This window comes from Kogia breviceps, chromosome X, assembly GCF_026419965.1.
Source record: "Kogia breviceps isolate mKogBre1 chromosome X, mKogBre1 haplotype 1, whole genome shotgun sequence".
Lineage (NCBI taxonomy): Eukaryota > Metazoa > Chordata > Mammalia > Artiodactyla > Physeteridae > Kogia > Kogia breviceps.
Window position 1 is genome coordinate 86,054,692 of NC_081330.1, and position 288,358 is coordinate 86,343,049.

General features: G+C 38.2%; 1 protein-coding gene across 1 annotated transcript; it reads right to left on the reverse strand.

Annotated features, from left to right (window-relative positions):
- Positions 1 to 240,516: 240,516 nt before the first annotated feature.
- Positions 240,517 to 243,900, reverse strand: UBQLN2 (ubiquilin 2). The gene has a single exon (XM_059049758.2). It carries the CDS (start codon positions 243,584 to 243,586, stop codon positions 241,712 to 241,714), a length of 1,875 nt encoding a protein of 624 aa, XP_058905741.1. The 5' UTR covers positions 243,587 to 243,900; the 3' UTR covers positions 240,517 to 241,711.
- Positions 243,901 to 288,358: the final 44,458 nt, after the last annotated feature.

Genomic DNA, 288,358 nt, shown 5'->3' on the forward strand with positions numbered 1-288,358 from the left:
AGAAAAATACAATCTTTAATGACTCAATCAGGAAGAAATAGAAAATCTGTTTAGTCCAATTATTAGTAGGTTTAAATTGGTAATAAAAATCTCCCAACAAGAAAAGTCCACAATCAGAAACTTTCACTGGTCAGTTATACCAGACATTCATCTTTAGATGAATTAATTCCAATTCTTCTCAAATTCTTCCAAAATATATAAGAGGAGTAAATTCTTCCAAACATTTTATCAGGCCAGCGTGACTCTGGTACCAAAGCCAAACAAGAAAACCACAAAAAAGTATAGACCAATATCCCTCATGAACATAGATGTAAAAGTCCTCAAAAAAATTAGCAAACCAAATTCAGCAATACATTAAAGGGACTATACATCATGATAAAGTGACATTTACTCCAGGGATATAAAGATGATTTAACATTTGCAAATAAATCAAAGTGATACACTACATTAACAAAGAATGAGGGATATATCATTATCTCAACAGATGTAAAAGAATTTGTCAAAATTCAACATTTATTTATGATTTTAAAAAGCTCTCAACAAATTAGGAGAGAAGGAATATTCCTCAAAATAATAAAGGCCATATATAACAAGCCCACAGCTAATATGCTAAAAGGTGAAAAACTGAAAACATTTCCTCTATGATCAGAAACAAGATAAAGATTCCCACTCTCACCACTTTTATCCAACAGATTAATAAAAGTTCTAGGAAGTTCAAGTAAGGCAAAATAAACATGAAAAGCATCACAATTGGCAAGGAAGAAGTAGGACTGTGAATATATGCAGATAAATGACATTATATATAGAAAACCTTACAGACTCCACCATAAAATTCTTTGGAATTAATAAATGAATTCAGTAAAGTTGTAGGATAAAATATCAATATACAAAAATCTGTTTTGTTTGTCTACACTAATAATGAATCATCAGAAATTTTAACTAAGGAGGTGAAATACATGTACACTGAAAAATAAGATATTGTTGAAAGAAATTAAAGAATACAAAAAGAAATGGAAACAAAATCCATGCTCATAGATTGGTAGAAGTAATATTGGTAAAATGTTCACAGTAACCAAAGCAATCTACAGTTTCAATGCAATATTTATCAAAATTCCAATGTCGGGAGAGGAGTCAAGATGGTGGAATAGGAGGATTCAGAATTTGTCGTTCCTTACAGGTACATCAGGAATACATCTACAAATGAAACAGTTCTCATAGAGCACCTGCTGAACAGTAGCGGAAAGCTTTGGACACCTAAAACAAGAAAAATTCTCTCACAACCGGGTAGGATGAAAGAAAGAAGAAAAAAGAAAAGAAGAATCAAAAAAGGGACCAGCAACCCTGGTGGGAAGCTGAAGGTGAGGGGAGGTTCTTGCACTCACAAAACCTCCCTCACAGTGGGCAAATATGCTGGGACAGAAAAGGACCTTCAGGGGATCAAAGAAGAATGCAGCAGATTGTCTGTGGAAGGCAGGACAAAGTAAGAACTACACACATGGTCTACATTGCAGCATTTCAGCCTTAGTCGTGAGTCACCTGTTAGGAAGGGGGGCTGTGTGCTGGATAGTGGGGTTTGGAGCATGGACCCAGGGATGGGACAGCTGTTGACTGTGAAAAGACTGCATGAAGGGACAGGAATAAGGAGCGCCACAATCCAGAAAGTCTGTGGAAAAAGCCCAGGATACCATAGAAGGAAGGCGTCATTGTTGAATGGTATACAAGGGGTGGAGTTGCCATTTCAAACTCTTTCCCCATCCACAGACTTCTTCCACCTCCACGGACATGGGGAGGGTGTCCAATCTGAGTGGGTCTGCCTGCCCCTTTGGCCAGGGTAACCTCTACCCATGTGGGCTATAGGGTCCTGAGTGCCACTCATCCCAATGCCTCTTGGGAATCAGCCCTGGGCACCCCTGCCTGGGCCGAGAGTCAGCTGATGCTGGTGGAGTCTGTGTCCTAAAGTATGGGGTTGGGGGAACAGATCCAGGGAGAGAAGCACTGTTGGCTACGTGGATACAGCAGAGAGGATGGGAGTGAGTGGATGTGTGGCCGGGAATGACCCTAGAGGAAGCGTAGTCTGCTTGGAAAGTGAGGTGTCATTTTTGAGAGGTGTGAGGGGGTTGGGGACACCATTGCCCTCACACAGGCACTGGGAGGGACTCCCACCAGAGGGAATGTGCCAGTCTGTTGCAACTACCTGCTGGTCCCCACCACCACAGGCAAACTTGCTTACACCCCAACTGTGGCCACCGTATGCCTCCCTGACTTGAGTGAGTAAGTGTGCCCCAAGTGGCCGCTGCTTTCACTCCCTCTCATATGGGCAAGGAACCAATGCCTGAGGGTGGCACACATGCAGAGGTGGGGTCAAAACAAAAGCTGAGCCCCAGGGGCAGTGTGACTAAGGAAGCAGAACAGAAAAACTTCCATGCAGCTGCACAAGCCATGGCTTAATTCCCCAGGATCAGCTTGGAAAATCCTGCATCTGTGGAATACCTAAATAGACAATGAGTGTTCCCACAATTGAGACCAGTCTAGCCTTCACAACAGTGGACTTTGGGGGCAAGTACATGCAGGAGTTGGGCCAGGTCAGAGTCTGAGCTCACCTCACAGTGCCCAGAGAAGGTCTAGACACCTGCCTAGAGGTATTGGAAGACCTCCTGGGGAGGCAGTGATTGGCTCTGGCTCACTGTGGGAGCAAGGAAACTGACAGAGGAGTCCACAGGAAAATATTTTTATTACTATATACTTTTTTGTTTCATTTTGTTCAGTTGTTGGGGTTGTTGTTTTTATAATTTTTTTATCTTTTATTTTTATTTTTATTTCATTTTAAAATATACATATTATTTTTCTATTTTACTTTTTGTCATTTTGTTATCTTTTTCTTGTTTTCATCCTCTTTATTTTTTTCTTTTATGTGTAGATTTTGTTTTCTTTGCTTTTTTTGTTGTATGCTTTCTGTTTTTCTTTTATTTTTCATTTATTGTTTTTGTTAGTTTTGTCCTTATTGACTCTTCTCAATTTTAATTGTTTGTTCTCTTTTTTTCTATGTGTGTGTGTGTGTGTGTGTGTGTGTGTGTGTGTGTGTGTGTGTGTTGTGTTGTTGTTGCTGCTGTTTATTTGCTTTTGTTCCTGCTTTTTTTCTTGGGTTTTTTTGTCTGTCTGTTTTGTTTTGTTTTCTTTCTTTCTTTTTCTTTCGTTATTCTCTGGCTGCACTGTCCAGCTTGCAGGCTCTTGGTTCCCTGGCCACGGGTTGGGCCTGGGCCTCCAGGGTGGGAGTGCTGAGTCCAGGATGCTAGACCGTCAGAGTATTCCTGGACCCAGGGAATATTAATCAGCATTCTCACTCCCAGAGGTATCCTTATCAACCACAAGACACGGCCCCACACAACTGGTTGCAGGCTCCAGTGCTGGACACCTCACAACAAACAACCAGCAAGATAGGAACACACACCCACCCATCAGCAGATAGGCTGCCTAAAGTTGTACTAAGCTCACAGATACCCCAATACACACGACCTGATATACCCCTGCCCATCAGAGGGACAAGATTCATCTCCAGCCACAAGAGCACAAGCACCAGTGCCTCCTACCAGGAAACCTACTCAAGCCCCTGGACAAATCCCACTCACCATGGCACAGACAACAGAAGCAAGAGGAACAAAGACCCTGCAGCCTGTGGAAAGGATACCATAAACGCAGAGGTTGAGAGGAAATGAGATAACAGAGAAATATGTTGCAGATGAAGGAGCAAGGTAAAATCCCACAGGACCAAATAAATGAAGAGGAAATAAGCAATCTACCTGAATAAGCAATCTACCTGAAAAAAGAGTAATGATAGTAAAGATGATCCAAGATCTCAGAAATAGAATGGAGGCATGGATCAAAAAGACACAAAAATATTTAACAAGGGCTTAGAAGAACTAAAGACAAATATCAGTGATTAACAACACAATAACTGAAATGAAAAATACACTTGAAGGAATCAATGGCAGAATAACTGAGGCAGAAGAACAGATAAGTAAGTTGGAAGATAGAATCGTGGAAAAAACTGCTGAAGAGCAGAATTAAAAAGAAAAAGAAAGAAAAAAATGAGGACAGTCTCAGAGACCTCTGGGATAACATTAAATGCACCAACATTCGAATTATAGGGTTTCCAGAAGAAGAAGAGAAAGGGAAAGGTACTGAGAAAATATTTGAAGAGATTATAGTCAAAACTTCTCTAAAATGGGAAAGGAAAGAGTCACCGAAGTCCAGGAGGCACAGAGAGTCCTATACAGAAGAAACCCTAGGAGAAACACACCAAGACACGTATTAATCAAAGTAACAAATACTAAACTCAAGGAAAAAATATTAAGCAGCAAGGGAAAAGCAACAAATAATATACAAAGGAATCCGTATAAGGTTATCAGCTGATTTTTCAGCAGAAACTCTGTAGGCCAGAAGGGAGTGTCAGGATATACATAGTGATGAAAGGGAAAAACCTACAACCAAGATTACTCTACCCAGTTAGGATCTCATTAAGATTCAACAGAGAAAGCAAACGCCTTACAGACAAGCAAAAGCTAAGAGAATTCAACACCACCAAAGTGGCCTGACCACAAATGCTAAAGGAACTTCTCTAGGCAGGAAACACAAGAGAAGGAAAAGACCTACAATAACAAACCCAAAACAATTAAGAAAATGGTAATAGGAACATACATTTCATTAATTACCTTAAATGTAAAGGGGTTAAAAGCTGCAACCAAAAGGCACAGACTGGCTGAATGGATTAAAAACAACAACACCCATGTATATTGTTGCTTACAAGAGACCAACTTCAAACCTAGGGACATATACAGACTGAAAGTGAGGGGATGGAAAAAGATATTCCATGCAAATGGAAATCAAAAGAAATCTGGGGTAGGGACACATGTATCAGACAAAATAGACTTTAAAATAAAGACTATTATAAGAGACAAGGAATGGCACTACATAATGATCAAGGGATCAATCCAAGAAGAAGATATACTAATTGTAAATATTTATGCACTCAACATAGGAGCACCTCAATACATAAGGCAAATGCTAACAGCCATAAAAAGGGAAATGGAAACTAACACAATAATAGTAGGGGTTTTTAACATTCCACTTACACCAATGGATAGATCATCCAGACAGAAAATTAATAAGGAAACACAAGCCTTAAATGACACATTAGACCAGATAGACTTAATTGATATAAATAGAATATTGTACCTGAAAGCAACAGAATACACTTTGTTTTCAAGTGCACATGGAATATTGTCCAGGAAAGATCACATCTTGGGTCCAAAACAAGCCTCAGTAAATTTAACAAAATTGAAATCATATCAAGCATCTTTCTTGACCACAATGCTATGAGATTAGAAAACAATTACATGAAAAAATCCCTCAAAACCACAAACACATGGAGGCTAAACAATATGCTAGAAAAAATGACAATGAAAACACAATGACCCCAAACCTTTGGAATGCAGCAAAAGCAGTTCTAAAAGGGAAGTTTATAGCAATACAATCCCACCTCAAGAAACAAGGAAAATCTCAAATAAAAAACCTAAACTTGCACCAAATGCAAGAGAAAGAGGAACAAAAACCCCCCTATCATTAGTAGAAGGAAAGAAATCTTAAAGATCAGAGCAGAGGTAAATGAAATAGAAACAAAGAAAACAATAACAAAGATCAATAACACTAAAAGGTGTTTCTATGGAAAGATTAACAAAATTGATAAACTTAAGGTCAGACTCATCAAGAAAATATGGGAGAGGACTCAAATAAATAAAATTAGAAATGAAAAAGGAGAAGGTACAACTGACACTGAAGAAATATAAAGATTATAAGAGACTACTACAAGCAACTCTATGCCAATAAAATGCACAATCTGGAAGAAATGGACAAATTCTTAGAAAAGTACAACCTTACAAATCTGAACCAGGATAAAATAGAAAATATAAGCAGACCAATCACAAGTAATTAAATTGAAACTGTAGTTAAAATCCTTCCAACAAAAAAGTCCAAGATCAGATGTCTTCACAGGTGAATTATATCAAACATTTAGAGAAGAGCTTACACCTATTCTTCTCAAACTCTTCCAAAAAATTGCAGAGGGAGGAACACTCCTGAAGTCATTCTAGAGGCCACTGTCACCTTGGTACCAAAACCAGACAAAGATATCTCAAAAAATATTACAGGACAATATCACTGATGAACATGGATGCAAAAATCTTCAGCAACATACTAGCAAACTGAATCCAACAACATATTAAAAGGATCATTCACCATGGTCAAGTGGGATTTATCCCAGTGATGCAAGAATTCTTCAATATATGCAAATCTATCAATGTGATACATCATATTAACAAATTGAAGAATAAAAACCATATTATCATCTGAATAGAGGCAGAAAAAGCTTTTGACAAAATTCAACACCTATTTACGATAAAAATGCTTCACAAAGTGGGCTTAGAGGGAGCCTATTTCCACGTAATAAAGGCCGTATATGACAAACCCACAGCAAACCATTTTCACCATTTCTCAATGGTGAAAACCTGAAAGCCTTTACTCAAAGATCAGGAACAAAACAAGTTTGTCTACTTTTGCCACTATTGTTCAACATAGATTTGGAAGTCCTAGCCACGGCAATCAGAGAAGAAAAAGAAACGAATGGAATCCAAGTCAGAAAAGAAGTAAATCTGTCACTGTTTGCAAATGACATGACACTATACATAGAAAATCCTATATATTACAGCAGAAAACTACTAAAGCTCATCAATGAATTTAGTAAATTTGCAGCATTAAAAATTAATACACAGCAATCTCTTGTATTTTATACACTATTAATGAAATATCAGAAAGAGAAATTTAAGAAAAATCCCATTTACCATTGCAACAAAATGAATAAAATATCTAGGAATAAACCTATCTAAGGAGGCAAAAGACATGTATGCAGAAAAGTATAAGACAGTAAAGAAAGAAATCAAAGATGAGACAAACAGAGGGAGAGATATACCATGTTCCTGGATTGCAAGAATCAATATGGTGAAAATGACTATAGTAACCAAAGCAATCTACAGATTCAGTGCAATTCCTATAAAATTACCAATGGCATTTTTCAAAGAGCTAGAACAAAAAAAATCATATAATTTTATGGGAACACAGAAGACCCAGAAAAGCCAAAACAATCTTGAGAAAGAAAAATAGAGGGGGAGCGAGAAGATGGCGGAAGAGTAAGACGCGGGGATCACTCTTCCTCCTCACAGATACATCAGAAATACATCTACACGTGGAACTTCTCCTATAGAACACCCACCGAACGCTGGCAGAAGACCTCAGACCTCAGGCAAGAAACCCCCCCACGTACCTTGTTAGGGCAAAAGAAAAAAGAATAAACAGAGACAAAAGAATAGGGACGGGACCTGCACCAGTGGGAGGGAGCCGAGAGGGAGGAAAGGTTCCCACACACTAGAAGCCCCTTCGCGGGCGGAGACTGCGGGTGGCGGAGGGGGAAGCTTCAGAGCCGCGGAGGAGACCACAGCCAACAGGGTGCGGAGGGCAAAGCGGAGAGATTCCCGCACGGAGGATCGGTGCCGATCAGCACTCACCAGCCCGAGAGGCTTGTCTGCTCATCCGCCGCGGCGGGCGGGGCTGGGAACTGAGCCTCGGGCGGATCCCAGGGAAAGGTCTGGAGTTGGCAGAGCGAAAACAGCCTGAAGGGGTTAGCGCACCACGGCTGGCCGGGAGGGAGTTTGGGAGAAGTCTGGAGCTGCCGAAGAGGCAAGAGACTTTTTCTTGCCTCTTCGCTTCCTGGGGCGCGAGGAAAGGGAATTAAGGGCACCACATAAAGGAGCTCCAGAAACGGGCGCGAGCTGCGGCTGTCGGCGCGGACAACAGAGACGGGTGTGGGGCGCTACGTTTGCTGCTGCCGCCACCAAGAGGCCTGTGTGCGAGCGCAGGTCACTCTCCACACCGCCCCTCCCGGGAGCCTGTGCAGCCCGCCAGCGCCGGGGTCCCGGGATCCTGGGACTGCTTCCCCGGGAAAACGCGCGGCGTGCCTCGGGCCGGTGCAGCATCACGCCGGCCTCTGCCGCCGCGGACTCGCCCCACATCCGTGCCCCCCCACCCACCGCCTGAGTGAGCCAGAGACCACGAATCAGCTGCTCCGTTAACGCTGCTCCTTTGACCCCGCCCTGTCTGAGCGAAGGGCAGACGCCCTCGGACGACCTGCGTGCAGAGGCGGGGCCAGGACCAGGGCTGAGCCCCAGGAGCTGTGCGAACAAAGAGAGGGGGTGGTCCCTCCCAGCAGCCTCAGAAACAGCGGGTTAAAGCTCCACAGTCAGCTTGAAGTGCCCTGCATCTGTGGAAAACCTGAATAGACAGCGAAATATCCCAGGTTGAGGAAGTGGACTTTGGGAGCAAGATATACTATTATTTTCCCCTTTTTTCTTTTTGTGAGTGTGTATGTGGGTGCTGCTGTGTGAGATTTGGTCTGTGTAGCTTTGTTTTCACCATTTGTCCTGGGGTTAGACCGACCATTTTTTTTTTCTTTAATAGAAATTTTTCTTCTTAATAATTATTTTGTTATTTTAATAACTGTATTTTACCCTACTTTATTTTGTCTTCTCCCCTTTCTTTCTTCCTTTCTTCCCTCCTTTTCCTATTTCCCTCCTTCCTTCCTTCCTTCCTTCCTTCCTTCCTTCCTTCCTTCCTTCCTCCCTTCCTTCCTTTATTCCCTCCTTCCTTCCTCCCTTCCTTCCTTTATTCCCTCCTTCCTTCCTCCCTTCCTTTCTTCCTCCCTCCCTTCCTTCCTTTATTCCCTCCTTCCTTCCTCCCTTCCTTTCTTCCTCCCTCCCATCCTTTCTTCCTCCCTCTCTTCCTTTCTTCCTCCCTCCCTTCCTTTCTTTATTCCCTCCTTCCTTCCCCCCTTCCTTTCTTCCTCCCTCCCTTCCTTCCTTTATTCCCTCCTTCCTTCCTCCCTTCATTTCTTCCTCCCTCCCTTCCTTCCTTTATTCCCTCCTTCCTTCCTCCCTCCCTTCCTTTCTTCCTCCCTCCCTTCCTTTCTTCCTCCCTCTCTTCCTTTCTTCCTCCCTCCCTTCCTTTCTTTATTCCCTCCTTCCTTCCTCCCTCCCTTCCTTTCTTTATTCCCTCCTTCCTTCCTCCCTTCCTTTCTTCCTTCCTTCCCTCCCTTCCTCCTTTCTTCCTTCCTTTCTTGACTTTCTACTTTTTTCTCCCTTTTGTTTTGAGCCGTGTGGATTAAAGGCTCTTGGCACTCCAGCCAGGTGTCAAGGCTGTGTCTCTGAGGTGGGAGAACTAACCTCAGGACACTGGTCCACAAGAGACCTCTCAGCTCCACGTAATATCAAACGGCGAAAATCTCCCAGAGATCTCCATCTCAACACCAAGACCCAGATTCACTCAAGGACCAGCAACGAACAGTGCTGGACACCCTATCCCCAAAAAAGAGCGAGACAGGTCTACAGCCCCATCCATTAGCAGAGAGGCTGCCTAGAATCACAGTAAGGCTACCGACATCCCCATACACACCCCCAGATGTGGACCTACCCACCAGGGAGACGGGATCCAGCCTCATCCACCAGAACAGGGGAACTGGTCCCCCCAACCAGGAAACCTGCTCAACCCACTGAACCAACCTCAGCCACTGGGGACAGCCACCAAAAATAGATAGAAATTCGAACCTGCAGCCTGCAAAAGGGAGACCCCAAACACAGTAAGATAAGCAAAATGAGAAGACAGAAAAACACACAGCAGATGAAGGAACAAGATAAAAACACACCAGACCAAACAAATGAAGAGGTAATAGCCAATCTACCTGAAAGAGAATTTAGAATAATGATGGTGAAGATGATGCAAAATCTTGGAAATTGAATAGACAAACTGCAAGAATCAGTTAACAAGGACCTAGAAGAAATAAAGAGGAAGCAAGTAACGATGAGCAACACAATAAATGAAATGAAAAATACTCTAGACGGGATCAGTAGCAGAATAACTGAGGCAGAAGGACGGATAAGTGACCTGGAAGATAAAATAGTGGAAATAACTACTGCAGAGCAGAAGAAAGAAAAAAGAATGAAAAGACCTGAGGACAGTCTCAGAGATCTCTGGGACAACATTAAACGCACCAACATTCGAATCATAGGGGTCCCAGAAGAAGAAGAGAAAAAGAAAGGGACTGAGAAAATATTTGAAGAGATTATAGTTGAAAACTTCCCTAATATAGGAAAGGAAATAGTCAACCAAGTCCAGGAAGCACAGAGAGTCCCATACAGGATAAACCCAAGGATAAACACGCCGAGACACATAATAATCAAACTGTCAAAAATTAAATACAAAGAAAATATATTAAAAGCAGCAAGGGAAAAACAACAAATAACACACAAGGGAATCCCCATAAGGCTAACATGTGATCTTTCAGCAGAAACTCTACAAGCCAGAAGGGAGTGGCAGGACATATTTAAAGTGATGAAGGAAAAAAACCTACAACCAAGACTACTCTACCCAGCAAGGATCTCATTCAGATTTGATGGAGAAATTAAAACCTTTACAGACAAGCAAAAGCTGAGAGAGTACAGCACCACCAAACCAGCTTTACAACAAATGCTAAAGGAACTTCTCTAAGCAAGAAACATAAGAGAAGGAAAAGACCTACAAGAACAACCTGAAACAATTAAGTAAATGGTAATAGGAACACACATATCAATAATTACCTTAAATGTAAATGGATTAAATGCTCCCACCAAAGGACACAGACTGGCTGAATGGATACAAAAACAGGACCCATATATATGCTGTCTACAAGAGACCCACTTCAGACCTAGGGACACTTACAGGCTGAAAGTGAGGGGATGGAAAAAGATATTCCATGCAAATGGAAATCAGAAGAAAGCTGGAGTAGCAATTCTCATATCAGACAAAATAGACTTTAAAATAAAAACTATTACAAGAGACAAAGAAGGACACTATATAATGATCAAGGGATCGATCCATGAAGAAGATATAACAATTGTAAATATTTATGCACCCAACATAGGTGCACCTCAATACATAAGGCAAATACTAACAGCCATAAAAGGGGAAATCGACAGTAACACAATCATAGTAGGGGACTTTAACACCCCACTGTCACAAATGGACAGATCATCCAACATGAAAATAAATAAGGAAACACAAGCTTTAAATGATACATTATACAAGATGGATTTACTTGATATTTATAGGACATTCCATCCAAAAACAACAGAATACACATTTTTCTCAAGTGCCCATGGAACATTCTCCAGGATAGATCATATCTTGGGTCACAAATCTAGCCTTGGCAAATTTAAGAAAATTGAAATCGTATCAAGTATCTTTTCTGACCACAACGCTATGAGACTAGATATCAATTACAGGAAAAGATCTGTAAAAAATACAAGCACATGGAGGCTAAACAATACACTACTTAATAACGAAGTGATCACTGAAGAAATCAAAGAGGAAATCAAAAAGTACTTAGAAACAAATGACAATGGAGACACGACGACCCAAAACCTATGGGATACAGCAAAAGCAGTTCTAAGAGGGAAGTTTATAGCAATATAATCATACCTTAAGAAACAGGAAGCATCTCGAATAAACAACTTAACTTTGCACCTAAAGCAATTAGAGAAGGAAGAACAAAAAAACCCCAAATTTAGCCAAAGGAAAGAAATCATAAAGATCAGATCAGAAATTAATGAAAAAGAAATGAAGGAAACAATAGCAAAGATCAATAAAAGTAAAAGCTGGTTGTTTGAGAAGATAAATCAAATTGATAAACCATTAGCCAGACTCATCAAGAAAAAAAGGGAGAAGAGTCAAATCAATAGAATTAGAAATGAAAAAGGAGATGTAACAACTGACTCTGCAGAAATACAAAAGATTATTAGAGATTACTACAAGCAACACTATGGCAATAAAATGGACAACCTGGAAGAAATGGACAAATTCTTAGAAATGCACAACCTGCCAAGACTGAACCAGGAAGAAATAGAAAACATGAACAGACCAATCACAAGCACTGAAATTGAAACTGTGATTAAAAATCTTCCAACAAACAAAAGCCCAGGACCAGATGGCTTCACAGGCGAATTCTATCAAACATTTAGAGAAGAGCTAACACCTATCCTTCTCAAACTCTTCCAAAAGATAGCAGAGGTAGGAACACTCCCAAACTCATTCTATGAGGCCACCTTCACCCTGATACCAAAACCAGACAAAGACGTCACAAAGAAAGAAAACTATAGGCCAATATCACTGATGAACATAGATGCAAAAATCCTCAACAAAATACTAGCAAACAGAATCCAACAGCACATTAAAAGAATCATACACCATGATCATGTGGGGTTTATTCCAGGAATGCAAGGATTCTTCAATATACGGAAATCAATCAACGTGATACACCATATCAACAAACTGAATGAGAAAAACCATATGATCATCTCAATAGATGCAGAAAAAGCTTTGACAAAATTCAACACCAATTTATGATAAGAACCCTGCAGAAAGTAGGCATAGAGGGAACTTTCCTCAATATAATAAAGGCAATATATGACAAACCCACAGCCAGCATTGTTCTCAATGGTGAAAAACTGAAACCATTTCGACTAAGACAGGAACAAGACAAGGTTGCCCACTCTCACCACTCTTATTCAACCTAGTTTTCGAAGTTCTAGCCACAGCAATTAGAGAAAATAAAGAAATAAAAGGAATCCAAATAGGAAAAGAAGAAGTAAAGGTGTCACTGTTTGCAGATGACATGATACTATACATAGAGAATACTAACGATGCTACCAGAAAACTACTAGAACTAATCAATGAATTTGGTAAAGTAGCAGGATACAAAGTTAATGCACAGAAATCTCTGGCATTCTTATACACTAATGATGAAAAATCTGAGAATGAAATTAAGAAAACACTCCCATTTACCATTGCAACAAAAAGAATAAAATATCTAGGAATAAACCTACCTAAGGAGACAAAAGACTTGTATGCAGAAAACTATAAGACACTGATGAAAGAAATTAAAGATGATACAAATAGGTGGAGAAATATACCATGTTCTTGGATTGGAAGAATCAACATAGTGAAAATGACTCTATTACCCAAAGCAATCTACAGATTCAATGCAATCCCTATCAAATTACCACTGGCATTTTTTACAGAACTAGAAAAAAGAATTTCACAATTTGTATGGAAACACAAAAGACCCCGAATAGCCAAAGCAATCTTGAGAACGAAAAATGGAGCTGGAGGAATCAGGCTCCCTGACTTCAGACTCTACTACAAGGTCACAGTAATCAAGACAGTATGGTACTGGCACAAAAACAGAAATATAGATCAATGGAACAGGATAGAAAGCCCAGAGATAAACCCACACACATATGGTCACCTTATCTTTGATAAAGGAGGCAAGAATATATATTGGAGAAAAGACAGCCTCTTCAATAAGTGGTGCTGGGAAAACTGGACAGCTACCTGTAGAAGTATGAAATTAGAACACTCCCTAACACCATACACAAAAATAAACTCAAAATGGGTTAAAGACCTAAATGTAAGGCCAGACACTATCAAACTCTTAGAGGAAAACATAGGCAGAACACTCTATGACATCAATCACAGCAAGATCCTTTTTGACCCATCTCCTAGAGAAATGGAAATAAAAACAAAAATAAACAAATGGGATCTAATGAAACTTAAAAGCTTTTGCACAGCAAAGGATACCATATACAAGACCAAAAGACAACCCTCAGAATGGGAGAAAATATTTGCAAATGAAGCAACTGACAAAGGATTAATATCCAAAATTTATAAGCAACTCATGCAGCTCAATAACAAAAAAACAAACAGCCCAATCCAAAAATGGGCAGAAGAACTAAATAGACATTTCTCCAAAGAAGATATACAGATAGCCAACAAACACATGAAAGAATGCTCAACATCATTAATCATTAGAGAAATGCAAATCAAAACTACAATGTTTTATCATCTCACACCGGCCAGATTGGCCATCATCAAAAACTCTAGAAACAATAAATGCTGGAGAGGGTGTGGAGAAAAGGGAACACTCTTACACTGCTGGTGGGAATGTAAAATGGTGCAGCCACTGTGGAGAACAGTATGGAGGTTCCTTAAAAAACTACAAATAGAACTACCATATGACCCAGCAATCCCACTACTGGGCATATACCCTGAGAAAACCATAATTCAAAAAGAATCATGTACCAAAATGTTTATTGCAGCTCTATTTACGGTAGCCAGGACATGGAAGCAACCTAAGTGTCCATCAACAGATGAATGGATAAGGAAGCTGTGGCACATATATACAATGGAATATTACTCAGCCATAAAAAGAAATGAAACTGAGTTATTTGTAATGAGGTGGATAGACCTGGAATCTGTCATACAGAGTGAAGTAAGTCAGAAGGACAAAAACAAATACCGTATGCTAACACATATATATGGAATCTAAAAAAAAAAAAAAGTCATGAAGAGATTAGTGGTAGGATGGGAATAAATCACAGACCTACTAGAGCATGGACTTGAGGATATGGGGAGGGGGAAGGGTAAGCTGTGACGATGTGAGAGAGTGGCAGGGACATATACACACTACCAAATGTAAATTAGATAGCTAGTGGGAAGCTGCAGCATAGCACAGGGAGTTCACCTCTGTACTTAGTGACCACCTAGAGGGGTGGGATAGGGAGGGTGGGAGGGAGGGTGACAAAAGAGGGAAGAGTTATGGGAACATATGTATATGTATAACTGATTCACTTTCTTGTAAAAGAGAAACTAACACACTATTGTAAAACAGTTATACTCAAATAAAGATGTTAAAAAAAAAAATAGACCTGGAGGAATCAAGCTCCTGACTTTGGGCTCTACTACAAAACTACAGAAATCAAGAGAGTATGGTATTGGCACAAAAACAGAAACATAGATCAATGGAACAGGATAGAAAGCTCAGAGATAAACCCATGCCTGTATGGTCAAATAATCTATGACAAAGGAAGGAAGAATATACTGTGGATAAAAACAGCCTCTTCAATTAGTGGTGCTCAGAGAAGTGGGACTGCTACATGTAAAAGAAGTAACTTAGAACACTCCCTAAAACCATAACCAAAAATAAATTCAAAATGGATTAAATTCCTACATGTAAAACAAAACACTTAGAGGAAAACCTAGGCAGAACACTCTTTGACATAAATTGCTGTAAGATCTTTTTTGACCCACCTCTTAGATTAATGCAAATAAGAACAAACACAAATGGGACCTAATTAAACTTAATAGCTTTTGCACAGTAAACCATAAACAAGACAAATATACAGCCCTCAGAGTGGGAGAAAATATTTGCAAATGATGCAACTGACAAAGGAATAATCTCCAAAATATACAAACAGTTCAGGCAGCTCAATAATTAAAAAACACAACCAATTAAGAAATGGGCAGAAGATCTAAGTAGACATTTGTCCAAAGAAGACATACAGATGGCCAACAAACACATGAAATGGTGCTCAACATCACTAATTATTAAAGAAATGCAAATCAAATCTACAGTGAGGAATCACATCACACCTTTCAGAATGGCTATCTTCACAAAATCTAAAAACAATAAATGCTGGAGAGGGTGTGGAGACAAGGGAACCCTCTTGCATTGTTGGTGGGAATGTAATTTGATATAACCACCATGGAGAACAGTTTGGGCATTCCTTAAAAAAATTAAAAATAAAGCTATCACATGACCCAGCAATGTCACTCATGGGCATATTCCCAGAGAAAACAATAATTCAAAAAATACATGCCATTGCTCATAGCTGCACTATTTACAATAACCAGGACATGGAAGCAACCTAAACGTCCATTAACAGAGGAATCGATAAAGGAGATGTGGTATATATATACAATGCAATATTACTCAGCCATAGAAAGGAATGAAATTGGGTCATTGGTAAAGATGTGTATGGATCTAGAGATTGTTATACAGAGTGAAGTATGTCAGAAAGTGAAAAACAAATATTATATTAATGCATATATGTGGAATCTAGAAGAATTTTATAGATGTTTGTTTTTGCAAAGCAGAAATAGAGACACAGAAGTAGAGTAGAAACATGGATACCATTGGGGAAGGGGTGTGGTGGAATGAATTGGGAGATTAGGACTGATATATATACACTATTTTTTTAAAAAAAAATTTATATTTTTTTGGCTGCATTGGGTCTTCATTGCTGCACAACGGCTTTCTCTAGTTGTGGCAAGTGGGGGCTACTGTTCATTGTGGTGTGCAGGCTTCTCATTGCGGTGGCTTCTCTTGTTAAGCAGAATGTGCTCTAGGGTACATGGGCTTTGGTAGCTGTCCCTCGTGGTCTCTAGATCACAGCACAGTAGTTGTGGTGCATGGCATTAATTGCTCCGTGGGATGTGGGATCTTCCTGGACCAGGGATTGAACCCATGTCCCCTGCTTTGCAGGCAGATTCTTAACTACTTTGCAACCAGGGAAGTCCCGTATACTCTATTGATACTATGTATAAAGTAGACAACTAATGAGAACCTACTGTGTAGCACAGGGAACTCTACTCAATGTTTTGTGTTGACCTAAATGGGAAGGAAATCAAAAAAATAGGGGATTTATGTATAAGTAGCATTTATTCACTTTGCTGTATAGTAGAAACTAACACAACATTGTAAAGCAAGTATATTCCAATAAAAATTAGTAACAATAAAATAAAATTTTAAAAAAGAATTAAAAATTAATAAATAAATAGATGTTTGATAGAATTCCCCTGCAAAGACATCTGGTGCTGGACTTTTGTTTGTTGGAGGTTTCAAAATCACTGTTTCAATTTCAGTACTTGTTATTAGTCTGTTCATATTTTCTAGTTCTTCCTAGTTCAGTTTTGGAAGGTTGTATGTTTCTAAGCATTTGTGTATTTCTTCTATATTGCCCATTTTATTAGCATATATTTGTTTGTAGTCTCTTATGATCCTTTGTATTTCTGTGGTGTCTGTTGTAATTTCTTCTTTTTCATTTCTAATTTCTTTGATGTGAGTCTTCTTCCTCTTCTTCTTGATAAGTCTTTTAAAGGTTTATCAATTTTGTTTATCTTCTCAAAGAACGAGCTTTTAGTTTCATTCATCTTTGCTATTGTTTAATTCATTTCCACTTCACTTATTTCTGCTCTGATCTTTATGATATCTTTCCTTCTGCTAAACTTGGGTTTTGTTTGTTCCTCTTTCTCTAGTTGCTTTTGGTGTAAGGATAGGTTGTTTATTAGAGATTCTTCTTGTTTCTTGAGGTAACATTTTATTGCTATAAACGTCCCTCTTAGATCTTCTTTTGTTGTGGTCCATAGGTTTTGGATTGTCATGCTTTCATTTTCATTTGTCTCTAGGTATTTTTTGATTTCCTGTTTGATTTCTTCAGTGATTCACGGTTATTTAGTAACATTTTTTAACCTCCAAGTGTTTGTGTTTTTAAAAGTTTTTCCCCCATAATTGTTTTCTAATATCAGAGCATTGTGGTGGGAAAAGATGCTTGATCCAATTTCAATTTTCTTAAATTTAATCAAGGCTTGATTGTGGCCCAAGATGTGATCTATCCTGGAGAATGTTTCACGTGCACTTGAGAAGAAATTGTATTCTGCTTCTTTTGGATGGAATGTTCTATAAATATCAATTAAGTCCCTCTTGTCTAATGTGTTATCTGAGGCCTGTGTTTCCTGATTCATTTTCTCTCTGGATGGTCTGTCCATTGATGAAAGTGGGGTGTTAAAGTTCTCCACTATTATTGCATTACTGTTGATTCCTCCTTTTATGGCTGTTAATATTTGCCTTATATACTGAAGTGATCCTATGTTGGGTGCATATATAATTACAATTGTTATATCTTCTTGTTGGATTGATCCCTTGAGATCAATAGAGAGCAGTGGAAAAAATGATCTAGCTATATTTATGGTACTTGTTAAAATAGTAGGGTAATTGTCTGCTGCTTTGGAAGATGAGAGACTGATTTTTTATGATTGGAAATTACCTGTAATTCATGGACATATTTGTATTTTCATCAATTCACTTCAGAAAGACAAACAGTGCACACTTTCATTTGGTAATGTAAATGGTAATACTAAACCTTATCAAAAAAGGAAGAAAGACATGTTCAAACATACAAATATTTAAGCAAATTAGAGAACTGTGTATTGTCATGCCTTTCATTGAGAATTTGATAATAAATATTCTTAAGCCAAACATGTGGTACACACTAGAATGCTATGAGCACACATGGAGGGATACAGAGCTGTCAAATGCAAGTGACTTCTCTTGATTTTTCTAGAAGCAGCCAGGACGCTATGTAGGTTTCTGTTGTTAGTGAATTGAGACAGTAATAGTAGAAATTACAATTATGGATTCTGAGTAATATTTTAATGTAAACAGCAAAATCTAGGACAGTGATATTGAACTCTGTATACAGTTAGGGATCTCCTAGGGTGACTTGAAACTAATGCTTAGTTCTGGCCTTCAGAGATCTTGATGTAATGGTTCTGAGGAAGTATTCAAGCATGGTTTTGTTTTTAATTAACAATGTAATTCTAATATAAAATACAGGTAAGTTGGAGAATTGCTGATCTGTAATCTGTGCCCTCAGGTTTATAAGCCTACAAACACAGTTTTATCAATTTGTCATAAATCTCTTATAAGTGGCTTATTCAACTCACAATGAATGTATGTACTCTAAACAATAATAATTCATTAATTCTCCATAAACGTTTACCTGACAATAAAATCAGCAATACATCCTTGTTTAACTTTTTATTTTAAAAAAAATTTAAAAATAATTTTACCAAATATAAAATAGATAGCTAATGAGAAGCAGCCGCATAGCACAGGGACATCAGCTCGGTGCTTTGTGACCACCTAAGGGGTGGGATAGGGAGGGTGGGAGGGAGAAGCAAGAGAGAGGAGATATGGGGATATATGTATATGTATAGCTGATTCACTTTGTTATAAAGCAGGAACTAGCAGACCATTGTAAATCAATTATACTCCAATAAAGATGTTGAAAATAAAAAATAAAATAATAAAAGCATCATCACCAAAAAAACAGTTAAAAAATAAAATGTTGTGTTAATTTGTGTTGTACAGCAAAAAAAGCATCTTTCATGTCATTAAGTGATAGAATTCTAACACAATCTTATTTTATACACAACTGTGCAGAAATACTAATTGTAATGTTAACACACTGAGAAGGAAAATAATTAGGAGTTAAAGACTTGTGGTCACATAAGTTTATATAAAAAAAAAGAGTCATGTACTGCAATGTTCATTACCACTCTATTTACAATAGCCAGAACATGAAAGCTACCTAATTGTCCATCAACAGATGAAAGGATAAAGAAGATGTGGCACATATATACAATGGAATATTACTCAGCCATAAAGAGAAACGAAATTGAGTTATTTGTAGTGAGGTGGATGGACCTAGAGACTGTCATACAGAGTGAAGTAAGTCAGAAAGAGAAAAACAAATACTGTATGCTAAGACATATATACGGAATCTTTAAAAAAAGGTTCTGAAGAAGCTAGGGGCAGGACAGGAATAAAGACAAAGACGTAGAGAATGGACTTGAGGACATGGAGAGGGGGAAGAATAAGCTGCAATGAAGTGAGAGAGTGGCATGGACATATATTCACTACCAAATGTAAAATAGATAGCTAGTGGGAAGCAGCCGCATAGCACAGGGAGATCAGCTCAGTGCTTTGTGACCACCTAGAGGGATGGGATAGGGACGGTGAGAGGGAGATGCAAGAGGGAGGAGATATGGGGACATATGTTTATGTGTAGCTGATTCACTTTGTTATAAAGCAGAAACTAACACACCATTGTAAAGGAATTATACTCCAATAAAGATGTTAAAAAGAACACAAAACTACAAAATGTAAAAAGAAGAAAAGAGGGAGCAGTGCTGGGATACCTTTGATGTATGTATTTTATTTCCCAACTTCAAATAAAATAGTTATAAAATCATCATCCAGAGAGAATCACTGGATGATTTGGAGGTAGTTTCTTTTAATATACGTGTATATGTATACATACATATATCAATAAAAATAATTTAAAAAAAGAAAAGAAAAATTTCAAACTGAAAGAATAATGGCAAGAATAAATTCCCATACACATTTATCCCAGCTATATTCATTGTTAATATTTTACCACATTTGTGTTATGAATCTCTTTATGTATGTGTATTTTATTTTACTTTTATTTTTATTTTTTAAAAATTTTTTTTAATTTTTTTTTTTTTTGCAGTACATGAGCCTCTCACTGTTGCGGCCTCTCCCATTGCGGGGCACAGGCTCTGGATGCGCAGGCTCAGCGGCCATGACTCACGGGCCCAGCCGCTCCGTGGCACGTGGGATCTTCCCAGACCGGGGCACGAACCCGAGTCCCCTGCATCGGCAGGCGGACTCTCAACCACTGCGCCACCAGGGAAACCCTGTGTATTTTTTTTTTTTCCAGATTTATTTGAGATAAATTACCCATTTATCCATAATTATGTTAATGTTTATTTCATGACAACAAGGGCATTCTTTTACATAACTATAGTACAACTATCACGCTCAGGAAATTTAACATCAATATAATGTCATTGTCTATTATATAGCACAAATTCAAATTTTATCTTTCCCAGAAATGTCTTTAAGGAATTAACAACAACAGCTAGATTATTGTTGCTTAAATAATTAGGTATTATAGCCTAACTGAGTTGACATATACAATTAAGCTTCACACATCTCTTTAGTTTTATTTAATCTAAGATGTTACCTCAGCCTTTCTTTGCCGTTTATAGCCTTGATATATTTGAATTGTAATGCAGAATATCCTTCAGTTTGAATTTGTGTGATGTTTCCTCTTGTTTAAATTCCTGTTGTGCATTTTTTGGCAGGAATACCACAGAAGTGATATTTGTGCTTCTCAGTGCACCATATCAGAAGGCATATGATGCAAATTTGCTCCACCTGTAGTGATATTAATTAATCATTTTATTAATAAAGGTGGACTTTACAGAATCAAAGCACATGAAATTCCAGAAGAAATAAAAAAAAGTCTCAGGATTCTTTTCAATGTCTACAATTTATGTGGAACCAGTGTACTATAAGTCAAGTACATTATCTTTCCATTTTGACTTGAAAAAAATGAGAAAAAACAAGAGGAAATGAACGAATGAATATTTTACATGATCACCAGGCTATTCATGAATATCAATTGGCAGAATAATTTTAATTAGCATCTGTGTTGGAATAATATAAATCATCCCTTCCATGTTTTATATCTTTGGTGTTATAGATATATGGTGGATGAATAAGTTATATAATAAGTCTTCAAAGCTCTTAAACTGATTTTTCTATTAATGAACAGAATATATTAGATGGCAATATTAGGTAGTTGACTCCAAAGTCTGCCTAATAAGGCAAAATCTGTCAGTGTTTTTTTTTTTTTAAAAATCTTTATTTGAGTATAACTGTTTTACAATAGTGTGTTAGTTTCTCCTTTACAACAAAGTGAATCAGTTATACATATACATATGTTCCCATATCTCTTCCCTCTTGAGTCTCCCTCCCTCCCACCCTCCCTATCCCACCCCTCTAGGTGGTCACACAGCACAGAGGTGAACTCCCTGTGCTATGCTGCAGCTTCCCACTAGCTATCTAATTTACATTTGGTAGTGTGTATATGTCCGTGCCACTCTCTCACTTCGTCACAGCCCACCCTTCCCCCTCCCCATATCCTCAAGTCCATGCTCTAGTAGGTCTGTGTTTTATTCCCGTCCCACCACTAATCTCTTCATGACATTTTTTTTCTTAGATTCCATATATATGTGTTAGCATATGGTATTTGTTTTTCTCCTTCTGACGTACTTCACTCTGTATGACAGACTCCAGGTCTATCCACCTCATTACAAATAACTCAGTTTCATTTCTTTTTATGGCTGAGTAAAATTCCATTGTATATATGTGCCACATATTCTTTATCCATTCACCAGTTGATGGACACTTAGGTTGCTTCCATATCCTGGCTATCGTAAATAGAGCTGCAATGAACATTTTGGTACATGAATCTTTTTGAATAATGGTTTTCTCAGGGTATCTGCACAGTAGTGAGATTGCGGGGTCATATGGTAGTTCTATTTGTAGTTTTTTAAGGAACCTCCATACTGTTCTTCATAGTAGCTGTATCAATTTACATTCCCACCAGCAGTGCAAGAGTGTTCCCTTTTCTCCACACCCTCTCCAGCATTTATTGTTTCTAGAGTCTTTGATGATGGCCATTCTGACTGGTGTGAGACGATATCTCATTGTAGTTTTGATTTGCATTTCACTAATGATTAATTATGTTGAGCATTCTTTCATGGATTTGTTGGCAATCTGTATATCTTCTTTAGAGAAATGTCTTTTTAGTTCTTCTGCCCATTATTGGATTGGGTTGCTTGTTTTTTGTTATTGAGCTGCATAAGTTGCTTATAAATTTTGGATATTAATCCTTTATCAGTTGCTTCATTTGCAAGTGTTTTCTCCCAGTCTGAGGTTTGTCTTTTGGTCTTATTTATGGTATCCTTTGCTGTGCAAAAACTTTGAAGTTTCCTTAGGTCCCATTTGTTTTTATTTCCATTTCTCTAGGAGGTGGGTCAAAAAGGAACTTGCTGTGATTTATGTCATAGAGTGGTCTGCCTGTGTTTTCCTCTAAGAGTTTCATAGTGTCTGGCCTTACATGTAGGTCTTTAACCCATTTTGAGTTTTTTTTTAAATTTTTAAATTTTTTAAATTGCGGTACCCAGGCCTCTCACTGCTGTGGCCCCTCCCTTTGTAGAGCACAGGCTCCGGACGTGCATGCTCAGCAGCCATGGCTCACGGGCCCAGCCGCTCTGCGGCATGTGGGATCTTCCCAGACTGGGGCATGAACCCACATCCCCTGCATTGGCAGGCGGACTCTCACCCTCTGCGCCACCAGGGAAGCCCCTTGAGTTTATTTTTGTGTATGGTGTTAGGGAGTGTTCTAATTTCATACTTCTACATGTAGCTGTCCAGTTTTCCGAGCACCACTTATTGAAGAGGCTGTCTTTTCTCCACTGTATATTCTTGCCTCCTTTATCAAAGATAAGGTGACCATATGTGTGTGGGTTTATCTCTGGGCTTTCTATCCTGTTCCATTGATCTACATTTCTGTTTTTGTGCTAGTTCCATAGTTTCTTGATTACTGTAGCTTTGTAGTCTAGTCTGAAGTCAGGGAGCCTGGTTCCTCCAGCTCCATTTTTCGTTCTCAAGATTGCTTTGGCTCTTCAGGGTCTTTTGTGTTTCCATAAAAATGTGCAATTTTTTGTTCTCGTTTTGTAAAAAATGCCAGTGGTAGTTTGATAGGGATTGCACTGAATCTGTACATTGCTTTGGGCAGTATAGTCATTTTCACAATGTTGATTATTCCAATCCAAGAACATGATATATTTCTCCACCTATTTTTTCATCTTACATTTCTTTCATCAGTGTCTTATTCACCGTTTAATATTACGTGGAGCTGGGAGGTCTCTTGTGGACCAGTGTCCTGAGGTTGTTTCTCCCACCTCTGAGACACAGCCCTGACGCCTGCCTGGAGAACCAAGAGCCTTTAATCCTCATGGCTCAGAATCAAGGGAGAAAAATTAGAAAGGAAAGAATGAAAGGAAGGAAGAAAGGAAGAAGGGAAGGAAGAAAGGAAGTAAGGAAGGAAGGAAGAAAGGAAAGAAGGCAGAAGGAAGAAGGGATGAAAGGAAGAAAGGCAGGAAGGAAGGAAGATAGGAAGGGAGAAAGGATGTAAGTAAGGAAGGAAGGAGGGAAGGAAGGAAGAAATAAAGGAAGGAAGGAAGGTGGGAAGGGAGAAAGAAGAGAGGAAGAAAAGGATGAAGGAAGGAAGGAAGGAAGGAAGGGAGGAAGGAAGGGAGCAAGAAAGGGAGGAAGAAAGGAAGGAAGTGAGGAAGAAAGAAAGGAAGAAAGAAAGAAAGAAAGCAACCAGATAAAATAAAGTAGGATAAAATAAGGTTATTAAAATAAAAAAGTCATTATTAAGAAGAAAAATTTTAAAAAGGAAAATAAAAAGCACTGTTCAGTCAGAACCCTAGGACAAATGGTGAAAGCAAAGGTATACAGACAAAATCTCACACAGAAGCACACACATACACACTCACAAAATGAGAAAAAGGGAAAAATATTATATGTTGCTCCCAAAGTCCACCTCCTCAACTTGGGATGATTTGCTGTCTATACAGGTATTCCAGAGATGCAGGGCACTTCAAGTTGATTGTGGAGATTTAATCCACTGCTTCTGATGCTGCTGGAAGAGACCTTCCCCTCTCCCCTTTGTTCTCACAGCTTCTGGGGTTCAGCTTTGTTCTTGACCCTGCCTCTGTGCGTAGGTCGTCTGAGGGCGTCTGCTCTTCGCTCAGACAGGATGGGGTTAAAGGGGCAGCAGATTTTGGGGCTCTGACGCAGGCCGGGCGGAGGGAAGGGCATGGACGAGGGGCGAGCCCTTGGCGGCAGAGCCGGGTGTGATGGTGCACCAGCCCATGGTGTGCCGTGCGTTCTCCCGCGTAAGCTGTCCCTGGATCCCTGGACCCCGGCAGTGGCGGGCTGCACACACTCCCGGAAGCAGAGGTGTGGAGAGTGATGTGTGCTCACACACAGGCCTCTTGGTGGCGGCAGCAGCAGTCCTAGTGTCTCATGCTCTTCTCTCTGGTCCGCGCCGATACTCGTGGCTTGCGCCCGTTTCTGGAGCTCCTTTACGCGGTGCGCTTAATTCCGTCTCCTTGCGCACCAGGAAACAACAAAGCAGGAAAAAGTCTCTTGTTTATTTGGCAGCTCTGTGCACATCTCTGGAGCTCCTTTTAGCATTGGGCTTAATTCCCTCTCCTTGCACCCCAGGAAGCAAAGAGGGAAGAAAAGGTCTCTTGTCTCTTCGGCAGCTCCAGACTTCTCCCGGACTCCCACCCGGCTAGCCATGGCGCACTAACCCCTTCAGGCTGTGTTCACGCAGCCAACCCCAGTCCTCTCTCTGCAATCCGACCGAAGCCTGAGTCTCAGCTCCCAGCCCCTGCCCGCCCCGGCGGGTGAGCAGACAAGCCTCTCGGGCTGGTGAGTGCTGGTCGGCACTGATCCTCTGTGGGAGTCTCTCCACTTTGCCCTCCACACTCTGTTACTGCACTCTCCTCCATGGCTCCAAAGCTTTCTCCTTCCACCTCCCACAGTCTCTGCCCGCGAAGGGGCTTCTAGTGTGTTGGAACCTTTCCTCCTTCACAGCTCCCTCCCACTAGTGCAGGTCCCATCCCTATTCTTTCATCTCTGTTTATTCTTTTTTCTTTTGCCCTACCGAGGTACATGGGTTTTTTCTTGCCTTTTGGAAGGTGTGATGTCTTCTGCCAGTGTTCAATGGGTGTTCTATAGGAGCAGTTCCACGTGTAGATGTATTTCTGCTGTATTGGTGGGGAGGAAGGTGATCTCTGCATCTTACTCTTCTGCCATCTTCTCTCTGATCGCACTTCTTGTTTCTTGAGGTAGGATTGTATTGGTATAAACTTCCATCTTAGAAATACTTTTGCTACATCCCATAGGTCTTGTGTCATCATCTTTTCATTGTCATTTTTCTAGGTATTTTTTGATTTCCTCATTGATTTTTCAGTGATTTCTTCATTATTAAGTAGTGTGTTGTTTAGCATCCATGTGTTTATATTTTTTTACACATTTTTTCCTATAATTGATATCTAGTCTCATACCACTGTTTTCGCTAAAGATACTTGATATGATTTCATGGTTAAATGGTTAAATTTACCAAGGGTTGATTTGTGACCCAAAATGTGATGTAACTTGGAGAATGTTCCATGAGCACTTGGGAAGAAAGTGTATTCTGTTGTTTTTGGATGGAATGTCCTATAAATATGAATTAAGTCCATCTTGCTTCATGTATCATTTAAAGCTTGTGTTTCCCTATTTATTTTCATTTTGGATGATCTGTCCATTGGTTAAAGTTGGTTGTTAAAGTTCCGTACTATGATTGTGTTACTGGCGATTTCCCCTTTCATGGCTGTTAGTATTTGTCTTATGTATTGAGGTGCTCCTATGTAGGGTGCATAAATATTTACAATTTGTATATGTTCTTCTTGGTTTGATCCCTGGATGATTATGTAGTTTCCTTTTTTGTCTCTAATAAGAGTCTTTATTTTAAAGGGTATTTTGTCTGATATGAGAATTTCTTCTCCAGCTTTCTTTTGATTTCCATTTGCATGGAATACCTTTTGCTATCCCCTCACTTTCAGTGTGTATGTGTCCCTAGGTTTGAAGCAGGTCTCTTGTCGACAGCATACATACAGGTCTTGTTTTTGTATCCATTCAGCCAATCAATGTCTTTTGGTTGAAACAGTTAATCCATTTAACATTTAAGGTAATTATCAATATTTATATTCCTATTACCATTTACTTACTTGTTTTGGGTTTGTTATTGCAGGTTTTTTCCTTCTCTTGTGTTTCCTGCCTAGAGAAGTTCTTTTAGCATTTGTTGTAAAGCTGGTTTGGTGGTGCTGAATTCTCTTAGCTTTTCTTGTCTGTAAAGTTTTTAATTTCTACTTCAAATCTGTATGAGATCCTTGCTGGTTAGAGTAATCTTGGTTGGAGCTTTTTCCCCTTCATCACTTTAAATATGTCCTGCCACTCCCTTGTGGCTTGCAGAGTTTCTGCTGAAAGATCAGCTGTTAACCTTATGGGCATTCCCTTGTATATTATTTGTGGTTTTTCCCTTGCTGCTTTTAAGTTGTTTTCTTTGTATTTAATTTTGATGGTTTGATTAATGTGTCTTAACGTGTTTGTCCTTGGATTTATGCTGTATGGGACTCTCTGCACTTCCTGGACTTGATTAACTATTTCCTTTCCCGTATTAGGGAAGTTTTCAACTATAATCTCTTCAAATATTTTCTCAGTCCCTTTCTTTTTCTCTTCCTCTTTTGGGACCCCTATAATTCAAATGTTGGTGCATTTAGTGTTGTCCCTGATGTCTCTGAGAGTGTCCTCACTTCTTTCCATCCTTTTTTCTTTATTCTGCTCTACAGTAGTTATTTCCACTCTTTTATCTTCCAGGTCTCTTATCTTTTCTTCTGCCTCAGTTATTCTGTTATTGATTACTTGTAGAGAATTTTTAATTTCATTTATTGTGTTTTTCATCATTGTATGTTTGCTCTTAAGTTCTTCTAGGTCCTTGTTAAATGTTTCTTGTCTTTTCTTCATTCTATTTCCAAGATTTTGGATCATCTTTACTATCATTACTCTGAATTCTTTCAGGTAGGCTGCCTATTTACTCTTCATCTGGTGCCTTTTTACCTTGCTCTTACATCTGCTGTGTGTTTCTGTGTGTTCTCATTTTGTTGACTTACTGTCTTTGGGGTCTCCTTTTTACAGGCTGCACATTCGTAGTTCCTGTTGTTTTTGGTTACTGTCCCCAGTGGCTAAGATTGGTTCAGTGGGTTATGTAGGATTCTTGGTCGAGGGGACTAGTGCCTGTGTTCTGGTGGATGAGGCTGGATCTTCTCTTTCTCATGGGCAGGCCCATGTCCGGTGGTGTGTTGTGGGGTGTCTGTGACCTTTTTTTGATTTTAGGCAGCCTCTCTACTAATGGGTGGGTTGTGTTCCTGTCTTGCTAGTTTTTGGCATAGGGTGTCCAGCACTGTAGTTTGCTGGTCATTGAGTGGAGCTGTGTTGTAACATTGAGATGGAGATCTCTGGGAGAGCTCCTGCCATTTGATATTATCTGGAGCCAGGAGGTCCTTGGTCGACCAATGTCCTGAACTCAGCTGTCCCACATATGAGGGAGAGGCTTGACAGCTGACAGGAGCACCAAGATCCTGTCAGTCACACTGCTATGAAGAAAAGGGAGAAAAAAGAAAGACAGAAAAAAATAAAGTTATTAAAATAAAAATTTAAAATAAAAGATAAAAAAGTAATAAGAAAGGAAAAAATAATAAAAAAAGCAAGAAGAGAGCAACAAAACCAAAAAACAAATCCACCAATGATAACAAGAGCTAAAAACTATACTATAAAAAAGAAAAAAAGAAAAATCGGACAGACAGAACCCTAGGATAAATTGTAAAAACAAAGCTATACAGACCAATCACAGAAAGAAGCATATGCATGCATACTCACAAGAAGTGAAAAAGGAAAATAAAATATATATTTTTTCAATAAAAGAAACATATCATTGCTCCCAAAGTCCACTGCCTCAGTTTTGTGGTGATCTGTTGTCTATTTATGTATTCCACAGATATAGGGCACATCAAGTTGGTCTTGGAGTTTTAATTCACTGCTCCTGAAGCTGCTGGTAGAGATTTCCCTTTCTCTTCCTTGTTAGCACAGCTCCTGGGTTCAGCTTTGAATTTTTCCCAACCTCTGGTGTAGGTCACCTGAGGTCGAATGTTCTTTGCTCAGACAGGACGGGGTTAAAGTAGCAGCTGATTAGGAAGCTGTGGTTCACTCAGGCTGGGGGGAGGGAGGGGTATGGAATGCGGGGCAAGCCTGCGGCAACAGAGGCCAAGTGACATTGCAACATGCTGAGGCACACCATGTGTTCTCCCAGGGAAGGTGTCCCCGGACACCGGAACCTGGCAGTGGTGGACTGCACAGGCTCCCGAGAGGGGAGGTGTGGATCGTGACCTGTGCTTGCACACCAGCTTCTTGGTGGCTGCAGCAGTAACCTTAGCATTTCATTTCCGTCTCTGGTGTGCGTGCTGATAGCCGCAGCTCGCGCTCATGTCTGGAGCTCGTTTAGGCAGTGCTCTGAATCCCCTGTTTTCATGCACCCTGAAACAGTGGTTTCTTGACTCTTAGGCAGGTTCAGACTTTTTCCAAGACTTCCTCCCAGCTAGCTGTGGTGCACTAACCCCCTTCAGGCTGTGTTCATGCAGCCAATTCCAGTCTTCTCCCTGAGATCTTACCTCCGAAGCCGAAGCCTCAGCTCCCAGCCCCCATCCATCCCACCGGGTGAGCACAGAAGCCTCTCGGGCTGGTGTGTGTTAGTCGGTACCGATCTTCTCTGTGGGAATCTCTCCACTTTGTCCTCTGTAAGCCTGTTGCTGCACTCTCCTCTGTGGATCCGAAGCTCCCCCCCGCCACTTCCTGTCTCCACCAGTGAAGGGGCTTCCTAGTGTGTGGAAACATTTTCTTCTTCACATCTCCCTCCCAGAGGTGCAAGTCCCATCCCTATTATTTTCTCTCTGTTTTTTTTCTTTTTTTTTTTTGTTTTGCCTTACCCAAGCACATGGAGATTTTCTTGCCTTTTGGGAAGTCTGAGGTCTTCTACCAGCATTCAGTAGGTGATCTGTAGGAGTTGTTTCACATGTAAATGCATTTCTGATGTATTTGTGGGGAGCAAGTTGATCTCCACATCTTCATCTTCTGCCATCTTGAAGGTCTCCCACTGGCACTACTCTGGAAAATACAAGTTGCTCACCAACCACAGCATAAACAACTGAATGTCCTTTCTATGATCACCCTGTCCAAAGAATGGGGACAATAGACATCCCTCTTTCTTTGAAAAGAGGGCTTCTAATAATAGCTGTTGTCAAATTAAGGTCTGTATGTCTTCTTTGGAAAAATGTCTGTTTAGGTCTTCTTTCTGCCCATTTCTTAATTGGGTTGATTTAAAAAAAATTTTGATCTGCCTGAATTGTTTGTACATTTTGGAGATTAATCCTTTGTCAGTTGCTTCATTTGCAAATATTTTCTCCCATTCTGACGGTTGTCTTTTCGTCTTGTTTAGGGTTTCCTTTCCTGTGCAAAAACTTTTAAGTTTCATTACGCCTCATTTGTTCATTTTTGTTTTTATTTTCATTACTCTAGGAGTTGGATCAAAAATGATCTTGCTGCAATTTATGTCAAGAGTGTTTTGCCTATGTTTTCCTCTATAACTTTTATAGTGCCTAGCCTGACATTTCACTCTTTAATCCATTTTGAGTTTACTTTTGTGTATGGTATAAGAGAGGGTTTTAATTTTATTATTTTACATGTAGCTGTCCAGTTTTCCCAATATGACTTATTGAAGAGACTGTCTTTTCTCAATTGTATATTCCTGCCTCCTTTTTCATACATTAGGTGATCATAGGTGTGTGGTTTTATCTCTGGGATATGTATCCTGTTCCATTGATCTATATTTCTGCTTTTGTGCCAGTACCATACTGTCTTGGTTACTGTAGCTTTGTAGTATTGTCTGACGTCAGGGAAGCTTATTCCTCCAGCTCCCCTCTTCTTTCTCAAGATTGTTTTGGCTATTTCGGGTGTTTGGTGTTTTCATACAAATTGTAAAAGTTTTTGTTCTAATTCTCTGGAAAATGCCAGTGGTAATTTGAGAGGAATTGCATTAAATCCATGGATTTCTTTGGGTTGTATAGTAATTTGGACAATATTGATTCTTCCAATCCGAGAACATGTTATATGTCTCCATCTGTTTGTGTCATCTTTGATTTATTACATCATTATCTTATAGTTTTCTGAGTACAGGCTTTTTCCTCCTTAGATTTATTACTATGTATTTTATTGTTTTTATTGTAATGGTAAATAGGATTGCTTTCTTAATTTCCCTTTCTGATCTTTCATTGTTAGTGTATAGGAATGCAAGAGATTTCTGTGTATCAATTTTTTTTTTTTTTTTTTTTTTTTTTTTTGTGGTACGCGGGCCTCTCACTGTTGCGGCCTCTCCCGTTGCGCGGAGCACAGGCTCCGGACGCGCAGGCTCAGCGGCCATGGCTCACGGGCCCAGCCGCTCCGCGGCACGTGGGATCCTCTGGGACCGGGGCACGAACCCGCGTCCCCTGCATTGGTAGGCGGACTCTCAACCACTGCGCCACCAGGGAAGCCCTGTGTATCAATTTTGTATCCTGCAACTATACCAGATTCATTGATTAGCTCTAGAAGGTTTCTGCTGGCATCTTTAGGATGTTCTATGTATAGTATCATGTCAACTGCAAACAATGACAGTTTTACTTCTTTTCCAATATGAATTACTTTTATTTCTTTTTCTTCCCTGATTTCCATGCTAGGACTTCCAAAACTGTTGGATGAAAGAGGTGAGAGTGGATATCCTTGTCTTGTTCCTGATCTTAGAGGAAGTGCTTTCAGTTTTTCACCATTGTGAATGATGTTTGCTGTGGGTTTGTCATACATGACTTTTATTATGTTGATGTACTTTCCCTCTATGCCCACTTTCTTTTTTTTAATTTTATTTTTTTAACATCTTTATTTGAGTATAACTGTTTTACAATAGTGTCTTAGTTTCTCCTTTACAACAAAGTGAATCAGTTATACATATACATATGTTCCCATAACTCTTCCCTCTTTTGTCACCCTCCCTCCCACCCTCCCTATCCCACCCCTCTAGGTGGTCACAAAGCACAGAGGTGAACTCCCTGTGCTATGCTGCAGCTTCCCACTAGCTATCTAATTTACATTTGGTAGTGTGTATATGTCCCTGCCACTCTCTCACATCGTCACAGCTTACCCTTCCCCCTCCCCATATCCTCAAGTCCATGCTCTAGTAGGTCTGTGTTTTATTCCCATCCTACCACTAATCTCTTCATGACATTTTTTTTAAGATTCCATATATATGTGTTAGCATACGGTATTTGTTTTTATCCTTCTGACTTACTTCACTCTGTATGACAGATTCCAGGTCTATCCACCTCATTACAAATAACTCAGTTTCATTTCTTTTTATGGCTGAGTAATATTCCATTGTATATATGTGCCACAGCTTCCTTATCCATTCATCTGTTGATGGACACTTAGGTTTATGCCCACTTTCTTGTGAGTTTTTATCATAAATAGGTGTTGAATTTTGTCAAAAGCTTTTTCTGCATCTATTGAGATGACCATATGGTTTTTATTCTTCACTTTGTTAGTAAGGTGAATCACGTTGATTTATTTGTGTATATTGAAGAATCCTTGCATACCTGGGATAAATCCCACTTGACCATGGAGTATGATCCTTTGAATGTGTTGTTGGATTTGGTTTAGTAGTATTTTGTCATGGATTTTTTTGTGTGTGTGGTACACGGGCCTCTCACTGTTGTGGAATCTTGTGTTGCAGAGCACAGGCTCCGGACATGCAGGCTTAGTGGCCATGGCTCACGGGCCCAGCCGCTCCATGGCATGTGGGGTCCTCCTGGACCAGGGCACAAATCTGTGTCCCCTGCATCAGCAGGCAGACCCTCAACCACCGTACCACAAGGGGAGGCCTTGCCGAGGATTTTGGGGTATGATTTGTGTGTGTGTGTGTGTGTGTATGTGATATATTAATCTAGTCTTGGTATCATGATGATGGTGGCCTCACAGAATGAGTTTGGGAGTGTTCCTCCTCTGAAATTTTTTTTTTTAATTTTATTTTTTATTTTTTGTGGGACTCTCACTGTTGTGGCATCTCCTGTTGTGGAGCACAGGCTCCGGACATGCAGGCCCAGCGGCCATGGCTCACAGGCCCAGCCGCTCCGCGGCATGTGGGACCTTCCCGGACCGGGGCACAAACCCACGTCTCTTGCATTAGCAGGCGGACTCTCAACCACTGCGCCACCAGGGAAGCCCCTCCTCTGCAATTTTTTGGAAGACTTTGAGAAAGATAGGTGGTATCTCTTGTCTAAATGTTTGATAGAATTTGCCTGTAAAACCATCTGGTCCTGGAATTTTCTTTGCTGTAAAAATTTTAATCACAGTTTCAATTTCATTACTTGTGTTTGGTCTGTTCATATTTTCTATTTCTTCCTGGTTCAGTCTTGGAAGCTTGTTCTTTTCTAAGAATTTTCCATTCCTTCCAGGTTATCCATTTTATTGGTATATAGTTACCTGTAGTAGTCTATTACAATCCTTTGTATTTCTGCATTGTCAGTTGTAACTTCTCCTTTTTCGTTTCTAGTTTTATTGATTTGAGTCCTCTCCATTTTTTTCTTAATGAGTCTTGCTAAAGTTTTATCCATTTAGTTTATCTTCTCAAAGAACCAGCTTTTAGTTTCATTGATATTTTCTATTGTTTTTTCATCTGTATTTCAATTATTTCTGCCCTGATCTTTATGATTTCTTTCCTTCTGCTAACTTTGGGTTTTGTTTGTTTTTTCTCTAGTTGCTTTAGGTTTAACTTTAGGTTGTTATTTGAGACTTTTCTTGTTTTGTGAAGTGGGATTGTATTGCTATAAACGTCGCCCTTAGAACTGCTTTCGCTCAATCCCATAAGTTTTGTGTTGTCATGTTTTTATTGTCATTTGTTTCTAGGTATTTTTGCATTCCTCTTTGGTTTCTTCAGTGATCCATTTGTTATTTAGTAGCATGTTATTTGGCCTCCATGTGTTTGTGTTTTTAAAGTTTGTTTTCCTGAAATTGATTTCTAATCTCATAGTATTGTGGTCAGAAATGATGCTTGATATGATTTCAATTTTCTTACATTTACTGAGGTAGGATTTGTAACACAAGATGTAATCTATCTTGGAGAATGTTCTATGTGTGCTTGAGAAGAAAGTGTATTCTGCTATTTTCAATGGAATGCCTAATTATATCAATTAATTCTATCTGTTCTAATGTGTCATTTAAGCCTGTGTTTCCTTATTAATATTCTGTGTGGATGATTTGTCCTTTGGGGCAAGTGGAGTATTAACATCCCCCACTATTATTGTTCTACTGTTGATTTTTCCTTTTATGGCTGTTAACATTTGCCTTATGTATTGATGTGCTCCTATGTTGAGTGCATAAATATTTACAATTGTTATATCCTCTTCTTGGATTGATCCCTTGATCATTATATAGTGTCCTTCTTTGTCTCTTGTAATAGTCTTTGTTTTAAAGTCTATTTTGTCTGATATAAGAATTGCTACTCCAGCTTTCTTTTGATTTCCATGTGAGTGGAATATCTTTTTTCCATCCCCTCACTTTCAGTTTGCATGTATCTCTAGCTCTGAAGTGGATCTCTTGTAGACAGTATACATTCCAGTATTGTTTTTGCATCCATTCAGCTAGTCTACGTCTTTTGTTTGGAGCATTTAATCTATTTTCATTTAAGGTAATTATCAATATGTATGTTCTTATTACCATTTTCTTAATTGTTTTGGGCTTGTTTTGGTAGCTCTTTTTCTTCTCTTGTGTTTCCTGCCTAGAGAAGTTCGTTTAGCATTTGCTTTAAAGTTGGTTTGGTGGTGCTGAATTCTCTTAGCTTTTGCTTGTCTGTAAAGCTTTTTATTTCTGCATTGAATCTGAATGATATCCTTTCTGGGTAGTTTAATCTTGGTTGTACATTTTTCTGTTTCATTGTTTTAAATATATCTTGCCACTCCCTCTGGCTTGCTGATTTTTTGCTGAAAAATCAGCAGATAATCTTATGGGGATTCCTTCATATGTTATTCGTTGCCTTTCTCTTGCTGCTTTTTATATATATTTTTGTATTTAATTCTTGTTAGTTTGATTAATATGTTTCTTGGCATATTTCTCCTTGGATTTATCCTGTACAGGACTTTCTGTGCCGCCTGAACTTGGGTGACTATTCCCTTTCCCATGTTAGGGAAGTTTTTGACTACATTCTCTTTAAATATTTTCTCAGGCCCTGTCTCTTTCTCTTCTTCTTCTAGGACACCTATAATCTGAATGTTGGTACTTTTAATACAGTCTCATGGGCCTCTGAGATTGTCCTCATTTCTTTAGATTCTTTCTTCTTTATTCTCCTCCTAGGCAGTTATTTCCACCATTCTATCTTCCAGCTCACTTATCCATTGTTCCTCAGTTATTCTGCTCTTGATTCCTTTGAGTGTAGTTTTCATTTCAGTTATTGTGTTGTTCATAACTGATTGTTTGTTCTTTAGTTCTTCTGGGTCCTTTCAAACATTTCTTGCATCATCTCAATCCATACCTCCAGTCTATTTCTGAGATCTTGGGGCATCTTTACTATCATTACTCTGAATTATTTTTCACGTAGATTCCCTATTTACTCTTCATTTTTTTGGTGTTGTAGAATTTTACCTGCCTCATTTGCCTGGAATATATTTCTGTGTCATCTCATTTGTCTAACTTTGTTTGTGGTCTCCTTTCCACTGGCTGCAGGGCCATAGTTCTTTCTGCTTCTGGTGTCAGCACCTTTGTGGGTGAGTTTGCTCCAAGGGTTGGTTTGGCTTCTTGGTGGGAAGAACTGGTGCCTGTGCTCTGGTGGATGGAGCAGAGTCTTGTCCCTCTGGTGGGCAGGGTTGCGTCAGGTGTTGTGTTCTGGGTTGTCTGTGAGCTTAGTACAACTTTAGACAATGTGCCTGCCGATAGGTGGGACTGTGTTCCTGTCTTGCTGGTTGTTTGGTATTAAGAGTCCTGCATTGATGCACGCAGCCAGTTGGGTGGAGTCCGGTCTTTGTGTCAATGTGGAGACCTACAGGAGAGCTGACACTGTTTAATATTCCCTGGGGCCAGGAATTTTCTGGGGTCTACCATCTTAGACTCATTGTTCTTACCGCAGAGGCTCAGTCCTGATCCCTGACTGGGGAACCAAGATCACACAAGTGATGCAGCACAGCCAAAAAAAGAAAAAAAAGAAAACAAACAGAAAAACAAAACCCAAGACAAATTATAAAACCAAAACCAACCAAAAAGTAAAAACAAAACAAATCAAAACAGAAAAATAAACAAAGAAAACAAGAGAACAACCCAAGAAACAAAGAACCCAAAAAGAAAAACAAAAAATAAAATTGAAACTTATAAAAACAAAAGCAATGTAAAAATAGAAAGCAAACTAAAAGAAAAGCAAAGGAAACATAAGCCAAACACAAAAACGAGAAAGAAAATCAAGAAAAAAAGCACTTTCCTGGTGGCCCAGTGCTTAAGAACCTGCCTGCCAGTGCAGAAAACATGGCTTTGAGCCCACGTCCAGGAAGATCTCACATATCACAGAGCAACAGAGTCTGTGCACCACAACTACTGAGCCTGCACTCTAGAGCCTGTGAGTCACAACTACTGAAGCCCACACACCTGGAACATGTGCTCTACAACAAAAGAAACCACGGTAATGAGAAGCCCATGCACTGCAATGAAGAGTAGACCCTGCTTGCCACAACTAGAGAAAAGTCTGAGTTCAGAAACAAAGACCCAACACAGCCAAAAGTAAAATAAATAAAATACAAGAAATAAAATTAAAGACTCAAATCAGTAGAATTAGAAATGAAAATGGAGAAGTAACGACTGACACTGCAGGAATACAAAGGATCATGAGAGATTCCTACAAGAAACTCTATGCCAATCAAACTGAAAACCTGCAAGAAATGGACAAATTCTTAGAAATGTACAACCCGGAAGAAATAGAAAATAAAAACAGACCAATTACAAGCACTGAAATCGAAACTGTGCTTAAAAACCTTCCAAAAAACAAAAGCTCAGGACCAGAAGGCTACACAGTCAAATTCTATCAAACACTTGGAGAAGAGCTAACACCTATCCTTCTCAAACTCTTCCAAAAATAGCAGAGAGAGGAACACTCTGAAACACATTCTATGAGGCCACCATCACTCTGATACAAAAGCCAGACAAAGATGTCACAAAGAAAGAAAACGATAGGCCAGTAACAGTGATGAACTTAGATGCAAAAATCCTCACCAAAATACTAGCAAACAGAATGCAACAGTACATTAAAAGGATCATACACCATGATCAAGTGGGGTTTATTCCAGCAATGCAAGGATTTGTCAATATATGGAAATCAATCAATGTGATAAACCATATTAACAAATTGAAGGAGAAAAAACATATGATCATCTCAATAGATGCAGAGAAAGCTTTCCACAAAATCAACTCCCGTTTATAATAAAAACCTGCAGAAAGTAGGCATAGAGGGAACGTTCCTCAACATAACAGAGGCAATATATCACAAATCCACAGCCAACATCTCCCTCAATAGTGAAAAATTGAAACCATTTCCACTAAGATAAGGAAGAAGACAAGGTTGCCCTCTCTCACCACCCTTATTCAACATAGATATGGAAGTTTTAGCCACAGCAATCATAGAAGAAAAAGAAATAAAAAGAATCCAAATAGGAAAAGAAGTAAAGCTGTCACTGTTTGCAGATGACATGATATTCTACATAGAGTATTGTAACGATGCTACCAGAAAACTAGTAGAGCTAATCAATGAATTTGGTAAAGTAGCAGGATGCAAAATAAATGCAAATAAATTTCTGGAATTCGTAAACATTAATGATAAAAAATCTGAAAATGAAATTAAGAAAATACTCCCATTAACCAGTGCAACAAAAAGAATAAAATATCTAGGAATAAACCTACTTAAGCAGAGAAAAGACCTGCATGCAGAAAATTATAAGACACTGATGAAAGAAATTAAAGATGATAGAAATAGATGGAGAGATATACCATGTTCTTGGATTGGAAGAATGAACATTGTTAAAATGACTCTACTACCCAAAGCAATCTATAGATTCCATGCAATCCCTATCAAACTACCACTGGTATTTTTCACAGAAGTAAAACAAATAATTTCACTATTTGTATGGAAACACATAAGGACCCAAAGCAATAGCCAAAGCAGTCTTGAGAACGAAAAATAGAGCTGGAGGAATCAGGCTCCCTAACATCAGACTATACTACAAAGCTACAGTAATCAAGATAGTATGGTAATTACACAAAAACAGAAATATATATCAATGGAGCAGGATAGAAAACCCAGAGATAAACCCACACACATATGGTCACCTTATCTTTGATAAAGGAGGCAACAATATACAGTGGAGAAAAGATAATGTCTTCAGTAAGTGGTGCTGGGAAAACTGGACAGGTATATGTAAAAGTATGATATTAGAGCACTCCCTAACACCATACACAAAAACAAAATCAAAATGGATTAAAGGCCTAAATGTAAGGCCAGACACCATCAAATTCCTACAGGGAAACATAGGCAGAATACTCTATGGCATAAATCACAGCAAGATCCTTTTTGAACCACCTCCTAGAGAAATGGAAATAAAAGAAAAATAAACAAAATGGGACCTAGTGAAACATAAAAGCTTTTGCACAGGAAACGAAATGATAAACAAGACCAAAACACAACCCTCAAAATGGGAAAAAATATTTTCAAATGAGGCAACAGAGAAAGGATTAATCTCCAATATTTACAAGCAGCTCATGCAGCTCAATGAGATGAAAACAAATAACCCAATCCAAAGATGGGCAGAAGACCTAAATAGACATTTCTCCAAAGAAGATATACACATTGCCAACAAACACATGAAAGAATGCTCAACATCATTAATCATTAGAAAAATGCAAATCAAAACTACAATGAGATATCATCTCACACCAGTTAGAATGGCTAACATTAAGAAAGCTAGAAACAATAGATGCTGCAGAGGGTGTGCAGAAAAGGGAACACTCTTACACTGCTGGTGGGAATGTAAATTGATACAGTCACTATGGAGAACAGTATGGAGGTTACTTAAAAAAACTACATATAAAACTACCATACGACCCAGCAATCCCACTACTGGGCATATATCCTGAGAAAACCATAATTCAAAAAGAGTCATGCAACAAAATGTTCATTGCACCTCTCTTTACTATAGCCAGGACATGGAAGCAAGCTAAGTGTCCATCAATAGATGAATGGATAAAGAAGATGTGGCACACATATAAAATGGAATATTACTCAGCCATAAAAAGAAATGAAATTGAGTTATTTGTAGTGACTTTGATGGACCTGGAGTCTGTTCTACAGAGTGAAGTAAGTCAAAAGGAGAAAAAAATACCATATGCTAACACATATATATATAGTCTAAAAAAAAGTCATGAAGAGACAAGGGGTAGGATGGGTATAAAACACAGACCTACTAGAGCATGGACTTGAGGATATGGAGAGGGGGGTGGGGTAAGCTGTGACGAAGTGAGAGAGTGTCATGGCCTTACATACACTACCAAACGTAGGGTGGATAGCTAGTGGGAGGCAGCCTTATGGCACAGCGTGATCAGCTAGGTGGTTTATGACCATGTAGAGATGTGGGATTGGAACAGTGGGAGGGAGGGAGACGCAAGAGGGAAGAGATATGGGAACATATGTATATGTATAACTGATTCACTTTGCTGTAAAGCAGAAACTAACACACCATTGTAAACTATTATACTCCAATAAAGATGTTAAAAAAAGTGGAGAAAGAATGTTCATTACAAGAGACAAAGACGGAGACTACATAATGATCAAGGGAATGATCAAAGACGAAGATATAACAAATGTAAATATTTATGCACCTATCATAGGAGCACCTCAATACATAAGGCAAACACTAACAGCCATAAAAGGGGAAATTGACAATAACACGAGCATGGTAGGGGACTTTAACACCCCACTTTCACCAAAGCACAGATATTACAAATTGAAAATAAATAAGGAAACTTAAGTTTTAAATGACATATTAAACAAGATGGTCTTAATTGATACTTATAGAACATTCCATCCAAAAACAAAAGAATGCACATTCTTCTGAATTGCTCATGGAACATTCTCCAGTATAGACCATATCTTGGGTCACAAATCAAGTCTTGGTAAATTTAAGAAAATTGAAATCATATCAAGCATCATTTCTGACCACAAAGCTATTACTCTAGATATGAATTACAGAAAAAAAACTGGAAAATATACAATCACATGGAGGCTAAACAACATGCAACTAAATGACTAGGAGACCATTGCAGAAATCAAAGAGGAAATCAAAAATACCTAAAAACAAATGACAATGAAAAGAAAACCACCCAAAACCTATGGGATGCAGCAAAAGCAGTTCTAAGAGTGAAGTTTATAGCAAAACAAATCCTACCTGAAGAAACAAGTATACTCTCAAGTAAACAACCTATCCTTACAACTAAAGCAAGTAGATTATGAAGAACCAAAAAAAGCGAAAATTAGCAGGATGAAAGAAACCATAAAGATCAGATCAGAAATAAATGATAAAGAAATAAAAGAAACAATAGCAAAGATCAATAAAACTAAAAGGTTTTTCTTTGAGAAGAAAAACAAAATTGAAAAACAATTAGTCAGAGTCATGAAGAAAAGAAGAGAGAAGACTCAAATCAACAGAATTACAAACGAAAAAGGAGAAGTAACAAGTGACACTGCAGAAATACAAAGATAATGAGAGATTCCTATAAGAAACTATATTCCAATAAAATGGACAACCTGCAAGAAATGGACAAATCATTAAAAAAGCACTACCTTCTGAGATCGAACAAGGAAGAAATAGAAAATATAAACAGATCAATCACAAGCACAGAAATGAAACCATGATTAAAAATCTTCCAACAAACAAAAGCCCAGGACCAGATGTCCTCACAGGCAAATTCTACCAAACATTTAGAGAAGAGCTAACACCTATCCTACTCAAACTCTTCCAAAATATAGCAGAGGCAGAAACAGTCCCAAATTCATTACAAGGCCACCATCACCCTGCTATCAAAACAAGATAAAGATGTCATGAAAAAAGAAAACTACAAGGTAATGTCACTGATGAACATAGAGGCAAAAATGCTCAACAAAATAGTAGCAAACAGAATCCAGCAGCACATTAAAAGAATCATACACCATTATCTACTGGGGTTTATCACATGAATGCAAGGATTCTTCAATATACACAAAGCAGAAAATGTGATATATCATATTATCAAACTGAAGGATAAAACCATACGATCATCTCAATAGATGCATAAAAAGCTTTTGACAAAATTCAAGACCCATTTATGATAATAACTCTTCAGAAAGTAGCCATAGTGGGAACCTACCTCAACTTAATGAAGGCCATATATGACAAACCCACAGCCAACATCATTCTCAATGGTGAAAAACTGAAACCATTTCCACTAAGATCAGGAAAAAGACAAGGTAGCCCATTCTCACCACTATTATTCAACATAGTTTTGGAATTTTTAACCACAGCAATCAGAGAATAAAACGAAATAAAAGGAATCCAAATTTGAAAAGAAGAAATAAAACTGTCACTGTTTGCAGATGACATGATACAATACATATAGAATCCTAAAGATGGTATCAGAAAACTACTAGAGATAATCAATGAATTTGGTAAAGTAGCAGGATACAAAATTAATGAACAGAAATCACTTGCATTCATATACAATGATTATGAAAAATCTGAAATAGAAATTAAGGAAACACTCCCATTTACCCTGCAACAAAAAGAATAAAATATCTAGGAATAAACCTACCTATGGAGACAAAAGACCTGTATGCAGAAACAATATGACACTGATGAAAAAATTAAAGATGATACAAGTGGATCTAGAGTTATACCATGGTCTTGGATTGGAAGAATCCACAGTGTCCAAATGATTATACTACACAAAGCAACCTACAGATTCAATGCAATCCCTCTCCAACTACCAATGGCATTTTTCACAGTACGAGAACCAAAAATTTCACAATTTGTATGGAAACACAAAAGACCCTGAATAGCCACAGCAATTTTGAGGAAGAAAAATGGAGCTGGAGGAATCACGCTCCCACAATTCAGACTATACTACAAAGCTACAGGAATGAAGACAGTATGGTACTGGCACAAAAACAGAAAATCCAGACCTAGTTCAATGGAACAGGACAGAAAGCCCAGAGATAAACCATCGCAAATATGATCACTTTATCTTGATAAAGTAGGCAAGAATATACAATAGAAAAAAAGACAGCCTCTTTAATAGTGGTGCTGGGAAAACTGGACAGCTACATGTAAAAGAATGAAATTAAAGCACTCCCTAACACCATAGATGAAAATAAACTCAAAATGGATTAACGACCTAAATGTATGGCCAGACATTATAAATATCTCAAATGAAAACGTAGGAAGGACACTGTTTGCATAAATCACAGCAAGATTCTTTTTCTTTTTTTTTTTTTTTTAAATGGGATCTTCCCGGACCCGGGCACGAACCCGCATCCCCTGCATCGGCAGGCGGATCCCCAACCACTGTGCCACCAGGGAAGCCCGCAAGATTCTTTTTGATGCACCCCATAAAGAAATTGAAATAAAAGGAAAAATAAACAAATGCGACTTAATGAAACTTCAAAGCTTTTGCACAGCAAAGGAAATCCTGAACTAGACAAAAAGAAAACCCTCAGAATGGGAGAAAATATTTGCACATGGCACAACTGACAAAGGATTAATCTCTAAAATATACAAGCAGCTCATATAGCTCAATATCAAAAAACAAACAACCCAATCCAAAAATGGGCTGAAGACCTAAATATACTTTTCTCTAAGGAAGATATACAGATTGCCAAGAAACACATGAAAGCATGCTCAACCTCACTAATCATTAGAGAAATGCAAATAAAAACTACAATGTGGTATCACCTCACTGCAGTCAGAATGGCCATCATCAAAAAATCTACAAACCATAAATGCTGGAGAGGGTGTGGAGAAAAAGGAACCCTCTTGAACTGTTGATGGGAGTGTAAATTGATACAGCCTCTATGGAGAACAGTATGGAGGTTTCTTAAGAAAGTAAAAATAGAACTACCATATGACCCAGCAATCCCACTGAACATATACCCTGAGAATACCATAATTCAAAAAGAGTCATGTGCCACAGTGTTCATTGCATCACTATTTACAACAGACAGGACGTGGAAGCAACCTAAGTGTCCATCAACAGATGAATGGATAAAGAAGATGTGGCACATATGTACAATGTAATATTACTCAGCCATAAAAAGAAATGAGGGCTTCCCTAGTGGCGCAGTGGTTCAGAATCTGCCTGCCAATGAAGGGGACATGGGTTTGAGACCTGGTCTGGGAAGATCCCACATGCCATGGGGCAGCTGGGCCCGTGAGTCACAACTACTGAGCCTGCACATCTGGAGCCTGTGCTCTGCAACAAGAGAGGCTGCGACAGTGAGTGGTCCACGCACTGCAATGGAGAGTGGCCCCCGCTCACCGCAACTAGAGAAAGCCCTCGCACAGAAACGAAGACCCAACACAGCCAAAAAAAAATAAATTTATTAAAAAAATGAAATGGGGCTTCCCTGGTGGCGCAGTGGTTGAGAGTCCGCCTGCCGATGCAGGGGACACGGGTTCGTGTCCCGGTCCGGGAGGATCCCGCGTGCCGCAGAGCGGCTGGGCCCGTGAGCCATGGCCACTGAGCCTGCGCATCTGGAGCCTGTGCTCCGCAGCAGGAGAGGCCACAACAGTGAGAGGCCCGCATACCACAAAAAAAAAAAAAAAAAGAAATGAAATTGAGTTATTTGTAGTTAGTAGGATGGACCTAGATTCTGTCATACAGAGTGAGGTAAGTCAGAAAGAGGAAAACAAATACCATATGCTAACACATATATATGGAATCTAAAAAAAATTTTTTTTTGATAAACTTAGGGGCAGCAGAGGAATAAAGACACACATGTAGAGAATGGACTTGAGGACACAGGGAGGGGGAAGGGTAAGCTGAAACGAAGTGAGGCAATGGCATGTATATATATACACTACCAAATGTAAAATAGATAGCTAGTTTGAAGCAGCTGCATAGCACAGGGAGACCAGCTAGGTGCTTTGTGACCACCTAGAAGAGTGAGATAGGGAGGGTGGGAGAGAGACTCAAGAGGGAGGATATGTGTGTATATATATATATATACATATATATATATATATATATGTATATATATAATATATATGCATAGCTGATTCACTGTAGTATAAAGCAGAAACTAACACAGCATTGTAAAGCAATTATACTCCAATAAAGGTGTTAAAAATAGTATGAAAGAAAAAACACCAAAGAAAATTAATTTAAATGTCCATATACCAAAAGCTTTAATGAAAAGTCATAGGAGGGCTAACTGGATAAATAAACAAAACCTACGTGTATCCTGCCTATAAGTATTTCACTTCAGAGGTAAAGAGACACACAGTCTGAAAGTAATAAGATGGAAAATATATCTCATGAAAGTGGGTAATGAAAGAAAGCTGGGTAACAATACTCATGTTGCAAGAAGAATTTAAAACAAAATCTATAATAAAAGACTAAGCAGAAGGGTATTATAAATAATGATAATGAATCAGTATAAGAGGAGGATATGGTATTTCTAAATATATATGGACCTAATGCTTAAATATCCAAAGTAAATACTAACAGCCAATAGAATGTAATGGCCATAAATGCAATAATAGTAGGTGACTTTAATCCCCCAATTATGTCAATGGACAGATGTTCCAGGCAGAAAATTAGTAAGGAAACAATAGCTTTAAAGGAGAAATTAGCGGACATGGACTTAATAGATACCTAGAGGACAGTCCATCCCCAAGCAGCAGAATACACATTTTTTTCAAGTGCACCTGAACACTTTCCAGGATCAATCACATATAAGCTAGAAAACAAGTCTTAACATATTTTAGAAGATTTAAATTATAACAAGCATCTCTTCTGTCAATTGTATGAAAATAGAAATCAATTACAGGAAGAAAAATGAACAAAACACAAACACATAGAAAGTAAAAACGTGATACTAAAAATCCAAAAGTTCAATGAAGAAATTACAGAGGAAAACAGAAAATTCCTTGAGACAAAAGTAAATAAAACCACAATTTTCCAAAATGTATGTGTTGCAGCAAAGTCATTTTTAAAAGGAAGTTTATAGTGATACAGGCCTTCCTCAAGAAATAAAAATAACTCAAATAAAGAATCTAACTTTTCATCTAAGGGAATTTGTAAAAGAACAATTAAAACCCAAAGTCAGCAGGAGGGCAGTTATAAACATCACAGAAGAAATATACTTAAAATAGAAACAAAAAACATTAGAAATCATGAATGAAAGCGGGATTTGTTTTTTTGAAAGATAAATAAATTTGATAAACGTTTAGGCAGTTTTAGTATTAAAAAAAGAGAGTGGGGCTTCCCTGGTGGCGCAATGGTTGAGAATCCGCCTGCCGAGGCAGGGGACACGGGTTCGTGCCCCGGTCCGGGAAGATCCCACATGCCGCAGAGCGGCTGGGCCCGTGAGCCATGGCCGCTGAGCCTGCGTGTCCAGAGCCTGCACTCCGCAATGGGAGAGGCCACAACAGTGAGAGGCCCGCGTACCACAAAAAAAAAAAAAAAAAAAAGAGAGTGAACTCAAATAAAAACCTGCAGATGTAGAGAATGGACTTGAGGACACAGGGAGGGGAAAGTGTAAGCTAGAACAAAGAGAGAGAGTAGCACTGACATATATAGACTACCAGATGTAAAATAGATAGCTAGTGGGAAGCAGCTTCATAACACAGGGAGATCAGCTCGGTGCTTTTTTACCACCTAGAGGGGTGGGATAGGGAGGCACAAGATGTAGGGTATATGGGGATATATGTATACATGTAGCTGATTCACTTTGTTATACAGCAGAAACTAACACAATATTGTAAAGCAATTATACTCCAATAAAGACGTTAAAAAAGAAAAAAAAATTAGAAATGAAGGTGGATAAGTTACAACAGATATCTCATAAATACAAAAACTCAGGAGAGAATATGATGAATAGTTACATGCCAACAAATTGGACATCCAGGGGGAAAAATGGAAAAATTCCTACAATCCTCTAAAATTGAATTGAGAATAAATAGGTAAGTTGAACAGATAATTACTGGTGTTGAAAATGAATCAGTAATCAAGAAAACTCCAAAAGTAATTCCAGAATCAAACAGCTTTACAGGGTAATTCTACCAAACATTGAAAGAAGAGGTAATACCTGGCTTGCTCAAACTATTCCAAAAAAATTTTAGGAAAGAAATTGAAAATTTTATTTGAGGCAAATTTGATGATTGTAACTCCCGAAGAGCATCTCAGAAAGCTCTGAGAACTGTTCCACCTGTTAGAAATCAAGGCACAGTTATACAAGTTTTTGAGACTGTACATCAAATGACGTATTATTGACAGTTTACAAAATCCAGATCTAAGCAACATCATAGAGGTGGGTCATGTGACTCCTACAGGATCAAGGAGGAATGTTATCTTTAAGGAATTTTCTTGTTGGTGCTGGGAGAATTAAGTTCTTTATGGTTGAGCAGTTATTCCTGCTGATGGGGGAGTTTTGGTTGATGCATAATGCAGATACATGATGCACAGTGGTGGGAGACAGGAGGCCAAAGGGCAGAGAAGAACTTTTCATGTTTAAATTTTTCTTTTCTTGCCATAAAATATGAATTTTACTTCCAACTCCTTGGACAGGAAAGAATGGACCTCTCCCCTTGCCGTTTATGACTGATTGGGTGCTCCTATATGTAAAACTCTTCAGTCAAGTCTACTAGGCAAGGTAATTAACATACTAAAGGGGGAGATAAATGGATTTAGAAAATTAATTTCTTCCTTAACAAAGCCTGGCTTTGTATTATTATGAAACCTTCAAAGACTGTTTGCTGGTAAAAGTGATTGCCTTTGAGGAAGTGAGTGGGGAAGCTGGGAGATGAATAGGAGGGAGGCTCATCTTTTACTGTCAACCCTTTGGTATATTTTTAAATTGGTACTATGTGCAGTGATGACGTTCAGGTGGTTGGCAGCAGTTCAGCTATACTAGTCATTTTCAGCCTAGCCCATTCTTATTGGTCAATAGTCTTTCCGGAATGGCTAGTGTCCATTTGGTTCCAGTTGTTAAACATTTTCAATATGACTGCTGATCATGTACATAAAATAACCTATTCACTGAAGGCATATAATTTAATTGTTTAAGCCTGTTTTGGAAATGTTCTCTTTTTTTCAAAAAAAAAAGCAATGTTCCTTACATTCCTGTTGAATTAATACTAACTTCTTCTTTTCCCCACTTCACCCCAACATGCACACACACACAGACAAATGGATGCCTCAGGCTGAGTAGGAGAGAGTTCAAGTGAATAAAGATGTGAAAGGGAAACAATAATAAGCATCATGTTCCTATCAACAAGCTTTATTTTATTTATTTATTTATTTATGGCCACACTGTATAGTTTGAGGTATCTTAGTTCCCTGACCAGGGATTGAACCCATGCCTTCATCAGTGAACGTGCAGAGTCTTACCCACTGGACCACCAGGGAATTCCCAACAACCATTCATAAATCATACTTCCATTCCCGACTCTAACAAAATATAATTTTTGTTGAGATAGCTTCTCTTGGGAATTTGAAATAAATTGATAATTTGAACAGATAATTACTCATGTTGAAACTGAATCTGTCATAAAAAAACTCCAAAAGTAAGTCCAGAAAAAAACAGCTTTACAGGGGAATTCTACAAAACATTGACAAAAGAGGTAATACCTAGCCTGCTCAAAGTATTCCCAAAAAATGAAGAAAAGGGAACAGGATGAAACTCATTCTACAAGGCAAACATTACCTTTATACATAAAAACAAAGACACTGCAAAAAAAGAGAAAAATACAGGCCAATACAAGCTTCAACAAAGTTAAGAATATAGTTTATTTCAAACATCTTTTCTGATCACAATGGTATGAAACAAGAAATCAACCACAGAAGGAGAAATGAGAAAAATACTATTACATGGAGACTAAACAGCATGCTCCTAAAAAAACCAAAGGGTTAACAATGAAATCAAAGAGGAAATTTAAAAATATCTTGAGACAAATGACAATGAAAACACAACAATACACAAGCTATGGGATTCAGCAAAAGCATTTCTTAGAGGGAAGGTCATAGTGATATGGGCCTTCCTCAGAAAACAAGAAAAATCTTATATAAACAACCTAACCTACCACCTAAAAGAATTAGAAAAAGAGGAACAAACAAAACCTAAATTCAGCAGGAGGAAGGAAATAATAAAGATCAGAGAGGGCATAAATAAAATAGAGATTAATAAACAGAGAAAAATCAATAAAACCAAGAGCTGGTTCTTTGAAAAGGTAAACAAAGTTGAGAAACTATTCACCAGGCTCGCTCACTAAGGAGAAAAGCGGACCCAAATAAGCAAAATAAGAAATGAAAGAGGAGAAATAACAACCAATACTGCAGAAATACAAAAACCCGTAAGAGAAAACTGTGAACAATTATTTGCCAGCAAATTGTACAACCTAGAAGAAATGCACAAGTTTCTAGAAACATAAAGCCCACCAAAACTGAATCAAGAAGAAATAATTTGAACAGACAGATCACTAGAAGTGAAAGATAATCTGTAAAACAAAAAACAACAAAAACAAACAAACAAAAATCCTCCCAGCAAACAAAAGTCCTATCCTTCCCAAACTGTTCCAAAAGATTGAGGAGGAGGGAACATTCCCAAAGTCATTCTGTGAATCCACCATCACCCTGATACCAAAGTCAGACAAAGATACTACCAAAAAAGAAAATTACAGGCCAACATCTTTGATGAATATACATGCAAAAATTCTCAATAAAATTCTAGCAAATTGTATCTAACAATGCATAAAAAAGATTATACACCATGATTAAGTTGAATTCATCCCGGGGTCACAAGGATGGTTCAACATATACAAACCAATAAATGTGACCCACCACATCAACAAAGGAAAGACAAAAACCATATGATCAACTCAATATATGCAGAAAAAGCATTTGATAAAATTCAACATCTATTCATGTTAAAAAATACTCTTACCAAAGTGGGTATAGAGGGAACATATCTCAACATAAATAAAAGCTATTCATGACAAATGCACAGCCAACATTATACTCAACAGTGAAAAGCTGAAAGCCTTCACACTAAAATCTGGAAGAAGGCAAGGATGCCCGCTCTCACAACTTTTATTCAACGTAATATTGGAAGTCCTAGCCACAGTGATCGGACAAGAAAAAGAAATAAAGTTATCCAAATTGGAAGGGAAGATGTAAAATTGTCATTATATGCAGATGTAATGATATAGAAAATATTAAAGACTCCACACATAAACTACTAGAACTGATCGATGAATTCATCAAGGTAGAAAGACACAAGATTAACATACAGAAATTGGTTGCATTTCTTTACACTAACAATAAAATATCAGAAAGGAAAAGTAAGAAACAATCCTTTAAAAAATTGCATCAAAAAGAATAAAATACTTAGGAATTAACCTGACCAAGGAGGTGAAAGACTTATACACTGAAAACTATAAAACAATGATAAAGGGAATTGAGGATGATTCAGAGAAATTGAAAGATATACCATGCTCTTGGATTGGAAGAACTAATATTGTTAACATGGCCATACCACCCAAAGCAATCTATAAATTTGATGTGAACCCTATGAAATTAACTATGGCATTTTTCACAGAGTAGAACAAATAATCCTAAAATTTATATGGAACCATAAAAGAACAGAATTGCCAAACTAATCCTGAGAAAAAGAACAAAGCTGGAGGCATAACCCTCCCAGACTTCATACAATACTGCAAAGCTACATTAATCAAACCAGCTTGGTATGGGCACAAAAAACAGATATATGGATCAAAAGAATAGAATAGAGAGTCCAGAAATAAACCCACACATCTACAGTGAACTAAACTTTGACAAAGGAAGCAAGAAAATACAATGGAGAAAAGACAGTCTCTTCAGCAAGTCCTGTTGAGAAAGCTGGACAGCCACATGTAAATCAATGAAGTTAGAACACACCCTCACACCATACATAAAAATAAACTCAAAATGGCATAAAGACTTAAATGTAAGACATGACACCATAAAACTGCTAGAACTTAGGCAAAGATTATCTGACATAAATAATACCAATGTTCCCTTAGGTCAGTCTCCAAATACAATAAAAATAAACACAAAAATAAACAGTGTGACCTAATCAAACTTACAAACTATTGCACAGCAAAGGAAAACATAAACAAAAAGAAAAGACAACCTATGGACTGGGAGGAAATATTTGCAAGTAATGCAATCGACAAAGTCTTAATTTACAAAATATTCAAACAGCTCATATGACTCAATAACAAAAATACCCCACACAATCCAATCAAAAAGTGGGCAGAAGACCTATGTAAACATTTCTCCAAAGAAGACATACAGATTGCCAATAGGCACATGGAAAGATGCTGCTCAGAGCTGTCACCCCTGTGGGAGAACTTCTGCGATTTAATTATTTTCCAATTTGTGGGTCACCCACCCAGGTGGTATGGGATTTGATTATATGAGAAGTGCTCCCTTCCTACTGTCCCACTGTCTTTTATTTGTCTTTGGATGTAGAATATATTTTCTTGGTAGATTCCAGTCGCTTTTATCAATGGTTGTTCAGCAGTTAGTTGTGATTTTGGTGTACTCATGAGAGGAGGTGAGCTCAGGCCCTTTTACTCCACCATCTTATCCAATACCCTCGTCAATATTTTATAATAACATCATTAGGATGTAATCTATAAAAACACAAAATTAGTACATTGTACACCTGAAACATATCATGTTGTAAGTAAACTATACTTTAATTTTACATTATGTTAGTTTCACTTTTCTTTTTTATAAAAAAATATTTCTTCTCTGATTTTTTTTTTTTTTTTTTTTTTTGTGATATGCGGGCCTCTCACTGTTGTGGCCTCTCCCGTTGCGAAGCGCAGGCTCCGGACGGGCAGGCTCAGCGGCCATGGCTCACGGGCCCACCTGCTCCGCGGCATGTGGGATCTTCCCGGACCGGGGCACGAACCCGTGTGCCCTGCATCGGCAGGCGGATTCTCAACCATTGCGCCACCAGGGAAGCCCTTCTCTGATTTTTAAATTCCTTCCTTCTACTAACTTTGCTCTTTTCTTACTTTCTTTTTTCCAGTTTTGTTTAGTTATAATTGATACATAATACTGTGCTAAAATTGTATAACATGTTAATTTGAAACATTTATGTTGTACAATTATTACCACCATAGCATTAGCTACCACTTCCACCACATCACATAGTTACCATTTTTGTATGTGTGGTGAGAACCTATAATATCTAATCTCTTACAAAATTCAATATATGATATAGTATATTAGCTATAACCAACCGTGCTGTACATTAGATCCCCAAACATGTTGATCTTATAACTGGAGATTTGTATTCTTTATCCAATATCTCCAATTTCCTTTAGTCTCAAGCTTCTGGTAACCATCTTTCTGTTTCTCTGAGTTTCACTTTATTGGATTTCACATATAAGTGATATCATACATTATTTGTGTTTCTCTGTCTCACTTATTGCACTTAGCTTAATGCCCTCAAGATTCATCAAATTTGTAATATATAACAGGATTTCCTTTTTCATATATGCATATGAGTTAGATATAGATAGATCTATATCATATCAATATACATATAGTTAGATATAGATGATAGATAGATAAATAGATTTCACATTTTCTTTATTCATCTATGAATGGACAGTTAGTTTCCATATCTTGGCTACTGTTAGTAATGCTGCAATGAACATAGGAGTGCAGATATTTCTATGAGATCTTGATTTCAGTTCCTTTGGATATACATACCGAAGTGGGATTGCTCTATACTTTTAATATTTTGAAGAACTTCCATACTGTTTCCATAGTGGCTGTACTATTCCTTTACGATTAGTGATGTCTAGCACCTTTTCATGTATCTCTTGGCTATTTGTATGTCTTTTTTGGAAAACCGTACATTCACTTCCTCTGCTCGTTTTTATAATCAGGTTGTTACATTTTTGCTGTTGAAGTGTATGAGTTATTTATGTGTTTTGGATATTAACCCCTTATCATGTGTATGAATTACAAATATTTTTCTTCATTCTGTATTTTTCCTTTACATATTTGATGGTTTCTTATGCTGTGCTTTTTGATTTTATGTAGTTCCAATTATTTCATTTTGCTTTTGTTTCTTGTGCTTTTGCTATCATATCCAGGAAATAGCCACAGAGATTAAGATCAAAAATATTTTTACCTATGCTTTATTCTAGAAGTTTTACAGTTCAGGTCTTAAATTTGATCTTTAATCTATTTTGAGTCAATTTTTGTGAGTGGTATAAAGTTTTAATTTCATTCTCTTGATTGTAGGTATGCAGAGATTCCAGCACTATTTATTGAACAGACTATTTTTATCCATTTATTATTCTTGGCTCCCTTTCAAATATTAGTTGATATGTGTGTATTTATTTATGGACTCTCATCTTTGTTCAACAAGTCCATGTTACTATTTTTATGCCAGTACCATGCTGTTTTGATTACTATAACTTTGTAATATAGTAGAAATCAGAAAGTATGATGCCTCCAGAATTGTTCATCTTCGTCATCATTACATTGGCTATTCAAAATCTTTTGTTCTACACAAATTTTAGGATTATGTTTTCTATTTCTATGAAGAATGCTGTTGGAATTTTGATAGTAATTGCAATGAATCTATAGATTGTTTTCAGTAATGCAGACATTTTAACTATATTAATTCTTCTGATCCACGAATATAAGATATTTTTCAATTTGTTTTCTTCTATTTAATTCCTCACTTTCTTGTAGTTTTGCAGTGCACATATCTTTTATCTCTTTGATTTATTTATTCATAAGAAATGTATTTTTTTCATGCTATTGTGAATGTGATTGTTTGCTGTATTTCTTTTTCAGATTTTTTTTGTAATTTTATAGAATAGCAACTGTTTTCTGTGTATTTATTTTGTATCTGCAACCTTACTACTTTTGTTATTTAGCTCTCTAGTAGTGTTTTTATGAGTCTTTAGGATTTTCTTGTGTGTTTAGGATTTTTATGAGTCTTTAGGATTTTTTATGAATCTTTAGGATTTTCATATGCATAGACAATTTACTTCTTTCCTTTTCATTTGAATGTCTTTTATTTATTTATTTTCCTGATGGCATAGAAATTCGAATACTAGGTTGAATAGAAATGGCAAGAGTGCTCACCCTTGTCTTGTTTAATCTCAGAGGAGAAATTTTCTACCTTTCATCATTGAATGTGATGTTGGCTGTGTGCTTGTCATATATAGCCTTTACTTTATATAGTTATGCTTCATCTATACCCTTCATTGAGTATTTTTATCATAAAAAATACTGTCAAATCCTTTTTGTTCATTTAGTGAGAAGTTCTTATGATTTTTATCTTTCATTCTATTAATGTAGTGTATTACAATGATTGATTTGTGTATTTTGAACCATCATTGCTTCCCATGGATGTATCTCACTTCGATTGTGTATGATCCTTTTAATGTGCTGTTTAATTTGTTATGGTAACATTTTGTTGAGAATTTTTCATGTATGCTCATCAAGGATATTGGCCTGTAGATTTCATTTTTTGTACTTTCCTTTGGTTTTTGTATTAGAGTAACACTGGCCTCATAAAATGGGTTTGGGGTGTTCTCTCTAATTTTTTGAAATATTTTGGGAAGAATTCCCATTAATTCTTCTTTAATGTTTGGGCAGTAGTCATCAATGAGACCATCTAGTCCTGGGCTTTTCTGTTTGGTGAGATTACAGACACAATCTCCTTACTCATTATTGTTCTGTAATGATTTACTATTTCTTCATGATATAGTCTTGATTGATTATACATTTCTATGAATTTACCCATTTCTTCTAGGTTATTCTGTTTGTTGGCATATAATTGTACACAGTAGGCCCCCGTGATCCTATGTATTTGTATAGTATCAGTTGTAATGTCTCTTCTTTCATTTATGATTTTAGTTGAATTCTCTATTTTTTTGAGTTAGTCCAGCTAAAGTCTTGTCAATTTTATTTATTTTCAGAAAACCAGCTTTTAGTTTTATTAATCTTGTTTTTTCATTTATTTCTGCTCTGATCTTTGCTATTTCCTTCCTTCCACTAACTTTGGTCTTGGTTTATTCTTATTTTTCTAGTTCCTTGAAATTTAAAGTGAAGTTGTTTGTCATCTTTTTTCTTTCTTGGTGTAGGTATTTATCACCAAACTCCCCTATTGTTATTGCTTTGGTAGCATCACACACATTTTGATATGTTATGTTTTCATTTTCATTTGTTTAAAGATTTTTAATAATTTCACATTTGATCTCTTCTTTGATCCATTGGTGGTTCATGAGCATGTTGTTTATTCTCCATATATTTGTCAAATTTTCAGCTTTCCTTTTGTAGATTTCTAGTTTCCTACCATTATGGTTGGAACATACTTCATATGACTTCAGACTTTTAAAATTTGCTAAGACCTATTTTGTGAGCTATTATGTAATTTACCCTGGATAATGTTTCCTGTGCACTTGAAACGAATGTGTATTCTGCTGCTACTGGATGGCATGTTCTGTATAAGACTGTTGGGTGTATTTTGTCTAAATTATGGTTCAAATTCAAATTTTCCTTATTGATTTTATTTCTGCATAATCTATTCATTGTTTAAAGGGAGATATTGAAGTCTTCTGCTATTATCATATTTTCATTATTTCTCCCTTTAAGTTTGTTAGTATTTGCTTAAAATATTAAAGTGCTCCAATTTTGGGTAAATATATATATATATGATTTTTAAATGTTCCCGATATATTGACCCCCTTATCATTATATGATGACTATTTTTTCCTTTTGTCATTATTTTTGGCTTAAAGTTTTCTTCTTCTGAAATAAGTATAGCTACCCTTAATTTTTATTTTATTTTACTTTATTCATTTATTTATTTTTACCTATACATGTATTTATTCTTTTCCAAATTCTTTTTGCATTTAGGTTATTACAGAATATTGAGCAGATTTCCCTGTGCTATACACTAGTTCCTTGTTGGTTACCTATTTTAAATATAGTAGTGTGTACATGTCAAATCCAAACTCCCAATCTATCCCTCCCCCTCAGCCTTCCCCTATGATAACCATAAATTCATTCTTTAAGTCTATGAGTCTGTTACTGTTTTGTAAATAACTTCATTTGTGTCATTTTTAAGATTCCACATATAAGCAATATCATATGATATTTGCTTTATTTGTCTGACTTACTTCACTTAGTATGATAATCTCCAGGTCTATCCATGTTGCTGCAAATGGCATTATTTCATTCTTTTTTAATGGCTGAGTAATATTCCATAGTATATATACCACATCTTTCTTATCCATTAATCTGTCTATGGACATTACAGTTACTTTCGTGTAATAGCTATTGTAAACTGTGCTGCAATGAGCATTGGGCTGAATATATCCTTTCAAACCATGTTTTTTTCTCCAGATATATGCCCAGAAGTGGGATTGATGGATCATAAGTTAGATCTATTATTAGTTTCTTAAGTAACCTGCATACTGTTCTCCATAGTAGCTGTGCCAATTTACATTCCTACCATCAGTGTAGGAGGGGTCCCTTTTCTCCACACCCTCTTCAGTATTTATTGTTTGTAGATGTTTTGATGATGGTCATTCTGAATGGTGTGAGGTGATATCTCATTGTGGTTTTGATTTGCATTTCTCTAATAATTAGCAATGTTGAGAAACTTTCCATGTGCCACTTCGCCATCTCTATGTCTTCTTTGGAGAAATGTCTATTTAGGTCTTCTGCTCATTTTTTGATTGGTTTTTTTTTTAATATTGAGTCACATGAGCTGCTGGTAAATTTTGGAGACAAATCCTTTATTGGACGCATCATTTGCAAATAATTTCTCCCATTGTGTGGATTTTATTTTCATTTTGTTTATGGCTTCTATTGCTGGGAAAAGCTTGTGTGTTTATTAGGTCCTAGTTGTTTAATTTTGTTTTTATTTCCATTACTCTAGGAGACGGCTCAGAAAAGATGTTCCTGATATTTATGTCAAAGAGTGTTCTTCCTGTGATTTCCTCTAAGATTTTCATAGTATCCAGTCTTACATATAGGTCTTTAATCCATTTAGAATTTATTTTTGTGTATGGTGTTAAAGAATGTTCTAATTTCATTTTTTAAGAAATAGCTGTCCAGTTTTTCCAGCACCATTTATTGAAGAGCCTGTCTTTCCTCCATTTTATAATGTTGGCTCCTTTGCCATAGATTAACTGACCATAGGTGTGTGGGTTTATTTCTGGGCTCTCTATCCTGTTCCATTGATCTATATTTCTGTTTTGGTGCCCGTAGCATGCTGTCTTGATAACTGTAGTTTTGTTGTATAGTCTTAACTCAGGGAGCCTGATTCCTCCGGCTCCCTTTTTCTTTCTCAAGATTGCTTTGGGTATTAGGAGTCTTTCATGCCTCCATACAAATTTTATGATATTTTGTTCTAATTCTGTGAAAAATGCCATTGGTGATTTGATAGGGATTGCATTGAATCTGTAGATTGCCTTGTGTAGTATAGTCATTTTGACAGTGTTGATTCTTCCAGTAGAAGAACATGATATATCTCTCAATTTGTTTGTGTTATCTTTGATTTCTTTCATTAGTGTTTTATAGTTTTCAAAGTACAGGTCTTTTGTTTCCTTAGATAGGTTTATTCATAGATATTTTTTTCTTTTTGATGCTATGGTAAATGGGATTGTTTCTCTAATTTCTCTTTCTGATCTTTCATTGTTAGTGTATAGAAATGCAACAGATTTCTGCATATTAACTTTGTATTCTGCAACTTTATTGAATTAGTTGATGAGCTCTAGTAATTTTCTTGTAGCATCTAGGATTTCCTATGTATAGTATGCTATCTGCAAAGAGTGACAATTTTACTTCCATTTTCCCAAGTTGGATTTTAAAATTTCTCTTTCATCTCTGATTGTCATGGCTAGGACTTCCAAAACTATGTTGAATAAAAATGGCAAGAGTGGGGAACTCCCTGGTTGTCCAGTGGTTAGGAATTGAAATGTACTTTCACTGCCGTGAACCTGAGTTCAATGCCTGGTTGGGGAACTAAGATGCTGCAAGATGTGTGGTATGGCCAAAAAAATAATGTGGTGAGTCTGGACATCCTGTGTCTTTCCTGATCTTAGTATGGAAATATCATATGTATGATCATTAGTATGGTGCTACCTGTAGATTTGTCATATATGGCCTTTATTACGGTGAGGTATGTTCCCTCTATGCCCACTTTCTGGAGAGTTCTTACAATAAACATGTGTTGAATTTTTTCAAAAGATTTTTCTGCATTTATTGAGATGACCATTTTTTAATCTTCAATTTGATGATGTGGTATATCACACTGATTGATTTGGAGGTATTGAAATATCCTTGCATTCCTGGGATTTATCCTTGATCACAGTGTTTGATTCTTTTAATGTATTGCTGGATTCAGATTGATAGTATTTTGTTGAGGATTTTTGCATCTATGTTCATCAGTGATATTGGCCTGTAATTTTCTTTTGTGTTGTAACTTTGGTTTTGGTATCAGTGTGACTGTGGCCTAATTGAGTTTTGGAGTATTCCTTTTTATTTTAAACATCTTTATTGGAGTAAAACTGTTTTACAATGGTGTGTTAGTTTCTGCTTTACAACAAAGTGAATCAGTTATACATATACATATGTTCCCATATCTCTTCCCTCTTGCATCACCCTCCCTCCCACCCTCGCTATCCCACCCTCTGGTGGTCACAAAGCACAGAAGTGATCTCCCTGGGCTATGTGACCTCATTGTAGTTTTGATTTGCATTTCTCTAATGATTAATGATATTGAGCATTCTTTCATGTGTTTGGTGGCAATCTGTGTATCTTCTTTGGAGAAATATCTATTTAGTTCATCTGCCCATTTTTGGATTGGGTTGTTTGTTTTTTTTTGTTATTGAGCTGCATGAGTTGCTTATAAATTTTGGATAATAATCCTTTGTCAGTTGCTTCATTTGCAAATATTTTTTCCCATTCTGAGGGTTGTCTTTTGTTCTTGTTTATGTTATCCTTTGCCGTGCAAAAGATTTTAAGTTTCATTAGGTCCCATTTGTTTATTTTTGTTTTTATTTCCATTTCTCTAGATGGTGGGTCAAAAAGGATCTTGCTGTGATTTATGTCATAGAGTGTTCTGTCTACGTTTTCCTCTAAGAGTTTGATAGTGTCTGGACTTACATATAGGTCTTTAACCCATTTTGAGTTTATTTTTGTGTATGGTGTTAGGGAGTATTCTAATTTCATACTTTTACATGTAGCTGTCCAATTTTCCCAGCACCAGTTACTGAAGAGGCTGTCTTTTCTCCACTGTATATCCTTCCCTCCTTTATCAAAGATAAGGTGACCATATGTGTGTGGGTTTACCTCTGTGCTTTTAATCCTGTTCCACTGATCTATATTTCTGTTTTTGAGCCAATACCATACTGTCTTGATTACTGTAGCTTTGTAGTATAGTCTGAAGTCAGGGAGCCTGATTCCTCCAGCTCCATTTTTCGTGCTCAAGATTGCTTTGGCTATTCGGGGTCTTTTGTGTTTCCATACAAATTGTGAAATTCTTTGTTCTAGTTATGTAAAAAATGCCAGTGGTAATTTGATAGGGATTGCATTGAATCTGTAGATTGCTTTGGGTAGTGGAGTCATTTTCACAATGTTGATTCTTCCAATCCAAGAACATGGCATATGTCTCCACCTCTTTGTATCATCTTTAATTACATTCATCAGTGTCTTATAATTTTCTGCATACAGGTCTTTTGTCTCCTTAGGTAGGTTTATTCGTAGATATTTTATTCTTTTTGTTGCAGTGGTAAATGAGAGTGTTTTCTTAATTTCCCTCTCAGATTTTTCATCATTAGTGTATAAGAATGCTAGAGATTTCTGTGTATTAATTTTGTATCCTGTTACTTTATCAAATTCATTGTTTAGCACTACTTGTTTTCTGGTATCATCCTTAGTATTCTCTATGTATAGTATCATGTCATCTGCAAACAGTGAAAGCTTTACTTCTTCTTTTCCTATTTGGATTACTTTTATCTCTTTCTCATGTCTGATTGCTCTGGCTAGAACTTCCAAAACTAGGTTGAATAAGAGTGGTGAGATTGGGCAACCCTGTCTTGTTCCTGATCTTATTGGCAATGGTTTCAGTTTTTCACCATTGAGAACGATGCTGGCTGTGGCTTTGTCATATATGGCCTTTATTATGTTGAGGAAAGTTCCCTCTATGCCTCCGTTTTGCAGGGTTTTTATCATAAACGGGTATTGAATTTTCTCAAAAGCTTTCTCTGTATCTATTAAGATGATCATATGGTTTTTCTTCTTCAGTTTGTTTATATGGTGTATCACGTTGATTGATTTATGTATACTGAAGTATCCTTGCATTCCTGGAATAAACCCCACTCGATCATGGTGTATGATCCTTTTAACGTGCTGTTGGATTCCATTTGCTATTATTTTGTTGAGTTTTTTTGCATCTATGTTCATCAGTGATAATTGACCTGTAGTTTTCTTTCTTTGTGACGTCTTTTTCTGGTTTTGGTATCAGGGTAATTCTGGCGTCATAGAATGTGTTATGGAATTTTCCTCCCTCTGCTACCTTTTGGAAGAGTTTGAGAGGTTAGGTGTTAGCTCTTCTCTAAGTGTTTGATAGAATTCGCCTGTGAAGCCATCTGGTCTTGGGCTTTAGTTTGTAGGAAGATTTTGAATCACAGTTTCAAATTCAGTGCTTGTGATTGGTCTGTTCATATTTTCTATTTCTTCCTGGTTCAGTCTTGGCAGGTTGTGCACTTCTAAGGATTTGTTCATTTCTTCCAGGTTGTGCATTTTATTGGCATAGAGTTGCTTATTATGTCTAATAATCTTTTGTATTTCTGCAGTGTCACTTGTTATGTCTCTTTTTTCATTTCTAATTCTATTGATTTGAGTCTTCTCCCTTATTTTCTTGAGGAATCTGGCTAATGGTTTATGAATTTTATTTATCTTCTCAAGGAACCAGCTTTTAGTTTTATTGATCTTTGCTATCGTTTCCTTCATTTCTTTTTCACTTATTTCTGATCTTATCTTTATGATTTCATTCCTTCTGTTAAATTTGTTTTTTTTTTTTTTTGGTTCTTCTTTCTCTAATTGCTTTAGGTGCAAAGTTAGGTTGTTTATTCGAGATGTTTCATGTTTTTTAAGGTATGATTGTATTGCTATAAACTTCTCTCTTAGAAATGCTTTTGGTGCATCCCATAGGTTTTGGGTGGTCGAGTCTCCATTGTCATTTGTTTCTAAGTATTTTTTGATTTCCTCTTTGATTTCTCTAGTGATCACTTCATTATTAAGTAGTGTATTGTTTAGCGTCCATGTGTTTGTATTTTTTACAGATCTTTTCCTGTAATTGATATCTAGTTTCATAGCATTGTGGTTGGAAAAGATACTTGATACGATTTCAGTTTTCTTAAATTTACCAAGGTTAGATTTGTGACCCAATATATGATCTATCTTGGAGAAGGTTCCATGAGCACTTGAGCAAAATGTGTACTCTATTGTTTTTGGATGGAATTTTGTATAAATATCCATTAAGTCCTTCTTCTGTAATGTATCATTTAAAGCTTGTGTTTCCTTTTTTACTTTCATTTTGGATGATCTGTCCATTGGTGAAAGTGGGGTGTTAAAGTCCCCTAGTATGATTGTGTTACTGTCGATTTCCCCTTTTATGGCTGTTAGTATTTGCCTTATGTATTGAGGTGCTCCTATGTTGGGTGCGTAAATATTTACAGTTGTTATATCTTCTTCTTGGATCAATCCTTTGATCATTATGTAGTGTCCTTCTTTGTCTCTTGTAATAGTTTTTATTTTAAATTCTATTTTGTATGATATGTGAATTGCTAGTCCAGCTTTCTTCTGATTTCCATTTGCATGGAATATCATTTTCCATCCCCTCACTTTCAGTCTGTATGTGTCCCTAGGTCTGAAGTGGGTCTCCTGTAGACAGCATATATATGGGTCTTGTTTTTGTATCCATTCAGGCAGTCTATGTCTTTTGGTGGGAGCATTTAGTCCATTTATGTTAAAGGTAATTATCGATATATATTTTCCTGTTTCCATTTACTTAATTGTTTCGGGTTTGTTCTTGTACGTATTTTCCTTCTCTTGTTTTTCTTGCCTAGAGTAGTTCCTTTAGCATTTGTTGTAAAGCTGGTTTGGTGATGCTGATCTCTCTTAGCTTTTGCTTTTCTGTCAATGTTTTAATTTATCCATCAAATCTGAATGAGTTCCTTGCTGGGTAGAGTAATCTTGGTTGTAGGTTTTTTTCCTTCATCACTTTAAATATGTCCTGCCACTCCCTTCTGCCTTGCAGAGTTTCTGCTGAAAGATCAGATATTAACCTTATGGGGATTCCCTTGTGTGTTATTTGTTGTTTTTCCCTTGCTGCTTTAAATATATTTTCTTTTTACTTAATTCTTGACGGTTTGATTACTATGTGTCTTGGCGTGTTTCTCCTTGGATTTATCCTGTATGGAACTCTCTGTGCCTCCTGGACTTGATTGACTATTTCCTTTCCTATATTAGGGAAGTTTTCAACTATAATCTCTTCAAATATTTTCTCAGTCCCTTTCTTTTTTCTTCTCTTTCTGGGACCCCTATATTTCAAATGTTTGTGCGTTTAATGTTGTCCCAGAGGTCTCTGAGACTGTCGTCAGTTATTTTCATTCTTTTTTCTTTATTCTGCTCTGCAGTAGTTATTTCTACTATTTTATCTTGCAGGTTACTTATTCGTTCTTCCTCCTCAGTTATTCTGCTATTGATCCCATCTAGAGTATTTTTCATTTCATTTATTGTGTTGCTCATCGTTGCTTGCTTCCTCTTTATTTCTTCTAGGTCCTTTTTAAATGTTTCTTGCAATTTGTCTATTCTATTTCCAGGATTTTGGATCATCTTTACTATCATTATTCTGAATTCTTTTTCAGATAGACTGCCTATTTCCTCTTCATTTGTTAGGTCTGGTGGGATTGTACCTTGCTCCTTTATCTTCTCTGTGTTGTTCTCTCTTTTAATTTTGCTTACTGTGTTTGGGCTCTCCTTTTTGCAGGCTGCAGGTTCATAATTCCTGTTGTTTTCCGTGAGTGTCCCCAGTGCCTAAGGTTAGTTCAATGCGTTGAGTATGTTTCCTGATGGTTGGGGGGACTAGTGTCTCTGTTCTGGTGGATGAGGCTGAATCTTGCCTCTCTGGTGGGTAGGTCTGCATCTGGTGGTGTGTTTTGGGATGCTGATTGCCTTATTATGATTTTAGGCAGGCTCTCTGCTAATGGATGGGGCTGTAATACTGCCTTGCTATTTGTTGGGCATAGGGTCTCCAGCACTGTATGTTGCTGGTCCTTGACTGAAGCTGAATGTTGGTATTTAAATGGAGATCTCTTGGAGATTTTGGCCATTTGATATTGCATGCAGTTGGGAGGTCTCTTGTGGACCAGTGTCCTCAGGTTGTTTCTCCCATCCAGAGCCATAGCCCTGACGCCTGGCTAGAGCACCAAGAGTCTTTAATCCACATGGTTCACAACAAAAGGGAGAGAAAATAGAAAGGAAAGGAAGGAAGGAAGGAAGGAAGTGAGGGACAAAGGGAGGAAGGAAGAAATAAAGGAAGTAAGAAAGCAAGAAAGGAAGGAAGGAAGAGACGAAGAAAGGGAGGAAGGAACAGAGGAAGGAAGGGAGGAAGAAAGGAAGGAAGGAAGGGAGGAAGGAAGGGAGGAAAGAAGGGAGGAAGGAAGGGAGTAAGGAAGGAAGAAAGGAGGGCAGAAAGAACAGAAGAAAGAAAGGAAGAAAGAAAAGAAAACAAAATAAAGTAGGATAAAATATACTTATTAAAATAAAAAATAATTATTAAGAAGAAAAATTTTATTAAAAAAACAGGTCGGTGAGGAGCGAGAAGGTGGCAGAAGAGTAAGACGCACGGATCACCTTCCTCCTCACAGATACATCAGAAAAACATCTACACGTGAAACTTCTCCTATAGAACACCCACCGAATGCTGGCAGAAGTCCTCTGAACTCCCAAAAGGCAAGAAACTCCCCACGTACCTGGACAGGGAAAAAGAAAAAAGAATAAACAGAGACAAAAGAATAGGGACGGGACCTGCACCAGTGGGAGGGAGCCGGGAAGGAGGAAAGGTTCCCACACACTAGGAGCCCCTTCGCGGGCAGAGACTGCAGGTGGCGGAAGGGGGAGCTCCGGAGCTGCGGAGGAGAGCACAGCAACAGGGTGCGGAGGGCAAAGCGGAGAGATTCCGCAGAGGATCGGTGCCGACCAGCACTCACCAGCCCGAGAGGCTCGTCTGCTCAGCCGCCGGGGAGGGCAGGGCTGGGAGCTGAGCCTCAGGCTTCAGTCAGATCCCAGGGAAAGGTCTGGAGTTGGCAGAATGAAAAGAGTCTGAAGGGGTTTGTGCAGCACAGCCAGCCGGGAGGGTGTCCAGTTGAAGTCTGGAGCTGCTGAAGAGGCAAGAGACCGTTTCTTCCCTCTTTGCCTCCTGGTGCGCAAGGAGAGGGGTTTAATCGAGCTGCTTAAAGGAGCTCCAGAAACGGGTGCAGAGCTACCAAAGAGACAAGAGACTTTCTCTTGCCTCTTTGCTTCCTGGGGCGTGAGGAGAGGGGATTAAGGGCACCGTGTAAAGGAGCTCCAGAAATGGGCGCAAGCCACGGTTGTCGGCAGGGACAACAAAGACGGGTGTGGGACGCTAAGGTTGCTGCTGCCGCCACCAAGAGGCCTGTGTGTGAACACAGGTAACTCTCCACACCGCCCCTCCTGGGAGCCCATGCAGCCTGCCACTGCCAGGTTCCTGTGATCCAGGGACAACTTCCCTGGGAGAACGCGTGGCGCGCCTCGGGCAAGTGCAGAGTCACACTGGCCTCTGACCTCGCAGACTTGCTGTGCCTCCGTGCCCCTCCCTCCCCCTGGCCTGAGTGAGCCAGAGCCACTGAATCAACTGCTCCTTTAACCCCGTGCTGTCTGAGCAAAGGGCAGACGCCCTCAGATGACCTACACACAGAGGCAGGGCCAAGGCTAAAGCTGAACCCCAGTAGCTGTGCGAACAAAGACAGGGGGAGGTCTCTCCCAGCAGCCTCAGAAGCAGCAGGTTAAAGCTCCACAGTCAACTTGAAGTGCCCTGCATCTGTGGGAAACCTGAATAGACCGCGATATATCCCAAGTTGAGGAGGTGGACTTTGGGAGCAAGATATACTATTATTTTTCGCTTTTTTCTTTTTGTGAGTGTGTATGTGTGTGCTGCTGTGTGAGATTTTGTCTGTATAGCTTTGTCTTCACCATTTGTCCTAGGGTTAGACCGACCTGGTTTTTTTTTTTTTTTCTTTAATAGAAATTTTTCTTCTTAATAATTATTTTTTATTTTAGTAACTGTATTTTACCCTACTTTATTTTGTCTTCTCCCTTTCTTTCTTCCTTTCTTCCCTCCTTTCTTTCCTACTTCCCTCCTGCCTTCCTTCCTCCCTTCCTTCCCCTATTCCCTCCTTCCTTCCTCCCTTCCTGTCTTCCTCCCTCCCGTCCTTTCTTCCTTCCTTCCCTCCCTTCCTCCTTCTGTCCTTCCTTCCTTTCTTGACTTTCTATTTTTTTCTCCCTTTTATTTTGAGCCGTGGGGATTAAAGGCTCTTGGCACTCCAGCCAGGTGTCAAGACTGTGTCTCTGAGGTGGGAGAACCAACCTCAACACACTGGTCCACAAGAGACGTCTCAACTCCACGTAATATCAAATGGTGAAAATCTCCCAGAAATCTCCATCTCAACACCGAGACCCAGATTCACTCAAGGACCAGCAACAAACACTGCTGGACACCCTATGCCCAACAAAGAGCAAGACAGGTCTACAGCCCCATCCATTAGCAGAGAGGGTGACTAAAATCATAATAAGGCTACCAACATCCCCATACACACCACCAGACGTGGACCTGCCCACCAGAAAGAAAATATCCAGCCTCATCCACCAGAAGAGAGGCACTAGTCCCTCCAACCAGGAAACCTGCCCAAGCCACTGAACCAACCTCAGCCACTGGGGACAGCCACCAAAAACAGATAGAACTACGAACCTGCAGCCTGCAAAAATGAGACCCCAAATACAGTAAGAAAACAAAATGAGAAGACAGAAAAACACACAGCAGATGAAGGAGCAAGATAAATACACACCAGACCTAACAAATGAAGACGTAATAGGCAGTCTACCTGAAAAGGAATTTAGAATAATGATAGTAAAGATGATTGAAAATCGTGGAAATAGAATAGACAAATTGCAAGAAACAGTTAACAAGGACCTAGAAGGAATAAAGAGGAAGCAAGTAACGATGAGCAACACAATAAATGAGATGAAAAATACTCTAGATGGGATCAATAGCAGAATAACTGAGGCAGAAGAACAGATAAGTGACCTGGAAGATAAAATAGTGGAAATAACTACTGCAGAGCAGAAGAAAGAAAAAGGAATGAAAAGAACTGAGGACAGTCTCAGAGACCTCTGGGACAACATTAAACACACCAACATTCGAATCATAGGGGTCTCAGAAGAAGAAGAGAAAAAGAAAGGGACTGAGAAAATATTTGAAGAGATTATAGTTGAAAACTTCACTAATATAGGAAAGGAAATATTCAATCAAGTCCAGGAAGCACAGAGAGTTCCATACAGGATAAACCCAAGGAAAAACACACCAAGACACATAATAATCAAACTGTCAAAAATTAAATACAAAGAAAACATATTAAAAGCAGCAAGGGAAAAACAACAAATAACACACAAGGGAATCCCCATAAAGTTAACATCTGATCTTTCAGCAGAAACTCTACAAGCAAGAAGGGAATGGCAGGACATATTTAAAGTGATGAAGGAAAAAAACCTACAATCAAGATTACTCTACCCAGCAAGGATCTCATTCAGATTTGAGGGAGAAATTAAAACCTTTACAGACAAGCAAAAGCTGAGAGAGTACAGCACCACCAAACCAGCTTTACAACAAATGCTAAAGGAACTTCTCTAAGCAAGAAACACAAGAGAGGAAAAAGACATTCAAGAACAACCCAAAACAAATAAGTAAATGGTAATAGGAACACACATATCAATAATTACCTTAAATGTAAATGGATTAAATGCTCCCACCAAAAGACACAGACTGGCTGAATGGATACAAAAACAGGACCCATATATATGCTGTCTACAAGAGACCCACTTCAGACCTAGGGACATGTACAGGCTGAAAGTGAGGGGATGGAAAAAGATATTCCATGCAAATGGAAATCAGAAGAAAGCTGGAGTAGCAATTCGCATATCAGACAAAATAGACTTTAAAATAAAAACTATTACAAGAGACAAAGAAGGACACTACATAATGATCAAGGGGTCAAAACATGAAGAAGATATAACAATTGTAAATATTTATGCACCCAACATAGGAGCACCTCAATACATAAGGCAAATACTAACAGCCATAAAAGGGGAAATCGACAGTAACACAATCAGAGCAGGGGACTTTAACACCCCACTGTCACCAATGGACAGATCATCCAAAATGAAAATAAATAAGGAAACACAAGCTTTAAATGATACATTACACAAGTTGGACTTAATTGATATTTACAGGACATTCCATCCAAAAACAACAGAATACACATTTTTCTCAAGTGCTCATGGAACATTCTCCAGGATAGATCATATCCTGGGTCACAAATCTAGCCTTGGCAAATTTAAGAAAATTGAAATCGTATCAAGTATCTTTTCTGACCACAACGCTATGGACTAGATATCAACTACAGGAAGAGATCTATAAAAAATACAAACACATGGACGCTAAACAATATACTACTTAATAACGAAGTGATCACTGAAGAAATCAAAGAGGAAATCAAAAAGTACTTAGAAACAAATGACAATGGTGTCACGACGACACAAAACCTATGGGATACAGCAAAAGCAGTTCTAAGAGGGAAGTTTATAGCAATACAATCATACCTTAAGAAACAGGAAGCATCTCGAATAAACAACTTAACTTTGCACCTAAAGCAATTAGAGAAGGAAGAACAAAAACACCCCAAATTTAGCAGAAGGAAAGAAATCATAAAGAACAGATCAGAAATAAATGAAAACGAAATGAAGGAAACAATAGCAAAGATCAATAAAAGTAAAAGCTGCTTCTTTGAGAAGATAAATAAAATTGATAAACCATTAGCCACACTCATCAAGAAAAAAAGGGAGAAGACTCAAATCAATAGAATTAGAAATGAAAAAGGAGATGTAACAACTGACACTGCAGAAATACAAAAGACTATTAGAGATTACTACAAGCAACTGTATGCGGATAAAATGGTCAACCTGGAAGAAATGGACAAATTCTTAGAAAGGCACAACCTGCCAAGACTGAACCAGGAAGAAATAGAAAATATGAACAGACCAATCACAAGCACTGAAATTGAAACTGTGATTCAAAATCTTCCAACAAACAAAGGCCTAGGACCAGATGGCTTCACAGGCAAATTCTATCAAACATTTAGAGAAGAGCTAACACCTATCCTTCTCAAACTCTTCCAAAAGATAGCAGAGGGAGAAACACTCCCAAACTCATTCTATGAGGCCACCATCACTCTGATACCAAAACCAGACAAAGATGTCACAAAGAAAGAAAACTACAGGCCAATATCACTGATGAAAACAGATGCAAAAATCCTCAACAAAATACTAGCAAACAGAATCCAACAGCACATTAAAAGGATCATACACCATGATCAAGTGGGGTTTATTCCAGTAATGCAAGGATTCTTCAGTATATGCAAATCAATCAACGTCATACACCATATCAACAAACTGAAGGAGAAAAACCATATGATCATCTCAATAGATGCAGAGAAAGCTTTTGACAAAATCCAACCCCCATTTATGATAAAAACCCTGCAGAAAGTAGGCATAGGGGGTTCTTTCCTCAACATAATAAAGGCCATATATGATAAACCCACAGCCAGCATTGTTCTCAATGGTGAAAAACTGAAACCATTTCCACTAAGATCAGGAACAAGACAAGGTTGCCCACTCTCACCACTCTTATTCAACCTTGTTTTGGAAGTTCTAGCCACAGCAATCAGAGAATAAAAAGAAATAAAAGGAATCCAAATAGGAAAAGAAGAATTAAAACTGTCACTGATTGCAGATGACATGATACTATACATAGAGAATACTAACGATGCTACCAGAAAACTATTAGAACTAATCAATGAATTTGGTAAAGTAGCAGGATACTAAATTAATGCAAAGAAATCTCTGCCATTCTTATACATTAACGATGAAAAAATCTGAGAGTGAAATTAAGAAAACACTCACATTAACCATTGCAACACAAAGAATAAAATATCTAGGTATAAACCTACCTAAGGAGACAAAAGACTTGTATGCAGAAAAGTATAAGACACTGATGAAAGAAATTAAAGAGGATACAAATAGGTAGAGAAATATACCATGTTCTTGGATTGGAAGAATCAACATTGTGAAAATGACTCTATTACCCAAAGCAATCTACCGGTTCAATGCAATCCCTATCAAATTACCCCTGGCATTTTTTACAGAACTAGAACAAAAAATTTCACAATTTGTATGGAAACACAAAAGACCCCGAATAGCCAAAGCAATCTTGAGAACGAAAAATGGAGCTGGAGGAATCAGGCTCCCTGACTTCAGATTATACTACAAGGCCACAGTAATCAAGACAGTATGGTACTGGCACAAAAACAGAAATATAGATCAATGGAGCAGGATAGAAAGCCCAGAGATTAACCCACACATATATTGTCACCTTATCTTTGATAAAGGAGGGAAGGAAACACAGTGGAGAAAAGACAGGCTCTTCAATAAGTGGTGCTGGGAAAACTGGACAGCTACCTGTAAACATATGAAATTAGAACACTTCCTAACAACCCACACAAAAATCAACTCAAAATGGGTTAAAGAACTAAATGTAAGGCCAGACACTATCAAACCCTTAGAGGAAAACATAGGCAGAACACTCTATTACATAATCCACAGCAAGATCCTTTTTGACCCATCTCCTAGAGAAATGGAAATTAAAACAAAAATAAACAAATGGGATGTAATGAAACTTAAAAGCTTTTGTACAGCAAAGGATACCATAAACAAGACCAAAAGACTACACTCAGAAGGGAGAAAATATTTGCAAATGAAGCAACTGACAAAGGATTAATATCCAAAGTTTATAAGCAACTCATGCAACTCAATAACAAAAAAGCAAACAACCCAATCCAAAAATGGGCAGAAGAACTAAATAGAGATTTCTCCAAAGAAAATATACAGATTGACAACAAACACATGAAAGAATGCTCAACATCATTAATCATTAGAGAAATGCAAATCAAAACTACAATGAGATATCATCTCTCACTGGTCAGATTGGCCATCATCAAAAACTCTAGAAACAATAAATGCTGGAGAGGGTGTGGAGAAAAGGGAATACTTTTGCACTGCTGGTTGGAATGTAAATTTATGCAGCCACTATGGAGAACAGTATGGGTGGGGGTTCCTTAAAAAACTACAAATAGAACTACCATACGACCCAGCAATCCCATTACTGGTCATATACCATGAGAAAATCATGATTCAAAAAGAGTCATGTACCAAAATGTTCATTGCAGCTCTATTTACAATAGCCAGGACATGGAAGCAAGCTAAGTGTCCATCAATCAATGAATGGATAAAGAAGATGTGGCACATATACACAAAGGAATATTACTCAGCCATAAAAAGAAATGAAACTGAGTTATTTGTAATGAGGTGGATAGACCTGGAGTCTGTCATACAGAGTGAAGTAAGTCAGAAGGAGAAAAAGAAATACCGTATGCTAACACATATATATGGAATCTAAGGGAAAAAAATGTCATGAAGAGATTAGTGGTAGGACTGGAAAAAAACACAGACCTACTAGAGCATGGACTTGAGGATATGGGGAGGGGGAAGGGTAAGCGGTGATGATGTGAGAGAGTGGCAGGGACATATACACACTACCAAAAGTAAATTAGATAGCTAGTGGGAAGCTGCGGCACAGCACAGGGAGTTCACCTCTGTGCTTTGTGACCACCTAGAGGGGTGGGATAGGGAGGGTGGGAGGGAGGGTGACGCAAGATGGAAGAGATATGGGAACACATGTATATGTATAACTGACTCACTTTGTTGTAAAGGAGAAACTAAGACACTATTGTAAAACAGTTATACTCAAATAAAGATGTTTTTTTTAAAAAAAACAGGTCCGTCAGAATCCTAGGATAAATGGTGAAAGCAAAGCTATACAGAGAAAATCTCACACAGCAACACACACATACACACTCCAAATAGAAAAAAAGGGGAAAATAATAATGTATCTTGGTCCGAAAGTCCACCTCCTCAACTTGGGATATATCGCTGTCTATTCAGGTTTTCCACAGATTCAGGGCACTTCAAGTTGATTGTGGAGCTTTAATCCACTGCTTGTGAGGCTGCTGGGAGAGACCTCCCCCTCTCCTGTTTGTTTGCACAGCTCCTGGGTTTCAGCTTTGGACTTGGCCCCGCCTCTGCACGTAGGTCCTCCAAACACGTCTGCTGTTCGCTCAGATAGGACAGGGTTAAAGGAGCACCTGATTTGAGAACTGTAGCACAGGGCAGGTTAAGGGAGGGGCACGGAAGCAGGACGAGCCTGCGTCGGCAGAGGCCGGCATGACACTGCACCAGCCTGAGGCATGCCGCGCGTTCTCCCAGGGAAGCTGTCCCTGGATCCTGGGACCCCGGCATTGCTGGGCTGCACAGGCTCCTGGGAGGTGAGGTGTGGAGAGTGACCTGTGCTCTCACACAGGCCTCTTGGTGGCGGCAGCAGCAACCCTAGTGTCCCACACCTGTCTCTGGTTTCCGAGCCAATAGCTGCGGCTCACGCCCGTTTCTGGAACTCTTTTACACGGTGCGCTTAATCCCCTTTCCTCTCGCAGCAGGAAACAAAGAGGCAAGAAAAAGTGTCTTTTCTTTTTGGCAGCTGCAGGCCAGTTTCTGGAGCTCCTTTAAACGGCATGCTAAAACCCCTTCCTCGCGCACCAGGAAGCAAAGAGGGAAGAAAAGGTCTCTTGCCCCTTTGGCAGCTCCAGACTTCTCCCGGACTCCCTCCTGGGTAGCCTTGGTGCACTAAACCCTTCAGGCTGTATTCAAGCCTCCAACTCCAGACCTCTCCCTGGGATCTGACGGAACCCCGAGGCTCAGCTCTCAGCCCCTGCCTGCCCTGGCGGGTGATTAGACAAGCCTCTCGGGCTGGTGATTGCCAGTTGACACCGATCCTCTGTGCAGGAATCTGTCCACTTTGCCCTCCGCACCTTGTTGCCGCACTCTGCTCCATGGCTCTGAAGCTTCCCCCTCCGCCACCTGCAGTCTCCGCCCATGAAGGGGCTTCTAGTGTGTGAGAACCTTTCCTCATTCACAGCTCCCTCCCACTGGTGCAGGTCCCAATCCTATTCTTTTGTCTATGTTTATTCTTTTTTCTTTTGCCCTACCCAGGTACGTGGGGGGTATTTCTTGCCTTTTGGGAGGTCTGAGGTCTTTTGCCAGCGTTCAGTGGGTACTCTATAGGAGCAGTTTCATGTGTAGATGTATTTCTGATGTATCTGTGAGAAGGAAGCTGATCTCCGTGTCTTACTCTTCTACCATCTTCTCTTTTGAGTATTCTTACCTATAGAAATTTTTTGAAATAATTTCATAGGATAGGTGTTAATTCTTCTCCAAATATTTGATGGAATTCACCTGTCAAGTCATCTGGTCGTGGAGTTCTGTTTGTTGAGAGGGTTTTTTTTGTTTGTTTTGTTTTTTTGTTTTTTTTTGGCGGTACACGGGCCTCTCACTGTTGTGGCCTCTCCTGCTGCGGAGCACAGGCTCCGGACGCGCAGGCTCAGAGGCCATGGCTCACGGTCCCAGCCGCTCTGCGCATGTGGGATCCTCCCAGACCGGGGCACGAACCCATGTCCCCTGCATCAGCAGGCAGACTGTCAACCACTGCTCCACCAGAGAAGCCCCTTCATTTTTTTCTGATCTGATCTTTACGATTTCTTTCCTTCTGCTAAATTTGGGGTTTTTTGGTTCTTCCTTCTCTAATTGCTTTAGGTGTAAAGTTAGTTTGTTTATTCAAGATATTTCCTGTTCCTTAAGGTATGATTGTATTGCTATAAACTTCCCTCATAGAACTGCTTTTGCTGTAACCCATAGGTTTTGTGTCATCATGTCTCCATTGTCATCTGTTTCTAAGTATTTTTTGATTTCCTCTTTGATTGCTTCAGTGATCACTTCGTTACTAAGTAGTGTATTGTTTAGCGTCCATGTGTTTGTATTTTTTACAGATCTCTTCCTGTAATTGATATCTAGTCTCATAGAGTTGTGGTCAGAAAAGATACTTGATACCATTTCAATTTTCTTAAATTTGCTAAGGCTAGATGTGTGACCCAATATATGATCTATCCTGGAGAATGTTCCATGAGCACTTGAAAAAAATGTGTATTCTGTTGTTTTTGGATGGAATGTTCAATAAATATCAATTAAATCCATCTTCTGTAATGTATCATTTAAAGCTTGTGTTTCCTTATTTATTTTCAATTGGGATGATCTGTCCATTGGTGAAAGTGGGGTGTTAAATTCTCCTACTACGGTTGTGTTTACTGTGAATTTCCCCTTTTATGGCTGCTAGTATTTGCCTTATGTATTGGGGTGCTCCTATGTTGGGTGCTTAAATATTAACAATTGTTATATCTTCTTCATGGATTGATCCTTTGATCATTACGTAGTGTCCTTCTTTGTCTCTTGTAATAGTTTTTATTTTAAAGTCTATTTTGTCTGATTTGAGAATTGCTATTCCAGCTTTCTTCTGATTTACATTTGTATGGAATATCTTTTTCCATCTCCTCACTTTCAGCCTGTATGTGTCCCTAGGTCTGAAGTGGGTCTCTTGTAGACAGTATATATATGGGTTTTGTTTTTGTATCCATTCAGCCAGTCTGTGTCTTTTGGTGGGAGCATTTAATCCATTTACATTTAAGGTAATTATCAATATGTATGTTCCTCTTCCCATTTACTTAATTGTTTTGGGTTGTTCTTGTAGGTCTTTTCCTTCTCTTGTGTTTCTTGCCTAGAGATGTTCCTTTAGCATTTGTTGTTAAGCTGGTTTGGTGGTGCTGAACTCTCTCAGCTTTTGTTTGTCTGTAAAGGTTTTAATTTCTCCATCAAATCTGAATGAGATCCTTGCTGGGTAGAGTAATCTTGGTTGTAGGTTTTTTTCCTTCATCACTTTAAATATGTTCTGCCACTCCCTTCTGGCTTGTAGGGTTTCTGCTGAAAGATCAGATGTTAAACTTATGGGGTTTCCATTGTGTGTTATTTGTTGTTTTTCCCTTGCTGCTTTTAATATGTTTTCTTTGTATTTAATTTTTGATAGTTTGATTATTATGTGTCTTGGCGTGTTTATCCTTGGGTTTATCCTGTATGGGACTCTTTGTGCTTCCTGGATTTGATTGACTATTTCCTTTCCTATATTAGGGAAGTTTTCATCTACAATCTCTTCAGATATTTTCTCAGTCCCTTTCTTTTTCTCTTCTTCTTCTGAGACCCCTATAATTCGAATGTTGCTGCATTTAATGTTGTCCCAGAGGTCTCTGAGACTCTCCTGAGTTCTTTTCATTATTTTTTCTTTCTTCTGCTCTGCAGTAGTTATTTCCACTCTTTTATCTTCCAGGTCACTTCCATCCTTCTGCCTCAGTTATTCTGCTATTGATCCCATCTAGAGTATTTTTCATTTCATTTATTGTGTTGCTCATCAGTACTTGCTTCCTCTTTATTTCTTCTACGTCCTTGTTAACTGTTTCCTGCAATTTGTCTATTGTATTTCCAAGATTTTGAGTCATCTTTACTATCATTATTCTGAATTCTTTTTCAGGTAGACTGCCTATTTCCTCTTCATTTGTTAGGTCTGGTGTGTTCTTATCTTGCTCCTTCATCTGCTGTGTGTTTTTTTGTCTTCTCATTTTGTTTACCTTACTGTGTTTGGTGTCTCCTTTACGCATGCTGCAGGTTCGTAGTTCCCGTTGTTTTTGGTGGCTGTCCCCAGTGTCTAAGGTTGTTTCAGTGGGTTGAGTAGGATTCTTAGTTGGGGGGACTAGTGCCTGTTTTCTGGTAAATGAGGCTGGATTTTGTCTTTCTGGTGGGCAGGTCCACATCTGGTTGAGTGTTTGGGGATTTTCGTAAACTTATTATGATTTTAGGCCGCCTCTCTCTTAATGGATGAGGCTGTAGACCTGTCTTGCTCTTTGTTGGGTATAGGGTTTCCAGCAGTGTTCATTGGTGGTCCTTGAGTGAAGCTTGGTCTTGGTGTTGAGATGGTGATCTCTGGGAGATTTTTGCCTTTTGATATTGTGTGGAGCTGGGAGGTCTCTTGTGGACCAGTGTGTTGAGGTTGGTTCTCCCACCTCATGCCAATGAGTACTTCCCAGAACTATTGTTCCCAGTGTCCTTGTCCCCATGGTGGGCCACAGCCACCCCCTGCCTATGCAGGAGACCCTCCAACACTAGCAGGTATGTCTGGTTGAGTCTGCCCTGTGGTCACTATTCCTTCCTCTGCATCCCGATGCACACACCACTTTGTGTGTCCCCTCCAAATGTGGAGTCTCTGTTTTCCCCTGTTCTGTTGAACTCCTGAAATCAAATCCCAGTAGTCTTCAATGTCTGATTCTGTAGGAATTCCTTCTCCCTTTGCTGTACCCCGTGGTTGGGAAGCCTGATGTGGGGCTCAGAGCCATTACCCCAGTGGGTGAACTTCTGTGGTATAAGTGTTCTCCAGTCTGTGTGTCACCCATCCAGCAGTTATGGGACTTGATTTTAGTGTGATTGTGCCCCTCCTACGATCTCACTGTAGTTTTTTCTTTGTCCAATTACGGGTTGTATCTTTTTTGGAGTTCCAATGTCCTCCTGTCGATGCCTGTCCAGCAGCTAGTTGTGATCCTAGTGCTCTCAAAAGAGGGAGTGAGAGTACATCCTTCTACTCGACCATCTTTGTTCCAATCCTGATATGTTTTTCTCAGTTGGAAAATTGAACCTGGACTATCTAGTTGGCTTTTGTGAATACTCTCTTAGCGTTTTAAAGGAATCCAGTTGGTCTCTCATCTAGACTACCCACATTTTGCTATATACATTCTGCATTACTCTTTCATTTCTTGTTGAAAGGTGTAAGGAAACAGAACTTTATCTATATCTACCCTTACTGAGGACTGTCAAAGGCTGTGACTAATCATATGTGCTAGACACACTGCCAGGGGAACAATAGGAGATACTGATAAAGAATTATGAAGAACAAAATGTCATAGTAGGCCTGATAAAGAACAATGGAAGAATAAAACCTCAGAGCAAACCAATAATGAATTGTTTAAAACAAGATGTCAGAGAAGCTCAATGTTACTACTGACATAATTGAATATGCGGTGATTGTTTACTAAAAGTAGGATTATGTAAAACAATGTAGGTTTAATTCCACACAGATAGCGCTAAGAAACCACTGTAATTATATAGTCATTTCCTGGCTATGTAAATGTATCTAAGACATGTATCTAAGATAGTTGTTTTGCTCAGTAATAACCTTAGCTAATTTTATACTTATAAATTAGCACATCCCTTTTCATTTTTTTTAACATCTATATTGGAGTATAATTGCTTTACAACGGTGTGTTAGTTTCTGCTTTATAACAAAGTGAATCAGTTATACATATACATATGTTCCCATATCTCTTCCCTCTTGCATCTCCCTACCTCCGACCCTCCCTTTCCCACCCCTCTAGATGATCAGAAAGCACTGAGCTGATCTCCCTGTGCTATGCGGCTGCTTCCCACTAGCTATGTATTTTACATTTGTTAGTGTATATATGTCCATGCCACTCTCTCACTTTGTCACAGCTTAACCTTCTCCCTCCCCATATCCTCAAGTCCATTCTCTAGTAGGTCTGAGTCTTTATTCCTGTCTTACCTCTAGGTTCTTCATGACATTTTCTTTTTTCTTAGATTCCACATATATGTATTAGCATATGGTATTTGTTTTTCTCCTTCTGACTTACTTCACTCTGTATGACAGACTCTAGGTACACCCACCTCACTACAAATAACTCAATTTCGTTTCTTTTTATGGCTGAGTAATACTTCATTGTATATAGGTGCCACATCTTCTTTATCCATTGATCCAATGATGGATACTTCAGTTGCTTCCAACTTTTGGCTATTTTAAATAGAGCTGCAAAGGATATATTGGTTCATCACTCTTGTTGAATTATGGTTTTCTCAGGTTATATGCCCAAAATTGGGATTGCTGGGTCATATGGTACTTCTATTTGTAGTTTTTTAAGGAACCTTGATAATGTTCTCCATACTGGCTGTACTAATTCACATTCCCACCAGCAGTGAAAGAGTGTGCCCTTTTCTCCACACCCTCTCCAGCATTTATTGTTTTTAGATTTTTTTATAATGGGCATTCTGACTGGTATGAGATGATATCTCATTGTAGTTTTGATTTGCATTTCTCTAATGCTTAATGATGTTAAGCATTCTTTCATGTGTTTGTTGGCAATCTGTATATCTTCTTTGGAGAAATGTCTATTTAGCTCTTATGCCCATTCTTGGATTGGGTTGTTTGTTTTTTTGTTATTGAGCTGCATGAGTTGCTTATAAATTTTGGATATTTTGGATATTAATCCTTTGTCAGTTGCTTCATTTGCAAATATTTTCTCCCATTCTGAGGGTTGTCTTTTGGTCTTGTGTATGGTATCCTTTGCTGTGAAAAACTTTTACGTTTCATTAGATCCCATTTGTTTGTTTTTCTTTTTATTTCCACTTGCCTAGGAGGTGGGACAAAAAGGATCTTGCTGTGATTTATGTCATAGAGTGTTCTGCCTATGTTTTCCTCTAAGAGTTTGATAGTGTCTGGACTTACATTTAGATCTTTAATCCATTTTGAGCTTATTTCTGTGTATGGTGTTAGGGAGTATCCCAATCTCATACTTTTACATGTACCTGTCCAGTATTCCCAGCAACACTTATTGAAGAGGCTGTCTTTTCTCCACTGTATATTTTTGCCTCCTTTATCAAAGATAAGGTGACCATATGTGTGTGGGTTTATCTCTAGGCTCTCTATCCTGTTCTATTGATCTATATTTCTGTTTTTGTGCCAGTACCATACTGTCTTGATTACTGTAGCTTTGTAATATAGTCTGAAGTCAGGGAGCCTGATTCCTCCAGCTCAGTTTTCCGTTATCTAGATTGCTGTGGCTATTCGGAGTCTCTTGTGTTTCCAAACAAATTGTGAAATTTTTTGTTCTAGTTCTGTAAAAAATGCCAGTGGTAGTTTGATAGGGATTGCATTGAATCTGTAGATTTCCTTGGGTATTAGAGTCATTTTCACAATGTTGATTCTTCCAATCTAATTTCATAGTATATCATTCAATCTATTTGTATCATCTTTAATTTCTTTCATGAATTTCTTATAATTTTCTACATACCGTTTTTTTGTCTCCTTAGGTATTAGGTATTCCTAGATATTTTATTCTTTTTGTAACAATGGTAAATAGGAGTGTTTTCTTAAATTCATTTTCAGATTTTTCATCATTAGTGTATAGGAATGCCTGAGATTTCTGCACATTAATATTGTATCCTGCTACTTTACCAACTTCATTGATTACCTCTAGTAGTTTTCTGGTAGCATCTTTAGGATTCTCTATGTATAGTATCATGTCATCTGCAAAAAGTGACAGCTTTACTTCTTATTTTCTGATTTGGATTCCTTTTATTTCCTTTTCTTCTTTGATTGCTGTGGCTAAAACTTTCAAAACTATGTTGAATAAGAGTGGTGAGAGTGTGCAACAATGTCTTGTTCCTGATCTTAGTGGAAATGGTTTCAGTTTTTCATCATTGAGGATGATTTTGGCTGTGGATTTATCATATATGGCCTTTATTATGTTGAGGAAAGTTCCCTGTATGCCTACTTTCTTCAGGATTTTTTTCATAAATGAGTGTTGAAAGCTTTCTCTACATCTATTGAGATAATCATATGGTTTTTCTCTTTCAATTTGTTAATATGGTGTATCACTTTGATTGATTTGCGTATATTGAAGAATCCTTGCATTCCTGGAATAAACATCACTTGATCATGGTGTATGATCCTTTTTATGTGTTGTTGGATTCTGTTTGCTAGCATTTTGTTGCAAATTTTTGCATGTATGTGCATCAGTGATATTGGCCTGCAGTTTTCTTTCTTTGTGACATCTTTGTCTGTTTTTGGTATCAGGGTGATTGTGGTCTCATAGAATGAATTTTGGAGGGTTCCTCCCTCTGTTATGTTTTGGAAGAGTTTGAGAAGGATAAGTTTTAGTTCTTCTCTAAATGTTTGATAGAATTAGCCTGTGAAGGCTTTTGGTCCTGGGCTTTTGTTGTTTGGAATATTTTTCATCACAGTTCCAATTTCAGTGCTTGTGATTGGTCTGTTCATATTGTCTATTTCTTCCTGATTCAGTCTTGGCAGTTTGTGCATTTGTAAGAAGTTGTCCATTTCTTCCTGTTTGTTGGTTTTATAGGCATAGTAATATTGCTATGTAATATTAACAATAATAATTGTAGTAATATTAGTAATAATACTTGTAGTAATATTACTACAAGTAATTGCTTGTTGTAATCTCTCATGATCTTTTGTATTTTTGCAGTGTCCGTTGTTACTTTTCCTTTTTCATTTGTAATTCTATTGATATGAGTCTTGTCCCTTTTTTTCTTGATTAGTCTGGCTAATGGTTTATCAATTTTGTTTATCTTCTCAAAAAACCAGCTGTTAGTTTTATTGATCGTTGCTATCATTTCCTTCATTTCTTTTTCATTTATCTATGATCTTATCTTTATGATTTCTTTCCTTCTGCTAACACTGGGTTTTTTTTTTTTTCCCTTCTTTCTCTAATTGCTATAGTTGCAAAGTTAGGTTGTTTATTCGAGATGTTTCCTGTTTCTTAAGGTATGATTGTATTGCTATAAACTTCCCTCATAGAACTGGTTTTGCTGCATCCCATAGGTTTTGGGTCATCTTGCCTCCATTGTCATTTGTTTCTAGGTATTTTTTGATTTCCTCCTTGATTTCTTCAGTGATCACTTCGTTATTAAGTAGTGTATTGTTTAACCTCCATGTGTTTGCATTTTTTACAGATCCTTTCCTGTAATTGATATCTAGTCTCATAGCATTGTGGTCGGAAAAGATACTTGATAGAAATTAAATTTTCTTAAATTTACCAGGGCTTGATTTGTGACCCAAGATATGATCTTTCCTGGAGAATGTTCCATGAGCACTTGAGAAAAATGTGTATTCTGTTGTTTGTGTATGGATTGTCGTATAAATATCAATTAAGTCCATCTTCTGTAATATATCATTTAAAGCTTGTGTTTCCTTATTTATTTTCATTTTGGATGATCTGTCCATTGGTGAAAGTGGGTGGTTAAAGTCCCCTACTATGATTGTGTTACTGTCGATTTCCCCTTTTATGGCTGTTAGTATTTGCCTTATGTATTGAGGTGCTCCTATTTTGGGTGCATAGATATTTACCATTGTTATATCTTCTTCTTGGATCGATCCCTTGATTATCATGTAGTGTCCTATTTTTTCTCCTGTGATAGTATTTATTTGTAAAGGTTATCTTGTCTGATATGAGAATTGCTACCCCAGGTTTCTTTTGGTTTCAATTTGCATGTAATATCTATTTCCATCCCCTCACTTTCAGTCTGTATGTGTCCCTAGGTCTGAAGTGCCTCTCTTATAGATAGCATATATATTCAACTTGTTTTTGTATTCATTCAGGCAGTCTGTGTCTTTTGGTGGCAGAATTTAATGTGTTTACATTTAGGGTAATTATCGATATGTATATTCATATTCCCATTTTTTTAATAGTTTTGTGTTTGTTATTGTAGATCTTTTCCTTGTCTTGTGTTTCTTGCCTAGAGAAGTTCCTTTAGCGTTCATTGTTAAGCTAGTTTGGTGGCACTGTACTTTCTCATTTTTGCTTGTCTGTAAAGCTTTTAATTTCTCCATTAAATCTGAATCATATCCTTGCTAGGTAGAGTAATCTTGGTTGTAGGTTTTTCTCCTTCATCACTTTAAATAACTGCTGCCACTCCCTTCTGGCATGCAGAGTTTCTGCTGAAAGATCAGCTGTCAACCTTATGGGGATTGCCTTGTGTGTTATTTGTTGTTTTTCCCTTGCTGCTTTTAATATATTTTCTTTGTATTTAATTTTTGGTAGCTTGATTAATATGTGTCTTGACATGTTTCTCCTTGGATTTATCCTGTATGGGACTCTCTGCCCTTCCTGGACTTGATGGACTATTTTGTTTCCCATATTAGGGAAGTTTTCAACTATAATCTCTTCAAATATTTTCTCAGTCTCTTTCTTTTCCTTTTTCTTCTGTGACCCCTATAATTCGAATGTTGTTCTGTTTAATGTTGTCCCAGAGTTCTCTGAGACTGTCCTCATTTCTTTTCATTCTTTTTTCTTTGTTCTGCTCTGCAGTAGTTATTTGCATTATTTTATCTTCAAGGCCATTTATCCTTTCTTCTGCCTCAGTTATTCTGCTATTGATCCATTCTAGAGTATTTTAAATTTTATTTATTGTGTCATTTATTGTTGCTTGTTTCCTCTTTAGTTCTTCTAGGTCCTTGATAAATGTTTCTTTAATTTTCTCTATTCTATTTCCACAATTTTGGATCATCTTTACTATCATTATTCTGAATTAATTTTCAGGTAGACTGCCGATTTCCTGTTCATTTGTTAGGTGTGGTGGGTTTTTAACTTGCTCCTTCATCTGCTGTGTGTTTTCTGTCTTCTCATTTTGCTTATTTTACTGTGTTTGGGGTCTCCTTTTTGCAGGCTGCAGGATTGTAATTTTCGTTGTTTTTGGTGTGTGTCTCCATTGGCTAAATTTGGTACAGTGGATTTTGTAGGCTTCCTGGTTGGGGGGACTAGTGCCTGTGTTCTGGTGGATGAGGCTGGATCTTGTCTTTCTGGTGACCAGGTACATGTGTGGTAGTGTGTTTTGGGGTTTCTGTGGCCTTATTACGATTTTAGGCAACCTCTCTGCTAATGGGTGTCATTGTGTTCCTGTCTTGCTAGTTGTTTGGCATAGGGTATTCACCATTGTAGCTTGATGTTCGTTGAGTGAAGCTGGGTGTTGGTGTTGAGATGGAGATCTCTGGGATATTTTTGCCATTTGAATTTACTTGGAGCTGGGATGTCAGTTGTGTACCAGTGCCCTGAATTTGCCTCTCCCATTTCGGAGGCACAGGACTGACTCCTGGCCATAGCACTAAGATTCTTTCATCCATACGGCTAAGAATAATAAGGAGAACGAGTAGAGAGAAAGAATGATAGAAAGAAGAAAGAAAGAAGATAAAATACAATAAAAAAGTTAGATAAAATAAAATCAAGTTATTAAAATAAACAAGAATAAATAAGTATAAAGGAAAATTTTTTAAAAATAAAAAACAAACAAACAAAAGTCAGACAGAGAGGACCCTAGGAGAATGGTGAAAACAAAGCTATACAGACAAAATCTGACACATAACCATACACATTCACACTCACCAAAAGAGGAAAAGGGGAAAAAATAATATCTCTTGCTTTCAAAATCCACCTCCTCAATTTCGGATGATTCGTTGTCTATTCATGCATTCCATAGATGCAGGGTATATCTAGTTGACTGTGGAGATTTAATCCTCTGTTGCTGAGGCTGCTGGGAGAGATTTCCCTTTCTTTTCTTTGTTCACACAGCTCCCAGGGTTCAGCATTGGATTTGGCACCACCTCTGCGTGTTGTTCACTGGAGGGCGTCTGTTCTTCACTCAGACAGGATGGGGTTAAAGGAACAGCTGATTCGGGGCCTCTGGCTCCTTCAGGCCGGCAGCAGGGAGGGGCAGAGAGTGTGGGGCGAGCCTGCAGCAGCAGAGGCCAATGGGATGTTGCACCAGCCTGAGGCATTCTGAATGCCTGTGCATTATCCCGAGGAAGATTTCCGTGGATCACAGGACCCTTGCAGTGGCAGGCTGCACAGGCTCCCCGGAAGGAAGTGGGGGTAGTGACCTGTCCTCACACACAGGCTTCTTGGTGGCAGTATCAGTTACCTTATTGTCTCATGCCTGTCTCTGGGGACCGTGCTTCTAGCTGCAGCTAGCGCCCGTCTCTCGAGCTCTTTTAAGCAGTGCTCTTCATCCCCTGTCCTCGTGCACCAGGAAACAAAGAGGGAAGAAAAAGTATCTTCCCTCTTTTTCAGCTCCAGACTTTTTCCCAGACTCCCTCCTGACGAGCCATGGTGCACTAACTCGTTCAGGCTGTGTTCACGCCACCAGTCTTCTCCCTGCAATCTGACTGAAGCCCGAACCTCAGCTCTCAGTCCCCGCCCACCCCGGCAGGTGAGCAGACAATACTCTCGGGCTGGTGAGTGCCACTCAGCACCAATCCTCTGTGCGGGAATCTCTCTAATTTGCCCTCTGCACCCGTGTTGCTGTGCTCTCCTTTGCAGCTCTGATGCTTTCCCCCCTCCATCACCTGCAGTCTCCAACTGCAAAGGTGCTTCCTATTGTTTGGAAACCTTTCCTCCTTCACTGTTCCCTCCAACTGGTGCAGGTCCCATCCCTCTACTTTTGTTTTGGTTTATCCTTTTTAATTTTGCCCTACCCAGCTAGGTACGTGGGGTGTTTCTCGCCTTTTGGGAGGTCTGAGGTCTTCTGCCAGCGTTCACTGTGTGTTCTGTATCAGTTGTTCCATGTGTAGATGTATCTCTGATGTATCTCTGGGGAGGAAAGTGATCTCCGCATCTTACTTTTCCACCATCTTCCGCAACCACCTGTGCAGTCTTCTTCTGTTTTTCAATTTATTTTCCTCCAACTGTTTGACAATGAGAATGATATTTTTAAAATGAGCCTTTCACCTGAATGAATTTCTTTGAAGAATTGTGGTCACCTTTGTTCAGGTAAGACACCCTTAACTATTTATTAAAAGTCTCCATTTGATTACTTTGGCTCAGCAGGATTGGGATGCTAGGAAAAATTCCAAATTTTCTCTGCATATTATGAGTTATTATTGAATCAAATGAGCAATATTTGCTCAAAAGTCCCATCTTACTTGCTATTAGCTTTAATGATGGAAAATGTGGGAAGCCCCATGTTTATCAGCGGGTCTCTCTTAAAACACTTAATTCACTTTGTCATACTTAGATTTGGTATACTTATAAAAACTAAGGGAAATTGGAGAAAGATGGTCAAAAGTACAAGTTCCAGTTATAAGAGAAATATCTACTAGGGAAGTAATACCAGAAAGTATGATGATTATAGATAACACTGATATATATATATATATATATATATATATATATATATATATATAGTATAAAAATTAAATCCTGAGTTCTCATCAGTGGAAAATATTTTTCTCTGTTTTCGTTCTTTTTTATTGTATTCATACGAGATTATGGATGCTAAGTAAACTTATTGTGGTAATCATTTCACAATATATTAAGTCAGATTTTTATGCTGTACACCTTAAATTTACAGTTATGTATGCCCATTATATATATCAATAAAACTAGAAACAAATTAAAATCTCTGCTTTGCAATTGTTATAGGAAGGCTTCTTCTGGTGGAAAAATTCTAAAAATCTATGGATTTTTAGCACCCAAAACAGATTACTGGTATCTCTGGGATGAATATTAATAAGAAAATAAAGAAAATAATGGATTGGATAACCATAAAGAATGAACTAAGAAACTAGAGGAAACAACTAAGAAACTGAAAGTTCTTTTTCTTTTCTCCAATTTTTCAACCTTCTCTGCTGTAGCTCTCTATGCTTCCCTTTATCCTTCTTTTCCTCAATCTGGTATGTGAGAGGAGGGGAACAATTACTTCTTTAGATGGATGGTTCCCTACAGCTATGGGATTAGTGGATGACTTCCCTTTGTATGATAGAGAACTCCCAACATTATTAGAAAGTTCTATTAAGGAGTATTCAAGTCATGAGTGTCTTTCCCTCTAGACTAAACATGCAAAATATAGTTAGAGAAGCACAAATAATTAAGGAATATGGTGTGTAGTAGGAAAAATAATGGTGCCTCAAATATGTCCATATCTGATTCCCTGGGACAGTCAATAAGTCATCTAACATGACAAAAGGAAATATAGGTTGCAAAGAGAAATAATGTTGTTAATCGAATGGGGACCTTGAGATGGGGAAATTAACATAAAGTATCTGGGTGTGCCTAATGTAACTGCAAGGTCCTTATTGTTAGGATAAAGAGGCAGAAGAGTCAGAGACTTGAAGATGATATGCTCCTGATTTTGAAATGGAGGAAGAGTCTATGAGTCAAGAAACGCAGGTGACCTCTAGAGGCTGGAAAAGGCAAGGGAACGAATTCTCCCCTAGAGCTTCCAGAGGTAATGCAGATCTGCAAACACCTTGATTTTAGCCTAAGATACAGTTTTTACTTCACACCTTTCAAAATGTAGGATAATAAATGTGTGTTATTTGAAGCCACTAATTTGTGGTCATTTTTTACAGCAGCACTAGGAAACTAATACAAAATATCATAAAAAATTTGGGTAAGAGACTGTGTTCTAGAATGAAGGTGTCAGGCTGGCTAATGTTCATCTCGGTAACTTGAAAGCAAGGGGAAGAAAAGAGTCAGGCTACTAAATGACAAAGCACGAAGTTGAACTAATGCTATACAAACCAACTTATCTTTTATCTCAAGATGAGGAAAATGATCATAGGGAGATAACTAAGATGGCAGAAGAGTAAGGCGCGGAGATCTCCTTCCTCCTCAAAGAGACATCAGAAATACATCTACATATGGAACTTCTCCTATAGAACACCCACCGAACGCTGGCAGAAGACCTCAGGCCTCCCAAAAGGCAAGAAACTCCCCACGTATCTGGGAAGGGCAAAAGAAAAAAGAATAAACAGAGACAAAAGAATAGGGACGGGACCTGCACCAGTGGGAGGGAGCTGTGAAGGAGGAAAGATTTCCACACGCTAGAAGCCCCTTCACGAGCGGAGACTGCGGGTGGCGGAGGGGGAAACTCCAGAGCCATGGAGGAGAGCGCAGCCACAGGGGTGCAGAGGGCAAAGCGGAGAGATTACCACATGAAGGACTGGTGCCTACTGGCACTCACCAGCCCGAGAGGCTTGTGTGCTCACCGGCCGGGGTCGGTGGGGGCGGGGAGCTGAAGCTTGGGCTTCAGTCAGATCCCAGGGAAAGGTCTGGAGTTGGCAGAGTGAAAACAGCCTGAAGGGGTTAGTGTGCCACGGCTGGCCGGGAGGGAGTCCGGTTGAAGTCTGGAGCTGCCGAAGAGGCAAGAGACCTTTTCTTCCCTCTTTGCTTCCTGGGGCGTGAGGAGAGGGGATTAAGTGCGCCACTTAAAGGAGCTCCAGAAACGGGTGCAGAGCTGCCGAAGAGACAAGAGACTTTCTTGCCTCTTTGCTTCCGTGGGAGCGAGGAGAGGGGATTAAGAGCACCGTGTAAAGGAGCTCCAGAAACGGGCATGGAGCTGCTGAAAAGACAAGAGACTTTTTCTTGCCTCTTTGCTTCCTCGGGCACGAGGAGAGGGGATTAAGAGCACTGCGTAAAGGAGCTCCAGAAATGGGCACGAGCTGCGGCTGTCAGCACGGAAAACAGAGACGGTTGTGGGACGCTAGGGTTGCTGCTGCCACCACCAAGAGGCCTGTGTGCGAGCACAGGTCACTCTCCACACCGCCCCTTCTGGGACCCCGTGCAGCCCGCCATTGCCGGGGTCCCCAGATCCAGGGACAGCTTCCCTGGGAGAACATGGGGCACGCCTTGGGCCGGTGCAGCATCACGCCGGCCTTTGCCACTGCGGGCTCGCCCCACATCTGTGCCCCTCCCTCCCCCCGGCCTGTGACAGAGCCCCCGAATCAGCTGCTCCTTTAACCCCGTCCTATCTGAGTGAAGGGCAGACGCCCTCGGACGACCTACGCGCAGAGGTGGGGCCAAGTCCAAAGCTGAACCCCAGGAGCTGTGCGAACAAAGAGGAGAGGGGGAGGTCTCCCCCAGCAGCCTCAGAAACAGCAGATTAAAGCTCCACAATCAATTTGAAGTGCCCTGCATCTGTGGAAAACCTGAATAGACAGCGAAATATCCCAAGTTGAGGTGGTGGACTTTGGGAGCAAGATATACTATTATTAGGCTTCCCTGGTGGCGCAGTGGTTGAGAATCTGCGTACCGATGAAGGGGAAATGGGTTCGTGCCCCAGTCTGGGAAGATCCCTCATAGCGCGGAGTGGCTGGGCCCGTGAGCCATGGCCGCTGAACTTGCGCGTCTGGAGGCTGTGCTCCGCAATGGGAGAGCCACAACAGTGAGAGGCCTGCATACCGCAAAAAAATATAAAAAGATATACTATTATTATCCCCTTTTTTCTTTTTGTGAGTGTGTATGTGTATGCTGCTTTGTGAGATTTTGTCTGTATACCTTTGCTTTCACCATTTGTCCTAGAGTTAGACCGACCCGTTTTTCTTTGTTTTTTTTAATAGAAAATTTTCTTCTTATTAATTATTTTTTATTTTAATAACTATACTTTATCCTACTTTATTTTGACTTCTCCCTTTCTTTCTCCTTTCTTCCTTCCTCTCTTCCTTCCTCCCTTTCTTCCTCTCCTCCTTCCTTCCTTGCTTTCTTGCTTTCTTCCATCCTTCATTTCTTCCTTCCTTCCTTTCTTCTGCCCTCCATTCCTTTCTTCCTTCCTCGCTTCCTTTTTTCCTTCCTTCCTTTTCTTTCCTTTCTATTTTTTCTCCCTTTTATTTTGAGCCGTGTGGATTAAAGTCTCTTGGCGCTCCAGCCAGGCACCAGGGCTGTGTCTCTGATGTCGGAGAACCAACCTCAGGACACTGGTCCACAAGAGACCTCTCAGCTCCACGCAATATCAAAGGGTGAAAATCTCCCAGAGATCTCCATCTCAACAGCGAGACCCAGCTTCACTCAAGGACCAGCAACAAACACTGCTGGACACCCTATGCCCAACAAAGAGCAAGACAGGTCTACAGTTCCATCCATTAGCAGAGAGGCGGCCTAAAATTATAATAACGCTACCAAAATCCCCAAACACACCACCAGACGTGGACCTGCCCACCAGAAAGACAAGATCCAACCTCATCCACCAGAACACAGGAACTAGTCCCCCCAACCAGGAAACATCCTCAACCCACTGAACCAACCTTAGCCACTGGGGACAGCCACCAAAAACAACGGGAACGATGAAGCTGCAGCCTACAAAAAGGAGACCCCAAACACAGTAAGATAAGCAAAATGAGAAGACAGAAAAACACACAGCAGGTGAAGGAGCAAGATAAGAACACACCAGACCTAACAAATGAAGAGGAAATAGGCAGTCTACCTGAAAAAGAATTCAGAATAATGATAGTAAAGATGATTAAAAATCTTGGAAATAGAATAGACAAATTACAAGAAACAGTTAACAAGGACCTAGAAGAAATAAAGAGGAAGCAAGCAACAATGAGCAACACAATAAATGAAATGAAAAATACTCTAGATGGGATCAACAGCAGAACAACTGAGGCATAAGGACGGATAAGTGACGTGGAAGATAAAACAGTGGAAATAACTACTGCAGAGCAGAAGAAAGAAAAAAAAATGAAAAGAACTGAGGATAGTCTCAGAGACCTCTGGGACAACATGAAATGCACCAACATTCGAATTATAGGGGTCCCAGAAGAGGAAGAGAAAAAGAAGGGACTGAGAAAATATTTGAAGAGATTATAGTTGAAAACTTCCCTAATATAGGAAAGGAAATAGTCAATCAAGTCCAGGAAGCACAGAGAGTCCCATACAGGATAAACCCAAGGATAAACACGCCGAGACACATAATAATCAAACTATCAAAAATTAAATACAAAGAAAACATATTAAAAGCAGCAAGGGAAAAACAACAAATAAAACACAAGGGAATCCCCATAAGGTTAACATCTGATCTTTCAGCAGAAACTCTACAAGCCAGAAGGGAATGGCAGGACATATTTAAAGTGATGAAGGAAAAAAACCTACAACCAAGATTACTCTACCCAGCAAGGATCTCATTCAGATTTGATGGAGAAATTAAAACCTTTACAGACAAGCAAAAGCTGAGAGAGTTCAGCACCACCAAACCAGCTGTACAACAAATGCTAAAGGAACTTCTCTAGGCAAGAAACACAAGAGAAGGAAATGACCTACAAGAACAACCTAAAACAATTAAGTAAATGGTAATAGGAACATACACATCGATAATTACCTTAAATGTAAATGGATTAATTGCTTCCAACAAAGGACACAGACTGACTGAATGGATACAAAAACAAAACCCATATATATGCTGTCTACAAGAGACCCACTTCAGACCTAGAGACACATACAGACTGAAAGTAAGGGGATTGAAAAAGACATTCCATGCAAATGGAAATCAGAAGAAAGCTGGAGTAGCAATTCTCATATCAGACAAAATAGACTTTAAAATAAAAACTATTACAAGAGACAAAGAAGGACACTACATAATGATCAAGGGATCAAAACATGAAGAAGATATAACAATTGTAAATATTTATGCACCCAACATAGGCGCACCTCAATACATAAGGCAAATACTAACAGCCATAAAAGGGGAAATCGACAGTAACACAATCATAGTAGGGGACTTTAACACCCCACTGTCACCAATGGACAGATCATCCAACATGAAAATAAATAAGGAAACACAAGCTTTAAATGATACATTACACAAGTTGGACTTAATTGATATTTACAGGACATTCTATCCAAAAACAACAGAATACACATTTTTCTCAAGTGCTCATGGAACATTCTCCAGTATCGATCATATCTTGGGTCAAAAATCTACCCTTGGCAAATTTAAGAAAATTGAAATCGTATCAAGTATCTTTCCTGACCACAACGCTATGAGACTAGATATCAATTACAGGAAAAGATCTGTAAAAAATACAAACACATGGAGGCTAAACAATACACTACTTAATAACGAAGTGATCACTGAAGAAATCAAAGAGGAAATCAAATAGTACTTAGAAACAAATGACAATGGAGACATGACGACCCAAAACCTATGGGATACAGCAAAAGCAGTTCTAAGAGGGAAGTTTATAGCAATACAATCATACCTTAAGAAACAGGAAGCATCTCGAATAAACAACTTAACTTTGCACCTAAAGCAATTAGAGAAGGAAGAACAAAAACACCCCAAATTTAGCAGAAGGAAAGAAATCATAAAGATCAGATCAGAAATAAATGAAAAAGAAATGAAGGAAACAATAGCAAAGATCAATAAAAGTAAAAGCTGGTTGTTTGAGAAGATAAATAAAATTGATAAACCATTAGCCAGACTCATCAAGAGAAAAATGGAGAAGAGTCAAATCAATAGAATTAGAAATGAAAAAGGAGATGTAACAACTGACTCTGCAGAAATACAAAAGATTATTAGAGATTACTACAAGCAACTCTATGCCAATAAAATGGACAACCTGGAAGAAATGGACAAATTCTTAGAAATGCACAACCTGCCAAGACTGAACCAGGAAGAAATAGAAAACATGAACAGACCAATCACAAGCACTGAAATTGAAACTGTGATTAAAAATCTTCCAACAAACAAAAGCCCAGGACCAGATGGCCTCACAGGCGAATTCTATCAAACATTTAGAGAAGAGCTAACACCTATCCTTCTCAAACTCTTCCAAAAGATAGCAGAGGGAGGAACACTCCCAAACTCATTCTATGAGGCCACCATCACAGTGATACCAAAACCAGACAAAGGCGTCACAAAGAAAGAAAACTACAGGCCAATATTACTGATGAACATAGATGCAAAATTCCACAACAAAATACTAGCAAACAAAATCCAACAGCACATTAAAAGGATCATACACCATGATCAAGTGGGGTTTATTCCAGGAATGCAAGGATTCTTCAATATATGCAAATCAATCAACGTGATACACCATATCAACAAACTGAAGGAGAAAAACCATATGATCATCTCAATAGATGCAGAGAAAGCTTTTGACAAAATTCAACACGCATTTATGATAAAAACCCTGCAGAGAGTAGGCATAGAGGGAACTTTCCTCAATATAATAAAGGCAATATATGACAAACCCACAGCCAGCATTGTTCTCAAAGGTGAAAAACTGAAACCATTTCCACTAAGATCAGGAACAAGACAAGGTTGCCCACTCTCACCACTCTTATTCAACCTAGTTTTGGAAGTTCTACCCACAGCAATTAGAAAATAAAGAAATAAAAGGAATCCAAACAGGAAAAGAAGAAGTAAAGCTGTCACTGTTTGCCGATGACATGATACTATACATAGAGAATACTAAGGATGCTACCAGAAAACTACCAGAACTAATCAATGAATTTGGTAAAGTACCAGGATACAAAATTAATGCACAGAAATCTCTGGCATTCTTATACAATAATGATTAAAAATCTGAGAATGAAATTAAGAAAACACTCCCATTTACCATTGCAAAAAAAAAGAATAAAATATCTAGGAATAAACCATACCTAAGGAGACAAAAGACTTGTATGCAGAGAACTATAAGTCATTGATGAAAGAAATTAAAGATGATACAAATAGGTGGAGAAATATACCATGTTCATGGATTGGAAGAATCAACATTGTGAAAATGACTGTATTACCCGAAGCAATCTATCGATGCAATGCAATCCGTACCAAATTACCACTGGCATTTTTTACAGAACTAGAAGAAAGAATTTCACAATTTGTATGGAAACACAAAAGACCCCGAATAGCCAAAGCAATCTTGAGAACGAAAAATGGAGCTGGAAGACTCAGGCTCCCTGACTTCAGATTATACTACAAGGCCACAGTAATCAAGAAAGTATGGTACTGGCACAAAAACAGAAATATAGATCAATGGAACAGGATAGAAAGCCCAGAGATAAACCCACACACATATGGTCACCTTATCTTTGATAAAGGAAGGAAGGAAACACAGTGGAGAAAAGACAGCCTCTTTAATAAGTGGTGCTGGGAAAACAGGACAGCTACATGTAAAACTATGAAATTAGAAAACTCCCTAACACCACACACAAAAATTAACTCAAAATGGGTTAAAGACCTAAATGTAAGGCCAGACACTATCAAACTCTTAGAGGACAACATAGGCAGAACACTCTATGACTTCAATCACAGCAAGATCCTTTTTGACCCATCTCCTAGAGAAATGGAAATAAAACCAAAAATAAACAAATGGGATCTAATGAAACTTAAAAGCTTTTGCACAGCAAAAGATACCATAAACAAGACCAAAAGACAACCCTCAGAATGGGAGAAAATATTTGCAAATGAAGCAACTGACAAAGGATTAATATCTAAAATTTATAAGCAACTCAGGCAGCTCAATAACAAGAAAGCAAACAACCCAGTCCAAAAATGGACAGAAGAACTAAATAGACATTTCTCCAAAGGAGATATATAGATTGCCAACAAACACATGAAAGAATGCTCAACATCATTAATCATTAGAGAAATGCAAATCAAAACTACAATGAGATATCATCTCACAGTGGTCAGATTGGCCATCATCCAAAACTCTAGAAACAATAAATGCTGGAGAGGGTGTGGAGAAAAGGGAACACTCTTGCACTGTTGGTGGGAATGTAAAATGATACAGCCACTATGGAGAACAGTATGGAGGTTCCTTAAAAAACTACAAATAGAACTACCATATGACCCAGCAATCCCACTACTGGGCATATACCCTGAGAAAACCATAATTGAAAAAGAGTCATGTAGCAAAATGTTTATTGCAGCTCTATTTACGATAGCCAGGACATGGAAGCAACCTAAGTGTCCATCAACAGATGAATGGATAAGGAAGATGTGGCCCATATATACAATGGAATATTACTCAGCCATAAAAAGAAATGAAACTGAGTTATTTGTAATGAGGTAGATAGTCCTGGAGTTTGTCATACAGAGTGAAGTAAGTCAGAAGGATAAAAACAAATACCGTATGCTAACACATATATATGGAATCTAAAAAAAAAAAATGTCATGAAGAGATTAGTAGTAGGATGGGAATAAAACACAGACCTACTAGAGCATGGAATTGAGGATATGGGGAGGGGGAAGGGTAAGCTGTGACGATGTGAGAGAGTGGCAGGGACATATACACACTACCAAATGTAAATTAGATAGCTAGTGGGAAGCTGCAGCATAGCACAGGGAGTTCACCTCTGTGCTTTGTGACCACGTAAAGGGGTGGGATAGGCAGGGTGGGAGGGAGGGTGACAAAAGAGGGAAGAGTTATTGGAACATATGTATATGTACAACTGATTCACTTTGTTGTAAAGGAAAAACTAACACACTATTGTAAAACAGTTATATTCAAATAAAGATGTTAAAAAATTAAAAAAATAAAGAAATAAATGAAAAAGAAATAAGGAAACAATAGCAAAGATCAATGAAAGTAAATGCTGGTTCTTTGAGAAGATAAATAAAATTGATAAACGTTTAGCCAGACTCATCAAGAATAAAAGGGAGAAGACTCAAATCAATCAGATTAGAAATGAAAAAGGAGATGTAACAAGTGACACTGCAGAAATACCAAAGGTATTAGAGATTACTACAAGCAACTGTATGCGGATAAAATGGACAACCCGGCAGAAGTGGACAAATTCTTAGAAAGGCACAACCTGCCAAGACTGAACTAGGAAGAAATAGAAAATATGAACAGACAAATCACAAGCACTGAAATTGAAACTGTGATTTGAAATCTTCCCAAAAACAAAGGCCTAGGACCAGATGGCCTCACAGGAAAATTCTATCAAACATTTAGAGAAGAGCTAATACCTATCCATTTCAAACTCTTCCAAAAGATAGCAGAGGGAGGAACACTCACAAACTCATTCTATGAGGCACCATCACCCTGATACCAAAACTGGATAAAGACATCACAAAGAAAGAAACCTACAGGCCTATATCACTGATGAACATAGATGCAAAAATCCTCAACAAAGTACTAGCAAACAGAATCCAACAGCACATTAAAAGGATCGTACACCATGATCAAATGGGGTTTATTCCAGGATTGCAAGAAGTCTTCAATATAAGCAAATCAATCAACGTGATACACCATATGAACAAACTGAATGAGAAAAACCATATGATCATCTGAATAGATGCAGAGAAAGCTTTTGAGAAAATTCAAAACCCATTTATGGTAAAAACCCTGCAGAAAGTAGGCATACAGGGAACTTTCCTCAACATAATAAAGGCCAGATATGACAAACCCACAGCTAGCATTGTTCTCAATGGTGAAAAACTTAAACCATTTCCACTAAGATCAGGAACAAGACAAGGTTTGCCCACTCTCACCACTCTTATTCAACATAGTTTTGGATGTTCTAGCCACAGCAATTAGAGAAAAAAAAGGAATCCAAATAGGAAAAGAGGAAGTAAAGCTGTCACTGTTTGCAGATGACATGATACTATACATAGAGAATCCAAAGGATACTACCAGAAAACTACTAGAGCTAATCAATGAATTTGGTAAAGTAGCAGGATCCAAAATTAATGCTCAGAAATCTCTGGCATTCTTATACACGAATGATGAAAAATCTGAGAGTGAAATTAAGAAAACACTCCCATTTACCATTGCAACAAAAAGAATAAAATATCTAGGAATAAACCTACCTAAGGAGACAAAAGACTTGTATGCAGAAAACTATAAGACACTGATGAAAGAAATTAAAGATGATACAAATAGGTGGAGAAATATACCATGTTCTTGGATTGGAAGAATCAACATAGTGAAAATGACTCTATTACCCAAAGCAATCTACAGATTCAATGCAATCCCTATCAAATTACCACTGGCATTTTTTACAGAACTGGAGCAAAACATTTCACAATTTGTATGGAAACACAAAAGACCCAGAATAGTCAAAGCAATCTTGAGAACGAAAAATGGAGCTGGAGGAATCAGGCCCCCTGACTTCAGACTCTACTACAAGGCTACAGTAATCAAGACAGTATGGTACTGGCACAAAAAAAGAAATATAGATCAATGGAACAGGATAGAAATCCCATAGATAAACCCACACACATATGGTCACCCTATCTTTGATAAAGGAGGGAAGGATACATAGTGGAGAAAAGACAGCCTCTTCAATAAGTGGTGCTGGGAAAACTGGACAGCTACCTGTACAAGTATGAAATTAGAACACTCCCTAACACCATTCACAAAAATAAACTCAAAATGGGTTAAAGACCTAAATGTAAGGCCAGACACTATCAAACTCTTAGAGGAAAACATAGGCAGAACACTCTATGACTTCAATCACAGCAAGATCCTTTTTGACCCATCTCCTGGAGAAATGGAAATAAAAACAAAAATAAACAGATGGGACCAAATGAAAGTTAACAGCTTTTGCACAGCAAAGGATACCATAAAGAAGACCAAAAGACAACCCTCAGAATGGTAGAAAATATTTGCAAATGAAGAAACTGACAAAGGATTAATATCCAAAATTTATAAGCAAGTCATGCAGCTCAAAAACAAAAAGCAAACAACCCAATCGAAGAATGGGTAGAAGACGTACATAGATATTTCTCCAAAGAAGCTATACAGATTACCAACAAACACATGAAAGAATGCTCATCTTCATTAATCATTAGAGAAATGCAAATCAAATCTACAATGAGATATCATCTCTCACCGGTCAGATTGGTCACCATCAAAAACTCTAGAAACAATAAATGCTGGAGAGGGTGTGGAGAAAAGGGAACCCCCTTGCACTGCTGGTGGGAATGTAAATTGATACAGCCACTATGGAGAACAGTATGGGGGTTCCTTTAAAAACTACAAATAGAACTATCATACGACCCAGCAATCCCACTACTGGGCATATACCCTGAGAAAACCATAATTCAAAAAGAGTCATGTACTAAAATGTTCATTGAAGCTTTATTTCCGATAGCCAGGACATTGAAGCAACCTGAGGGTCCATCAACAGATGAATGGGTAAAGAAGATGTGGCACATGTATGCAATGGAATATTACTGAGCCATAAAAAGAAATGAAACTGAGTTATTTATAATGAGGTGGATAGACCTGGAATCTGTCATACAGAGTGAAGTAAGTCAGAAGGTGAAAAACAAATACCATATGCTAACACATATATATGGACTCTAAGAAAAAAAATGTTATGAAGAGATTAGTGGTCGGACGGGAATAAAACATAGACCTACTAGAGCATGGACTTGAGGATATGGGGAGGGGGCAGGGTAAGCTCTGACGAAGTGAGAGAGTGGCAGGGATATATATACACTACCAAATGTAAATTAGATAGCTAGTGGGAAGCTGCCACATAGCACAGGGAGATCACCTCTGTGCTTTGTGACCACCTAGAGGGGTGGGATAGGGAGGATGGGAGGGAGGGTGACACAAGAGGGAAGAGTTATGGGAACATATGTATATGTATAACTGATTCACTTTGTTGTAAAGGAGAAACTAACACACTATTGTAAAACAGTTATTCTCCAATAAAGATGTTAAAAAAAAAGATGAAGAAAATCAGGCCTATTCCTTCAGAGCTCCAGTGAGTGAAATGCCTCTTAAAAGTTATCTAGGACAGCTGGGAGGACCCGAATAGTAAAAGTGCATATTTCATTTCCCTATCTAACATTACCCGTCTTAAATGTTCTTTTCTAATGCTCCAGAAGGATTCACAAAATGTTGCCAAGGTACTCTGCAGCATGTTTTCAGTCTGTAGCCCTATACATACAGAGGTACACTGGTACCTATATGGAGTGTTGTTTTCAGCTCAATTTATTCAAGCAATGGAACATAAAATAATAACCCTCTCCCTTCATTGGGACATGCCATAGTGTCAGGAATTCAACTGACAAGTCAGGCTGTTTTACATGCATTGGGAACCCAATGTGAGGGACTGCTGATGGCAGTCTTTAAAGCCTTTTCTGCAGAATGTGATCTGGGAGAAGTTACATTGCACTCAGAAGCTAAGTGAGTCCCGTGTTGATTTTCATCATTAGTTCACTGAGAAATATACAGATTTATGGGGAAGATCAGAACAGGCCATTGGTCATCTACAATTTGTGGCAGTTTTTTTTTTTTCTTGGAATCCAAGCACAAGTAAGTGAAAGTGTAGTTGGATGGCAAGGACACAGTTTCTCATATATTGGCAGCAGCAATCAGCATTGGGGAAATATGGAGAAATACAAAAAGACAAAAATAAACTGAATACTACAATGTTAGTTTCTTAGAGAAGGAAGCAAAACCTTTCTGGGTCCAGCAATAAACAAGAGGGAATAACCTAATGGAAAGTCAATATTTCACTATTATAAAATGCCAGGGTATTTGATAAAGGAATGCCAGCCAAAAGGGATGCAGAACCAAGAGATGTATCACATGTTGAAGCTCACCACTCAGGAAATCATTGAAAAATGGTGCAAACTAATGTTCAAAATTGGCATAATATAGGAACCTGGAAGATGGGAATGGGAGATAGTTATGGGTCATTTTTCCTTGTCTTAATTTTCCCCCACCCTTTGCTTGTGGATACTAGAGCTCCATATTCAATTTCTACTGACTTTTTCCATAACCAACCCAGAAAAGCAATCAAGTTGTGAGTAGACTGAGAAAACTTTCTGTCTGCTCTTTCTCCTCTGAGTTTCCCAGGGAAATAAGTCCCCTGTTTGAGGAACAATGCCTTTTACTTGTTTTCTTTTTTTTTCCCTTTTTTAAACCTTATTTATTGACGTATATACAAAGCTGTGTTAGCTTCAGTTGTAGAGGAAAGTGATCCAGGTATATATTCAGATTATTTTCCATTATAGGTTACTGTAAGACATTCAATATAATTCCCTGTGCTATACAGTTGGTCCTTTTTGTTTACCTATTTTATACATAGTAGTGTGTATACATTAATTGCAGACTCCTAACTTATCCCCCCTGCCCGCTATCACCTCTGGTAAACATAGTTTGCTTTGCATGTCTCTGAGATTATTTCTGATTTGTCTTTTTCTGTCTGATTTACTTCAGTTAATATAATAAACTCAGGTTCATCCATGTTGCTGCAAATGGCATTATTTCATTCTTTTTTATGGCTGAATAATATTGCACTGTGTATACATACCACATCTTTTTTTAAAACATCTTTATTGGAGTATAGTTGCTTTACAATGGTGTGTTAGTTTCTGCCTTATAACAAAGTGAATCAGCTTTACATTTACATATATCTACATATCTCTTCCTTCTTACATCTCCCTCCCTCCCACCCTCCCTATCCCACCCTTCAACTGGTAACAAAGCACTGAGGTGATCTCCCTGTGCTATGGAACTGCTTCCCACTAGCTATCTATTTTACATTTGCTAGTGTATATATGTCCATATATACACTACCACTCTCACACTTTTTCCCAGCTTACCATTCCCCCTCCCCATGTTCTCAAGTCCATTCTCTAGTAGGTCTGCATCTTTATTCCCATCTTGCCCCTGGTTCTTCATGACCTTTTTAATATTTTTTTTTAGATTCCATATATATGTGTTAGCATACGGTATTTGTTTTCCTCTTTCTGACTTACTTCACTCTGTATGACAGAATCTATGTCCATCCACCTCAGTACAAATAACTCAATTTTGTTTCTATTTAGGGCTGAGTAATATCCATTGTATATATGTGCCACATCTTGTTTATCCATTAATCTGTCAATGGACATTTAGGTTGCTTCCATGTCTTGGCTATTGTAAATAGTGCTGCTTGGAACATTTTGTTGCATGTATCTTTGTGAATTAGGGTTTTCTCTGGATATATTACCAGGACTGGGATTGCTGGATCATATGGTAGCTCTATTTTTACTTTTTAAAGGAAACTCCATACTGTCTGCTTAGTGGCCACAGCAATTTACATTCCCACCAACAGTGTAGGAGGGTTCCTTTTCCTCCACACTCTCTCCAAAATTATTTATAGACATTTTAAGGATGGCCATTCTGGCTGGTGTGAGGTGAGACCTCATTGTAGTTCTGATTTGCATTTCTTTAATAATTAACAATATTAAGCATCTTTTCTTGTGCCTGTTGGCCATCTGTATGTCTTCTTTGGAGAAATGTCTATTTAGGTCTTCTACCCATTGTTTGATTGTTTTTTTTGTTGTTGTTGTTTTTGCTATATTAAGTTATATTTTGTTATATTTTTTTCTATATGAGGTGTTTGTATATTCTGGAAATTAACCCCTTGTCAGTATCACTTGCAAATATTTTCTGGCAGTCCATTTTGTTTATGGTTTCCTTGCTGTGCAAAACATTTTCATTTAATTAGGTCTCATTTGTTTATTTTTATTTTTATTTGCATTACTCTAGGAGATGGGTCCAAGAATATATTGCTGCAATTTATGTCAGAGTGTTCTGCTTATGTCTTCCTCTGGTGTTTTATAGTATCGTGTCCTACATTTAGATCTTTAATCAATTTTGAATTTATTTCCATATACAGCATTGGAGAATGTTCTAATGTGATTCTTTTAGATTTAGCTGTCCAGTTGTCTCAGCCTCACTTATTGAAGAGACTGTCTTTTCTCCAGTGTATATTCTGGCTTCCACTGTAGTAGCTTAATTGACCATAAGTGCATGGGTTTATTTATGGGCTTTCTATCCTGTTGCATTGATTTATATGATTGTTTTTGTGCCAGTACCATACTGTTTTTTGTTTGTTGGTTTGTTTGTTTTTAATTAATTAATTAATTAATTAATTATTCTTAACATCTTTATTTGAGTATAACTGTTTTACAATAGTGTGTTAGTTTCTCCTTTACAACAAAGTGAATCAGTTATACATATACATATGTTCCCATAACTCTTCCCTCTTGTGTCACCCTCCCTTCCTCCCTCCCTATCTCACCCCTCTAGGTGGTCGCAAAGCACAGAGGTTAACTCCCTGTGCTAGGCTGCAGCTTCCCACTAGCTATCTAATTTACATTTGGTAGTGTGTATATGTGCCTGCCACGCTCTCACATCGTCACAGCTTACCCTTCCCCCTCCCTATATCCTCAAGTCCATGCTCTAGTAGGTCTGTGTTTTATTCCCATCCTACCACTAATCTCTTCATAACATTTTTTTTTAGATTCCATATATATGTGTTAGCATACAGTGTTTGTTTTTATCCTTCTGACTTACTTCACTCTGTATGAAAGACTCCAGGCCTATCCACCTCATTACAAATAACTCAGTTTCATTTCTTTTTATGGCTGAGTAATATTCCATTGTATATATGTGCCACACCTTCCTTATCCATTCATCTGTTGATGGACACTTAGGTTGCTTCCATGTCCTGGCTATCGTAAATAGAGCTGCAATAAATATTTTGGTACATGACTCTTTTTTTTTTTTTTTTTAACATCTTTATTTGAGTATAACTGTTTTACAATAGTGTGTTAGTTTCTCTTTTACAACAAAGTGAATCAGTTATACATATACATATGTTCCCATAACTCTTCCCTCTTTTGTCACCCTCCCTCCCACCCTCCCTATCCCACCCCTCTAGGTGGTCACTAAGTACAGAGGTGAACTCCCTGTGCTATGCTGTAGCTTCCCACTAGCTATCTAATTTACATTTGGTAGTGTGTATATGTCCCTGCCACTCTCTCACATCGTCACAGCTTACCCTTCCCCCTCCCCATATCCTCAAGTCCATGCTCTAGTAGGTCTGTGTTTTATTCTCTCCTACCACTGATCTCTTCATGACATTTTTTTTCTTTTTTTTTTTTTTTTAGATTCCATATATATGTGTTAGCATACGGTATTTGTTTTTGTCCTTCTGACTTACTTCACTCTGTATGACAGATTCCAGATCTATCCACCTCATTACAAATAACTCAGTTTCATTTCTTTTTATGGCTGAGTAATATTCCATTGTATATATGTGCCACATCTTCCTTATCCATTCATCTGTTGATGGACACTTAGGTTGCTTCCATGTCCTGGCTATCGTAAATAGAGCTGCAATAAACATTTTGGTACATGACTCTTTTTGAATTATGGTTTTCTCAGGGTATATGCCCAGTAGTGAGATTGCTGGCTCATATGGTAGTTCTATTTGTAGTTTCTTAAGGAACCACCATACTGTTCTCCATAGTGGCTGTACATTTTACATTCCCACCAACAGTGCAAGAGTGTTCCCTTTTCTCCATACCCTCTCCAGCATTTATTGTTTCTAGAGTTTTTGATGATGGCCAATCTGACCGGTGTGAGATGATATCTCATTGTAGTTTTGATTTGCTTTTCTCTAATGATTAATGATGTTGAGCATTCTTTCATGTGTTTGTGGGCTATCTGTATATCTTCCTTGGAGAAATGTCTATTTAGTTCTTCTGCCCATTTTTGGATTGGGTTGTTTGTTTTTTCGCTATTGAGTTGCATGAGTTGCTTATAAACTTTGGATATTAATCTTTTGTCAGTTGCTTCATTTGCAAATATTTTCTCCCATTCTGAGGGTTGTCTTTTGGTCTTGTTTATGGTATCCTTTGCTGTGCAAAAGCTTTTAAGTTTCATTAGATCCCATTTGTTTAGTTTTGTTTTTATTTCCATTTCTCTAGGAGATGGGTCAAAAAGGATCTTGCTGTGATTGATGTCATAGAGTGTTCTGCCTATGTTTTCCTCTAAGAGTTTGATAGTGTCTGGCCTTACATTTAGGTCTTTAAACCATTTTCAGTTTATTTTTGTGAATGGTGTTAGGGAGTGTTCTAATTTCATACTTGTACAGGTAGCTGTCCAGTTTTCCCAGCACCACTTATTGAAGAGCCTGTCTTTTCTACACTGTGTTTCCTTCCCTTCTTTTTCAAAGATAAGGTGACCATATGTGTGTGGGTTTATCTCTGGGCTTTCTATCCTGTTCCATTGATCTGTATTTCTGTTTTTGTGCCAGTACCATACTGTCTTGATTACTGTGGCCTTGTAGTAGAGTCTGAAGTCAGGGAGCCTGATTACTCCAGCTCCATTTTTCGTGCTCAAGATTGCTTTGTCTATTCGGGGTCTTTTGTGTTTCCATACAAATTGTGAAATTCTTTGTTCTAGTTCTGTAAAAAATGCCAGTGCTAATTTGATAGGGATTGCATTGAATCTGTAATAGAGTCATTTTCACTATGTTGATTCTTCCAATCCAAGAACATGGTATATTTCTCCACCTATTTGTGTCATCTTTAATTTCTTTCATCAATGTCTTATAGTTTTCTGCATACAAGTCTTTTGTCTCCGTAGGTAGGTTTATTCCTAGATATTTTATTCTTTTTGTTGCAATGGTAAATGGGAGTGTTTTCTTAATTTCATTCTCAGATTTTTAATCATTAGTGTATAGGAATGCCAGAGATTTCTGTGCATTAATTTTGAATCTTGCTACTTTACCAAATTCATTGATTAGTTCTAGTAGTTTTCTGGTAGCATCCTTAGTATTCTCTATGTATAGTATCATGTCATCTGCAAACAGTGACAGCTTTGCTTCTTCTTTTCCTAGTTGGATTCCTTTTATTTCTTTATTTTCTCTAATTGCTGTGGCTAGAACTTCCAAAACTAGGTTGAATAAGAGTGGTGAGAGTGGGTAACCTTGTCTTGTTCCTGATCTTAGTGGAAATGGTTTCAATTTTTCACCATTGAGAACAATGCTGGCTGTGGGCTTGTCATATATTGCCTTTATTATATTGAGGAAAGTTCCCTCTATGCCTACTCTCTGCAGGGTTTTTATCATAAATGGGTGTTGAATTTTGTCAAAAGCTTTCTCTGCATCTATTGAGATGATCATATGGTTTTTCTCCTTCAGTTTGTTGATATGGTGTATCACATTGATTGATTTGCGTATTTTTTTTTTTTTTTTCGATATGCGGGCCTCTCACTGTTGTGGCCTCTCCCATTGCGGAGCACAGGCTGCGGACGCGCAGGCTCAGCGGCCATGGTTCACAGGCCCAGCCGCTCCGCGGCATGTGGGATCTTCCCGGACCAGGGTACGAACCCGTGTCTCCTGCATCGGCAGGCAGATTCTCAACCACTGAGCCACCAGGGAAGCCCTGATTTGCGTATATTGAAGAATCCTTGCATTCCTGGAATAAACCCCACTTGATCATGGTGTATGATCCTTTTAATGTGCTGCTGGGTTTTGTTTGCTAGTATTTTGTTGAGGATTTTTGCATATATGTTCATCAGTAATATTGGCCTATAGTTTTCTTTCTTTGTGACGTCTTTGTCTGGTTTTGGTATCAGGGTGATGGTGGCCTCATAGAATGAGTTTGGGAGTGTTCCTCCCTCTGCTATCTTTTGGAAGAGTTTGAGAAGGATAGGTGTTAGCTCTTCTCTAAATGTTTGATAGAATCCGACTGTGAAGCCATCTGGTCCTGGGCTTTTGTTTGTTGGAAGATTTTGAATCACAGTTTCAATTTCAGTGCTTGTGATTGGTCTGTTCGTATTTTCTATTTCTTCCTGGTTCAGACTTGTCAGGTTGTGCATTTCTCAGAATTTGTCCATTTCTTCCAGGTTGCCCATTTTATTGGCATAGAGTTGCTTGTAGTAATCTCTAATAATCTTTTGTATTTCTGCAGAGACAGTTGTTACATCTCCTTTTTCATTTCTAATTCTATTGATTTGACTCTTCTCCATTGTTTTCTTGATGAGTCTGGCTAATGGTTTATCAATTTTATTTATCTTCTCAAAGAACCAGCTTTTACTTTTATTGATCTTTGCTATTGTTTCCTTCATTTCTTTTTCATTTATTTCTGATCTGATCTTTATGATTTCTTTCCTTCTGCTAAATTTGGGTTTTTTTTTGTTCTTCCTTCACTAATTGCTTTAGGTGCAAAGTTAGGTTGTTTATTCGAGATGCTTCCTGTTTCTTAAGGTATGATTGTATTGCTATAAACTTCCCTCTTAGAACTGCTTTTGCTGTATCCCATAGGTTTTGGGTCTTTGTGTCTCCATTGTCATTTGCTTCTCAGTACTTTTTGATTTCCTCTTTGATTTCTTCAGTGATCACTTTGTTATTAAGTAGTGTATTGTTTAGCCTCCATGTGCTTGTATTTTTTACAGATCTTTTCCTGTAATTGATATCTACTCTCATAGCGTTGTGGTCAGAAAAGATACTTGATATGATTTCAATTTTCTTAAATTTGCTAAGGCTAGATTTGGGACCCAAGATATGATCTATCCTGAAGAATGTTCCATGGGCACTTATGAAAAATGTGTATTCTGTTGTTTTTGGATAGAATGTCCTATAAATATCAAGTAAATCCATCTTGTATAATGTATCATTTAAAGCTTGTGTTTCCTTATTTATTTTCATTTTGGATGATCTGTCCATTGTTGAAAGAGGGGTGTTAAAGTCCCCTCCTATGATTGTGTTACTGTTGATTTCCCCTTTTATGGCTGTTAGTATTTGCCTTATGTATTGAGGTGCGCCTATGTTGGGTGCATAAATATTTACAATTGTTATATCTTCTTCATGGATCGATCCCTTGATCATTATGTAGTGTCCTTCTTTGTCTCTTGTAATAGTTTTTATTTTAAAGTCTATTTTGTCTGATATGAGAATTGCTACTCCAGCTTTTTTCTGATTTCCATTTGCATGGAATATCTTTTTCCATCCCCTCACTTTCAGCCTCTAAGTGTCCCTAGGTCAGAAGTTGGTCTCTTGTAGACAGCATATATATGGGTCCTGTTTTTGTATCCATTCAGCCAGTCTGTGTCTTTTGGTGGGAACATTTAATCCATTTACATTTAAGGTAATTATTACTATGTGCATTCCTATTACCATTTACTTCATTGTTTCGGGTTGTTCTTGTAGGTCTTTACATTCTCTTGTGTTTCTTGCTTAGAGAAGTTCCTTTAGCATTTGTTGTAAAGCTGCTTTGGTGGTGCTGAACTCTCTCAGCTTTTGCTTGTCAGTAAAGGTTTTAATTTCTCCATCAAATGTGAATGAGATCCTTGCTGGGTAGAGTAATCTTGGTTGTAGGTTTTTTCCTTCATCACTTTAAATATATCCTGCCACTCCCTTTTGGCTTGTAGAGTTTCTGCTGAAAGATCAGATGTTAGCCTTATGGGGATTCCCTTGTGTGTTATTTGTTGATTTTCCCTTGCTACTTTTAATATGTTTTCTTTGTATTTAATTTTTGACAGTTTGATTATTATGTGTCTCGGCGTGTTTATCCTTGGGTTTATTCTGTATGGGACTCTCTGTGCTTCCTGGAGTCGATTGACTATTTCCTTTCCTATATTAGGGAAGTTTTCAACTATAATCTCTTCAAATATTTTCTCAGTCCCTTTCTTTTTCTCTTCTACTTCTGGGACCCCTATGATTCGAATGTTGGTGCGTTTAATGTTGTCCCAGAGATCTCTGAGACTGTCCTCAGTTCTTTTCATTCTTTTTTCTTTCTTCTGCTCTGCAGTAGTTATTTCCACTATTTTATCTTCCAGGTCACTTATCCGTCGTTCTGCCTCAGTTATTCTGCTACTGATCCCGTCTAGAATATTTTTCATTTCATTTATTGTGTTGCTCATTGTTACTTGCTTCCTCTTTATTTCTTCTAGGTCCTTGTTAACTGATTCTTGCAATTTGTCTATTCTATTTCCAAGATTTTGCATCATCTTCACCATCATTATTCTGAATTCTCTTTCAGGTAGACTGGCTATTACCTCTTCATTTGTTAGGTCTGGTGTGTTTTTATCTTGCTCCTTCACCTGCTGTGTGTTTTTCTGTCTTCTCATTTTGCTTATCTTACTGTGTTTGGGGTCTCCCTTTTGCAGGCTGAAGGTTCGTAGTTCTATCTATTTTTGGTGGCTGTCCCCAGTGGCTGAGGTTGGTTCAGTGGATTGAGCAGGTTTCCTGGTTGGGGGTACCAGTGCCCCTGTTCTGGTGGATGAGGCTGGATCCCGTCTCCCTGGTGGGCAGGTCTACGTCTGGTGGTGTGTATGGGGATGTCGGTAGCCTTACTGTGATTCTAGGCAGCCTCTCTGCTAATGGATGGGGCTGTAGACCTGTCTTGCTCTTTGTTGGGTATAGGGTGTCCAGCACTGTTCATTTCTGGTCCTTGAGTGATGCTGGGTCTTTGGTGTTGAGATGGAGATCTCTGGGAGATTTTCGACGTTTGATATTACATGGAGCTGAGAGGTCTCTTGTGGACCAGTGTCCTGAGGTTAGTTCTCCCACCTCAGAGACACAGCCTTGGCACCTGGCTGGAGTGCCAAGAGACTTTAATCCACACGGCTCAAAACAAAAGGGAGAAAAAAATAGAAAGGCAAGAAAGGAAGGAAGAAAGGAGGAGGGGAGGGAAGGAAGGATGAAAGGAATGGAGGGAGGAAGAAAAGAAGGGAGGAAGGAAGGAGGGAATAAAGAAAGGAAAGGAGGGAGGAAGAAAGGAAGGGAGGAAAGAAGGAGGGAATAAAGAAAGGAAGGGAGGGAGGAGGAAAGGAAGTGTGGAAGGAAGGAGGAAATAAAGAAAGGAAGGGAGGGAGGAAGAAAGGAAGGGAGGGAGGAAGAAAGGAAGGGAGGAAGGAAGGAGGGAATAAAGAAGGGAAGGGAGGAAGGAATGAAGGAGGGAAATAGGAATGAAAGGAGGGAAGAAAGGAACAAAGAAAGGGGAGAAGACAAAATAAAGTAGGGTAAAATACAGTTATTAAAATAAGAAAATAATTATTCAGAAGAAAAATTTCTATTAAAGAAAAAAAAAACCAAAAAAAATGTCGGTCAAACCCCAGGACAAATGGTGAAAACAAAGCTACACAGCCAAAATCTCACACAGCAGCACCCACATACACACTCACAAAAAGAAAAAAGGGGAAAATAATAGTATATCTTGCTCCCAAAGTCCACTTCCTCAACCTGGGATATTTTGCTGTCTATTCAGGTTTTCCACAGATGCAGGGTACTTCAAGCTAACTGTGCAGCTTTAACCCGCTGTTTCTGAGGTTGCTGGGAGGGACCTCCCCCTCTCTTTTTTCGCACAGCTCCTGGGGCTCAGCCCTGGACCGGCCCCTGCCTCTGCCCGCAGGTTGTCCGAGGGCGTCTGCCCTTCGCTCAGACAGGGCGGGGTCAAAGGAGCAGCGTTAACGGAGCAGCTGATTCGTGGTCTCTGGCTCACTCAGGCGGGGGGGCGGGGCGGGGGGGTACGGATGTGGGGCGAGTCCGTGGCGGCAAAGGCCAGCGTGACGCTGCACCGACCAAAGGCGCACTGCGCGTTTTCCCAGGGAAGCAGTCCCAGGATCCCAGGACCCTGGCGGTGGCGGGCTGCACAGGTTCCTGGGAGGGCTGGTGTGGAGAGTGACCTGTGCTCGCACACAGGCCTCTTGGTGGTGGCAGTAGCAACCCTAGCGTCCCACACCCATCTCTGTTGTCTGTGCCGACAGCTGCAGCTCGCGCCCGTTTCTGGAGCTCCTTTATGTGGTGCCCTTAATTCCCTTTCCTCGCGCCCCAGGAAGCGAAGAGGCAAGAAAAAGTCTCTTGTCTCTTCGGCAGCTCCGCGCCCGTTTCTGGAGCTCCTTTAAGCAGCGTGCTTACACCCCTCTCCTCACGCAGCAGGAGGTAAAGAGGGAAGAAAAGGTCTCTTGCCTCTTCGGCAGCTCCAGACTTCTCCCGAACTCCCTCCCGGCCAGCCGTGGTGCACTAACCCCTTCAGGCTGTTTTCACTCTGCCAACTCCAGACCTTTCCCTGGGATCTGCCCGAGGCTCAGTTCCCAGCCCCGCCCGCTGTGGCGGGTGAGCAGACAAGCCTCTGGGGTTGGTGAGTGCTGATCGGCACTGATCCTCTGCGGAATCTCTCCGCTTTGCCCTCCGCACCCTGTTGCTGCGCTCTGCTGTGCAGCTCCGAAGCTTCCCCCTCCGCCACCCACAGTTTCCGCCTGCGAAGGGGCTTCTAGTGTGTGGGAACCTTTCCTCCTTCACGGCTCCCTCCCACTGGTGCAGGTCCCGTCCCTATTCTTTTGTCTCTGTTTATTCTTTTTTCTTTTGCCCTAACCAGGTACGTGGGGAGTTTCTTGCCTTTTGGGAGGTCTGAGGTCTTCTGCCAGCATTCGGTGGGTGTTCTATAGGAGAAGTTCCACGTGTAGATGTATTTCTGATGTATCTGTGAGGAGGAAGGTGATCCGTGCATCTTACTCTTCCGCCATCTTCTCTCTCCCCCCCATACTGTTTTGATGACTGTAGCTTTGTAGTATAGTATGAAGTTAGGCATCCTGATTCCTCCAGCTCCATTCTTCTTTCTCAAGATTGTTTTTGCTATTCAGGGTTTTTGTGTTTTCACACAAATTTAAAAATATTCTGTTCTAGGCCTGTGAAAAATTACCATTGATATTTTGATAGAGTTTGCATAGAATCTGTAGATTGCCTTGGGTAGTATGGTTATTTAAAAAATATTCGTTCTTCCAATCCAGGAACATGGTATATCTTTCCTTCTGTTTGTGTATTCTTCAATTTCTTTCATCAGCATCTTATAGTTTTTGAAGTACGGTACTTTGCCTCCTTATGTAGGTTTATTCCTAGGTATTTTATTCTTTTTGATGTAATGGTAAATAGGATTGTTTCCTTAATTTCTCTTTCTGATATTTTTTTTGTTAATATACAGAAATCAGTTGCATTTTATTTTTATTTCCAGTAACGTTACTGATGACCTGTAGTAGTTTTCTGGTAGCATCTGTAGTATATTATATCTGTAGCATTATGTCATCTTCAAAAATTGACAGTTTTCCTTCATTTCCAGTTTGGATTACTTTTATTTATTTCTTTAAATCTAATTCCTATGGCTAGGTATACAAAACTATGTTTAATGAAAGTGTTGAAGGTGCACATCCTTATCTTGTTTCTGACCTTAGAGGAAATGCTTTCAGCTTTTCACCATTGAGTATGATGTTAGCTGTGAGTTTGTCATATTAGGCCTGTATTATGTTGAGGTATGTTCACTCTATGTCCACTTTCTGAGGAGTTTTTACCATAAATGGAATTTGATTTTTATCAAAAGCTTTTTCTGCATCAATTGAGATGACCATATGGTTTTTATTCTTCAATTTGTTAATATGGTGTATCAATCTGATTGATTTGTAGGCATTGAAAAATCCTTCTATCCCTGGGATAAATCCCTCTTGATCATGGTGTATGATCTTTTCAATGTATTGTTGCATTCAGTTTGCTAGTATTTTGTTGAGAATTTTTTCATCTATGTTCATCAGTGATATTGGCCTGTAATTTTCTTTTTTGTTATAGTTTTGTTTGGTTTTTGTATCAGGGTGATGATGCCCTCACAGAATGAATTTGGAAGTGTTCCTTCCTCTGCAAATTTTTTGAATAGTTTCAGAAACATAGGTGTTAACTCTTCTCTAAATGTTTGTAGAATTCATGGGTGAAGCCATCTGGCCCTGGAATTTTGTTTGCTGGGCTTTTTGAAATTACTGATTCAATTTCGTTATGGATAATTTCTCTCTTCATATTGTGTATTTCTTTCTATGTTCAGCCTTGGGAAACTGCATCTTTGTTAGAATGTGTCCATTTTGACTAGGTTGTCAGTTTTATTGACATATAGTTCCTCATAATAGTCTGTTATTATTATTATTTTAGGATTTTCAATTTTATCATCTTTTTTTAAAACATCTTTATTGGAGTATAACTGTTTTACAGTAGTGTGTTAGTTTCTCCTTTACAACAAAGTGAATCAGTTATACATGTACATATGTTACCATATCTCTTCCCTCTTGTGTCACCCTCCCTCCCACCCTCCCTATCCCACCCCTCTAGGTAGTCACAAAGCACAGAGGTGAATTCCCTGTGCTATGCGGCAGCTTCCCACTAGCTATCTAATTTACATTTGGTAGTGTGTATATGTCCCTGCCACTCTCTCACATCGTCACAGCTTACCCTTCCCCCTCCCCATATCCTCAAGTCCATGCTCTAGTAGGTCTGTGTTTGATTCCCATCCTACCACTAATCTCTTCATGACATTTTTTTCCTTAGATTCCATATATATGTGTTAGCATATGGTATTTGTTTTTCTCCTTCTGACTTACTTCACTCTGTATGACAGACTCCAGGTCTATCCACCTCATTACAAATAACTCAGTTTCATTTCTTTTTATGGCTAAGTAATATTCCATTGTATAGATGTGCCACATCTTATTTAACCATTCATCTGTTGATGGACACTTAGGTTGCTTCCATGTCCTGGCTATTGTAAATAGAGCTGCAATAAACATTTTGGTACATGACTCTTTTTGAATTATGGTTTTCTCAGGGTATATGCCCAGTAGTAGGATTGCTGGGTCATATGGCAGTTCTATTTGTAGTTTTTTAAGGAACCCCCATACTGTTCTCCATAGTGGCTGTATCAATTTACATTCCCACCAGCAGTGCAAAAGTGTTCCCTTTTCTCCACACCCTCTCCAGCATTTATTGTTTCTAGAGTTTTTGATGATGGCCAATCTGACCGGTGAGAGATGATATCTCATTGTAGTTTTGATTTGCATTTCTCTAATGATTAATGATGTTGAGCATTCTTTCATGTGTTTGTTGGCAATCTGTATATCTTCTTTGGAGAAATGTCTATTTAGTTCTTCTGCCCATTTTTGGATTGGGTTGTTTGTTTTTTTGTTATTGAGCTGCATGAGTTGCTTATAAATTTTGGATATTAATCCTTTGTCAGTTGCTTCATTTGCAAATATTTTCTCCCATTCTGAGCGTTGTCTTTTGGTCTTGTTTATGGTATCCTTTGCTGTACAAAAGCTTTTAAGTTTCATTAGATCCCATTTGTTTATTTTTGTTTTATTTTCCATTTCTCTAGGAGATGGGTCAAAAAGGATCTTGCTGTGATTTATGTAATAGAGTGTTCTGTCTATGTTTTCCTCTAAGAGTTTGATAGTGTCTGGCCTAACATTTAGGTCTTTAACCCATTTTGAGTTTATTTTTGTGTGTGGTGTTAGGGAGTGTTCTAATTTCATAGTTTTACATGTAGCTGTCCAGTTTTCCCAGCACCACTTATTGAAGAGGCTTTCTTTTCTCCACTGTGTTTCCTTCCCTCCTTTATCAAAGATAAGGTGACCATATGTGTGTGGGTTTATCTCTGGGCTTTCTATCCTGTTCCATTGATCTATATTTCTATTTTTGTGCTAGTACCATACTGTCTTGATTATGTAGCTTTGTAGTATAGTCTGATGTCCAGGAGCCTGATTCCTCCAGCTCTGTTTTTCTCTCTCAAGATTGCTTTCGCTATTCAGGGTCTTTTGTGTTTCCATACTCTCCCGACATTTTAGATTATCTCCTTCTAAGCTCTCCCATCTCTCATGGGGAAAACTGAGCTCCCCCTACTCCTCACAGTATCCCTACTTTTCTGGAACCACCTACTTCTCCAGAGTCACTTACTTTTTCTGGTCCCTCTTCCCAATCCCAAACTCCAACTCATGTCTCTCCATACCTTCCATTACCCTAAGAAAGAGAGACTAGTCTCTGTGGGGTAACTCATAGTGGAGCTTCCTATCACCCAGGAACCAGGAAATTATGCCCTCTTAGGGAAGTGGCAAATGTTGAAGGGATGATCAGTGTACATGTGCCCTTCTGTTTAACCAGCTTAGCCTAATGCAAACAGACTGGGCCAATTTTCTGAGGACCCTAGTAAGTTTGTTGAAGGTTTTCAGGCCCTAACTGTGGTGTATGATTTAACTTGGAAGGATTCCCAAGTAGTTGTATCTATTTGCTGTACTCCTGAGGAAAAATAGAGAATTTCAAAAGCAGTCCTTGGGCACGTTGACAAGTTTGCCAGGGATCCACCTGTACATTATGCTATGGGTAGAGACACAGTCCCAAATCAGGACCCCCTTGGATTTTTAATTCCTGGGAGGGAAGAGAAGCCAGGAGGCACATGATCCATTGTGTATTAGAAGGGATCAGAAAGTGTATCCAAAAGTCAGTTAACTATGAAAAGGTTAAAGGAGTGACCCAAGTAGAAAAGTAAAATCCAGCCCTCTTTCATGGGCAGCATGTGGAGGCTTTTACAAAGTATACTAACATTGATCATTCCATTTCTGAAGGTCAGTCCCTGATGGAACAACACTTTATCAGCCAGTCTCCCTCTGCTATTAGGCAGAAACTCCAATAGTTACAATTAGACCTACAAACATCTATGCCCAAACTCTTCGGTGTGGCTTTTGAGGTATTTAACAATCAAGATTAAGCTGAGGAAAAAGAGAGAACCCAACATGAGAAAAGGCAGGCCGTGGCTCCTACAAAACTGATAGTCGTTGCTGTCAGCCATGCCTTGTGGCCTCAGGACAACGCAAGGGGGCTGAGAAAGTTCAACTATCTTTCTGGAGGTAAGACCAACAAGGGGGAATGCTTCAAATGCAAGTCAACTGGCTACTGAGCCCAAGATTGCCAGAAAGAGCACCCTGGGCCATGCCCAGCCTGCAAGCAAACAGGTCATTGGAACAGGGAATGCCCTCAGTCCTGAAGGCGAAGGGGGTCCCCTGCTCCTGAGATGGCCATGCTGGAAGACTGAGGTGGCCCAGGGAGTCCAGCAGCTTGCCACAACATGATGTCTATCTTCATCGAGGAGCCTTGGGTGGTCCTTGATATGGCAGGTAAGAAGATTGATTTTTTATTTGATATGGGAGCCAATTACACTGTCCTAATTTCTCACACTGGACCTCTTTCCTCCCAAAGCTGTACTGTGACTGGTGTCAATAGAAAGCCTCACACCCATTACTTTACTGGGCTCTCACTTACAAATTTTGAGCAGTGGTTGATTTTTCATGCCTTTTTAGTTGTTCCTGAGTGTCCTATCCCACTACTGGGGAGAGATCTTCTGAGTTCTCTCAGGGCCATACTACAATTAGGAGGTACCAAGCAGCCCGTTATTTTGACTCTGACTAAGACAGACCAGACGGAAGAACACAGTTCTATTCCCAGCCATATTCTACAAGCAGTGAACCCATCAGTATGGGACAAAGGAATCCCGGGAAGGGCCATAAACGCCCAACCTGTAAGAATTAGCCTTAGGCCAGAAGCCACCTACCCTAACAAGAGATAATACCCTATAAAGTTGGAAGCAAAGAATGGTTTACAACACCACATTGATAAATTCTTAAAACATGGCCTCTTGGTATCCTGCCAGTCTCCATGCAATACTCCTATTTTGCCAGTTGTTTAGCCAAATGGGGAATACATGATGGTACAAGACCGGAGAGCAGTAAAAAATTCAGTGATCTCAACACATAGCCTCATGGCCAATCCTTATAAAATATTAGCCCAAATCCCCGAGGACGCTAAATGGTTTACTGTGTTCGACCTCAAGCATGCCTTTTTAAAAAAATTCTCAGTTCATCTCTCATCAAAATATCTGTTTCCCTTCGAGTGGACTAACCCTAACTCAGAGCAAATGTAACAATATACCTGGACAGTATTGTCTCAGGAGTTTTGAGCCAGCCCACACTTGTTTGCCCAGGCCCTAGGAAAAGAACTAAGGGAAATACACCTAAAAGAAGGGGCTATTCTACAGTATGTAGATGATATATTAATATGTAGTCCCTCCATGGAAGCCTCAGATGAAAATACCATTGAAATCTTTAATTTCCTTGGGGTCCAGGGTTACAGAGTCTCTCAGACAAAGGCAGAAATCTCAAAACAATGAGTTAAATACCTGGGATATATTATAAACCCTGGAAGTAGATAGTTATCTCCAGATAGAAAAGAAGCTATATTAGGCCTAAGTACTCCAAAGAGAAAGAAATATTTCTGTACCTTTTTTGGGCATAGCAGGATTCTGTAGAATTTGTATTCCAGGATTCAGGCTAATGGCTAAGCCACTATATGGAGCTACTAAAGGCCCAGATATAGAACCATTACTTTGGAATGGGGAATAGGAAAGGGCTTTTAAGTATATCAAGCATGCCCTCGCTAGAATCCATGCTCTGGGTCTCCCCAGTTTGAAAAAGCCATTAATCGTGTACATGGCTGAAAAGCAGGGGATAGCTTTGGAGGTCCTTATACAGAAGCTAGGGGAAGTTCATTAGCCTATAGGCTATTTTTCCAAGCAACTAGATTCCGTGGCCAAAGGCTGACCTGCTGCCTCTGGGCAGTAGCTGCCACCACTTTATTAGTGGAAGAAACTAACAAGCTTACCTTTGGAGAGCCACTGGAAGTCCAGACCCCTCATCAAGTACAAGGGATTCTAAAGATAAAAGGCCACCATTGGCTAACTAGAGGCTGGCTTATTAAGTACCAGGCTTTGCTCCTCGACTCCCTACCCAGAGCTAACCCTCAAAAAGTGCCACACTCTTAACCACACTACATTTATGCCTGCTGAAAACCCAGAGCTAACACATTCTTGCCTCAAAACCCTTGACCAGGTCTATGCCTGTAGGTCTGATCTAACAGACCAGGCCATAGGAAACCCTGAGGAATAATGGTTTACTGATGGAAGTAGTTCCATTAAAGATGGAGACAAGAGGGCAGAGTATGCCATTGTGAGTGCTCATATCATCATAGAAGCAAAACTTTTGCCACCTAACATCTCAGCCCAAAAGGTTGAACTGATAGCGGTAACTCAAGCCTGAACCCTAGAGGAAGGAAAGATTGTAAATGCATACATAGACTCAAAATATGCCCTCCTTGTTTTACAGGTCCATACCACTGTCTGGAAAGAGAGACGACTTCTAAATGCAAGAAATTCCCCTATAAAATATGGAGCTGAGATTTTACATCTCATAGAAATGGTTCAAAAACCAAAACAAGTATTAGTCATTCACTGCTGTAGGCATCAAAAGGGAACTTCTCAAATTTCCCAAGGAAACAACAGGGCAGATAGGGAAGTGAAGAAAGCAGCCCTGATGCCCATAACAGAAATGACATTAATCCCATCCCTTATCCCTTCTAACATTATACCTAGATACTCAACTTCCAAAGAGAACTGGGCATGAGACAGAGGAGGAAAAAAGGGAACAGATGGCTGGTGGCACACAGATCAGAAATTGCTCATACCTCTCTCTGACCAATAGAAAATTATTAAAGGGCTACATGATTCTCTCCATCTGGGGAGAGATGCAATGTCTACAATTGTTTTCCGTCTTTTTACTGGGAAAGTGATCCCAGAGACATTCAGAAGAGTTACTCGAGCCTACACCCTTTGCACCACCCATAATCAAGGAGGCAACCTCAAGCCTCCCTCTCTTGTTAGCCCAGTCCAGCTATGTGGGACTTACCCAGGAGAGGACTGGGAAATAGATTTCACTAAGATGCCCTCTTTTCAGGGCTTCAAATACTTACTAGTGTTTGTAGATACTTTTACTGGATGGTTAGATGTCTTCCCCAGTAGAACAGAGAAGGCCAATGAAGTAGTTATGGTGCTCCTAAAGGAAATTATTTCTAGGTTCGTGTTGCCCTTTCACCATCAGAGTGACAATGGACCTTCGTTTGTAGCAAAGGTCCCTCAACAGCTTTCACAGGCTTTAGGAATTAAATACCACCTCAATTCGTCCTGGAGATCTCAGTCCTCAGGAAAAGTAGAACAGGCTAATCATATTCTAAAGAAAACCTTGGGCAAACTCTGTCAAGAAATGTCATAGTTGTGGTATCGCCTATAGCTTATAGCCCTCATAAGGGTCAGGGCAGGCCCTAAAACAACCACTACGTTGAGCCCTTTCAAAATGACATATGGAAGGCCATTCCTTACTCTGGACATGCTAACTAACCCAGAAACCAAGGCTCATCTTAAATACATTATAAACATAGACCAGATTCAGAAGGCTATACAAGAATGTGGCAGCCGTCCACTGCCAGGGTCCGGTGACTCAAGGACAACTTCCCCGGGAGAAGACATAGCATGCCTCAGGCTATTACAATGTCATGCCAGCCTCTGCCACAGCAGGCTTGCCCCGTATTCTGTGTCCCCCCCCCCCCCCAGCCTGACTGAGCCAGAGCCTCCCAAATCAGCTGCTACTTTAACCCTGTCCTGTCTGGGTGGGGAACAGATGCCCTCAGGCGACCTACATGCAGAGAGGGACAAAATCCAAAGTTGAATCCCAGGAGCTGTGCAAACAAAGAAGAGAAAAGGAAATTTCTCCCAGCAGCCTCAGGAGCAGAAGATTAAATCTCCACAATCAACTTGATGTACCCTGCGTCTGTGGAATACTTAAATAGACAACGAATCATCCCAAAACTGAGGCTGTGGACTTTGGGAGCAACTGTAGACTTGGGGTTTATTTTCTGGATCAAAGTTTTTCTGGTTTTATGTTTATCTTAGTTTAGTATTTAGAACTTATTATCATTGGTATATGTGTTTATTGATTTGGTTGCTCTCTTCCTTTTTTCTCTTTTTACAAATATATATACATATTTTTTCGATTTTGCCCTTTTTGTGAGTGTGGATGTGAATGCTTCTTTGTGTGAGTTTGCCTGTATAGCTTTGCTTTAACCATTTGTCCTAGGGTTCTGTGGTTCTTCTTTTTTTTTTTTTTAGTATAGTTTTTAGCACTTCTTAACATTGGTGGATTAGATTTTGGGCTTGGTGGCTCTCTTATTTCTTTCTTTCTTTTTTTATTACTTTAAAAATTCTTAATATTTATTTTAATAATTTTAAAATTTTCTTTTCTCTTCCTTCCTTCCTTCCTACCTTCCTTCCTTCCTTCCTTCCTTCTTTCCTTCCTTCCTTCCTTCCTTCCTCTCTCTCTCTCTCTCTCTCTCTCTCTCTCTCTCTCTCTCTCTCTCTTTCTTTCTTTCTTTCCTCCCTTGTCCTCTGAGCTGTGTGGCCAATGGGATATTGGTGCTCCAGCCAGGTATCAGGATTGCGCCTCTGAGGTGGGAGAGTTGAGTTGAGGACATTGGTCCACGAGAGACCTCCTGACTCCACATAATATCAAACAACAAGAGCTCTCCCAGAGACCTCCATCTCAATGCTAAGACCCAGCTCCACTCAATGACCAGCAAGCTACAGTGCTGGACACTCTATGCCAAACAACTAGCAAGACAGGAACACAGACACACCCATTAGCAGAGAGGCTGCCTAAACTCATGATAAGTTCAGAGAACCCCAAAACAAACCACTGGACATGGTCCTTCCCACCAGAAAGAGAAGATCCAGCCTCATCCACCAGAAAACAGACACCAGTACCCTCCACGAGGAAGCCTACACAACCCACTGAATCAAAGTTACCCACTGGGGGCACACATGAAAAATAATAAGAATCATGAACTTGCAGCCTGCAAAAAAGTAGATCCCAAACACAGTAAGTTAAGCAAAAAGAGAAGACAGAGGAATACACAGCAGATAAAGGAGCAATGTAAAAACCCATCAGACCAAACAAATGAAGAGCAAATAGGCAGTCTACCTAAAAAAGAATTTAGAGTCATGATAGTAAAGATGATTCGAATTCTTGGATGTGGAATGGAGAAAATACAAGAAATGTTTAACGAGGACCTAGAAGAACTAAAGAGCAAAACAATGATTAAAAACACAATAAATGAAATTAAAAATTCTCTAGAAGGAATCAATTGCAGAAAAAATGAGGCAGAGGACTGAAAAGAGACCTGGAAGATAAAACAGTAGAAATAACTACCACACAGCAGTATATATAAAAAAAAAAGAATGAAAAGAATTGAGGACAGGCCCAGAGACCTCTGGGACAACATTAAAGACACAAACATTTGAATTATATGGGTCCCAGAAGAAGAAGAAGAAAAAAGAGAGACTGAGAAAATATTTAAAAACTTCCAAAACATGGGAAAGAAAATAGTCAATCAACTCCAGGAACTCAATCAAGTAAAGGAAGCACAGAGAGTCCCATACAGGATAAATTCAAGGAGAAACACAGTAAGACATATAGTAATCAAACTATCAAAAATTAAATACAGAGAAAAAATATTAAAAGCAGCAAGGGAAAGCAACAGATAACATAGAAGGGAATCTCCATAAGGTTAATAGCTAATCTTCTTTCTCTTTTTTCAAACTTTTTTATTGGAGTATAATTGCTTTACAATGGTGTGTTAGTTTCTGCTTTATAACAAAGTGAATCAGTTATACATACACATATATCGCAATATCTCTTCCCTCTTGCATCTTCCTCCCTTCCACCCTCTCTATCCCATTTCTCAAGGTGGTCACAAAACACTGATCTGATCTCCCTGTACTATGCAGCTGCTTCCAACTAGCTATCTACTTTACATTTGGTAGTGTACATGAAACTCTCTCACTTTGTCCCAGTTACCCTTCCCCCTCCCCATATCCTCAAGTCCATTCTCTAGTAGGTCTGTGTCTTTATTCCTGTCTTGCCCTTAGGTTCTTCATGACCTTTTTTTTTTTTTTGGTTTTTAGATTCCATATATATATATATGTGTTAGCATGTGGAATTTGTTTTATTCTTTCAGACTTACTTCATTCTAACAGGTGACCTTTCAGCCGAAACTGTAAGCCAGAAGGGAGTGGCAGGACATATTTAAAGTGATGAATGGGAAAAACCTACAATAAAGAATACTCTACCCAAAAAGGATCTCATTCAGATTTGAGAGAGAAATTAAAAGCTTTACAGAGAAGCAAAAGTTAAGAGAATTCAGAACCTCCAACCCAGCTTTACAACAAATGCTAAAGGAACTTCCCTAGACAGGAAACAGAAGAGGAGGAAACAACCTACAATAAAAAAATACAGAACAATTAAGAAAATGGTAACAGGAAAACACATATCAATACACCATATCAAGAAACTGAAGGAGAAAAACCATATGATCATCTCAATAGATGCAGAGAAAGCTTTTGACAAAACTCAACACCCATTTATGATAAAAACCCTGCAGAGAGTAGGCATAGAGGGAACTTTCCTCAATATAATAAAGGCCATATATGACAAACCCACAGCCAGCATTGTTCTCAATGGTGAAAAACTGAAACCATTTCCACTATGATGAGGAACAAGACAAGGTTGCCCACTCTCACCACTCTTATTCAACATAGTTTTGGAAGTTCTGGCCACAGCAGTCAGAGAAAATAAAGAAATAAAAGGAATCCAAATAGGAAAAGAAGAAGTAAAGCTGTCACTGTTTACAGATGACATGATACTATACATAGAGAATACTAAGGAGGCTACCAAAAAACTACTAGAACTAATCAATGAATTTGGTAAAGTAGCAGGATACAAAATTAATGCACAGAAATCTCTGGCATTCCTATACACTAATGATTAAAAATCTGAGAATGAAATTAAGAAAACACTCCCATTTACCATTGCAACAAAAAGAATAAAATATCTAGGAATAAAACTACCTAAGGAGACAAAAGACTTGTATGCAGAAAACTATAAGACACTGATGAAAGAAATTAAAGATGATACAAATAGGTGGAGAAATATACCATGTTCTTGGATTGGAAGAATCAACATTGTGAAAATGACTCTATTACCCAAAGCAATCTACAAATTCAATGCAATCCCTATCAAATTAGCACTGGCATTTTTTACAGAACTAGAACAAAGAATTTCACAATTTGTATGGAAACACAAAAGAACCCGAATAGCCAAAGCAATCTTGAGCACGAAAAATGGAGCTGGAGGAATCAGGCTCCCTGACTTCAGACTCTACTACAAGGCCACAGTAATCAAGACAGTATGGTACTGGCACAAAAACAGAAATACAGATCAATGGAACAGGATAGAAAGCCCAGAGATAAACCCACACACATATGGTCACCTTATCTTTGATAAAGGAGGGAAGGAAACAGTGGAGAAAAGACAGCCTCTTCAATGAGTGGTGCTGGGAAAACTGGACAGCTACCCATAGAAGTATGAAATTAGAATACTACCTAACACCATACACAAAAATAAACTCAAAATGGGTTAAAGACCTAAATGTAAGGCCAGACACTATCAAACTCTTAGAGGAAAACATAGGCAGAACACTATATGACTTCAATCACAGCAAGATCCTTTTTGACCCATCTCCTAGAGAAATGGAAATAAAACCAAAAATAAACAAATGGGATCTAATGAAACTTAAAAGATTTTGCACAGCAAAGAAAACCATAACATGATGAAAAGACAACACTCAGAATGGCAGAAAATATTTGCAAATGAAGCAACTGACAAATGATTAATCTCCAAAATTTACAAGCAGCCCATGCAGCTAAATATTAAAGAAACAAACAACGCAATCCTAAAATGGACAGAAGAACTAAATAGACATTTCTCCAAAGAAGATATACAGATTACCAACAGACACATGAAAGAATGCTTAACATCATTAATCATTAGAGAAATGCAAATCAAAACTACAATGATATATCATCTCACACGGGTCAGAATGGCCATCATCAAAAACTCTAGAAACAATAAATGCTGGAGAGGGTGTGGAGAAAAGGGAACCCTTGAAGGAGCTTCAAGATGGCAGAAGAGTAAGACGTGGAGATCACGTTCCTCTCCACAAATACATCAAAAATACATCTATATGTATAAACGCTCCTACAGAACACATACGGAACGCTGGCAGAAGAATTCAGACCTCCCAAAAGGCAAGAAATTTCCCACGTACCTGGGTGGGGCAAAAGAATAAAGAAAAAACAGAGACAAAAGAATAGGGATAGGACTTGCACCAGTGGGAGGGAGCTGTGAAGGAGGAAAGGTTTTCAAACACTAGGAAGCCCCTTTGTGTGAGGAGACTCCGGTTGCAGAGGTGGGAAGCTTCGGAGCCACGGAGGAGAGCGAATCAACAGGTGTGTGGAGAGCAAAACAGAGAGTTTCCCGCACAGAGTTTCAGTGCCGACCAGCATTCACCAGCTCGAGACACTTGTCTGCTCACCCACTGTGACAGGTTGGGGCTGGGAGCTGAGGCGTGGGGTTTGGTTGGATCGCAGGGAGAGGACTGGGATTGGCCTCGTGAACACAACCTGAAGGGGCAAGTGCACCATGGCTAGCCAGGAGGGATTCTGGAAAAGAGTCTGGAGCTGCCAAAGAGGCAAGAGAATATTTCTTTTCTCTTTGTCTCCTGGTACACGAGGAGAAGCGATAAAGAACACCACTTAAAGAAGCTTCAGAGGGAGCGAGAAGATGGCGGAAGAGTAAGACGCGGGGATCACTCTTCCTCCTCACAGATACATCAGAAATACATCTACACGTGGAACTTCTCCTATAGAACACCCACCGAACGCTGGCAGAAGACCTCAGACCTCAGACCTCAGGCAAGAAACCCCCCCACGTACCTTGTTAGGGCAAAAGAAAAAAGAATAAACAGAGACAAAATAATAGGGACGGGACCTGCACCAGTGGGAGGGAGCCGAGAGGAAGGAAAGGTTCCCGCACACTAGAAGCCCCTTCGCGGGCGGAGATTGCGGGTGGCGGAGTGGGAAGCTTCAGAGCCGCGGAGGAGACCACAGCCAACAGGGTGCGGAGGGCAAAGCGGAGAGATTCCCGCACGGAGGATCGGTGCCGATCAGCACTCACCAGCCCGAGAGGCTTGTCTGCTCATCCGCCGCGGCGGGCGGGGCTGGGAACTGAGCCTCGGGCGGATCCCAGGGAAAGGTCTGGAGTTGGCAGAGCGAAAACAGCCTGAAGGGGTTAGCGCACCACGGCTGGCCGGGAGGGAGTTCGGGAGAAGTCTGGAGCTGCCGAAGAGGCAAGAGACCTTTTCTTCCCTCTTTACCTCCTGCTGCGCGAGGAGAGGGGTTTAAGCGCGCCGCTTAAAGGAGCTCCAGAAACGGGCGCGGAGCTGCCGAAGAGACAAGAGACTTTTTCTTGCCTCTTCGCTTCCTGGGGCGCGAGGAAAGGGAATTAAGGGCACCACATAAAGGAGCTCCAGAAACGGGCGCGAGCTGCGGCTGTCGGCGCGGACAACAGAGACGGGTGTGGGGCGCTACGGTTGCTGCTGCCGCCACCAAGAGGCCTGTGTGCGAGCGCAGGTCACTCTCCACACCGCCCCTCCCGGGAGCCTGTGCAGCCCGCCAGCGCCGGGGTCCCGGGATCCTGGGACTGCTTCCCCGGGAAAACGCGCGGCGTGCCTCGGGCCGGTGCAGCGTCACGCCGGCCTCTGCCGCCGCGGACTCACCCCACATCCGTGCCCCCCCCCCCACCGCCTGAGTGAGCCAGAGACCACGAATCAGCTGCTCCGTTAACGCTGCTCCTTTGACCCCGCCCTGTCTGAGCGAAGGGCAGACGCCCTCGGACGACCTGCGTGCAGAGGCGGGGCCAGGTCCAGGGCTGAGCCCCAGGAGCTGTGCGAACAAAGAGAGGGGGTGGTCCCTCCCAGCAGCCTCAGAAACAGCGGGTTAAAGCTCCACAGTCAGCTTGAAGTGCCCTGCATCTGTGGAAAACCTGAATAGACAGCGAAATATCCCAGGTTGAAGAAGTGGACTTTGGGAGCAAGATATACTATTATTTCCCCCTTTTTTCTTTTTGTGAGTGTGTATGTGGGTGCTGCTGTGTGAGATTTTGTCTGTGTAGCTTTGTTTTCACCATTTGTCCTGGGGTTAGACCGACCATTTTTTTCTTTAATAGAAATTTTTCTTCTTAATAATTATTTTGTTATTTTAATAACTGTATTTTACCCTACTTTATTTTGTCTTCTCCCCTTTCTTTCTTCCTTTCTTCCCTCCTTTTCCTATTTCCCTCCTTCCTTCCTTCCTCCCTTCCTTCCTTTATTCCCTCCTTCCTTCCTCCCTTCCTTCCTTTATTCCCTCCTTCCTTCCTCCCTTCCTTTCTTCCTCCCTCCCTTCCTTCCTTTATTCCCTCCTTCCTTCCTCCCTCCCTTCCTTTCTTCCTCCCTCCCTTCCTTTCTTTATTCCCTCCTTCCTTCCTCCCTCCCTTCCTTTCTTTATTCCCTCCTTCCTTCCTCCCTTCCTTTCTTCCTCCCTCCCTTCCTTTCTTCCTCCCTCCCTTCCTTTCTTTATTCCCTCCTTCCTTCCTCCCTTCCTTTCTTCCTCCCTCCCTTCCTTTCTTTATTCCCTCCTTCCCTCCTCCCTTCCTTTCTTCCTCCCTCCCTTCCTTTTATTCCCTCCTTCCTTCCTCCCTTCCTTTCTTCCTCCCTCCCTTCCTTTCTTTATTCCCTCCTTCCTTCCTTTCTTCCTCCCTCCCTTCCTTTCTGCCTTCCTTCCCTCCCTTCCTCCTTTCTTCCTTCCTTTCTTGACTTTCTACTTTTTTCTCCCTTTTGTTTTGAGCCATGTGGATTAAAGGCTCTTGGCACTCCAGCCAGGTGTCAAGGCTGTGTCTCTGAGGTGGGAGAACTAACCTCAGGACACTGGTCCACAAGAGACCTCTCAGCTCCACGTAATATCAAACGGCGAAAATCTCCCAGAGATCTCCATCTCAACACCAAGACCCAGATTCATTCAAGGACCAGCAACGAACAGTGCTGGACACCCTATCCCCAACAAAGAGCGAGACAGGTCTACAGCCCCATCCATTAGCAGAGAGGCTGCCTAGAATCACAGTAAGGCTACCGACATCCCCATACACACCCCCAGACGTCTCCCACCAGGGAGACGGGATCCAGCCTCATCCACCAGAACAGGGGAACTGGTCCCCCCAACCAGGAAACCTGCTCAACCCACTGAACCAACCTCAGCCACTGGGGACAGCCACCAAAAATAGATAGAAATTCGAACCTGCAGCCTGCAAAAGGGAGACCCCAAACACAGTAAGATAAGCAAAATGAGAAGACAGAAAAACACACAGCAGATGAAGGAACAAGAAAAAAACACACCAGACCTAACAGATGAAGAGGTAATAGCCAATCTACCTGAAAGAGAATTTAGAATAATGATGGTGAAGATGATGCAAAATCTTGGAAATAGAATAGACAAATTGCAAGAATCAGTTAACAAGGACCTAGAAGAAATAAAGAGGAAGCAAGTAACGATGAGCAACACAATAAATGAAATGAAAAATACTCTAGACGGGATCAGTAGCAGAATAACTGAGGCAGAAGGACGGATAAGTGACCTGGAAGATAAAATAGTGGAAATAACTACTGCAGAGCAGAAGAAAGAAAAAAGAATGGAAAGACTGAGGACAGTCTCAGAGATCTCTGGGACAACATTAAACGCACCAACATTCGAATCATAGGGGTCCCAGAAGAAGAAGAGAAAAAGAAAGGGACTGAGAAAATATTTGAAGAGATTATAGTTGAAAACTTCCCTAATATAGGAAAGGAAATAGTCAACCAAGTCCAGGAAGCACAGAGAGTCCCATACAGGATAAACCCAAGGATAAACACGCCGAGACACATAATAATCAAACTGTCAAAAATTAAATACAAAGAAAACATATTAAAAGCAGCAAGGGAAAAACAACAAATAACACACAAGGGAATCCCCATAAGGCTAACATGTGATCTTTCAGCAGAAACTCTACAAGCCAGAAGGGAGTGGAAGGACATATTTAAAGTGATGAAGGTAAAAAACCTACAACCAAGACTACTCTACCCAGCAAGGATCTCATTCAGATTTGATGGAGAAATTAAAACCTTTACAGACAAGCAAAAGCTGAGAGAGTACAGCACCACCAAACCAGCTTTACAACAAATGCTAAAGGAACTTCTCTAAGCAAGAAACATAAGAGAAGGAAAAGACCTACAAGAACAACCTGAAACAATTAAGTAAATGGTAATAGGAACGCACATATCAATAATTACCTTAAATGTAAATGGATTAAATGCTCCCACCAAAGGACACAGACTGGCTGAATGGATACAAAAACAGGACCCATATATATGCTGTCTACAAGAGACCCACTTCAGACCTAGGGACACTTACAGGCTGAAAGTGAGGGGATGGAAAAAGATATTCCATGCAAATGGAAATCAGAAGAAAGCTGGAGTAGCAATTCTCATATCAGACAAAATAGTCTTTAAAATAAAAACTATTACAAGAGACAAAGAAGGACACTATATAATGATCAAGGGATCGATCCATGAAGAAGATATAACAATTGTAAATATTTATGCACCCAACATAGGCGCACCTCAATACATAAGGCAAATACTAACAGCCATAAAAGGGGAAATCGACAGTAACACAATCATAGTAGGGGACTTTAACACCCCACTGTCACCAATGGACAGATCATCCAACATGAAAATAAATAAAGAAACACAAGCTTTAAATGATACATTATACAAGATGGATTTACTTGATATTTATAGGACATTCCATCCAAAAACAACAGAATACACATTTTTCTCAAGTGCCCATGGAACATTCTCCAGGATCGATCATATCTTGGGTCCCAAATCTTGCCTTGGCAAATTTAAGAAAACTGAAATCGTATCAAGTATCTTTTCTGACCACAACGCTATGAGACTAGATATCAATTACAGGAAAAGATCTGTAAAAAATACAAGCACATGGAGGCTAAACAATACACTACTTAATAATGAAGTGATCACTGAAGAAATCAAAGAGGAAATCAAAAAGTACTTAGAAACAAATGACAATGGAGACACAACGACCCAAAACCTATGGGATACAGCAAAAGCAGTTCTAAGAGGGAAGTTTATAGCAATACAATCATACCTTAAGAAACAGGAAGCATCTCGAATAAACAACTTAACTTTGCACCTAAAGCAATTAGAGAAGGAAGAACAAAAAATCCCCAAATTTAGCAGAAGGAAGGAAATCATAAAGATCAGATCAGAAATTAATGAAAAAGAAATGAAGGAAACAATAGCAAAGATCAATAAAAGTAAAAGCTGGTTGTTTGAGAAGATAAATAAAATTGATAAACCATTAGCCAGACTCATCAAGAAAAAAATGGAGAAGAGTCAAATCAATAGAATTAGAAATGAAAAAGGAGATGTAACAACTGACTCTGCAGAAATACAAAAGATTATTAGAGATTACTACAAGCAACTCTATGCCAATAAAATGGACAACCTGGAAGAAATGGACAAATTCTTAGAAATGCACAACCTGCCAAGACTGAACCAGGAAGAAATAGAAAACATGAACAGACCAATCACAAGCACTGAAATTGAAACTGTGATTAAAAATCTTCCAACAAACAAAAGCCCAGGACCACATGGCTTCACAGGCGAATTCTATCAAACATTTAGAGAAGAGCTAACACCTATCCTTCTCAAACTCTTCCAAAAGATAGCAGAGGGAGGAACACTCCCAAACTCATTCTACGAGGCCACCATCACCCTGATACCAAAACCAGACAAAGACGTCACAAAGAAAGAAAACTATAGGCCAATATCACGGATGAACATAGATGCAAAAATCCTCAACAAAATACTAGCAAACAGAATCCAACAGCACATTAAAAGGATCATACACCATGATCAAGTGGGGTTTATTCCAGGAATGCAAGGATTCTTCAATATACGCAAATCAATCAACGTGATACACCATATCAACAAACTGAAGGAGAAAAACCATATGATCATCTCAATAGATGCAGAGAAAGCTTTTGACAAAATTCAACACGCATTTATGATAAAAACCCTGCAGAAACTAGGCATAGAGGGAACTTTCCTCAATATAATAAAGGCAATATATGACAAACCCACGGCCAGCATTGTTCTCAATGGTGAAAAACTGAAACCATTTCCACTAAGATCAGGAACAAGACAAGGTTGCCCACTCTTACCACTCTTATTCAACATAGTTTTGGAAGTTCTAGCCACAGCAATTAGAGAAAATAAAGAAATAAAAGGAATCCAAATAGGAAAAGAAGAAGTAAAGCTGTCACTGTTTGCAGATGACATGATACTATACATAGAGAATCCTAAGGATGCTACCAGAAAACTACTAGAACTAATCAATGAATTTCGTAAAGTAGCAGGATACAAAGTTAATGCACAGAAATCTCTGGCATTCTTATACACTAATGATGAAAAATCTGAGAATGAAATTAAGAAAACACTCCCATTTACCATTGCAACAAAAAGAATAAAATATCTAGGAATAAAACTACCTAAGGAGACAAAAGACTTGTATGCAGAAAACTATAAGACACTGATGAAAGAAATTAAAGATGATACAAATAGGTGGAGAAATATACCATGTTCTTGGATTGGAAGAATCAACATAGTGAAAATGACTCTATTACCCAAAGCAATCTACAGATTCAATGCAATCCCTATCAAATTACCACTGGCATTTTTTACAGAACTAGAACAAAGAATTTCACAATTTGTATGGAAACACAAAAGACCCCGAATAGCCAAAGCAATCTTGAGAACGAAAAATGGAGCTGGAGGAATCAGGCTCCCTGACTTCAGACTCTACTACAAGGCCACAGTAATCAAGACAGTATGGTACTGGCACAAAAACAGAAATATAGATCAATGGAACAGGATAGAAAGCCCAGAGATAAACCCACACACATATGGTCACGTTATCTTTGATAAAGGAGGGAAGGAAACACAGTGTAGAAAAGACAGGCTCTTCAATAAGTGGTGCTGGGAAAACTGGACAGCTACCTGTACAAGTATGAAATTAGAACACTCCCTAACACCATACACAAAAATAAACTCAAAATGGGTTAAAGACCTAAATGTAAGGCCAGACACTATCAAACTCTTAGAGGAAAACATAGGCAGAACACTCTATGACATCAATCACAGCAAGATCCTTTTTGACCCATCTCCTAGAGAAATGGAAATAAAAACAAAAATAAACAAATGGGATCTAATGAAACTTAAAAGCTTTTGCACAGCAAAGGATCCCATAATCAAGACCAAAAGACAACCCTCAGAATGGGAGAAAATATTTGCAAATGAAGCAACTGACAAAGGATTAATATCCAAAATTTATAAGCAACCCATGCAACTCAATAACAAAAAAACAAACAACCCAATCCAAAAATGGGCAGAAGAATTAAATTGACATTTCTCCAAAGAAGATATACAGATTGCCAAAAAACACATGAAAGAATGTTCAACATCATTAATCATTAGAGAAATGCAAATCAAAACTACAATGAGATATCACCTCACACCGGTCAGATTGGCCATCATCAAAAACTCTAGAAACAGTAAATGCTGGAGAGGGTGTGGAGAAAAGGGAACACTCTTGCACTGTTGGTGGGAATGTAAAATGATACAGCCACTATGGAGAACAGTATGGGGGTTCCTTAAAAAACTACAAATAGAACTGCCATATGACCCAGCAATCCTACTACTGGGCATATACCCTGAGAAAACCATAATTCAAAAAGAGTCATGTACCAAAATATTTATTGCAGCTCTATTTATGATAGCCAGGACATGGAAGCAACCTAAGTGTCCATCAACAGATGAATGGATAAGGAAGATGTGGCACATATATACAATGGAATATTACTCAGCCATAAAAAGAAATGAAACTGAGTTATTTGTAATGAGGTGGATAGACCTGGAATCTGTCAAACAGAGTGAAGTAAGTCAGAAGGACAAAAACAAATACCGTATGCTAACACATATATATGGAATCTAAAAAAAAATGTCATGAAGAGAATAGTGGTAGGATGGGAATAAAACACAGACCCACCAGAGCATGGACTTGAGGATATGGGGAGGGGGAAGGGTAAGCTGTGACGATTTGAGAGAGTGGCAGGGACATATACACACTACCAGATGTAAATTAGATAGCTAGTGGGAAGCTGCAGCATAGCACAGGGAGTTCACCTCTGTGCTTTGTGACCACGTAAAGGGGTGGGATAGGGAGGGTGGGAGGGAGGGTGACACAAGAGGGAAGAGTTATGGGAACATATGTATATGTATAACTGGTTCACCTTGTTGTAAAGGAGAAACTAACACACTATTGTAAAACAGTTATACTCAAATAAATATTTTAAAAATAAATAAAAGTAAACTTTTGGCTTTCAGATAAAAAAAAAATCATGTACCAAAATCTTCATTGCCACCCTATTTACAATAGCCAGGACATGGAAGCAACCTAAGTGTCCATCAACAGATGAATGGATAAAGAGATGTGGCAATATATAAAATGGAATATTACTCAGCCATAAAGAGAAATGAAATTGAGTTATTTGTAGTGAGGGGTTGGACCTAGAGTCTGTCATACAGAGTGAAATAAGTGAGAAAGAGAAAAACAAATATCATATGCTAACACATATATATGGAATCAAAGAAAAAAAATGTCATGAAGAGACTAGGGATAGGACAAGAATAAAGACACAAACCTACTAGAGAATGGACTTGAGGATATGAATAGAGGGAAAGGTCCGCTGTGACAAATTGGGAGAGTAGCATGGACATATATACACTACCAAACATAGAATAGATAGCTAGTAGGAAGCAGCCGTTTAGCACAGGGAGATCAGCTCTGTGCTTTGTGACCACCTAGAGTGGTGTGATAGGGAGGGAGATGCAAGACTGAAGAGATATGGGGACATATGTATATGTATAACTGATTTAGTTTCATATAAAGCAGAAAGTAACACAAAATTTTAATGAAATTATACTCCAAAAGAGATGTTACAAAAAATAGAAAAAGGTTTCAGTAAAATCCACCACCCGTTTATGTTTAAAAACCCTAGAGAGAGTAGGCATAGTGGGAGCTTACCTCAACATAATAAAGGCCATATATGAGAAACCCACAGTCAACATCATTCTCAATGGTGAAAAACTGAAATCATTTCCTCTAAGATCAGGAACAAGACAAGGTTGTCCACTCTCATCACTATTATTCAACATTATTTTGGAAGTTTTAGCCACAGAAGTCATAGAAGAAAAAGAAATCAAATTAATCCAAATAGGAAAAGAAGAAGTACAGCTGTTACTGTTTCCAGATGACATGATACTATACAGAGAAAATGCTAAAGATGCTACCAGAAAACTACTAGAGCTAATCAATGAATATGGTAAAGTAGCAGGATACAAAATTATTGCCCAGAAATCTCTCACATTCCTATACATTGATCTTGAAAATTCTGAAAGAGACATTAAGGAAACACATTTACCATTGTATGAAAAGCATAAAGTACATAGGAATAAACCTACCTAAGGAGTCTAAAGACCTGTATGCAGAAAACTATAAGACACTTATGAAAGAAATTAAAGATCATAGAAACAGATGGAGAGATATGCCATATTCTCAGATTCGAAGAATCACCATTGTGAAAATGACTATACTACCCAAAGCAATCTACAGATTCAATGCTATACCTATCAAATTACCAATGGCATTTTTCACAGAAGTAGAGGACATTTCACAATCTGTATGGAAACACAAAAGATACCGATTAGCAAAAGCAATCTTCACAGAGAAAAATGGAGCTGGACTGATCAGGCTCCCAGACTTCAGACTATGCTACAAAGCTACAGTAATCAAGACAGTATAGTACTGGCACAAAAAGAGAAATATAGATCAATGGAACAGGATAGAAAGCCCAGAGGTAAGCCGCCACACATATGGTCACCTATGTTTCATAAAGGAGGCAAGAATACCATGGAGAAAAGACAGACACTTCAATAAATTTTGCTGGACATTCTGGACAGTTATGTGTAAAGGAATGAAATTAGAACACTCCATAACACCATACAGAACAATAAACTCAAAATTGATTAAAGACTTAAATGTAAGGCCAGACACTGTCAAACTCTTAGAAGAAAACCTAGACAGAATACTCCATTACTTATATCACAGCAGGATCCTTTTTGACTCACCTTCTGGATAAATTGAAATAAAAACAAAATAAACAACTGGGACGTAATGAAACTTAAATGCTTTTCCACAGCAAAGGAAACCATAAACAAGATGAAAATACAACCCTCAGAATGGGAGACAATATTTGCAAGTGAAGCAACTGACAAAGGATTAATCTCCAAAGTATACAGTCAGCTCATGCAGCTCAATAACAAAAAGAACCAACAACCCAGTTCAAAAATGGGAAGGACTAAATAGACATTTCTCCAAAGAAGTTATACAGATTGCCAACAAACACATGAAAGTATGCTCAACATCACTAATCATTAGAGGAATGCAAATCAATATTCCAATTTGCTATCACCTCACACTCGTCTGAATGGCCATGATGAAAATATCTACAAACAATAAATGCTGGAGAGGTTGTGGAGAAAAGGGAACCTCTTGCACTGTTGGTGGGAATGTAAATTGATACAGCCACTACTGAGAACATTATGGAGGTTCCTTAACAAACTAAATATAGAACTACCATGCAACCCAGCAATCGCACTATTGGGCATATGCCCTGCGAAAACCATAATTCAAAAAGAGTCATGGGAGGAGCTTTAAGATGGTGGAAGAGTAAGACATGGAGATCACCTTCCTCCCCACAAATACATCAGAAATACATCTACATGAGAAACAACTCCTACAGAAGTGCTACTCAATGCTGGCAGAAAACCTCAGACCTCCCCAAAAGGAAAAAACTCCCCACGTACCTGGGTAGCCCCCAAAAAAAACAGAGTCAAAAGAATAAGGATGGGGGGCTTCCCTGGTGGCGCAGTGGTTGAGAATCCGCCTGCCGATGCAGGAGACACGGGTTCGTGCCCTGGTCCGGGAAGATCCCACATGCCGCGGAGCAACTAAGCCCGTGAGCCATGGCCGCTAGGCCTGCGCGTCCGGAGCCTGTGCTCCGCAACGGGAGAGGCCACAACAGTGAGAGGCCCGCGTACCGCAAAAAAAAAAAAAAGAATAAGGATGGGACCTACAAGACTGGGAGGGAGGTGTGAAAGTGGAAACGTTTCCGCACACTAGGAAGCCCCTTCGTGGTTGGAGACTGTGGGTCGCAGAAGGGGGAAGCTTTGCAGCCACAAAGGGGAGCTCAGCAACAGGGGTGCAGAGGGCAAAGTGGAGAGATTGCTGCACAGAGGATTAGTGCCCACCAGCACTCATCAGCCCAAGAGGCTTGTCTCCTCATCTGCCAGGGTAGGCGGGGGTTGAGAGCTGATGCTCTGGGTTTGGTCAGATCCCTGGGAGAGGATGGAAGTTGGCTGCATGAACACAGCCTGAAGGAGGCTAGTGCACAATGGCTAGCTGAGAGGGAGTCTGGGAAAATGTCTGGAACTGCCAAAGAGGCAAGAGACTTTTTCTTGCCCCTTTGTTCCCTTGTTCGGGAGAAGGGATTAAGATCACTGCTTTTAGCACAGGGAGATTAGCTTGGCACTTTGTGACCACCTAGAGGGGTAAGATAGGGAGGGTGGGAGGCAGGGAGATGCAAGAGGGAAGAGATATGGGGACATATGTATATGTATAACTGATTCACTTTCTTATAAAGGAGAAATTGACACATCATTGTAAAGCAATTATACTCTACTAAAGATGTTTTTAAAGAAACAAAACAAGATTGCTGCTTGAAGGAGCTCCAGAGAACGGTGGGTTTCGCAGCTATCAGCATGGACCACAGAGACGGGCATGAGATGCTAAGGGTGCTGCTGGAGCCACCAAGAAGCCTGTGTGCAAGCACAGGGCACGATCCACAAGTTCCCCCCCCACCCCAGGACCCTGTGCAGCACACCACTGCCAGGGTCCCATGTCCAGGGACAACTTACCCGGGAGAACACACAGTGCACAGAATGTTGTTGCAATGTCACACTGCCCTCTGCCGCTGCAGGCTCACGCCGCACCCCATAACCATCCATCACCCTGGCCTGAGTGAACCAGAGCCCCAGAAGCACCTGCTCCTTTAATCTGGTCCTCTCTGAGAGAAGAACAGATGCCCTCTGGCGACCAACACACAGAGGCGGGGCCAAATCCAAAGTTGAACCGTGGGAGTTGTGCTAACAAAGAAAAGAAAGGGAAATCTCCCCCAGCAGCCTCAGGAAAAGCAGATTAAATCCCCACAGTCAACTTGATGTACCCTGCATCTGTGGAAAACCTGAATAGACAATGAATGATCCAAATTGAGGAGGAGGACTGTGGGTACAATGATATATATATTTTTTTCCCTCTTTCTCTATTTGTGAGTGTGTATGCATATGCATCTGTGTGTGATTTTGTCTGTATAGCTTTGCTTTTATCATTTGTCCTAGGGTTCTGTCATTCCATTTTTTTTTTTGTTTTTTTTTTTAGTATAGTTTTCAACACTTGTTATGATTGGTGGATTTGTTTTTTGGTTTGGTTGTTCTTTGTTTCTTTTTAAAGTACTTAACAATTTTTTATTTTTATTTTTATTTTTATTTTTGTGGTACGCGGGCCTCTCACTGTTGTGGCCTCTCCCATTGCAGAGCACAGGCTCCGGACGCGCAGGCTTAGCGGCCATGGCTCACGGGCCCAACCGCTCCGCGGCATGTGGGATCTTCCCGGACCAGGGCACGAACCCACGTCCCCTGTATCGGCAGGTGGATTCTCAACCACTGTGCCACCAGGGAAGCCCAACAATTTTTTAAATACTTATTTTTGTTTTTAATTTTATAACTATTTTATTTCATTTTACCTTTTTCTTTCTTTTTTTCATCCCTTTTATTCTGAGCCATATGGATGACAGGCTCTTGGTTCTGGAACCAGGAGTCAGGGCTGTGCTTCTGAGGTGAGAGAGCCAAGTTTAGGAAATTGGTCCACCAGAGACCTCCCAGCTCCACGTAATAACAAAGGCCAAAATCTCCCAGAGATCTCCATCTCAATGCCAAGACTCAGCTCGACTCAATGACTCAACAACCAGCAAGCTACAGTGCAAGACACCCTATGCTAAAGAACTAGTGAGACAGGAACACAATGCTATCCATTAGCACAGAGGCTGCCTAAATTCATAATAAGGCCACAGACACCTCAAAACACACTACCAGACATGGACCTGCTCACCAGAAAGACAAGATCCAGCTTCATCAACCAGAACACAGCCACTAGAACCCTCCACCAGGAAACCTACAAAAACCACTGAAACAGCTTTAGCCACTGGGGACAGACACCAAAAACAACGGAAATTACAAACCTGCAGCCTACAAAAAGGAGACCCCAAACACAGTAAGGTAAAAAATGAGAAGACAGAGAAACACACAGTAGATGAAGGAACAAGGCAAAAACCCACCAGTCCTAACAAATGAAGAGGAAATAGGGAGTCTACCTGAAAAAGAATTCAGAATAATGATAGTAAAGATGATCCAAAATCTTGAAAATAGAATGGAGAAAATACAAGAAACGTTTAACCAGGACATACAAGAACTAAAGAGCAAACAAACAGAGATGAACAACACAATAAATGAAGTTAAATATTCTCTAGAAGGATTATCAATTTTGTTTATTTTCTAAAAGAACCAGCTTTTAGTTTTATTGATCTTTGCTATCGTTTCCTTCATTTCTTTTTCATTTATTTCTGATCTGATTTTTATGATTTCTTTCTTTCTGCTACTTTTGGGTTTTTTTGTTCTTTTTTCTCTAATTGCTTCAGGTGCAAGGTTAGGTTGTTTATTTCAGATGTTTCCTGTTTCTTAAGGTAGGATTGTCTTGCTATAAACTTCCCTCTTAGAATTGCTTTTTGCATTCCATAGATTTTGGGTCATCGTGTATCCATTGTCATTTGTTTTTGGTATTTTTTGATTTCCTCTTTGATTTCTTCAGTGATCACTTCTTTATTAAGTAGTGTACTGTTTAGCATCCATGTGTGTGTATTTTTTACAGATATTTTCCCGTAATTGACATCTAGTCTCATAGCATTGTGGTCGGAAAAGATACTTGATACAATTTCAATATTCTTAAATTTATCAAAGCTTGATTTGTGACCCAGGGTATGATCTATCCTGGAGAATGTTCCATGACCACTTGAGAAAAATGTGTATTCTGTTGTTTTTGGATGGAATGTTGTATAAATATCCATTAAGTCCATCTTGTTTAAGGTATCATTTAAAGCTTGTGTTTCCTTATTTATTTTCATTTTGGATCTGTCCATTGGTGAAAGTGGGGTGTTAAAGTCCCCAACTATGATTGTGTTACTGTTGATTTCCCGTTTTGTGGCTGTTAGTATTTGCCTTATGTATTGAGGTGCTCCTAGGTTGGGTGCATAAATATTTACAATTGTTATATCTTCTTCTTGGATCATTCCCTTGATCATTATGTAGTGTCCTTTTTTGTCTCTTGTAAGAGTTTTTATTTTAAAGTCTATTTTGTCTGATATGAGAATTGCTACTCCAGCTTTCTTCTGATTTCCATTTGCATGGAATATCTTTTTCCATCCCCTCACTTTCAGTCTGTATGTGTCCCTAGGTCTGAAGTGGGTCTCTTGTAGACAGCATATATATGGGTCCTGTTTTTGTATCCATTCAGCCAGTCTGTGTCTTTTGGTGGGAGCATTTAATCCATTTACATTTAAGGTAATTATCAATATGTATGTTCCTATTCCCATTTTCTTAATTGTTTTGCATTTGTTATTGTAGGGGTTTTCCTTCTCTTGTGTTTCTTGCCTAGAGAAGTTCCTTTAGCATTTGTTGTAATGCTGGTGTGGTGGTGCTGAACTCTCTCAGCTTTTGCTTGTCTGTAAAGCTTTTAATTTCTCCATCAAATCTGATCAGATCCTTGCTGGGTAGAGTAATCTTGGTTGTAGGTTTTTCTCCCTCATCACTTTAAGTATGTCCTGCCACTCCCTTCTGGCTTGCAGAGTTTCTGCTGAATGATCAGCTGTTAACCTGAAGGGGATTCCCTTGTGTGTTATTTGTTATTTTTCCCTTGCCCTTTTAATATGTTTTCTTTGTATTTAATTTATGACAGTTTGATTAATATATGTGTTGGCATGTTTCTCCTTGGATGTATTCTGTATGGGACTCTCTGTGCTTCCTGGACTTGATTATCTATTTCCTTTCCCATATTAGGGAAGTTTTCAACTATAATCTCTTCAAATATTTTCTCAGTCCCTTTTTTTTTCTCGTCTTCTTTGGGGACCCCTATAATTCGAATATTGGTGCATTTAATGTTGTCCAGAGGTGTCTGAGACTGTCCTCAGTTATTTTCATTCTTTTAAAAAAATTCTTCTCTGCAGTAGTTATTTCCACTATTTTATCTTCCAGGTCACTTATCTGTTCTTCTGCCTCAGTTATTCTGCTATTGATCCCTTCTAGTGTATTTTTAATTTCCTTTTTTGTGTTGTTATTCATTGCTTGTTTCCTCTTTAGTTCTTCTATGTCCTTGTTAAATGTTTGTTTCATTTTGTCTCTTCTATTTGCAAGATTTTGGATCATCTTTACTATCATTATTCTGATTTCTTTTTCAGGTAGACTGCCTAGTTTCTCTTCAATTGTTAGGTCTGGTGGGTTTTTACCTTGCTCCTTCATCTGCCGTGTGTTTTTCTGTCTTCTCATTTTGCTTATCTTACTGTGTTTGGGGTCTCCTTTTTGCAGGCAGCAGGTTCATAATTCCCATTATTTTTGGTGTCTTTCCTCAGTTGCTAAAGTTGTTTCAGTGGGTTGTGTAGGCTTCCTGGTGGAGGGCGACTAGTGATCATGTTCTGGTCGATGAGGCTGGATCTTGTCTTTCTCGTGGGCAGGTCCAAGTCTGGTGGTATGTTTTGGGGTGTCTGTGACCTTATTATGATTTTAGGCCGCCTCTCTGCTAATGGGTGGGGTCGTGTTCCTGTCTTGCTAGTTGTTTGGCATAGGGTATCCAGCACTGTAGCTTGCTGGTTGTTGAGTGAAGCTGGGGCTTGGTGTTGAGATGGAGATCTCTGGGAGATTGTCACCATTTGATATTATGTGGAGCTGGGAGATCTCTTGTGGACCAGTTTCCTGAAGTTGGCTCTTCGACCTCAGAGACACAGCATTGACTCCTGGCTGAAGCACCAAGAGCCCTTCATCCACATGACTCAGAATAGAAGGGAGAAAAAGTAGAAAGACAGAAAGAAAGAAAGGAAGAAAGAGGATAAAATAAAGTTATTAAAAGAAAAGATAAAAAATAATTATTAAGAAAAAAATATTTTTAAGTAAAAATCAAAGAAACGAACAAAAAAATGGATGGAGGGAGCCCTAGGACAAATGGTGAAAGCAAAGCTATACAGACAAAATCTCACATAGAAGCATACACATACACAATCACAAAAAGAGGAAAAGTGGAAAAAATAATATATCTTGATCACAAAATCCACCTCCTGAATTTGGGATGATTCATTGTCTACTCAGGTATTCCACAGATGCAGAGTACATAAAGTTGATTGTGCAGATTTAATTCACTGCTCATGAGGCTGCTGGGAGAAATTTCCCTTTCTCTTCTTTGTTTGCACAGCTCCCGGGGTTCAGCTTTGGATTTGGCCCTGCCTGTGCGTGTAGGTCGCTTGAGGGCATCTGTTCTTCGTTCAGAGAGGACGGGGTTAAAGGAGCAGCTGACTCAGGGGCTTTGGCTCACTCAGGCTGGGGATATGGAAGGCTACAGATGCAGAGTGAGCCTTGGCGGCAGAGGCCGTCATGACATTGCACCATCCTGAGATGTGCTGTGCGTTCTGGGGAAGTTGTCCCTGGATCATGGAACCCTGGCAGTGGCGGGCTGCAGAGGCTCCCAGGAGGGGAGGTGTGGATAGTGAACTGTGTTCGCACACAGGTTTTTGTTGCTGGCAGCAACAGCCTTAGCATCTCACGTCCATCTCTGGGTTCTGCACTGTTAGCTGCAACTCTCGCCCGTCTCTGGAGCTCCTTTAAGCAGTGCTTTTTTTTTTTTTTTTTTTTTTTTTTTGGTCGTACGTGGGCCTCTCACTGCTGTGGCCTCTCCCGTTGCAGAGCACAGGCTCCAGACACATAGGCTCAGCAGCCATGGCTCACGGGCCCAGCCGCTCTGCGGCATGTGGGATCTTCCCGGACGGGGGCACAAACCCACGTCCCCTGCATCGGCAGGCAGACTCTCAACCACTGTGCCACCAGGGAAGCCCTAAGCAGTGCTCTTAATCCCCTCTCCTTATGCACCAGGAAACAAAGAGGGAAGAAAAAGTCTCTTGCCTCTTTGGCAGGTCCAGACTTTTTCCTGCACTCCCTACCGGCTAGCAATGGTGCACTAATCCCTTCAGTCTGTGTTGTCACCGCCAACCCCAGTCCTCTCCTTGTGATCCGATGTAAGCCCGAGCCTCTGTCTCCAGACCCTGCCTGCCCTTGTGGGTGAGCACACAAGCCTCTCAGGCTTGTGAGTGCTGGTCGGCACCAATCTTCTGTGCGAGAGTCTCTCCACTTTGTACTCCACACACCTGTTGTTGTGCTCTCCTCCATTGCTCTGATGCTTCCCCTCTCTGCCAAGCGCAGTCTCTGCCCGTGAAGGGGCCTCCTGGTGACTGGAAACCTTTCCTCCTTCACAGCTCCCTCCCACTGGTACAGGCCCGTCTCTATTCTTTTGTCTCTGTTTTTTCTTTTTTCTTTTGCTCTACCCAGTACATGGGGAGTTTCTTGCCTTTTGTGAGGTCTGAAGTCTTCTGCCAGCGTTCAGTGGGTGTTTTATACGAGCAGTTCCACATGTAGACGTATTTCTGCTGTATCTGTGGGGAGGAAGGTGATCTCCACGTCTTACTCTTCCACCAACTTCCTCAACTCCCCCTCATTTCCTATTTTAGAAGGTTCTAGAGACAAATCAATGTAAGCATTCCATTCTGTCTGATCTTACAGCTGGCCTTTTCTGACTGTGCATGAAAAAATAGCAACTTTTGAATATCAAAATAACCAATATTTGGACATTTTAGGTTGAGATCTCCTTTCGTATAATTTCCCAAATTAAGTACATATTTGTACGTATGAGTTTTGTATGTATATAAACCTGACTGGGGTGTTAGTCAGAGGCTGGTTTTCTGATGCCCCTTTTTTCTGTGTTTGAGTGGCTGTATTTCCTATTTTTTAAATTATTATTATTATTTTTGTGGTACGCAGGCCTCTCACTGCTGTGGCCTCTCCTGTTGTGGAGCACAGGCTCCAGACGTGCAGGCTCAGTGGCCATGGTTCATGGGCACAGCCGCTCCACGGCATGTGGGATCCTCCTGGACCAGGGCACGAACCCACGTCTCCTGCATTGGCAGGCAGACTCTCAACCACTGCTCTACCAGGGAAGCTCTGTATTTCCTATTTTAAAGTTGAACTTGGGGATAAAATTTACTAATGCAGTTGTGTAGTGGGCCAGTGTGCTGCTTGTGAGCTTAACTCCTCTAGGTGTCACCCTAGAGTGGTTTCAGCCCTCTTACGTGTCTCAATTGTTCTACCACCTCAGGTGCTTGGATCACTAAATGGCCAATTCTTATAGTGACCCCTGTATTAGCAAGTCTTTTAATTAATGAGTGGGTTTCCCTACGGGACCACTGCACGATATGAGGACTCTGCTTCCACCACTCCCATAAATGTCTCAGTTGCCTGAGAAAGTTGTAACCAACTGGGAGGAGTGTTTTCCCTTTTCTTCAGAGCAAGGCTCTCATGTAATATCTTCACTTTTATCCCAAAAAATTCTATTAAGGCAGCCAAACTGAGGAAAAGTGTCAGATCAGCCTCTTACCTAACCACTCAGCCCAGACGACTCAGTCTCCTACAACTGAGAAAATCCTGGTATCTTTCAACCACCCCCCTATCAGTATCTTTCAACTGGGTCAGTATTCCTCAGTATCTTTCAACCAAGCAACCCCCCCAAATATGTTTCAACTGGGTGAGTATTCCCTGGTATCTTTCAACTGCCCCCCCCCAGTACCTTTCATCTGGGGGAGCGGGATAGGTAACTGTTATACATGGACAAATAAAACTCAGGATAATCAACTAATATGGGAGATCCAAGAACTAGGAGAGACTTACCCAAATTCGTCTGGACTCTCTGAGGAGGCAGATGGGCCCAAACTCTGCTTCCTCGGACAGTTCAGGTAAAGGAGAGAAGTCCACTCTGGGTCCCATATCTGTGGCCACCAAAACTGTTGACTGAAAAAAATGTACAACATGAGAGTTGTGAGTTAAGTTTTATTTGGGACAAAAAGAGGACTATAACCTGGGATACAGCATTTCAGATAGCTCTGAGAAACTACTCCAAAGAGGTAGGGGTGAAGGTCAGTATATATTTGATTTTGGTGAAGGGGAAGAATATGTAATCAAGCACATATTTTTTACAGAAGGTTACTGCTAGTCACGAGGAACAGACATCACCATGAAGGATTTTAGTGCTTTTCTAGATATGAGGAGATGCAAGAATTGGTTTCATAAAATCATCTCCTGAAAATATCTATCTGAAGACCTGTTCTGCCAGTTTTTCCCAGAGCACAGAGTGCCTCATTCCTGATCTCCACCCTGAACCCCTTTCAGGGGGTTTTGAAGGTCAGCAGCTGCAGCAGTTAACTTGATCCTTGTAGAGGTAGATGGCAAGTGCAAATTTGTAGCTGACAGGTGATTATGATGTGTCAATGTAGGTTCATCAACTGTAACAAATGCACCACTCCAGTGACTGATGTTAATAATGGGGGAAGGTATGCATGTGGGGCAGGGGATATATGGGAAATATCTGTACCTTCTTAATTTTACTGTGAGGTTAAAACTGCTCTAGAAAAATAAAATCTTTAATCAAAACCATAATGGATAATGGGCTTGGTAGACTATTTGTTTATTATATTTGTAACATGACTTGGGAAGATGGAAGTATTCCTATTGCCTGTGGTTTAATGTGTAGGAATAATATATCTTACCTTCCAAGCTCCACATGTTGATTATACATTAGGTATCAATGGAAAAAAACGGAAGAATAACTCTGAAATTGTAAAGCAGTTAGAAAAACAAGCTGCTAAACCAAATCAACTTATTATATAAAGTTGTTATATGATGATGGATAACTTGTGTGTTGCTAATCAAGAACCCACTCTAACTATACATGACTGGTATGATATATTCAAAGGTTACTCACCTAAAGCTAATTTTCTTTTAAATTCATCCTGTAATAATATTAATCATTACTCTGTTAGATATGTTGCTTTAGCCTTGTTGGTTACACAGAAAATAAGAACATCCCAAAGAGAAATCAGCCCTGTAATGCAAATTAGATCAAAACTCTGATATCAGATTTTATCAAAAGTGGGAATAATTGTTGAGAAAAGTAAACTTACCTAATCTTACTGAGGAATGCTAAAGGATGGGACTAATCATATGTGCTAGATACACTGTTAGGGGCAACTGTAGGAGGTACTGATAAAGGAATAATGAAGAACAAATACTGGAGTAAGCCCAATAAAGAATTATAGAAAACAGGTTGTCAAAGTAAGCTCAATAAAATTTCTGACATAAATTGAGTACCTGTTGACTGTTCACTAAAAGAAGGAATGTTATATAACAACTGTAAAATAAAATAAAATAAAATGTTTAAAAAAATGAACTGAAAATCTACTAAAAATCTGTAGTCACTTGCTGGTATCTGCATGCATCTAGGTATTTGTTTTACTCAATAAAAAAATTCGTTAATTGCATATTTATGAATTGACATGTTCCTTTAAGTCTCAATTGCTTTCCTTCTTATTTCCAACAAAGATGAGGTCTGTAGAACAGTTGGGATCCATTTCCTGAGGGATTTATTTGCAAAGTTGAGAACAAGGAGATTAGAGGAACAAAGTAATTAAAACAGTTACACAGCATTAATAACAGTATTATATTCCTTCCCTTCAGCAAAATTAATAAGTTGGAAATTTAACAGTGAAAGTGGTTTGTGTAATAACGTTATCTTTCTCCTGACACTTTAAGTAATTTGATTTAAAATTACTTATCAGCTTTGCTGAGTGATAAGTACACTACTGAGATCACTGGTGATTTCTATGTTGTTTGCACTTTTAAACTCTTAAAGTTTCCATAGCTTTGTCTGTAATTATTCGTACCACCCCCCCAGACTTCCAAGGAAACCCTACAAGGTACCTCCTGCCAAGTGCAGCTGCCAGCTTCACATGAAGCTGAGGAAGAGTTCAGAAGAATCATTTGCAGTTCTCTGCAGAAAGTCAATGCAGTGTAAAATCAAAACACTTGCCTGTAACAATGGAATGAAATGTTCTTCAGAATGGCCTCCCTGCTGCTGTTCCTGGCAGACAAGCAGGAAGATTATCAAGCAGGGGCCACCACTGAAGGGCAAACTAGAATTGATTACCATTTGGGTTCACTTAATTAGGACTTATTTCAGCTGGGTCAGGAGTCCTAATCTCTCTGCCATCACAGACTTATTTTCTACCTTGGATATGCAGAGAGACATACCTTTGTGACATGGGAAAGATATGGAATAATAGAAACCTTTATGAAGCATTTCTTATATGCTCATTACACATTTCATTTTATTTATTTATTTTTTTTTTATTTTTTTTTTTTTTTGCGGTACGCGGGCCTCTCACTGTTGTGGCCTCTCCCGCCGCAGAGCACAGGCTCCGGACGCGCAGGCGCAGCGGCCATGGCTCACGGGCCCAGCCGCTCCGCGGCATGTGGGATCCTCCCGGACCGGGGCACGAACCCGTGTCCCCTGCATCGGCAGGCGGACTCTCAACCACTGCGCCACCAGGGAAGCCCTCATTTTATTTTTAATTTAATCCTTTAATGTATTTCACTGTAAGATAGGTCTTTTTTTTCTTAATTGGAGTATAGTTGCTTTACAAGTCATATTAACCACATTTTACAGATACAGAAACTGAAGGTCAGGCACATATATACCATGGAATATTACTCAGCCATAAAAAGAAACAAAATTGAGTTATTTGTAGTGAGGTGGATGGACCAAGAGTCTGTCATACAAAGTGAAGTAAGCCAGAAAGGGAAAAACAAATACTGTACGCTAACACATACATATGGAATCTAAAAGAAAAAAGTATCTGAAGAACTTAGAAGCAGGAATAAAGATGCAGATGTAGAGAATGGACTTGAGGACACGGGGAGGGGGAAGGGTAAGCTGCGATGAAGTGAGAGAGTGACATTGACATATATAAATTAACAAATGTAAAGTAGCTAGTGGGAAGTAGCCGCATAGCACAGGGAGATCAGTTCAGTGCTTTGTGACCACCTAGAAGGGAGGGATAGGAATGGGTAGGAGGGAGACGCAAATGGAAGGGGATATGTGGATATATGTATACGTACAGCTGATTAACTTTGTTATACAGCAGAAACTAACACACCATTGTAAATCAATTATACTCCAATAAAGATGTTAAAAAGAAAAAAGAAACTGAAGGACAGAGAGGCATAAGAATTTGGTTAATATCACACAACTAGTGAGTAAAGGATCTAGAATACAAACTCAGATACCTCTGTCTCTACGTACATGGTTCTCAATATGATTACATATTAGAATCAGCTAAGGGGGGCTTTTCTTTTGTTTTGGACATACACCATGCCATGCAGAATCTTAGTTCCCTGACTAGGGATCCAACCCTTGCCCCCTGCAGTAGAAGCACGAAATCCTAAACACTGAACTACCAGTGAATTCCCAAGGGGGGATTTAAAAAATATGCAGATGCTCAGACCATTGCTCATACCAATCAAATCAGAATAGGTGTAGAAGTCTTGGGTTGTGAATTACAGACACCAATATATTTTTTAGAGGTTCCTGTATAGGAGTTAGCTTCAAGATGGCAGAAGAGTAAGATGTGGAGTTCACCTTCCTCCTCACAAATATATCAGAAATACATCTACATGTGGAACAACTCCTACAGAACACCTACTGAACGCTGGTAGAAGACCACAAACCTCCCAAAAGGCAAGAAACTCCTCACGTACCTGGGTAGGGCAAAAGACAAAAGAAACAAACAGAGACAAAAGAATAGGGATGGAACCTGCACCAGTGGGACGGAGCTGTGAAGGATGAAAGGTTTCCAAACAATAGGAAGCCCCTTCCCGGTGAAGTATGTGGGTGGTGGAGGGGGGCAGCTTTGGAGCCATGGAAGAGAGCATAGCAACAGGAGTGTGGAGGGCAAAGAGGAGAGATTCCCACATAGATGATCGGTGCCGACCAGCACTCACCAGCCCAAAAGGTTTGTCTGCTCACTGCTGGGATAGGTGGGGCCTGGGAGCTGAGGCTTGGGCCTCAGTTGGATGCCAGGGAGAGGACTGGGGTTGGCTGTGGAACACAACCTGAAGAGGGTAGTGTGCCACAGCTAGCTGGAAGGGAGTGTGGGACAAAGTCTGGAGCTGCCGAAGAGTCAAGAGACTTTTTCTTGCCTCTTTGTTTCCTGGTGCATGAGGAGAGGGGATTAAGAGCGACCCTTAAAGGAGCTCTAGAGACAGGAGCGAGCCGCAGACATCAGCGAGGACCCCAGAGACGGGGTAGAGACGCTAATGCTTCTGCAGCCACCAAGAAGCCTGTGAGCAAGCAGAGGTCACTATCCACACCTCCCCTCAAGGGAGCCTGTGCAGCCTGCCACTGCCAGGGTCCCGTGATCCAGGGACAAATTCCCCAGTAGAACACACAGCACGCATCAGCCTGATGCAATTTCATGCCTGCCTTTGCGCCACAGGTTTGCCCCGCATTCCATACCGCTCCCTCCCCGCAGCCTGAGAGAGCCAGTGTCCTGAATCAGCTGCTTCATTAACACTGTCCTGTCTGAGGGAAGAACAGATGCCCTCAGGCGACCTACATGCAGAGGCAGGTCCAAACCAAAAGCTGAAAGCCAGGACTTGTGTGAACAAAGAAGAGAAAGGGAAACTTCTCCCAGCAGCCTCAGGAGCAGTGGATTAAATCTTCACAGTCAACTTGATGTACCCTGCATCTGTGGAATACCTGAATAGACAACGAGTCATCCCAAATTGAGGAGGTGGACTTTGGGAGCAACTATATACATATATTTTTCCCTTTTTCTCTTTTTGTGAATGTGTATGTGTATGCTTCTCTGTCTGATTTTGTCTGTATACCTTTGCTTTTAATATTTCTCTTAGGGCTCTGTCTCTCCGTTTTTAGTTTTTTGTTTTTGTTTTAGTATATAGTATTTAGCACTTGTTATCATTGGTGGATTTGTTTTTTGGTTTGGTTGTTCTCTTGTTTCTTTCTTTCTTTTTTTATTACTTAAAAATTTTAAAAAGAATTAGATTTTATTTTTTATTTTATTCATTTTATTTTATTTAACTTTCTTTTATTTTATTTTATCTCCTTCTCTCTGTCTTTCTTTTTTTTCTCCATTTTATTCTGAGCCGTGTGGATGACAGGAACTTGGTGCTCCAGCAAGGCATCAGGGCAGTGCCTCTGAAGTGGGAGAGCCAAGTTCAGGACACTGGTCCACAAGAGACCTCCCAGCTCCACATAATATCAACTAGCAAAAATCTCCCAGAGATCTCCAGCTTAAAGCCAAGACCAAACTCTACTCAATGACAAGCAAGATACAGTGCTGGACACCTTATGCCAAACAACTAGGAAGACAGGAACAAAACCATATCCATTAGCAGAGAGGCTGTCTAAAATCATAATAAGGTCACAGACATGACAAAACACACCAGCAGACGTGGACCCAGCCAACGGAAATACAAGATTCAGCTGCAGCGACCAGAACACAGGCAGTGGTCCCCTCCACCAGTAAGCCTCCACAACCCACTGAACAAACATCAGCCACTGGGGGCAGACATCAAAAAAATGGGAACTACAAAACAACAGCCAGAGAAAAGGAGATCCCAAACACAGTAAGTTAAGCAAAATGGGAAGACAGAGAAACACACACCAGAAGAGGGAACAAGGCAAAACCCCACTAGACATAAAATAGGAAGAGGAAATAGGCAGTTTACCTGAAAAAGAACTCAGAATAATGATAGTAAAGATGATCTAAAATCTTGAAAATAGAATGAAGAATATACAAGAAACATTTAACATGGATCTAGAAAAACGGAAGAGCAAAGAAAGAGTGATGAACAACACAATGAATGAAATTTAAAATTCTCTAGAACAGATCAATAGCAGAAAAGTGAGGCAGAAGAACGGATAATTGACCTGGAAGATAAAATAAGGGAAATAAGGACTGCAGAGCAGAATAAAGACAAAAACAATGAAAAGAATTGAGGACAGTCTCAGAGACCTCTGGGACAACATTAAACACTCCAAAATTCGAATTATAGGGATCCAGAAGAAGAAGAGAAAAGAAAAGGGACTGAGAAAATATTTGAAGAGATTATATGTGAAAACTTCCCTAATATGGGAAAGGAAACAGTTAATCAAGTCCAGGAAGAACAGAGTCCATCAAAGGATAAATCCAAGGAGAAACACACCAAGACACATATGAATCAAACTATCAAAAATTAAATACAAAGAAAACATATTAAAAACAGCAAGGGAAAAACAACAAAAAACACACAAGGGAATTTCCATAAGGTTAACAGTGGATCTTTCAGCAGAAACACTGTAAGCCAGAAGGGAGTGGCAGAACATATTTAAAGTGATGAAGGAGAAAAACCTACAATGAAGATTACTCTACCCAGCAAAGAACTCATTCAGATTTGATGGAGAAATTAATACGTTTACAGACAAGCAAAAGCTAAGAGAATGCAGCACCACCAAAGCAGCTTTACAACAAATGGTAAAGGAACTTCTCTAGGCAGGAAACACAAGAGAAGGAAAAGACCTACAAAAATAAACCCAAAACAATTAAGGAAATGGTAATAGGAACATATATATCAATAATTACCTTAAATGTAAATGGATTAAATGGTCGAATGAAGAGACATAGACCGGCAGAATGGATACCAAAACAAGACCTGTATATATGCTGTGTACAAGAGACCAAACTCAGCCCTAGGACACATACAGAGTGAAAGTGAGGGGATGGTAAAAGATATTCCATGCAAATGGAAATCAGAAGAAAGCTGGAGTAGCAATTCACATATCAGACAAAATAGACTTTAAAATAAAAACTATTACAAGAGACAAAGAAGGACACTACATAATGATCAAGGGATCGATCCATGAAGAAGATATAACAATTGTAAATATTTATGCACCCAACATAGGAGCACCTCAATACATAAGGCAAATACTAACAGCCATAAAAGGGGAAATCGACAGTAACACAATCATAGTAGGGGACTTTAACACCCCTCTTTCACCAATGGACAGATCATCCAAAATGAAAATAAATAAGGAAACACAAGCTTTAAATGATATATTAAACAAGATGGACTTAATTGATATTTATGGGACATTCGATCCAAAATCAACAGAATACACATTCTTCTCAAGTGATCATGGAACGTTCTCCAGGATAGATCATATCTTGGGTCACAAATCAAGCCGTGGTAAATTTTAGAAAATTGAAGTTGTATCAAGTATCTTTTCCAACCACAATCCTATGAGACTAGATATCAACCAGAGTAAAAAAATCTGTAAAAAATATAAACACATGGAGGCTAAACAATACACTACTTAATAATGAAGTGGTCACTGAAGAAATCAAAGTGGAAATTAAAAAATACCTAGAAACAAATTACAATAAAAAGTCAATGGGCCAAGACCTACGGGATGCAGCAAAAGCAGTCCTAAGAGGGAAGTTTATAGCAATACAATCCTACCTGAAGAAACAAGAAACATCTCCAATAAACAACCTAACTGTATACATAAAGCAATTAGAGAAAGAAGAAGAAAATTACCTCCAAAGTTAAGATAAGAAAAGAAATAATAAATTTCAGATCAGAAAGAAATGAAGGAAATGAAAGCAAAAATCAATAAAAGTAAGTGCTGTTTGTTTGAGAAGATAAATAAAATTGATAAACCATTAGCCAGACTCATCAAGGAAAAAAGGGAGAAGACTCAAATCGGTAGAATTAGAAATCAAAAAGGAGAAGTAACAAGTGACACTGCAGAAATACAAATGATAATGAGGGATTATTGCAAGCAACTCTGTTTCAATAAATGGACAATCTGGAAGAAATGAACAAATTCTTAGAAATGCACAACCTTGCAAGACTGAACCAAGAAGGTATGGAAAATATGAACAGACCAATCACAAGCATTGAAATTGAAACTGTGATTAAAATCTTACAATGTATAAAAGCCCAGGACCAGATGGATTCACAGGCAAATTTTATCAAACATTTAGAGAAGAGCTAACACCTATCCTTCTCAAACGCTACCAAAATAACAGAGGGAGGAACACTCCCAATCTCATTTTACAAGGCCACAGTCACCCTGATACCAAAACCAGACAAAGATGTCACAAAGAAAGGAAGGTACAGATCAATATCGCTGATGAACATAGACAAAAGAATACTCAAGAAAATACTTACAGACAGAATCCAACAGCACATTAAAAGGATCATATGCCATGATCATGTGGTTAATCCCAGGAATGCAAGGATTCTTCAATATACACAAATTAATCAATGTGATACACCATATTAACAAATTGAAGGAGAAAAATCATCTGATTATCTTAGTAGATGAAGAGAATGCTTTTGACAATATTCAACACCCATTTATGATAAAAACCCTGCAGAAAGTAGGCAAAGACGGAACTTTTGTCAACATAATAAAGGCCATATAGGACAAACCCACAGCCAACATCATCCTCAATGGTGAACAAATGAATGATCCACTAAGATCAGGAACAAGACAAGGTTGCCCACTCTCAGCACTATTATTCAACATAATTTTGGAAGTTTTAGCCATAGAAATCAGAGAAGAAGAAGAAATAAAAGGAATCCAAATCAGAAAGAAGTAAAGATGTAACTGTTTGCAGATGACATGATACTATACATAGAGAGTCCTAAGGATGGTATCAGAAAATGCAAGAGCTAAACATGAATTTGGTAAAGTAGCAGGATACAAAATTAATGCACAGAAATCTCTGCATTCCTATACACTAATGATGAAATATCTGAAAGTGAAATTAAGAAACCACTCTGATTTACCATTGTAACAAAAAGAATAAAATATCTAGGAATAAACCTACCTAAGGAGACAAAACACCTGTATGCAGAAAATTATAAGACACTGATGAAAGTAATTAAAGATGACACAAATAGTGGAAAGATATACCATGTTATTGAATTGGAAGAATCAACAATGTGAAAATGACTACAACCCAAAGCAATCTACATTCAATGCAATCCCTATCAAACTATCACTGGCATTTTTCACAGAGCCAGAACAAAAAATTTCACAATTTGTATGGAAACACAAGAGACCCTGAATAGCAAAAGCAATCTTGAGAAGGAAAAACAGAGCTAGTTGAATCAGGCTTCCTGACTCAGACTATACTACAAAGCTACAGTAATCAAGACAGTATGGTACTGGCACAAAAACAGAAATATAGATCAATGGAACAGGATAGGAAGCCCAGAGGTTAACCCACGCACATATGGTCACCTTATTTTTGATAAAGGAGGCAAAAATATACAGTGGAGAAAAGACAGCCTCTTCAATAAGTGGTGCTGGGAATTTCGGACAGCTACATGTAAAAGAATGAAATTAGAACACTCCCTAACACCATATACAATAATAAAATCAAAATGGATTAAAGACCTAAATGTAATGCCAGACACTAACAAACTCGTATAGGAAAACATAGGCAGAACAGTCTATGACATTAATCTCAGCAAGATCGTTTTTTACCCACCTCCTAGAGAAATGGAAATAAAAACAAAAATAAACAAATGGGACCTAGTGAAACTTAAGGTATTTGCACAACAAAGGAAACTATAAGCAAGATTAAAAGGCAACCCTCAGAATGGGAGAAAATATTTGCAAATGAAGCAACTGACAAATTACAAAACTGTTTGAAACTTAATGGCTTCATCCAGACCACCAAAAGCCAGCCTTCAACTAACACCCAAGCCAGATTCGTGTACAATACGTATGAAACTTATACTTGCAAGGACTTACTTAATTGGGAACTAAAAAAATCTAACACTAAAAATGGCCAAGATGGGGCTCTTTTTCACATTCCCAAACTGGATTTTCTGTACACAGTTAGAGAAAGCTGGCTTGAAAGGAACATCTTTTCAGAATTCTGACCTTAACGGAACAAAATCCCTTTTAGGAGGAGCTTGCATTTCTCTTCCTGTGCCTTTGAAAAGTAAATGTTCTACTAGATCTTCTTAGATGTTTTGCTCTATGTTTTGAGAGAATGGTATGTGCCATCCAGAAGGTATACATATGGTGTACACTGGCAGCCAGTTGAATAGAATTGGATTTTGAGCAGTCTCTTTGGCTATGCCAGCTCTCAAGGAAATTTGTCATAGGGATTACAGCCCATAAGGGACCTTTTCCATCTCAGTCTTCATTGTGTCCACCTGTACAATGAAGGCCTTTACTTTCTTAGACTGTTTTGGGGAGTATAGCTTCTGGATTTTGTGAAGACTGTATCTTTTGCACTCTCTTGTAAGGACACCTCTTGCATCTTATTTGTTTGAGTTGCTATTAAGATACTACTCATCAATGGCCAGACTATGGATCTTTTAAATTGGAAACACTTCTAAATTGATAAATCTATAGAGAGCTCTCATTATAAACAGCTGTTTTATTGGTACCTATACAAAGACCAAATTAAAATCTGGATATAAAAATATAACAGCTTAAGAACTCCCTTAGATTAAAACAAACAAACAAACAAACAATGGTTTGGGAAACCTTACTTGTGGTCGTGGATTCCCCTCAATGGGTCTTATGGATGTTAATAAAAATACTAGGTTAATTAATGCAAATTAGGTTGATTAACAAGGGAATTGGAAGAAACTGAGGGGAAGGGAAAACGACTTCTTCCAAACAAGGTGGAAATTTTAAAGGGACTTGTCACTACAGGATGGAAATCTTACATGGTTATTATGAAATGGGATAAATAAAATGGACACTGGAGGACGGAGAGAAGATGGCGGAAGAGTAAGACATAGAGATCACCTTCCTCCCAATAGATATATCAGAAATACATCTACAGGTGGAACTGCTCCTATAGAACACCCACTGAATGCTGACAGAAGACCTCAGACCTTCCAAAAGGCAAGAAACTCCTCACATACATGGTAGGGCAAAAGAAGAAAAGAATAAATAGAGACAAAAGAATAGGGAAGGGACCTGCAGCAGTGGGAGGGAGCTGTGAAAGAGAAAAGTTATCCACACACTAGAAGCTCCTTCACGAGCGGAGACTGCGGGAGGCAGAGGGGAGAGCTTCAGAGCCATGGAGGAGAGGGCAGTAACAGGGTGCGGAGGGCAAAGCAGAAAGATTTCTGCAGAGGATCAGTGCTGAGCAGCACTCACCAGCCCAAGAGGCTTGTGTGCTCACCCGCCGGGACGGGCGGCGGCTGGAAGCTGAGGCTTGGGCTTTGGTCGTAAGCCTGGAGAGGACTGGGGTTGGCTGTGTGAACACAGCCTGAAGGGGTTAGTGCACCACAGCTAGCCAGGAGGGAGTCCCGGAGAAGTCTGGAGCCGCCAAAGATGCAAGAGACTTTTTCTTCCCTCTTTGCTTCCTAGTGGGCAAGGAGAGGGGATTAAGTGCACCGCTTAAAGGAGCTCCAGAGACGGGCGTGGAGCTGCCGAAGAGACAAGAGACTTTTGCTTGCCTCTTTGTTACCTGGTGTGCCAGAAGAGGGGATTAAGCGTGCTGCTTAAAGGAGCTCCAGAAATGGGCGCAAGCTGAGGCTGTCAGCACGGACACCAGAGATGGGCATGAACACTAAGGCTGCTGCTGCTGCCACCACCAAGAAGCCTGTGTGTGAGCACAGGTCACTCTCTACACCTCCCCTCCCGGGAGCCAGTGCAGCCCATGACTGCCAGGGTCCCAGGATGCAGGTAAAACTTCCCTGGGAGAATGCACGGGGCACCTCAGGCTGGTGCAATGTTCCACTGCCCTCTGCCGCTGCAGGCTCACCCCTCATCCGTACCCCTCCCTCACCCCGGCCCGAGTGAGACAGACCCCCCGAATCAGCTGCTCCTTTAACCCCATCCTGTGTGAGCGAAGAGCAGTTGCCATTGGGCGACCTAAACGCACAGTCAGGACCAAGTCTAAAGCTGAACCCCAGGAGCTGTGCGAACAAAGAGAAGAGGGGGAGGTCTCTCCCTGCAGCCTCAGAAGCAGTGGATTAAAGCTCGACAATCAACTTGAAGTGCCCTGCATCTGTGGAATACCTGAATAGACAGCGAATCATCTCAAGTTGAGGAGGTGGAATCTGGGAGCAAGATATATTTTTTCCCCTTTTTCTCTTTTTGTGAGTGTGTAGGTGTTTGCTTCTGTGTGAGATTTTGTCTGTATTGCTTTCACCATTTGGCATAGGGTTCAGATCATCATGTGTTTTTTTTTTAATTAAAAATTTTTTTCTTTTTAATAATTATTTTTATTTTAATAACTTTATTTTATCCGAATTTATTTTATCTTCTTTCTTTCTGTCTTTCTGTCTTTCTTCCTTTATTCCTTCCATTCTTCTTTCCCCACTTCCTTCCTCTCTTCCTTTCTCTCTTCCTTCCTTCCTTCCTTTATTTCTTTCCTTTCTATTTTTTTCTCCCTTTTATTCTGAGCCGTGTGGATTAATGGCTCTTGGTGCTTCAGCCAGGCATCAGGGCTGTGTCTCAGAGTTGAGAGAAACAACTTCAGGACACTGGTCCACAAGAGACGTTCCAGCTCCATGTAATATCAAATGGCGAAATTCTCCCAGAGATCTCCATCTCAACAGCAAGACCCAGCTTCACTCAACGAATAGCAAAGTACAGTGCTGGAAACCATGTGCTCAACAACTAGCAAGAAAGGACCACAGCCCCATCCATTAGCAGAGAGACTGCCTAAAATAATAATAAGGCTACAGACACACCAAAACACACCATAGATGTTGACATGCCCATGAGAAAGACAAGATCCAGCCTCATCCACCAGAACACAGGAACTAGTTCCCTCAACCAGGAAACCTACCCAACTCACTGAACCAACATACGCCACTGGGCACAGACACAGAAAACAACGGGAACTACGAACCTGCAGCTTGCAAAAAGAAGACCACAAACACAGTAAGATAAGCAAAATGAAAAGACAGAAAAACACACAGCAGATGAAGGAGCAAGGTAAAAACCCTCCAGACCTAACAAATGAAGAGGAAATAGGCAGTCTACCTGAAAAAGAATTCAGAATAATGATAGTAAAGATGATCCAAAATCTTGAAATAGAATAGACAAATGCAAGAAACATTTAACAAGGATCTAGAAGAACTAAAGAGGAAACAAGCGGTGATGAACAACAAAATAAATGAAATTAAAAATACTCTAGAAGATATTAATAGCAGAATAACTGAGGCAGAAGAACAGATAAGTGACCTGGAATATTAAATATTGGAAATAACTACTGCAGAACAGAATAAAGAAATAAGAATGAAAAGAAAAGAGGACAGTCTCAGAGCCTTCTGGGACAACATAAAATACACCAACATTTGAATTATAGGGGATCCAGAAGAAGAAGAGAAAAAGAAACGGAGTGAGGGCTTCCCTGGTGGCGCAGTGGTTGAGAATCCACCTGCCAATGCAGGAGACACAGGTTCGTGCCCTGGTCCGGGAAGATCCCACATGAGCAACTAAGCCCATGAGCCATGGCCGCTAGGCCTGCGCGTCTGGAGCCTGTGCTCCGCAACGGGAGAGGCCACAACAGTGAGAGGCCCACATACCACAAAAAAAAAAAAAAACAAAAACGGAGTGAGAAAATATTTAAAGAGATTATAGTTGAAATCTATCCTAATATGGGAAAGGAAATAGTCAATCGAGTCCAGGAAACAGAGAGAGCCCCATACAGGATAAATCCAAGGAGAAATACACCAAGACACATATTAATCAAACTATCAAAAATTAAATACAAAGAAAACATATTAAAAGCAACAATGGAAAAACAAGAAATAATACACAAGGGAATCCCCATAAATTAACATCTGATCTTCCACAGAAACTCTGCAAGCCAGAATGGAGTGGCAGGACATATTTAAAGTGATGAAGGAGAAAAACCTACAACCAACATTACTCTACCCAGCAAGGATCTCATTCAGATTTGAGGGAGAAATTAAAATCTTTAAGGACAAGCAAAATATGAGAGAGTTCAGCACCACCAACTCAGCTTTACAACAAATGCTAACGGAACTTCTCTAGGCAAGAAACACAAGAGAAGTAAAAGACCTACCAAAAAACCCTCAAAACAATTAAGTAAATGGTAATAGGAACATACATATCGAAAATTACCTTAAATGTAAATGGATTAAATGCTCCCACCAAAAGACACAGACTGGCTGAATGGATATGAAAACAAGAAACATATATATGTTGTCTATAAGAGACCCACTTCATACCTAGGGACACATACAGACTAAAAGTGAGGGGATGGATAAAGATATCCCATGTAAATGGAAATCAGAAGAAAGCTGAAGTAGCAATTCTCATATCAGATAAAATAGACTTTAAAATAAAGACTACTACAAGAGACAAAGAAGGACACTATGCAATGATAAAGGCATCAATCCATGAAACACATATAACAATTGTAAATATTTATACACTCATCATAGGGGTACCTCAATACATAATGTAAATACTAACATCCATAAAAGAGGAAATCAAGAGTAACATAATCATAGTAGGGGAATTTAACAACCCACTTTCACCAATGGAGAGATCATCCAAAATTAAAATAAATAAGGAAACACAAGTTTTAAATGATACATTAAATAAGATGGACTTAATTAATATTTATTGGAAATTCCTCTCCAGTGGTCATAGAACATTCTCCAGAATAGATCATACGTTGGGTCACAAATCTAGCCTTGGTAAATTTAAGAAAATTGAAATCGTATCAAGCATCTTTTCCTACCACAATGCGAGGAGACTAGATATCAATTGCAGGAAAAAATCTGTAAAAAATACAAAGATATGGAGGCTAAATAATACACTACTTGATAACAAAGTGATCTCTGAAGAAATCAAAGAGGAAATAATAAAATACCTAGAAACAAATGTCAATGGAGGCATGATTCCCCAAAACCTATGGGATGCAGCAAAAGCAGTGCTAAGAGGGGAGTTTATAGCAATACAATCCTACCTTAAGAAACATGAAATATCTCGAATAAACAACCTAACCTTGCACCTAAAGAAATTAGAGCAAGAACAAAAAAATCTCAAAATTAACAGAAGGAAAGAAATCATAAAGATCAGATCAGAAATAAATGAAAAAGAAATGAAGGAAATGATAGCAAAGATTAATAAAACTAAAAGCGGGTTCTTTGAGAAGATACACAATATTGATAAGCCATTAACCAGACTGATCAAGAAAAAAAGAGAGAAGACTCAAATCAATAGAATTAGAAATGAAAAAGGAGAAGTAACAATGGACAGTGCAGAAATAAAAAAGATTATGAGAGATTACTACAAGCAACTCTATGCCAATAAATGGACAACCTGGAAGAAATGGATAAATTCTTAGAAATGCACAACTTGCTGAGACTGAACCAGCAAGAAATAGAAAATATAAACAGAGCATTCACAAGCACTGAAATTGAATCTGTGATTAAATATCTTCCAACAAACAAAAGCCCAGGTTTCACAGGTGAATTCTACCAAACATTTAGAGAAGAGCTAACACCTATCCTTCTGAAACTCTTCCAAAAGATAGGAGGGGAGAAACATTCCCAAACTCATTGTATGAGGCCACCATCACCCTGATACCAAAACCAGACAAAGACATCACAAAGAAAGAATACTACAGGCCAATATAATTGATGAACATAGATGCAAAAATCCTTAACAAAATACTAGCAAACAAAATCCAACAGCACATTAAAAGGAGCATACACCATGGTCAAGTAGGGTTTATTCCAGGAATGCAAGGATTCTTCAGTATACACACATCAATCAACGTGATACACCATATCAACAAACTGAATGAGAAAAACCATATGATCATCTCAATAGAGGCAGAGAAAGCTTTTGACAAAATTCAACACCCATTTATGAAAGAAACCCTGCAGAAAGTAGGCATAGAGGGAACTTTCCTCAAGATAATAAAGGCCATATATGACAAACTCACAGCCAATATCGTCCTCAATGGTGAAAAACTGCAACCATTTCCAGTAAGATGAGGAAAAAGACAAGGTTGCAAACTGTCACCACTCTTATTCAACATAGTTTTGAAAGTTCTAGCCACAGCAATCAGAGAAGAAAAAGAAATAAAAGGAATCCAAATAGGAAAAGAAGAAGTAAAACTGTCATTGTTTGCAGATGCCAGGATACTATCTATACATAGAGAATACTAAAGATGCTACCAGAAAACTACTAGGCCTAATCAATGAAATTGGTAAAGTAGCAGGATACAAAATTAATGCACAGAAATCTCTGGGATTCTTATACACCAATGATTAATAATCTGAGAGTGAAATTAAGAAAACACTCATATTTACCATTGCAACAAAAAGAAGAAAATATCTAGGAATAAACCTACCTAAGGAGACAGAACACCTGTATGCAGAAATTTATAAGATACTGATGAAAGAAATTAAAGATGATAAAAATAGATGGAGAGATATATCATGTTCTTGGATTGGAAGAATCAATATTGTGAAAGTGACTCTACTACCCAAAGCAATCTACAGATTCCATGCAATCCCTATGAAACTACCACTGGCATTTTTTACAGAACTAGGACCAAAAAGTTCATAATTTGTATGGAAACACAAAAGACTCCGAATAGCCAAAGCAATCTTGAGAATGAAAAATGGAGCTTGAGGAATCAGGCTCCCTGACTTCAGACTAGACTACAAAGCTATAGTAATCAAGACAGTATGGTACTGGCACTAAAACAGAAATATAGATCTATGGAACAGGATTGAAAGCCCAAAGATAAACCCACGCACATATGTCACCTTATCTTTGATAAAGGAGGCAAGAATATACAGTGGAGAAAAGACAACCTCTTAAGTAAGTGGTGCTGGGAAAGCTGGACAGGTACATGTAAACATATGAAATTAGAACACTTTCTAACACCATACATAAAAATAAACTCAACATGTGTTAAAGACCTAAATTTAAGGCCAGATACTATCAAACTTAGTGGAAAACATAGCTAGACCACTCTATGACATAAATCACAGCAAGATCCTTTATGACCCACTTCCTAGAGAAATGGAAATAAAAACAAAAATAAACAAATGGGACCTAATGAAACTTCAAAGCTTTTGCACAACAAAGGATACCATAAACACGATCATAAGACAACCCTCAGAATGGGAGAAAATAGTTGCAAAGAAGCAACTGACAAAGGATTAATCTCCAAAATTTACAACAATTCATGCCGCTCAATAACAAAAAACAACCAACCCAATCCAAAAATGGGCCGAAGACTTAAATAGACATTTCTCCAAAGAAGATATACAGATCACCAACAAACACATGAAAGAGTGCTCAACATCATTAATCATTAGAGAAATGTAAATCAAAACTATAATGAGATATCATCTCACACCGGTCAGAATGGCCATCATCAAAAAATCTAGAAACTATAAATGCTGGAGAGGGTGTGGAGAAAAGGAATTTTCTTGCACTGTTGGTGGGAATGTAAATTGATACAGACACTGTGTAGAACAGTATTGAGATTCCTTAAAAAACTACAAATAGAACTACCATATGACCCAGCAATCCCGTTACTGTGCATATACCTTGAGAAAACCATAATTCAAAAAGAGTCATGTACCAAAATGTTCATTGCAGCTCTATTTACAATATTCAGGACATGGAAGCAACCTACGTGTCCATCAACATACGAATGGATAAAGAAGATGTGGCAGCTATATAGAATGGAATATTACTCAGCCATAAAAAGAAACGAAACTGAGTTATCTGTAGTGAGGTGGATGGACTTGGAGTCTGTCATGCAGAGTGAAGTAAATCAGAAGGAGAAAAAGAAATACCGTACATATATATGTATATATGGAATCTAAGAAAAAATTATGTCATGAAGAGCCTAGGGGTAGGACGGGAATTAAACACAGATCTACTATAGCATGGACTTGAGGATATGGGGAGGGGGAAGGGTAAGCTGTGATGAAATGAGAGAGTGGCATGAACATATATACACTACCAAACTTAGGGTGGATAGCTAGTGGGAAGCAGCCGCATGGCACAGGGAGATCAGCTAGGTGGTTTGTGACCAGCTAGGGTGGTGGGATAGGATGTTGAGAGGGAGGGAGAAGGAAGAGGGAAGAGATATGAGAACATATGTATATGTATAACTGAGTTACTTTGTTGTAGAGCAAAAACTAACACACCATTGTAAAGCAATTATACTTCAATACAGATGTTAAAAAAAATGGACACTGCTGGGATCAAAACAAACACAACCTAAGTTTTTATGACAAAAGGGCCCCCCAACTGGTCCCTCTAAAATGTTGGCTCCAAACAAGTCTGCTTTATTTACCTCAGTTTTTTAAAATTAAAAAGCTTAAAGAAATTTACACCAAGGTACCTGACAAGCAATTGCCTGGAAGAACGTTAGGTCGGTTAATTAAGTTAATGACTGACAAAAGGATTTGGCTACCTTGGCTTGACCCCTCACTGGGGGTGTTGACTTAAGATAATAGCACAACATTATAATTGTGAATCACGTTTTATTTGGGGTAAAATTGCTTGGAGAAACACTGACTGAAACCACGCATGCTGGCCATGAAAGACAGTAACAATTTGCATGAGTTATTTTATGACAGGAGATTCTGGTAAGGAGCATGGAACGAACAAGCCAACACCAAGCAGAAGAAAGTTTAAAAGGAGAAAGGAGGCGCCAGTCCACATGTCCTACCAACCTCCCAGAATCCTCCTTGCTGGAATCCATGTTGGCTGAGTGGTTGCGTGTGCCACCAGAAAGGACCCTGAGTCAGGATGATTGTCCAGAGACAACCTGGAAACTATCCCCATTATCATAAAACCCGAGACTACGAGCCATGTGGCAGAGTAGTTCCAGGTTCCCTTACCCTGCTTCTCTCCATCCGGGTGCTCCTTCCCAAAAAAGTGTCTTACTTTGTTAGCACGTGTGTCTTCTCGGACGATTCATTTGTGAGTGTTAGATAAGACCCCACTCTTGGGCCCTGGAAGGGGTCCCCCTTCCTGCAACAAAATGGAGACTATAGACTGGGAGATAGTATTTCAGATAGTTCTGAGAAATTGCTCCAAAGAGGTAGGGGGAAAGATCAGTATATATGTGATTTTGGTGACAGGGGAGTACATATAATCAGGCACATTTTTTTTTTTTAGCAGAAGGTTACGAGGAGCAGTCATCACCATGAAGGATTTTAGTGCTTTTCTAGATATGAAGAGGTGCAAGAATTGGGCTCATAAAATTGGCTCCTGAAAATATCTAACTATCTGAAGACTTGTTCTGCCAGTTTTTCCCAGAACACAGAATGCCCCATTTCTGCTCTCCACCCTGAACTCCTTTCAAGGGGGTGTTAAAATCAGCAGCTGCAGCAGCACATGATTTAATCCTTGTAGAGGTAGTTGGGAAATGGCAATGGCAAGTGCCGATTTTTTGTTAACAGGGACCTCAAAGTCTTTTATACATAAATGGATAAAATGGCCAGGGGATAACAAGGAAAGTTTCTGGGATTCCTTGTAAGACCAAGACTTGTTAGTGGGGTCATAATGGAGGCTAAATTCAAAGGTATAAGAGTTGGTAGAATTAAGATGAAAGTTTACAAAAATTTGTATATTTGAATGGGCTTTATATAAGATGGTTACATCTCTTTTGACTAATTATATTCTGGGATAGACATTATGTCTCACGGGGAATGATTCCCCTGTCTGGTATTATAAGACAAGGCATATAAATCTGCCCCTAAGGCAATATTAATTAAACATACTAAAGGAAACCAACAGGGTTACTTGAACCCAGAGAATATGAAGTAAAAACTGGCAGCTAATAATAAGGGGCTAATAAAAGCAATAATGGAGTTTTTTTTGCCCCTAAGGCAATCTGCTCTGGGTTTAAATTGTGCACGCAGAAAGAGGGCCATTGTTGAATGCCTTGTGCAAACTTTTAAAGGCATGATAAATTGAACCCCAAATTTCTCAAACATAGAATTCTTGATTCCCAGTTTAGTTAGAAATCTTGCTGATATAAAGAAACAAATTAAAGAAAATGTAGTTGGGCAAATCAATCTTTTAATATCACTTAGGTAGCAGAGTTCTTTGGGAAGTTAAAAGCAAATATCTTTGTCTTGCCAATCTCTACAAATCAGAAATGTAAGTACAGTCCACAAGGACTTGAGAGAGCCTAATTAACTCAGGTAGAATATAAAACCAAAAAAAAAAGATAAGAGCAAGGTTTTTGAAAGTTACGAATTCTAACTCATATATGTAATTAAAAGTAATAAAATTAATATGGAAAACATCTGTGTATGAAAGGAAAAAAGATATAAGGAATGGAAATGCAGTCTGTTAAGGGAAAAGAGAGTAATTTTGTCCTGGAGAGAAAAAAAGGTGGTGGGGGGGGGCATAGGACAAAATTTGAAGGTTAAATGGGAAATTATAGAAGGTTTGTGGGAAAAGAAACCTGAAACAAGAGTTTTGTGCATGGTCAGGACTAGTTAAGATTAGAAGAAAATTTAATTGAGTAAATAAATTTTAATATTAAAAGTAAGCCAGTACAAAACAAGAATTTGGTTTTCTCTTTGTTTTAAGAGAATGAATTCTTTTAAAAATATTAATCTACTTTTAATAACAGGTTGTAAAGTTTATCTTTTATGTAATCTGTTGTAACTTTCAATATTTGCCTTTAAATTCTTTTATTGTCACTTTGATTGAGTGAATAAGAATTGTTTCATGGTGACCTATGAGCCTATTTTGACCAAGTGTTTTAAAACCTTTTGATATCTTTAATACTTCCTAAAGTCAAATTCTAAATGAAGTTCTTTTGACCTCTAGCTAACCTTGGGATGCTTCAGAGATCCCTTGAAACTTCAAAGAGGTATTAAAATAATTAGGTTTATCTGGTATGTTAAGTTACAATGGCAAACATCATCAAATTGTATGGGTAAATGACATTAATATAGATAGTCTAGAAATTATATGGAATTCCTAAAAAATTGGTTTATCCTAGTATAATGTTATCAGTCATAGTTCTAGTTATTATCTTAAAATATTATATGTCACAGAAATAACTGTTTCTTTGTCAATTACATAGTAATCAGATCTTTATGTTATTTTGTCTTTTGTCATTTATAGACAGTTATTAGTTTACTCTGATGTTTTAAAAAAATGAAGATCTTCAAGAAGATATTTTTTAAATGGACTTTTAAAAAAATATAAGTTTCTCATGACTTTTAGATCATACCATTGAACTGGGTAAGAAATTACAAAACTGTTTGAAAACTTAATGGCTTCATCCAGACCAACAAAATTTAATTACATGGACTGAAAGAACTGATAAATATGAATTATAATTTATGACTTTTGGTCTGAAATATTACTGTCTTTTAATATTTGCTTTCCAGAAAACCTTACCTCTTATGTTAACTATGCCCTACAGCAAGGTGATAAATTATACCTTTATAAACAGATATGAAACACTCATCTTCTTCTCTCTACCTGATCCCTCCAGAATTTGATTTCTCCAGCTGGCTCCTCTCTGGATTTGATGGCGTATGGTGATCCAGATTGCAACTAGTTATACATTGTTTTAATTTGTTCTCTCTTTGTTGTTTTGAAACTGTTCATAATTTCTCTGCTGTACTATAACCTTATTGATGTTACTAACTATATTACTTATATCCTATTTTATAAGATTGTTGTCTCTTGCATTACCCAATGTGTAGCCAGACATCCAACAGAATTAATGATGGCTAAACATGTTGAGACAATTGATCACATATATAGCTCTCTATAAAATTAATTGTAATAGTGCAACTCTAGATATGGGAAGAAGCATCAAGGGAAAAATATTTCCTGTATCATAATATAATAAATAAAAAAATAATTTTACTGGCTGGTTTATATTGACCATATTATCTTTGATACATGGTATAGTTTGAGTCAAAACTTAATCTCTTAACTCTGAATTTATTAGTACTCTGTTCCAATTTCTCTAAAGTGAGAAAAAAATCAACATGCACTATATAGAATATTCTTAACATAAAATTCCTGTTTTGCCATTTTTATCCCCCAATTTCACTGTTACATAACAACAAACATAATTTCAATATACTATACAGACCCCACCTCATACCATAGATCCATTTTTAAATTCTCTGTTAAATGAGTTAGCTGGATTTCCATACAATATAAAGAGTTCATGCACTCTATATGTTTGCCTAAGCTAACTATCTACACAAATTCTCTTCCAAGGCATGGCCTCACCTGTACAGAATAAAGTAGGCAGCCTTATTCCTGAGAAGTACAGTGATAAACTGATTTGTCTTAGGTTCTCAGCATCTGCCCTCTCAGGACCCTGTCTTTGGAAAGAAAATAAAAATGGATAGTTACTCTGCCTGCAAACTACGGAAAATGCAACCCCTTTTTTGCTATACCACACATGTCACCCACATGTCTCCAGTAAAATAATATATCTAATTGTAATTTTGCAAAACAGTGCCCTCTGACTTGGAATCCTTAAATACTTAAAAAAAATAACAAATTATCTCCCAGCTTCTGCTGATACTGGTCCTTATAGTATTACCTTGACCAGATGCTTTGAATTGCTATATCTTGCAAACTTTTATGGGGCATAGAGCCTAGATCCACCAATATCACTACCACTCCCTTTGAAACATGTTCTGTGGACTTTCTTCTGAATGCCCAAAGACTGCAACTACTCATCTCCACCACAGTCTCTCACCTGTGTATTTCTACTTAACATTTCCCTAGTAGCAGTTAGAAGATTCTGTAACCTACAGTTGATTATAGAGCAACCTACTCGGAATGATAAGTGAAGTGGACATAAGCAATCTATCCAAGAAAGAGTTTAGGATAGGGATCATTAAGATGAACAAAAAATTCAATAGAAGAATGGATGCACAGAGAGAGAAGTTAGAGGATTTTAACAAAGATTTAGAAAATATATAAAACAACCAAAGATGAAGAATACAACAACTGCAAAGAAAAATACACTAGAAGGAAACAATAGTACATTAAATGATACAGAGGAAAAGATCAGTGAGCTGGAATAGAGTAGCAGAAAACACTGATGCTGAATAGAGAAAAGAAAAAATGAAAAGAAATGAGGACAGTTTAAGAGACCTCTGGGCAAACATCAAGGGCACTAATATTTACACTCTATGGGTCCCAGAAGGAGAAGAGAGAGGGGCTGAGAACATAATTGAAGATTTAATAGCTGAAAACTTCCCTAATGTGGAAAAAAAAAGGACATAAAGCCCAGGAAGGACTGAGAGTCCCAAGTAGGATTAACACAAAGAGGAAATCAGCAAGATACACTGTAATTAAAATGGCAAAAAAAAAAGATAGAGAATATTAAAAGCAGCAAGGGAAAAGCAACAAATTACATACAAGGGAACTTCCATATAGCTATGAGATGACTTTTCAACAGAAACTCTGCAGGCCAAAAGGGAGTGGCAAAATATAGTTAAAATGATGAAAGGTAAACATCTACAACTGAGAATACTCTACTTGGCAAGGCTCTCATTTGGATTTGATGGAGAGATCAAAAGCTTTACAGACAAACAAAAGCTGAAAGAGTTCAACACCATCAAGTCAGCACTGAAATAAATGTTAAAGAAACTACGATAAGTGAAAAAGAAAAGGTCAAAACTAGAAACATAAAAATTAAGAACAGATAAATGTCATTGGTAATGGCAAACATATAGAAAAGGTAGGAAATCATCCATGAAAAAAGCTACTAGGAAGGTTAAAAGATGAAAGTAGTAAAATCATCTATATCCACATTAAGCAGTTAAGAGATACATGATGCAATTAGATAAGATATAAAATATGATATCAAAAACTGTAATTGTGAGGGCAGGAGATTACAAATGCAGGCTAGTTAAAATGCATTTGGAATTAAGAGTTCAGCAACTTAAAACAATCACATATATATGTAGATTGTTATATTTAACCTCATGGTAACCACAAATCAAAAATTTATAATATATACACACAAAAAAACCAAAAAGAAATCCAAAAATAACACTAAAGATAGTCATCAAATCATAAGGGAAGAGAAATAAATAAGAAAGGAATAAAAAAGACTTACAACGTACAATAAACACATGGCTATAAGAACATACATATTGGGACTGGTTGGGGAAGATGGCAGAAGAGTAAGATGTGGAGATCACCTTCTTCCCCATAGATACATCAGAAATACATCTACAGTAGGAACTGCTCCTATAGAAAACCCAATGAATGCTGGCAGAAGACCTCAGACCTCCCAAAAGGCAAGAAACTCTGAACGCACCTGGGTAGGGCAAAAGAAAAAAGAAAAAACAGAGACAAAAGAATAGGGATGGGACTTACACCAGTGGGAGGGAACTGTGAAGGAGGAAAGGTTCGTACACACCAGGTAGCCCTTTCACAGGGGGAGAATACGGGTGGTGGAGGGGGCAAGCTTCGGAGACACAGAGGAGACCACAGCAAGAGGGCTGCAGAGAGCAAAGCAGAGAGATTCCCCCAGAGAGGATCGGTGCTGACAAACACTTACCAGCCCGAGAGGCTTGTCTGCTCACCCGCTGGGGTGGGTGGGGGGTGGGAGCTGAGGCTCGGGCTTCAGTTGGATCGCAGGGAGAGGAATGGGGTTGGCAGCATGAACACAGCCTGAAGGGGTTAGTGTGCCACAGCTAGCCGGGAGGGAGTCTGGGAAAAAGTCTGGAGATGCCAAAGAGGCAATAGACTTTTTCTTCCCTGTTTGTTTCCTGGTGTGCAAGGAGAGGGGATTAAGAGCAACGCTTAAAGGAGCTCCAGAGACGGGCGCGAGCCATGGCTATCAGCACAGACACCACAGAGAGGTATGAGACACTAAGGCTGCTGCTGCTGCCAACAAGAAGCCTGTGTGCAAGCAAAGGTCACTATCCAAAACTCCCCTCTTGGAAGCCTGGGCAGACCGCCACTGCTAGGATCCCGTGATCCAGGGACAATTTCCCTGGGAGAACGCACGGTGCGCCTAAGGCTGCTGAAATGTCTCGCTGGCCTCTGTTGTGGCAGTCATGCTGCACATCCATACTCCTCCCTTCTCCAGGCCTTAGGGAGCCAGAGCCCCTGAATCAGCTGCTCCTTTAGCCCCGTCCTGTCTGAGCGAAAAACAGATGCCCTCCAGCAACCTACATGCAGAGGTGGGGCCAAATCCAAAGCTGAACCATGGGAACACTGCACACAAAGAAGAGAAACGGAAATTTCCCCCAGCAGCCTCAGGAGCAGCAGATTAAATCTCCACAATCAACTTGATGTGCTCTGCATCTGTGGAATAACTGAATACACAACAAATCATCCCAAATGGAGTAGGTGGACTTTGGAAGCAACATGTATTATTTTTTCCCCCTTTCCTCTTTTTGTGAGTGTGTATGTGTATGCTTCAGTGTGAGAATTTGTCTGTATAACTTTGCTTTCACCATTTGTCCTAGGGTTCAGACCATCCATTGGTTTTTTTTCTTAAATTTTAAAAAAATAACTTGATTTTATTTTATCTTACTTTATTCTATTTTATTTTATACTTTTTCTTTCATTCTTTCTATTTTTTTTCTCCCTTTCATACTGATCCGTGTGGATGAAAGGATCTTGGTGCTCCAACCAGCAGTTAGTGCTGTGTCTTTGAGGTTGGAGAGCCAACTTCAGGACACTGGTCCACAACAGACCTCCCAGCTCCATATAATACCAAACAGCAAAAATCTCCAAGAGATCTCCATATCAACACCAAGATGCAGCTTCACTCAATGAGTAGCAAGCTACAGTCCTGGAAAACCTATGCCAAACAACTAGCAAGACAGGACCACAACCCCATCAATTAGCAGAGAGGCTGCCTAAAATAATAATAAGGCCACAGACACCCTAAACACACTGGCAGACGTGGACCTGCCCATGAGAAAGACAACATTCAGCCTCATCCACCAGAACACAGTCACTAGTCCCATCCACCAGGAAGTCTACAAAACTCACTGAACCAACCTTAGTCACTGAGGACAGACACCAAAAACAATGGGAACTACGAACCTGCAGCCTGCGAAAAGGAGACCCCAAACACAGTAGGTTAAGCAAAATGAGAAGACAGAAAAAACACAGCAGATGAAGGAGCAAGGTAAAAACTCACCAGACCTAACAAATGAAGAGGAAATAGGCAGTCTACCTGAAAAAGAATTAAGAGTAATGGTAGTAAAGTTTATACAAAATCTTGGAAATAAAATAGAGAAAATGCAAGAAACATTTAACAGGGACCTAGAAGAAATAAAGAGGAAACAAGCAATGATGAACAACAAAATAAATGAAATTAAAAATATTCTGGAAGAAATCAATAGCAGAATAAATGAGGCAGAAGAACGGATAAGTGACCTGGGAGATAAAATAGTGGAAATAGGGTTTCCCTGGTGCTGCAGTGGTTGAGAGTCTGACTGCTGATGCAGGGGATACGGGTTTGTGCCCCGGCCATGGAAGATCCCACATGCCGTGGAGTGGCTGGGTCCATGAGATATGGCTGCTGAGCCTGCGCATCGGTAGCCTGTGCTCTGAAATGGGAGAGGCCACAACAATGAGAGGCCCACATATTGCAAAAAAAAAAAAAAAAAAAAAAATTAGTGGAAATAGCTACAGCAGAGCAGAATAAAGATAAAAGAATGAAAACTCACTTATCCGGTCCCAAGGACCTCGGGGACATCATTAAATACACCAACATTCGAATTGTAGGGGTCCCAGAAGATGGAGAGAAAAAGAAAGGGACTGAGAAAATATTTTAAGAGATTATAGCTGAAGATTTCCCTAATATGGGAAAGGAAATAGTCAATCAAGTTCGGGAAGCACAAAGAGTCACATACAAGATAAATCCAATGAGAAACACGCCAAGACACATATTAATTAAACTATCAAAAATTAAATACAAAGAAAACATATTAAAAGCAGCAAGGGAAACCCAACAAATAACACACAAGGGAATTCCCATAAGGTTAACAGCTGATCATTCAGCAGAAACTCTGCAAGCCAGAAGGTAGCGGTAGGACATATTTAAAGTGATGAAGGAGAAAAACCTACAATCAAGATTATGCTACTCAGCAAGGATCTGATCAGATTTGATGGAGAAATTAAAACCTTTACAGACAAGCAAAAGCTGAGAGAGTTCAGCACCACCAAACCAGCTTACAACAAATGCTAATGGAACCCCTCTAGGCAAGAAACAGAAGAGAAGGAAAAGACCTATGATAACAAATGCAAAATAGTTAAAAAATGGGAATTAGAACATGCATATTGATAATTACCTTAAATGTAAATGTATTAAATGTCCCACCAAAAGACACAGACTGGCTGAATGGATACAGAAACAAGACCCATATATATGTTGTAAGAGTAACAGACCCACTTCAGACCTAGGGACACATACAGACTGAAAATGAGGGGATGAATAAAGATATTCCATGCAAATGGAAATCAGAAGAAAGCTACAGTAGCAATTCTCATATCAGATAAAATAGACATTAAAACAAAGACTATTACAAGACACAAAGAAGGAGACTACATATAGATCAAGGGATTGACCCATGAAGAAGATATAACAGCTGCAAATATTTATGCACCCAACATAGGAGCAGCTCAATACATAAGGCAAATACTAACAGCCATAAAAGGGGAATAGAGAGTAATACAATCATAGTAGGGGACCTTGGCACCCCACTTTCACCAATGGACAGATCATCCTAAATGAAAATAAATAAGGAAAAACAAGCATTAAATGATACATTAAACAAGATGGACTTAATTGATATTTATATGGCATTCCATCCAAAAACAACAGAATACACATTTTTCTCAAGTGCCCATGGAACATTCTCCAGGATAGATCATATCTTGGGTCCCAAATCTAGCCTTGGCAAATTTAAGAAAATTGAAATCGTATCAAGTATCTTTTCCGATGGCAAGGCTATGAGACTAGATATCAATTACAGGAAAAGATCCGTAAAAAATACAAACACATAGAGGCTAAACAATACACTACTTAATAATGAAGGGATCACTGAAGAAATCAAAGAGGAAATCAAAAAATACTTAGAAACAAATGACAATGGAGACACGACGACCCAAAACCTATGGGATGCAGCAAAAGCAGTTATAAGAGGGAAGTTATAGCAATACATTCCTACCTTAAGAAACAGGAAACATCTCGAATAAACAACCTAACTTTGCACATAAAGCAATTACAGAAAGAAAAACAAAAAACCCCAAATTTAGCAGAAGGAAAGAAATCATAAAGATCAGATCAGAAATAAATGAAAAAGAAATAAAGGAAATGATAGCAAAGATCAATACAACTAAAAGGTGGTTCTGTGAGAATACAAAAAAATTGATAAGCCATTAGCCAGACTCATCAAGAAAAAAAAGGGAGAAGACTCAAATCAATAGAATTAGAAATGAAAAAGGAGAAGTAACAACTGACACTGCAGAAATACAAAGGATCATTTGAGATTAGTACAAGCAACTTTATGCCAACAAAAAAAGACAACCTGGAAGAAATGGAAAAATTCTTAGAAATGCACCACCTGCTGAGGCTGAACCAGGAAGAAATAGAAAATATGAACAGACCATTTACAAGAAGTGAAATCAAAACTGTGATTAAAAATAATTCCAGCAAACAAAAGCCCAGAACCAGATGGCTTCACAGGCGAATTCCATCAAACATTTAGAGAAGAGCTAACATCTATCTTTCTCAAACTTTTCCAAAATATAGCAGAGGGAGGAGCACTCCAAAACACATTCTACTGGGCCACCATCACTCTAATATAAAAACCAGATGAAGTTGTCACAAACAAAGAAAACTACAGGCCAATATCAGTGATGAACTTAGATGCAAAAATCCTCAACAAACTACTAGCAAAAAGAATCCAACAGCACATTAAAAGGATCGTAAACCATGATTAAGTGGGTTTATTCCATGAATACAAGGATTCTTCAATATACACAAATTAATCAATGTGATACATCATATTAACAAACTGAAGGAGAAAAAAACATATGATCATCTCAATAGATTCAGAGAAAGCCTTCAACAAAATTCAACACCCACTCATGAAAAAAAGCCTGTAGAAAATAGGCATAGAGGGAAGTTTCCTCAACATAATAAAGGCCATATGTGACAAACCCACAGATTTGGGTTTGTCAAGATCAGGAACAAGACAGGAACAAGATCAGGTTCAAGACAGGAACAAGATCAGGAACAAGAAAAAGTTGCCCACTCTCACCACTCTTATTCAACATAGTTTTTGAAGCTTTAGCCACAGCAATCAGAGAAGAAAAAGAAATAAAAGGAATCCAAATTGGAAAAGAAGTAAAGCTATCACTGTTTGCAGATGACATGATACTCTACACAGAGAATCCTAAAGATGTTAACAGAAAACTACTAGCGCTAATCAATGAATTGGTAAAGTAGCAGGATACAAAATTAATGCACAGAAATCTCTGGCATTCCTCTACACTAGTGATGGACAATGTGAAAGTAAAATTAAGAAAACACTCCAATTTACCATTACAACAAGAAGAAAATAATATCTAGTAATAAACCTACCTAAGGAGACAAAAGATCTATATGCAGAAATTATAAAACAGTGATGAAGGAAATTAAAGATGATACAAATAGATGGAGAGATATACCATGTCCTTGGATTGGTAGAACGAAGTTTGTGAAAATGACTCTACTACCCAAAGCAATCTACAGATTCAATGCAATCCTTATCAAACTATCACGTCATACTTTACAGACCTAGAACAAAAAATTTCACAATTTGTATGGAAACACAAGAGACCCTGAATAGCCAAAGCAGTGTTTAGAACGAAAAATGGAGCTGGAGGAATCAGGTTCCCTGCCTTCAGACTATATTAGAAAGCTACAGTAATCAAGACAGTATGGTATTGGCACAAAAACAGAAATATATATCAATGGAATAGGATAGAAAACCCAGAGATAAACCCACGCACATATGGTCACCTTATCATTGATAAAGGAGGCAAGAATATACATTGGAGAAAGACAGACTCTTCAATAAGTGGTGCTGGGAAAACTGGACGGCTACATGTAAAAATAAGAAATTAGAACACTCCCTAACACCACACACAAAAATAAATTAAAAATGGATTAAAGACCTAAATGTAAGGCCAGATACTATCAAACTCTTATAGGAAAACATAGGCAGAACATTCTATGACATAAATCACAGCAAGATTCCTTATAACCCACCTCCTAGAGAAATGGAAATTAAAAGAAATAAACAAATGGATGTAATGAAGTTAAAAGCTTTTGCACAGCAAAGGAAACCATAAACAAGACCAAAAGACAACCCTCAGAATGGGAGAATATATTTGCAAATGAAGCAACTGGCAAAGGATTAATATCCAAGGTTTACAAGCAGCTCATGCAGCTCAATAACAAAAAAACAAACAACCCAATCCAAAAATGGGCAGAAATCCTAAATAGACAATTCTCCAAAGAAGATATACAGATTGCCAACAATGAGATGAAAGAATGCTTAACATCATTAATCATTAGAGAAATGCAAATCAAAACTACAATGAGATATCATCTCAAAGCGGTGAGAGTTGCCATCATCAAAAAATCTAGAAACAATAAATGCTGGAGAGGGTGTGTAGAAAAGGGAACACTCTTGCACTGTTGGTGGGAATGTAAATTGATACAGCCACTATGGAGAACAGTATGGATGTTCCGTAAATAACTAAAAATTGAACTACCATACAACCCAGCAATCCCACTCCTGGGCCTATACCCTGAGAAAACCATAAGTTAAAAAGAGTCATGTACCAAAATATTCATTGCCGCTCTATTTACAATGGCCAGGACATGGAAGTGAACTAAGTGTGAATCATTGGATGAATGGATAAGGAAGATGTGGCGTATACATAAAATGGAATATTGCTCAGCCTTAAAAAAACCCGAAATTTAGATATTTGTAGTGAGGTGGATGTACCTGGCGTCTGTCATACAAAGTCAGGTAATTCAGAAAGAGAAAAACAAATACCATATGCTAACACATATATATGGAATCTAAGAAAAAAAAGGATAATGAAAAACCTAGGGGCAGGATGGGAATAACGACACAGACCTACTAGAGAATGGACTTGAGGGAAGGGGGAGGGTGAACTGTAAGCTGTGACAAAGTGAGAGTGGCATGGACATATATACATTACCAAATGTAAAATAGATAACCAGTGGGAAGCAGTTGCATAGCATAGGGAGATCAGCTCCGTGGTTTGTGACCACCTAGAATGTTGGGATAGAGAGGGTGGGAGGGAGGGAGACGGAAGAAGGAAGAAATATGGGAACATATATATATGTATAACTGATTCACTTTGTTATAAAGCAGAAGGTAACACACCATTGTAAAGCAGTTATACTCCAATAAAGATGTTAAAAAAATAAAAAATAATTATAATAAGAAAATAACATACATATTGATGCTACTTTAAATGTAAATAACCTAGATGCTCAAATTAAGAGACATAGGGCATCTTAATGGATACAAAAACTAGATCCATATATACACTGCCTAGCAGACACACTTCAGATATAAAAATACACTTAGACTAAAAGTAAGGGGATCAAAAAAGAAATTCCATGGAAATGGAAATCAAAAGAAAGCTAAGGTAGCAATACTTATATCAGACAAAATAGACTTTAAATTAAACACTATTACAAGAGACAAAGAAGGGCACTATACATAATGATCAAGGGATCAATCCAAGAAGAGAAAACAATTGTAAATATATGTGCAGCCAACATAGGAACACCTAAATACATAAAGAAAAGTTCAACAGACATACAGCGAGAAATCAACATTGACAGAATAATAGTAAGGGAATTTAACACCCAATTTACATCAATACACAGATTATCTAGACATAAAACCAAAAGGGAAACACTGGCCTTAAATGACACATTAGAGCAGATGGACTTATATAGAACATTAAATCTGAAAGCAGTATTATACACATTCTTTTACAGTGCACATGTAACATTTTCCAGGATAGATCATATGCTAGGCCACAAAACAAACCTCAGTAAATTTAAGTAAACTAAAATCAAATCAAGTGTGCTTTCCAAGTACAACACTATGATACTAGAAATGAACTACAAGGACAAAAACTGGAAAAAACTCATGGAGGCTAAACAATATGCAATTAAATAAACAAAAAAGAGTTACTGATGAAATAAAAGATGAAATTTAAAAAATACCTGGAGACAAATGAAAACAAAAGATAATGATACAAAATCTATGGAATGCAACAAAAGCAGTTCTAAGAGGAAAGTTTATATAAATACAAGCTTACCTCAGAAAATAAAAAAATCTCAAATAAACAACCTAAACTTTCAGCTAAAGGAGCTATAAAAAGAAGAACAAACAAAACTCCAAGTTAGTAGAAGGAAGGAAATCATAACAATCAGAGTAGAAATAAATGAAAGAGACTACAAAAAACCCAACAAAACAAAACAGAGCCTTCCCTGGTGGTCCAGTGGGTAAGACTCCATGATCCCAATGCAGTGGGCTCAAGTTCAATCCCTTATTGGGGAACTAGATACCTTATGCATGCCGCGACTAAGAAGTCTGCGTGCCACAACTGAAAGTCCACATGCTGCAACTAAGAAGTCTGCATGTTGCAACTAAGAAGTCCACCTGCTGCAGCTAACAATCCTATGTGTTGCAACTAAGATGTGGCACAGTCTAAATAAAATAAATAAATATTAAAAAATCCAATAGAATAGACCAGTAGTTCTAACAACAGAATGAAACCAAGAGATGGTTCTTTGAAAAGATAAAAAAAATTGATAAAGCTTTAGCCATACTCATTGAAAGAGAGAGAGAGAGAGAGAGAGAGAGAGAGAGAGAGAGAGAGAGAGAGAGAGAGAGAAAAGGTCCAAATCAATTAACTCAAAAATGAAAAGAGAAATTACAACCAACATGACAGAAGTACAAAGGATCATAAGAAACTACTACTAATAACTATTTGCCCATCAAATGAAAAACCTAGAAGAAATGGACATACTCCTACAAATGTACAATCTCTAAAGAATGGACCAGGAAGAATTGGAAAATGTGAACATAACAATTACTAGTAATGAAAAAAATACCCAACAAACAGAAGTCCAGGACCAGATGGCTTCACAGGTGAATTCTGCCAACATTTAGAGCAAAGATAATACTTATTTTTCTCAAATGATTCCAAAAAATTACAGAGGAAGGAGCACCTCCAAACTCTTACTATGAGGCCAACATCACCCTGATATCAAAACCAAAGACATCACCCCCCCAAAAAAAAAATCACAGGCAAATATTACTGATTAACATAGATGGAAAAATTGTCAAAAAATATTAACAATCTGAATCCAACAATACATCAAAAGGCTTGTTCACCAAGATCAACTGGTATTTATCCCAGGGATGCAAAAATTTTTCAATATTGACAAGTCAATGTTATATACCACATTAACAGACTGAAGAATAAAATCCATGTGATTATCTTAATAGATGCAGAAAAACTTTTTACAAAATTCAACATCCACTTATGATAAAAATTCCAGAAATTGAGCAGAGTGAGAACATACTTGAACATAATAATGGCCATATACAACAATCCCATAGCTAACATCATACTCAGTGGTGAACAGAGAGCCTTCCCAGAAAATCAGGAACGTGACAGTGATGCCCATTCTCACCACTTCTATACAACATAGTATTGGAAGTCCTAGCCACAGCAATCAGATGAGAAAAGGAAATAAAAGGTACATAAATTGGAAGGGAAGAGGTAAAATTGCCACTATTTGCAGTTCATATGATACGCTATATAAAGAACCCTAAAACCTTCACACAAATACTATAAGAACTAATATGTAAATTCAGCAAGTTAGAAGGATACAAGATTAATATACAGAAATTGTTGCATTTCTTTATACTAATAATGAAATATCAGAAAGTGAAAGAAATAAAATCACATGTGAAATGGCATCAAAAATAATAAAATACCTAGAAATAAACTTAACCAAAGAGGTGAAAGACCTATTTGCTGAAAACTATAAAACACTGATAAAGGAAACTGAAGGTGATTCAAAGAAGTGGATAGTTATCCCATGAACTTGGATCAGAATTAATATTGTTAAAATGGACATACTACCTAAAGCAACCTACAGATATAATGCTATTCCCTATCAAAACACCCATGACATTTTTCACAAAACTAAAACAAATAATTCTAAAATTTATTTGGAACCAGAAGAGACCCAGAATTTCTAAAGCAATCCTGAGGAAAAGGACTAAACCTGGAGGCATAACCTTTCCTGACTTCAGACTATACTACAAACCTGCAGTAATTAAAACAACATGGTACTGGAACAAAAACAGACATGTAGATAATTGGAACAGAATAGAGAGCCCAGAAATAAATCCATTCACTAATGATCAATTAATCTACATAAAAGGAGACAAGAATATACAACGGAGAAAAGCAAGCCTGTTCAACAAGTGGTATGGGAAAGCTGAAAAGCTACATATAAATCAATGAAAGGATAACACTTCCTCATGACATATAGAAAAATAAAATCAAAATGGTTTAAAAACCAAAATATAGGGCATCACATCATAAAATTCCTAGAAGAGAAAATAGACAAAACACTCTCTGATATAAATTTTAGCAATATTTTCTGAGATTGATCTCCAAAGGCAAAAGAAATTAAAGTAAAAAATAACAAATGGGACCTAATCAAACTTATAAACTTTTGCACAGCAAAGGAAACCATCAACAAAACAAAAGGATAACATACAGACTAGGAGAAAATATTTGCAAATGATGCAATACACAAGCAGTTAATTCCAAAATATACAAAGAGCTCTTACGACTCAGTACCGAAAAAAGATACATCCCAATTTAAAAAATGGGCAGAAGACCTAAATAGACATTTTTCCAAAGAAGATGTACAGATGGTCAACAGGCACATAAAAAGATGCTCAATATCACTACTTATTAGAGAAATGCAAATCAAAACCACAATGAGATATAACCTCAAAATAGAATGTCTATCATCAAAATGTCTATAAATAAATGTGGGAGGTGGTGTGGAGAAAAGGGAATCCTCCTATGTTGTTGGTGGGAAAGTAAATTGGTGTAGTCACTATGGAAAACACTATTGGGGTTCCTTAAAAAACTAAAAATAGAGCTACCATATGATCCAGCAATCCAACCACTGAGCATATATCTGGAAAAGACAAAAGCTCTAATTCAAAAAGACACATGAACCCCAATGTTCCTAGCAGCACTATTTACAGTAGCCAAGAAATGTAAACAGTTCAGGTTCCCATCATCAGACAATTGCTTAAGATTTGGAATATATATACAATGGAATATTACTCAGCTATATAAAATAATGTAGTATTGCCATTTGTAGCAACATGGATGAACCTAGAGAATATTATACTTAGTGAAGTATGTCATACAGAAAGACAAATACTATATAATATCACTTATATGTGGAATCTAAAAATAATACAAATGAATCTATATACAAAACAGAAACAGACTCATGGACATAGAAAAAAACACTTATGGTTACCAAAGGGGTGAGGGAGGGAGAGAGGGAAAAATTAGGAGTAAGAGATTAACACAAACCACTATACATTAAATACATAAGCAACAGGAATTTACTGAATAGCTTGCAATAACATATAGTGGTATATAATTGGAAAAAAAAGTTACTGAATCACTTTGATGTGTACCTAAAATGAACACAATACTGTAAATCACTTATACGTCAATAAATGAAAAGCAAAAAGAAACAAATGGAACCTAATTAACATAAAAGCTTTTTCACAGCAAAGAAAACTATTGATAAAATGAAAGGACAACCTACTGAATGGAAGAACATTTTGCAAATGACATGATCAATAAATATTTTGGCTATTATCCAAAATATATAAGTGGTTCATACAACTGAACATCAAAAAAAAAAAAAAACTAAACAAAACCCCAAAACCTGGTTAAACAATGTGAAGAAGTCCTGAACAGACATCTTTCTAAACAAGACATCAAGAGGGCTAACAGGCACATAAAAAGATGCTCAACATCATTAATTATCAGAAAAATGCAAATTAAAACCACAATGACATATCACCTCACAACTGTCAGAATGGTTATCATCAAAAAGAATACAAATGAGAAATATTGTTGAGGATGTGGACAAAAGGGAACTCAAATACACTGTTAATGGGAATATGAATTAGTGCAGCCACTACAGAAAATAGTATGGAAGTTCCTCAAAAAACTAAAAATAGAACAACCATATGGCTCAGCAATTCCACACCTGGGAATATATCTGAAAAAAACAAAAACACTAATTTAAAAAGATACATGCATTCCAAGGTATCTTATTTACAATTGCCAAGACATGGATACAACCCAAGTTTCCATCAACAGATGAATGGATAAAGAAAATATTATATATATACACACACACACACACACACACAATGCAATACTACTCTGCCATATAAAAGGATGAATTTTGCTATTTGTACAACATGGATGAACACTGAGGGTATAATGTTAAGTGGAATAAGTCAGACAGTGAAAAACATATACTGTATAATATCACTTATATGTAGAATCTAAAAAAATACAACAAACTAGTGAATATAACAAAAAAGAAATAGACTCACAGATATAGAGAACAAACTAGTGGTTACCAGTGGGGAGAGGGAATAGAGGAGGGGCAAGATAGGGGTAAGGCATTAAGAGGAGCAAACCACTATGTATAAAATAAATAAGCTACAAGGATCAATTGTACAACACAGGGAATATAGCCAATGTTTTACAATAACTATAAATGGAATATAACCTTTTAAAATTGTGAATCACTATGTTGTACACCTGAAACTTATATAATATGTATATCAATTATACCTCAATATAAAAAAAGAACAAGGTGAAAGCAAAAAAAAAGAAAAAAGAAAAAATACAATGCTTTGTAGATAGCAATATTATTATCCTAATTTACATGAATAAATTGAGATACAAAGAAGTTAAAACTTGCCCAAGGTCAGATAGCCAGTAAATGGTTGATCTAAGAATCCACCCCAGTTGATCTGGCTTCATGGCCTAAACTCTAACTATGACACATAATTCAAAATATAACAAAACTTACAAATATGTGGAAATTAAACAGTACACTCTTCAACAAGCTATGGGTCAGAGAAGTAATCAGAAGTGAAATAAGAAAACAACTTGAGACACATGAAAAAGAAAACACAGTGCACCAAAACTTATGAAGCAGGCAAAACACTGCTCAAAGGATATGTATAGCAGCAAGTGTCGACATTAGAAAATGATTTATACCTTAAGCAACTAGAAAAAAAACAGTAAACTAAATTCAAAGCTATCAGAAGCAAGGAAATAATAAAGATTATAATGGAGATAAACACAATAGAGAATAAAAAAGTCAATAAAATAAAACAAAGACAAAAGTCTGTTCTTTGAAAAGATTAACACAATTAATAAACCTCAGCTAGATTAAGGAAAAATAGAAAAGGCTGAAATTGTTAAATCAGAAATGAAACTGGAAACATTACTAACAGCTTTTGAGAAATAAAAATTATTATAATCATACACCATGATCAAGTGGGGTTTATCCCAGGAATGCAAGGATTCTTCAATATACACAAATCAATCAATGTGATACACCATATCAACAAACTGAAGGAGAAAAACCATATGATCATCTCAATAGATGCAGAGAAAGCTTTTGACAAAATTCAACACTCATTTATGATAAAAACCTTGCAGAAAGTGGGCATAGAGGGAACTTTCCTCAACATAATAAAGGCCATATATGACAAACCCACAGCTAGCATCGTTCTCAATGGTGAAAAACTGAAACAATTTCCACTAAGATCAGGAACAAGACAAGGTTGCCCACTCTCACCACTCTTATTCAACATAGTTTTGGAAGTTCTAGCCACAGCAATCAGAGAAGAAAAAGAAATAAAAGGAATCCAAATAGGAAAAGAAGAAGTAAAGCTGTCACTGTTTGCAGATGACATGATACTATACATAGAGAATCCTAAGGATGCTACCAGAAAACTACTAGAGCTAATCAATGAATTTGGTAAAGTTGCAGGATACAAAATTAATGCACAGAAATCTCTGGCATTCTTATACACTAATGATGAAAAATCTGAGAATGAAATTAAGAAAACGCTCCCATTTACCATTGCAACAAAAAGAATAAAATATCTAGGAATAAACCTACCTAAGGAGACAAAAGACTTGTATTCAGGAAACTATAAGACACTGATGAAAGAAATTAAAGATGATACAAATAGGTGGAGAAATATACCATGTTCTTGGATTGGAAGAATCAACATTGTGAAAATGACTATACTACCCAAAGCAATCTACCGATTCAATGCAATCCCTATCAAATTACCACTGGCATTTTTTACAGAACTAGAACAAAAAATTTCACAATTTGTATGGAAACACAAAAGACCCCGAATAGCCAAAGCAATCTTGAGAACGAGAAATGGGGCTGGAGGAATTAGGCTCCCTGACTTCAGACTCTACTACAAGGCTACAGTAATCAAGACAATATGGTACTGGCACAAAAACAGAAATATAGATCAATGGAACAGGATAGAGAGCCCAGAGATAAACCCACACACATATGGTCACCTTATCTTTGATAAAGGAGGGAAGGATATACAGTGGAGAAAAGACAGCCTCTTCAATAAGTGGTGCTGGGAAAACTGGACAGCTACATGTAAAAGTATGAAATTAGAACAATCCCTAACACCATACACAAAAATAAACTCAAAATGGGTTAAAGACCTAAATGTAAGGCCAGACACTATCAAACTCTTAGAGGAAAACATAGGCAGAACACTATACGACATAAATCACAGCAAGATCCTTTTTGACCCATCTCCTAGAGAAATGGAAATAAAAACACAAATAAACAAATGGGACCTAATGAAACTTAAAAGCTTTTGCACAGCAAAGGATACCATAAACAAGACCAAAAGACAACCCTCAGAATGGGAGAAAATATTTGCAAATGAAGCAACTGACAAAGGATTAATTTCCAAAATTTATTATCAACTCATGCAGCTCAATAACAAAAAAACAAACAACCCAATCCAAAAATGGGCAGAAGAACTAAATAGACATTTCTCCAAAGAAGATATACAGATTGCTAACAAACACATGAAAGAATGCTCAACCTCATTAATCATTAGAGAAATGCAAATCAAAACTACAATGAGATATCATCTCACACCGGTCAGATTGGCCATCATCAAAAACTCTAGAAACAATAAATGCTGGAGAGGGTGTGGAGAAAAGGGAACCCTCTTGCACTGCTGGTGGGAATGTAAATTGATACAGCCGCTATGGAGAACAGTATGGAGGTTCCTTAAAAAACTACAAATAGAACTACCATACGACCCAGCAATCCCACTACTGGGAATATACCCTGAGAAAACTATAATTCAGAAAGACTCATGTACCAAAATGTTCATTGCAGCACTATTTACAATAGCCAGGACATGGAAGCAACCTAAGTGTCCATCAACAGATGAATGGATAAAGAAGATGTGGCACATATATACAATGGAATATTACTCAGCCATAAAAGGAAATGAAACTGAGTTATTTATAATGAGGTGGATGGACCTGGAGTCTGTCATACAGAGTGAAGTAAGTCAGAAGGAGAAAAACAAATACCGTATGCTAACACATATATATGGACTCTAAGGGAAAAAAATGTCATGAAGAGGTTAGTGGTAGGACGGGAATAAAGCACAGACTCACTCGAGCATGGACTTGAGGATATGGGGAGGGGGAGGGGTGGGATGTGACGAAGTGGGGGAGTGGCAGGGACATATATACACTATCAAATGTAAATTAGATAGCTGGTGGGAAGCTGCTGCATAGCACACGGAGATCACCTCTGTGCTGTGTGACCGCCTGGGGGGTTGGGATAGGGAGGGTGGGAGAGAGGGTGATGCAAGAGGGAGGAGATGTGGGAGCATGTGTGTATGTATAACTGATTTAGTTTGTTGTAGAGGGAAAACTAACACACTATTGTAAAACAATTATACTCCAATAAAGATGTTAAAAAAAAATAAAAAAAAAATTATTATAAAAGACTGCTACAAACAATTGTATGTCAAGAAATTAGATTAACCTAAAGAAAATGAACAATTTTCCAGAAATGCGTGGACTATCAAAACTGACTTAAGAAGAAATAAAAATGTAGGGACTTCCCTGGTGGCACAGTGGTTAAGAATACGCCTGCCAGTGCAGGGGACATTGGTTCGAGCCCTGGTCCAGGAAGATCCCACATTGCCACAGAGCAACTAAATCTGTGCACCACAACTACTGAAGAATGTGCACCTAGAGCCTGTGTTCCACAACAAGAGAAGTCACTGCAATGAGAAACCTGCACACTGCAACAAAGAGTAGCTCCCACTTTCTGCAACTAGAGAAAGCCTGCACACAGCAACAAAGATGCAACACAGCTAAAAAAATTAAAAAATATAAATAAATTAATTAATTTTACAAAGAAATAAAAATGTAAATAAACCTATAGAAATTAAAAAGATTAGATCAGTAATTAAAAACTTTCCAACAAAAAGGATAAAATCCAGGATTAGATGACTTCACTGGTGAATTTTATTGAACAGATAAAAAAGAATTAACACCAATTCTTCTCAAAAAATTCCAAAAATAGAAGAGGCAACAACACTTCCTAACTCATTCTATGAGGCCAGTAATTCTCTGATATGAAAGCCAGACAAAGACATCAGAAGTAAACCACACCAAACTGATGAATGTACATGCAAAATACTGAACAAAGTACCAGCAGCATTTTATTTAAAAAATTATACATCATGACTAAATGCAATATATTCTAGGAATACAAAAGTGGCTCAAAATATGAAAAAAATAAATGAAATACACCATAATAGAATGAAGAGGAAAAGAGGCATATGATTGTCTCAATTGATGCAGAAAAATTTGACAAAATTCAACACAATTTCATAAGGAAAACACTCAATAAACTAGAAGTAGAAGAGAATTTCCTTGGTGTAATTAAAGGTATATATGAAAACCACAGAGGTAACATCATACTCGGTGGTGAGAAACTGAAAGCTCTTCCTTTAAGATCAGAAACAAACAAGGACATCCACTTTCACCACATATATTCAACATTATACTGGAGGTCTAACACAGCAATTAGGTGAGATAAAGAAATAAAAGTCATCCAAATAGGTAATGAAGCAAAATTATCTCTATTTGCATTTGCCATGATCCTACATAGAAAATTTTAAAGAATACACAATAGCACTAATAAACAAATCCAGCAAAATTGCAGAATATGAGATGAACATAAAATAACTAGTTATAGTTGTGTGAATTAGCTAAGAACAATCCCAAAACAAAGTTAAGTAAAACATTTCATGTACAATACTATAAAAATAGTTAATCCCAACAGTCTTTTGTGCAGAAATAGAGGAGATGATTCTAACCTTCCTATAGAATTTCAAGGAAACCTAAAGAGCCAAAACAATCTTGAAAAAGAACAATGTTGGAAGGCTCACATTTCCCAATGTCAAAACTTACTACAAAGTTAAATTAAAACAGTGTGGCACTGGCATAAGGACAGACATATAGATCAATGAAATGGAATGAGAGTACAGAAATAAACTCTTATGTGTAAGGTCAATTGCCATTATGTAAGGGTACAAAGACCATTCAATGGAGAATGAATAATATAAGTGAATTAATAATTTAATAATGGTACTGGGACAACAGGAAATCAACATGTAAACGAATGAAGTTGAACCCTTATACTATGAACAAAAATGAACACAAAATGGATTAAAGACTTAAATATAAGGGGTAAAACTATAAAATAGATACATAGGGGTAAACATTTATGATCTTGGCTTTGGCAGTGTTTTCAAAAATATGTCTAAAAATCAAATGTAACAAAAGAAAAGAATTGATAAATTGGATTTAATCAAAATTAAAAGCTTTTGTACTTCAAAGGACGTCAAGAGAATGAAAAGACAACAGAATGGGACTAAGCATTTTCAAATTATATGTATAAAAAGGTCTAATAACCAGAATATATATTTAAAATTTCTTACAACTCAACAACTAAAACAGAAAAAATCCAACAAAAGAATGGACAAAGGACTTGAATAGACACTTTTCCAAAGAAGTTATACAAATGGCCAGCAATCACATGAAAAAATGATAAATGCCATTTACCATTCAAGAAATATAAATCAAAATCAATCACAATGAGATACCACTTCATACACAGTTGGATAGCTATAATTTAAAAAATTGAAAGTAACAGGTGTTGGAAAGATGTGGAGAAATTGGCACACTCGTACATTGCTGGTAAAGATGTAAAAGGGAAAACAGTTTGGTTGTTCTTAAAAAAGTTAAACATAGAATTATCATATTATCCAGCAATTATAATACCAGCACTCCTAGGTATATACACAAAATAACTGAAAACAAGTATTCAAATACTTATACCTGAATGTTCATAGCAGCATTATTCACAATGGCCAAAAAGTGAAACAACCCAAATTTCCACCATTGGATGAGTGTAGAAACAAAGTGTAATATATCTATGGAATGAAATATTATTCAGCTATAAAATGAATGAAGTACTGATACATGCTACAACATGGTTGAATGTTGAAACCATTATGCTGAAATAGCCAGACACAAAAGACCACATTATAAATGATTCCATTTATATGAAATATCCAAAATAAGCAATTCCTTAGAGACAGAAAGCAGATTTATGGTTTCTAGGGCTGGGGACACAGAGGAATGGAGAATGACTGCTTAATTATTATGTTTTTTCTGTTTGGGGTTATAAAAACTGTCTGGAACTAGACAGTGGTGCTAGTTGCACAACACTGTGATTGTACTTAATGTCACTGATTACAATGGTTGGAATGGTAAATTTTACATCATATTTATTTTACTACAATAAAAAAATAAGTATAATAGAATACTTCCTTTCTTGGAAGTTCATGGTCATATCTCCCTTACTCTTTTCTTCCTAGAAGCTGGAATGCTAGGCCTCATTGAGACTTCCTAAGTTTCTATCCCCTAGTCTATGCTAACATAGACCCCCCACCCCAACTCACAGAAATTAATCTGCTCTTAACCTCCTGTGCAAATCTTGAACAAAGGTATAATAATTTTTTGCTGGTACTGTGACTCAATTTCCTACAGTTTCAGGAATCTTGATCACTTTTCCGGGGTCTTAGTCTAGTTTTTTCTCCTACCACCCTTATCTTGGACATCGTAGTATTTGTATGGTTTCTCTGTTACCCAATCCCCTGCTTGTCCCTTTTAATTCTGTTAATTGAACTCCTGAGACTGTTCTCCCTGTTTAACTGTCTGGCTGCTTACCCACTAATGACAGGCATTTTTTAGACATTACTAAGCCTCATCTGATGAATGTCCAATAACTATTAGACCACAAAGCTAACAGAGAACTACACAAACCAGAGCAACAGTGACAGAAATCAAAACTAGAGGCAAGAAGGAGAAGCCCTAGAGGGGTGGTTAAACTCTTAGGCTCCAGAATCAGGCTCCCTGAATTTGAATCTGTGCTCTGAGTCTTACCTGCTGTGTGACTTGCATAGGCACATTTCTTAGCCTTTCTGTGTTGTGGCTTTCTCAAGTATAAAATGTAGATGAGAACAACAAATAATACCTATTTCCAAAGAATTGTCAGGAGATTAATACATTGGAGTATATGGTAAATGTTAGTTATTTCCTTTGTTTGGTTTTCCATTTCTCTTTTACTCAGGGTAAGTGGATCTCAACCTTGGCTGTACGTTAGAATTATCTGAAGTAATTTTTTAAATGAGGCCACACCTCAAACCAAATAAATCAGAATTGGGGGTTATACTTAGTCATCAGCATTTTTAAAACATTAAGCGGTAAAGGAAAGACACAGAGAGAATATAATACTTTGTATGTGTTCAAAGTATTTCACATTGCAAGTGATGAAACCATGACTATTATTAGCTCTATATTTCATACAAAGAAAATCGGACAAAACCAATCAAGTTGCCACATGGGCATGTAGACAATGGAAGTGGGGATGAATTTAACAACAACATGTATGAAACACTTAGGGGATGATTCAGTTTAATGTAAATTAATAGTGTAATGTTGCTGCCAAAAAGGTGAATGTGATCTTAAGTAACTTCAATCCAACTAGTGGAAGTTCCACCCTGCTTGTCAACCACACCTCAAACATTCTGTTCTGTTCTTTAAGATGTCACACCTAAGGAAAAACAGTAAAACAAACAGGATAGAAATACATTTGAAACCACAACATTAGGAGAAAGATTGAAAATAACTAAGATCTGCCAAGACTACAAAGTAGAAATTTTAGCACGGACAAAATCACAGACTTCACAAATCAGAAGGGCTGCCAGACAAAGGAAAAGAAATAAGATATACCTTATACTACCTAAATAGCATAACTGGGGTACACAATGGGAAACTATCAATAAAAAACCGACTTAAGCTTAACCCGAGGAAGAATTTCCCAATAATTAAACCTGTTTTAAAATGCAGTTGGAGATCAGATAGAAGACGGCGGAAGATTAAGACGTGGAGATCACCTTCCTCCACACAGATACATCAGAAATATATGCACACATGGAAGTGCTCTTATAGAACACCCACTGAACGCTGGCAGAAGACCTCAGACATTTCAAAAGGCAAGAAACACACCATGTACCTGGGTAGGGCAAAAGAAAAAAGAATAAACAGAGAAAAAAGAATAGGGACGGGACCTGCACCAGTGGGAGGGAGCTGTGAAGGAGGAAAGGTTCCCACACACTGGAAGCCCCTACACGGGCAGACACTGCAGGTGGAAGAGAGGGAAGATTAGAGCCACGGAAGAGAGTGCAGTAACAGTGTGCTGAGGGCAAAGTGCAGAGATTCCTGCAGAGGATCAGTGTCGAGCAGCACTCACCAGCCCAAGAGGCTTGTTTATTCACACGCCGGGAAGGTTGGGGGCTGGGAGCTCAGGCTAGGGCTTTGTCGGAAGCCAGGAGAGGACTGGGGTTGGCTGCGTGAACATAGCCTGAAGGGGTTAGTGCACCACAGCTAGGCAGGAGGGAGTCTGGGAAAAGTCTGGAGCTGCCTAAGAGGCAAGAGACCTTTTCTTCCCTCTTTGCTTCCTGGGGCATGAGGAGAGGGGATTAAGTGTGCCACTTAAAGGACCTTAGGAAAAGGGAAAGAGCCGCGGCTGTCTGCGAAGACACCAAAGAGGGGAGTGGGATGCTAGGGCTGCTGCTGCTGCCACCAAGAGGCCTATGTGTGAGCACATGTAACTCTCCACACTTCCCTCCCTGGGAGTCTGTGCAGCACGCCACTGCCGGGACCCCAGGATCCAGGGAGAGCTTCCCAGGGAGAACGTGAGGTGTGCCTCGGGCTGGTGCAGCATCATGCCGGCTACTGCCACCACGGGCTCACAACACATCCGTATGCCTCCCTCCCCCTGGTCGGAGCCAGAGCCCCCAGATCAGCTGCTCCTTTAACCCTGTCCAGTATGAGCGAAGAGCAGACGCCCTCGGATGACCTACGTGCAGAGGAAGGGCCAAGTCCAAAGCTGAACCTCAGGAGCTGTGCGAAAAAAGAGGAGAGTGGGAGGTCTCTCCCAAAAGCCTCAGAAGCAGCGAATAAAATCTCCACAATCAACTTGAAGTGCCCTGCATCTGTGGAATACCTGAATAGACAGCGAATCATCCCAAGTTGAGGAGGTGGACGTTGGGAGCAAGATATATTATTATTTTCCCAAATATCTCTTTTTGTGTATGTCTGTGCTGCAGTGTGAGAAGTGTCTGTATAGCTTTGCTTTCACCATTTGTCCTAGGGTTCTGATCAAACTTTTTTCTTTATAAAATATTCCTTCTTAATAATTATTTTTTATTTCAATAACTTTATTTTATCATACTTTATTTTATTTTTCTTTCTTCCTTTCTTCCATCCTTTCTTCCTTCCTTCCTTTATTCTTCCCTTTCTTCCTACATCCCTTCATTCCTACCTTCCTTTTTCCTTCCTTTCTTCCTTCCTAGGGTTCTGATCAAACTTTTTTCTTTATAAAATATTCCTTCTTAATAATTATTTTTTATTTCAATAACTTTATTTTATCCTACTTTATTTTATTTTTCTTTCTTCCTTTCTTCCATCCTTTCTTCCTTCCTTCCCTTCTTCCTTCCTTTATTCTTCCCTTTCTTCCTACATCCCTTCATTCCTACCTTCCTTTTTCCTTCCTTTCTTCCTTCCATCCTTCCTTCTTTTCTTCCTTCCTGTCTTTCTTTCCTATTTTTTCTCGCTTTTATTCAGAAACATGTGGATTAAAGGCTCTTGGTGCTCCAGCCAGGCGTCAGGGCTGTGTCTCTGACGTGGGAGAACAAACGTCATGAAACTGGTCCACAAGAGACCTCCCAGCTCTACATAATATCAAATGGCGAAAATCTCCCAGAGATCTCCATCTCAACACCAAGACCCAGATCCACTCAACGACCAGAAAGCTACAGTGCTGGACACCCTATGCCCAACAACTAGCAAGACAGGACTACAGTACCATCCATTAGCAGAGAGGCTGACTGAAATCATAATAAGGCTACTGACACCCCAAAACACACCACCAGACGTGGACCTGCCCATGAGAAAGACAAGATCCAGCCTCATCCACCAGAACACAGGCAATAGTCCCTGAACCAGGAAACCTACTCAGCCCACTGAACCAACCTTAGCCACTAGGGACAGACACCAAACACAACAGGAACTACGAACGTGCAGCCTGCAAACGGGAGACCCCAAACACAGTGAGAAAAATGAAAAGACAGAAAAACACAAAACAGATGAAGGAGCAAGGTAAAAACAAACCAGACCTAACAAATGAAGAGGAAATAGGCAGTCAATCTGAAAAAGAATTCAGAATAATGACAGTAAAGATGATCCAGTATCTTGGAAATAGAATAGACAAAATGCAAGAAACATTTAACAAGGACCTAGAAGAAATAAACAAAAATAAACGAAATAAAACAGAAATAAACAGAATAAAACAGAAATGAATGCAAGGATAAACACGCCAATACACATAATAATCAAACTGTCAAAAATTAAATACAAAGAAAACATATTAAAAGCAGCAAGGGAAAAACAACAAATAACACACATGGGAATCCCCATAAGGTTAACAGCTGATCTTTCAGCAGAAACTCTGCAAGCCAGAAGGGAGTGGCAGGACATATTTAAAGTGATGAAGGAGAAAAACCTACAACCAAGATTACTCTACCCAGCAAGGATCTCATTCAAAGTTGAGGGAGAAATTAAAACCTTTACAGATAAGCAAAAGCTGAGAGAGTTCAGCACCACCAAACCAGCTGTACAACAAATGCTAAAGGAACTTCTCTAGGCAAGAAACACAAGAGAAAGAAAAGACCTACAAGAACAAACCAAAAACAATTAAGTAAATGGTAATAGGAACATACATATCGACAATTACTTTAAATGTAAATGGATTAAATGCTCCCAGCAAAAGACGCAGACTGACTGAATGGATACAGAAACAAGACCCATATATATGCTGCCTAAAAGAGACCCACTTCAGACATAGGGACACATACAGATTGAAAGTGAGGGGATGGAAAAATATATTCCATGCAAATGGAAATCAGAAGAAAGCTGGAGTAGCAATTCTCATATCAGACAAAATAGACTTTAAAATAAAGTCTATTACAAGAGACAAAGGACACTACATAATGATCAAGGGAGCGATCCATGAAGAAGATATAACAATTGTAAATATTTATGCACCCAACATAGGTGCACCCCAATACATAAGGCAAATACTAAGAGCCATAAAAGGGGAAATCAACAATAACACAATCCTGGTAGGGGACTTTAACACCCCACATTCCCCAATGGACATATCATCCAAAAGGAAAATAAATAAGGAAACACAAACTTTAAATCACACTTTAAAGCAGATGAACTTAATTGATATTTATAGGACATTCCATGTAAAAAATACAGAATACACTTTTTTCTCAAGTGCTCATGGAACATTCTCCAGGATAGATCATATCTTGGGTCACAAATCTAGCCTTGGTAAATTGAAGAAAATTGAAATTGTATCAAGTATCTTTTCTGAGTACTACGCTATCAGACTAGATATCAATACAGGAAAAGATCTGTAAAAAATACAAACACATGGAGGCCAAACAATACACTACTTAATAACGAAGTGATCACTGAACAAATCAAAGAGGAAATCAAAAAATACTTACAAACAAATGACAATGGAGACACGATGACCCAAAACTATGGGAGGCAAAACAGGAAACATCTTGAACAAACAACCTAAGTTTGCACCTAAAGCAAGTAGAGAAAGAAGAACAAAAAACCGCAAATTTAGGTGAAGGAAGAAATCATAAAGATCAGATCAGAAATAAATGAAAAAGAAATGAAGGAAACAATAGCAAAGATCAATAAAACTAAAAGCTTGTTCTTTGAGAAGATAAAAAAAATGAAAAACCATTAGCCAGACTCATCAAGAAAAAAAGGGAGAAGACTCAAATCAATAGAACTAGAAATGAAAAAGGAGGTGTAACAACTGACACTGTAGAAATACAAAAGATTATTAGAGATTACTACAAGCAACTCTATGTCAATAAAATGGACAACCTGGAAGAAATGGACAAATTCTTAGAAATGCACAAGCTGCTGAGACTGAACCAGGAAGTAATACAAAATATGAACAGCCCAATCACAAGCACCAAAATTGAAACTGTGATTAAAAATCTTCCAACAAACAAAAGCCTAGAACCAGATGGCTTCACAGGTGAATTCTATCCAATATTCAGAGAAGAGCTAACACCTATCCTTATCAAACTCTTACAAAAGATACAGAGGGAGGAACACTCCCAAACTCATTCTATGAGGCCACCATCACTCTGATACCAAAACCAGACAAAGACGTCACAAAGAAAGAAAACTATAGGCCAATATTACTGATGAACATAGATGCAAAAATCCTCAACAAAATACTAGCAAACAGAATCCAACTGCACATTAAAAGGATCATACACCATGATCAAGTGGGGTTTATTCCAGGAATGCAAGGATTCTTCAATATATGCAAATCAATCAACGTGATACATCATCTCAACAAACTGAGGGAGAAAAACCATATGATCATATCAACAGATACAGAGAAAGCTTTTGACAAAATTCAACACCCATTTATGATAAAAACCCGGCAGAAAGTAGGCATGGAGGGAACTTTCCTCAACATAATAAAGGCCATATATGACAAACCCACAGCCAGCATCATTCTCAATATTGAAAAACTGAAACGGTTTCCACTAAGATCAGGAACAAGACTAGGTTACAACTCTCACCACTGTTATTCAACATGGTTTTGGAAGTTTTAGCCATAGAAATCAGAGAAGTAAAATAAATAAATGGAATCTAAATCTGAAAAGAAGAATTAAAGCTATCACTGTTTGCAGATGACATGATACTACACATAGACAATCCAAAAGATGCTACCAGAAAACTACTAGAGCTAATCAATGAATTTGGTAAAGCAGCAAGATACAAAATTAATGCACAGAAATCTCTCGCATTCTTATACAATAATGATGACAAATCTGAGAGTGAAATTAAGTAAACACTCCCATTTACCATTGCAACAAAAAGAATAAAATATCTAGGAATAAACCTACCTAAGGAGACAAAAGACCTGTATGCAGAAAATTATAAGACACTGATGAAAAAATTAAAGATGATATAAATAGATGGAGGTATATACCATGTTCTTGGATTGGAAGAATCAACATTGTGAAAATGAGTCTACTACCCAACGCAATCTACGGATTCAATTCAATCCCTATCAAAGTACCACTGGCATTTTTCAGAGAAATAGAACCAAGAATTTCACAATTTGTATGGAAACACAAAAGACCCCGAATAGCCAAAGCAATCTTGAGAACAAGAAATGGAGCTGGAGGAATCAGTCTCCCTGACTACAGACTCTACTACAAACCTACAGTAATCAAGAGAGTATGGTACTGAGACAAAAACAGATATAAAGATCAATGGAACAGGGTAGAATGCCCAGAGATAAGCCCACACACATATGGTCACCTTATCTTTGATAAAGGAGGGAAGAACATACAGTGGAGAAAGGCAGCTTCTTCAATAAGTGGTGCTATGAAAACTGGACAGGTACATGTAAAAGTATGAAATTAGAACACTCCCGAACACCAAACAAAAAAATAAAGTCAAAATGGGTTAAAGACCTACATGTAAGTCCAGACACTCTCAAACTCTTAGAGGAAAACATAGGCAGAACACTCTAAGACATAAATCACAGCCAGATCGTTTTTGACCCACCTCCTAGGGAAACGGAAATAAAAACAAAAATAAACAAATGGGATGTAAGGAAACTTAAAAGTTTTTGCACAGCATAGGATACCATAAATAAGACCAAAAGACAACCCTCAGAATGGGAGAAAATAGTTGCAAATGAAGCAACTGGCAAAGGATTAATCTCCAAATTTTATAAGCAACTCATGCAGCTCAATAACAAAAAAACAAACAACCCAATCCAAAACTGGGCAGAAGAACTAAATAGACATTTCTCCAAAGAAGATATACAGATTGCCAACAAACACATGAAAGAATGCTCAACATCATTAATCATTAGAGAAATGCAAATCAAAACTACAATGAGATGTCATCTCACACCGGTCAGATTGGCCATCATCAAAAACTCTAGAAACAGTAAATGCTGGAGAAGGTGTGGAGAAAAGGGAACATTCTTGCACTGCTAGTGGGAATGTAAATTGATACAGCCACTATGGAGAACAGTATGGAGGTTCCTTAAAAATCTACAAATAGAACTACCATACGACCCCGCAATCCCACTAGTGGGCATATACTCTGAGAAAACCATAATTCAAAAAGAGTCATGTACCAAAATGTTCATTGCAGCACTATTTACGATAGCCAGGACATGGAAGCAACCTAAGTGTCCATCAACAGATGAATGGATAAGGAAGATGTGGCACATATATACAATGGAATATTACTCAGCCATAAAAAGAAATGAAACTGAGTTATTTGTAATGAGGTGGATAGACCTGGAATCTGTCATACAGAGTGAAGTAAGTCAGAAGGATAAAAACAAATACCGTATGCTAACACATATATATGGAATCTAAAAAAAAAAATGTCATGAAGAGATTAGTGGTAAGGATGGGAATAAAACACAGACCTACTAGAGCATGGACTTGAGGATATGGGGAGGAGGAAGGGTAAGCTGTGACGATGTGAGAGAATGGCAGGGACATATACACACTACCAAATGTAAATGAGATAGCTAGTGGGAAGCTGCAGCATAGCACAGGGAGTTCACCTCTGTGCTTTGTGACCACATAGAGGGGTAGGGTAGGGAGAGTGGGAGGGAGGGTGACAAAAGAGGGAAGAGTTATGGGAACATATGTATATGTATAACTGATTCACTTTGTTGTAAAAGAGAAACTAACACACTATTGTAAAACAGTTATACTCAAATAAAGATGTTAAAAAAAAAGAGTCATGTATCAAAATGTTCATTGCAGCTCTATTTACAATAGTGAGGACATGGAAGCAACCTAAGTGTTCATCATCAGATGAATGGATAAAGAAGATGTGGCACATATATACAATGGAATATTTCTCAGCCATAAGAACAAATGAAACTGAGTTATTTGTAGTGAGGTGGATGGACTTGGAGTCTGTCATACAGGGTGAATTAAGTTAGAAGGAGAAAAACAAATACTGTATGCTAACACATATATATGGAATCTAAGGAAAAAAATGTCATGAAGAGACTATGGGTAGGATGGGAATAAAACACAGACCTACTAGAGCATGGACTTGAGGATATGGGGAGGGGGAAGGGTAAGCGGTGACGAAGTGAGAGAGTGGCAGGGACATATATACACTACCAAACGTAGGGTGGATAGCTAGTTTGAGGCAGCCGCATGGCACAGGGAGATCAGCCAGGTGGTTTGTGACTACCTAGAGGGGTGGGATAGAGAGGGTGTGAAGGAGGGAGACTGAAGAGTGAAGAGATATGGGAACATATGTATACATATAACTGATTCACTTTGTTGTAAAGCAGAAACTAACACACTATTGTAAAGCAATTATACTCCAATAAAGATGTTAAAAAAATAAAAAATTAAATTCAGTAAATTCCAGGAAGGTGATATTATAAAAAATAGCAGAGTAATACAGCACCAATTATTAAATTGACAAAAAAACTGTCACAATCAACTTTTCCAGAACTCTGGGATCTAGCCAAAAATTTACAACCACGAGAAACCTTAATGAAGATAAAAGTGGCTGCATTGTGGTAAGAAACTACTGTGGCACCTTAAATTGCCTGCCTGCCATCCTTCAACCTAAGAGTTGCAGGGCCTATGGAGTTAGCAGCCTGTACTCCTGGTATAAGTTGCTAGTGCAAAAGGAAGTAATACAGACCTTGTTCTCAAGGAGTTGTGTTTGACTGTTTTAGCTTGTCTGGTGGAAATCTGAAAGAACAGTGAAAGGGTTTGTCATTGTTTCATCTCGCTCTCAGCAGTCCCAAGGCTGAGGCATCTTCCCAAGCAACATTTGTTGAAAGCATTTATAGGTAAACGCATTGGCCATGCAAAGTGAGACTAGGGTTAGCAGTCAGAGGAAGCAATAGGACCATGAAAGATCTGGAAAGGAAGAGGTTGGGAAAGGACATATATGGAGGAATAAGGGATTTTAAAAGCTACTCTGTATACTGAGGAATCATAAAGCCATGCACATGACAGTGGCTGCATGCATGTTAAGAAAAGTCCTGAGAAATCCCCATGTTTCACCTCTGGTTAACCTTCATGCTCTAGGCATGCAGGAAGCCTAAGGGAGAATTGTAAATGGACAGGGTAAATGTTGAAGGAGTACCCCCAAAACAAATATCCAATCTGCAAATACTGAAAAGTATTTTCCCCTTGTTCTTTATTTCTTTATCTGTACTTTTTTTCTTTTCTTCTTTGGCTCCAGATATTTAAGGCAATTCTGTCAAAATACTAACTGACAACTAAGCCAATGAAACAGAGACTTCAGTGATCACATATGACAGAGAATATAACATGTATGGGAGAATTTAGAAAGAATTCAGAAAAAAAACTAAACACACATCTAGGCAAGAGGAACAGTGAGAAAAGTACTGAGAATGACTTAATCTTTCACCTCATGCAGATCTTCTGGCTCAGGGCAAGTTTAACTAGTCAGTGAAGCACCATCCCTGCAGAGCCAGTCAGCAAAAATTTGAAAACATGGCTGTTTTCTCTTTTGCATTTTTGGTGTTATTTGTTTGGTTATGTGTTTCAGCTTCTGGCAAATCTAGAGACCTGTCAAAAGATTAGCTGATCTAAAAGAAGTGAGACTTCAGTGAGCATACCAGAACAAGAAATAATCTTTGTAAAATAGCTTGTCAAAGTTTCAAAATAAACTATTGCAGTCTTCAACAATCAAAAAATAAATGAACAGAAACTCATGGAAAGGAGAAGAATCTGATTTCCATAGTTATCACATTATGTGTATTAAATGTCCAATTTTCACAAAACGTCAAAAGGCATACAAACAGGAGAAGATGGTTTATTCAAAGGAACACAGCAGGAAACATCACTGAGGAAGGCCAGCCATTGGAATTACTAGACAAAAACTTTAAAATATCTTCTTAAATATGCTCAAAGGGCCATGGGAAAACACAAAGAACTAAACAAATCAGAACAATGATATATGAAAAATAATAAAATTAGCAACAAAGAGATGGAAACTATATATAAAAAAAGCAAACAGCAATTGTCAAGTTGAAAAGTATAATAACTGAAATAAAAATTTTACTAGAGGGGTTCAACAGCAGATTTGAGCAGACAGAAGAAAGAATCAATGAACTGAAGAGAAGTCAATTAAAATTATGACATCTAAGGGGCAGAAAGAAAAAAAGGATGAATAAAAGTGAACACAGCCTAAGCACTTTGTGGAACACCAAAAAAAGGAACTATAATATGCATTATGGGAATCCCAAAAAGGGTAAGAGAGAGAGAAAAGAGCAGAAAATTTATTTCAAGAAATGTTGTCTGAAAACTTCTTAAATTTGATGAAATACATGAATATACAAATCCAAGAAGCTCAATTAACTCCAAGTAAGATAAAGCCAAAGAGACAAACACTGAAACATTAAAATCTAATTATTAAAGACAAAGAGACAATCTGGAAAGCAGCAGGAAAAAAGCAAATTGTCATGTACAAGGGATTCTCAATAAGATTATAAGCTGATTTCTCATCAGAAACATTGGAGGCCAGTAGGCAGTCAGATGATATATTTAAAGTATGGTGGGTGGGGGTCTGTCAACAAACAGCAGGTATTATTATAATCTTGATCTTTGACTTCATTTTATTTTCAAAGGAATTTAAAAGACAAATGAACATAAATTAAATATAAATCTGTTATTTGGTACACAATGTATATACAGTTGTAATTTGTGACATTAATAACATAAGGAGGGAGATGGGCTTTAAAGCAGTAGAAATTCTGTACTCAACTGAAGTTAAGTTAGTATCAATTGAAATTAGACAGTTATAACTTTAGGATATTATATGTAATCCTCATGATAACCACAAAGAATATATCTAAAAAAATACAGATAAGGCAAATGAGAAGAAAACTAAAATGCATCAGCACAAAAATTCAAATAATCACAAAAGAAGTTAGAAATTGAGGAAATGAGGGCCAAAAAAGTTGAGACATAAGGAAAACAAATAGCAAATGGCAGAAGTAATTTATTTCTTATCAGCAATTGCATTAAATATAATGGGTTATTCTTTCCAATCAAGAGGCATACATTAGAAAAGTGGATTAAAAAAACACTATCAGGGCTTCCCTGGTGGTGCAGTGGTTGAGAATCCGCCTGCCGATGCAGGGGACACGGGTTTGTGCCCCGGTCCAGGAAGATCCCACATGCCGCAGAGCGGGTGGGCCCGTGAGCCATGGCCGCTGAGCCTGCGCATCCAGAGCCTGTCCTTTGCAATGGGAGAGGCCACAATAGTGAGAGGCCCGCATATCACACACACACACACACACACACACACACACACACACACACACACAAAACACTATCAAACTATATGATTCAGATGCACTTTAAATAAAAAGACACACATAGGTTAAAACTAAAAGGATGGGAAAATATAGTCCATGTAAATAATAACCACAGGGGAGCTGTGATGGCTACACTAATATCAGACAAAATAGACTTTAAGTCAAAAGCTGTCACAAAAGGCACAGAAGTGCATTATATATTGATAAATGGATCAATTTACCAAGAAAATATAACAATTATAATCATATATGCACCAAATATCAGAAACCCAAATTATATGAGGCAAACATTAACAGAATTGAAGAGAAAAACTGTCCTAAAATAAGAGTTGGAGACTTCAATAACCCATTCATAATAACTGATAAAACAACCAGACAGACAATCATTAAAGAAATAAAGGACTTGAACAATTCCACAAACCAAAAAGAAAGAAGACTCAAATTACCAAACACTAGGGGCATTAATGTAAATCTTATAGAAATAAAAAAAAAAATTATGAGAATATTGTGGAAAAAATTGTATACCAATATATTAATTAACATATATGATTGAATAAACTTCTTAAAACACAAAAACTACCACAATTGACTCAAGAAGAAATAGTAAATGTGAATAAACCTACAGCAAGAAATTGAGTCATTAATCAAAAACCTTCCAACAAAGAAAAACTGAGAACCAGATGGCTGCACATGTGAATTCTGCCAAAACTTTAAAGAAAATTAACATCAATCCTCCTCAAATGGAAGAGGAGGGAACACTTCCTCATTCTATGAGGCCAATATTTCTCTGATAACAAAGACAGATAAACACATCAGAAAAAAATAAAACTATAAACTAATATCCCTTATGAATATTAATAGAAGAATCCTAAACAAGGATATTTGGAAACCAAATAATAATTTGGTCTGGGAAGATTCCACATGTCGCGGAGCAGCTGGGCCCATGAACCATGGCCGCGGAGCCTGCACGTCCGGAGCCTGTGCTCCTCAATGGGAGAGGTCACAACAGTGAGAGGCCCGCATACCACAAAAAAAATATAAATAAATAAAAAAGAAAAAAGAAACAAGTCCTTTTACAAACACATCGAAAATAATAAGATATTTGGGAATGCATTTAACCAAGGAGGTGCAAAACTTGTGCACAGAAAAGTTCAAAACATTGCTGAAAGAAATTAAAGAGACCTAAATAAATAGAAAACATTCCACGCTTATGGATTAGAAGGTTTAATATTGTTAAGATGTCAATTCTACTTGAAGTAGCTATAGATTTAAAGTAATCCCTATCAAATTCCCAATGATATTATCTTTGCATATATAGAAAAACACTTCCTAAAATTTATATGGAATCTCAAGGGACTCCAAATAGTCAAAACAATTTCCAGAAAAAAACTGGAGATTTCACACTTTCTAATTTCAAAACTTACTACAAAGCTAGAGTAATAAAAAAACTGTTGTATTGGCACCAAAGACTCATAAATAGACCAGTGGACTACAATAAAGAGATCAGAAATAAATCTCACACATACAGTCAAATCATTTCAACATGAGTTCCAAGACCATTTAATAGAGAAACAATAGTCTTCAACAATTGGTGCAGGGAAAACAGCATATCCAAATGCAAAAAAAAAAAAAAAAAAAAAAAAGTGAAGTTGGAACTTTAACTTACACCATATTAAAAAATTAACTTAAAATAGATCAAAGGCCTAAACATAAGAGCTAAAACTAAAACTCATAGAGGAAAACATAGGAGAAAACTTCATGACAGATTTGGCAATAATTTCTCGTACACAACAACAAAAGCACAAACAAGAAAAATATAGATAAATTGGACTTTAAAATTAAAAAAAACTTTAACGCACTATCAACAGAGTGAAAAGGTAACCTATGCAATGGGAGAAAATATCTGCAAATCATATATCTGACAAGAGATTAATATCTAGACTATATAAAGAACATCTACAGCTAAAACAATAAAAAAGCAGTCTGATAAAAAATGGACAATAAAAAATAGACAAATGAGAGTACAGAAATAACTTCTCTGTTAACAATAAAAAATAAATTCTTTACTCAAAGTGCAGAGCAAAAAACAAACAAAAAACTTACTGCAAAGCTACAGTAATCAAAACAGTGTGATACTGGCATAAGGACAGACATATGAACAAATGGAATAGAACAGAGAATGCAGGAATACATGTATATGTTATGCTCAATTGATTTTTGACAAGGTGTCAAGACCATTCAATTGGGAAAGAATTAGCTGTTTAATAATGCTGATGCAACTGTAAGTTGACATATAAAAGAAGTTAGACTCATCTCATACTACATCTAAAAATTGATTCAAAATGGATCAAAGGCCTAAACAAAAACTATAAAACTGTCAGAATAGACATGGGGGTAAACCTCCATGAGTTTTTATTTAACAGTGGAATTTTTGAAATAACATCAAAAGCAAAGCAAGAAAAGAAAAATAGATAAATTTGATTTCATGAAAATCAAATCTTTTGTACATCAATGAACACTATGAAGAAACTGAAAAGACAACCTACAGAATGGGAGAAAACACTTGTAAATTACTGTTATGGGCTGAATTGTGTCCTCCTAAAATTCATATGTTAAAGTCCTAACTCCCAGTACCTCAGAATGTGACTGTATTAGGAGATAGGGCCTTTAAAGTGGTGATTAAATTAAAATGAGGCTCTTAAGGTGTGCCCTAATCCAATATCACGGATGTCCTTATAAGAAGAGATTAGGACACATAAAAAGAGCTAACAGGTGCATCAAATGTTTCTTTGGTTTTATAGGTTGTCTCCCTATGATGCCAGATGGGATAAGCACAGCTCCAGGTGCTAGTTGCTAATGCCTCTAAAATACCATGAACCCCCCCAAAGGAGAATCATTTAAGAGTTCTTTGGACTTCATCTTCAAAAGTAGCCAAAGAATTCAAGAGACAGGCTATCCCAGAAAATCTTTTGCAGTTAGTGAAATTAGGGTATAACTAAGCACATTCAGAATATTACACACACAGTTCAGGTGATCTTGGTATAGTGGTGGGACAGCAGTGATTATAAGATGAAAGTAATTAACATGTACATGCTCTGTTGGGGGAGACTAAAGGGAAAGAGGAGTTCAGCCTAGAAAAACATTTCTCAGTGGATTTCCTATGAAGGCAATGTGTCTTAGGTTTAACTTTGAAACAAATTTAAAAATTTAAAAACTGACTTACTAGCATTTTTAGATTTCAGATTGAGACCCATGTAAAAGCAATGTTTTATTCTGTGACTCAGCATATTCTTTTATAAGTGAAAGTTTCAGAGAAGAATAATTGGTGGTAACAGGATGCAATCAGATGTTTTGGTGTTTTATTTTTAAGTTTCCCACTAAATTCATCTTATACCCCTCTAACTGGTTGACAGGTTTTGGTAACTACAGATATGATGGGAATAGGGAAAAATAAAGTATGGATAAAAATGGGTCCAGGCATCGGGAAGATATGGTTTCTCAAGTAGCTGCTTTAGTCATTAAAGCCTAAATGTCCATTCTCTTAAAAAAAAAAAAAAGGAGCTAACAGGAATGTGAGCATACAGAGGAAGTATACTGTCAGGACACAGTGAGGAGGTAGTCATCTGTAAGTCAAGGAGAGAGGCCACAAGAAATCAAAACTTGGGCTTCCCTGGTGGTGTAGTGGTTGAGAGTCCGCCTGCCAATGCAGGGGACATGGGTTCGTGCCCCGGTCTGGGAGGATCCCACATGCCACAGAGCGGCTAGGCCCATGAGCCATGGCTGCTGAGCCTGCGCATCTGGAGCCTGTGCCTCCACAATGGGAGAGGCCACAAGAGTGAGAGGCCCACATACCGAAAAAAAAAAAAAAATCAAACCTCCTGGCACCTTCACCTCAGACGTCTATCCTCCAGAACTGTGAGAAAATTAAATTTCTGTTGTTTAAACTACCTAGTCTGTAGTATTTTATTATGGCAGCCCTAGCAATTTAATACACTCAAATATCTGATAATGGTCTTTTATCCAGTAAATATATAAAGAACTCTTACAACTCGAAAACAAAAAAGACAAACAATCAAATTTCAAAATAGGTAAATGACTTCAGTAGATAGACAAATGGCCAAAACACAGATGAAAAAATGTTCAATAACACTAGTCATTAAGGAAATACAAATCACAACTACAGTGAGATACATTTCATACTTCTTAGGTAGCTAGAAACAGAAAACATGGAAAATAGCAAATGTTGGCAAGGATGTGGAGGAATTTGAACGCTTGACATTGCTCATGGGAATGTAAATGGGTGTAGCCACTGGGGAATAATCTGGCAGTTCCCCAAAAAGTTAAACATAGAATTCCCATATGACCCAGCAATGCCACTCTTAGGTATAAACATTGAAGAATTTAAAAGAAGTGTTCAAATAAAAGTGTGTACACAGGGCTTCCCTGGGGGCACAGTGCTTAAGAATCCACCTGCCAATGCAGGGGACATGGCTTTGAGCCCTGGTCTGGGAAGATCCCACATGCCGTGGAGCAACTAAGCCCGTGAGTCACAAATATTGAGCCTGCGCTCTAGAGCCCGTGAGACACAACTACTGAGCCCGCATGCCACAGCTACTGAAGCCCACATGCCTAGAGCCTGTGCTCTGAAACACGAGAAACCACTGCAATGAGAAGCCCACTGCAATGAAGAGTAATCCACACTTGCCACAACTAGAGAAAGCCCACACACAAAACAGACCCAATTCTGCCAGAATAAAATAAATTTTTTAAAAATGTGTACATAAATGTTCATAGTAGCACTATTCACAATAGCTAAAATGTGGAAACATCAATATGTCTACCATTATACTGATTAATGTATAAAGAAAGTGTTATATATTTATATGATGGAATATTCAGCTATGAAAAGGAATTCATGCTACAACATGAATGAATCTTGAAAACATTATAAGTGAAAAGAAGTCAGACATATAAAGTCACATATTATGTTTCCATTGATATGAAATATCCAAAATAAGTAAGTCCATAGAGACAGGATACAGATTAATGGTTAGGGTAAGAGGTGAGTGGGGAAGGGGGACAGACTGGTTTATGGATAGAGAATTCCCTTTTGGGGTGACAAGAATGTTTTGTAATGAGATAGATACGATGGTTGCACAACACTGAATACACTAAATGCCACTGAACCTGGCACTTTAAAATGACCAATTTTGTTATGTGAATTTCACCTCAATAAAAATAAAATCAGCAAATTCCAACAACATGGATGAATCTCACAAACATAATGGTGATTAATGAAGCCAGACACAAAAAATAAACCCTTGATTATTCCATTTATATAAAGTTCAAAAACAGGCAAAACTTCTGTTAGAAGTCAAAATAGTGGTAACACTTAAGAAATAATGACTGCAAGGAGCATGAGAGTATTCTGGGGTGCTAGTAATATTTGTTTCCTTATCTGTGTGCTCATTTAGGTGGATTTGTTCACTTTTTGAAAATTAATTGAGCTGTAGGGTATTTTTCTGTATGTATGTTATACTTCAATTAAAATTCTGCCTAAATAAGTGTCGTGAGTTACTTGAAATTGGAGATTTTTAAGTTCTGTGACAGATAAAATTGAAGCATCAGGTGGGTGTTTTGGGATGATCTTTCATAGCCTAAGTAATCTATGACTCTATGATTTGCTTCAAATCACAGACGTAGCAACTATAACAGTTTGAAAGATTTAGGGTGAGGTCTGCATGTCTTGAGGGAAGGCTAGTTGGCCTACTCCACAAGGCTTTCCAGACTGGCATTATCTAGGTGAACACAGAGGTCAAGGGCCTTTCCTCTCCCTGTAGATCTGGATACTTGATTGAATGAGTTAGTGCTTTAGGTTTCATGGTGCTCAGAAGTCTATCAGGCTGACAGAAGTTAGAGGGTAGTGATGTATTTACACTAGTGTCCCTGTTTTCAAATTTATGATATGAAATATAGCTCATGGAAGGGCATCCTTATTGCCTCTTCCTGATCAGTTCATTTTTCCTAGTCTGAAAGATTCTTTGAGAGTATAAATTCAAAACTAAGGGAGTGAATTATATGATTTTAACATCTAATGGAATTGGGATCTAATAACATTAAATGCCAAAACAGAGATTTATGGGTAAAGGTATTGTCTCCTCTAATGGGCACTGTCTCTTGCCTCAGTGAATCTCTCTTTCATGCTTCTTTGACTCACCAAACCATCTGAGTGACATGTTATACATTCTCCAAATAGACATGTTAAATACTTCACTTAATCGCAGCCTTGGAATCTATTAGTCCCATCCAATCTCATCTATTATGTTTGGGTATAATAGCTTTATCTCTCAGGGTAACTATTTCCCAACCAGGGAGTTAACCAGGTGCTCTGGTAACAGAGTTAAGATCCTAGGGGACATAGTTGAATAACATGAACTGTCTATTGAACATGATCAGGAGTGTGATGAGTCATGACCAAAGGAACACTAGAAGCCAAACTGGGGATGCTAATGTCCTTCCTCAGTAAAAAGAGGTTTTATGGGGGGGACAACAAAATAAGAACTCTTCTCCTCAGTTTCTACTGGGAAAAATATATAAGAATCCAAAATAGAGGGGAAAATTACATCTACTGAACTGTAGAAGGTAATAAATGAAGACAATACTAAAACATCCCCTAGGATGAGGGAGAGGTGGAACCCTGAGTGAGCTTCCAGAGCAACAGAGAACATTTAATTTGATGTCTGACACTATCTCCCCTATGCTCTCCCTCAACCCCATAACATTCATCAAGAAAAGTTGAGATAGATTCTGGAAAAGAAGTTGGAAAACACTCCACTAAGCAGGGACATGTTTCCTTCCTAGAATTAGCCTAGGAATAAGGGGGACAAAGACAAAAATCTCAGGACTTGGGCAACACAATTAAAATATCACATGCCGATCAGTAGATCATGGTATGTCCAAATTGGTCTCAATTATTTAAGTGGGGTTTGTTGCCTGATACTTCTTCCTAGACCAGTTGGCTGCATTCCATGGAAGAAGAGAGGAGGGTCCTGAAAACTGACTTTCATGATTTCTGAGTTTCCCATACCAGCTGTATACTAATCAATCTGGATTTATGAATATAAGTAATTGATAAAAACTCATTAGATGTTTGAGGAGAATGAAACATCAAACAAATAATTCTAAGTGCACAAATTCTAAGTGAAATATTAGTGAATCAAATCCAGGAGCATACTTCGAGAATACACCATAGTGAAGTAGAGTTTAGGCCAAAAGCACAAGGATGAGTCAACAAACCAATAATGTAATTCAACACATTAATATGTAAAAAAAGTCATATGATTATTCTGAGTTACCCCCTAAAATTAACAAAATTCATCTTTTATAAATGAATTGAAAAAAAAATTCTGAAACTAAAAAAACAAATTCTTTAACATGATAAATAGCATTTATAAGAAGTCACCTGCAAGTATATTTAAAGATTGATTTCTAGTAAAGTCAGGAACAAGACCAGGTTGTCAATTATTCCCACTGTTATGCAACATTGTTCTGAAAGTTCAAATCCTAACAATAAAAGTACAATAAATATATAAAGAATATTATAAAACAACTGAGATACATAAAACTAGACAAATGGAGAAACCATATTCCTCAGGGAAAAATCCAGTCCTGCAAAAATATCAATTCTCTCTACATCAATCTACATATTTAATGAAATTCTTCTCAAAATCCAATAGGATTTTGGGGGTATATTATATTCATTTTAAACTTCCTCTGGAAGAAAAAAATGAAGAATTGGTCAAGAAGATTTAGCAGAGACCATCAACTTCCTCCCCACAAATACATCAGAAATACATCTATATGTGGAACAACTCCTACAGAAAACCTATTGAATGCTGGCAGAAGACCTCAGACTTCCCAAAAGGCAAGACACTCCCCACATACCTGGGTAGGGCAAAAGTAAAAAGGAAAAACAGAGACAAATCATAAGGACGGGATCTGCACCACTGGGAGGGAGATGTGAAGGAGAAAAAGTTTCCACACACTAGGAAGCACCTTCACTGGTGGAGATGGAGGGTGGTGGTGGGGAAGCTTCAGAGCCACGGAAGAGAGTGCAGCAATAGGGCTGCAGAGGGCAAAATGGAGAGACTCTCACACAGAGGATGGGTGCTGACCAGCACTCACCAGCCTGAGACGCTTGTCTGCTCACCTCTGGGATGGATGGGGGATGGGAGCTGAGGCTCCGGCTTCGCAGGTCAGATCCCAGGGAGTGGACTGAGGTTGGCTGTGTGAACACAGCCTGAAGGGGACTAGTGTGCCACAGCTAGCCAGGAGGGAGTCTGGGAAAAAGTCTGGAACTGCCTAAGAGGCAAGAGACCATTGTTTTAGGGTGCATGATGAGAGGGGATGAAGAGCACCGCCTAAACGAGTTCCAGAGACTGGCACAAGCCATGGCTATCAGCACGGACATCAGAGATGGGCATGAAACACTAAGGCTGCTGCTGCAGCCACCAAGAAACCTGTGTGCAAGCACAAGCCACTATCCAAACCTCCCCTCCTGGGAGGCTGTGCAACCCGCCACTGCCAGGGTCCCGAGATCCAGAGACAACTTTCCAGGGAGAACACACAGTGCACTGCAGGCTGCTGCAATGTCACGTCCTCAACTCTGCCGCTTCAGGCTCTCCCCACATTCCATACTGATACATAACGCCTGAGTGAGTGAGAGCCCCCTACTCAGCTGCTACTTTAACCCTGTCCTGTTTAAGTGAAGAAGACAGGCCCTCAGTCAACCTAAACACAGAGGCGGGACCAAGTACAAAGCTAAACCCCTGGAGCTGTGCGAACAAAGAGAGGAAACGGAAATTTCTCCCAGCAGCCCCAGGAGCAGTGGAATAAATCTCCACAATCAACTTGATGTACCCTGCATCTCTGGAATACCTGAATAGAAAATGAACCATCCCAAAATTGAGGCAGTGAGTTTGGGAGCAACTGTAGACTTGGGGTTTGTTTTCTACATCTAATTTGTTTCTTGTCTTATGTTTATCATAGTTTAGAAATTAGAGTTTATTATCATTGGTAGATGTGTTTATTAATTTGGTTGCCCTCTTACTTTTATATACATATATTTCTTTTTTCTCTTTCTGTGAATGTGTATATGTATGCTTCCTTCTGTGATATGATCTGTACAGCTTTGCTTTTACCATTTGTCCCAGGGTTCTCTCTGTTTCTTATTCTTTTAATCCTTAAAAAATTTTTAATTCTACATAATTTTTTAATTTTAATAATTGATTTATTTTATTTTTCTTTCCTTCATTCTTATTTTCTCCTTTTATTCGGAGCCATGTGGCTGACAGGGTTTTGGTGTTCTGGCTGAGTATCAGGCTTGTGTTCCTGAGGTGGGAGAACTGAGTTCAGGACATTGGTCCACCATGGACCTCCCAACTCCATGTAATAGCAAACGGCAAAAGCTCTCCCAGAGATCCCCATCTCAACACTAAGACCCAGCTCCACTCAACAAGCAGCAAGCTACAGTGCTGGACACCCTATACCAAAAAACTGGCAAGACAGGAACACAACTGCACCCATTAGCAGAGAGGTGGCATAAAATTATAATAGGTTCAGAGATACCCCCAAACACACCATCGGACACAGTCCTGCCCACCACACAAAGATCCAGCCTCATCCACCAGAAAACAGGCACTAGTCCCCTCAACCAGGAAGCCTACACAACCCACTGAACCAACCTTAGCCACTGGGGACAGACACCAAAAACAACAGGAACTACGAACCTGCAGCCTGCAAAAAGGAGACCCCATACACAGTAAGTTAAGCAAAATGAGAAGACAGAGAAACACACAGCAGATGAAGGAGCAAGGTAAAAACACACCAGACCAAACAAGTGAAGAGCAAATAGGCAGTCCACCAGAAAGAGAATTCAGAGTAATGATACAAAATCTTGGAAATAGAATGGAGGAAATACAGGAAATGTTTGACAAGGACCTAGAAGAAATAAAGAGCAAAGAAACAATGATGAACAACACAATAAATGAAATTAAAAATTCTCTAGAAGGAATAAATAGCACAAAACCGGAGGCAAAAGGATGGATAAGTGAACTGGAAGACAAAATAGTAGAAATAACTACCACAGAGCAGAATAAAGAAAAAGGAATGAAAAGAATTTAGGACACGTTCAGAGATATATGGGACATTAAATGTAACAATATTCCAATTATAGGGCTACCAAAAGAAGGAGAAAAAAAAAGTGACTGAGAAAATATTTGAAGAGATTATAGTTGAAAACTTCCCTAATATAGGAAAGGAAATTGTCAATCAAGTCCAGGAAGCACAGAGGGTCCCATACAGGATAAACCCAAGGATAAACACGCCGAGACACATAATAATCAAACTGTCAAAAATTAAATACAAGGAAAAAATATTAAAAGCAGCAAGGAGGAAACAACATATGACATACAAGGGTATCCACATAGGTTTAACAGCTGATCTTTCAGCAGAAACGCTGCAAGCAGAAGGGAGTGGCAGGACATATTTAAAGTGATGAAAGGAGAAAACCTACAACCAAGATAACTCTACCAAGCAAGGATCTCATTTAGATTCAACAGAGAAATTAAAAGCTTTACAAACAACTATAAGCTAAGAGAATTCAGGACCATTAAATCAACTTTCCAACAAATGCTAAAGGAGCTTATTTAGGCAGGAAACACAAGAGAAGGAAGAGGCCTACAATAACAAACCCAAAACAATTAAGAAAATGATAATAGGCACATACATATCCATAACTGTCTTAAAGATAAATGGATTAAATGCTCCAAGCAAAAGACATAAACTGGCTGAATAGATACAAAAATAAGACCCGTATACATGCTGTTGACAAGAGACCCACTTCAGACCTAGGGACACATACAGACTGAAAGTGAGGGGATAGCAAAAGGTATTCCATGCAAATGGAAATCAAAAGAAAGCTGGAGTACCAATTCTCACATCAGACAAAATACAGTTTAAATTAAACACTATTACAAGAGGTAAAAAAGGAAACTACATAATGATCAGGGATCAATCCAAGAAGGAGATATAACAATTGTAAATATTTATGCACCCAACAGAGGAGCACATCCATACATAAGGTAAATGCTAACAGCCAGAAAAGGGGAAATTGACAATATCACAATCGTAGTAGGGGACTTTAACACCCCACTTTCACCAATGGACAGATCATGCAGAATGAAAATAAATAAGGAAACACAAGCTTCAAATGACACATTACAAAAGATGGACTTAATTGAAATATATAGGACATTCCATACAAAAAAACCAGAATACACTTTCTTTACAAGCGCCCATGGAACATTCTCCAAGATAGATCATATCTTGGGACACAAATCAAGCCTTGGTAAATTTAAGAAAATTGAAATCGTATCAAGTATCTTTTCCTACTACACCACTATGAGATTAGATATCAATTACAGGAACAAATCATTAAAACATACAAACACATGTAGGCTAAACAATACACTACTAGATATCCAAGAAATCACTGAAGAAATAAAAGGGGAAATTGAAAAATACCTAGGGAAAAAATGACAAAGAAAACACTACAACCCAAAACCTTGTGATGCAGCAAAAGCAGGTCTAAAAGGGAAGTTTATAGCAATATAATCCTACCTCAAGAAACAAGAAACATCTCAAATAAACAACCTAACCTTACACCTAAAGCAATTAGAGAAAGAAGAACAAAAATTCCCCAAAGTTAGAAGAAGGAAAAAAATCATAAAGATCAGATCAGAAATAAATGAAAACAAAATGAAGGAAACAATAAAAAACATCAATAAAACTAAAAGCTGGTTTTTGAAAAGACAAACAAAATTGATAAACTGTTAGTGAAACTCATCAAGAAAAAAAGGGAGAAGACCCAAATCAATAGAATTAGAAATGAAAAAGGAGAGGTTAAAACTGACAACGCAGAAATACAAAGGATCATGAGAGATTACTGCAAGTAACTCTATGCCCATAAAAGGGACAACATGAAAAAAATGGACAAATTCTGAGAAAAGCACAACCTTCTGAGACTGAATCAGGAAGAAATAGAAAATATAAACAGACCAGTCACAAACGCTGAAATTCAGACTGATTGGAAATCGTCCAACAAACTAAAGCGAAGGACTGGATGGCTTCACAGGTGAACTCTATCAATTATTTAGAGAAGAACTAACACCTACCCTTCTCAAACTCTTCCAAAATATAGCAGAGGGAGGAAGACTACCAAACTCATTCTACAAGGCCACCATCACCCAGATACCAAAATCAGACAAAGATGCCACAAAGAAAGAAAACTACAGGCCAATATCAGTGATGAACATACATGCAAAAATCCTAAACAAGATACTACTAAACGAAATCTAACAGCACATTGAAAGGATCATACTCCATGATCAAGGGGGTTTATGCCAGGAATGCAAGGATTCTTCAATATAGGCAAATAAATGTGATAAACCATATTAAAAAATTGAAGAGAAAAACCATATAATTACCTCAATAGATGCAGAAAAAATTTCAAAAATATTCAACAGCCGCTTATGATAAAAACTCTCCAGAATGTACGCATAGTGGGAACTTACGTCAACATAATAGAGACCATATATGACAAATGCACAGTGAACATCATCCTCAATGGTGAAAAACGGAAATCATTTCCTCTAAGATCAAAAAACAAGACAAAGTTCTCCACTCTTAGCACTATTATTCAAAATAGTTTTAGCCACAGAAATCAAAGAAGAAAAGAAAAAATAAAAGGAATCCAAATCTGAAAAGAAGTAAAACTGCCACTGCAGATAACATGATAATATACATAGAGAATCCTAAGGATGCTACCAGAAAACTGCTAGAGCTAATCAATGAATTTGGTAAAGTAGCAGGATACAAAATAAATGTGCAGAAATCTCTTGCATTCCTATACACTAATGATGAAATACCTGAAAGAGAAATTAAGGAAACACTCCCATTTACCATTGCAATAAAATACCTAGGAATAAACCTACCTAAGGAAACAAAAGACCTGTATGAAGAAAACTATAGGACACTTATGAAAGAAATTAAAGATGATACAAACAGATGGAGAGATATACCATGTTCTTGGGTTAGAAGAATCAACATTGTGAAAATGACTATACTACCCAAAGCAATCTACAGATTCAATGCAATCCCTATCAAACTACCAATGGCATTTTTAACACACTAGAACAAAAAATTTCACAATTTGTTTGGAAACACAAGGACCCCAAATAGCCAAAGTAATCTTGAAGAAGAAAAACGGAGCTGGAGGAATTAAGCTCCCTGACGTCAGACTATACTACAAAGCTACAGTAATCAAGACAGTATGTTACTGTCAGAAAAGCAGAAATATAGTTCAATGGAACATTATGGAAAGCCCAAAGATAAACCCAGGCTCATATGGTCACCTTATTTTTGATACAGGAGGAAAGAATATACAATGCAGAAAAGACAGCCTCTTCAATAAGTGGTGCTGAGAGAACTGGACAGCTACATGTAGAAGAATGAAATTAGAACACTCCCTAATACCATACACAAAAATAATCTCAAAATGGATTAAATATCTAAATGTAAGTTTAGACCCTATAAATGTCTTGGAGGAAAATATAGGTGGAACAGTCTATGACATAAATCGCAGGAAGATCCTTTTTGACCCACCTATTAAGGAAATGGAAATAAAAACGAAAATAAACAAATGGGACCTAATGAAACTTAAAAGTTTTTGCATAGCAAAGGAAAACATAAACAAGATGAAAAGATAACCCTAAGAATGGGAGAAAATATTTGCAAATGAAGAAACTGACAAAGGATTAATATCCAAAATTTATAAGCAACTCATGCAGCTCAATAACAAAAAAACAAACAACCCAATCCAAAAATGGGCAGAAGAACTAAATAGACATTTCTCCAAAGAAGATATACAGATTGCCAGTGAAGACATGAAAGGATGCTCAACATCACTAATCATTAGAGAAATGCAAATCAAAACTACAATGAGGTATGACTTCACACCTGCCAGAATAGCTATCATCAAAAAATTTACAAATAATAAATGCTGGAAAGGGTGTGGAGTAAAGGGAACCATATTTCACTGTTCATGGGAAAGTAAATTGATACAGTCTCTATGGAGAATCGTGCAGAGGTTCCTTAAGAAACTAAAATTAGAAGTACCATATGACTCAGCAATCCCACTGCTGGGCATATACCCTGGGAAAACCATAATTCAAAAAGAGTCATGTACCACATTATTCACTGCAGCTCTATTTACAATACCTTGAACATGGAAGTAACCTAAGTGACCATTGACAGATGAATGGATAAAGAAGATGTGGCACATATATACAATGTAATATTACTCAGCCATACAAAATCGAAATTGAGTTATTTGTAGTGAGATGGATGTACCTAGATTCTGTTATACAGAGTGAAGTAAGTCACAAAGAGAAAAACAAATACAGTATGCTAACACATATATACGGAATCTAAAATAATTTTTAAAATGGTCCTGAAGAACCTAGGGCAGGACAGAAATAAAAATGCAGATGTAGAGGGTGGACCTGAGGACACAGGGAGGGGAAAGGGTTAGCTGGGATGAAGTGAGAGAGCAGCATGTAAATGTATACACCACCAAATATAAGATAGATAACTAGTGGGAAGCAGCTGAATAGCACAGGGAGATCAGTTTTGTACTTTGTGACCACCTAGAGGGGTGGGATAGGGAGGACAGGAGGGAGACAGAAGATGGAGGAGATATGGGGATATATGTATATGCATAGCTGATTCACTTTGTTATAAAGCAGTAACTAACACACCATTGTAAAGCAATTATATTCCAATAAAGATGTTAAAAAAAAGAGAAGATTTAGCAGATGAACTACTGAGAGTGTACTTCCCTTACCAGATATTAAAACTAGTATCACAACAATTACAACATTCTACAACTGGGAGAAAAATGACAAATATATCACTAAAAGAGAACAGAAACTCCAGAACCAGGTACACATATACAGTAATTCACTGTAAGATGAATATGTGATTACAAATCAGTGGGGAAATGATAGGTTGTCCAATAAATGATTTAGGAAAATTGGCTATTCCTTAGGAATAAATATTAAATCTCTACATCTTACCATACACAAAAAGAAAATACAGAATAAATAAAAATTTAAACATAAAAAAATTCTAAACTGGAACTATTTCCACAACTGGTAGTGGGAAGATTTTTTTAAATAAAAAAAACAACAAGAAAGTATTAATATACTTAATTTATGATGATCTCTTCTTATCAATGCAAAAAAATCACTTACTAGAAAAACAGTCTGAGTATAAACAGCTTATTCATATAAGGAGAAAGGCAAAAGGTCATTGAACATATATAAAATTCTTCACCTTGCACATTATCAAAAACATGGAAAGTGGAACAACACAGAGGTATTTGTTTATATATCAAATGGTCACTGATGAAAAGAGAAAATATTAAAAAAGAAATTCTAGGAGAGCTTCAAGATGACAGAAGAGTAAGACTCGGAGATCACCTTTCTCCCTACAAATACATCAGAAATACATCTACATGTGGAACAACTCCTACAGAACACCTATTGAATGCTGGCAGAAGACGACAGACCTCCCAAAAGGGAAGAAACTCCCCACGTACCTGGGTAGGGTAAAAGAAAAAAGAAAAACACAGACGAAGAATAGGGACGGGACCTGCACCAGTAGGAGGGAGCTGTGAAGGAGGAAAGGTTTCCACACACTGGAAGGCCCTTCCTGGGCTGACACTGCAGGTGGCGGAGGGGGAAAACTTCGGAGCCATGGAGGAGAGCGCAGCAACAGGGATGTGGAGGGCAAAGCAGATAGATTCCCATACAGAGGATCAGTGCCGACCTGCACGCACCAGCCTGAGAGGCTGGTCTGCTCACCCGCTGGGACAGGTGTGGGCTGGGAGCTGAGGCTTGGGTTTTCAGAGGTCTGATCCCAGGGATACGACTGTGGTTGGCTGTGTAAACACAGCTTTAAGGGGGCTAGTGCACCACAGCTAGCTGGGATGGAATCCGGGGAAAAGTCTGGAGCTGCTCAAGAGGAAAGAGACTTTTTCTTCCCTCTTTGTTTCCTGGTGCGGGAAGAGAGGGGATTAAGAACGCCACTGAAAGGCTCTTCAGAGATGGTTGCGAGTCACGGCTATCAGCATGGACCCCAGAGACGGGCACGAGATGCTAAGGCTGCTCCTGCCGCCACCAAGAAGCCTGAGAGCAAGCACAGGTCACTATCCACACCTCTCCTCCCGGGAGCCTGTGTAGCCTGCCACTTTCAGTGTCCCGTGATCGAGGGACAAGTTCCCAACGGAGAATGCTTGGCACGCCTAAGGCTGGTGCAACATCACACTCGCCTCTGCTTACGCAGGCTTGGCCCGCACTCCGTGCCCCTCCCTCTTCCCAGGCTGAGTGAGCCAGAACCCCCAAATCAGCTGCTCCTTTAACCCTGTCCTGTCTGAGCGAAAAACGGATGCCCTCAGACAACCTATATGAAGAGGCGGGGCCCAATCCAACGCTAAAATCCAGGAGCTGTGCAAACAAAGAAGAGAAAGGGAAATTCCTCCCAGCAGCCTCAGGAGCAGTGGATTAAATCTTCACAATCAACTTGATGTACCCTGAATTGGTGGAAAACCTGAATAGACAATGAATCATTCCAAATTGAGGAGGTGGACTTTGAGAGCAAGATATATTATGTTTTCCCCTTTTCCACTTTTTCTGAGTGTGTATCTATATGCTTCTGTGTGAGAATTTGTCTGTATAGCTTTGCTTTTACCATTTGTCCTAGGTTTCTGTCCATCCGTTTTTTTGTGTGTGTATCCCTTTCATTCTGAGCCGTGTGGATGAAAGTGTCTTGGTGCTCCAGCCAGAAGTCAGTGCTGTGCCTCGGAGCTGGGACAGCTACCTTCAGGACACTGACCCCAAGAGATCTCACAGCTCAATGTAATATCAAACGGCAACAATCTCCCAAAGATCTCCATCTCAGCTCCAAGACACAACTTCACTCAATGACCAGCAAGCTACAGTGCTGAATACCTATGCCAAACAACTAACAACACAAGAACACAACACTACTCATTATCAGAGAGGCTGCCTAAAATAATAATAAGGCCCCAGACACCCCAAAACACACCAACAGTCATGGACCTGCCTACCAAAAAGACAAGATCCAGCCTCATCCACCAGAACACGATCACTAGTCCCCCTCCACCAGGAAGCCAACACAAGCCACTGAACCAACTTCAGCCACTGGGGAAAGACGCCAAAAACAACGGGACCTATGAACCGCTGCCTGAATAAAGGAGACCACAAACACAGTACGATAAGAAAAATGAGAAGACAGAAAACACAGCAGATGAAGGAGCAAGGTAAACACCCTCCAGACCCAACAAATGAAGAGGAAATAAGTAGTCTACCTGAAAAAGAATTCAGAATAATGATAGTAAAGATTATCCAAAATCTTGGATATAGAACAGAGAAAATGTAAGAAACATTTAACAAGGACTTAGGAGAACTAAGGAGGAAATAAGCAATGGTGAATAACACAATAAATGAAATTAAAAATACTCTAGAAGGGATGAAGAGCAGAATAACTGAGGCATAAGAACGGAAAAGTGACCTTGAAGATAAAATAGTGGAAATAACTACTGCAGAGCAGAAGAAAGAAAAAAGAATGAAAAGAAATGAGGACAGTCTCAGTACTCTGGGACAACATTAAAAGCACCAACATTCGAATTATAGGGGTCCCAGAAGAAGAAGAGAAAAAGAAAGGGACTGAGAAAATATTTGAAGAGATTATAGTTGAAAACTTCCCTAATATAGGAAAGGAAATAGTCAATCAAGTCCAGGAAGCACAGAGAGTCCCATACAGGATAAACCCAAGGAGAAACACGCCAACACACATAATAATCAAACTGTCAAAAATTAAATACAAAGAAAACATATTAAAAGCAGCAAGGGAAAAACAACAAATAACACACAAGGGAATCCCCATAACATTAACATCTGATCTTTCAGGAGAAACTCCGCAAGCGAGAAGGGAGTTGCAGGACATATTTAAAGTGATGAAGGAGAAAAACCTACAACCAAGATTACTCTACCCAGCAAGGATCTCATTCAGATTTGAGGGAGAAATTAAAACCTTTACAGACAAGCAAAAGCTGAGAGAGTTCAGCACCACCAAACCAGCTTTACAACAAATGTAAAGGAACTTCTCTAGGTAAGAAACACAAGAGAAGGAAAACAACTCCAAGAAGAAACCCAACACAATTAAGAAAATGGGAATAGGAACATACATATCAATAATTACCTTAAATGTAAATGGATTAAATGCTCCCACCAAAAGACACAGACTGCCTGAATGGATACAAAAACAAGACCCATGTATATGCTGTCTACAAGAGACCCACTTCAGACCAAGGGACACATACAGACTGAAAGTGAGGGGATGGAAAAAGATATTGCATGCAAATGGAAATCAAAAGAATGCTGGAGTAGCAATTCTCATATCACCCAAAATAGACTTTAAAATAAAGACTATTACAAGAGACAAAGAATGACACTACATAATGATCAAGGTATTGATTGAAGAAGAAGATATAACAATTGTAAATATTTATACACCCAACATAGGAGCAACTCAATACATAAGGCAAATACTAACAGGCATAAAAGGGGAAATCGACAGTAACACATTCATAGTAGGGGAATTTAACACCCTACTTTCACCAATGGAGAGATCATCCAAAATGAAAATAAATAAGGAAACACAAACTTTAAATGATACATTAAAGAAGATGCACTTAATTGATATTTATAGGACAATCCATCCCAACACAACAGAATACACATTTTTCTCAAGTGCCCATGGAAAATTCTCCAGGATAGATCATATATTGGGTCACAAATCAAGCCTTGGTACATTTAAGAAAACTGAAATTGTATCAAGTATCTTTTCCAACCACAACACTATGATATTAGATATCAACTACAGGAAAATATCCATAAAATATTCAAACACATGGAGGCTAAACAATACACTACTTAATAACGAAGTGATCACTGAATAAATCAAAGAGGAAATCAAAAAATACATAGAAACAAATGACAATGGAGACACAATGACCGAAAACCTGTGGGATGCAGAGAAAGCAGTTCTAAGAGGGAATTTATAGCAATACAATCCTACCTTAAGAATCTGGAAACATCTCAAAACAACAACCTAATCTTACACCTAAAACAATTAGAGAAAGAAGAACAACAAAACCCCAGAATTAGCAGAAGGAAAGAAATCATAAAGATCAGAGCAGAAATAAATGAAAAAGAAATGAAGGAAACAATAGCAAAGATCAATAAAACTATAAGTTGGTTCTTTGAGAAGATAAACAAAATTGATAAACCATTAGCCAGACTCATCAAGAAAAAAAAGGAGAATACTCAAGTCAATAGAATTAGAAATGAAAAAGGAGACGTAACAACTGACACTGCAGAAATACAAAAGTTCAAGAGACATTACAAGCAACTCTATGCCAATAAAATCGACAGCCTGGAAGAAAAGGACAAATTCTTAGAAATGCACAAGTGGCCAAGACTGAACCAGGAAGAAATAGGACATATGAACAAACCAATCACAAACACTGAAATTGATTCTGTGATTAAAAATCTTGCAACAAACAAAAGCCCAGGACCAGATGGCTTCGCAGGCAAATTCTATCAAAGATTTAGAGAAGAGCTAGCACCTATCCTTCTCAAATTCTTTCAAAAGATAGCACAGGTAGGAACACTCCCAAACCTATTCTATGAGGCCACCATCACCATGATACCAAAACCAGACAAAGATGTCACAAAGAAAGAAAACTACAGGCCAATATCACTGATTAACATAGATGCAAAAGTCCTCAACAAGATACTAGCAAACAGAATCCAATAGCACATTAAAAGAATCATACACCATGATCAAGTGGGGTTTATTCCAGGAATTCAAGGATTCTTCAATATATGCAAATCAATCAATGTGATACACCATATAAACAAACTGAAGAAGAAAAACCATATGATCATCTCAATAGATGTAGAGAAAGGTTTTGACAAAATTCAATACTCATTTATGTTAAAACCCTGCAGAAAGTAGACATAGAGGGAAATTTCCTCCACATAATAACGGCCACAATTTACAAACCCATACCAAAATCATCCTCAATGGTGAAAAACTGAAAGCATTTCCACTAAGATCAGGAACAAGGGTTGCTCACTCTCACCACTCTTATTCAACACAGTTTTCGAAGTTGCAGCCACAGCAATCAGAGAAGAAAAAGAAATAAAAGGAATCCAAATTGGAAATGAAGAAGTAAAGCTGTCACTGTTTGTAGATCACATGATATTATACATAGAGAATACTAAGGATGCTACCAGAAAACTACTAGAACTAATCAATGAATTTGGTAAAGTAGCAGGAAACAAAATTAATGCACAGAAATCTCTGGCATTCCTATACACTAATGATGAAAAATCTGAAAGTGAAACTAAGAAAACACTCCCATTTACCACTGCAACAAAAAGAATAAAATATCTAGGAATAAACCATACAAAGGAGACAAAGACCTGTATGCAGAAAATTATAAGACACTGATGAAAGAAATTGAAGATGATACAAATAGATCGAGAGATATACCATGTTCTTGGATTGGAAGAATCAACATTGTGAAAGTGACTCTAGTATCCAAGGCAATCTACATATTCAATGCAATCCCTATCAAACTATCACTGACTTTTTCACAGAACTAGAACAAAAAATTTCATAGTTTACATGGAAACACAAAAGACCCCGAATAGCCAAAGCAATCTTGAGAAGGGAAAATGGAGCTGGAGGAATCAGGCTCCCTGACTTCAGACTATACTACAAAGCTACAGTAATCAAGACAGTATGGTACTAGCTCAAAAACAGAAATATAGATCAATGGAACAGGATAGAAAGCCCAGAGGTAAACCCACGCACATATGGTCACCATATGTTTGATAAAGGAGGCAAGAATATACAGTGCAGAAAAGATAGCCTCTTCAATAAGTGGTGCTGCAAATATTGGACAGTTACATGTAAAAGTATGAGATTAGAACACTCCTTAACACCATACACAGAAATAAGCTCAGAATGGATTAAAGATCTAAATGTCAGGCCAGAAACTATCAACCTCTTAGAAGAAAACATAGGCAGAACACTGTATGACATTAATCACAGCAAAATCCTCTTTGACCCACCTCCTCGAGAAATGGTAATAAAAACAAAAATAAATACATGGGACCTAAGGAAACTTCAAAGCTTTTTCACAGCAAAGGAAACCATAAAGAAGACCAAAAGACAACACTCAGAATGGAAGAAAATATTTGCAAATGAAGCAAATGACAAAGGATTAATCTCCAAAATTTACAAGCAGCTCATGCAGCTGAATAACGAAAAAACAAACATCCCAATCCAAAAATGGGAATAAGGCCTACATAGACATTTCTGCAAAGAAGATATACAAAATTCAAACAAATACATGCTAGAATGCTGCACATCATTAATCATTAGAGAAATGCAAATCAAAAGTACAATGAGATATTATCTCACACCAGTCACAATGGCCATCATCAAATAAGCTAGAAACAATAAATGCTGGAGAGGGTGTGGAGAAAAGGGAATGCTCTTGCACTGCTGGTGGGAATGTAAATTGATACAGCCACTATGGAGAACAGTATGGAGGTTCCTTTAAAAAGTACAAATAGAATTACCATACAACCAGGCAATCCCACTACTGGGCATATACCCTGAGAAAACCATAATTCAAAAGAGTCATGTAACAAAATGTTCATTGCAGCTGTATTTACAATAGCTAGGAGATGGAAGCAACCTAAGTGTCTATCATTGAATGAATGGATAAAGAAGATGTGGCACATATATACAATGGAATATTACTCAGCCATAAAAATAAACAAAATTGAGTTATTTGTAGTGAGGTGGATGGATCTAGATTCTGTCATACAGAGTGAAATAAGTCAGAAAGAGAAAAACAAATACCGTATGTTAACACATATATATGGAATCTAAGAAAAAAAAAGGCTATGAAGAAGCTAGGGATAAGATCTGAATAAAGACACAGACCTACTAGAGAATGGACTTGCTGATATGGAGAGGGGGAAGGGTAAGTTGTGACAAAGTGACAGAGTTGCGTGGACATATATACACTACCAAATGTAAAATAGCTAGCTAGAGAGAAGCAGCTGCATAGCACAGGGAGATGAGCTCGGTGTTTTGTGACCACCTAGAGGGGCGGGATAGGGAAGGTGGAAGGTAGGGAGACGCAAGAGGGAAGAGGTATAGGAACATATGTATTTGTATAACTGATTCACTTTGTTATAAAACAGAAACTAACACAACATTGTAACGCAATTATACTCCAATAAGGATGTTAAAGAAATGTATAAGTATGATAACCGGAGTAATGTTTATAAGGAAAAATGGAGTTAAACCTAAAGGTTCATTAACAAGTGATTAATAATGATGGAAAAAATGAAGTAAATCTCTATTTTCTGATTTGGAAAATTTTATTTTTTATATTCATATATTTTTATAAATGTGAAAAAACACAAATGCTGTAATAGGAAAATGGTATATATATATGTCACATATGTCACATATATTAAGTAAAATGTTAACTTGTTTCTGCATACTCTTTTTTCTTGGAATTTGATATGTGTAGGGATAGGATTTTCTTCTTTATTCCATTCTGAAATTGTTTTTGTTTTAATAAGAAATAGAAGCCACATTTTACATTTAAAAGTGAAAATCTGGGAATGAAGGAAAAAATGTTTGTAACAATATATTAACTTTAAAATTTAAAAAGTGTATTTATAGTATATCAAAAATTTTACATGCATATATTAAAATGTATAAAACTGGGCAAAAAGTTAAAATTATGGAGTTCTCTAGTTATGAGGTTCTTAAAATTTTCATCATTATATTTTACATTTTACATTTATTTTATGAGTATATATTCCTTTTATAATAAAATAATTATTTTTTAAAGGCTAAATGGTAAGTGTGAATTTGCAAAACTGGGAGACCAAATGAAAGAGACTACCAGTACATAAATGTTTATAGCAGCTTTATTCATGATCACCATACCTAGAAGCAACCAATAAGTCTCCTTCAATAGTTAAAAAAAACTGTCTAACACTAATACAATGGTATCTTATTCAGTGATTAAAAATAAATGAGGTATCAAGCCAAAAAGAGACATCAATGAATCTTAAATTATTAAATGCAAATTTCTATGTGAAAAAAAACCACTCTGAGAAGGGTACATACTGTATGATTCCAATTATGTGTAGTGATGATAATGCTTGCCAGGGGCTCAGAGGACTGAATAGACCACACACAGAGAATTTTTAAGGAAGAAAAACTATTCTATATTTTACTGTAATGGTGAATCTTAATGTATGCAAATCTTTAAAAAATCACTTAGGAGGTTGGGGGATGCCAGGATGGAAGGTAGAATGTGACAAAACAATATAACTGTATTAGAAATGTATGAAACAACTTCATTGAACGGTATGAGGAGAATGGTGCTAACTTAAGTAACATTGGAAATGAGTAGAGTCTGTAAATAAACTATATATAAGCACTGTACTCTAGCTAACAAAGTTGTTTCCCACAGGGATAGGGGTTAAAAATTGAGATACTGCTGTACATGTATACAGGAATTAAACAATTGTGTAAATGGATGGCAGATGGTGGGAGCCAAGTTTCTCACTTTTGGAGTGGAATGTTACAGATAAGTAAGGGGGTGTGTGACATGAATGATACATATGGATTATTAATGTTCCTTTTGGTAATGGATTAGAATTGACATCAGCAATATCTCATGTTTAGGTTAATATAGATACAGATTATTACATATGGAATAAATATTTATAGATATGTGTATATATGTGGGTTAGTATATGTACACTTATTACACTGCTCAGTCAGCTAAGAGGGCCTAGAAGCAATGAAGTCCTAGTAATAATGAGTGCATCTAGCACCCATGTCTTGGTTTTTAATGTCATTCTCCAATAAATGGAACTATGGCTCCCAGACGAACCTGAGCCAAAAAATACAGTTGAGCGTGGAGCATCTTATGGTGCCAGTAAGTAAGGAAATGCTCAAAAAAAAATGATGGAGGTATGTCAAAAGGCATTGGGAATCAACCTAAAAAAGTATCCAGTGGTCAAAGCTGGAACAATTTTGAGTAACAAAATAAAGTAGTATCAGATTATAATCCAAAGTATAAAATAAATATTCATGAGTCTGTACTGATATAAATACATTATTAAATAAACAAATGAGGGGAGAGACAAATCTCTCATGCAGAATAATACCTAATGAATTGTGTAGGTACTTCACCTTCAGGGAGGTGGAACATAACTCTCCAACTGAGTGTGGGCTGCATGTAGTAAATTCTTTCCAAAGAGTACAGTACTGAAAGGAGGGAAAAAGAGTAACTTCACAGTGGATAAAACTAATACACACTACCTCATGCTAGGTGATCAAGATGAATATGAAGTTATAAGTCATAATGACAGTATGCATGCTTGATATGATGTGATGAAAATGGCACATTACTGCTGTGATCTTCCAACTCAAAATCCATAACTCCAGGTTGATCATGAGGAAAATATCAAATACAGTATCAAAACAAATTCCAGGGCCTCCCTGGTGGCGCAGTTGTTGAGAGTCCACCTGCCAATGCAGGGGATGCGGGTTCGTGCCCCGGTCCGGGAAGATCCCACATGCCACAGAGTGGCTGGGCCCATGAGCCATGCCCGCTAGGCATGCGTGTCCGGAGCCTGTGCTCTGCAATGGGAGAGGCCACAACAGTGAGAGGCCCACGTACTGCAAAAAAAAAGAAAAAAAAATCCAATTCAGGGACACTCCAGAAAATACATGCCCAGTATTCCTCATTCTATCAAGATCTTTCGAAACAAGGAAAATTCTGAGAAGCTGTCATAGGCAAGAGGAGCCTAAGGGAATGATGACTAAATTTAATTGTGGTATCATGGATGGGCTAACTGGAACAGAAAAAGAACAGTAGATAAAAACTAAGAAAATCTGAATAAAGGATGGACTTGACTTAATAACAATGCATCAATATTTCTTCATTAATTGTAACAAATATACCATACTAACGTAAGATGTGAAAAATAGGGGAAACTTGGTGTGGGGTATACGGGAACTCTATTCTTTTCCTAGGTTTTCTGTAATGAAAAACATATTTTAAAATAAAAAGTTTATTTAAAAATAAGTCAAAGGGGGGGTGACTGTCAAGATGGCAGAGGAGTAAAAATGGAGATCACCTTCCTCCCCACAAATACATCAAAAATACATCTACATGTGGAACAACTGCTACAGAACACCTGCTGAATGCTGGCAAAAGACCTCAGCTTCCCAAAAGGCAAGAAAATCCTCATGCACCTGGGTAGGGTAAAAGAATAAATAGAAAACAGAGACAAAAGAATAGTGATGGGACCTGCACCTCTGGGAGGGTGCTGTCAAGGAGGAAAAGTTTCCACACACTACGACGCCCCTTCACTGGCAGAGACAGTGGGTAGCGGGGTGGGGGGGAAGCTTCGGAGCCAGAGAGGAGAGCGCAGCAACAGAGGTCCCGAGGGCAAAGTGGAGAGATTCCCACACAAAGGATCAGTGCTGACCAGCACTCACCAGCCTGAGACACTTGTCTGCTCACCCACCAGGACGGGTGGGGGCTGGGAGCTGAGGCTCAGGCTTTGGAGATCAGATCTCAGGGAGAGGACTGGGGTTGGCTGTGTGAAGACAGAGTGAAGGGGGCTAGTGCACCACAACTAGCCAGGAGGGAGTCAGGGAAAATCTGGACCTGCCGAAGAGGCAAGAGACCATTGTTTCAGGGTGTGGGAAGAGAGGGGATTCAGAGCACCTCCTAAATGAGCTCCAGGGATGGGTGTGAGCCGTGGCTATCAGGTCAGACAACATAGACAGGCATGAAATGCTAATGCTGCTGCCAATGCCACCAAAAATTCTGTGTGCAAGCACAGGTCACTACCCACAGCTCCCCTGGGAGGCTGTGCAGCACACCACTGCCAGGGTCCCGAGATCCAGGGACAACTTCTCTGTGAGAACACATGGCATGCCTCAGGCTGTTGCAAAGTCATGCTGACCTCGGCCACCACAGGCTTGTCCCACATTCCAATGATGACTACTGTACCCCTCTGTCTCCCCACCCTGAGATACCAAGAGAGCCTTAATAAGCCACTGCTTTAACCCCCTGCTGTCTGGCAAGGGAACAGATGCCTGAGGGCAGCCTACATGCAGAGGTGGGGCTAAAACCAAAGCTGATCCCCAGGAGCTGTGCAAACAAAGAAGAGAAAGGGAAATTGCTCCAGGCAGCCTCAGGAGAAGCGGATTAAATCCCCACAATCAACTTGATGTACCCTGCATCTGTGGAATACCTGAACAGACAATGAATGTTCCCAAAATTGAGGCAGTGGACTTTGGGAGCAACTGTAGACTTGGGGTTTGCTGTCTGCAACTGATTTGTTTCTGATTATTTATCTAAGTTTAGTTTTTAGTGCTTGTTATTATTGGTGGATTTGTTTATTGGTTTGGTTGATTTCTTTTTAAAATTTTTATTTATTTTTAAAATTTTGCTACTTTTCCTTTTATAATTTTAAAATTTTATTATTATTTTAATTTTATTTTATTTTATTCCTTTTCTTGTGAGCAGTGTGGATGACATGGTCTTGGTTCTCCAGCCAGGAGTCAGGTCTGAGACTCCAAGGTGGGAGAGCTGAGTTCAGGACATTGGACTAACAGAAACCTCCCAGCCCCATGTAATATCAATTGGGAAGAGCTCTCCCAGAGATCTCCATCTCAACAGTAAGACCCAGCCCCACCCAACGGGCAGCAAGCTTGAATGCTGGATGCCCAATGTGAAAAAACTAGTAAGAAATAAACACAACTCCACCCATTAGCAGAGAGGTTGCCTAAATTCACACTAAGTTCACACATACCCCAAAACACACCACTGGATGTGGTCCAGCCACCAGAAAGACAAGATCCAGTCCAACCCAGCAGAGCAAAGGCACCAATTCCCTTCACCAGGAAACCTACATAACCCACTAAACCAACCTCACCAACTGGAGACAGACACCAAAAACAACGGGACCTACGAACCAGAAGCCTGTGAAAAGGAGATGCCTAACACAGTAAGTTAAACAAAATGAGAAGACAGAGAAATATGTAGCAAATGAAGGAGCAAGGTAAAAACTCACCAGACCAAACAAATGAAGGGGAAATAGGCAGGTTACCTGAAACAGAATACGGAATGATAATAGTAAACATGATCCAAACTTTGGAAATAGAATGGAGAGAATACAAGAAATGTTTAACAAGGACCTAGAAGAAGTAAAGAGCAAATAAACAATGATGAACAACACAATAAATGAAATTTAAAATTCTATAGAAGGAATCAATAGGAGAATAACTGAGGCAAAAGAACGGATAAGTGATGTGGAAGGTAGAATAGTGGAAATAACTGTCAAAGAGCAGAATAAAGAAAAAAGAATGAAAAGAATTGAGGACAGTCTCAAGAATTCTGGGACAACATTAAACACACCAACATTCGAATTATATGGTACCCAGAGGAAGAGAAAAAAAGGGTTTGAGAAAATATTTGAAGAGATTGTAGTTGAAAACATCCCTAATATGGGAAAGGAAATAATCAACTCCAGGAAGTGAGCGAAACTCATACAGGGTAAACCCAATGAGAAAGACATCAAGACACATATTAATCAAACTATCAAAAATTAAATACAGATAAAAATTATTAAAAGCAGCAAGGGAAAAGCAACAAGAAACATACATGGGAATCTCCATAAGGTTAACAGCTAAACTTTCAGCAGAAACCCTGCAAGCCAGAAGGGAGTGGCAGGACATATTTAAAGTGATGAAAGGGAAAAAATTACAACCAAGATTATTCCACCTAGCAAGGATGTGATTCGGATTAGACAGAGAAATTAACAACTTTACAGACAAGCAAAAGCTAAGAAAATGCATCCCAATCAAACCATCTTTAAAACAAATGCTAAGGGAACTTCTCCAGGCAGGAAACACAAGAGAAGGAAAAACCTACAAAAACAAACCCAAAACTTTTAAGAAAATGTTAATAGGAACATAAATGTTGATAACTACCTTAAATGTAAATGGCTTAAATACTTCAACCAAAGGACACAGACTGGCTGAATGGATACAAAAACAAGACATGTATATATGCTGTCTAAAAGAGACCCACTTCAGACATACATACACATACAGACTGAAAATGAGATGATGGAAAAAGATATTCCATGCAAATGGAAATCAAAAGATGGCTGGAGTAGCAATTTTCCTAGCAGACAAAATAGACGTTAAAATAAAGACTATTACAAGAGGCAAAGAAGGATGCTACATAATGATCAAGGGATCAATCCAAGAAGAAGATATAACAATTGTAAATATTTACGCACCCATCAGAGGAGCACCTCAATACATAAGGCAAATACTAACAGCCAGAAGAGGGGAAATTGACAGTAACACAATCATAGTAGGGGAATTTATCACTCCAGTTTCAGCAAAGGACAGATCACCCAAAATGAAAATAAATAAGGAAACACAAGCTTTAAACGGCACATTACACAAGATGGACTTAATTTATATTTATAGGACATTCCATCCAAAAACAACAAAATACACTTTCTTCTCAAATGCCCATGGAACATTCTCCAGGGTAGATCATATCTTGGGTCAAAAATCAAGCCTGGGTAAATTTAGAATGGAAATCGTATCAAGTATCTTTTCTGACCACAACACTATGAGACTAGATATCAATTACAGGAAAGAAAGTGTAAAAAACCAAATATATGGAGGCTAATCAATATGCTACTAAATAACCAATATGACTGAAGAAATCAAAGAGAAAATCGAAAAATACCTAGAAACAAATGACAATGAAAACACGACAACCCAAAACCTATGAGATGCAGCAAAAGCAGTTTCAAGATGGAAGCTTATAGCAAGATAATCCTATCTCAAGAAACAAAAAACATCTGAAATGAACACCTAACCTTACATCTAAAGCAATTAGAGAAAGAAGAAAAAAACACAAAGTTAGCAGAAGGAAAGAAATCATAAAGATCAGATCAGAAATAAATAAAAAAGAAATGAATGAAACAATAGCAAACATCAATAAAACTAAAAGCTGGTCTTTGAGAAGATACACAAATTGATAAATCATTACCCAGACTCATAAAAACGGAAGAAGACTCAAATCAACAGAATTAGAAATGAAAAAGAGCTAAAAACTGACACTGCAGATATACAAAGGATCATGAGAGATTACTACAAGCAAATCCATGCCAATAAAATAGACAACCTGGAAGAAATGGACAAATTTTAGAAAGGCACAACCTTCTGAGACTGAACCAGGAAGAAATAGAAAGTATGAACACACCATTCACGAGCACTGAAATTAAAACTGTGATTAAAAATCTTCCAACAGGGGGGAGCGAGAAGATGGCGGAAGAGTAAGACGTGGGGATCACCTTCCTCCTCACAGATACATCAGAAATACATCTACACGTGGAACTTCTCCTATAGAACACCCACCGAACACTGGCAGAAGACCTCAGGCCTCCCCAAAGGCAAGAAACTCCCCACGTACCTGGGTAGGGCAAAAGAAAAAAGAATAAACAGAGACAAAAGAATAGGGACGGGACCTGCACCAGTGGGAGGGAGCCATGAAGGAGAAAAGGTTCCCACACACTAGGAGCACCTTTGTGGGCGGAGGCTGCGGGTGGCGGAGGCGGAAGCTTCGGAGCCACGGAGGAGAGCGAAGCCACAGGGTGCAGAGGGCAAAGCGGAGAGATTCCACAGAGGATCCGTGCTGACCAGCACTTACCAGCCTGAGAGGCTCGTCTGCTCAGCCGCCGGGGAGGGCGGGGCTGGGAGCTGAGCCTCAGGCTTCAGTTGGATCCCAGGGAAAGGTCTGGAGTTAGCAGAGTGAAAACAGCCTGAAGGGGTTAGTGCACCACAGCTAGCCGGGAGGGAGTCCAGTTGAAGTCTGGAGCTGCCAAAGAGGCAAGAGACCTTTTCTTCCCTCTTTGCCTCCTGGTGCGCGAGGAGAGGGGTTTAAGCGCGCCACTTAAAGGAGCTCCAGAAACGGGCGAGCAGCTACTGAAGAGACAAGAGACTTTCTTGCCTCTTCGTTTCCTGGGGCGCGAGGAGCTGTGATTAAGGGCGCCGCGTAAAGGACCTCCAGAAACGGGCGCGAGCCACGGCTGTCGGCACGGAAAACAGAGACGGGTGTGGGACGCTAGGGTTGCTACTGCCGCCACCAAGAGGCCTCTGTGGGAGCACAGGTCACTCTCCAACCGGCCCCTTATGGGAGCCCGTGCAGCCCGCCACTGCCGGGGTCCCGGGATCCAGGGACAGCTTCCCCAGGAAAACGCATGGTGTGCCTCGGGCCGCTGCAGCGTCACGCCGGCCTCTGACGTCGCAGGCTCGCCCCACATCCGTGCCCTTCCCTCCCCCGGGCCTGAGTTATCCAGAGCCCCCAAATCAGCTGCTCCTTTAACCCCGGCCTGTCTGAGCGAAAGGCAGACGTCCTTGGATGACCTACGCGCAGAGGCAGGGCCAAGTCCAAGGCAGAACCTCAGGAGCTGTGCGAACAAAGAGGAGAGGGGGAGGTCTCTCCCAGCAGCCTCAGAAGCAGCGGATTAAAGCTCCACAGTCAACTTGAAGTGCACTGCATCTGTGGAAAACCTGAATAGACAGCGAAATATCCCAAGTTGAGGAGGTGGACTTTGGGAGCAAGATATACTATTATTTTCCCCTTTTTTCTTTTTGTGAGTGTGAATGTGGGTGCTGCTGTGTGAAATTTTGTCTGTATAGCTTTGTTTTCACCATTTGTCCTAGGGTTAGACTGACCCGTTTTTTTTTTTTTTTTGGTAATTTTTTCTTTAAAAGAAATTTTTCTTCTTAATAATTATTTTTAATTTTAATAACTATATTTTATGCTACTTTATTTTGTCTTCTCCCTTTCTTTCTTAACTCTTTTTCCTACTTGCCTCCTTCCTTCCTCCCTTCCTTCCTTCCTTCCTTCCATTCTTCCTTCCTCCCTTTCTTCTGCCCTTCCTTCCTTCCCTCCCTTCCTCCTTCCTTCCTTCCTTTCTTTCCTTTCCATTTTTTTCTCCCTTTTATTTTGAGCCGTGTAGATTAAAGGCTCTTGGCACTCCAGCCAGGTGTCAAGGCTGTGTCTCTGAGGTGGGAGAGTCAACCTCAGGACACTGGTACACAAGAGACTTCCCAGCTCCATGTAGTATCAAATGGCGAAAATCTCCCAGAGACCTCCATCTCAACACCAAGACACAGCTTCACTCAAGGACAAGCAACGGACAGTGCTGGACACCCTATGCCCAACAAAGAGCAAGACAGGTCTACAGCCCCATCCATTAGCAGAGAGGCTGCCTAAAACAATAATAAGGTTACCAATATCCCGATACACACCAACAGACGTGGACCTGCCCACCAGAGAGACAAGATCCAGCCTCATCCACCAGAACAGAGGCACTAGTCCCCCCAAACAGGAAACCTGCTCAACCCACTGAAACAACCTCAGCCACTGGGGACAGCCACCAAAAACAGAGAGAACTACGAACCTGCAGCCTGCAAAAAGGAGACCCCAAACACAGTAAGATAAGCAAAATGAGAAGACAGAAAAACACACAGCAGATGAAGGAACAAGATAAAAACACACCAGACTGAACAAATGAAGAGGTAATAGCCAATCTACCTGAAAGAAAATTTAGAATAATGATGGTGAAGATGATGCAAAATCTTGGAAATAGAATAGACAAATTGCAAGAAACAGTTAACAAGGACCTAGAAGAAATAAAGAGGAAGCAAGTAACGATGAGCAACACAATAAATGAAATGAAAAATACTCTAGATGGGATCAATGACAGAATAATTGAGGCAGAAGGACGGATAAGTGACCTGGAAGATAAAATAGTGGAAATAACTACTGCAGAGCAGAAGAAAGAAAAAAGAATGAAAAGAAATGAGGACAGTCTCAGAGACCTCTGGGACAACATTATACAAACCAACATTTGAATTATAGGGGTCCCAGAAGAAGAAGAGAAAAAGAAAGGGACTGAGAAAATAGTTGAAGAGATTATAGTTGAAAACTTCCCTAATATAGGAAAGGAAATAGTCCATCAAGTCCAGGAAGCACAGAGAGTCCCATACAGGATAAACCCAAGGATAAACATGACAAGACACATAATAATCAAATTGTCAAAAATTAAATACAAAGAAAACATATTAAAAGCAGCAAGGGAAAAATAACACACAAGGGAATCCCCATAACGTTAACATCTGATCTTTCCGCAGAAACTCTACAAGCCAGAAGGGAGTGGCAGGACATATTTGAAGTGATGAAGGAAAAAAACCTACAACCAAGATTACTCTACCCAGCAAGGATCTCATTCAGATTTGATGGAGAAATTAAAACCTTTACCGACAAGCAAAAGCTGAGAGAGTTCAGCACCACCAAACCAGCTTTACAAATAAATGCTAAAGGAACTTCTCTAAGCAAGAAACTCAAGAGAAGGAAAATACCTACAAGAACAACCCGAAACAATTAAGTAAATTGTAATAGGAACATACATATCAATAATTTCCTTAAATGTAAATGGATTAAATGCTCCCACCAAAAGACAAAGTCTGCCTGAATGGATACAAAATCAGGACCCATATATATGCTGTCTACGAGAGACCCACTTCAGACCTAGGGACACATAGAGAATGAAAGTTAGGGGATGGAAAAAGATATTCCATGCACATGGAAATCAGAAGAAAGCTGGAGTAGCAATTCGCATATCAGACAAAATAGACTTTAAAATAAAAACTATTACAAGAGACAAAGAAGGACACTACATAATGATCAAGGGATCAATCCAAGAAGAAGATATGACAATTGTAAATATTTATGCACCCACCATAGGAGCAACTCAATGCATAAGGCAAATACTAACAGCCATAAAAGGGGAAATCGACAGTAACACAATCATAGTCGGGGAATTTAACACCCCACTGTCACCAATGGACAGATCATCCAAAATGAAAATAAATAAGGAAACACAAGCTTTAAATGATACATTGCAAAAGATGGATTTAATTGATATTTATAGGACATTCCATCCAAAAACAACAGAATACACATTTTTCTCAAGTGCTCATGGTACATTCTCCAGGATAGATCATATCTAGGCTCACAAATCTAGCCTTGGCAAATTTAAGAAAATTGAAATCGTATCAAGTATCTTTTCTGACCACAACGCTATGAGACTAGATATCAATTACAGGAAAAGATTTGTAAAAAATACTAATACAGGGCTTCCGTGGTGGCACAGTGCTTAAGAGTCCGCCTGCCGATGCAAGGGACATGGGTTCGTGCCCCGGTCCAGAAGGATCCCATGTGCCGCGGAGCGGCTGGGCCTGTGAGCCATGGCCACGGAGCCTGTGCATCCGGAGCCTGTGCTCCCCAATGGGAGAGGCCGCGGCAGTGAGAGGCCCACGTACCACAAAAAAAAAAAAAAAAAAAAATACAAATACATGGAGGTTAAACAATACACTACTTAATAATGAAGTGATCACTGAAGAAATCAAAGAGGAAATCAAAAAGTACTAAGAAACAAATGACAATGGAGACACGACGACCCCAAACCTATGGGATACAGCAAAAGCAGTTCGAAGAGGGAAGTTTATAGCAATACAAACATACCTTAAGAAACAGGAAACATCTCGAATAAACACATTAAGTTTGCACCTAATGCAATTAGAGAAGGAAGAAGAAAACCCCCCAAATTTAGCAGAAGGAAAGAAATCATAAAGATCAGATCAGAAATAATTGAAAAAGAAATGAAGGAAACAATAGCAAAGATCAATAAAAGTAAAAGCTGGTTCTTTGAAAAGATAAATAAAATTGATAAACCATTGGCCAGACTCATTAAGAAAAAAGGGAGAATACTCAAATCAATAGAATTAGAAATGAAAAAGGAGATGTAACAACTGACACTTCAGAAATACAAAAGATTATTAGAGACTACTACAAGCAACTCTATGCCAATAAAATGGACAACCTGGAAGAAATGGACAAATTCTTAGAAAGGCACAAGCTGCCGAGACTGAACTAGGAAGAAATAGAAAATATGAACAGACCAATCACAAGCACTGAAATTGAAACTGTGATTAAAAATCTTCAAACAAACAAAAACCCAGTACCAGATGGCTTCACAGGTGAATTCCAGCAAACATTTAGAGAAGAGCTAACACCTGTCCTTCTCAAATTCTTTCAAAAGATAGCAGAGGGAGGAACACTCCCAAACTCATTCTATGAGTCCACCATCACCCTGATACCAACACCAGACAAAGATGTTACAAAGAAAGAAAACTACAGGCCAATATCACTGATGAACATACCTGCAAAAATCCTCAACAAAATACTAGCAAACAGAATCCAACAGCACATTAAAAGGATCATACACCATGATCAAGTGGGGTTTATTCCAGGAATGCAAGGATTCTTCAATATATGCAAAGCAATCAATGTGATACACCATATCAACAAACTGAAGGAGAAAAACCATATGATCATCTCAACAGATGCAGAGAAAGCTTTTGACAAAATTCAACACCCATTTATGATAAAATCCCTGCAGAAAGTAGGCATAAAGGGAACTTTCCTCAACATAATAAAGGCAATATATGACAAACCCACAGCCAGCATTGTTCTCAATGGTGAAAAACTGAAACCAGTTCCACCAAGATCAGGAAAAAGAGAACGTTGCCCACTCTCACCACTCTTATTCAACATAGTTTTGGAAGTTCTAGCCACAGCAATCAGAGAAAATAAAGATATAAAAGGAATCCAAATAGGAAAAGAAGAAGTAAAGCTATCACTGTTTGCAGATGACATGATACTATACATAGAGAACACTAAGGATGCTACCAGAAAACTACTAGAGCTAATCAATGAATTTGGTAAAGTAGCAGGATACAAAATTAATGCACAGAAATCTCTTGCATTCTTATACACTAATGATGAAAAATCTGTCCGTCAAATGAAGAAAACACTCCCATTTACCATTGCAACACAAAGAATAAAATATCTAGGAATAAACCTACCTAAGGAGACCAAAGACTTGTATGCAGAAAACTATAAGACACTGATGAAAGAAATTAAAAATGATACACATAGGTGGAGAAATATACCATGTTCATGGATTGGAAGAATCAACATAGTGAAAATGACTCTATTACCCGAAGCAATCTACAGATTCAATGCAATCCCTATCAAACTACCAATGGCATTTTTTACAGAACTAGAAAAAAGAATTTCACAATTTGTATGGAAACACAAAAGACCCCGAATAGCCAAAGCAATCTTGAGAACGAAAAATGGAGCTGGAGGAATCAGGCTCCCTGACTTCAGACTATACTACAAGGCCACAGTAATCAAGACAGTATGGTACTGGCACAAAAACAGAAATATAGATCAATGGAACAGGATAGAAAGCCCAGAGATAAACCCACACACATATGGTCACCTTATCTTTGATAAAGGAGGGAAGGAAACACAGTGGAGAAAAGACAGCCTCTTCAATAAGTGGTGCTGGGAAAACTGGACAGCTACCTGTAAACGTATGAAATTAGAACACTCCCTAACACCACACACAAAAATAAACTCAAAATGGATTAAAGAGCTCAATGTAAAGCCAGACTGTATCAAACTCTTAGAGGAAAACATAGGCAGAACACTCTATAACATAAACCACAGCAAGATCCTTTTTGACCCATCTCCTAGAGAAATGGAAATTAAAACAAAAATAAACAAATGGGATGTAATGAAACTTAAAAGCTTTTGTACAGCAAAGGATACCATAAACAAGACCAAAAGACAACGCTCAGAAGGGAGAAAATATTTGCAAATGAAGCAACTGACAAAGGATTAATATCCAAAGTTTATAAGCAACTCATGCAGCTCAATAACAAAAAAGCAAACAACCCAATCCAAAAATGGGCAGAAGAACTAAATAGACATTTCTCCAAAGAAGATATACAGATTGCCAACAAACACATGAAAGAATGCTCAACATCATTAATCATTAGAGAAATGCAAATCAAAACTACAATGAGATATCATCTCACACCAGTCAGATTGGCCATCATCAAAAACTCTAGAAACAGTAAATGCTGGAGAGGGTGTGCAGAAAAGTGAACACTCTTGCACTGCTGGTGGGAATGTAAATTGATACAGCCACTATGGAGAACAGTATGGAGGTTCCTTACAAAAGTACAAATAAATCACCATATGACCCTGCAATCCCAGTAGTGGGCATATAGCCTGAGAAAACCATAATTCAAAAAGAGTCATGTAGCAAAATGTTCATTACAACTGTATTTATGATAGCCAGGACATGGAAGCAACCTAAATGTCCATCAACAGATGAATGGATAAAGAAGCTGTGGCACATACATACAATGGAATATTACTCAGCCATAAAAAGAAATGAAACTGAGTTATTTGTAATGAGGTGGATGGACCTCGAGTCTGTCATACAGAGTGAAGTAAGTCAGAAGGAGTAAAACAAATACTGTATGCTAACACATATATATGTAATCTAAGAAAAAAAAATGTCATGAAGAGATTAGTGGTAGGATGGGAATAAAACACAGACCTACTAGAGCATGGACTTGAGGATATGGGGAGGGGGAAAGGTAAGCAGTGACGATGTGAGAGAGTGGCAGGGACATATACACACTACCAAAAGTAAATTAGATAGCTAGTGGGAAGCTGCCGCGTAGCACAGGGAGTTCACCTCTGTGCTTTGTGACCACCTAGAGGGGTGGGGTAGGGAGGGTGGGTGGGAGGGTGACAAAAGAGGGAAGAGATATGGGAACATATGTATATGTATAACTGATTCACTTTGTTGTAAAGGAGAAACTAACACACTATTGTAAAACAGTTATACTCAAATAAAGATGTTAATAATAATAATAATAATTAAAAAAAAATCTTCCAACAGGGCTTCCCTGGTGGCGCAGTGGTTGAGAGTCCGCCTGCCAATGCAGGGGACACGGGTTCGTGCCCTGGTCCGGGAAGATCCCACATGCCGTGGAGCGGCTGGGCCGAGCCATGGCCACTCAGCCGGCAATTCCGGAGCCTGTGCTCTGCAATGGGAGAAGGCGACAACAATGAGAGGCCCGCATAACGCAAAAAAAAATTTAAAAAATTCTTCCAACATATATATGTGTTAGCAAGAGCTAACACGTATCTTTCTCAAAGTCTTCCAAAATATAGCAGAGCGAGGATCACTCCCAAACTTATTCTACGAGGCCACCATCACCCCAATCCCAAAACGAGAAAAAGATTTCTCAAAGAAGGAAAACTACAGGCAAATATCACTGATGAACATAGGCACCAAAATCCTCAACAAAATAGTAGCAAACAGAATGCAAAAGCACATTAAAAGGATCATACACCATGATCAAATGGGGTTTATCCCAGTAATGCAAAGATTCTTGAATAAGTGCAAATCAGTCAATGTGATATAACGTATTAACAAATTCAAGGATAAAAAGCATTTCATAATCTCAATAGATGCATAAAAAGCTTTTGACAAAATTCAACACCCATTTATGATAAGAAATCATCCAGAAAGTGAGCGTAGACAGAGCCTACTTCAATATCAGAAAGGCCATATATGACAAAACCACAAGCCAACATCGTTCTCAATGTTGAAAAACTGAAACTATTTCCTCTAAGATCAGGAACAAGACAAGGTTGTCCACTCCTACCACTGTTATTCAACATAGTTTTGGAAGTTGTAGCCACGGCAATCAGAGAAGAAAAGGAGATAAAAGGAATCTAAATCAGAAAGAAAAGTGTCACTGTTTGCAGATGACATGATACTATACGTAGAGAATCCTAAAGATACGACCAGAAAACTACTAGAGCTAATCAATGACTTTGGTAAAGTAGCAGGATATAAAATTAATGCACAGAAATCTCTTGCTTTCCTATACAATAATGATGAAAAATCTGAAAGAGAAATTAAGGAAACACTCCCATCTAACAATGCATCAAAAAGAATAAAATACCTAGGAATAAACCTACCAAAGGAGACAAAAGACCTTTATGCAGAAATCCAGAAGAAACTGATGAAAGAAATTAAAGAGAATACAAACAGGTGGAGAGATACACCATGTTCTTGGATTGGAAGAATCTACATTATGAAAATGACTATACTACCCAAAGCAATCTACAGATTCAATGCAATCCTTATCAAACTACCAATGGCATTTTTCACAGAAGTACAACAAAAACAAATTTGTATTGAAACACAAAAAAACCTGAATAGTCAAAGAAATATTGTGAAAGAAAAATGGAGCTGGAGGAATCAGCCTCCTTGACTTCAGATTACACTACAAAGGTAAAGGAATCAAGATACTATGGTACTGGTGCAAAAACAGAAACATAGATCAATGGAACAGGATAGAAAGCCCAGAGATAAACCCACGCACATATGGTCACCTTATCTTTGATAAAAAAGGCAAGAATATACAATGGAGAAAAGACAGCCTCTTCAATAAGTGGTGCTGGGAAAAGTGGACAGCTACATGTAAAAGAATGAAATTAGAACACTCCCTAACACAATACACAAAAATAAACTAAAAATGGATTAAAGACCTCAATGTAAGGCCAGACACTATAAAACTCTTAGAGGAAAACATAGTGAGAACACTGTATGACACAAATCATAGCAAGATCCTTTTGACCCACCTCCTAGAGAAATGGAAGTAAAAACAAAACCAAACAAGTGGGACCTAATGAAACTTCAAAGCTCTTGCACAGCAAAGGAAACCATAAACAGGACGAAAACACAACCCTCAGAATGGGAGAAAATATTTCCAAATGAAGCAACTGACAAAGGATTAGTCTCCAAAATTAACAAGCAGCTCATGCAGCTCAATATCAGAAAACAAACAACCCAATTCACATATGGGCAGAAGACCTAAACAAAAATTCTCCAAAGAAGATATACAGATTGCCAAAAAACACATGAAAGGATGCTTAACATCAGTAGTCATTAGAGAAATGCAAATCAAAAGCACAATGAGGTATAACCTCACACTGGTCAAAATGGCCATCATCCAAAAATCTACAAACAATAAGTGCTGGAGAGGGTGTGGAGAAAAGGGAACCCTCTTGCACTGTTTGTGGGAATGTAAATTGATACAGCCACTATGGAGAACAGTATGGAGCTTCCTCAAAATCTAAAAATAGAACTACCATACGACCCAGCAATCCCACTACTGGGCATATACACTGAGAAAACCATAATTCAAAAAGAGTCATGTACCACAATGTTCACTGCAGCTCTATTTACAATAGCCAGGACTTGGAAGCAACCTAGTTGTCCATCGACCGATGAATGGATAAAGAAGATGTGGCACATATACATAATGGAATATTACTCAGCATAAAAAATGAAATTGAGTTATTTGTAGTGAGGTGGATGGACCCAGGATCTGTCATACAGAGTGAAGTAAGTCAGAAACAGAAAAACAAATACCATATGGTAACACATATATATGGAATCTTAAAAAAATATGGTTCTGAGGAACCTATGGGAAGGTTAGGAATAAAGACGCAGACGTAGAGAATGTACTTGGGGACACGTGGAGGGCGAAGGGTAAGTTCGGACGAAGTGAGAGAGAAGCACTGACATATATACACTGCGAAATGCGAAATACATAACTAGTGGGAAGCAGGTACATAGCACAGGGAGATCATCTCAGTGCTTTGTGTCCACCTAGACGGGTGGGATAGGGAGGGTGGGAGGGAGGGAGGTGCAAGAGGGAGGAGATATGGGGATATATGTATACATATACCTGATTCACTTTGTTATACAGCAGAAACTAACACATCAATGTAAAGCAATTATACTCCAATAAAGATGCTAAAAAAATAAAAATAAGTCAAACTGCCTAAAGCCATCTAGACATAGGAATATATCCAGAAATGGAAGCAGGGGTGTGAGTAAAGCAAGAAAGCCAAGACAATTTTCCTATAGCCTCTGGTCACATAATATGTGGTTAATCCAGGTGAAGGCTCATGGAGAAGGGAAACATCTACATGGGGAATGTATCAGGGTGGTTCATTAGTATAAGTGTATATGGAGGGGACCTATATTTAGCTGGAAAAACAAAGTTTTACACACACATATACACACACATTGGAGGTTCAGTTTACATTTCTCAAATAAGGAAAGTGATGTGTTTCAGCCTGGACCCAGTACGAGGATGCTCTTTTCCAAACCCTTTGGAGTCCCAGGGTAACTTATAAGGAATACAAAGCATAATGACTCAAAAATATTAACGTCATGTATTTGATGTAATGAAACCCAAGGTATCATGTTAAGCACAGTACAAACTTTTTTTTTGCTCCAAAAGGATCACCCTAAGTAAATAATTATGTACGGAATTATATATATATATATATATATATATATATATATGTATATATATACGTACATATATACATATATGTATATATTGGGTCAGCCAAAAAGTTCGTTCAGGTTTTCCATTAGATGTTATGAAAAACCTGAAGGAACTTATTGGCCGACCCAATATATACATATACATATATATATATATATATATATATATATATATACACACATACATTCACACACACACACACACACACACACACACACACACTGCTATAACTTTACATCTTACATACCACTTTTAGTTTCAGCTTCCTCACATCACCATGGTGAATGCTAGGGGGAGGAGAATATTATCAAGAGAAACAGGAGGTCAGAATAGCACTGTAACCTTCATTCTCAAACTAGAGTCCTTTGACCTCAGGCATCTGCTCCTATTTCCTCCTCCCAAGCTCTCAGCCTTTCTGACATTCAGTTTAAAATCTTGTTTGAGTCCTTTTCCCATGTGTACCATCATGAAATAAAACAATGAGTTTATCTAGATGTTATGTCAACAAAGGTAGCAGTCTACTTCTGATTTGCTATTTATTAAAGTAAGAAATGCAGAAGTCTGTAACATGACTTCATTCTGGAACAACTTTGACCCCAGACCTTGCAACTTCAGTGAGAAGCTGAAAAGTCCATTTGGGAGAATATTAGCTTTGGAAGGAAACTTGAAAGTCTTCTAATTCATTCTTTAATGTTTCTGTCTAATGGGCTTCCTTTTAAACAGCTCCAGTGACAAGGGTATCTTCAGTTTATTGCTAGAAAGCTCCTAACAGTAAGCCAAAATTCTGACTTCCTGTAAAATTTAAATTGATTTGCCCGCTGAAACTACCCAAGTAAATGTTACGCCTCTTCTGACAAGGCCCTCTTTAGACTAAAACATTCTTGATCCTTTTAATAATTGTTCTGTGTCTATTTGTAAATGAGTTACCATCTTGGTCACTTTCCAGTTGTCTGTGTCCATCTTAATTGTGGTGTTCTGAAATGATCCAAATCTCCTAACATAAACGATCAAGTACAGAAAATACCATTATGAAGGACTTCTCTGTGCTGGACACCATGCCTCTATTAATGCAGCCTAAGACTTTATTACACCTGTATGCACTATAATCTCACATGGTGGGCTCATGTTAAACTTATAGTAAATTAAAATCACTAAGTCTTTCTCACAAATGCTATTTTTAAGCCACATAACCCCTTTCCTTTAGTAACTGAATTTTTGATACAAGACTTTACATTTTATCCTATTCAATTTAATCCTGCTAGATTTGGCTATAGTTTTTCTTCGATCTACTAAGGACTTTTGGATCTTGTTAGTGACATCCAGTGCATTTATTCTGCCTTCTAATGCTATACTATTTGCCATGGGACGGGCAAGCTATTTTATATTTTCATACTAGTTATTGAAAAATAACTTCAATGAGACAGAACTGAGGTTAGAAACCGCTTGTTTATATTGACACATCATTTGACACTGTCAATTCAACTTACTAACCCATCTACTGGCCTGTTATTATCCAGCTCATGTTACTCCATTTTTATTCTTAAGGGCATTTTGAGAAACTGCCAAATACCATGGTGAGGTACACAATGTTTACTGCCTTCTGAGGTCTCTGGGAGGCAGCTCAACAAAATGCAGGCATCCTCCAGAGCAGCTGAAGCACAAGTGGCCCATGTGATTGCCAACTTGGAGGCATACTGTATGTATTAGGACACTGTGGACAGATGTACTGAAGGACAGTTTCAAATATTAGCCATAACTCACAAGTCAGAAAGCCAAACCACCAAATTGCAGTTTTGATTATGACAAAGCTAATTCTCACATATGCATTTTTATGGGAGCTGCACCAGAGTGAACAGCAGCAGAGATGCATTCATTTAACAACAGCTAATGTATCTCCACAACAACACTGAGGAGGCAAGTTAGTATATAATTTATTATAAAATCTCTATTATAAATAGACCAGTATAGTTTAATAGATTCAGGGGGAAGCAGAAGAGTGAACTGGTTAAGCACACACTCTGGAATCTCAGAATTGGGTTCAAATTTTGACTCTGCCACTTAATAGCAGTGTGACCCCAGAAAATTAATGTTAGTTTATTTCCTTATCTGTAAACTAGATAACAGTAGTAGATATTAGTAGGAAGATATTAGGGGAAGATAATAGTAGTACTACCTTATAGGGCTGCTATGAAAATTGAACATAACCATGAATACATTAGCTATTATGAACATCCCAATCTAACAGAAACAATATTGTGAAATCCAAGCTAGAGCTGAGTAATCATGTCTTTTTCTTTCATGCTCATCAACTATTCTTTTAATAATAAATTAAAGCATCTTTCCTGAAATTACCTTAAATTTGCTAATCTACACATTGGGCTAAGAAGTTCTGAAGTTGAATTTTGATAGTACTTAGGGAACCCAAATCTGTGTTTCGATACCTCAGTACAGCTGAAGCTAGCTAGCTATATGCTTCAATACATATCCATTTGATGAATAATGTTGCCTATGTATGTCAGGACAAACAGTTCCTTATTTGAGAGTGGCTTACCCAACCTTTGGAGTTTGCTAGTTTAGAATAGCTTTTGGCAATGGTGCTTACCCATTATCATAATGTCCAAAGCCTTGGTAAGAATGTATACCACCTGATGAAGTTGCTCTTTGGGTGGCTTCAGTCTGTTATCTGAAATCATAATCCAAATCATTTTTTTCCTTTCTAGTTTTAGAAAATTGTTTTTCCCCTAAGTTTCCTAACAGATTTCTGGGAAGATGGTAGCATTGGAAAGGGTCCCCAATTTTTGCCCTTCCTCCCACAAAACAATAGAAATGACCACAGGGAAACAAAAATTGAGCAAAACCTGTACAAACAATGAGGGCATTAGAATTGTCAAGGATTCTGTAAGACATGATGCTGATGGGGCCATATTGAAAGACATCACCAATCTGAAGTTCTGTGATATACTGACAAATCAAGAAAATCCTGGCAGAAAAGCACTAATACCATCTAGCTTAAAGGAACAAGGACTGAAGGTGGGAGCAGGCAGTGAAAGACTGAGATGAGAACCTCTCATAAATTGAGGTAAGCCTGAGTAACGTTTTTCATCTAAGCCTCCCAATACATTTTTAAAATAAAATAATACAAATTGGAAATATCAAAATTGCCACATAGTTTTAGAAGTTTACATTTACTAAATTAAGCTGTATTATGAACATTTTCAATCAGCTCAGTCTAGCTGTGTGGCTGGAGTAATCAATTCATTTGAGAATAATGTTAAAATTCTGAATTTGAGTTTTGTGAACATGAAACACAGGCCAAAGGGCTCTCCTGATACCTTAACCCAAATCCCTGGGCTAGGCCCTGACAGGAATTACTCCATTTGTTGCTATTTTGACATTGCACATCAACAGACTTTGGAGCAGGCTGCCCCTTCTCAGAAGGCAAGCTCAGCGTCTCTGACCATAGTCTCAATAAATATGATGGTCTCAACTTGATATTAGTCCTCATTAATAAACAAGCAGGACTTATTTCAATGTTTTATATCCAACCCGCCCATACACTGGCCACACACAAGTGGCGAGTATATATGATATCACATACCTGAAGTAGAGGCCAAAAGAGCAAATGAAGAAAGCCAACTTGTGGTGAACATCTCCTGCTGGGATTGCCCCTGGCCCTAGCTCCCTCCCCACTACCTCATCCTGCTGGCTCACAGAGCCAGTAATATAAACTTACACCATCTAGCCATCTAGTGTAAGCTTAGAGAGGGGATGACAACCAAGTAAACAGTGACAGCATAAAAGAATTACCCCACTCTTATTGGAGGGAGAGAGATAGCAGGTTAGGATATGCCCTTCTTATTCAACGATGAATAAATGGATAAATTGTGAATTAATAGTAGATAAAACCCAAAACAAAAACAGAGCCTATGAAAAGAACTTGCAAGATAATAAGAGGAAATTATATCATGTAAGAGATGAACAGTTTTAAAAATTTTTTAAAAGGGTAAATAAAGTTATAAACAAAAATTAATTAACTGGAAAGCAAAAATACAACCAAAAAGTAGAAATAATAAATTAAAGACTTGGACCTTTTCAGGGAGAAAACAAAATGTATGAAAAGGTAGAGAAACATCTGGCAAGGGTAATTAAGGAATTCTCTGTTCCTTGAATGCCTGAAAGAAATGTACCTGTTAAATTGTCTGAGCCAGGCCTCAGAAAACATCCAGTTTTTCCTATAGCTATTGATTTCTTGCTATTTTCTATGTTACTGGCTTATTTTTATGTTGATTTTCATATAAAATCTTTCATGTCATAAAAATTCTTATATTTATTATGGCAGACTTTGCTATTGTAATTGTCGTAAACACTCAGCACCACACAGCAGTGAAATAATAAATCACCGTTTCCTAACTTGATGTTCTGAGGAACATTGATATGCCAAATGTTATTAGGGTGTTTAAACGGGGAAAAAAAGTTGTTCTTTACTCAAATAAGTTTAGGAAATGCTGAGTTAGATAAGATTAAATAGTTTTTACTCTTTTAAAGAACATACTCCTTAAAAAAAAATAATACTAGTCAAAATTTACTGCCTAATGACTCTCCAAGAGGGGCTATAGTATACAGCATTTTGCAAACTTATTTGACCGTCTCCCAGAGGAATGGTTTTTCAAAAATGCAATTTAGAATTGCTGCAGCAAACATAGTCTGGTTAAAATGAGAAACAATACAAGAATGTCACTGCCACTTTTCTTCTTTAGCACTATTCTGGAATTGTTTAACCCATGCCATCAGAACCTATGTTATAAATTCTGAAAATAACCTATCATCATAACTTCTCATTGATATGACTTCTTACCAGGAAAAACTCAGAAGGATCAACTGAATGTCTCTGAATTTAATAGATTCCAGTAAACTGCCAACTTAAAATTAATCTATGAAAATACATTCTTCCCTTATATAGCAAAAATGACCACATAGGTAACACACTGAATAAGAGCTCCCAATTGCAGTATTGTTTCCCATATATCGGTATTACCTAGGAATACATTTATTACAAATTATATGAGACTTAAATAAAACTCTCTTGAAGGATGTAAAAGCTATTTAAAAATGAGGCAATATATCATGTTTCTGGAGGGCACTGTAATTCTGTACTTCCCACTATTGTATCAATTTAAGACAATCCTAATCAAATTCCCAATTTATTTTTTTTTGGGGGGAAGGGAAATCTAATAACTGTAAAGTTCATCTGGTAAAATAAACATGTCGGAATCATTAGAAAATTGTGAAAAATAAAAATAAAAAAGATCAAAAGGAGGACTTGCCCTAAGAGATATGAAGTCATTTCTAACTCAATAACTACAGGTTGGTGTACTGGGGCTACAATGTTCAGTGGTACTAAAGAGAATTCAAACACAGAATAAAGTATATATATATATATATATATATATATATATATATATATATATATATATATATATGTATGACATTTCAAATGGAGGGGAGGATGAGGACAATGAGATAAAAACCAGGTAACAACTATCTACCCTTTGGGGGGAAAAAAAGTTAGAATACCTAAATCTAAACATCAAAATAATTCCAGACAGGGCAAGGGAACTTTCTTTAAAAAACAAAACCATCAAAATTAGAGAAATACAGGATAAGATTTATATAATCTTGGGGTTGGCAATCCTTCTAAACATGATCCTAGGGCCAGAAGGCAAAAAGGAAAAGATTTATCCATTTTTAATTTTTTTTATTTTTTTAGTCATTTTTAATGCATTTTTCCCTGTGCACAAGAGAAATAACTGATAGAGTCAAAAGATACAGTTTCCTTTATACACAGCAGTTAAAAGTAATGCAAACGTCACATGACATTTTCAGTGAAAGTTACATTTCCAATTACAAATCAAAATGCGTATTAGGGTCTCTTTACCGGAGAAGCTGAGAAGGAAGTCTTAAAAAAAGCACTTTCCTGGCATTACTATACTGATCCTTCAGGCTGCACTAAGATTAAGATCATATACAATCAATTTGCAAATGTTGACACAATGTCACACTGTAAGTTTTCTGTACAATTAAATGTATACGTAGAGATACCAGGATAAACATTTCTACTATATTTTAACTGAACTTGCCTAGCCAACATTTCCACTGAGAAGTTTATCAAAGATGCTGTAAGATTCTACAAAATTGTGAGATATACCGAGCTCCAGAAATATTTCTTGTATCTTTCTCATTTTGGTTATACATATTCTGCTCAGAGATTCTGTTGTAATATTTCTAGATGTACAGTTCCAATTGTGCTTGCTGTACTGTGTATAAATATAGCAAAAAAGATCAAATAGTATAAATCTTACAGCATTTTGCTAGCAAAAATACATGCCAAAGTCACAATAAGCAATACTGTACCACAAATTAGAGAGCTTCAATTAACTTATGTTTTTAATATTTTCATTCTACATTTAATTACTATCATAGGATAATGTTTAAAATGCAAATAAATTGGACATCTGTAGGACAAAACTGGTTCACCCAACTGTAAAGGTTGATACCTGTTTCCAAAAATCACAATAAAAGCAGAAGTGTTTGCATGCAACACCTTTGAGTGAAACGGCATTGATTCCCACAATTCAAAACAGAGAAGGAAGGAAGGAAGGAAGGAAGGGAGGGAGGGACAGAGGGAAGGAGGGAGGGAGTGGGGGAGGGAGTGGGGGAGGGAGGAGGGAAGGGAGGAGGGAAGGGAGGAGGGAAGGATGGGAAGGAGGGAGGAAACAAAGAGGGAGGAAAGGACTCCACCTTAAAATGCATATTAAATTTATAACTAGACAGATTTAAAAGAATCAAAGTGAAAGTAAAGTAAAATTATGTGTGTTTAAAGATTTAAGAGCCATTATCAAAAATAAGATACATTTTTTCAAGGTACAGAAATGTAATTATGATGGCTGAGAACCCAGCAGCCTCTCAATGGCTGCATTGATGTCGCCTCCTGTTGCTATTAGAGCCTGCAAGTTTGCTTCCCGGTTTAAGAACCCCATTGCGTTGAGCTGTTCCAGTTGTTGTTGAAATCTGACTTCTGGATTCGGCAGCTGCGGAGGATTTGCTCCAGCCAGAGCCTGCACCATTTGCTGAATGAACTGCTGGTTGGGTCCAGATTCCGATGTTGGGCTCGTAGTTTCACTGGGTGCAGAGCTAGATACAGGGGGCCCAGGGGGGGCGCCTGAGCCAGTGGAGCCAGGGGGACCTGCAGGGCCAGTGGGTCCTATGGGTCCAATGGGGCCTATGGGAGTAAACGGGACTATGGGGCCAATGGGGCCTATGGGTGTGACTGGGCCTACAGGGCCTATAGCCGTTCCCAGCACCCCCACCCCCACACCTGGAGTGAAGCTTGGAATGAGGCCAGGTGCTTCAGTGGCTAATGTCTGTAGCCCCTGCTGGATCTGCATTAAAGCCTGCATTGCTCTTGGGTTTGACATGGCTGAGAGTGTGTCTGGATTTTGCATCTGCTGCAGGAAAGCAGGGAGCTGTGGACGCATCTGCTCCTGCAGCTGAGGATTTGCAGTAAACACAGGGCTATTCAGCATCATCTGTGCAGCCAAATCTGGATTCTGGGTCAACGACTGCATCATGCTTCTCATATAGGGTGCAGACAGCATATTCTGGATCAGCTGGGGGTTTTCAGTTATCTGTTGCAGCAAGCTCTGCATTCCTGGGGTGCTGAAGATGCTGGCGACATAATTAGCTGCAGCCACTGTGTTCCCCGTAGCACTGCTAGAGCTAGTGCCAGATCCACTGCCACTGCTCGTTGTTGTGCTGGTGGTCGCAGAACTCTGGGTAGCCGGTGGTGGCGCCCATGGATTGGGTAGTGGATCGCGATTTTCTGTGCGGGAAGGCTGTGTACCTTCCCCAGAGGAGGAACTGCTCCCCACTGAGGCAAACGGATTACCCCCAAACTGCTCTTGTGCGGCATTCAGCATGGGTTCTTGAATGTCAGTGTACATGCGCCGTAAAGCATTGTAGCCACCTGGGATGCTTTCAAGATTGCTGAGAGCCAGGTCTTGATTTCTCATCATTTCTTGCATCATAGCTGGATTCCTGGCGATTTCGAGGGTCTGCCTCATTATATCTGGGTTGTTGAGCAGGTGACTGATTTCTGGGTTTCTCTGAATCAATTGTTGCATCTGTGGATTGGCCATAATGAGCTGCCTCATCAGATCAGGATTCGAAAGCATGCTCTGAACAAAGGGATTTTCCATGATTTGGATCATCATCTCAGGGCTGGACAGGAGCTGCTGCTGCATCTGGTTCTGGAGCTCAGAGAAGTTGGTCGAGCTCAAGCCCAGGCTGCTAAGGCCTGCAAGTCCTCCCAGGCTCCCCAACCCAAACGGGTTGCTATTTGTGGAAACAGGTGTGGAGTTACTCCTGGGAGTCGACGCGGTGGTAGTATTAGTTCCCGCGGCATTACTAGGCTGGGTGGACTGGCCCTGAGGTCGGTTCTGGCTTTTGATGACAAGATGAACAGTCAGTCCATCATGGATGCCATGCTGAATCAAGGTATCTTGATCTTTTAAGATTTTTCCGGCAAAAATCAGCACTAGCTGATCCGTTTGGGATTTGAAGCGTTTCGAAATCGCTTCCTTAAACTGCTGGACTGAGCTGTTCTCGGGCACTGCGAACTCCTCTTTCTCTTTGGGGGTCTTCACAGTGACTTTGATAATTTTGGGCTCCGCCGGGGCAGAGGCAGGGCCTTGGGCCGCAGCAGAACCGCGGGAGGGGCGCGGGGGGCCGCTGCTCTCGCCGTTCTCAGCCATGGCGGCCGCAGTGACGCAGGCAGACAGGGAAGGCGCGGGCGGGCGGGCGGGCGAGAGAGAGAGCGAGGGAAGAAGGAAGGAAGGAGGCACCGCCGCAGCAGGCTGGGCCGGGCTGGGCGGGGAGCGCGGAGCACGGTACCTCTGTGTTGAAGACTGCGGATCCCTGGTCCTCTGGTGGAGAGAGGGCTCCGAGTAGGCCGCGGGCCGAGGTCTCGCCGCTCAGGTCTCTGGGCCGCCGCCGCCGCCGCCGCCGTGTGATCCCACCGCGCGGTCTCCCAGCAGCTCGCGCAGCCGCTCAGCCCGCTCCTCCCCGCCCCTTCCCCTCCCCCAGTTCCGCGCTCGCCTCCCCGCCCCCCTCTGCTGACGCGGCGCCAGGCCCAGGATGATAGAGTCGACTCGGTCAAAATTAAAAACTTATGTACTGAAAAAAAAAAAAGATGAGGGAGAGAGAGAGAAACAGAGAGAAAGAAACAAAGGGACAACAGAAGACAAGAGAAAAGAGAGGGAAGGAAGGAGGAAGAGAGGAAAGGGAACCAGCTTCTATAAAGGACATTAATATATATATATATATATATATATATATATATATATATATATATATATATTCCATCAGGCAGTGAAGTGAAAAGATGAAAGCCTGAATCAAAGCGACCTGAAGTAAAAGATCAAAAATGAGAACCAAAGAACTCTGACAAAGCAAAAAGGAAAAGATGAACACCCCCCCCTTGGGGGAAGGGAAGAGGACTGGGCAAGAGCCTGCATTTTACAAAAGAAGTGCAAGTGGCCAATGGGCATATAAAAGGATGATTAAGCTCACTAGCAATCAAAGAATTTCAAATTAAAACAATGAGATTCTTCTTCTGTCTTATATTGGCAAAGATGAAAAATAATAATAAACCTTATCATTGAGAGAGAGCTGAGAAAATGAACTGTCATGCCAATTGAAGTGTAAGTTGTTATCTTAAGGCAATTTTAACATATATATAAACATTTAAAATATTTCCACCTTTACTTGGAAATGCCTCATTTAGAGACCTCACCTATGAAAATAATTGGATAAGGACACAAAAATACATATGTATAAAATGTACATGCACTGCAGCATTTAAAAAATTATTTTAAAAGATAATCAGTGTCTCTACACAGGATTGGTCATATATATTATGATATTACCATACAAAAAAAAAATTCACTGTTTAAGAAATGGGTGGTTAATTTGTATGATAAAAAGTGTACATGAAATAAATGGTAGTTACAGGGAAATTACAGAGTATTTTCACTTTCAGTTTTATATATTTCCATAGAGTTAGAAATTATACAATCACATGTTTCAATACCAAAAAATACAGTAAGTATATTTTTATGTTAAAACTATTTTTTATAAACACTTTGTATGTGTAAACTGTCTTTAAAGACAATGTATGTGTATGTATAAAAAGAAACCTGGAACACTATATACAAGCATGTTAATGGTGGTTATTACTTGGTGCAAAAATTATGAATAACTGTTCCTTTTTTTTCCTGCTGAGTTGGGTCTTCGTTGCTGCACGAGGGCTTTCTCTAGTTGCGGCGAGCGGGGGCTACTCTTCGTTGTGGTGCACGGGCTTCTCATTGCAGTGGCTTCTCTTGTGAAGTACGGGCTCTAGGCGCATGGGTTTCAGTAGTTGTGGCACGCGGCTCAGTACTTGTGGCACACAGGCTCTAGAGCGCAGGCTCAGTAGTTGTGGCACAGGGCTTAGTTGCTCCTCAGCATGTGGAATCTTCTCAGACCAGGAATCGAACTCGTGTTCCCTGCACTGGCAGGCAGATTCTTAACCACTGTACCAACAGGGGAGTCCCCTGTTCCTTTTTAAAAAATAAAATTTAAAAATTTCTGATGGCTTTTATAAGTATGCACTGCATTTTTACAATTTTTTAAAATGAGAAGGTATTTTGGTGAGAAATTATAGGTAGAAATTGACAGGCACACAATAGTGGTGGCAGCTGTTAACACATGTATCTAATTTAGTTACAGATTAAGTAGGAGAAATAAAGATCTAGCCCTTGAATAAGAGAATGAATAATTTCAAATTTATGTATAAATTTCTAATTCTGGTATACCATGCAAAAAAGTACCTTTTCCCCCAAGTATCCAGCCAACATTTAATAGCATTTAGGCCACAAATGCTTTAGTAAATCTCAAGATAAGAAAAAATATATAGGTATATGATGTCTCTCAATAGGGGGATGGATTAATATAGTGTGATTAATGTGATTATTAGAATACAGAAGATAAAAGGAATGAACTAGATCTAAATATATTTATATATATAGATCTCAAAAACCTAGTTAATTAGCAAAACAATCTATGGAGTTTATAGATGCATTCATATGTATGTGAAGCTATTGAAAATATACTAGAATAATTCATCCCAAATTTGCACGCATGAGGAAGAGGAAATGAAATAGGACACAGGACAGTAATTAAAAGGAAATTTAATTAAATCTCTAAAAATATATTTTCTCTTTTAAATGGAAGCAATACGGCAAAATAGCAAGAGTTAATTCTAGGTGGTAGGGATATGAATATTTGTTATAATACTATTTTATATTTTTTTTAGATTTTTAATTTTCTCAAAAAAGAAAAAATTAAGAAAGTATCACAGGTCATCTTTCTTGATCTCAGTAGAACAAAACTAGATATTAATAATGAAACTGTGAATGAAAAACTCAACCACTTGAAAATTAAAACAGAATTAAACACTTTTGGGACAAAGTGCAAATCAAAGTTCTTATTAGAGTGAATTTATAAAAATAATGATAATGAAAACATAAACATTCATAATTATGATGGGATTTCCCTATATGTGATCTGAGGATCTCATTCAAAAATAGATTACTAGACCCCACTCCAAACCTACCAAAATATAAGTGGTGCTCAGGAATCTGCATTCTTATCAAGCTTCAATTTAGTGGTATTTGATTAACTATGTGAATGAGCTCAGAGTCAAATTTATACACTCAAAGATCTTAAATACCAAAGAATAGGGAGAGAAAAATTAATTAGGCATTCAAATAAAGAGGACAACAGAAAAAAGAGGGAAGCAGGATGATGGCTACAAAATGATAAAAATCAAACATTAATGAATTAACAGACTCAAAAAATGAAATTTGCTAAGAAAATCTAAGAAGGTCTTTGAAGAACAAGTCAAATAGATAAACCATTATAATTAGGTGATTCTCTTACAAGTCTCACCAAGGAACACAGCACGGGCAAAAGCACACTCATCCTCTTCCTGAATTCTCCTAAAAGCACATTTCTTTTCCTACTGTGAGCTCTTTATCCCTGGTGGTGCAATGGTCAAGAATCCACCTGCCAATGCAGTGGACACGGGTTCGATCCCTGCTTCAGGAACATCCCACATGCCACGGATCAACTAAGCCCGTGCGCCGCAAGTACTGAATCCCACACACCTAGAACCCGTGCTCCGCAACAAGAGAAGCCACCGCAATGAGAAGACTGCACACCACAACAAAGTAGCCGCTGCTCACCACAACTAGAGAAAGCCCACACGAAGCAACGAAGACCCAACACAACCAAACATAAATGAATGAATAAATAAATTTAAAAAAAACAATAAACAGCAATCATCCTGAGTTCTTCCATAGAGGGTAATTTCTGAGAAACTGAAAGACTTTGTCAAAGAGGTCTCCCCATGGGAGGTGGAGGAAGACTACAGTTTGGGCTCAGTAGATAGAGATTTAGTGTTATTTTGGCCATTGTTTTCTCTCTCCACCCCAGATTTATTGAGATATAGTTGACATATAACACTGTGTAAATTTAAGGTGTACAGCCCATTGATTTGATATATATATATATATTGAAAAATGATTACCATTGCAGCATTATCAGGTCACATAACGACCTTTTCTTTTTTGTGGTGAGAACATTTAAGATCTATTCTCTTAGCAACTTTCAAGTATACAATACAGCATTATTAACTGTAATCACCATGCTGTACATTAGATCCCTGGAACTTATTCATCTCGTAACTGGAAGTTCATAGCCTTTGACCAACATCTCCCCAATTCCCCTCATCCCCCAGCCCCTGGTAACCACCATTCTATCCTCTGTTTCAAGGAGTTTGGCCAAAAGCACATTATCTTGAAAATCATGTTATTTTTTGCATTTTATTCTAAAATATATCCACTTTAATGTTTTAAATTACAACTAAATAAAATTAGCATTCCAGCAGTTAAATGAACACGTCTTTGTTAGTGAGAAGCACAACATTAATTAGCTGAAACTTAAGTAAGGAGCAACAAGGTAATGAATGAAAACTAGAATTCCATGAGTAGATTTAATCACAGATAAAGGGTATATTTCTGAGAATTATGAGAAAAGACTTTGTACAAATCTTTGCTAATAACAACGAAAATTGGATCACTGTATTACTTTTCTAGGAAGGTGTACATGACAAAAGTATATTCAAGAAGTAGAAAACCTTGACAGGTCACGTAAGAAACTTGTAAGAAAAAAAATAAGAAATGAAATAATTAAATATTTCAAAATCAGCTTTCTTATTCAAGGTGGCAACTAAGCCTATGCTTTTACCTCCTATCTTTACCAAATACCGTTGAACTGACAAAAATGACATGAGAAACACAATAAATCCCTAACATGTTGGAAAGGTGGAAAGATTGAAACTTTCCATGAATCCATGAATCTTCATTTTAAATGCCAAAATAAATTCTAGATAAAAAATGAAATCATAAAATTGGCAGAAATCTATTATAGCAAATATTTATATAACCTAGGTTTGGTTATGGCCTTTCTAAAACAAACAAAAAAAACATAAATGGAAAGATAGACAGATTTCCTAAGGATTTTTAAACTTCTATATGTCAAAAATACAATAAAAATTAAAAGGTTAAAGTCAAACTAAAAGAAATTGCAACATTTATAACACATGAAGTCTTAATATTCTTGACATAACACACTTCTTACAAATCGTTTTTTAAAATGAACACCATAAGAGAAAAATAAAAATAGACAGAAGACATTAACTAGTATGTTAATGTCACAAAAGGGGAAAAAAGGGTCAGGAAGGAAGGAAGGAAAAGGGAGGGAGGAAAGAAAAAGAAAAAATATAATCTTCTTTAAATAAAAAATTACAAATTAATATAACTGAAATATTTTGTCTACTAAATTAAAGAGAACAATATAATATTCAGTCCTGACATAGTCAATCTAGACTGCCTATCTTCAAATCCTGGTTCCACTACTTCCACTTGTTCACTACATGATGTTAGGCAAGTAATTTAACCTTTCTGTGCCTTGATATTTGTCATCTGTGAAATGAGCTTTCTGGAAATCAAATAAATTAACATATGTCAAGCACTTAGAACAGTGCCCCATTCATAGTAAGCACTATATGAATAATATTATTGTTATTATTATTAGAGGAAACAGTACCTCATTCCTACTGGGAATTAGGTTACTTGGTAGTTTCAACTTATCTGAAGGACAATTTGCTAATAAACATCGAAAGCTTAATAAAACATGCAGACAATTTTACTGAGTAATTCTTCTTTAGGAATTTATACTGAGGAAGTAATTTCTGTTGTTGGGGTCTTGAAGTGATTGTACTAATTAAATGGAGTATATCTACAGAATTTAAGGGAAATCCTATGGTTGCTCCCCACTCCTACTGATGCACCTAGGGGCAAATAATACAAGCAGAAATAGAGAGACAGCAGGGTGGTATAATGGCAAGAGCCTAGACTTAAGCCAAAAGACCAGGATTTCAACTCTGGCTTGGTCACTTATGGCTGTATGATCTTAGTGCAGTTCATTTCATTTTTCTGAATCTCAGTTTCTTCATCAGCAAAACTGGGACTAACATGCATACATTTCACAGTTGTAGTAAATACACAATAGAGACATCAATTGCTCTGACACACCCTCTCTTCTGAAATAAAACAAATGAAATAAATTTACCCTTGGTAAGTTAAACTATAACTGAAAAAATAAAAACCAGAAACAAAAGCAAAAAAACAGTAAAGGATCAGACCAAAGATAGTCTACCTGGCAGATATATATTATGTTCTAGAGATGTTATTCAAATCATCTATCATTCTTGTTCTGACTCTATAGTACCTGTAATCTTCTAATAATCTTGATTTTTCATTTAGCTTGCATATAAAAAAGAATGAACAAGTCATACTTTCTTGAATGTTCAGAAATTCTGGTGCTATATACCCACTTTAAACTTTAGCACACGAATTACAAACTGGCAACTTATGGACTGGCTTTGGCCTGCCAACACCTAATACTTGGCAAATTTCCCATATAAATCCACATTTCAAGCTTTTCTTTTAAAACTGGATGATATGGCTATATTAGACTAATATACTTGAAGGGCCACAGTTTGACTGGACCTGAGTAGTGGCTGTCCCTTTTAGACAAGGCATGTGTTCTGACTCTACCAAGTCCACTTTATTAAATTGCTTATCTAGTTGGTCCCATAGGCATTGGAGAGTTTTCACCTTTTCTGGAAGAGTTCAAGCTGTCCCTTCCCTCATTCTATCTCCTGAAGAGTAGAAGCACTGAAGCACTGAGGTGAGTTACAAAATCCAAGAACACACTTGTGTCACTTTATTAGAATGTGGGGTATTCACCCTGGTGGGGGGGGTATAAATATGTCTGTATTGGCACAAACACTCCATCGATGATGGTGACGATGAAGAGGATGATGATAGCAGCCAATACTTACTTTTCCTTCAGTTTATCTTTCCATGTCATTTACCATCAGAGCTATGGGACTTCCAGCTGAACACTGGGAACTTCCAACTGAACACTGGGAATTGAGCAGGATATGAGATGGGTTTAAATGAAGCCTATTTCCTACAAACAAGAAATAGGGGACACAGACAGGCTTTTGTGCCCGGGAACCCACAGGGTTCTGCTTGGTTTCAATGGTAAAAATCAGTTGTTCCACCAGATATAGCAGTGGTAGCAGTATTATCTATGGCAAGTCTTCAAATTGAATTTGTCTATACAGTCTTTCCAAACAGTAGGAGGATAAAGATAGTAGCTTAAAGAGAATCAATTTCTAGATACTCAATTTCCACATAGCTTCTTTCCTAAAATTGATCTGCTAGAAAATGTCCCTTTTTGCAATTTACCTTTTCCTGCTTTACAAAATAAAGGCATACTTCTGTCATACATATAAGATTTGACAATATTGCATTGCCTCTGGGGATGAAAACCTTGAGTTTGTTTACAAAGGGAAAATTTGAAGTACATATTGGTGTCCACATTGAGAAAGTGAATGTCTCTAAACACTATGTAATAAATCATTTTGCAAGTCTGTAATTTCCAATTCTTTGTCTTGGACAAAATTGAAGGAGGACCTAGTTGAATTATCAGCTGATAAATGAGTAAAATGATTTATGAAGATGGATAATTATGTGATTTTTGGCATATTATCTGCAAGGAAATTAAAGATGGAAGGAAATTACTATAATAAAGTCCTTTAATTCAAATCTATTAATTTATTTATTATATATTTTAGTGCTTATATTAATAAAATTTTTAAGGGAAAAAATTGCTATCAATGAGTATCATTCATGTTTGTATAAATAAAATAATAGGGAAAAATTCCTCAAATGAATATTCAATTAAATTTTAACTTTTTACTTTTAAATTTACAAAGATTGGTGATGCATTTATATTATTTTGATCAATCACATACTGACAATAATAGAAAGATAAATTAATAAGGAACAGTTTTTAAGCTTTAAAATTAATTTTAATTTAAATAGCTTTTGAGGTAGGGAAGTATGATACAGTAATCAATTAAAGGCTTTTTAACAAAAAATATATAAAATTAGGACAAAAATTCTGGGGTGATAATAAATGGAACTATACATTAGAGGAAGAAAAAACAATATAAATTATCCAATAGATAAAGAAGATTATTTTAATGTATTTTATAAACAAATGATAAGGGGGAAGGGTAAGCTGGGATGAAGTGAGAGAGTGGCATTGACATATATACACTACCAAATGTAAAATAGATAGCTAGTGGTAAGCAGCCGCATAGCACAGGGAGATCAGCTCGGTGCTTTGTGTCCACTTAGAGGGGTGGGATAGGGAGGGTGGTAGGGAGACTCAAGAGGGAGGAGATGGGGATGTATGTATATGTATATCTGATTGACTGTAATACAGCAGAAACACGCCATTGTAAAGCAATTATACTCTAATAAAGATTTTTTTTTTTTTTTTTTTTTTTTTTTTTTTTTTTTTTTTGCGGTACGCGGGCCTCTCACTGTTGTGGCCTCTCCCGCTGCGGAGCACAGGCTCCGGACGCACAGGCTCAGCGGCCATGGCTCACGGGCTTAGTTGCTCCGCGGCATGTGGGATCTTCCCGGACCAGGGCACGAACCCGCGTCTCCTGCATCGGCAGGCGGATTCTCAACCACTGCGCCACCAGGGAAGCCCAAGATGTTTTTTAAAAAACAAAAAAAACAAATGATAGCTGATCTCAAATTGCTACAGGATTTAGATTCTGTTGGGTATATTTAAGAGAGTAACAGTTTATTTCAAAATGTCATTATTCATAATACTTCAAAATTTACATTTTTGCAATATAAGTATATGATGACAAACTATTTCTTAAGGAAGTATAGGTGATTTACAATATTATATTAGTTTCAGGTGTACAGTGTAGAAATTCAGTATTTTTAGCATTTAGGGTATTACAAGATAATGGCTATAATTCCCTGTGGTATACAGTATATCCTGTTGCTTATACATTTTATACATAGTAGTTTGTCTCTGTTAATCCCATAACCCGAATTTATCCCTACCACCTTCCCTCTCACTTTTGGTAACCACAAGTTTGCTTTCTATATCTGTGAGATTATTTCTGTTTTGTGTATACATTCCCTTGTATTTTTTAAAAAAATCCACATATAAGTGATACCATACAGTATTTATATTTTTCTGTCTGATGTATTTCAATAAGAATAATATTCTCTAAATCCATCCACGTTGCTGCAGATGGTAACATTTCATTCTTTTTTATGGCTAATATTCCATTGTATATGTATATACCACATCTTAATCCAGTCATATGTTGATGGGCACGTCGGTTGCTCCCATGTCTTGGCTGTTCTAAGTAGTGTTACTATGAACACTGAGGTTCATGGATCTTTTTGAATTAATGTTTTCATTTTTATGGGTATATAGCCATATAACCTCCATACTGTTTTCCATAGTGGTTGCACCAATTTACATTTCCACCAACAGAGTACAAGGGTACCCTTTTTCCAACATAGTCTCCAATATTTGTTATTTGTAGACTTTCTGATGATAGGCATTCTGAAAGGTGCCAGGTGATATCTCATTGTTGTTTTGATTTGCATTTCTCCAATGAATAGTGATGTTGAGCATCTTTTCATGTGCCTGTTAGTCATCTGTATGTCTTTTTCTGGAAAAATATCTATTCAGGTCATCTGCCCATTTCTAAATTGAGTTGATTTTTTTTTGATATTGAGTTGTATAAGCTGTTTTTATATTTTGAATATTAACCCTTTGTCAGTGCATCAATGGCAAATATTTTCTCCCATTCCATAGGTACTTTTTTCTTTTGTTGATAAATTCATTTACTGTGTAAAAGCTTTTAAGTTTAGTTAGGTTCCATTTGCTTATTTTTGCCTTTATTTCATTTGCCTTAGGAGACTAATCCAAGAAAATATTGCTACCATTTATGTCAGAGAGTGTTCAGCTTATGTTCTTTTCTAAGAGTTTTATGGTTTTCTGTCTTACATTTAGTTATTTAAAACATTTTGAGTTTATTTATGTATATGGTGTGAGGGAATGTTCTAATCTCATTGTTTTACATGTGACACTCCAATTTTCCTAGCACCACTCTTTGAAGAGATGGTTTTTTTCTGCACTGTATATTCTTACATTCTTTGTCGTAGATTAATTGACCATAGAGGCATGGGTTTATTTCCAGGTTCTCTTCTCTTTTCCTTTGATCTATGTGTTTCTTTTGGTGCCAATACCATGCTTTTTTTTGATAACTGTAGCTTTGTAGTATATTCTGAAGTATGGGAGCGTTCTTTTTTCTCAAGATTGCTTTCCTAATCTTGGGTCTTTTGTGGTTTCATATAAACTTTAGGATTATTTGTTCTAGTTCTGTGAAAAATGGCATGGGTATTTTGGTAGGGATTGCATTAAATCTGTATATTGCTTTGGATAATGTGGCCATTTTAACAATATTAATTCTAATCCAAGAGCATGGGATATTGTCCCATTTTTTTTAGCTTCAATTTCTTTCATCAGAGTTTTATGGTTTTCAGAGTATAGGTCTTTAACATTCTTGGTTAAATTTATCCCTAGGTATTTTATTCTTTTTTAAAATTGCGGTAGAGTTGATTAACAATATTGTGTTCATTTGAGGTGTAGAGCACAGTGATTCACAAATTTTAAAAGGTATCAGTCATGCATTTGTAAACTTATTTTCTTTTTCTGTTTTTATTTGGGTTTTTTGTTTGTTTTTCATTAAGTTCTTTTTACATAAATTTACATCACATTTTTTTTTTCAAACAGAAAGTCATAAAAATTATAATCATCCTCATCAGTTCACTGAGTCCCATGTAATTAATCTTTATTTCATCTTGACCTTTTGTTAGCACTTTTATGAATTCATCAGTTTTCCATTAGAGTTCTGAAAATGCTTATTCATTCAGTTCAGCAGTATAGTCAGTTACCAGAAACCTGTACTTGTCAGAGGCTTTTTCATGAGTAACTTGAAGATAAAACACTTTTATAGGAACATTTTTGCAAAAGCATCAGAGTACACCCAGAACTGTCTGTAAATGACAAAAGATTTAAAAATGACCAAGGTTAAAGATTTCATGAAAGTTCATAATAATGCAATTGACAAGGAAATTTAGTTATTTCTGAGATATACATTTTAAAGTAATAACTAGAATTATGACTTATAACATTATAAGATTTTTAGGAATTTCATGTAATGTCTGAAACATTTATATTAACAGATTTCCATACAAATAACCTAAAGAAAGTTTAGTATTAGTTTTTTTTAATTTTTGAATTTTATTTTATTTATTTTTTTATACAGCAGGTTCTTATTAGTCATCAATTTTATACACATCAGTGTATAAAATACTACCCACCCACAGTGTTCCCCCCTTGGTGTCCATATGTTTCTTCTCTACATCTGTGTCTCAATTTCTGCCATGACAACCAGTTCATCTGTACCATTTTTCTAGGTTCCACATACATGCGTTAATATACTATATTGTTTTTCTCTTTCTGACTTACTGCACTCTGTATGACAGTCTCTAGATCCATCCACGTCTCAACAAATGACTCAATTTCATTCCTTTTTATGGCTGAGTAATATTCCATTATATATATGTACCATAACTTCTTTATCCACTCATCTGTCGATGGGCATTTAGGTTGCTTCCATGACATGGCTATTGTAAATAGTGCTGAAATGAACACTGGGGTGCATGTGTCTTTTTGAATTATGGTTTTCTCTGGGTATATGCCCAGTAGTGGGATTGCTGGATCATATGGTAATTCTATTAGTTTTTAAATGAACCTCCATTCTGTTCTCCATAGTGGCTGTATCAATTTACATTCCCACCAACAGTGCAAGAGGGTTTCCCTTTTCTCCACACCCTCTCCAGCATTTGTTGTTTGTAGATTTTCTGATGATGCCCATTCTAACTGGTGTGAGGTGATACCTCATTGTAGTTTTGATTTGCATTTCTTTAATAATTAGTGATGTTGAGAAGGGTTTCATGTGCTTCTTGGCCATTTGTATGTCTTCTTTGGAGAAATGTCTATTTAGGTATTCTGCCCATTGTTGGATTCGGTAGTTTGATTCTTTAATATTGAGCTGCATGAGCTGTTTACATATTTTTGAGATTATTCCTTTGTCCATTGATTTGTTTGCAAATATTTTCTCCCATTCTGAGGGTTGTATTTTCGTCTTGTTTATGGTTTCCTTTGCTTTGTAAAAGCTTTTAAGTTTCATTACATCCCACTCATTTATTTTGTTTTAATTTCCTTTACTCTAGGAGGTGGATCAAAAAAGATTGTGCTGTGATTTATGTCAGAGTGTTCCTCCTATGTTTTCCTCTAAGAGTATTATAGTGTCCATCCTTACATTTAGGTCTCAAATCCATTTTGAGTTTATTTCTGTGTATGGTGTCAGGGAGTGTTCTAATTTCATTCTTTTACATGTAGCTGTCCAGTTTTCCCAGCACCACTTATTGAAGAGACAGTCTTTCCTTCATTTTATATCCTTGACTCCTTTGTCATAGGTTAGTTAACCATAGGTGTGTGGGTTTATCTCTGGGCTTTCTATCTTGTTCCATTGATCTATGTTTCTGTTTTACTACCAGTACCACATTGTCTTCATTACTGTAACTTTGTAGTATAGCCTGAAGTCAGGGAGTCAGATTCCTCCAGCTCTGTTTTTTTTCCCTAAAGACTGCTATGGCTATTTGGGGTCTTTTTGTGTCTCCATGCAAATTTTAAGATTTTTTATTCTAGTTCCATAAAAATTGCCATTGGTAATTTGATAGGGATTGCATTGAATCTGTAGATTGCTTTAGGTAGTATGATCATTTTCACAGTATTGTTTCTTCCAATCCAAGAAGATGGTATATCTCTCCATCTGTTGCTATCATCTTTAACTTCTTTCATCAGTGTCTTATAGTTTTCTGCATACAGGTGTTTTGTCTCCCTAGGTAGGTTTATTCTTAGGTATTTTATTCTTTTCATTGCAGTGGTAAATGGGAGTGTTTCCTTAATTTCTTTTTCAGATTTTTCATCATTAGTGTATAGGAACACAAGAGATTTCTGTGCATTTATTATGTATCCTGCAACTTAACCAAATTCATTCATCAGCTCTAGTAGTTTTCTGGTGGCATTTTTAGGATTCTCTATGTATAGTATCACGTCATCTGCAAACAGTGCCAGCTTTACTTCTTCTTTTCTTATTTGGATTCCTTTTATTTCTTTTTCTTCTCTGATTGCCATGGCTAGGACTTCCAAAACTATGCTGAATAATAGCGGTGAGAGTGCACATCCTTGTCTTTTTCCTGATCTTAGAGAAAATTATTTCAGGTTTTCACCATTGAGAATGATGTTTGCTGTGGGTTTGTCCTGTATGGCCTTTATTATGTTGAGGTAGATTCCCTCTATTTCCACTTTCTGGAGAGTTTTTATCATAAATCGGTGTTGAGTTTTGTCAAAAGCTTTTTCTGCATCTATTGAGATGATCATATGGTTTTTATTCTTAAATATGTTAATATGGTCTATCCCATTGATTGATTTGCATATATTGAAGACTCCTTGCATCCATGGGATAAATCCCACTTGATCATGGTGTGTGATCCTTTTACTGTGTTGTTCAATTCTGTTTGCTAGTATTTTGCTGAGGATTTTTGCATCTATATTCATCAGTGATATTGGTCTGTAATTTTCCTTTTTTGTAGTATCTTTGTCTGGTTTTGTTATCACAGTGATGGTGGCCTCATAGATTGAGTTTGGGAGTGTTCCTTCCTCTGCAAATTTTTGGAAGAGTTTGAGAGGGATGGGTATTAGCTCTACTCTAAATGTTTGATAACGTTCACCTGAGAAGCCATCTGATCCTGGACTTTTGTTTGTTGGAAAACTATTAATCACAGAGTCAATTTCATTACTTGTGATTGGTCTGTTCATATTTTCTATTTGTTCCTGGTTCAGTCTTGGAAAATTATACCTTTCTATGTATTTGTCCATTACTTACAGGTTGTCCATTTTGTTGGCATAGAGTTGCTTGTAGTAGTCTCTTAGGATGATCTGTATTTCTGTGGTGTCTGTTGTAACTTCTCCTTTTCATTTCTAATTTTATTGATTTGAGTCCTCTCCCTCTTGTTCTTGATGAGTCTGGCTAATGGTTTATCAATTTTTTTTCTCTTCTCAAAGAACCAGCTTTTAGTTTTATTGTTCTTTACTACTGTTTTCTTTGTTTCTGTTTCATTTATTTCTGCTCTGATCTTTATGATTTCTTCTGCTAACTTTGGGTTTTGTTTGTTCTCCTTTCTCTAGTTCCTTTAGGTGTAAGGTTAGATTGTTTACTTGAGATTTTTCTTGTTTCTTGAGGTAGGCTTGTATAGCTATAAACTTTCCTCTTAGAACTGCTTTTGCTGCATCCCATAGGTTTTGGATCATCGTGTTTTCATTGTCATTTGTCTCTAGGTATTTTTTGATTTCCTCTTTGATTTCTTCAGTGATCTCTTGGTTATTTAGTAACATATTGTTTAGCCTCCATGTGTTTGTGTTTTTCACGTTTTTTCCCTGTAATTCATTTCTAATCCATATTGTTGTGGTCAGAAAAGATACTTGATATGATTTCAATTTTAAAAATTTACTGAGGGTTGACTTGTGACCCATGATGTGATCTATCCTGGAGAATGTTCTGTGCGCACTTGAGAAAAAAGTGTAATCTGCTGTTTTTGGATGGAATGTCCTATAAATATCAATTAAATCTATCTGGTCTATTGTGTCATTTAAAGCTTCTGTTTCCTTATTTATTTTCATTTTTGGATGATCTGTCCATTGTTGTAAATGAGGTGTTAATGTCATCCAATATTAGTGTGTTACTGTCAATTTCCTCTTTTATAGCTGTTAGCAGTTGCCTTATGTATTGAAGTGCTCTTATGTTGGATGCATATATATTATAATTGTTATATCTTCTTCTTGGATTGAGTCCTTGATCATTAGGTAGTGTCCTTCCTTGTGTCTTGTAACATTCTTTATTTTAAAGTCTATTTTATCTGATATGAGTATTGCTACTCCAGCTTTCTTTTGATTTCCATTTGCATGGAATATCTTTTTCCATCCCCTCACTTTCAGTCTGTATGTATCCCTAGGTCTGAAGTGGGTCTCTTTTAGACAGCATATATGTGGGTCTTATTTTTTACCTGTTCAGCAAGCCTCTGTTTTTTGGTTGGAGCACTTAATCCATCCATGTCTAAGGTAATTATCAATATGTATGTTCCTAGGACCATTTTCTTAATTGTTTTGGGTTTGTTATTGTAGGTCCTTTTCTTCTCTTGTGTTTCTCACTTAGAGAGGTTCCTTTAGCATTTGTTGTAGAGCTGGTTTGGTGGTCCTGAATTCTCTTAGCTTTTGCTTGTCTGTAAAGCTTTTGATTTCTCCATCAAATCTGAATGAGATCCTTGCTTGGTAGAGTAATCTTGGTTGTAGCTTCTTCCCTTTCATCACTTTGATTATATCATGCCAGTCCCTTCTGGCTTGTAGAGTTTCTGCTGAGAAATCAGCTGTTAACCTTATCGGTGTTCCCTTGTATGTTATTTGTTGTGTTTCCCTTGCAGCTTTCAATAATTTTTCTTTGTCTTTAATTTTTGCCAATTTGATTACTATATGTCCCGGTGTGTTTCTCCTTGGGTTTATCCTGTATGGGACTCACTGCACTTCCTGGACTTGGGTGGCTATTTCCTTTCCCATGTTAGGGAAATTTTCAACTATCATGTCTTCAAATAGTTTCTATGGTCCTTTTTCTCTCTCTTCTCCTTCTGGGACCCCTATAATGTGAATGTTGCTGTGTTTAATGTTGTCCCAGAAGTCTCTTAGGTTGTCTTCATTTCTTTTCTTTCTTTTTTCTTTATTCTGTTCTGCAGCAGTGAATTCCACCATTCTGTCTTCCAGGTGGCTTATCCGTTCTTCTGCATCAGTTATTCTGCTATTGATTCCTTCTAGTGTAGTTTTCACTTTAGTTATTGTATTGTTCATCTCTGTTTGTTCATTCTTTAATTCTTCTAGGTCTTTTAAAACATTTCCTGCATCTTCTCAATATTTGCCTCCTTTCTTTTTCTGAGGTCCATTATCATCTTCACTATCATTATTCTGAATTCTTTTTCTGGGAGGTTGCCTATCTCTACTTCATTTAGTTTTTTTTCTGGGGGTTTATATTGTTCCTTCATCTGGTACAAAGCCCTCTGCCTTTTCATCTTGTCTATCTTTCTGTGAATGTCTTTTATTCTTTTTCATGTGATTTTAAATGGGATTATATTTTTACTTTCTCTTTTTGATATTTCTTTATTAATATATAGAAATGCAACAGATTCCTGTATATTAATCTTGTGTCCTGCAACATTGCTGAATTCAGTTATTAGTTCCAATAGTTTTTGTGTGGAGTCCTTAGGGTTTTCTATATATTGTATCATGTCATCTGCATATAGTCACAATTTTACCTCTTCCCTTCCAATTTGGATACCTTTTATTTCTTTTTCTTTTCTGACTGCTATGGCTAGGACTTCCAATAATATGTTGAAGTGAAGTGATGAGTGGGCATCCTTGTCTTGTTCTAGATTTTAGCGGGAAGAATTTTAGCTTTTCCCCATTGAGTATTGGCTGTGGGTTTGTCATAAATGGCTTTTATTATGTTGAGATATGTTCCCTGTATACCCATTTTGGTAAGAGTTTCTTTTATCATGAATGGATGTTGAATGTTATCAAATGCTTTTTATGCATCTATTGAGATGATTGCGTGATTTTTGACTTTTCATTTGTTTATGTGGTGTGTTACATTCATTGATTTATGAATGTTGAACCATCCTTGTGAAATTCAGATGAATCCCACTTGGTCTTGTTGTATGATCTTTCTTATGTGTTGGATTCTGTTTGCTAATATTTTGTTGAGAATTTTTGCATCTATAGTCATCAAAGATATTGGCCTGTAATTTTCTGTTTTGGTGGTGTCTTTGTCTGGTTTAGGTACAGTATGATGGTGCCTTCATAGAATGTCTTTGTGGTGTTCCCTTCTCTTCAATCTTTTGGAAGAGTTTGAGAAGGATTGGTATAATGTTTTTTTTGTATGTTCCATAGAATTCATCTGTGAAGCCACCTGGTCCAGGACTTTTGTTTGTAGGGAGCTTTTTAAATTACGGATTCTATTTCACTTGTAATCATTAGGCTGTTCAAATCATCTATTTCGTCTTGATTCAGTTTTGGTGGCCTGTATGTTTCTAGAAAGTTGTCCATTTCTTATAGGTTGTCAAATTTGTTGGCATATAATTGTTCATAATATTCACTTATGGTTTTTCTGTAGTTCTGTGGTATCAGTTGCAATTTCTCTTTTTCAATTTATTTTTTTTATTTGGGTTTACTCTCTTTCCTTTTTGATGAACCTGGTCAGAGGTTTGTAAATTTTGTTTACCCTTTCAAAGAACCAGCTCTTGTTTTTATTCATTTTTTTCTGTTTTTTAAATCTCTATTTTATTTATTCCCCCCCGATCTTTATTATTTCCTGCCTTCTGCTGACTTTAGGTTTTGTTTGTTCTTCTTTTTCTAATTCTTTTAGGTGGTAAGTTAGGTTGTTTATTGAGATTTTTCTTGTTTTTTGATGAAGGCCTTTATTGCTGTGAACTTCCCTCTAAGAACTGCTTTTTCCACATCCCATAGATTTTTTATGGTTTTGTTTTCATTGTCATTTGTCTCAAGGCATCTTTTTGATTTCCTTGTTGAACGAACAATATTTTAGTAGAATTTGTTTAGTCTCCATTTAGTCATTTTTTTCTAATTTATTTTCCTGTGATTGATTTCTAATTTCATTCCATTTTAGTCAGAGAAGATGCTTGAAATAATTTCTATACTCTTAAATTTGTTGAGGTTAGTTTTCTTTGCCCTAGTATGTGGTCAATCCTAGAGAATGTTCTGTGTGAACTTGAAAATAATTTGTATTCTGGTTTTTTTGCTATGTAAAGTCCTGAAAATATCAATTAAGTCTAACTGTTCTATTATATCTTTTAGGATCTCTGTTTCCTTATTGATTCTCTGTCTGTAATATCTGTCCATTGATGTGAGTGAGGTGTTAATGACTCCTACTATAATTGTATTCCAATTGATTTTCCCTTTATGTCTGTTAGTATTTGTTTTATATATTTGGGTGCTCCTATATTAGGTGCATATAAGTTGATGAGTGTAATATCCTCTTCTTTATTGATCCTTTTATCATTATATAGTGTCCTTTTTATTTTTCTTTATAGTCTTTAAAGTTCATTTGGTCTGATAGGAGTATTGCAACTCCTGCTTTCTTGTTATTTTCATTTGCCTGAAATATCTTTTTCCATTCCCTCACTTTCAATCTATGTGTGTCCCTTGACCTAAGATGGGTCTCTTGTAGGCAGCATATTGTAGGCTCTTGTTTTTTTATCCAGTCTGCCACTCTATGTCTTTTGATTGGAGCATTCAGTCCATTGACATTTAATGTAATTATTGATACATATGTATGTATTGACATTTCAAACCTTGTTTTCCCAGTTGATTCTTTGTTTCTTCTTTTTGTAGTTGATGATTTCCTTTTATTTTATGCTTGTGTTCTCTTATTTTTAGATTTTGTGAATTTACTGTATGTTTTTGATTTGTGGTTGCCCTGTTTTTCAAGTATGTTAACTCCTTCCTATATCTGCTTGCTTTAGACTGATATTCATATAGGTTGAAACACATTCGAAAAGAAAGAAAAAGAATCGGCATTTTCTCATCTTCTTGCTCACATTTTATGATTTTCATGTCCCTTTTTATATCTTCATGTTTATCCTTTTGCTGTTTCTTGTGTTTATCATTGCTTTCACAAATAGTTTTTTTTCTTTTCTTTTTGATCTGTATACTGGCTAATTTAAGTGATTTACTTTCCAATTGTGATTTCCTCCTTCCTGTATCTTCTTGCTTCTTTTCTCTTTAGAGATGACCTTTCCCTATTTCTTTAAGGATAGCTTTAGTATTGCTGCATTCTTTTAGTTTTTGCTTGTGTGAGAAATTCTTTATTACTCCTCTTATTCTAAATGATAATCTTTCTGGGTAGATTATTATAGGTTGCAGGTTTTTCTCTTTCAAGACTTTGGATATATTTTGTCACTCCTTCTGGCCTGCAGTGTTTCTCTAGAGAAATCAGCTGATAGACTTATGGGTGTTCCCTTGTAATTAACTCTTTGTTGTTCTCGTGCTGTGTTTAGAATCCTTTCTTTAACTTTAGCCATTTTTATTATAATATGTTTTGGTGTAGGTTTATTTTGGTTCATCTTGTCTGGGGCCCTCTGTGCTTCCTGAATATCTGTTTCCTTCTTAGATTTGGGAATTTTTCAGTCATAATATCTTCAAATACATTTTCAATACCCTTTTCTCTTTCTTCCCCTTTTGGAATCCTTATTACATGTAGATTGGCCTGCTTTACATTATAACATATGTCTCTTTTTAAAATATCTTTATTGGAGTATAATTGCTTTACAATGTTGTGTTAGTTTCTGCTGTATAACAAAGTGAATCAGCTATATGTATACATATGTACCCTTATCTCCTCCCACTTGAGTCTCCCTCCCACTCTCCCTATTCCACCCCTCTATGTGGTCACAAAGCACCAAGCTGATCTCCCTGTGCTATGAGGGTGCTTCCCACTAACTATATATTTTACATTTGGCAGTGTATATATGTAAAAGCTACTCTCTCACTTCATCCCAGCTTACCCTTCCCTCTCCCCGTGTCCTCAAGTCCATTCTCTACATCTGCATCATTATTCCTGTCCTGCCCCTAGGTTCGTCAGAACTTTATTTTTATTATTTTCTTACATTCCATATATATGTGTTAGCATACAGTATTTACTTTTCTCTTTCTGACTTACTTCACTCTTATACAGTGCTCTTTGAACTTATTAGACCACAGAACACTTTTTGTGCTAAAGCATTCTATAAGATTTCTGTACCATGAAACTAGGTTTACTTTACTTACATTTTATACCACTACTAAGTTTACATGAGTCTAAGTAGAGTCTCATGAGAAGGAAATGCAATAGCAATTACCAACTCTGAAGCTGGGAAATGAAACAGGTAGTCAGGTACTTTCTAGTTTATCCACACTAGAAACTTCTTTTAAGTATTCTCAGCTCTACCAAATGGGTGGCCACACGTTTCAACAAACAAGGAAATCATGCATATGTCTACAAGTGAATTAGAACCACTCAAAGCAAAGAAATAAGGGGAATTCTTAGCCTATCAGAACCTCAGAAATTATCTCCAGAAAAGAATGAGAGTCCTTTCTGAGAACATTTGAAGACTTTTTGAGTAGGGCATCAATGTTAGTATTCCTTCCACGTTTTCTCAAAGTGTATGTGTGTATACATGCATACATGCCTGTGCATATGCACACACATGTGCATGTGTTATAAGAGAGGTTAATAGGTTTAAAAAGTGATTCCAAAATAAGTCTGGGAAACATTGGGATCAAACACAGTTAAACGAGTTTCTTTATCATTCTAAAGTGCATTGTAACACTACAAGAGGCAAACATGCTATGTGGTATTTATGTGACCATTAGACTATATAATACCATGTAGAACTTGTGTTCCACAGAACAAACTTTGGGAAATAGTGGTCCACTGAATAGAATTTAGGTTTCTTCTAAGTGTAAGGTCTGAAAATGGAAAAAGAAAATATTTCTGAATCTGAGGTTAAACAAATTAAAGATCCTAGAATAATTGTTAGCAGAAACTAAGATTGGGACATTTAAAAGCAGATGTAAATAGTCATATATTACCAATGGGGGTATTCTTTTACCTTTTGTTTTGTGCATAATTATTTCTTAAAAAAATTTTTTTACCATCTTTATTGGAGTAATATTGCTCACAACGGTGTGTTAGTTTCTGCTTAATAACAAAGTGAATCAGCTCTCTCTCTCTCTCTCTCTCTCTCTCTCTCTCTCTATATATATATATATATATATATATATACATATATCCCCATATTTCCTCCCTCTTGCATCTCCTTCCCAACTTCCCTATCCCACCTCTCTGGGTGGTCACAAAGCACTGAGCTGATCACCCTGTGCTATGCAGCTGCTTCCCACTAGCTATCTATTTTATATTTGGTAGTATATATAAGTACATGCCAATCTCTCACTTTGTCCCAGCTTCTGTTCACCTTCCCCGTGTCCTCAAGTACATTCACTACATCTGCGTCTTTATTCCTGTCCAACACCTAGGTTCTTCAGAACCTTTTTTTTTTTTTAGATTCCATATATATGTGTTAGCATACGGTATTTGTTTTTCTCTTTCTGACATACTTCACTATGTATGACAGACTCTAGGTCCATCCACCTCACTACAAATAACTCAATTTCGTTTCATTTTATGGCTGAGTAATATTCCACTATATATATATATATATATATATATATATATATATATATATATATATATATATATATATGCCACATCTTCTTTATCCATTCATCTGTCGATGGACACTTTGGTTGCTTCTATGTCCTGGTTATTGTAAATAGTGCTGCAATGAACATTGTGGTACATGATTATTTTTGAATTATGGTTTTCCCAAAGTATATGCCCAATAGTGGGATTGGTGGGTAGTATGGTAGTTCTATTTTTATTTTCTTAGGGAACCTCCATACTCTTCTCCATAGTGGCTGTATTAATTTACATTCCCACCAACAGTGCAAGAAGGTTGCCTTTTCTCCTCACCTCCTCCAGAATTTATTGTTTCTAGATTTGTTGATGATGGCAATTCTGACTGGTGTAAGGGGATACCTCATTGAAGTTTAGATTTGCATTTCTCTAATGATTAGTGCTGTTGAGCATCCTTTCATTTGTTTGTGGGCAATCTGTATATTTTCTTTGGAGAAATGTCTATTTAGGTCTTCTCCACAATTTTGGATTGGGTTGCTTGTTTTTTTGATATTGAGCTGCATGAGCTGCTTGTATAGTTTGGAGATTAATCCTTTATCAGTTGCTTCATTTGCAAATATTTTCTCCCATTCTGAGGGTTGTCCTTTTGTCTTCTTTATGGATTCCTTTGCTGTGCAAAAGATTTTAAGTTTCACTAGGTCCCATATGTTTGTTTTTGTTTTTATTTCCATTTCTCTAGGATGTGGGTCAAAAAGGATCTTGCTGTTATTTGTGTCATAGAGCATTCTGCCTATGTTTTCCTCTAAGAGTTTTATAGTGCCTTGCCTTACACTTAGGTCTTAAACCATTTTGAGTTTATATTTGCGTATGGTGTTAAAGAGTCTTCTAATTTCATTTTTTCCATGTAGCTGTCCATTTATCACAGCACAACTTATTAAAGATGCTGCCTCTTGTCCATTGTATACTCTTGCTTCCTTTAGCAAATATAAGGTGACAATATGTGCATGGGTTTATCTCTTGGCTTTCTATCCTTTTCCATTGAGTTATATTTCTGTTTTTGTGCCAGTACCATACTGTCTTGATTACTGTACCTTTGTAGTATAGTCTGAAATCTGGGAGGCTTATCCTTCCAGCTATGTTTTTCTTTCTCAAGATTGCTTTGGCTGTTTAGGGTCTTTTGTGTTTCCATGCAAATTGTGAAATTATTTGTTCTAGTTCGGTGAAAAATGCCATTTGTAGTTTGATAGAGATTGACCTCAATCTGTAGATTGCTTTGGGTAGTATAGTCATTTTCGCAATGTTGATTCTTCCAATCCAAGAACATGGTAATCTCTCCATCTGTTTGTAACATCTTTAATTTATTTCATCAGTGTCTTATAGTTTTATGCATACAGGTCTTTTTTCTCCTTAGGTAGATTTACTCCTAGGTATTTTATTCTTTTTTGCCATGGTAAATGGGAGTTTTTCCTTAATTTCTCTTTCAGATTCTTCCTCATTAGTGTATAAGAATGCATGAGGTTTCTGTGCATTAATTTTGTACCCTGCTACTTTACCAAATTCATTGATTAGCTCTAGTAGTTTTCTGGTAGTATCTTTTGGATTCCCTATGTATAGTATCATGTCATCTGCGCACAGTGACAGTTTTACTTCTTTTACAAATTGCATTCCTTTTATTTCATTTTCTTCTCTATTTATTGTGGCTAGACCTTCCCAAACTATTTTGGATAAGAGTGGTAAGAGTGGACATACTTGCATTGTTCTTCATCTTAGAGGAAATGCTTTCAGGTTTTCCCCATTATGATGCTAACTGGGGGTTTGCTATATATGGCCTTTTTATGTGGAGGTACGTTCCATCTAGGCCAATTTTAGATAATTTTTATTATAAATAGGTGTTAAATTTTGTCAGAAGCATTTCCTGCATCTATTGATAATCATATGGAGTTTATTCCTTAATTTGTTAATGTGGTTTATTACAATGATTGATTTGTGTATATTGAAGAATCCTTGTGTTCCTGGGATAAACCCCACTTAATCATGGTGTATGATCTGTTTAATGTGCTGTTGGATTCTGTTTGCTAGTATTTTGTTCAGAATTTTTGCATTCATGTTCATCAGTGATATTGGTCTGTAGTTTTCTTATTGTGTGGTATCTTTGTCTGGTTTGGGTATCATGGAGATGGTGGACTTGGACAATGAGTTTGGGAGTGTTCCTCCCTCTGTTATATGTTGGAAGAATTTTATAGGGATAGGTGTTAGCTCTTCTCTAAATATTGATAGAATTCACATGTCAAGCCATGTGGTCCTGGGCTTTTGTTTCTTGGAACATTTTTTTTTTAACATCTTTATTGGAGTATAACTGTTTTACAATGGTGCATTAGTTTCTGCTTTACAACAAAGTGAATCAGTTATACATATACATATGTTCCCATATCTCTTTCCTCTTGCATCTCCCTCCCTCCCACCCACCCTATCCCACCCCTCTAGGTGGTCACAAAGCACAGAGCTGATCTCCCTGTGCTATGCGGCTGCTTCCCACTAGCTATCTATTTTACCTTTGGTAGTGTATATATGTCCATGCCGCTCTCTCACTTCGTCATAGCTCACCCTTCCCCTTCCCCATATCCTCAAGTCCATGCTCTAGTAGGTCTGTGTTTCATTCCCGTCCTACCACTAATCTCTTCATGACAATTTTTTTTCTTAGAGTCCATATATATGTGTTAGCATACGGTATTTGTTTTTCTCCTTCTGACTTACTTCACTCTGTATGACACACTCCAGGTCTATCCACCTCATTACAAATAGCTCAGTTTCATTTCTTTTTATGGCTGAGTAATATTCCATTGTATATATGTGCCACATTTTCTTTATGCAGTCACCCGTTGATGGATACTTAGGATGCTTCCATGTCCTGGCTATCATAAATAGAGCTGCAATAAACATTTTGGCACATGACTGTTTTTGAATTATGATTTGCTCAGGGTATATGCCCATTAGTGGGATTGCAGGCTCATATGGTAGTTCTATTTGTAGATTTTTAAGAAACCTCCATACTGTTCTCCATAGTGGCTGTATCAATTTACATTCCCACCAGCAGAGCAAGAGTGTTCCCTTTTCTCCACACCCTCTCCAACATTTATTGTTTCTAGAGTTTTTGAGGATGGCCATTCTTACTGGTGTGAGATGATATCTCATTGTAGTTTTGATTTGCATTTCTCTAATGATTAATGATGCTGAGCATTCTTTCATGTGTTTGCTGGCAATCTGTTTATCTTCTTTGGAGAAATGTCTATTTAGTTCTGCTGCCCATTTTTGGATTGGGTTGTTTGTTTTTTTGTTATTGAGCTGCATGAGTTGCTTATAAATTTTGGATATTAATCCTCTGTCAGTTGCTTCATTTGCAAATATTTTCTCCCATTCTGAGGTTTGCCTTTTGGTCTTGTTTATGGTATCCTTTGTTGTGCAAAAGCTTTTAAGTTTCATTAGGTCCCATATGTTTATTTTTCTTTTTATTTCCATTTCTCTAGGATGTGGATCAAAAAGGATCTTGCTGTGATTGATGTCATAGAGTGTTCTGCCTACGTTTTCCTCTAAGAGTTTGATAGTGTCTAGCCTTACATTTAGGTCTTTAACCCATTTTGAGTTTATTTTTGTGTGTGGTGTTAGGGAGTGTTCTAATTTCATACTTTTACATATACCTGTCCAATTTTCCCAGCACCACTTCTTGAAGACCTTGTCTTTTCTCCACGGTATATCCTTCCTTCCTTTATCAAAGATAAGGTGACCATATGTGTGTGGGTTTATCTCTGGGCTTTCTATCCTGTTTCATTGATCTATATTTCAGTTTTTGTGCCAGTACCATACTGTCTTGATTACTGTAGCTTTGTAGTATAGTCTGAAGTCAGGGAGCCTGATTCCTCCAGCTTCATTTTTCGTTCTCAAGATTGCTTTGGTTATTCAGGGTCTTTTGTGTTTCCATACAAATTGTGAAATTTTTGTTCTAGTTCTCTAAAAAAACGCCAGTGATAGTTTGGTAGGGATCACATTGAATCTGTAGATTGCTTTGGGTAGTAAAGTCATTTTCTCAATTTTGATTCTTCCAATCCAAGAACACGGTATACCTCTCCATCTTTTTGTATCATCTTTAATTTCTTTCATCAGTGACTTATAGTTTTCTGCATACAGGTCTTTCGTCTCCTTAGGTATTTTTATTCCTAGATTATTTATTCTTTTTGCTGCAATTGTAAATGGGAGTGTTTTCTTAATTTCACTCTCAGATTTTTCATCATTAGTGTATAAGAATGCCAGAGATTTCTGTGCATTAATTTTGTATCCCCCTACTTTACCAAATTCATTGATTAGCTCTAGGAGTTTTCTGGTAACATCTTTGGGATTTTCTATGTATAGAATCATGTCATCTACAAACAGTGACAGCTTTACTTCTTTTCCAATTAGGATTCCTTTTATTTCTTTTCCTTCTCTGATTGCTGTGACTAGAACTTCGAAAACCACATTGAATAAGAGTGGTGAGAGTGGGTAACCTTGTCTTTTTCCTGATCTTAGTGGAAATGGTTTCAGTTTTTCACCATTCAGAATGATGCTGTTGTGGGTTTGTCGTATGTGGCCTTTATTATATTGAGGAAAGTTCAATTTATGCCTACTTTCTGCAGGGTTTTTTTCATAAATAGGTTTTGAATTTTGTCAAAAGCTTTCTCTGCATCTATTGCGATGATCATATGGTTTTTCTTCTTCAGTTTTTTGGTATGGTGTATCACATTGATTGATTTGCGTATATTGAAGAATCCTTGCATTCCTGGAATAAACCCCACTTGATCATGGTGTATTATCCTTTTAATGTGCTGTTCGATGCTGTTTACTAGTATTTTGCTGAGGATTTTTGCATCTATGTTCATCAGTGATATTGGCCTGTAGTTTTCTGTCTTTGTGATATCTTTGTCTGGTTTTGGCATCAGGGTGATGGTGGCCTCATAGAATGAGTTTGGGAGCATTCCTCCCTCTGCTTTCTTTTGGAAGAGTTTGAGAAAGGTAGGTGTTAACTCTTCTCTACATGCTTGACAGAATTCGCCTGTGAAGCCATCTAGTCCTGGGCTTTGTTTGTTGGAAGATTTTTAATCACAGTTTCAATTTCAGTGCTTGTGATTGGTCTGTTCATATTTTCTATTTTTTCCTGGTTCAGTCTCGGCAGCTTTTACATTTCTAAGAATTTGTTCATTTCTTCCAGGTTGTCCATTTTATTGGCATACAGTTGCTTGTAGTAATCTCTAATAATCTTTTGTATTTCTGCAGTGTCAGTTGTTACATCTCCTTTTTCATTTCTAATTCTGATTTGAGTGTTCTCCCTTCTTTTCTTAATGAGTCTGGCTAATGGTTTATCAATTTTATTTATCTTCTCAAAACACCAGGTTTTACTTTTAGTGATCTTTGCTATCGTTTCCTTCATTGCTTTTTCATTTATTTCTGATCTGATCTTTATGATTTCTTTCCTTCTGCTAAATTTGGGTTCTTTTTTTGTTCTTCTTTCTTTAATTGATTTAGGTGCAAATTTAGGTTATTTATTTGAGATGTTTCCTGTTTCTTAAGTTAGCATTGTATTGCTATAAACTTCCCTCTTATAACTGCTTTTTCTGCATCCTGTAGGTTTTGCGTCATCGTGTCTCCATTGTCATTTGTTGCTAAGTAATTTTTGATTTCCTTTTTGATTTCTTCAGTGATCACTTGGTTATTAAGTAGGTTATTGTTTAGCCTCCATGTGTTTCTTTTTTTTTTTTTTTACACATCTTTTCCTGTAATTGATATCTAGTCTCATAGCATTGTGGTTGGAAAAGACACTTGATATGATTTCAATTTTCTTAAATTTACCAAGGCTAGATTTTTGACCCAATTAATGATCTATCCTGGAGAATGTTCCATGAGCACTTGAGAAAAATGTGTATTATGTTGTTTTTGGGTGGAATGTCCTATAAATATCAATTAAGTACATTTTGTCTAATGTATCATTTAAAGGTTGTTTTTCCGAGGTTTGGCAAGAAGACAGCGGAAGACTAAGACGCTGAGATCACCTTCCTCCTCACAGATACGTTAGAAATACATCGACACATGGAACTTCTCCTATAGAACACCCACCGAACACTGGCAGAAGACCTCAGACCTCACAAAAGGCAAGAAACACCCCATGTACCTGGGTAGGGCAAAAGAAAAAAGAATAAACAGAGACAAAGAATAGGGACGGGACCTGCACCAGTGGGATGGAGTCATGAAGGAGGAAAGGTTCCCGCACTCTAGAAGCCCCTTCACGGGCGGAGACTGTGGGGGGCGGATGGGGAAGCACCGGAGCTGTGGAGGAGAGTGCAGCAACAGGGTGCAGAGGGCAAAGCGGAGAGATTCCCGCACAGAGGATCGGTGACGACTGGCACTCACCAGGCTGAGAGGCTTATGTGCTCACCCACTGGGGCAGGTGTGGGCAGGGTGCTGAGCCTCAGGCTTCAGTCAGATCCCAGGGAAAGGTCTGGAGTTGGCAGAGTGAATACAGCCTGAAGGGTTTAGTGCACCACGGCTGGCCCGGAGGGAGTCCAGGAGAGGTCCGGAGGTGCCGAAGAGGCAAGAGACCTTTTCCTTCCTCTTTGCTTCCTGGTGCGTGAGTACAGGGGCTTAAGTGCTTCGCTCCAAGGAGCTCCAGAAAAGGGTGCAGAGCTACAGAAGAGACAAGAGACTTTTTTTGCCTCTCTGTTTCCTGGTGCACGAGGAGAGGGGTTTAAGCATGCCACTTAAACGAGCTCCAGAAAGGGGCACGGAGCTGCCTACAAGACAGGCGACTTTTCTTCCCTCTTTACTTCCTGTAGCACGAGTAGAGGGGATTAAGGGCACCGTGTAAAGGAGCTCCAGAAACAGGCGTGAGCGGCGGCTGTCGTTGCGGACAGCAGAGACAGGTGTGGGACACTAGGGTTGCTGCTGCCGCCACCAAGAGGCCTGTGTGCGAGCACAGGTCACTCTCTACATCGCCCCTCCTGGGAGCCTGTGCAGCCCACCACTACCAGGGTCCTGGGATCCAGGGACAGCTTCCCAGGGAGAACGCACTGCGTGCCTCAGGCGGGTGCAGCGCCATGCTGACCTCTGCCGCCCCAGGCGTGCACCACTTTCGTGTTCCTCCTTCCACCCGGCCTGTGCCAGAGCCCCCGAATCAGCTGCTCCTTTAACCCCGTCCAGTCTGAGCCAAGGGCAGACGCCCTCAGACGACCTACATTCAGAGGTGGGGCCAAGTCCAAAGCTGAACCACAGGAACTGTGCGAACAACCAGGAGAGGGGTAGGTCTCTCCCAGCAGCCTCAGAAGCAGTGGATTAAAACTCCACAATCAGCTTGAAGTGCCCTGCATCTCTGGAAAACCTGAATAGACAGCAAAATATCCCAAGGTTAGGGGGTGGACTTTGGGAGCAAGATATACTATTATTTTCCCCGTTTTTTCTTTTTGTGAGTGTGTATGTGTGTGCTGCTTTGTGAGATTTTGTCTGTATAGCTTTGCTTTCACCATTTGACCTAGGCTTAGACCAAACCATTTTTAATATAAATTTTTCTTCTTAATAATTATTTTTTATGTTAATAACTATATTTTATCCTACTTTATTTTGTCTTCTTCCTTTATTTCTTCCTTCATATCTTCCCTCCTTCTTTCCTTTCTTCCTTCCTCCCTTCATTCCTTCCTTCCTTTCTTTCTCCATTTCTTGCTCTGTTCCTTCCTCCCTTTCTTTCTCCCTTCCTTCCTTCCTCCCTTTTCCCCCTCTTTCAACCTTCCTTCCTTTCTTGCTTTCTTCTTTCTTTCATTTCTTCCTGCCTTTCTTCCTTCCTTCCTTCCTCCTTTCCTTTCTTCCATCCTTCCTTCCTTCCTTTCCTTTCTATTTTTTCTTCCTTTCATTTAGAGCCGTGAGGAGTAAAGACTCTTGGTGCTCCAGCCAGGCGTCAAGGCTGTGTCTCTAAGGTGGGAAAACAAACCTCAGAACACTGATCCACAAGAGACCTCCCAGCTCCACACAATATCAAATGGCAAAAATCTCCAAGACATCTCCATCTCAAAACCAAGACCCAGCTTCACTCAAGGACCAGCAATAAACAGTGCTGGACACCCTATGCCCAACAAATAGCAAGACAGGTCTATAGCCCCATCCATTAACAGAGAGTGGCCTAAAATCATAATAAGGCTACCAACATCCCCAGTCACATCACCAGACCTGGACCTGCCCACCAGAAAGAAAAGATACAGCCTCATCCACCAGAACAGAGGCACTAGTTCCCCCATCCAGGAAACGTACTCAACCCACCGAACCAACCTCAGACACTGGGGACAGACAACAAAATCAACGGGAACTACGAACCTGCAGCCTGCAAAAAGGAGACCCCAAACACAGTATGGTAAGCAAAATGAGAAGACAGAAAAACATCAGGAGATGAAAGAGCAAGATAAAAACACACTAGACCTAACAAATGAAGAGGAAATAGGCAGTTTACTTGAAAAAGAATTCAGAATAATGATAGTAAAGATGATTCAAAATCTTGGAAATAGAATAGACAAATTGCAAGAAACATTTAACAAGGACCTAGAAGAAATAAAGAGGATGTAACCAATGATGAGCAACACAATAAATGAAATGAAAAATACTCTAGATGGGATCACTAGCAGAATAACTGAGGCAGAAGGACAGATAAGTGACCTGGAAGATAAAATAGTGGAAATAACTACTGCAGAGCAGAATAAAGAATAAAGAATGAAAAAATTGAGGACAGTATATGAGATATCTGGGAAAACATTAAACGCAACAACATTCGAATTATAGGGTTCCATGAAGAGGAAGAGAAAAAGAAAGGGAGTGAGAAAGTATTTGAAGAGATTATAGTTGAAAACTTCCCTAATATAGGAAAGGAAATAGTCAATCAAGTCCAGGAAGCATAGAGAGTCCCATACAGGATAAACCCAAGGATAAACACGCTAAGACACATAAAAATCAAACTGTCAAAAAATGAATACAAAGAATTCTTATTAAAAGAAGCAAGGGAAGGGCTTCCCTGGTGGTGCAGTGGTTGAGAATCAGCCTGCCAATGCAGGAGACACGGGTTCGTGCCCTGGTCCGGGAAGATCCCACATGCCGCGGAGCGACTAGGCCCATGAACCATGGCCGCCGAGCCTGCGCATCCGGAGCCTGTGCTCCACAACGGGAGAGGCCACAACGGTGAGAGGCCCGCATACCGCAAAAAAAAAAAAAAAAAAGAAGCAAGGGAAAAGCAACAAATAACACACAAGGGAATCCCCATAAGTTAACATCTGATCTCTCAGCAGAAAGTCTACAAACCAGAAGGGAGTGGCAGGACATATTTGAAGTGATGAAGGAAAAAAACCTACAACCAAGATTACACTACCCAGCAAGGATCTCATTCAGATAGGATGGAGAAATTAAAACCTTTACCGACAAGCAAAAGCTGAGAGAGTTCAGCACCACAAAACCAGCTTTACAACAAATGCCAGAGGAAATTCTATCGGCAAGAAACACAAGAGAAAGAAAAGTCCCACAAGAACAAATCCGAAACAATTAAGTAAATGGTAATAGGAACATACATATCGATAATTACCATAAATGTAAATGGATTAAATGCTCCCACCAAAAGACACAGACTGGCTGAACAGATACAGAAACAAGACCCATATATATGCTGTCTACAAGAGACCGAGTTCAGACCTAGAGACACATACAGACTGAAAGTGAGAGGATAGAAAAATATATTCCATGCAAATGGAAATCAGAAGAAAGCTACAGTAGCAATTCTCATATCAGACAAAATAGACTTTAATATAAGAACTATTACATGAGTCAAAGGAGGACACTATATAATGATCAAGGGATCCATCCATGAAGAAGTTATAAAAATTGTAAATATTTATGCCCCCAACTAAGGAGCACCTCAATACATAAGGCAAATACTAATAGCCATAAAAGGGGAAATTGACAGTAACACAATCATAGTAGTGGTCTTTAACACCCCACTTTCACCAATGGACAGATCATCCTAAATAAAAATAAATAAGGAAAAGCAAGCATTAAGTGATACATTAAACAAGATGGACTTAATTGATATTCATATGGAATTCCATCCAAAAACAACAGAATACCAATTTTTCTCAAGTCCTCATGGAACATTCTCCAGGATAGATCATATATTGGGTCACAAATCTAGCCTTGGCAAATTTAAGAAAATTGAAATCGTATCAAGTATCTTTTCTGACCGCAAGGCTATGAGACTAGATATCAATTACAGGAAAAGATCTGTAAAAAATACAAACACATGGAGGCTAAACAATATACTACTTAATAACGAAGTGTTCACTGAGGAAATAAAAGAGGAAATCAAAAATTACTTAGAAAGAAATGACAATGGAGACACAATGACCCAAAATCTATGGGATACAGCAAAAGCAGTTCTAAGAGGGAAGTTTATAGCAATACATTCCTAGCTTAAGAAACAGGAAAAATCTCAACTAAACAACTAACTTTGAACGTAAAGCAATTACAGAAAGAAGAACAAAAAACCCCAAATTTAGCAGAAGGAAAGAAATCATAAAGATCAGATGAGAAATAATTGAAAAAGAAATGAAGGAAACAATAGCAAAGATCAATAAAAGTAAAACCTGGTTCTTTGAGAAGATAAATAAAATTGATAAACCATTCGCCTGACTCATCAAGAAAAAAAGGGAGAAGACTCAAATCAATCGAATTAGAAATGAAAAAGGAGATGTAACAACTGACACTGCAGAAATACAAAAGATTATTAGAGATTACTACAAGCAACTGTATGCCAATAAAATGGACAACCTGGAAGAAATGAACAAATTCTTAGAAATGTAAAAGCCGCTGAGACTGAACCAGGAAAAAATAGCAAATATGAACAGACCAGTCACAAGCACTGAAAGTGAAACTGTGATTAAAAATCTCCCAACAAAGGAAAACCCAGGACCAGATGGCTTCACAGGCGAATTCTATCAAACATTTAGAGAAGAGCTAACACCTATCCTTCTCAAACTCTTCTAAAATATAGCAAGGGAGGAACACTCCCAAACTTATTCTATGAGGCCACCATCACCCTGATACCAAAACCAGACAAAGACGTCACAAAGAAAGAAAACTAGAGGCCAATATCATGGATGAACATAGATGCCAAAATCCTCAACAGAATACTAGCAAACAGAATCCAACAGCACATTAAAAGGATAATACACCATGATCAAGTGGGGTTTATTCCAGGAATGCAAGGATTCTTCAATATACGCAAATCAATCTACATGATACACCATATCAACAAACTGAAGGAGAAAAACCGTATTATCATTTCAATAGAAGCAGAGAAATCTTCTGATAAAATTCAACACCCATGTATGATAAAAACCCTGCAGATAGTAGGCATAGAAGGAACTTTCCTCAACATAATAAAGGCCATATATGACAAACCCACAGCTAGCATTGTTCTCAATGGTGAAAAAGTGAAACCATTTCCACTGAGATCAGGATCATGACAAGGTTGCCCACTATCACCACTCTTATTCAACATAGTTTTGGAAGTTCTAGCCACAGCAATCAGAGAGGAAAAAGAAATAAAAGGAATCCAAATAGGAAAAGAAGAAATAAAGCTGTCACTGTTTGCAGATGACATGATACTATACATAGAGAATACTAAGGATGCTACCAGAAAACTACTAGAGCTAATCAATGAATTTGTTAAAGTAGCAGGATACAAAATTAATGCACAGAAATCTCTGGCATTCTTATATACTTATGATGAAAAATCTGAGATTGAAATTAAGAAAACACTCCCATTTACCATTGCAACAAAAAGAATAAAATATCTAGGAATAAACCTACCTAAGGAGACAAAAGACTTGTATGCAGAAAACTATAAGACACTGATGAAAGAAATTAAATATGATAGAAATAGTTGGAGCAATATACCATGTTCTTGGATTGGAAGAATCAACATTGTGAAAATGACTCTACTACCCAAAGCAATCCACATATTCAATGCAATCCCTATCAAATTACCACTGGCATTTTTGACAGAATTAAAACAAAAAATTTCACAGTTTGTATGGAAACACAAAAGACCACGAATAGTGAAAGCAATCTTGAGAACGAAAATTGGAGCTAGAGGAATCAGGCTCAGTGACCTCAGACTATACTGTAAGGCTACAGTATTCCAGACAGCATGGTACTGGCACAAAACCAGAATTCTAGATCAATGGAAGAGGATCAAAAGCCCAGAGAGAACCCCACACACATATGGTCACCTTATCTTTGATAAAAGTTGGAAGGATATACAGTGGAGAAAAGACAGCCTCTTCGATAAGTGTTGCTGGGAAAACTAGACATCTACATGTAAAAGTATGAAGTTACAACACTCCCTAACACCACACACAATAATAAACTCAAAATGGGTTAAAGACCTACATGTAAGGCCAGACACTGTCAATCTCTTTAAGGAAAAGATAGGCAAAACACTCTATGACATAAATCACAGCAAGATCCTTTTTGACCCAAGATGGAAATAAAAACAAAAATAAACAAATGGGACCTAATGAAACTTGAAAGCTTTTGCACAGCAAAGGAAACCATAAACAAGACATAAAGACAACCCTCAGAATGGGAGAAAATATTTGCAAATGAAGCAACTGACAAAGGATTAATATCCAAAGTTTATAAGCAACTCATGCAGCTCAATAATAAATAAACAAATAATCCAATCCAAAAAGAGCAGAAGAACTAAATAGACATTTCTCCGAAGAAGATATACAGATTGCCAACAAACACATGAAAGAATGCTCAACATCATTAATTATTAGAGAAATGCAAATCAATACTACAATGAGATATCATCTCACACCTGTTAGAATGGCCATCCTCAAAAACTGTAGAAACAATAAATGCTGGAGAGGTTGTGGAGAAAAGGGAACCCTCTTGCACTGCTGGTTGGAATGTAAATTGATACAGCCACTATGGAGAACAGTATGGAGGTTCCTTAAAAAACTACAAATAAATTACCATATGACCCCGCAATCCCAGTAGTGGGCATATACCCTGAGAAAACGATAATTCAAAAAGAGTCATGTACCAAAATGTTCATTACAACTGTATTTATGATACTCAGGACATGAATGCAACCTAAGTGTCCATCAACCGATGAATGGATAAAGAAGATGTGGCACATATACACAAAGGAATGTTAATCAGCCATAAAAAGAAAGAAAACTGAGTTATTTGTAATGAGGTGGATAGACCTGGAGTCTGTCATACAGAGTGAAGTAAGTCAGAAGGAGAAAAACAAATACCGTATGCTAACACATATATATGGAATCTAAGAAAAAAAATGTCATGAAGAGATTAGTGGTAGGACGGGAATAAAACACAGACCTACTAGAACATGGAATTGAGGATATTGGGAGGGGTAATGATAAGCTGTGATGAAGTGAGAGAGTGGCATGGACATATATACCCTACCAAATGTAAATTAGATAGCTAGTGGGAAGCTGTCGCATAGCACAGGGAGATCACGTCTGTGCTTTGTGACCACCTAGAGGGGTGGAAAGGGAGGGAGACGCAAGAGGGAAGAGATATGAGAACATATGTATATGTGTAAATGATTCACTTTGTTGTCAAGCAGAAACCAACACACCATTGTAAAACAGTTATACTCCAATAAAGATGTTAAAAACAATAAATAAATAAATAAAGCTTGTGTTTCCTTCTTTATTTTCATTTTGGTTGATCTGTACATTGGTGAACGTGGGGTGTTAACGTACCCTACTATGATGGTGTTACTGTCGATTTCCCCTTTTATGGCTGTTAGTATTTGCCTTATGTATTGACATGCTCCTAGGTTGGGGGCATAAATATTTACCATTGTTATATCTTCTTCATGGTTTGATCCCTTGATCATTATGTAGTGTCCTTCTTTGTCTCTTGTAATAGCCTTTATTGTAAAGTCTATTTTGTGTGATATGAGAATTGCTACCCCAGCTTTCTTTTGATTTCCATTTGCATGGAATATCTTTTTCCATCCCCTCACTTTCAGTCTGTATGTGTCCCTAGGTCTGCAGTCGGTCTCTTGTAGACAGCATATGTATGGGTCTTGTTTTTGTATCTGTTCAGCCAGTCTGTGTCTTTTGGTGGGAGCATTTAATCCATTTACATTTATGGTAATTATCGATATGTATGTTCCTATTACCATTTACTTAATTTTTTTGTGTTTGTCCTTGTAGGTCTTTTCCTTCTCTTTTGTTTTTTGCCTAGAGAAGTTCCTTTAGCATTTGCTGTAAAGCTGGTTTTGTGGTGCTGAACTCTCTGAGCTTTTGCTTGTCTGTAAAGGTTTTAATTTCTCCATCAAATCTGAATGAGATCCTTGCTGGGTAGAGTAATCTTGGTTGTAGGTTTTTTTCCTTCATCACTTCAAATATGTCCTGCCACTCCCTTCTGGCTTGTAGAGTTTCTGCTGAAAGATCAGATGTTAACCTTATGGGGATTCCCTTGTGTGTTATTTGTTGTTTTTCCCTTGCTGCTTTTAATATATTTTCTTTGTATTTAATTTTTGACAATTTGATTATTATGTGTCTTGGTACTTTTTTTCCTTGGATTTTTCCTGTATGGGACTCTCTGTGCTTCCTGAACTTGATAGACTATTTCCTTTCCTATATTAGGTTATTTTTCTACTATAATCTCTTCAAATATTTTCTCAGTCCCTTTCCTTTTCTCTTCTTCTTCTGGGACCCCTATAATTCGAATGTTGCTGCATTTAATATTGTCCCAGTTGTGTCTGAGAGTGTCCTCAGTTATTTTCATTCTTTTTTCTTTATTATGCTCTGCTGTAGTTATTCCCACTATTTTATCTTCCAGGTCACTTATCCGTTCTTCTGCCTCAGTTATTCTGCTATTGATCCCATCTGGAGTATTTTTAATTTCATTAATTGTGTTGTTCATCATTGCTTGCTTCTTCTTTATTTCTTCTAGGTCCTTGTTAAATGTGTCTTGCAATTTGACTATTCTATTTCAAAGATATTGGATCATCTTTACTATCATTATTCTGAATTCTTTTTCGGATATACTGCATATTTCCTCTTCATTTGTTAGGTCTGGTGAGTTTTTATCTTTCTCCTTCATCTGCTGTGTGTTTTTTCATCTTCTCATTTTGCTTATCTTTCTGTGTTTGGGGTCTCCTTTTTGCAGGCTGCAGGTTCATAGTTCCTGGTTTTTTTGGGTGACTATCCCCAGTGGCTAAGATTGGTTCAGTGGTTTGAGTTGGTTTCCTGGTTGGGGGGACTAGTGCCTCTGTTCTGGTGGATGAGGCTGGATCTTGTCTTTCTGGTGGGCAGGTCTACGTCTGGTGTTGTATTTTGGGATTTTGGTAGCCTTATTATGATTTTTGGCAGCCTCTCTGCTAATGGATAAGGCTTTAGTCCTATCTTGCTAGTTGTTGGCTATAGGGTGTCCAGCACTGTTCGTTGCTTGTCCTTGAGTGAAGCTGGGTCTAGGTTTTGAGATGGAGATGTCTTGGAGATTTTCACCATTTGATATAGTGTGGAGCTGGGAGGTCTCTTGTGGAACAGTGTCCTGACGTAGGTTCTCCCACCTCAGACACACAGCCTTGACACCTAGCTGGAGCGCTAAGAGCCTTTAATCTACACGTTTCAAAATAAAATTGAGAAAAAATATAAAGGAAAGGAAGGATGGAAGGAAGGGAGGAAAGAAGATAGGAAAGAATTAAGGAAGAAAGGAAGGAAGAAATGAAAGAAGGAAGAATGAAAGAAAGGAAGCAATGAAGGAAGAGAGGAAGAAAGGGAGGAAGGAAGAGAGGATGGATGGGAGGAAGAAAGGTAGGAAGGAAGGGAGGAAGAATGGAAGGAAAGAAGGGAGGAAGGAAGGGAGGAAGGAAGGAAGAAAGGAAGGAGGGAAGAAAGGAAGCAATAAAGAAAAGAAGAAAGGAAGAAAGAAAGGAAGGACACAAAATAAAGTAGGATAAAATATAGCTATTAAAATAAAAAATAATTATTAAGAAGGAAAATTTCTATGAAAACAAAAGAAACAAAAAAAACCGGGTCAGTCAGAACCATAGGGTGAATGGTGAAAGCAAAGCTATACAGACAAAATCTCCCAGAGCAGCACACACATACACACTCACAAAAAGAAAAAAGGTGAAAATAATAATATATCTTGCTCCCAAAGTCTACCTCCTCAACATGGGATATTTCTCTGTCTATTCAGATGCTGTACAGATGCAGGGCACTTCAACTTGACTGTGGAGCTTTAATTTGCTGCTTCTGAGGCTGCTGGGAGAGACCTCCCCCTCTCCTCTTTGTTCACACAGTTCCTGGGTTTCAGCTTTGGACTTGGCCCCGCCTCTGCGTGTATGTCGTCCAAGGGCATGTGGTCTTTTTCGTTCAGACAGGATGGGGTTAAAGAAGCAGCTGATTTAGGGGTTCTGGCACAGGCCGGTGGGAGGGAGGGGCATGGATGCGGGGCCAGCCCGTGGTGGCAGAGGCTGGTGTTGCACTGCACCAGTTCGAGGCTTGCTGCGCATTCTCCTGGGAAGCTGTCCCTGCATCCTGGGGCCCCGGCAGTTGCGGGCTGCACAGGCTTCCGGGAGGGGAGGTGTGGAGAGTGACCTGTACTCGCACACAGGCCTCTTGGTGGTGGCAGCAGCAACCCTAGCATCCCGTACCCATCTCTGGTGTCCACGCTGACAGCCGCGTCTCATGCCCGTTTCTGGAGCTCCTTTACTCGGTGCCCTTAATCCCCTCTCCTCACACCCCAGGAAGCAAAGAGGCAAGAAAAAGTCTCCTGTCTCTTCAGCCTCTCCTCAACCATTTTTGGAGGTCCTTTGCGCAGTGCATTTAATCCCCTCTCTGCTCGCACCAGGAGACAGAGGCAAGAAAATGTTTCTTGTCTCTTCGGTAGCTCTGTGCCCGTTTCTGGAGCTCCTTTAAGCGTCGCGCTTAAACCCCTTTCCTTGCATACTTTTGGGAGGTTTGAGGTCTTCTGCCAGCATTCAGTGTGTGTTCTATAGGAGCAGTTCCACGTGTAGATGTATTTGTGTTGCATCTGTGAGGAGGAAGGTGATCTCCGTTTCTTACTCTTCCACCATCTTCTCTCCATCTCATGTTGGAACATTTTAAATCACAACTTCAATTTCATTACTTGTGATTGGTTTATTTATAATTTCTATTTCTTCCTGTTTCAGTCTCAAAAGGTTGCGCTTTTCTAAGAATGTGTCCATTTCTTCCAGGTTGTCCTATTTATTGGCATATAATTGCTTGTAGTAATCTCTCATGATCCTTTGTATCTCTGTAGTGTCAGTTGTTACATCTCCTTTTTCAATTCTTATTCTATTGATTTGAGTCTTCTCCCTTTTTTCTTGATAAGTGTGGCTAGTGGTTTATCAATTTTGTTTAGTTTCTCAAAGAGCCGGGTTTCAGTTTTATTCAATTTTGCTATCATTTCTTTCATTTCCTTTTCATTTATTTCTGATCTTATCTTATGATTTTTTCCTTCTGGTAATTTGTGTTTTTTTGGTTCTTCTTTCTCTAATTGCTTTAGCTATAAGGTTAGGTTGTTTATTTGAGACCTTTCTTGTTTCTTGAGGTAGGATTGTATTGCTATATACTTCAATCTTGGAACTGCTTTTTCTCCATCCCGTATGTCTTCTATCATTGTGTTTTCATTATCGTTTGCTTCTAGGTATTTTTGTATTTCCTCTGATTTCTTTAGTGGTCTCTTGGTTATTTAGTAGTGTATTGCTTAGTGTCTATGTGTTTGTTTTTTAGTGTTTTTTTTACAGATTTTTTTCCTGTAATTATATCTAGTCTCCTAGCATTGTGGTTGGAAAGGATGTTTGATACAATTTCAATTTTCTTAAATTTACCAAGGCTTGGTTTCTTGCTCAAGATGTGATCTCTCATGTAGAATCTTCCACGAGCAGTTGAGAAGAAATTGTATTGTGTTGTTTTTGGATGGAATGTCCTGTAAATATCAATTCAGTCCATCTTGTTTAATGTGTCATTAAAAGCTTGTGTTTCCTTATTTATTTTCATTTTGGATGATCTGTCCATTGGTGAAGAGGGGTGTTAATATTCCCTACTATGATTGTGTTATTGTTGATTTCCCCTTTTATGGCTGTTAGCATTTTCCTTATGTGTTGAGGTTCTCCTCTGTTGGGTGCATAAATATTTACAATTGTTATATCTTCTTCTTGGGTTGATCCCCTGATCATTATGTAGTGTCCTCTTTGTCTCTTGAAATAGTCTTTATTTTAACGTCTATTTTCCCTGATATGAGAAGTGCTACTCCAGGTTTCTTTTGATTTCCATTTGCATGGAATATCTTTTTCCCTCCCTTCACTTTCACTCTGTATGTGTCTGTAGCCATCATAGATGGCTATGCAAGTAATAGTTCTGCAGTAACTGGAATAGTAAAACGTAGTGGGAAAATGGAATCTCACAGAGATACAGGGATGAACATTCAAAGTAACATGTTCCACAATAGTCAGTAATATATTCATCTTGCAAATAGTAAATTATTTGTAGCCCAAAATAATGTTGTTATTTTGAATTTTAGTAGTTGAGCAGGTTTTATTTAATTTAGAAATATATTTTGGTTTATAGTTTTAGGACTATAAACATAAAGAATATGTGTATAGTTTCATGTTTGTACATACTTAAATACCATCATAATAAAAATAATTTAAGTCAACTATAGTGTTACAGTACTTTTTTTTCATTAAAATGTGTCCACATATTATTTAAGTTTGAGAGACATTGCCCTTGGAGGTCTGCAAGTCACAGGTAATGGTTTGAAAAAAGAGATGTAAACATAACCTAGACAGGCCTTCGGGTTTCAGATGGTAACTGGGGTACTGACTTAATTTTTAAAAAATATGAGAGTGTGCAGTAGAATAGTCTAGACTTGTGAACAGGATTCTTCAAACACTTCTACCTCATGGACAAATGTAGTGATATGTATAACTGTAAAAGTGTGATTAAAAGCAGTTTGAGGGTCTACAACATTTCCCCCCAAACTGTTTCTTTTATTTCACAAATATTTACTAAGTTCAGAACTATGTGCTAGGCAGTGGCTAACCATGGGAATACAGTAGAAAATAAAACACACACACTGCCCTCATGAAGTAAACATTAAAAAAATAATTACACAAATAAGTATAAACTTACAAACTACAATAAGGATATCAAGATAAGGAATAGGATGTGAAAGAGAATCATAGGACATATGTATTTTACAGCAAATGATTATGAAAGTCTTCTCTAAGGATATATTTAAAGTGAGATATGAATGATCAGCAAGAGATAGTCAGGTAAAAAATGAGAAAGAACATTCCAAAAAGAACATACATTTCATGAAAATATCCCAAAGCAAGTAAGAAATGGTATAATTTTAAATGGCAAAGAGGCCCTGGAGGGTAGTGAGTAAAATGTTAAAAAAATTTGGATATTTTTCTGAAAGAGGAGCAGAAGCTACTGATAAGTTTTAAGTATAAGGAATGATATGATCCAATTGACATTTTTAAATAATCAGCCTGGCTGCTGTTGGAAAAAAAGGTAGAGTGGAGTAAGAAAAGAAATAGTAGGAAAGTTTTCATATTAGTGCAGATCAGAAATAACTGTGACTTGGGCTAGGATAGTAAAGATGAAGACAAAAATTAATGGACCAAAATTAAATAAGATATATCCTGGAGATATAACTGAGAAGATATATCTAAATACAATGAAAAAAAAATCATACTAATCCAAATTGAAAATTATTTTTCAAAGCAACTATCTGGGCTCTTGAAAAATGTTAATGTTATGAAAGACAAGAAAAGTCTGCAGGTATTGTTTTATATTAAAGGAAAATAAAGAAGCACCACAAATAAATGCAATGTCTGAGTCTGGATAAGGAAAAAATTCTACAAAGGATATTATGGGAATAATTCGGGGAATTCAGATATGGACTGTTGTTAAATAATATTGTATCAGTGTTAATTTTTTGTTTGTATAATGGCATTATAGTTCTGTGGGATAATACCCTTGTTTTTAGGAGATAAATACTAAAGTATATATAGGTGAAGCTTCAAGATGTCTACAACTAAGTTTTAAATGGTTCATAGAAGGCAAGAGTTGAGAGTGGGGAAGAAAGATAAAAGAAATTGTTAACAGTTGATGAATCTAAATAAAGAGTCTATAAGTGTTTATTTATTATTCTTTGAATGTTCTTGTGAGATTGAAATGTCACACTAAAAAGCTGGTGGAAGTGGATAGGAGTTGCTGACTGATCAGATATGGGGCAAGGACAAGGGAAAAAAATCAAGGATAACATCTAAGCAACTGGATGTATAATGGTGTGATTCAGTAAGATAAGGAAGATAGTGTCAAGTGGGAGAGGAAAATGAAGACTGTGATAATGAAGAGTTCTTTATGGTCATACTGAGTGGGAAACTTAGACATTCATATCTTACAGGCAGATGGGCACATAAATCTGGAGCTCAGCAAGGAAAGCAGGGCTGGGCACATATATCTGGGCATCATCAGCATGTACCTGATGTTTAAAGGATCAATCCAAGAAGAAGATATAACAATTATAAATGTTTATGTACCCAACATAGGAGCACCTCAATACATAAGGCAAATGCAAACAACCATGAAAGGAGAAAATGACAAAACACAATAATAATAGTGAACTTTAACACCTGACTTACAACAATGGACAGATCATCCAAACAGAAAATAAAAAAGGAAACACAAGCTTTACATGACACAATAGACCAGATAGATCTAGTTGATATTTGTAGAACATTCCACCCTAAAGTGGCAGAATACACTTTCTTCTCAAGTGCACATGGAACATTCTGCAGGATAGACTGCATCTTGGGTCACAAGTCAAGCCTTCAGAAGTTTAAGAAAATTGAAATCATATCAAGCATCTTTTCTGACCACAACACTATGAGATTGCAAATCAATTACAGAAAAAAACTGTAAAAACACACAAATACATGGAGGCTAAATAGTGTGCTACTAAATAACCAAGAGATAACTGAGGAAATCAAAGAATAAATAAAAATATAGATAGAAAAAAATAACAAAAACACAAAAACCCAAAACATAAAGGACACAGCAAAAGCAGTTCTAAGAGGGAAATTTATGGCACTTTAATATCACCTCAAGAACCAAGAAAAATCTCAAATAAACAATCTAACCCTAACTTAAAACAACTAGAGAAAGAACAAAGAAAACCCAAAGTCAAGAGAAGGAAAGAAATCATAAAAATCAGGTCAGAAATAAATTAAATATAAATGAAAAAACAATATCAAAGATCAATAAAATGACAAGATGGTTCTTTGAGAAGATAAACAAAATTGATAAACCCTTAGCCAGACTCATCAAGAAACAAAGGGAGAGGATTCACATCAATAAAATGGGAAATGAAAAAAGAGAAACCACAACTGACACTGCAGAAATACAAAGGATTATATGACACTACTGGAAACAAGTATATGCTAATAAAATGGACAATCATGAAGAAATGGACAAATTTTTGGAAAGGTACAATTTTCCAAGACTGAACCAGGAAGAATTAGGAATTATAAACAGACCTATCACAAGTAATTAAATTGAAACTGTAATTAAAAATCTTCCAACAAACGAAAGTCCAGGACCAGATGGATTCACAGGTCACTTCTGTCAAACAGTTAGAGAAGAGCTAACACTGATCCTTCTCAAACTATTCCAAAAATTTGCAGAGGGAGAAACACGCCCAAATACATTCTATGAAGCCACCATCACCATGATACCAAAACCAGAAAAACATATCACAAAAAAAGAAAATTATAGACCAATATCACTGATGAACATAGATGCAAAAATCTGAATGAAATACTAGGAAAAAGAATCCAACAGCACATTAAAAGGATCATGGACTATGATCAAGTGGGATTTATCCCAGGGATGCAAGTATTCTTCAATGTATGCAAGTCAATCAATGTGGTACACCACATTAACAAGTTAAGGAGTAAAAACCATATGATTCTCAATAGATGCAGAAAAAGCTTTTGAAAAAATTTAACATATTTATGATAAAAACTCTCAAGAAAGTGTGCATAGAGGAAACCTAACTCAACATAATAAAGGCCATATATGACAAACCCACAGTTAGCATCTTACTAAGTGGTGAAAAGTGAAAGCATTTCCTCTAAGATCAGGAACAAAGCAAGGATGTTCACTCTTACTACTGTTATCCAACATAGTTTGGGAAGTCCTAGTCACAGCAATCAGAGAAGGAAAAGAAATGAAATGAGTCCAAATCAGAAAAGAAGTAAAACTGTCACTATTTGCCCATGACATGATACTATACATACAATATCTTAAAGATGCCACCAGAAAACTACTAGAAGTAATCAGTGAATTTGGTAAGGTTGCAGAATACAAAATTAATGCACAGAAATCTCTGGCATTCTTATACACCAACAATGAAAAATCAGAAAGAGAAATTAAGGAAGCACTCCCATTTACCATTGCAACAAAAAGAATAAAATACCTAGGAATAAATCTGCCTAAGGAGGCAAAAGACTTGTACTCAGAAAACTATAAGACACTGATGAAAGAAATCAAAGATGACATAAAGAGACTGAGAAGTATACCATGTTATTGAAACGGAGCAATATACCATGTTGTTGGATTGGAAGAATCAGTATTGTGAAAATCATTATACTACTCAAAGCAATCAACAGATTCAATTCAATCCCTATCAAACTACCAATGACATTCTTCACAGAAGTAGAAGAGAAAATTTTACAATTCATAGGGAAACACAAAAGATCATGAATAGCCAAATCAATCTTGAGAAAGAAACACGGAGTTGGAGAAATCAGGTTCCGTGACTTCAAACTATAGCACAAAGCTACAGTAATCAAGACAGAATGGTACTGGCACAAAAACAGAAATATAGATCAGTGGTGCAGGATACAATGCTCAGAGGTAAACCCACGCACATATGGGCACCTAGTTTACGACAAGGAAGGCAAGAACATACAATGGAGAAAGGAGAGACCCTTCAATAAGTGGTGCTGGGAAAACTGGACAGTTACATGTAAAAGAATGAAATTAGAACACTACCTAACACCATACACAAAAATAAATTCCAAATGGATTAAAGACTTAAATGTAATACCAGACACTATAAAACTCTTAGAGGAAACATAGGCAAAGCAGTCTTTGTTATAAACCACACCAACATATTTTTTGATCCACCTCCTAGAGTAATGGAAGTAAAAATTTTAAAATGGGATTTAATTAAAATTAAAAGCTTTTGCATAACAAAGGAAACCATAAAGTAGATAAAAAGACAACCCTCAGAATGGGAGAAAATATTTGCAAATGAAACAACAGACAAAGGATTAATCTCCAAAATATACAAACTGCTCATGGAGCTCAATATCAAAAAAAGAAACAATCCAGTT

Bases quoted from the DNA above. Each gene is read 5' to 3' on its own strand.
- UBQLN2 (XM_059049758.2), bottom strand. From the start codon at position 243,586: ATGGCTGAGAACGGCGAGAGCAGCGGCCCCCCGCGCCCCTCCCGCGGT.